General features: G+C 37.5%; 3 protein-coding genes, 1 long non-coding RNA gene, 1 other non-coding gene and 2 pseudogenes across 19 annotated transcripts; 2 read left to right on the top strand and 5 right to left on the bottom strand.

The window, feature by feature from the left end:
• The first annotated feature begins 27,548 nt into the window (after positions 1–27,548).
• On the top strand, positions 27,549–156,606 carry HERC4 (HECT and RLD domain containing E3 ubiquitin protein ligase 4). Of its 9 annotated transcripts, XM_037062669.1 has the most exons (28): positions 27,549–27,904; positions 29,227–29,257; positions 29,724–30,028; positions 50,198–50,357; positions 53,396–53,485; positions 54,351–54,427; positions 57,756–57,977; positions 59,087–59,178; positions 71,141–71,271; positions 78,355–78,515; positions 90,119–90,195; positions 90,525–90,649; positions 91,504–91,563; positions 91,670–91,781; positions 92,525–92,714; positions 94,386–94,558; positions 105,323–105,442; positions 117,768–117,791; positions 119,901–119,999; positions 123,588–123,755; positions 123,980–124,123; positions 133,141–133,307; positions 133,938–134,004; positions 136,404–136,486; positions 140,238–140,421; positions 149,050–149,152; positions 150,494–152,540; positions 156,291–156,606. In XM_037062669.1, the coding sequence occupies exons 3-27, from the start codon at positions 29,803–29,805 to the stop codon at positions 150,700–150,702; spliced, it is 3,264 nt and encodes a 1,087-aa protein (XP_036918564.1). In that variant the 5' UTR covers positions 27,549–27,904; positions 29,227–29,257; positions 29,724–29,802; the 3' UTR covers positions 150,703–152,540; positions 156,291–156,606. The 9 variants fall into 9 exon arrangements, with proteins under 9 accessions (XP_036918564.1, XP_036918562.1, XP_036918563.1 ...); XM_037062660.1 differs by lacking the exon at positions 53,396–53,485 and having other exon boundaries at positions 27,550–27,904; XM_037062663.1 differs by lacking the exon at positions 53,396–53,485 and having other exon boundaries at positions 27,550–27,718.
• On the bottom strand, positions 143,153–186,271 carry SIRT1 (sirtuin 1). Of its 4 annotated transcripts, none has more exons than XM_037062673.1 (9): positions 185,810–186,270; positions 184,357–184,470; positions 180,967–181,208; positions 179,547–179,699; positions 170,419–170,566; positions 169,338–169,417; positions 167,826–168,012; positions 160,604–161,167; positions 143,153–143,551 (listed from the first exon to the last, which is right to left on the bottom strand). In XM_037062673.1, the coding sequence occupies exons 1-9, from the start codon at positions 186,189–186,191 to the stop codon at positions 143,520–143,522; spliced, it is 1,902 nt and encodes a 633-aa protein (XP_036918568.1). In that variant the 5' UTR covers positions 186,192–186,270; the 3' UTR covers positions 143,153–143,519. The 4 variants fall into 4 exon arrangements, with proteins under 4 accessions (XP_036918568.1, XP_036918565.1, XP_036918569.1 ...); XM_037062670.1 differs by lacking the exon at positions 143,153–143,551 and adding an exon at positions 154,482–156,569 and having other exon boundaries at positions 185,810–186,268; XM_037062671.1 differs by lacking the exon at positions 143,153–143,551 and adding an exon at positions 159,634–159,823 and having other exon boundaries at positions 185,810–186,271.
• Positions 186,272–207,086: 20,815 nt separating this feature from the next.
• Positions 207,087–261,890, top strand: DNAJC12 (DnaJ heat shock protein family (Hsp40) member C12). 4 transcript variants are annotated; one of them, XM_037062675.1, is made up of 7 exons: positions 207,087–207,305; positions 209,318–209,432; positions 212,122–212,228; positions 228,732–228,810; positions 240,715–240,854; positions 254,946–255,150; positions 261,561–261,890. In XM_037062675.1, the coding sequence occupies exons 3-7, from the start codon at positions 212,151–212,153 to the stop codon at positions 261,653–261,655; spliced, it is 597 nt and encodes a 198-aa protein (XP_036918570.1). In that variant the 5' UTR covers positions 207,087–207,305; positions 209,318–209,432; positions 212,122–212,150; the 3' UTR covers positions 261,656–261,890. The 4 variants fall into 4 exon arrangements, with proteins under 4 accessions (XP_036918570.1, XP_036918571.1, XP_036918573.1 ...); XM_037062676.1 differs by lacking the exon at positions 209,318–209,432; XM_037062678.1 differs by lacking the exons at positions 207,087–207,305; positions 209,318–209,432 and adding an exon at positions 207,833–207,850.
• A 5,233-nt stretch (positions 261,891–267,123) lies between these two features.
• LOC118998484 (uncharacterized) lies at positions 267,124–282,751 on the bottom strand. The gene is made up of 3 exons (XR_005068865.1): positions 282,694–282,751; positions 282,116–282,364; positions 267,124–267,817 (listed from the first exon to the last, which is right to left on the bottom strand). It is a non-coding gene; the product is annotated as an uncharacterized LOC118998484 (long non-coding RNA).
• On the bottom strand, positions 282,284–282,365 carry TRNAS-UGA (transfer RNA serine (anticodon UGA)). The gene has a single exon. It is a non-coding gene; the product is annotated as a tRNA-Ser (tRNA).
• Positions 282,752–284,273: 1,522 nt separating the features above from the next.
• On the bottom strand, positions 284,274–285,587 carry LOC118998468 (GTP-binding nuclear protein Ran-like; annotated as a pseudogene).
• A 456-nt stretch (positions 285,588–286,043) lies between these two features.
• On the bottom strand, positions 286,044–287,442 carry LOC118998469 (protein-serine O-palmitoleoyltransferase porcupine-like; annotated as a pseudogene).
• Positions 287,443–288,358: the final 916 nt, after the last annotated feature.

Raw genomic sequence — 288,358 nt, forward strand, 5'->3', positions numbered from 1 at the left:
ATTGGAAGGCAGTCTGAATGCTTCGACAGACCTATTTTTTTTTGTTTCTTTATATGACTGTCATTTTGCAGAGACAATAAGAGCTTTGCTCTTTTCAAAGTAAACTTAGATCATTGGGTTTTATTTCCTAGCACATCAACATGGGTCACTGAATTTTCTTGCAAGTTAGGGGTAGAAAAGTAACAGTTGGAATACTCTCTCTTCATAACCTTAGCACTATGTATCTTAAATGCCAGTATGCCAGCCTCTGGGTGATTCCACTCAGACTCTATTTTGGGGCAGCACGGACATCTCAGAAAGCTGAAAACAAAGTTCTGTGTTCTTATGCATGACCCAAATAATCAACTAATGCTGATGAGGTGACGGGAGGGAAATGGTAATTAACATTTCTTCCCAGCATACTCTAAGCCGGGAGCAGCCTCAGTTATCTCTTCTTCACTACTTAAAGCAACTCTGCAAAGTACTGTTTTCTGAATATTACAAGGAGAGAACTGAGGTTTAAAGAAATTTAGCTTTCTCAAAGTTACTCAACCAGTTTGCTGCACAGGTTGGTAAATTCAAACCTAGGCCTTTTATTTTAAAACATATTCTCTTTTTATTGCCCCCTTCTGTCGTCTCAGAAGAATAATGATGCAGATCAGTTCAAAAATAAAAAAACTACCCACAGGAGGAAATTTACCATTACTTTCCTATGTATTGATAGGCAAAGGGCTATTAAAGCTATTAATTTGATTTTGGGGACTTGGTGTTTAACAGAAAACAGAAGAGAACTGAAAAATAATGAATGACTAAGTGTAGGGCTATTTTCATAATGAAGACTCAGTGAAATGGGTTACTGAAATAGCAAGGGCTGATACACATTTCTGAGAACATATCATCTTATTACATGAAATCTATCATAAAATTAGTAGAGAATCACAGGGGAAAAGGGGATGGACTCACATGAACAAGTATAAAGGACACATGGACAATAACTAAGGTGGGGGGCGGAAATGGGAGGGAGGTGGGGAGCACTGGGGGGGCAGGGCTGGGAATATAAGACAGAAAACTGTACTCACACAAGAATTAAATAAAATAAAAAATTAAATTTAAAAAATAAAAATAAATAAAATTAGTTAATGTTGAATGAAAGCTTCTTGCTCCCAAGAAGAGAAGAGCATAAAGGAAGAGGTTAGAGAATTTAAACCATGGAAAGTTCAAAAGAAATTTGTATTTTATATACCTAGTCAAATTCACATTTTTATTTGCATATGGATCTATCCATTTGGTGTTTACTTGTTTTAGCAAACTTTCCATCAAATAAAGACAGCATTTTTTAATGTGCAAAGCCCTGGAAACCCTTTTTCCTTTTGCATTTTCATTCATTCTGCTTATCACCTAATTGTTCTTTATTCTAAAGTGAGAATGGATTAGTAAAAACCTAGTCTAAGCAGACTGTTGTTAATATCTTAGCTATCCTCTTCTTTCATCCTAGATAATAAACTTTAACTAAAAATGTGGGTAATAATGTGCATAAAAGGAATAAGTACACAGATAATGTCACAGAGAAGTTAAACACAAAAATTTAGTACATTTTTACTACACAAAAATTTACTACTATAGCTCAGTGTAAACTGAACTACAGATAAATCTATTTGTAGACAGTCCACTGGCCTGACAATATTATGCAAATTTTAACCAAGAATAAGAAAAGCCCTGGTATAATCTGAAATGTGATAATCCTGAACCTATAAAATACAAACAACCTTTCCAGTCTTCTGCACAAATTCTTGTCTCCAACCAAAAAATTCTAGCAATGTTTCATTACCTTCTTTTTCTTCCTTGCCTTCTTCAGTTTCCTCCAATTACTATGTAATTAAACTACCAGTGATTGCAACCTTTCTTATATTGCTGAATTAAATTAATTTTTCTTTTATGTATTTTATGTTTTATCTATTTACATAGATCAACTCCTTGAGAATCAGAGCCATCAAAAATTCTCTACAGTCTACACAGTTCCAAACTCAAGGCATGCACAAAATAGGCACTTAATTATTTGTCCATGGTGTGCCACAAAAAACGATACATTAATTGCTGAGTTCTAGGTTATTTACCAAATTTAATGAATACTCATTGAACACATACTGTGTCCCAGGAAAGAGCAAAGGACTTAAACTCTCAGCAACGTTGACTGATTTAATTGTAATTGATGGTTTTAATATTAGTTTAACACAGAAACATTACTAAGAATCAGTTTGCCCTGGGTTGTGTGGCTCAGTGCATTGAGTGCCGGCCTGCAAACTGAAGGGTCACAGGTTTGATTCCCGGTCAGGGTACATGCCTGGGTTGTGGGCCAGTCCCCAGTTGGGGGCATTTGAGAGGCAACTGATCAATGTTCCTCTCTCCTGTCGATGTTTCTCTTCCTCTCTTTCTCCTCCCTTCCCCTCTCTCTAAAAAAGAGGAAAAAGAGGGAAAAAAAGAGTCAATTCCTATGAGGAAGAGAGCTAAAAGTGATTAGGAATATTAATTGTGTACCAGTCACCAAGAACTACAGGGCATATGTGCTTTGGCTCAGTGGATGTTTCCAGTTCCTGAGATAACGGATATGGGCCACCCTTGCTTTTGGAGAGGGCCTGGGGCTGTTTGTAGCACCCACTCTTACCCAAGAGCTCTTCCACAGGTGCTCCAGAAGAGGCATCCCCCTGCATTAGCATGCTACCATTTTTTATGACCACCTTTGCACAACCTTTGTTTTATATCAGGCCCTTGCTTTCTGTCCACCCCATAAAATCAGACTCTTTTTGCTTCCATATGCTGCTTATCTGGAATTGCTTCAGTACCCTACTGTCCATGGCTGAGGGGCAGTTCAGTCCACTCTCATCCCCTGGTTTTGAGGATACCAGCTCAAGTCACAGACAGAGCTCCCTGTTTTCCTAGGAATAAAGAGTATGCTTAAAACACATGATATTTTCCCATTTAAATAAAGATTTCAACTATTTGTGACTGACTCCAAATTAGACTTCTTGAAAGGCAGATAAGCCAGAAAGAATTACTTAGCTCCTTGAGTGACCTTAACTGATCCAGCCCAGTATTCACACCAACCAAGGTGTTGTTAATATTTAATATATAGTTTAATTTAATACAGGAAGTATGGGTCATTATCTCCATTAAAGCCATTGTAAAATCAAGATATTTAAGTACCTTAAGTTGAGAATAATGATGCATCTAAATCAAATTTAAGAAAGCTATATTGTCTTTCCAAAAAAATAAATACAGGAAGATGAACAGTTTTAAAGTCGAGACATTGGTGTGTGCCTTGTTTGGTTTGAGCATAGTATTTATATACATGTATATACCAGTGTGTATGTATATATACTAATCACTGATGGTGAGATGGTGAAAGAAGAGTCAAATAGATGCTATAATTAGGCAGAAAGTAAGTGTATTTAGAGCTGATTCCAACTTCACCACTTATTACGTGAGAAATAGGCAATTACTCTGAGGCAATCTTCTTATGCCTCAGTTTTTCCATCGCTAAAAAATGGGGAAAATAATAGTACTTAGCTCTTAGGACTGCTGAGAGAATTCAGTTAATATTCTTACAACAATACTTGGCTCCTAGGAAATGGACAATAAATGTTAGCCGCCATTATTATCATTATTATTATATTAAAAACATTATTTTAAGTGAGTATCTTTTAATCTGGTTTTGTGAAGTCACATGGAGGGAAGAATATATACAGTTGCACTGAGCTGTAAACTCTGAGGAAAGGCCAAGGCTGAATGGGCCATCTAGACTGATGACTCAGACACAGCAGCAGTTCAGATTTCCAGAGTGATTAAGTCAGTCCTTGGCTTCTAGCCTGACACTGACAACAAGAATGCCAATTAGTGCCAAGAGTAATGAGTTTTTCTAACATCGGTGCTGTTCATTAGAGATTGAAACCAGATCACTTACCTCTTGTATAGAACATTACTAGTAATCAACTAAGTTCAGATTCAAACCAATGACAAGGAGGTAAAAGTTTCATATCTGTTACCACGCTCCTGAACCATCTGCTTCTGAATTCTAAATTCTCAACTCATCCACTGCCAAGGGGCTAAACATAGCTAAAGGATTTAAATTATAATTTGATCTGACAACCACGTATCAAACAAGACTTCTTTAGCCAAATAAGTAGAGTGGTGACAAATATCACAGCAGTAGATCCACTCTATGGTATGTGCTTTATGACAAGAAAAATGACAACTGGGGGTATTGGTAAATATCTTACTTCTCACGTGTTGTAAGAAAGGATGTCAGCATAAGATTGGTATGAGACTTAGGTAAACGGAACTATTGCTAAGGTTAAGAGATTTAGAGAGGAGACATCTAAGGAAGTGAAGAATATCTTAGTCTTTCTGTGATCCTGAATTGTTTAATAAAGAAATGTTCAATACATATAAATGCCATGTGGAACAAGATAAAGCAAATTTAGATCTGCTAAATAAATGCTGCTAATAATGATGATGAACTGGGGCAGATGTCAAATACAAAGGACAGTGGTGTTGTAAGTGCTATGATTTAAACACTCTTAGGTATTAACACTGTAATTGGAACGTGTTTTATTGTGTTTTATTAGCGATTTTTCATGAGTCCTGTCAGCAAGTATGCTTTAATACTCGTGTTTTAAAGTATGAGGAAATTGACAAACAAAAAGAATAGTTAACTAGTTAAAGTCACACAACTCAATACACCAAGTCCTTGAACAACGCCATTTCATTCAATATCATTTCCTCGTTTCCTTATAATGTTGATGAGAAAAAAAAAATCAATTCCCAAAGGAGGGGCCATTGTACAGAGATGGCACAGTTCTCTCCCTGTCTGAGAGACAGGATTTCCCCTTGGGACTCTGGTTTCCTCCCAAATCCCTAAGATATACACATGAGGTCAACTGGCATGTCAAAGTAACCCAGTCTGAGTTGAGTGTGGGTGTGGGTGTGATGCACCCTGTGACGGAAAGCTGTCCTGTCCAGGGTGGGTTTCCACCTTGCAGTGCCCTGAGGAGCTGCTGAGAGAGGCTCTGACCAATAGGTCAGATCACAGAGGCTCTGTGATCCCGAACTGGAATAAGAGGGTTGGAAAATAATGATCTTATTTGTTTTTATTAATCGTTCTTAAATGCATGTATAGCTTGCATTTATTTCAGAATTTTGGTTCTTTAGAAGCTTGGTGAAGTTTTTGTGACCAGAAATATGCCATCAGAACCTAACTCACTCTTATTTGTATCAATTAATCCATGGTGAAATTGATTATAAGTAATTTTGCTTAAAGTTGCAGTTTCCAAGAACCTATTCATAAAGTTAAGTGAGGACTACTGCACTAGAAAAGAATCTGAGTATTGAGGTATTATTTGCATAGATTACTATTTTCTTTATCGTCAAGTTTTTGTGATTTTTTTTGTCCACATACGTAAGATGATATGATTTAGGAATTATTAGAAATAATTCTTAGTTTTAATACATTATCTTTTGCCTGTCTCTGAATAAAATTCATACCAAAGTGAAATGTCTTAGAATAATTCTATTCTACTTGGATTTTGTGAGCGAAGGTCCTAGAAAAAAATCTGTTTCCAAAGCTAATCTCCAGGCAACCTACTTCTTAAAAAACAGTTTTTTTTTTATTGTGGTATAATATAAAATAAAATTTACCATTTTAAACATTTTTAAATGTGTCATCAAGTATATTTCATGTTGTGCAACAATCTCCAACTTCTATCTCCAGACTTTTTTTATCTTGCAAAACTGAAACTTTAACTTATTAAACAACGTTTTTCTGTTCCCCTCTACTCCCAGACCCTGGCAACCACCATTGTACTTTCTGTCCCTGTGAATACGACTACTTCTAATTCCAGGTAGCTTATTTATGAATGTTCACAAATGTTTTGTGTTTTCAAGAAAGCTTAAGGGAAAATAACTTAAATTGTTAATTTCTGACTAGTGTCTGACGTAAGGATAAATAAGGGTTCTGCCTTGAGGATCCACATTAGGCTGGTTCTAGGTACTCTGATTTAGTAGAGCTAAGAAATGGTTAGTTCTTCAGATGGGAGGCAAGGGCCTCCAGTCTGCAGTGTGATTTATTATTGGCTCTCCTACCTTGCCAAGGCCCAGAATACTTCTACAAACTGTGACAAGAAAGAGTTATTCACATGTATTGCCTTTCATGTCTCACATCTTCATGTTTTACATCTTTATACAGTTTCAACCACCTATTCTTTTTTCTTTGAAAGTCCTAAAGAACAAGACCCAGTAAGAATATTTCAGGGCAGCATAATTCTTATCATGGGGGAAGTTTTATTTATGATAAAATCCTGCTGGCTATATTTTTACAACATGGTTTTGTCGAGAATTCTAAGCCATTTTATGATACTTGAGAGCAAATACAGTGAATCCCAAAATCACTGGTTCCTAATTTTTTCAAGTACAAGGATGCCTTTTCAAAATTAAAAAAAGTTGTGGATCTTCCAAGAGATGATAAATACAATTTTTTAGCATTTGATTTAGTACATAAACAAAAAGCAACCATTAATTTAATACTTATTTCCAACAAAATTATGTTTATTAATTGCAACACTTTCTAAAAAATGATATGTCTCCAGTATTCTGTTTCCAGACATGCTTGATGCATAATTGTGCACCCTTTACAACTGCCGCATGATCCTAGCAAGGGTCTTGATCACAAGAGAGAAATGACTGCCCTCCCTGGCTGGGTGGCTTAGTTGGTTGGAGTGTCATCTGATTTTCAGTCAGGGGACATATCTAGGTCATAGGTTCCATCCCCTGTTGGGGCACATGTGGGAGGCAACTGACTGATGTTTCTCACATTTATGTTTCTCTCTCTGTCAATCTCTTCCCCTTACTCTCTCTCTAAAATCAATAAACATATCCTTGGGTGAGGATAAATAAGAGAGAGAGAAAAATGAATAATCTAAGAAAAATAAGAAACTTCTAGCCCTAGCTCTCTCACTCACTAGCTATATGATCTTGAGAAAAATCACTCCATATGCTTCAGTTAACTCATCTTTTCAGTTGCTGAAAAGTGAAGGAAATGCCTTCTTTTTTTTACTTCAGGAGATTGTGAATAGTATAAAAATATAATATGTAAAGTATTTAAAAATCTAAATGTGATATATAAAGCAAAATACTTTAAAAAGCAATCTATAAATATGAAAGAATTTCATATTATAGAAAAAACACAAAGAACCTTGAACATTAATGGTTAAAATAGAAAATTAACATAAAATGACTGTGGTAGGTGAATTTAGATACCTTAAGAAAAGAACTACATTCCAACATAATTATGAGGATGTTTATAAAGAACCATCTGTAATTGAATAAAATTGGAAACAACATACAATTTTTAACATGGAACAATAATTATGATTTATACAATTTTAAAAAGTCTTCAAAACAGCATTTATAATATGACCTTATTTATTTACCTATTTTTATTTCTTAATTATAGTTGACATAGACCCTATTTTATTTTTTTAAATTCTGGAGTACAATATCCCAAAATTTTAAATGGTTATATCTAGGTAGTAGAATCATGAAAGATTTTCCTCTCATATTTTTTCTCAACTGTACTTTAAAAAAACTCCTAAAAAGGGTATATTATATTTACATAGGGAAAAAATAGTAAATGTCTCCCTTCAAGCCAAAAAACAAACAAAAAAACAAGAACAAGCCTCAAGTACACCAAAAGAAAAAGCAAGAAAAAATTTGGCCATTGCCTAATTGATAGCATCCTGTTTATAGATAAAATATGTGTGTGTGTATAAATATAAATTTGTTTGTCTATATTTCTACATCTACATCTACAGTATCTATATTTGAGGAAGTAATCAGAATGACAAGTAGAAAACAGAAATCAAAGAAGAATCAGCAATGCTTATTTAAAAGATCTTTATCTGCTTTTTTTATAAAGATATTTATTTAATTTTAGAGAGAGGGGAAGGGAAGGAGAAAGAGTGGGAGAGAAACATCAATGTGTGGTTGCCTCTCATGTGTTCCCTACTGGGGACCTGGCCTGCAACCCAGGCATGTGCCCTGACTGGGAATCAAACTGGCGACCCTTTTGCTTCACAGGCCGGTGCTCAATCCACCTTTATCTGCTCTTGATGGTAGAGCTTGGAGTTCCAGTCCAACACTACCAAACACCATGACAATTACCTCTCTTCCTGCAATCTATGCTCACGCGGTAGCATTCTAATGTCAATTTAGTTTTTTATTCTCTAATTATTTTTAATTTATTTCTTTTATTGAATTTTCAATTTAGTTTTTTTTAAAAAATAAATTGCCTTATTAAAAAAGTTATGTTGATTGAAGGACATATTTGTTTTGTTCTAAAGCTATCTGTATCATTATGAATTAATAAATTGGAATTCTGGCTGCTATATTATATTGGAAGTTTGGTTAATGTAATTAATTTTCAAAAGTACTAGGTCACTGTAGGAATTTTTAAAAAACAGCTTGTTGGGTGGGAGCAGAGGTCTACTTGTCTTGTGGCTGCCAACACAGCCTTGTGGGCAGCTCCTGTACAATACCATACAAGATGTGGTGGGGGTGTGACTCTCAGTTGGCCAGCCAGAGGGGAGAATCTACCAATGAATGAATAAGCGAAAAACACCCAAAACTGAATTACAATGAGAGCCCACATAAACTGCTTAAAGGACATTCCTGGAGTATCCAGGTCAGTAGTTCAAGGAGACTGTACTATTGAGACCCACAGAATCCTACCACAGGGGGCCACCCAATGAAGACAGGGAGTCAAAACAGATCAGTCCAACATGCAGAAACACACAAAAAGAGCCACCTGAAGTGGGGAGACAAATAGCTGTCAACTGAAAGGAAAGGAGGAATCCCCAGAAAGAATGCTAAGTTAAATTGAGGCAATCGATTGATCAGGCATAAAGTTCAAAGTAATGGTTATAAGGATGCTAAAGAAACTCTGTGAGAACTACAAGGAACTTAGTGGGAATTATATCAGCATGAAAAAGGACATAGTAACTATGAATAAGAACCAGAAGGAACTGAAAAATACAATATCTGAAATGAGGAATACACCAGAAGGAATTAAAAGCAGACTAGATGAAGATGATTGAATCAGTGAGCTGGACGACAAAGTAGAAAAAAAGCATGCAGTCAGAGCAACAAAACAAAAACAGACTCAAAAAGAATGAATGCGGTTTAAGGGATCTGTAGGAAAACATGAAATATAACAATATTTGCATCATAGGGATTCCAGAAGGAGAAGAAAAGGAAAAAAAGATAGAAAACTTGCTTGAAAAAATAATGACAGAAAACCTCCCTAACTTGGTGAGGGAAAAAGTCCAGGAAGCACAGAGGGCTCCAATTAACATGAACCCAAAGAGGCCCAATCTAAGACACAAATAAAAGGGCAAAATTTAAAGACAAAGAGAGAATCTTAAAAGCAGCAAGGGAGAAACTGCTAGTAATATATAAGTAGCTCCAATAAACCTATCAGCTGATTTCTCAACAGAAACACTACAAGCCTGAAGGAAATGGCATGAAATATTTCAAGTAATGAAGACCAAAGATCTGCAACCAAGGCTATGCTACCCAGCAAGGCTCTCACTTAAAAATGAAAGAAAAATAAGGAGCTTTCCAGACCCCCCCCCCAAAAAAGGCTAAAATAGTACATCTCCACCAAACCAGCATTGCAAGAGATGCTAAAGGGACTGCTTTAAGAAGATGAAGAAAAAGAGAGAGGAACACAAGTACAAAGGGAAAAAATGGCAATAAATAAATATCTATCAATAATAACCTTAAATATAAACTGATTACATGCTCCAATCAAATGACATAGGAGGTAAAGGAGTAGGAAAATACAACTCACATATATGCTGTCTACAAGGGATCCACCTTGAACAAAAGACCTATACATGCTAAAAGTGAGGGGCTAGAAAAAAATATTCCAAGCAAATGAACATGAAAAAAGAGCTGGGGTAGCAATACTTATGTCAGACAAAATAGTCTTCAAAACAAAGGCCATAAAAAGAGACTAAGAAGGTCATTACATGACACTTAAAAGAGTTGTCCAACAAGAGGCTATAACCCTTGTAAACATATACACACCCAACATAGGATCACATAAATATATAATGAAACTCTTGGAAGACTTTAAGAAGGACATTGACAACTGGACAGTCATCATAGGGGATTTTAACAGTCAACTGTCAACAATGCAGAGATTGTCCAAATAAAAAAATCAACAAAGATATTGTGGTATTGAACAACAATCTAGATCAAATGGACTTAATTAATATCTACAGAGCATTTCATTCCAAAGAATAAAAACATACATTTTTTTCAAATGCACATGATTCATTTTCAAAGATAGACAACATGATGGGACATAAATCAAGCCTCAACAAATTCAAGAAAACTGAAATTATATCAAGCATTTTCTCAGATTGCAATGGCTTGAAACTAGAAATCAAACTCAAGGAAAAAATTCAAAAACATGAAGACTGAAAAACATGTTATTAAATAATGAATGGGTTAACAATGAGATCAAGTGAGAAATCAGTAAGTACAGGAAAAAAATGAAAATGAACACACAACAACAACTCAAAACCTATGGGACACAGCAAACACAGTCCTGAGAGGAAAATTCATAGTACTATGGACCTACCTAAAAAAAGATAGAAAAATATCAAATAAACAACCTAACCTACATCTAAAAGAACTACAGGAACAACAACAAACAAAGCTCAGAGTGAGTAGAAGGAAGGAATTAATGAAAATCAGAGCAGAATTAAATGACAGACTAAAAAAACAATTCAAAGCATCAATGAATCCAGGAGCTGGTTCTTTGAAAAGATAAACAAAATTGACAAACCTTTAACCAGACTCATCAAGAAAAATAGAGAGAACCCAAATAAGCAAAACTGAAACGAAAGAGGGAAAGTAACAGCTGATACCACAGAAACACAGAGTATTACAAGAAATTACTGTGAACAACTATGTGCCAAGAAATTGGACAATGTGGGCAAAATGGATAAATTTCTAGAAACATACAATCCTCCGAAACTGAATCAAGAAAGCAGAAAGCCTGAATAAAGTGATAACTAGTGAAATCGAAGCAATAATAAAAAAAACTCCTGGGACACAAAAACTCTGGACTGGATGGCTTCACAGGCGAATTTTACCATACATTCAAAGAAGAACAAACTTCTATTCTTCCCAAGCTACTCAAAAAATTTCAAGAAGATGGAAGATTCCCAGACTCTTTTTACAAGGCCCAAATCACCATAATTCCAAAACCAGGTAAAGACACAACAAAGGAAGAAAATTACGGGCCTATATCTCTCATGAACATAGACACTACAATCCTCAAGAAAACATTGGCAATCCACATCCAGGAATATGTTAACAAGATCATATACCATGATCAAGTGGGATTTACCCCAGGAATGAAAGGATGGTACAATATTTGCAAATCATGAACATTACGTAAACAAAATGAAGGGCAAATACCATGTGACTATGTCAATAGATGCTGAAAAAGCATTTGATAAAATCTAGCAGCCATTTACAATAAAAACATTCAGCAAAGTGGGAGTAAGGGGAGCATGCTTCAACATAATAAAGGCCATATACAAGAAACCTACTGCCAGCATCATAGTCAATGGGCAAAAACTAAAAGTTTTCCTCTTAAGATCAGGAACAAGACAAGAGCATCCATTTTCACCACCATTATTCAACATAGTACTGGAAGTTCTAGTCACATCAATCAGACAAGAAAAAGAAATAAAAGTCATCCATATTGGGAAGGAGGAAGTAAAACTGTCATTATTTCCAGATGACATGATAGTGTACAAAGAAAACCCTATAGTCTGCACCAAAAAACTACTTGACCTAATAAGTGAATTTGGCAAAGTAGGGGGATACAAAGTCAATAATTAGAAATTGATGGCATTTTTGTACACCAACAATGAACTATCAGAATGAGAAACTAGGGCAAAAATCTCATTTACATTAGCAACAAGAAAAATAAAGTATCCAGGAATAAATTTAACCAAGGAGGTAAAAAACCTATACTCAGAAGACTGAAGAAACTGAGGAAGATACAAATAAATGGAGGCATATACCCTGTTCATAGGTCAGAAGAATTAACATCACTAAGATATCCATACTACTCAAAGCAATCTATAGATTCAATGCAATCCCTATTAAAATACCAATGGCATATTTCAATGATCAAGAACAATACTCCAAAAATTTATTTGGAACCAAAAAACACCACAAATAGCCTTAGCAATTTTAAGAAAGAAGAATAAACTTGGAGGAATCACAATACCTTATATAAAACTATAATACAAGCCCACTATAATCAAAAGAGCCTGGTTCTGGCATAAGAACAGACATATAGAGCAATGGAAGAGAACAGATTGCCCAGAAATAAACCCACATCTCTATGGTCAATTAATATTTGGCAAAGGGGGTATGAGCATACAATAAAGCAAAAATAGTCTCTTCAATAAATGGTGTTGGGAGAACTGGACTGGTACATGCAAAAAAAATGAAACTAGACCACCAACTTACACCATACACCAGAATAAACTCAAAATGAATAAAAGACTTAAGTCATCATACCATAAAAGTCCTAGCAGAAAACATAGGCAGTAAAATTTCAGATATCCCACATAGTACTATTTTTGCCTATATGTCTCCTAGGGCAAGGGAAACAAAGGAAAAAAATAAACAAATGGGACTATATCAAATTAAAAAGCTTCTGCACAGCTAAAGAAGCCATCATCAAGATGAAATGGGAACCGACTGTATGGGACAACATATTTGCCAGTGATACCTCAGACAAAAGTTTGATCTCTAAAATATGTAAAGAACTCATATGACTCAATGCCAGGAAGGCAAACAATTCAATTAAAAAATGGGCAAAGGGCCGGGACATACAGATGGCCCATAGACATATGAAAAGTTGCTCAACACCACTAGCCATCACAGAGATGCAAATTAAAACCACAATGAGTCTATCACCTCATACTGGTCAGAATGGCTATCATTAATAAATCAACAAACAACAAGTGCTGGTGAGTATGTGCAGAAAAGGGAACCCTAGTGCACTGTTGGTGGGAATGCAGACTAGTGCAGCTACTGTGGAAACAGTATGGAATTTTCTCAAAAATTAAACATGGAACTGCCTTTTGACCCAGTGATTGATTCCACTACTGGGGATATACCCTAACAATCCTGAAACACCAGTTCAGAAGAACTTATGCACCCCAGTGTTTGTAGTAGCACTATTTACAATAGCCAAGTGCTGGAAACAGCCTAAGTGCCCATCAGTAGATGAGTGGATCAAAAAACTGTTGTACATGTACACAATGGAATACTAGGCAGCAGAAAGAAAAAATGAACTCCTATCCTTTGCAATAGTGTAGATGAAACTGGACACTATTATGCTAAGTGAAATAAGCCAAGTGGTGAAAGACAAATACCATATGATCTCACTTATAAGAAGAATCTAGTGAATAAAATAAACTAATTAGAAAAATAGAACCAGAGGCATGGAAACATGCAACAGACTGACATCAGCCAGAGGGGACAGGGGAATGGGGGTAGCAGTGAAAGAAGGGGAAGGGATTAGTCAAAGAACGTGTATGAATAACCCATGGATGTGGCCAAGAGTGTGGGGATTGACTGTAGGAGCAGGGGGTGGGCTGGGAGAAGGAGGGCAAAGGGGGAACTGTAACAGAATAATAATAAAAAATAATTTTAAAAAAACAAGTTAGATTACTGAGCTTGGACAGCTCAGGACCAAATGATGGAACGTGTTGACTTCATTAAGGTAATTACAAACTGCAAAATCTTGACAGTCAAGCACTGGACTTCTCTAAGAAGCAGTCTTAGATTTCAACGTCTGACCTTTAGCATGAAATAAATACAAGGCGGGTGTGTTTTGAAGACTTTGTCATAACACATATCCACACTATGAACAGTGGGGATGGTTTTAGCTATGACCCAGCATATCTGGACCTGGAGCTGCAGATGAATTGAACACTAGAGAAAGTAAGTCTGTTATCCAAAATCGCAGTTGATACCAGCTCAAACTTGAAATTATAACTGGTGCCTCCTAGTCTAGCATATAAAACTATTTTTACAGTCTTTGTGAAATGGTGTCACAGGTGTATAATGCATATATCCATAACTGGATTGCCCTTTCTTGTTTTAATAAGCATCTGTTGAGTAACTAGTATGTTCAGAGCACTTGGCTAGGTTGATTTTCTTCAAATCCGCTCTATATGTTTTATAATATGAGTAAATGTTTAACGCTCAAGGTAGAATGGAGGAAAATGTGTCTATTTACTAAAAATCTAACACTTGGTAGTCACTGTTCTAGATGTACTATACCTTACTTCATTTATTATTTACTAAAACATTAGGATATGTATCATTTAATTCTCTAATAATATCATAAAGGGATGTACTTTACCCCATTAGGTCATATTCAAAATTATCATTAAATAAAACTAATAAATACTGAAAAACATTTATTAATCATGTATTTTTATATAGCACTGAAGTACCACTATAACTAAAAAATTCTGCAGTAATGGGTTGTAAATTATTGACTCAGAATGGAGACTGGAGGCAATGACAGTTTCCCTTTACAATGAGTCAACAGTTAATACTCCCAACAGAAGAGTTTTTTCTTCTCTCTTGTTATTCACTTAAGTATTCCCTTAAAACAGAAAAAAAGAAAGAAAGCTCACAAAAGACCACATATAGCATGACTTCATACATAGGAAATGTCCAAATAGGAATGACTGCTAAATAATTATGAGTTTTTTGGTAGGAGGTTGGTGAATGTTTTATAACTAATTATGACAATGGTTAGGGAACTCTGTAAATATACTAAAACCCACTGAATTGTACACTTTGGTTTAACTATTGTCTGGCATGTGAATATATCCCAGTAAAGCTGTAATTTTTAAAAGTTCTGTTTTGCTAATTACACAATCCTTTCAGAGTGACCCTGTGAGACACCCTCTTAATAGCACTAGAGAGTTTTACCATTAATGAGCTGTAATTTCAAAAGGTAGTAGGTAATATAAAAATGAACTCCAGTGCAGAAGGCAGGACCTTATAGAGACCATGGAGAGTGATAGGTAAATACTCTGACTGGGAATAATTCATGTGCATCATAAAGTAAATCACTGATCTAATTCTTTATAAAGAATGACACTGAGAAAATCCTGGCTCCCTTCATGATTCTGTTGTATGCCTTTGACCAGCTCAACCACTCTGTATTTCATTCATGAAAAGAGCACATTGTTACCCGTTCGTTTAATTTCTAACCTTTCCTTTTTGGTTCTGAAGTAACACATGTATTTTAATATTACTTGTAGGTACCCTTTCTTCATTCCTCTTCTACATGGTTTTATAAATTTTCTGGGACAGCCTCCCCTCTCTACACTTGAAAAAACAAAACAGTACCTACACAACTGAGAGCCCATTTCCACCAGGAGAAAAGGGGTGGTTCAGATGAAAACCTTGGGTGAGGACAGACATAAGAACACTTTTATGTTCTCTTAAACATTAGATTCCTGGAGGCACCAGGAAAGTTCCTAGTAAAATTTACTAGGCAATATTAAACTTTTCAATTGTCTGGACATCCCCTTAAGGAATCCTTGCTTTGCCTCCCAGGATGATTTCCCAGGGAAGGCCTTACCTGACACAAGCCGCAGTGGAGCTCCACAGGCTACGGAGGGTTTCGCCGCGGGACTCCCAGCCCCTCACCTCATCTGTTGTAGGCACAGAAGGCTGCCTGACTCTCTCTTCCTGGGCTTGTCCATCCTGCTAATTTTAGGCTGCTTTCTCATGCGGCTGCCATGGGTATCAGAGCATGTGGCTGCCCTCCGAGAAGCTATTTTCTCCTATGAGTCTCACTTGTTCGTTTCCAATTTCTCTTTTCTCTGCGCCCACCCCTCTCCACCTCTGTGGAGTTGAGCTATTTCATAGTAATGAATAAAATATCTTTCAGAATCATGCTAACTCTAATCTAAACTCATTCCTGAATCCAAGAGACCAAGATAAACTTTTTATATTAGTTTTTAGTTGTACTTTCCAGTAGTCATATTTCCAAATCACGTATATCTAACAAATATTTACTAGGGTTTTACTGTGGATAAGATGTTGTCTTAGTCACGAGGATACAGTGATGAGAAAAGCAAATGTGTATCTCGCTGAGAGAATCTGGATAATATAGATTTATCAAACTTCTTCTTTGATAAGTTCTGATTCTTCTTCTTCTTCTTTGGTGTTATGTGTCAAGACCTGGGAATATAAAAATAAGTAAGTAGAGCCCCTGTCGTCAAATGTATTTCAATATACATAGACATTCAAAGAGGCAGGGCTTAGAAATTCCTGTTGATATTTAGTTTTGATATAATGGATTCACTCATTCAGTTAATTAATAAAAAAGGACATGTGAATATTCTATTAACATAGTATTCTGCTAGGCCTCAGAGGACATTTTTAAAAAAGTATAATACAGATCCCTCCCTTAGAAAGAATAAAATGTAAACAAGAAACAATTACTCAATTGGCAAATATTCAATGGATCTTTACTACTATATACTGTACATATTCACAGTCTTCTCCACTGAGGACTTCTTAATTATCTTTTTTTCCCTAGAGACATTGTTTTGAAAGGTTTTGTACAAAAAACATTTCTAACAATTATTTTCCATATTTCATTATTCAAAGATAGAAAGTTTTGGCAACTAGAGCTTCTGACTAATATGGAACAATGTGTATTTGTTTATTCCTGAGGATACAAGGGTGGAAAGACCCAACTTCCTGAATTTCAGCTAGCAGTCTAGTGATGGAGAAGAAAGGCAATTGATTATGTTGTAATGTGGCAATTTCTGCAACAAAATATGGAACCGAATTTGGGGGTGGGGTTCTCTCACCTGTCATAGACAGGACGAGTCTTCATTAAGAAAGAACTGTCTAAGCTGAGACTTAAAAACTGGTAATCTCACTAGGTTGGAGAAACAACATGAAAATGTAGAAAGGTGTGAAAGAATGTATTGCATAGCTTATCAAATAAAGATAAGGTGAGATTTGCAGAATGTGGCAAGAACGTGCTGGCAGAGGATAATAGAGACTTAATTTTATAAATGTGTTGAATGCCTAGATTATAAGGATATGTGACCAAATCTGTATTTTAGAAAGATCACCCCAGTGACTGCGTGGATGGATCAAAGAGCCAAGACTATAGGGAGTCCACAGCTGTGGCAGAAGTCCAGACTGGAACTGATGAAAGGTGGAAATAACTTAGCAGTAGGAATGATGAAGGTTTAAATAACTATGGCCAAAAGCAAAGAAATTACGTCTTCACATGTTATTGGCATAATCAAACAAGTTGCTTATTAACTTAAAGGATATAGATATGCAAATGCAGCCCTGGCTGGTGTGGCTCAGGTGGTTGGAGGGTCTCCCATAAACTAGAGTTGTAGGTTTGATTCACAGTCAGGGCAGGCATGTACCTAGGTTGCAGGTTCCATCTCTGTTCAGGGCGTGTACAAGAGGCAACCACTGATGTTTCTTTCTCTTTCTCTCTCTCTTCCTCTCTCTCTCTAAAGCCAATGAAAAAATGTCCTTGGGTAAGGATTAAAACTTTTTTTAAAACGCAGTAGAGAAGATACATATGCTAAACAGCATCTCAAAGTTCTCCTTTTCATCCCCTTAAGCATTTTTGCCTTACTACCCAGCCAGAAGGATTGAAGAACCTGGAGAAGCCATTGCAGGCAGTCAAAACACAGATAATGATTATTCAAAAAACAAGACACAGCTGAATAAATTCAACTTAAGATATTTTTGAGGTGGTGGAGGTGTTAATTAATTTTACTGTGGTAATAAATTCACAATATGTATGTGTATCAACTCATCACATTGTACACACTAAACTCACACACTGTTATATATCAATGATATCTACATAATGCTGGGAAAAAAAGACCACCACAAAATAAAGTGAGTACGGACATATCTTAGATATATTGAAAGTTTGGTTCCAAATCACTGTAATAAGGTGAGTATTGCAATAAAGCGAGTTATTATCTTTTTGCTGATGGAGGGTCTTGCCTTCAGGTTGTAAAAAATGCAACACCTGTGGAGAGCAACAAAGCAAAGTGCAAAAAAGAGGTATGCCTGTAATTATATTCTGATGGTGTAGTACTTAAAAAAAGAAAGATGTTTTCTACACCGCGAACAATTCTAACACTTATTACTCCACAGTGATTCTATTTTATTGTCAACACTATCAGAGCTTATGAATAGGAACAGTTTGAAAAGCTGCTTCTTGGAAGTTAGCTATCTTTTAAAGATTGAAGAGATGAAGTTGTTTTTATTGAAAATCAATAGCTGAAAACACTTAAATTCACTTCCCAATATACTTATTTTACAAAGAGTAATTATTCTCCTTTAAAAAAGGTAAAACAGCAGCTTCAACTGCATGGCATTTTTCTTTGGCAAACACTTCTGTCATTTTCATATAGTTAAACTGCATTTTGGTAAGGTGGAGGGGACAGCTACAATTTGTCTTTAGGAACACTGTCCTTCCCAGTCACTACTGGTCAACTGTTCCTTCAGGCTGTCACATCTTACACTGGGACTATAAGAATATGTTTTCAAACTCTAATGAAAAATCTATTCATAAAATGCTTGTTTTATTTCTTTTTGGTTTCCAGCTATTTTGTGGTCCTCTGTGCTGCTTCCATAAGATTTTTAATGCCTGATTAAGAATCTGAAATGTTTTGTCAATTCACTTTTAAAAAGTGATAATTAAATTAGATGCATAACAAGGCTGTTTATTTTATATCATTACTTTGAAAGTTATTAATAAAGAATTCAATACACAAACATAATTATTCTGTCTAGTTTTTATTCAAAGAAGTAGTACTGTTAATTAGACAAAGATTTGTGGTTACAATTAGTTTTAGTGCTGATTCTACTTAAAGTCAGCAAGACATTCTACTTAAATATATATATATATATATATATATACACACATATATATAATCTTGCCTTTTGACTTACGAAGGTTATATGGGACCTCGCATAAGGAACAAAATAAATTGAATTTCCCAAATTTCATATTTTTAAAAATATATTTTATTGATTATGCTATTACAGTTGTCCCATTTCCCCCCTTTATTCCCCTCCACCCTGCACACCCCCTCCCACCCACATTCCCCCCTTTAGTTCATGTCCATGGGTCAAACATGTAAGTTCTTTGGCTTCTACAATTCCTATACTATTCTTCACCTTGCCCTGTCTATTTCCTACCTACCATTTATGCTACTTATTTCTGTACATTTTCCCTCTCTCTCCCTCTCCCACTCCCTCACTGATAACCCTCCATGTGTTCTCCATTTCTGTGATTCTGTTCCTGTTTCAGTTGGCTTGGTTTTTTTTTTTTTTAGGTTCAGTTGTTAATAGCTGTGAGTTTGCTGTCATTTTACAGTTCATATTTTTTATCTTCTTTTTTGTAGACAAGTCCCTTGAACATTTCATATAATAAGGGCTGGGTGATGATGAACTCCTTTAACTTTACTTTATCTGGGAAGCACTTTATCTGCCCTTCCATTCTGAATGAAAGCTCTGCTGGACAGAGTAATCTTGGATGTAGGTTCTTGCCTTTCATGACTTGTAATACTTCTTGCCAGCTCCTTTTTGCCTGCAAGGTTTCTTTGGAGAAATCAGCTGATAGCCTTATGAGCACTCCTTTGTAGGCAACTGTCTCCTTTTTTCTTGCTTTTAAGATTCTCTCCTTCATTTTAATCTTGGGTAATGTAATTATGATGTGCCTTAGTATGTTCCTCCTTGGTTCCAACTTCTTTGGGAGTCTTTGGGCTCTCTGAGCTTCCTGAAAGTCTATTTCCTTCACCAGATTGGGAAATTTTTCCTTCATTATTTGTTCAAATAAGTTTTTAGTTTCTTGGTCTTCCTTTTCTCTTGCTGGCACCCCTATGATGCAGATGTTGGAACATTTAAAGATGTCCTGGAGGTTCCTAAGCTTCTCCTCACTTTTTTAAATTCTTGTTTTTCATTCTGTTCTGGTTGAATGTTCTTTTTCTTCCTTCTGCTCCAAACCGCTGATTTGAGTCCTGGTTTCCTTCCCTTTACTCTTGGTTCCCTGTAGATTTTTTTCTTTTTAAAATTTATTTATTTTAATTGTTTAAGTACAGTTTTCTGTCTTTTACTCCCATAGATTTTTCTTTAATTCACATAATGCAACCTTCACTACTACTTTTTTATGCTGTTGAAGTACCCAGTGAGTTCCTTGAGCATTCTGATAACCAGTATTTTGAACTGTGCATCTGATAGGTTGGCTAACTCTTTGTGGCTTAGTTGTATTTTTTTTTTCTGGAGCTTTGATCTGTTCTTTCATTTGGGCCATTTTTTTGGGGGGGGCATGCCTATTACTAGTAAGGGGTGGAGCCTTATGTGTTCACCAGGGCGGGGCAACCCATGTTGCTTTGTTTTGACACTGTATGTCAGGGAGGGGTTGGAGAGGGAACAGTGCTGCTTGCTTCACTCTCTGTGAGCTTTCAGTCACTTCCCCTGCTTCCCAGGAGCACAATGGGCCCTTCTGGTGCTGATTCCCAGGTGGGTGGGTTTGTGTAGGTTCTAAGACCTTGTGGGTCTTTTCAACAAACTCTCCTGTGAGGCTGGGAGTTTCTCCTGCTGCTGACTCAACCCCCACAGGTGTTTTCAGTCAGAGGTTTGAGGCTTTATTTCCCTGCACTGGAGCCCTGGGTTGTGAGGTATATCTCACTCCTCAGTTGTTCCTCCAGTTTATCTGCATGTGAATGTGGGACTGCCTGGTCCACCAGCTACCACCTTGCCATGAGTCCTGTCCTTTCTGCCTGGTTGCCCATCTCTGCCCCTCCTACCAGTCTGGATGAATATTTCCTCTTTAACTCATTGGTTGTCGGACTTGCATACAGTTGGATTTTCTGTCAGTTCTGGTTGTTTTTTGTTTTTAAATTTTTTGTTGTCCTTCTTTTGGTTGTGCGAAGAGGCACAGTGTGTCTATCTACACCTCCATCTTGGCTGGAAGTCCCCCAGATTTCATATTTCTGACAGCTAAATTAGAGCTTTCCAACCTCAGATATCTTTGTAAGGCCCTTCAAAATCAGTAGCAACAAAATAATTTGCTACCCAAAAGTCTGACTATTAAACTCCATAGCTGAAATTCCTCCTCTTTATTGCTATTTTAATTTTTTCCTATAAAAGAAAGACGCATAGACTTAAAACAGATTCATATAAATATCGATCCCACACTTCATACTGTATTGTTTTGGTAATGCTCTCATTATTAGTTAGAACTTGCAGCATATTCCTCTTATTATTACTGTGGGATAGAATTAATGTTAAAGCATAGTTTATGATACAGTTGAGTGTTTCATTTTTAAAACCAATTTTTATTCTTTACTGACACGCACACACAAAACAGGCCATCTTGAGCACTTTATCTGTTCAGAAAGCATAGTAACTGGAGTACTCACACTGATTTCAAAGACATGAACACATCCCCACATACTGGTCAAGGGACACATTACATGTGATTTTTCAGACTTATGCCTGTTTCAATGCCAGTTGAATTTCTAATAATTAGGGGATGAAAAGCAAACACAAAGAAGTTATGAAGAGTTATAAGAAAAGCATTTAAAAATGTTTCGGTAATTCATTATATGAACATTACTACTGTTTCACACTGAGAGGCTGAGAAGAAAATTGCAGCTAAAATGTAAATTTAGAGCAGGAAAGGAGGTTAGTATAATTGTGAGAATGAAAGTTGAGAAGGATTCTATAATAAATATTCTGAATTATTATACTTTATGTGACAGATTAAGTGGCATATATCAGGTAACATCAGGTCAGTAAACCACCAGTGACCCAGCATTCTTGCCGTTCTCTGATTCCCGAGAAACCATCCACCACAACCCTGTTAACCCCAACCCCACAGTGTGACTTAAATCTCCTTTCTTTACTTTATCTCTATCACAATCACCTTAGTTCTCACCACTATTTTCTCATTTGGATTGTTGAAAAGCCTGCTAAATGCATCTTCTGTTTTGACCCTCCTATAATTCAGCAATCCTATCCAATTCATCAGCAAACACATTTAACCGTTGCCCCTACTCCTGGCGTAAAACCCTTGAATAGTATGTACAATAAAACTCCTTACTGTGCCCTACTGAATCTGGACTCTGACTGCCTATCAGTGCCCCTGTGCTCTGTCTATATTAATTTTTTCTTCAGTTCCTGGAAATGCCAAGTTCTTTCTTCTCTCAAGGGCTTTGCTTTGCTCCCTCCACCTAGACTGTTTTCTCACCCCTCTCTTCACAGGGCTTGATTCTTCTCTTTGTCCTCATTTTTTTGAATGCCACACTAAGTTATTGATTTAAGCCATCTCCTATCATAAGCACAGAGACAGAAGATTAGTATACTCCAGTCATTATTTGCTGCTAGAAAAAAGGTCAGGTTAAGGTCTCATACACTTCTGGCCCACTTGTAGAGCAATGGTCCAAACCAGTGTTTGTGGTGCCCACTGGGTAATAGTCCAGCTTTTCTTTATTCATCTTCATGGTTGGATGGAAGCAGATTCATATCAGGATTATGGAATAGAGTATGGTTACCATCTCCCCAGGGAAAAGGGCTTGGGCCTGATGAGGAGATGGGGGTAGGTGACAAACTCTACTGCTCTCCGTGGTATTCTTAGTTTTAATAGCAACTCCTCTTTGAGGCCTTCACTGTCCATTCAATTTCAAGGACTTTCTTTATCATTCTCTATCTTTACCCCTTGTCTGTACTCTTAGTATTTATTAAAATTTGAAATACTTTTATTTCCCTGCCTAGTTTTTTTCCCCTCTAGAATTGGAAGGGCAGCACAGAGTAAGCGCTCAGCAAAGACATATTGAAGAATCTCATAAAAGATCTGCCTTGCATACATTTCAGACTGAAGCCATAACGCTAGCTCAAAAGCCAAGGAGAAACGACAATGGGGCCCATAAGACAGGGGATGAAAAGAGAGGACTCTTTAGTTCTTAGGGATTAAGTGAGGGACTAAGAAAGTGAGGGCCATGCAACTGCTTGGTGAAATGGGGACTCTACTGTTAGCAGGAGAGGGTAAAAGAATAGAGGAGACTTTTATGTCAGATAAAAGATAGCAGGAGTGGGTAAAAGAATAGCAGGAGTGGGTAAAAGAATTAGAGGAGACTTTTCAGTTGTCTAGTCAAGGCGAAACCCATGATTTGTGGCAACTGGTGATAAATTATTTTGGACAATACCATTCTGTCCTTTCAAAGTTAAGAATAAAAGGATTAACCTTGCCACTCATCCCACTTCCCCATTGTTGAAACTAAGGTTCTTTTAAATGTTTGCTATTAGAAATAACATTACAATGTAAATCTTTGTTCATACTTTTATTTTCCTGCCTCTGTTTTTATCTATCCCTCTTACTAGAATTGGGAGAGTGGCACATGGTAAGTGTTCGATAATTATTTTTAAAATATATCTTGTGTTTCCTTAGGACAGAGTCCAAGAAGTGATATGCTGTACTTTTCGGACTATAAGACATACTTTTCTTTCCCCAAATTTGGGAGGAATAATGGTTGTTAATGCTGCTGTTGAGTTCTGTTTACATTTACATTGGTGAAATATTATGTTATTTATGTTATTAAATATTTTACCACATTTTTTGCTTCAAAATTTTTTCCCCTATTTTCCTCCTCTAAAACTTAGGTGTGTGCTTTGGTATGAAAAATACAGTAATGTAGACAGCTCAGTACAATATATCATAATAAATATTGCTATTATTATGAACTGTTAAGTGAAATTTACTGTCTCCTGAAATGTATTGCCAAATATATTTATTAAAAGACTGGTAAATTACAATGCTGCCAGCACCATTAATTAATAATTCAATAAATAATTTTTTGGGCACGTGCTGTAGACCGGAAATTATACATATATATTTGATTATCTGTTTTTATTTATTTTTGTACATATGTAATATAAATTTATTAATTATACATTAAAATATCAGGTAATGTAAATACATATGAAAGAAAAAACATAATGCAATATTATAGAGAGTGAGGGGGTAGTTTTTGGGTAGGATAGTCAGGGAAGACTGGACAAATGTCATGAGAAGAGGATTGAGTGAAGGAAGTGAGATGAGGTTCAGCATGAACAATATGGCTAGATGGAAGGGAGCAGCAAACGTAAGAGTGGGTCAGAATGAATACCTATTTTAACAGTGTCTCAACAGTCTGAATGTTACCTTTTGTGATAATGTAGTAGTAAAGAATTATTTTATTTTGTTCTAAATTAAAATTGTCATTATTGGTGATATAGAATACTTCCCCAAATGTCCTTTAATTACTTGTAGTTCACAAGAGATGATATTAGTAATAATGACAGCTATCATTTATAAAACACTTGCCAGGTTTGAGGTACTATATATGTTATCTTATTAAATCCCCATAACAACCCTGTGAGATATGAATTAACATCCCCCATTTATAGAAATTGTACTGAGAAGAAATTTTCTGTAAAACATCATTAGTAAATGTCTGTGGGTGTGTTTGAGAGAATACGAGAGAAGTCTGAGGTGGCCTGTGGACTCAGATTCTGAATCCAGACAAACTAGGACCAGAGGCTACACTCCTTATCAATCTCACGCTGCTTTAAAGCAGCAAATTTCCTAATGCCCCTCTTATCTTATAGTCATCTCATTTTAAAGATAATCCCAGGCTATTTTTTAAGATCTTACTCCACCATTTCATAGTTTTATAAGGTTAAAAGGAGCATCTAGAAATGTCCATTTCACTTTCTACAAGTAAGACCTATCTTTAAAAATATTCCAGAGGGAAAGACATTTGAGATCTTGCTCTTGGCATAAGTCATCAGTTTTACTCAAATGAACTCATAAAAATTCTCTACGCCATCCTCCCCCGGAAAAAAAATTCCAGAGAAATATGCACCCAAATGACAGAGACAGTTGTCCATCAACTCAGGCTCTCTCTTCCAATAGTATAAAGTAGTACCTGAGAACTCAAAGACTGTGTCTCTGTTCCCTTGCATCGAAATATGTAGTACTTGCTAATGTTATATGTGCAGAAGTAATTTGTGGCACTTTCCAGATAAGGGTTTTAAAAAGCATCCTCTGCCCTCATCTTCTCAGGTTCCTGGAAATCACCTTTCACTCAGTAGGAACATTCACCTGATCTGTTAAGAAAGTAAAAAAATACACCTTTATTAAGTCACTCAAATTTTAGTATTGATTTGTTGCACCATCAAGTACATATCTCAAATCCCATAACTTCCTCTTTAATAATATATGCAGTCTACCTGGAAAAAGTCCAACCATTGTTAGTATAGTGGAATGGTTTGTGCTACTACATCCATGTAACCTGGCAGCCAAGGAGAGTGGATTGGAATGCTCATGTGCAAACTCACATCCTCACTATACTAGCCAGTGGGTCGTTGGGAGATGGTAGGTGCCCTTTGAGCATGTGTACTGTGTGGCTGTCACATTGAAAATGACTGAGGGAGTAGAGCAATGAATCTGCATCAAATTTTACATTAAGCTTGAACATTCCTCCACAGAAACTATTCAAGTACTTCAGAAGGTTTCAGCTTCTGGGCCACTGGTGATTGGCAGCTTCATCACAACATACACACTCACACATGTCTTTTCGTGTAGAGTTCTTTGATGAAACATCCAATTGCTCTGGTGACTCAGCCCTCCTGAAGCCCAGATTTGGCGTCCTGTGACTTCCGGCTTTTTCCAAAACTAAAAGCACCTTTGAAAGGGAAGAGATTTCATATTGCAGATGAGATTCAGGAAAATACAACTGGGCAGCTGATGGCAATTGGGAGAACGGTGTGAGGTCCCAAAGAGCCTACTTTGAAGGGGGTTGAGGCTTCACTGTCCTTTGTACAATGTTTCTTGTATCTTGTATTTTCTTTAATAAATGTCTCTGTTTTTCATATTACATGGCTGGATAAGTTCTGGACAGACCTCATGTTTTGAAACATCAAGTCCTTAGCATTACAAGAGAACAAAATTTCTATAAGGGCAATGATGCTATCAAAATAGGAATAAAGTATATTTTGTGGGTATTCTCACCACCCCCGATACTGAAATTATGCTTTCTTATCTTAAGCATCTTGTCATTTTTACACTTATTTCTGTAACATGCTGTTGTTGGTTGAATTGAGTCCCCCCAAAGAGATATGTTGAAGTCCTAATCTCCACTATCTGAGAATGTTATTTGGGCATGGGGGTCTTTACAGAAATAGTCCAGTTAAAAACAGGTCATAATGGATTAGGATGGGCCTTAATCCAATGACTGGTTTCCCTTGAAGAGGGAAATTTGGACACTAGATAATGCTCATACTTGTTGAGACAAACAGGGAAGAAAGAACACCATGTGGAGATGGAGGCAGAGATTATAGTGAATGCCAAGGACTGTCAACAACCACCAGAAACTAGGACAGAAGAATGCAAAAAGAAAAATTCTCTGAGAGCCCAAGAGGGAACCAGTACTGTTGCCACTTTGATTTCAGATTTCTGGCTCCCATAACTGAGACAATTGCTGTTATTTTAAGCCATCCACTTTGTGGTATTTCTGTTAATGGCAGCCCTGGGAAACTAATACACATACTTACACACATTCTAGCACATTACTAATCTGAAATATACTTTTCAATGAAATAAAGAAATACGACCTATTGTGGAATTCTTTGTAAGGTTTCAACATTTACTTTGAAGTCACAGGTTCTAGCAAAGTCTAACATATATAACCACAAAGTGACTTCTTTCAAGTTTACTCTTTTTAATGAGATTATTTTTAAGTAGACTGGCCTAGGAAATCCAAATTTTGTTTTTACAGAGCACGGACTGTTGTCATATGCACTACTTAGTTTTATCTGAATGAAGATTTTGCAAAGTTAAATTTATCTTCCAGGAAGAGAGCAGAAAGTGTTGGCAGCCATAGCTATATCAGAAGCCTAACTGCTGCTTGTTGACATTTAATGCCATTGCTATGAATATACCTGTCACACTCAGATTAACTCCAGCTGAAGCAAAGGGATAAAATAAAAGGCTTCACCCACCTCATAACTATATTTATATTTCACCTGCTACTTAAAATTCTCCTTGGAAAAAGGCAGAACAAGATAATAGACTGGAACCTATGATAGAAAGACAAACCAAAAAACCAAGAAATTTTCTTCACTAACAGGAAGCGTTGTTACAAAACACCATCCTTGGTCTACGTAAACTCCAATTTAGGTAGTTCGCTCTCGCCCCTTAAAGGAACGCAGAGCAGCACACTACGCAGGCGCCCGAGGCGGTGAGCCCAGGCGGGATTCCGGCGCAGTCGCGCGGCCGGGAAGTGGGCGGGCTTGTGCGCCTGCTCTGTGGCTCACTTCCGGCCGACCCCTCTCCCGCTCCCCCCGCCTAGGCACCTCCCCCTCTCCCTTCTCCCTAGTCTCTCCCCAACTCTACACTCCCTTCGAGATCTCCGCCCGGTCGGCTCCAGTCCTTCCCCCTCCTGCTCCATCAAGGTTGCTGACGGCTGTCTCTGGACTGGACAGCGGTGGCGGCCGCTTTTCTCAGAGGAACCCGGTAAAGTTTAACAGAAGCCAGGGAGGGGAGCCACGGCACCAACGCCAGAGGAGCCCTGCCTAGTGTTAGCTGCCTCTGGTTAAAGGAGGGAGTCCGAGCACTGGAGACCTACCTGTGCTGCCGCGTTGCGTCGCTCTCTGGGGAGGCACCTCCTTCTCCCTGGGCTTTCCTGCCTTGAGGGGCTGGGTGAGTCCTTGCCCCAGTGGCTTGGGGGCGTGCGACGGCTTTAGAGATGGGGCAGGCCAGGCTGGGCGGATACAGGCCAGCCAGGCGCAGGGTGCTTTCTCAGCGCTTCCTCGTGGTGGGGGGTGGGGGACCAGGCAGTGTCGGGGCTTCCTGGCTGGGGGTTGGAATGTCGCACCTCCCTGGGGAAGGGCTCCTTCGGACTGGGGGCTGCGGAGGTGCCGAAGCTCGGTCACTGGTCTCCGGGACTTCGGAGAACCGGCGGCTGCTGTAGTTGACTGGTTGACCCGCGAGGTTGGGTGTGTTGTACAAGAGTTTTTCTCTCCTCTGGTTCTCCTGAGCTGATCTGAGTGGATGTTCAGGGAATATAATGAGAGTAAGAACTGCTTCTCATTCCCCAACCTGTTGCCGGCGTGCGGACGCCTTTCTTATGCCCTTTCCAATTTTCTAAAGAAAAGGTTGATTAAACCTCTTGCGCTCAAATGAAGGGGTATTTTCCTGTCCTCTTAAAAAAAAAACCAAACAAACAAAAAACCCAACAACAACGAAAACTCGGAGACAATGCAAAGCTCTCGGGAGCTATCAAGTTCTGATGTTCCAAAAGACTGAAATCAAACTTCTGTGACTGGATGGGGTCAGGGAATGGGACCGCTTCAGCACTTGTTAGCCCGAACGTAGGAAAGTTGGGTTTTGAAACTTCTCAGGTTCTGTGTAAGGAATGTGGAGCGGGTATAAGGCTGACTTCCTGTAATTGTATTATTTAGTAACGCGTTGTATTTAAAGATCTGTGTAGATTGAGATGAAGGGGACTCTTGTTATCTGTGCCTTTACAAACGAAGAAATACTCTGTACTGGAAAGTTCTACGGATTTCGCCACCAAACTACTGATGGCCCAGCCCCCATCCCTACTCTTGAAAAATTGGCAGTGCTGGGTTACTTGCAGTTTTTTTTCCATCTTCAAATAATTGTCTCAGAGGTATAGATAGATATTGATTGCCCACGGGAAATATTTTTCAGTCACAGTTACCACTTGTAATAGAAAATACTGAATTTGGGGGAGAATCTTCATATTTAACTGCATGCTTTCTTTTGTGAATATTATAATTATGTACATTGATTGAGTTTTAAAATTAAACTTGTGGTGAGGTCGGAGGGTTACTATTTTGATTTTTTAAAAACATATGTATGGTCTTCGGAGGCGATTGTCTTAAGATCAAGGCTTGACAAGAGAAGTTTTTTCTAGGGCCTCAATATTGGCATGAATAATTGGAAGTCATTTTAATTGTGGGAAATTCAAAGTTTCCATTATTGGTTTTCTGTTACAGATAAGAACATCAGTTTTCTGTTGATGTGGAGGTAGGTATTAGAAGGTTTAATTATGCTGTGACTTCAGGGAGATTGCAGGGTTTTTATATTTCTGTAGCTGGTTAAAAATTTTTACTGTGTAATTATTTGACTGTTGAAGCAGTGAATAGATGTCATATTTCTTCTATTGAAATTATTTAAAGCAAAAAGAAAAAAGGATTAATTTCAACAAGGTACTTAAACTGTGTTTTAAATTTTACAAAGAATCATGGGGATTCTTTTCCCTATACATTTTCCCTATACATTCTTTTCCAGATACATTTCCCTAAATGTTTCTATATTTTATATTTTTAAAAATACAGCTTATTGTTTTTTGAAACTGATTGATACTTAAATGTAGCATATTATAAAATGGATTTGATGTTTAGTCCATAGTGGTGATTGTAAATTGGCTCTTGAAAGAACAATACATCATATTTCCTTGGAAGTCATCTTAACTTTTTTTCTATCTCCTCAGACATTGGGATACCTCCAGCTTTCCACTGTTTCAGAAGGGAGTTTTTTGTTGAAACTGGAAGACCTAAAGAATTATAAACATGTTGTGCTGGGGAAATGCATCTTTTGGACAGCTAGGTTTGGGTGGAATTGATGAAGAAATTGTATTAGAGCCCAGGAAAAGTGACTTTTTTATAAACAAAAAGGTCCGAGACGTAGGATGCGGACTCAGACACACTGTATTTGTTCTGGATGACGGGACGGTGTACACGTGTGGATGTAATGACCTGGGACAGCTGGGTCATGAAAAATCCAGAAAGAAACCAGGTAAGTTGAAAATTTTTTTGTTTGGTATTTCTAATAATTATATCATTTAATATTGAAATGTCAAATAATTTCTGTAGTCCTAAACCCATATTTTTTTATCAAGCTTTAAAAGCAAACCAGGATTTAAATATATTCTTTACATTTGCATACCTCTAAGTACTTTAAATAGTTTGTGATTTCCTGTTTTAACTACTATTTTAAATTCTTATTGTATGAAGCTTTGGTTTCAAAACATAATTATGGTGATGTAAAACAAATAGAGAAAACCAGTCTGCATTGTTTAGATTTTGGTACAGAGAATATAGAATATATAGTATGTAGGTCTTTAACAAGTACTGTTCAGTCACCTTGGGCAGATTTGAAATGCATAATTTATTATGTTATTTTCCATATATTAGAAAAATTAATATGAAAGCATTTTACTTTTCTAAAATATATCCTAATTCTTCTATTTTTCTCCTTGTGGTAACATTTTAAATATATAATTTTATTTGGCTTAGTTTGAAGAATCTTTCATTCCCCTAATCATCTAGTTTCACGTAGCATCACTGGCTATTAAAAGTTTTGTGACTGTGAGATGTCCTTATTTTGTGGTAGCTGTATAAGCCAAACTGAAAATAATTTGTGGGGTAATGAGAATTTTGGGGAATATGGTCACATTTGATGCTGTTTTCCTGGCTATACATATTTTATTTTATCTTTTAATTTTTACTTACTGATTTTAGAAAGAGAAGGAGGAATAGGGAGCAAGAGAGAGAAAGAATGAAAGAGAAACAGAAACATCTACCCATTGCCCTACTTACTGTGCATTCATCGGTTAATTCTTGTATGTACATTGACTGGATCATCCCGCAACCTTGCTGTATTGGGACAGAGATCTAATCAACTGAGCTACCCAGCCAGGGCCTATACATATTTTAAAATCAGATATTACCACACTTACAGATATAATTATTATGTGAATTTTGCTTTAATTATAATAAATTAACCATTAAGGTGTAAATTCACATAAGAATGCAGCTGTATTGATTTGCAGTTTCTTTTAACTTCAACCTATGGCACTTAAGTATTTTCTGTGGCAGCTATTTTTCTTTACAATGTCATTATTTAATAGGTTTCTAGTATTAGTTTACTTTTGAGAAGTTAATATAGGTATAAAATATTAAAGTGTTAAATTAAGGTATGTTATTCATCTTTTATACACCACTTACCACCATGTCAGACTTCACTCTTCTATCTTATAAATACTGTATACATCCTTTCTTGTCATTGAGTCTTAATCTCTTCTGCCTTAGTGTGTAATACAATTTTTTTTGATGAGTGGTAATGATGCCTAACACAGTAGGTTTAATTATTGCAGAACTCAAGGTAAATGTGAGCTTCCTTGTACTTTAGTTCACTAAGAATATTTTATGGGCTCTTATCAGATTTTCGTAATCTTCGGCATGGAGGTTATGTTTGTAGGTAGGTATGGATAGTAATTTACTAATAAGTATATGTTAATCATTGCTAGAGGCAGGTGAATCCTTTGCCTTTTTTGCTTAGCTTGGAATGCTGCCTCGGTCGAGATTTATGGGACTGTTACTATCCTTATATTTAACATGTCCCAAGAAATAACTGAACATATCTGTGTATTTAGTAATTTTTGGGAGGCTGCAGGGCAAATAGAAAGTACACAGTCAGCATATAGAAATTGCCAGTATAGTTACTGAAATTTACTAAGCTTTAACATTTTAAAATCTTATTAAACACCTATTCTGTGTCTAGGACAGAGGTATACACTGCACAAATAGTATAATTATTGTGCCTAGAACAGCTTTTAACTCTATAGGTGAGATTCTGAGAAAATTAACTAGCTAGAAGAAGCTTCTTTGTGGTCATGGTAACATTATAATGATTGCATTGTGACGCTTAAATCACTCTGTTGCTTCATCCTGGAAGCATTATTTGGTAATGCAAGGTTGGGAGGGTGGGTTTACTGAATTTATGATGCTTCTTTAGGATTGCCTCATCTTCCAGGGTATATCACAGTCTATGGTACAGAGAAATGAAAGGCATGAACTTTGTGAAAAATTTAGAGCCTGGGTTGGGAGTGAAGGCACACATAAATGATATAATTGGAGAGAATTGAAATTTGACATGATGTTATATGTAACTTGAGTCTAGGAACTTTAAATGATGGGAAATGTCATTGTGGGATAGAATTGAAAGATTTCTGGGAGAAAATGAAATCTTAAGTTTAATTCAGTCATTAATCACATAAATAGCCAGAAAACAAATCTGAGGCTGGAATAGCTTAGTGTTTTAGAATAGGATCCTGATTCTGAGAAAAGCTTTTTATTACCAGAAGTCCAGGTTCAGTGGTATATTGAAATAAGTGTACCTAGGATACAGAGGTAGGAGAAAGTAAAAGTTCAAAGAGAGGTAGTTACTCTGATTCAGACTTTTAACCTCAGATTTAAGGTGCTTGAGTAAAAAATTTTAGTTTTTAACCATAATTATTTCCCCTTGAAATAATTTCTTAATGATTTAAACATATTCCTTCTACAACCCTTTTTAAAAATTGTGAGTTTGAGGACTGAATTAGAAGATAAGTTCTTATTTCATTGGTTTTAAGATCCTCTGGTAATTGAGTGAGTCTGAATGAATTTCTGGGATCATGTTACAAACATAAGTAATTTATTTCATCAGAGCTTTAAACTTGTGTGGCGTGAGCTAAGAATTATTTTCTTACAGAGATTGGCTTTCTAACCATACTAAATACTCTGAAATGAGGAGAAAGGTGGCCTCAAACATTAAGAATGAGATGTTTTTGAGAGGCACAATAACCTACTGGAGGACTTGGCTTACAATGTAGTTACATAGATTGACCTGTTACCTGTTGGGAGAGGTTTCCATTCGAACTTTTTAGAAACTGCATAGGAATTTTCCATATTATACCAAGAGTGCAGTTAGGTCCATGTTCAACTCTGTTCTCTCGTATATGTATACCCCTTGCTATCACTACCAGCTCTTCCTCACTTGTTTCCAGAGAAGAGAATGAACATGTACTGGTATTTCAATTTCATGTATGAATTTTTCCTTAAGAATTTTTTAAACTTTTTTTTAGCTAGTGGCTCTCAGTGTCTTAATTCATAGTTAACAGGTAACTATATTAAATCTTCAGTATGCTAGGCCAGTGCAGCTAAATTGTTTTATTTTATTTATTTTTTTAAAAGATTTTATTTATTTATTTTTAGAGGGGAAGGGAGGAAGAGAGGGAGAGAGAAATGTCAATGTATGGTTGCTTCTCTTGGGTCCCCTGCTGGGAACTGGCCTTCAACCCAGGCATGTGCCCTGACTGGGAGTCGAACTGCGATTGTGTGGTTCACAGGCCCGTGCTCAATCCACTGAGCTACACCAGCCAGGGCTAAATTGTTTTATTTTTATACTTCTAAAGATTTTAAGATAACATAGAAAGTATACGCCCTTTAACTAGATCATTTACCCACTATATATCAAATTGTAGGTATAATATGGTGACCATGGTCCTGAATGTGTTTGGAACCTGTGTTTTCCATGTTCCATGTAAGAAACAGTACTAAACTATTTCATGACCATTATTTATTAATAATGTGATATAGTTATATTAAAAATGACTGTTTTGATAGCTTTTTATTGCTTGGAAAATTCAAGTAGATTATCTCATTTAATCTTCATAACAGTTTTGTTTGGTAACTGGGACAGGTTTTATAGTCCCCATTTTACAGATGAGGAAACTGAAGTTAAAAGAGATTAAGTGACTAACCATTACTAGATTAGCAAATAGACCACTCTAAATTCTATGATTTTACCTTTATCTTACAAAGTTTTTCCTCTGCCATATTTAGAAGATAGAAAATACATATTCAACTAGGAAAAAAACTAGTCTCCATCAGTATTTTAATATAATTCTGAGAGTTAAAAAATTCCCTAAAAATTATTTTATAACTAAGGTTATACAATGAAGATATTATTATCTTCCTTATACACCCCCATGTGTATATTCAAAGAGAAGCCATTTTAGGAACCATATAAGAAGGTTGAGGGTTCTATTTTAAATATGTAATATTACACCAACACCAACTAAAAATTTAAATATGTATATTTTATTCTTGAACCAAAGGCTAACTTGATTAGCAAAGCCAGGAATAGAATTTGGAATAGTTATGATAAATCTTACTGTAGTTTATACTCAACTCTTCTATAGAGAGTAGAGTTCTTCTATAGAACATACAAAGATTATGAACATTAATTCTGTTTCCTATGTAGCCCAGAATGCTGTTGGGTCGTTCCAATAAAGTATTTTGATCACATTAGTTGCTTGCCTTTTTTGCTTTATTTTCTCACTTGCTCTCCTTGTTCACAAAACGTAAATCTACTAGTGAACTCCTTAAAAACCTATGAAATTTAAAAAGTAATATAGGAAAAGAAATATAAATATGAAATTATTCACTTAAGAGTGGATTAAAAATACCAAATTATTCCACATATTTCCTATTGAATCAAAAAGCATGTAATACCAAATAGACTCATTATGTTTGATTAATCCTAATATTAACTGTACCTTCTAAGGAAGAGAAAGATATGGATGATATATGTAGACTTGAGAAAAGTAATTACTTGAATCAGGAATGGAGGCTTGCTTTGGCTACTTTGAGGAAGGTTAGTGCCCAAGAAGCACAGTGTCAAGAGTAGTCATGATACAAACAGATAACTACTGTTAGAGAGATGTATAATAATACTTTACTTTGTGTAGGACCCTACATCTGAGGAATTTCAAGAGCATTTACACAATAACTCATGGTTCCTTTCAAAATGCTTGTGACTCAATTTGCAAGAATTATCCTCATCTTAGGGGATAAATTTACGGAGAAATGGCAGCACAAGTTGGTAAGTAACTTGTCAAAACAGCAGATGACTGGAATAGCTATAAATTGAATCAGAGAATTTAAGTATACCAGTCTCCTACCTTATTCACTAAATTGTGCTTATGTTTAGAATTATTTATAGTAATAGCTTATATTTGAGGCAGATCAAATACTAATGCATAGATTGTTTCTTTGCCATTTTATTTGATGGCTTATTGAAATCATTATTTTAAAAATAACCAAGATCTTGCATTGTGATACCACTTTGATACTTCATTATACCCTTGTGTGGTATGAAGAACATTTAAACATGTGAACAAAAGCCTTTTATGTTAACACCCAGTATTTTCACTTTCCTCTGTTATATGTCATATTCTGTATCCCTTTATTATCTAATGCTGTGCTGTGCCACTGTCCAAGGTCCAGAGTAAACTGCCAGACATGATTTGGTGGCTAACTTTGGAACTTGGATTACTTATGTTGTATGAAGTCTGCCTTGTATCTCTGTGTGGAATGCGTTGATTTGGTGAATGCTTTATAAAACCTTTTATCCAAAGAGAAAAGAGTAATAGCAGTAGTTGTCTAATCTGAGCAGATTTATGAATAGAGGCTTTTAAAAAGGATTTGGAAGTGATGATTTTTCTCTTTGTGTTTGGTATGTTGGTATTTGTATCTGATTGGAAGTGAGCCATATGCCTTCCTTGAAACAACCAGAAGTATGGTAGATTTCAGTTTCACAGATTGGGCATTTATTAAGGATTCTTGTTACACATGACAGCCTCAATAGTCTAGTTTCTGTCATCTCCTTAGTGAGTGTTCCTAGGGTTCTAGGTCCTTGATACTCTATACAAATGTAGCACTGTTGAAGATCATTTGTCACAAACCTCATGTATTTTTAAAATTGCTTTGAATAAATAAATTAAGTCTCACTTCATAGATACTTAGTTTTCCTAGGCTAGTATAAAGCATATCAGGTAAAGAAAGTCTAATGAGAGGAAATGTATTCAGCTATTGTTGCAAGGTTTTTTTTTGGATTAGGAATGTGTTAGTAAGTAGAAAAGTGGAGAAGCATTAATGCAGAGACTGTATGAAAGAGCCCATGGTTTAGTTCTTTTAGTTCTTTAGTTCTCAGCTTCTTTGTATTTTTTCTATTCTCATGGAATTTAAAAGATAATAATTACTTTTATATTTTAACAAATTTGGTTAATTACCTGCAGGAAAAGTTTGTGCTGTGTAAAATTGTATTGTTGGGAGTTATTTTTGTTAAAAGGGAAATTTCTTAAATTTTGGTGGCTTTACTCTTTAAACTGTAATATTTTATTTACCTGAAATTCCTTTATTTTCTTTCGTTATAGCATGGCAGAATTTCAGTTCAGCTTTTCTTGATCATAAGTAAAATATTTTAGAATTCTTTAGTAATGTTTTTCACATTTAAAAAATTCTAATTATTTTTTAGTATCAAAATTTAGTCTCATTTTATTCCTTTCCAAGTGTCATACTATTCTCAAATAACATATTTTTAGTTTTTTTCAAATTATAAAAGTATTACATATTTTTGGTAGAGAATTTGAAAAATAAGGAAAGTAAAAATCAGCCATAATGTTATCGTGCATAAATAAATGCTGTTGTCATTTGATACTTTTTCTATACTCAGAAATGATTGATTATAGACCAGAAGTATATTCTTGTATCTCAACTTCTTTTTTGGTAATAATTGAATAAAAATTTAGTATTATCTCATGTTTTTAACTGTTCAGGGATATTATTAATGATAATTTAACTTTTGCTCATTTAAACATACCAAAATTTGTCCTGGTCAGGTGGCTCAGTTGGTTGGAGCATCGACCCATGCACCAAAAGGTTGAGGTTCAATTCCTGGTCAGGGTACATACCTTGGTTGTGGGTTCAGTCCCCTGTTGGAGTGTGTACAAGAGGCAGCCTATTGATGTTTCTCTCTTTCTTTTTCTTCCTCTCCCTCTTTCTTACTCTTTCTCATATTAAGTGAGGATTAAAAGGAAGATTAAAAACAAAAAAAGAACCAAAATTTGTGTTCTCTTTTTTGAATTTATTTCAAGATTTTTTTCTATAAGTAATGTTGCCATGAACATATACATAAAAAGAGAACATATATATATATACATAAAATTACATATACATGTATATATATGTAATTTATATATATGTATATACATATATATATATACATAAAATTAGTCTTTATTTGCTTATATGTTTATTTCTTTAGGAAAAAGAACATCTTCAATTTTAGCAAATATAGAAGGAATGATAAGTAAATTTATTTAAAAATTTTAAAAACAGTTGTGCCTCACTTCACAAATTTCATAAGTTCATAAGATATTGCAAATGGAAGTTTAAAAAATGTATTTGACAAACTTTTGAGTATAATATGAGTATCATTTAAAGATTTGGAAGGGAAGATAAAACAAGTGCACAAATAATAAATATAGGCATATATAAATATAAAATGTGCTAAGTCTTATAAGATGCACAAACAGTGCTGTATAGAGATGAATATTGTAACTTCTGGGATGGAACGGGTTGTAGCTGAATATAGGAAAGACAGCATATGATCTGGAAGGATATGTAGTATTTCAAGGAGGAAAGAATGGAGGAGAGTGCTTTATAGGTAAAGTAGCTCAAATGGCACTAGCCAGAATTGAGGCCTGTTAAGGGAACAGTAGTCCAGTTACTTGAAATGTCTGAGAATAGTGAGCAAGAAGGTTAGAAGGGTAAAGTTGAAGTCACGTCATAGAATTAATCAAATTAGGGAGCGAGAATTTAGTTTGTTATAGGAATTACCAGGTTTTTATAAAGCAGGGGAGAGGATTTGGAGGTAAATTAGTTAGGTCATAGAAGTAGTCCTTTAGAACAAGAGGGAGAGGGTAGATCCTGAGGAGATTAGGGAGGCAGTAAAAAATGGACAGGTTTTGTCCTGGCTGGTGTAGCTCAGTGGATTGAGCACAAGCCTGTGAACCAGAGGATTGTGGTTCGATTCCCAGTCAGGGCACATGACTGGGTTGCAGGCTGGTTCCCTGCAGGCCAGCTCCCAGCAGGGGATGCATGAAAGGCAAACCATACATTGATATTTCTCTCCCTCTCTCCTTCCCCTCTAAAGATAAATAAATACAATTAATTAATTTAAAAAATGGACAGGTTTTGGTAACCAGTTGGAAGTGAACAATTAGGGTAAAGGGAGGAGCCAGGTATGATTCTAGGTTGAATCCATAATTAGTAGAAAGAGGGCATCTAGGAAGAAGAGGGTTAACTACTGTGTATTAGGAGAAGAGAGAAGATTTGGTGAAATGAACTTACTATTTGAACTTGGAATTGACCAGCAAGAACTTCAGTACTGTAAGTGGGGAGAAAAATCAGGGCTAAAGGCATGAAATGTTTTTCTAGTTTTGTTTTATCTTCAAAGTAGGCTAATATTCCAACCATAAATTATTTATTGGTTCCAATCTATCAAGTAATCAGTAACCATTAACAATACCAATTTTGTACTTTTGGGAGACTTTAAAGCATCTGTTAATATAACAGCTTTGTAAATTTAAGGTACCCTAAATGGTTGTCTACTCTATTTCATCTCTTTTATAAACTTGAATTTTTATATATAGAAAAATTTAAAACATTTGTTTGCCAGGTATCATCTGTTAGCCCGATTATTTGATTTTTGTTAATAGGTTCATTTCATATTCTTGCTTAACTAACACAAACCTATATAGTTAGTTATGGTTGACTATGACTTTCAGGGTTTACTGGAAGACACAAGATACAATCACATGGAAGTTGCTTTTAATTCTACTAACAGCTATGAAATACTATAAATTGTGTATGTACTGGTATGTACACAAGAACTTCTGGGGAAGTTGTCATCTGAGATAGTGCTGTTGCTTCTTGATAAGGAAATGGGAGTGGGAAGGGGACAGGGTCAGGCTACAAGAGGGCCTAAGGAGCAGAATTAGAAGCTTCTGAAAACAATTAGAGGAAAGTTGAACTGCTTTACCTGTTATTTGAAGAAGTTTGGGATTTTTTTTTTTAGAAAATAAAAAAATGAAAAATAAGTGATGAAAATAAAGTAGAGCTTAAATTGCTTTCCACAGTTGATCCCCGTATTTATCAGTTAGGATGTGTATGCTTTCAGATTTCTGATTCTGACACTAATAGGAATGGACCTCAGGGACCTACATTTATCTTCTGAGAAGTAATTAGGGAAAAGACTGACAGATTGGTATTACCTCTGGCTACAGATGGGTCTTTTCCAATACACATTTGGGGAATAGCCTCTGCAACTGGGAAAAGGGGGAAAAGGGACACTTAGAAGTTATTAAGAAAATGTAAAGGCAGAAGAAAGATATACAAACTTCATAATTTGAAAGAAAAAATTAAAAAAATCCTCACTGGAGGATATGCTTTTTAGAGCGAGAGGAAGGGGGAAAGAGAGATGCATGAGAGAAACATACGACCTGTTGCCTTCTGTACATGTCTGGACTGGGGACTAGACCCGCAACCTAGGTATGTGCCGTGGCCTCGCAACCTTTGGTGTATGGGACAAACTTCAGCTAACTGAGCCACTTGGCCAGGGCAGAAAGAAATTTAATAATGAGAAATATTATTTAGAATATATTATTTAGATATGAGAATGCTGATATTTAAAAATAGCAACAGTACCATTTTGTGCCAGGCACTATGCCGAATCCTTCAGGCCTTATCCAAAAGTCTTAAAACCACCCTACAAAAGTACGTATCAGCTTAGTTTTATAGGTGAAGGAAATACAACTTCAAGAGGTTGAATGACTTGCCCAAAGTCAAAATTCAAATGTAGGGGAAACAAGAACTAATAAGGTGTCAGTAGCAAGAAAAAGATAAAATGACCCAGTAATCTAAGAAATATGCAGGATGTGTGAAGAAGACTTGGAAGCACTTTGCAGGGTCACAAAACTTGAACAAATGGAAACCACATTTGTGGATAAGAATAATCAACCTACATAAACCTTCCAGTTTTCTTTAAAAATTAATTTGTCAGTTTCATGTGATCCTCATGAAAATACCAAATGGTGGTTTTGGGGGGAACTAGACAGATTGATTCTCCAATTCATCCAGGAAAACTGAAAAATGAAGAACAGAAATAATATAAATGTATTTTAATTTAAAGCCTTTTTGGTTTAAATTGCCTCACAAATAGATATAATAAACAAATAAAACAATATATAAAGCCCAGATATAGACCCAGATCACCAGAAGTTAGTGGGGAAAAATTCAAATGGGAGCTATTCAGTAAATGATCCTGGAATAAGAGCATTATCTAGGTAATAAAAAAAGAAGTATAATACCTTACCCCAGGAATATATTTGGATAAATTCCAAATGAATCAAATATTTAAATGTAATGAATAATGTGCTCAAAGACAACACAGATATACTTGTTTATTATTTTAGAGTAAAGAAAACCTTTCTAAATATTGAAGAGGCATAGATAAGAAAAGCTACCTGAAAGTAAGAGTAATTTTGTTAGAAATCATTGTAAACAAGGTTAAGAGACAAATGGGAACGTGTTTGTGACTCATTACAATCAAAACATGAAGCTCCCAGATACAAAAAAGCGCTCCTAAAAAATGGTGAGATAAAGAGACAACAATGAAGTAGCAAAATAGAAGATATGAACAGGCATTTCACAGAGGAAGGAAATTGGAATAGCTCTGAAACAAATGCATACTCTTCCAACTTCATGCATATTAAGAGATGTGCAGAAAACTATAATGAGGTAACATTTTTTCACATACCAGGTTAACAGAAGTCCTTAATACAGTCTGTATGGTGAGGCTTTTAATAAACAAGTTTTCATAGGTTGTTAGTATAAATTGATAAATATAAGTTCTTCAAAATGTCCAAGAGTGTAACTCTTCCTTCTTCCTTTGATAGCTACATTTGTGTATGTACAAGATGACATTACTACAACATTGTAATAGCAAAACATTAGAAATTGCCATATGACTATCTGTTGGGAACTGATAAAATAAATTATGGCCCATTTAATGTAGAATAATGCCATATAATTGTGAAAGGAGTGTAGTTCTTTGTGTACTGCTATGGAAAGATCTCTAAGATATAGTAAGTAAAAAGAGCAAGGTATAGAACACTGCGTAGAAAGTAATATTTTGTATTAAAAATACATATATACACACATACGTACATACGTGCACACACATTTGTATTTGATTATAGATACATAAAATTACCTGTAAGGATACATACAACTAATAACAATGGTTAGTTACTCTTGGTGCAGGGGTAGGATAAGAGATGAGAACTCCATTGCTTAGGAAGTGGGCGGTAGACCCAGATTTTTCACTGCATATGTTTTTTAAAAAATATATATATGACAATTTATATGTATAAAAGAATGAGTGTGCATATATATAAATATACATATATTTAAAGGGGTAGTGTCTGGAAATAGGAGTATTTGGATAAAAATCCTATTTCTGTTACTTTTTAGCTATGTTATCTTGGGCATATTGCTTATTCACACTGTGCCTGTATTTTCTTTTGTAGAATTAGGATAATCGTGCCAAACTCCTAGGGTGGTTGTAAGGATTAAGTGAGAGAACACCTGAAGTACAAAGAACAATGCCTGGCATGTGATGAGTGCTCAATTAATGTTTGCTTAAAGGAAAAAGGCTATTAATATTAGAATGGGAATTTAATGTTGGGTCTGCCTTACACTAAAGTGGGTAATATGCTGTTGGTATATTTGCCTTCAGCTAGATAATACATCTTTTCATTTACAACTGAAATTCAGGTATTTAATCTAAAAAATGAGTGCCGTCGTACCATGTCCCGGATGTTGTGCTTAAGCATGAAAGTATTTCTTTAACTTCAGTCTTCAATTCTGCCAAAATTGTTGGAGCTCATATTAAAAAATTATGTCAAAAAATGTCTGTTTGTCACACTCACAGGTAATGCTGTACTGGAGCAAGATAAAAAATGGATTGAGTTCCTTTAAAGATAACATGATACAGAAAAAAAAGAAATATGCCTTTTTTTGTCCTGCTGAGAAGCACATAACTACTGAAATTTAGATTCATTTATTTTCAGAAATCTATTTAGTGATAAATAATTAGATGATGTTTTAGTCTACTCAGGCTGCTATGACAAAATTACTATGGTCTAGGTTGCTTAACTAACATATTTCTCACAGTTCTTGAGGCTTCGAGGTCCAAGATCAAGATGTCAGCGGATTTGGTGTCTGATGAGAACCCTATTTCCTGGTTCATAGAAGACAGTCTTTCTTATTGTCTTCACATGGCAAAAAGGCTGAGGGAGTTTTCTGGGAAAAGGTACCCATCTAATTCATGAGGGTTCCACTCTCATGATCTAATCACCCTCAAAGCCCACCTCCCAATACTGTCACATTATAGGGTTATGAATTTTGAATTATGGGAGGGCACAGACATTTAGTCTGTATCAGAAGGTATATTTTGTATACTGTATGTTGAGGAACATAAGTGCTTGAATAAATTGTAATTACTTGTACTTTAAAATCCTGCCCCTCACGTAAAGGTGTGTTTGATTACATCTCTTATTTTACTGTTGTAGCTATTTTGACAACAGTGCCTAAATTAATTTGCTTAGTATATAAACATTATGAATAAACAGAGCATGCACTGTGTATATGGTGCTTGACTGTGGGAGAAATTTATACATCAAGAAAGATAGATAGCCTTGGCCAGTGTGGCTCAGCTGGTCGGAGTGTCGTCCCATGCTTTGAAAGGTTGCAGGTTTGATTCCTGGTCAGGGTACATACCTGCATTGAGGGTTGGATCCCCAGTAGAGGCGTGTGTGGGAGGCAACCAATTGATGTTTCTATCTCACATCAATTGGTTGCCTTTTCTTTCTTCCTCCTTCTGTCTATAAAGCAATGAAAAAAGAAATGTCCTCGGGTAAGGATTAAAAAAAAAAGACATTTCTGAGAGTATAAAACTGATAAAATATAGAGAACAAAAAGAACATTTTACATGGGAACCACTGTACTGTAAGTTATCTATCTCAGTTTCTCTAAAGTAAACTGCAGAAAGCAGCTCCTTGTCCTTGTTTATTAATGCTTCTTGAATTCACTTACGTTCAGACCTTAGATTTATCTTAGAGTCTGCTTTCTAGCCCATAGCACCAGCGTTGCTTCAGTTGCCAAAACTTATTGGTTCTGTTCTTGGTAACTCTCACATTTCATTTCCTTTGCAAATGGCTAAGTATGTGACCATCAGCTAGTTACTTGAAACTCTTGGGCCAGTTATTTCCTCATCTCTTAATCTAAAATTAGTTGTTTTTATTCTAGTTAGACCATGACTGATCTATGTAAAAACTGCGGCAATAACTTTCTAACTGATCTTCCTGTTCCAGTCCATCCTCCTAATACAGGATTAATTTTTCTAAGTCATATTTCCTTTTCTGTCTGTTGAATTTGTCCAGCTGAAGTAGCATCTCCTCAGACCTCCGTGGTTACTATTGTAAGAACTTAAGTCACATGTTCTGTGTAGTACCAAGTGCAGTTACCTGGCATTCAGTAAATAAGTTGATTTACTTTTTTAAAATAAATATTTGGATACAAATCTTTACAATGTTAGCTCTTGGTGGGTAGAAACCTTGTATTTCTTCAGCACTGTAGAGACATCACTGTGGTACACACAGTGGGAGCACAGAGGGATTTGTTGGATGTGCACATGGTCACTGTAATTTATTCGCTGTGCCATAGGAAGGGGAGAAAATTAAAACTTATTTCAGTGAGCTTGATGGCCATCAGCTACATTATAACCAAAAAGTTAAAATTTGAAACTGTTCTAAGAATGTACGTGGTGGATATGCTATAGTAAAGTTGATGTGGTCATAAGAGGAAACAAGAATGAAGCTTGGAAGAAGCTTCCCAGAGATCCCAGAGAGAAGGGTCACCGCCTGCCATACAGGGCCACAGGGCCAGAGGCTAGGGTAGTCAGGAGGCAGAAGACAGGAGCACAGGAGAGATCTTGGCTTGCATTTGTTGTAGTTTCCTAGAGAGAGGCAAGACTGGGCAGAATAAGACTGTTTAGGATTGTCTAGTTTGATTAATTCCTGCAGATTTTGAGTTCCAGTGTTGGTTTCTAGTTTCTTAGTACTTGACCCTGGGATGATTTAGTTTAGGGGAAATACTGGCTTGGAATGTGAAAGCTAGCTAAGGACATAGCTGCTGGTATAAACTCTGGATTGGTTGGTTTGCATACGAAAAAAGTGTGCTAGTAGGCAAGTTGTTATCCTTAGGAATTTAGTTAGCCCAGCATAAGGCCATCTCTTCTGTGCTTCCCTCTCACGCCCCTCAAAATTCAGAGCATTAAGAATACAAAAAATACTATTGTAATTGGCCCTGTGATAAATAAGTGCCAAATATGAATAAAGAATCTTAAAAAAAAAACATCCAGAACAAAAACTCTGCTGTTATATTGAAGGTTCATTGTTGTTGATATTCACTAATCGCAAGAGGTTAATGTCATCTTTCAAAAGTCAGAATCATAAAATACATTAATTACCCATTCAGCTGTTTAATTAAATAAAGAACAACAAAGAAAAAAAGCACTTTTAGATGGCCAGAGTTGACAATTTAGTATTTATTTTCTCAGTCTTTTTTTCTGCATATATATTGGGACTGTGTGACATTTTAAAAACAAGAATGGAGTTACATAGTACCTCTTCAGTTTATAATAAAATGCTCTCTGTGAATGTTAAGCTTTTAGAGATGGATTTTAAGTGTACTTTGTATTGACCTTGTGTGGAGTTTTTCAGAGAGAAAGAAAGAAGAAACATATAGCAACCAGTAAGGCATGGTAGGACAGAGGATTTTGAAATACAAGCTCTTGCAGAATTACTAAGGAGTTGGAATGGTGTCTCTTTAAATTAGTTATTTAATAAAGTATATTTCTTCATTTTAGAATTGTTACCAACATGGCTGAATTTGTTGGTGTTCATTACAATATTGTTTTTTAGACCCTATAACTTGTATATAAAACATCAACATAAATTTTTATTTTCTGTGTAAAACATTAAAAGTCATTAAAACTTTATTAGAATTCATTGGTTTAAAATTAATGATATGTGTAGGACTTCATTAAACTCATAGACTGCTTTAAAGTTAAAATTGATTATGGACTTGGATCACACCTGGTAATTGTGCTGTTATACCAGATAGTTACTGATTTATGAATAAATTGTGTTTTGAAAAACTTTATTTTTTTTCTTTGCTTATGAAAATATTTCTAGATATCATAATTAGGTGTACAAATAAATTTTCTTTAAAACATACTTAAGTATAATATTTTATTAATAATTGTATTTGACTTGTGTAACATTTTTTATAGAAAAATTAATTTTAAGTTTTAAATTTGGATGTCAGAAATTTATTTGCACCTTTCACCCATCCTGGCTTGCTTAGTTCTCTTAGCAGTTCCAGAAAGTTGAGGATAGAAGTTTGTGGAGAGCATTTAACTTAACTATACATCACATTTTAAAGACATACAGTACCTGACTATAGCCTCTGTTTCCTAGGTAAGAAACTCTGTATCACTCCAAGTTAATTATTTCCTTAGTGTTTTGATTTTGGGAAACATTTGTTCCTGTGAGGCTCAGGGTCATTTTATAAGATGGGGGCTTTGTATACCTTACAAATTTCTTTTATTTTCTTCTGGTTACCAAAATAATACATGCACTTTATGGTTTTTTTAAAGCTATAGAAATGTGTGATTTAAAAAGTGAAAGACACTTTCCCTCTTGCATTCTAAAGGTGGCTACTAGTATTTGTTTATATTTTCATGCCTTTTACACCTGTGTTAAAAATATAATTTTATACACATTGACATAAAGGTCTGTGGTTTGCTTGTTATTTGATATATTTATCTTTTCATGTTACTGTATAGACATTCTTTTTGATAGAAGCATAAGTTTTTATTACATGGATATTTCATACTTTATTTAACTCCTTATTACTGGAAATCAGGTTATTTACTGTTGTTGTTTTTTCTGAATTACAAACTGATTCAATAAACATTATTTTACAGTATGTAATAAATTCTGAAAAGCAAAGTTTCTGGGTAAAAGAGTATACCTGTTTAGAATTGTAATACATGTTACAAAATTGCTTTCTAAAAAACTTTGTATTTTTTGCTTATTTTTTAAAGATTGTTTAGAGAAATGTTTCTTAGGCCATTTTTTGCCATTTTTTAACTCTTTGGTGTGGAAATAATAATGTAATTATGAACTAGAAATTTCAAAATTTCAAAATCAAGTTTATCTGTGATTTATTCAGAATAAGTTAATTCTTCTGTGGATTGCCTTTATTTTTTGTTTCATTTTTTCAGTTATAGTTGACGTATACAATATTATATCAGTCTTTTCACTGCTTTTAGTTAGTTTCTTTTGCTATATAACAAATTGAATTTTCTCAAATGGGTTGGGTACATGGAGTCCCTTCTTTTTTTCTCATCTCATAACTTAGCTTAAAGTGTCGGTGTCTTCCAAAATTCTTCCTGGTATCTTTCGAGGCTTTAATAATTCCCATGTCCTTTTTGTATATCTTTATCTTAGCAATTTAATCAAAATCTTTATTCCACCTGTTTTCTGTAGACTAAACTACTTGAGAGCTAGAATTCTTTTTATCTTTGTGTCTTTAGAGCTTGGAGCATGAGTTATTATTCTTTAGAAAAACAATATTTAGTGAAACAATATTCACAAAACATTGTTTAGTATGAACATTTCTTTGTTTTTTTAATTTTTGGTACCTTTAATTTTGTAGCCATTGCTCTCTAATTTAGGTACTCTCATCTGTTATTGTTTAGTTGCCATTCTTATTCATTCTTGCTGTCCTCTTGACGTTTTCTGCTCTTTACTAGTTTCCCTTGAGGATTATTTTAGAGAAACACTGACTTATTTCTGGGGCCTCTGAGAGAGTACAGTACTTCTGTGTGTTTTATTCTTCCTTCATAATTAAGATTTATTGGAATGTGTTGATGTTAACAAATGATACCATACTTCTAAGTCCTTTATCTTAATTTTTATGAGGACTATATGTTATATCTTATTTTCATTTTTTGTTTTTATTTGTTTCTACAATATAATTTTATAAAAAACATACATACAAAAAGTGAGAGATGAGTATAATGAACTTCCACATATTGTTCAGCAGCTTCTTGTTGTTAACTCATGTAGTACTTTAAGGTAAGTATTTAAAATGTCATTAGGGTTATCCAGATTCCTAGAGGCTTTCTAGGGCTAACCTCGCACCCCAACATGCAAGTTAATAATGGAGATACAATTTGAATTTCTTTTTTTTTTAAATTTATTTATTTATCTTTAGAGGGGAAGGGAAGGAGAGAGGAAGAGAAACATCAATGTATGGTTGCTTCTTGTGCATCCCTTGCTGGGAACTGGCCCCTGCCAGGAACTGGCCTGCAACCCAGGCATGTCCCCTGACTGGGAATCGAACCTGCCACCCTTTGGTTCGCAGGCCCGAGCTCAATCCACTGAGCTACACCAGCCAGGGCTGAATTTCTTTATACATAGGGATTTAAATCTTCTTGATGCAGTCTCTTTGGTTGTTGAACATTGACATTTGTACACAGAACTGAAATATGCTTCTGAAGAAACCCTGATTGTTTCAGTTATAACGACACTTCAACAGGAGGCTTTCAGTTTATTGAAGACAGAAATTACAGCTTTTTTATTAAGCTAAAATATTAATTTTAAATGACATCTTAAAAACAATTTGAAATGGTACTAGTAAAAAACTGGTAGACATTGAACATCCTAAGACTAAGGAAACAATTTCATTTTATTTTCTCATTTGACAGTGGTTACTACTGACAGTCTTACGAAAGGCCAGTATTTAGAATTAATATTAGATGTAAAACTTGAGCATGTTTTAACTACATGTGGATCTTTTATATCTTTAATGTCAAAATGGCAGTCCATAGCCTGAAACATATTTGCTATGGTCACATTGCCTTTCAGTTCTCTCCTATTTATGAGCTTTCTAAAAAAATTGTTTCCCATCAGAAACGCCAATTCAGATTAGTATTTCATTAAGTTCAGAATCACTTGGGACTTCCTCCAAGATGGAGGCATAGGTGGAAACACTGTGCCTTCTCCCACAACCAAGTTTGAATACAACAAAGGTTTGGAGAACAAAGACACAGCCAAAAAACAGAAAATGGAATTATACGGAAGTCCGACAACAACTAATCGTTCCACGGGTTCGGTGAGAGGGGTGGAGCCAGCAGCGGAGCAGGGTCGGGCAGGAAAGATCCCTAGACCTAGGCGCGCAAGTGGCCCAGACCCAGGGTGTGGGGCAGACTGACTGCGGTTGTACATTCGCGCATAGTGAGACGGACCACGCAGGCCCCAGGGGGCGAGGGCTGACGGCGGTGACACACTTGTGTGCAGTGGGACGAAATGCGTGGGCCCGGTGACAGTGGCAGCTGCCGCACCTGTGGGGGCCACGGCAGGAGACGGCAGACGGGACACCATTGCTCCTCTTTGACCCCGCCCCCACATACAACGTCACAACCCAGTGACTGAGTTGCCCTGCTCTGGTGAACACCCAGGGCTCCGATCCTGCTATGGAACAGGCACGAACAGCCCAAAAGATGGTGCAAGAAGAACTCAAAGTCCAGGAGCCGATAACTCTCAGCAACTGAGAAATTGCCAGCCTCTCAGAAGCACAATTCAAGGCACTGTTTGGTTGACTATAGTCACAAATTAGAGGAACATATGAAGGCTAAACTAATTGAAATGAAGGGAGATGTCCAGGAAACCAACAGTGATGCAAAGGAAACTGGGACTCAAATCAATGGAATGGATCAGAAGGGAGAACAAAACATCCCACCAGAAAGGAATGAAGAAATGAGAATTCAAAAAAATGAGGAGAGGCTTAGGAACCTCCAGCACATCTTTAAACGTTCCAACATCCGGATTATAGGGGTACCAGAAGGGGGAAAGAAACAGCCACGAGTGGAACACTTATTTGAACAAATAATAAAGGAGAACTTCCCCAGTCTGGCAAAGGAAATAGACTTCCAGGAAATCCAGGAAGCTCAGAGAGTCCCAAAGAAGTTGGACCCAAGAAGGAACACACCAAGGCACATCATAATTACATTAGCCAAGACTAAAATGAAGGAGAGAATCCTAGAAGCAGCAAGGGATAAGGGGACAGTCACCTACAAAGGAGTACCCATCAGACTGTCAGCGGATTTCTCAAAAGAGACCTTACAGGCAAGAAGGGGCTGGAGAGAAGTATTCCAAGTCATGAAATCCAAAGACCTACAGCCAAGATTGATTTATCCAGCAAAACTTTTCATTTAAAATGGAAGGACAGATAAAGTGCTTCTCAAATAAGGTCAAGTTCAAGGAGTTCATCATCACCAAGCCCTTATTATATGAAATGGTAAAGGGACTTATATAAGAAAAAGAAGATGAAAAATATTAACAGTGAAAGGACAGCAATCTCACAGTTATTAACAACCACACCTAAAACAAAAGCAAACCAAGAGGACAGCTAGATCAGGAGTGGAACCATAGAAATGAAGAACACATGGAGGGTTAGCAACAGGGGAGTGGGAGGAGAAGGCACAGAAAATAGCAGAGATGGTAGGTAGAAAATAGGGGGGAGGGCAAGAATAGTGGGGGAAATATAGAATCTAAAGAACTTGAGACACGTGGTTATAAACTAAAGAGGGGAGAATGGTGGGGGAGGGAGTGTGCGGGTGGAGGGGAATGAAGGGGGAATAGAACAACTGTAATGGTATAATCAATAAAATATATTTTTTTTAAAAAAGAATCATTTCATAGTAGTATCTATATGGTAATGTATGTGTCAATTATGATTTTATTATTAAAAGACAACCCAGTTTATTTAAGTGATTTTCTTTTCAGCTAGACTCTCTTATATTGGTAATGGCTTTGGTGAAGAACACTTTCTGAGAGAATTGTTATAAACCCTTAACATCTTCCTCCAAATATAAAAATCACTTAATATTCTGAATTGATTATTCCCTGTGATGTATATCGGTATTTACCACAATGAAAATTTTGTATAGAACATACTTGTTAGATTTGTCAGAATAACTGAAATTATACCTAGTCTGTATTTCAGTATTTCCTTAGCTTTTTTATGCAAGATGAAGATTGTGTTTTATTCTCATTGGTAGTTCAAAACTGGAATATAATGTCTCTCTTCCTGATTTCTATAGAGCAGGTTGTCGCCCTGGATGCCCAAAATATTGTAGCTGTTTCATGTGGAGAAGCTCATACGTTAGCACTGAATGACAAGGGCCAGGTGTATGCTTGGGGTCTTGATTCTGATGGACAACTTGGCCTGCTAGGATCAGAGGAATGTGTCAGAGTACCCAGGTAACAAAGGTGACCAAAAAGAGGTCTTTAATAATCTTTTATCATAAGTTTATTATTAAATTATTTTGTGTACTGTGGGCCTATAAGAGTTGAGAGCTAATTATTTCTCATTTTTGAGTTCTTAAGGTTACTGGTTAGGTAAGAATTCAGTCACTGTCCACTTTTTTATGTAGCAGTGACCATATTTATGCTAACCATTAAATTCATCATAGAATTATTTAAAAATCAAAAAATAATGCTTTATTAATGTTGTCTTACAGATTTGCATAGGACATAACCACTGTTTAATATTAAAAATTGTAAAATCATGAATATATCTAGGCAAAAGTATAAAGATTTAAAGTAAAATATCCAGTTTCTCATGGATAAATAGTATACTAACTCATGCTTAGTTTTTAAAATTATACAGATTCTTACCTCCTTAAATTCTTGTTCTTTTTTCCTACTAATAACTAAAGGGACAAAGAGAACTCTGCAGGGAACAAAGGAATTAGGTAAACTAATTTTAGATTTATTTCAGATAGCACTTTTTAAACACACTTAGATATTTTATTTTTAATTTCAAATTGATGGTGTTGGTTTCAGTTTCAGAAATATGTAACTACTAGGATAAAAATATGGAGCATAGTAACTAATATATTTCAGAACAGGAAATTGTATTGTTACAAAAGAGTTTTGTTTTTGTCTTTTTTAACTAGTAAAGATAGCTCCTTTAATAAGCTTATAACCTTCCCTATGTTATAACATATTAAAAGTAGTTTTTAATATTTAGTTTGACATTTTATATTTGTTTTAGTAATGGACTATCTGTTGGGACTTTTGGATACATCACAATCACCCACATTTTTTAATTGAACTTATAACTTAATTACACAAAACTCAACAAATTTCTTCTTCCTTGTTTTTTCTTGTGATAAATATAATACTTGGGTGGTGAAACAAACAATGTTCCCATTGTACTTTTAATATCTCTTAATGATGGTGCTGTTGGGAAAAAACTTTTTTTTTAAGTTAACTGATTTTTTAGTCATTTCAATTTTTATATCTTTCAGAAAATAGGAATTTTCAACCAAGTGGTTATTGGCTAGATAATACAAAGCATTCATAGAAACATAGTGACCTCACTTTGTCATATCCTCTACTCATTTTATTTTCTCCCACAAGTAATTGTTGTAGAATAGGGTTTTTAATAAGATTTTGAAAATTTTGTGATTTTTAGGGTTGAAAAGGGATTGTTACATGTTAGACTTTCTAAGTTAATATTCTCAAAACCATGATTCATGGCAGAGCTTTCTAGTTTCCCTCATTTTTATCTTACTGTTCTCTTAATTCTCATACTTACATTTTTGTTTCTGTTCATTTTTGGTATAAGGGATTTCAGTCAATAATCCGTAGATGTTTAGTAAATGGTAAAGAAAGCTAACTTAGGAGAGAATTTTTTTATATGACAGTTTATCTGAAGGTTGCCCAATAATAAATTAAGTATTTGTGACTTTACTATTTTATGAACCTAGGTGGGGATCAGAAAGAGATCTTACTTGCTTTGAGTTCTTTGCTTTAAAATTCACTGTTTTTATATTTGGTAAACATCTATGTTAACTTTAAGCTTTTGTCATTTTTCCTGTTCAAGCTCATTCATTTTTTGTGGACTGATCTGATTTATTGTGACTTACACATCATTTTTACTAGTGTTTCTATGTTTTAAAGGGCAGTTTAGTATTTCAGTAGAAACACATTTTTTAATGAAAGACTGCTAGTAATTTCTTTTTAAATTTCAGTATTTCATAATTTTTTAGATGCAGGGCTTTTTTTAGATTCTTAGAGATGTCAGCCAGCTTTGTAAATTTCACATCCATTTTGAATAAAATATGTATAGAAGATGGGGAAACTCGAATATATTTAAACAGGTTTTTAAAAACTACTATTTGTGATTTTCCTAAGAGTGATTAGAAATGTGGAGATTCACAGTATGCTATACTTTCTTGAGAATAAAATTCATTTTTATACCAAAAGATAAGAGTACATAAATTAAGGGGTACTTTAAAATTAAGGAAGAGTGTAAAATTAATAATAAATAGATTACTTGAAACTCTTATAATCTTTTTCTAGTTACAATTTTGTTGTTTTCAAATCATTACTTCTTGGAGAAAGACTGAAATTATTCAATATTATTGGTCTATAGACCTTAACTTTTGGCTAGTTATTTCTTTTTTTAGGATACTATACCTTTATTTAAAAAAAAGTTAAGTCTGATTTTACTGTCTTAGTTTATTTAATGTAAATTGAAATACATACATTTCCATACAAATTTAGAAAAATAATTGCTTGTAATAAAGTTGTAGTTTATTAAAGTTCTATTTATTGGACATATGCAATAAAATTATGACAGGAAGGTGTGACATGATCCTTTTGAGAGCAGCTATTTTCTGTTCTATAGAAATTAAACCTCTTGGTCAAGAATAAAATTCATTTTCTTAATTTTACTCAGTTTTAAATATATATTACAATAGTTGTAATACAAAGCCTCGAAGACTGCGCAGATTCACTTATCTTTTGAAAGTGTATTCATTACATACTTTTTGCAAGATACTATGGTAGTTGCTAGGGATTCCGTGGATATAAGACACATAATCTACCTTCAGAGAGCTTAACGTTTAATAGTACACTGATAATAAATGTATAAGTATACTAGTAATTAATAGTGGTAAATGCTGTGAAGGAAAAAACACAGGGTATTATGAGAATGTAGTTTTTGAGATGTTTTATTTGGTCTTGCAAATCGTATGTGATTAATTCCTCTTTTTGCATTGCCAATGTTTGATTTTGCTAATTGCAGAAAAATGGTATTTTGCTACTTTTTAATATCTGAGGGTATGTTGGATCCTACTAACTTGTTGGATTCCACTAAATTGTAGCACTACAGCTTTCAGGTTTTGTAGTTTAAGAACATAAATCCACTAAATAAAAATATTTTTAATACAATAATATGGGATTAGAGTAACTCATCTTTCTCCTGCTCAAAATTTGATTTGCTGAAGCTGCTTCCCGAAAATCATGAGTATCGACTCTCTGGTCAGAACTTGCTCCGGACTTTCATTTGGCAGAATCAGGTCAGGTGGCAGTATCAGGTAAAGGGAAATAAGAACATTATATGTTTCCTTCCCACTTTTTAAAAAAAACATTCATTCAGTTAAAAACAGTAGAATGATCAGGTAAAGGGAACTACTTATGAAGAACCTGGGGTATTTGATGCACAGGTGTTTGATTTTTGTGATATTTGAACCTGGGGTATTTGATTTTTGTGATATTTTTAAAATTAGCCTTTAGAATCACATTGCAGTAATGGAAAAATCAGAAATGGGAGAAAAAAAGAAACTCTAAAAATACAAGGAAAAAATATGACTGGACACATCGGTGATCCTGTTAATTGTGAATTGATTGAATTCCCTTAGTAAGGAATTAAATATCAGTGATTTAGATGTAAAGAATTGCCCAAAAGGAATAGATTTCATAATGTGTGAATTGGTAGTACCTCATGATAGGAATGTTATTTGTTCTTAAGGAACTTGATAGAAAAGAAAATATATTAAACTAGGCCAAATATCAATATTACATAAATTAGATCAGGTACATTTGTTTTATAAATATATTGAAAGTTTTATGTGCTAAGCTAAAGATTTTTTAAAATTTTGGTAATGAAAGAAAACTTCTAAATTGTAAAAGCACTCTGAGGGGTATTTGAAGTGTGTGCATAATTTGCTTAAATGTTGTTCTTTTTAAAGTATTTTCTCATCACACTTAATTTTTTTTTCATATCTAGATTTTGTTTACAGAGTGTAGCATAAATTTTTGGTAAATTGGGCTTGTGTAAAGAGTAACAAACTGCTAGGTTGGTAAGAAACTATACTTATGCATAGTAGGTGGTCAATAAATAATATATAAATAGTGTTCAGGTGAAATTAATTGACCCTTATCTCTCTTCTCCTTTTCTAGAAATATTAAAAGTTTGTCAGATATCCAGATAGTACAGGTTGCTTGCGGTTACTATCATTCACTTGCACTCTCTAAAGGTAAGCATTGTTTTCTTATCCTTTTCTCTTTTTTCAGTTTTATTACTTGATACTTCAAATGAACAGAAAGTCCTCCAAATTTGTTTTTCTTATTTAAGATTGTTGTGGTGCTTGATTGTTTTATTTACACGTACATTTTAGAATTAGCTCGACAGTTTTCACAGACACACAGACTACTAGGATTTTGGTTGGAATTGTCTTGTCTCTTACAAATCAATTTGAGGAAAATCTTTATATGATAACATAGTCTTTTAGTTCTTGAACCTGCTATAGTCCTACATTTATTTTAATCTTGTAATTTTTCTCAATGGTATTTTGTTGTTTTCCATGGAGTTTTCCATTTACTAGATTTTTCTGTAGGTATTTGATTTTGTCATTGTTGTGAATGGTGTCATTGTCAAATTATGTATTGCTAGTGTGTTGACATGAATAAGATAGATTTTTGGGGGGGTCTAATTGCTTCTTTAGTCTGTTAAATGCTATTCTTTCACAGCTGGGAAAAGTTATAACTTGCCTAATCTCATTTGATCTCACAGATAAGCTTTTTATAAATAAAAGCAGAGAAGGCCAAGATTCCTATTAGCTTTATTGCTTTTCTTTTTTATTCATTTAATTTTTTCATCAGCCAGTTAAGGATTGTAACTTAGATTAATAAAGAACTTGCCATGTTTGTATTTTACCATTAAAAAATAAGCCCCAGTGGTTTCTCTAGTAATATTATATTATTATTTTAATTTGTTAAGTGTCTAGTGAGGCCTCTTATGAACAAAACACTAGGCTAGAGCTGTAGGGAAATACCGATAAGTTAGGAGACAGTTTTAGAGAGACCACAGCATCTAGTGAAAGAGGCAGATACTCAAATAAATAGCTATAGATCAAAGCAGAAAAAAATACCTACTACTTTGGTCAAGGTAAAAGTAAAATGCTAGAGATATGAAGAAAAAAGTGTAATTAGTTCCAACCAATAGAATTAGTAACAATAAGGAGAAGATTGATATTTGATGATAGTCTTAAAAGATGCATAGAATTTATTCAGAATTGGAGAAGAGTTTAGAAATACATAGCTTATGGAAATGTTGAGGATTGCCTAAGGTGATGATAGTAAAGGTGTAGCATCAGGAAAGTATTGTGTTTATTTGAGTACTGACGTGTATTTTCATATGGGTATTGTAAGAGAATGGGAGACATACTCATACTTTACCTGAAATTGAAGTAAAGACAGAAATCTGTTACAAAGGGCTTTAAATGCAATATTAAGGAATTTAAATTTCTCTAGGTAGTGGGAGGCTGGCATTCCTGTAGTCATTGTTGCTTTGTCAACTCCTTTTTTCCCTCATTAATCCTTACCCAAGTGTATATATATATATATATATATATATTTTAAAGATTTTATTTATTTATCTTTAGAGGGGAAGGAGAGAGGGAGAGAAACATCAATGTATGGTTGCCTTTCGAGCGTCCCCTGCTGGGAGTTGGCCTGCAGGGAACCAGCCTGCAACCCAGGCATGTGCCCTGACTGGGAATCGAACTGCGATCCTCTGGTTCGCAGGCCTGTGCTCAATCCACTGAGCTACACCAGCCAGGGCCCAAGTATATTTTTATTGATCTTAGAGATCAGTGTGAGACTGGAACATCAATTGGTTGTCTCCCATATGCTCCCTGACTGGGGATCATACTCACAACCCCAGTACATGCCCTGACCAAGAATTGAACCTGCAACCTTTTGGTATATGGGGCAATGCTCCAACCAGCTGAGCCACCAGGCCAGGGCACCAACTCCTCTTTTGATATTTTAGTAGGTAGATCCAAGATAAACTTAAACTCAGAGGTTTAACTGTTGAGGGCAGTTTTTTATCTTGACTCATAGGTAGGTATTTTGCTTTGTTCAGCATTATGTTTAGCACGGTATCTTGTTCATTTAATGAATTTCTTTTTTGATTATGTGTTATGAACTAGGCACATTAGGGTGTATACTGTGAAGTGGTAGTAAGCAGTATACTGTTGGCGTTTGTGGTACAGTCACACAGATAGCACTGTAATTACATACTATGAAAAAGGACTAAAGAAAAAAGTTTAGGATATTTAGAACATGTACAGAGGAACTGAACTTAATCTTGGAGATCAGTGAGGCTTCCTGTTGGGAGAGAGTAGAAATGAACTAGACAAAGATGAGGGGAAGGTTTAGGCAGTGGGAACAGCGAGTGTGTGAGAAACAAGCATTGGAGAATGTAAAGGAAGATGACTATGGCTAGAGTATAATAAAAGAGGAGACTGGTATGAAATTAGTTTGGAAACAGATCACACAGAACCTTATAACCCTTATTAAAAGTGTTTATACCAACAGCAGTGAGAAGGCACTGACGTATTTTTTCAGATGAGCAACATTATCAAGTTTGTGTTTTTATAATATTTCTGTGTGGATGTACAGATGTGCATAGAATATTTGTACATATTCTAATACAAATACTAGCAGTACATCTGCTAGTATGTGCATAGAATATTTCAGGAAGTACCTACCAGTGATATGTGTGAGTACTTGTCTCTTGGCAGAGGAACCAGGGATCTAATTTTGGAGGGGGGCTTATTTTAAGTGCTTACTATTTGTAGTATGACTTTAAAAATCTTTTGTTAGTGTATTGATTATTACTGTCATTTATTTAATAAAGATAAGTGCCTAAAGTTGCAAAAGAGAGGGTGGCAGTGGGGGGCGTAAGTGACAGACAAAACTATTACAGGAATCAGGTGAGATGGTGGTGAATGGATCTCTTTGCCATATTTTTCTTTAGAAAGAAAACTGGGTAACTTGGTGATAATAGATTGATATGAATCTCTGTATGAACTAAGAGGAGAGGAGTATTAAGGATGACTCCCTATGTTTATGACTTGTGCTACTGAATTAGTTACAATGTCATTTACTGGGAAGAGGTACAGGTAGGGGAGGTAAGATGAGGATCATGAATTGAGTTGGGGCTATACCAAGCTGGAAGTGCCGTGATATACCCAAGTGTGGGTATCAGGTAAACAATTGGATACATTGGTTTATTGCTCAGAAGAGATGTCTGGGCTGGTGATACCGAAAATAGATGTTTTTTTCCTGAGAAGCATAACATTATGTGACTTAGCCATTCATCACTAAAGATACTCCACTTAAACGATACTAAATATAGAATGTTCTTCTCGGTAATATATGTCGTATAAGAAGTAAATAATAAAGAGAAATATGTATTTCCATCTGACGAGAGGAAGAATATCCCCAAATAACTGATGATCTTCTAGTAGAACTTTGTGTTTGAGAAAAATTGTTAATTTTCTGATTTTTGTTTTACAGCAAGTGAAGTCTTCTCTTGGGGACAGAATAAATATGGCCAGTTGGGTTTAGGCATTGAATGTAAAAAGCAAGCTTCACCACAGCTGGTTAAGTCTTTGATTGGAATCCCTTTTATGCAAATTGCAGCAGGAGGAGCCCATAGTTTTGTACTCACCCTTTCTGGAGCTATCTTTGGATGGGGACGCAACAAGTTTGGTCAACTAGGTCTTAATGATGAAAATGGTAGGTTCTCATTATTATAGATGTACTTCTAAAAAGAGATGATCTTTTGAGATGGATCAATGATTCTTAGTGTCAGAAATGTACTTAAATCTTCCCTGATAGGGAGGGAGGTGGGGATGTGAGGTTAATTTAAAAATTCCATTTGATAATAGTTTTAGGGAGTGGTAGAAGGCCAAAAGATACCATTTTATCATGAAATAAACTATAGAAAGTTTAATGGCACAAAAGTTTTTGCTGTTGGATATTCATTAAAAGAAAGTTGAAAAATGTTACTTTAAGTTGCGAACCTCATCATTGCCTAACATTGGTGGAAAGAAGCAATAAAATTATTCTGGAAAATAACATGGAAATGTTAATCTGTGCTTTTCAAGGAAATATTTAAATAATCTGAGTTGTTAAATTACTCCAGTTTGGGTTTCACTTTTAACATTGATGCTAGAGTCTTGAAAATATTTTGAAACCAGATTGAAAATCTGGTTTTTGAAAACACTTGAAACCAGTTGGGAACCAATTTTGGAATTGATTTTTCATAACTGCATTAGGTCAAACACCAGTATTTGAAATACAAAAACTAATTTCATGAAGTTAACATAATTGTAATGACTTAAAAAGAGAAAAGTGAGTTGTTGATCTAGTAATAACTGGTAATGATAAGCAAATAATACTCTCAAAAAAAGGATTAAAATTGTTTTCTGCATAAGAAAAGCAGATTAGGGTATTATATCTCTTTTCTCCTAGAAAAAAAGCAGGAAGTATAATTTTCAAACTTTTAAGCAGCATTGTGTGAGATTAATTATCTTGAAGTGAATATAAAGTATGATGTGCATGGATTAGAAGCAAATAGCTTTTAAATTTTGATTGCTGATTGGCAATTCAGGGATTTAAGTTTAATACTTAAATCCCTCCTTTTCAAATCCCTCCTTCATCACAGTAGAATAGAAAGGCCTGGGAACCTAACTAAGTAGGCTTGTAGTGCAAAATTCATTGAGCCTTGGTTAAAATTATTTAGTCATCACTGTTCTTTGAGCTTGGGAAGCTGTAGAGGAAACATACTTTAGAAGATTTTTAATTTAAAAAATATTGTTAATGTCTCTTGTTGGAATTTTCAGATAGGTATGTTCCTAATTTACTAAAGTCACTAAGAACTCAGAAAATAGTTTATATTTGTTGTGGAGAAGATCATACTGCTGCACTAACCAAGGTATTGTACTCTTATAAAACCTTTTTATTATTGTTCATAGATCTTATTTCACAATAAGTAAATGTTTTCATAACATGTATATTAAAAGTTGAGTGTTATTGATGTCTAAAAAAGTTTATTTTGGAAAAAGTACCTAGGTTATAATTTGTTCTCAGAAATAGTTTACTTTAAATTTCAGATTTGTTTTATGTTATGAGGTGTGAATTATATTCTCTTAAATGTGATAATAATATATATTGTTGAGTTTCTCAGCTTTGTGTGAAATACTGCTTAAATAATATTTTGAATTAAAGAATTCCATTTAAGTTTGTCAGGCTTGCCATGCTGTGTTTATCAATCCCATGTAATGTATAGCTCTGCCTAATTTTAATTTAGCTCCCATTTGGCTTAGAAATACTGTATAACAAGTAATAGAGGGATTATTTGTTATTATCCATAGGCTAAGTATTATGCAAGCAGCTATAATGAGCTTTCATCACAGTGTTGTTAATGGCTTTAACTTTGACATCTCACTCTATTGGGTATGTGCCAGTTCACTGTCTGTACTGCATAGTATGTTCCTAATGATCAGAAGTAAAATGAAAATAAAAACATTAATCTTTACCAGGAACATTATTTGTTATAGTCCTGTTAACTAACATAAAGGAAATGGCAAGTTTCCATTGGCTAAATTAGAAATTAATGTTCTTGCTTTTTCTTAATCTTGCATTGTAGATAAAATTGGCAAGAAAAAGATTCTAATCTAATAAACTATAAACTCTAATAAAATTCCAGTCTTATAAACTATATAGAGTTTACAAAACTCTATATAGTTCCACATTGGAATTTTAGGAGGATAAGAATTATTCTTTGTCATTATTGAGTACTTTAGTGTACTCATTTAAAAAAATTATGACAATTATTTAAGTTAATTTTTAGAAAATTTATATTGCCCCTTGGTAAGGAAGTTTAAAATATATACCTGTTGGTCTCATTAGCATAGCTTATGGATTATTATAATTCATAATACAAATGTAACCACTAAAATCTTACTAAATTATGTTGGCAAGTTATAAATTTTGGTCATTTTCTTTTGTCATTGGCATTTGGAAGAAATAAGGCTATTTTGAAATAATAGTAAAAAATTTTTTTTCATATTATTCCTTGGGATTAACTTTGTGATTGAAAGGCTCACAGTATTAATGCTTTTAAAATTTAACCTTTCGAATAATTATTCATATTATTTTCCTAGGATGTACAACCATATTTATTGAGTTTTTTAAAATGCTAATTCAATTAATTTCCTGTATCCCTCTCTGTAAAAAGTAGATGGTGATACTTATTCACTGGAGTTTTGGGGGGTGTATTATTTTTAACAAAATTTTTGTTTACTTTTTTATTGTACCTGATTTAATTTAGAGTAGTTCCATATCTATATATCTTTCACTTTTCTAAAAGAACTTTTTTTGCAAATAAATGAATGTTAATTTACAAAGCAGTTTGCTTATAGAAAACCTGAATTAAGAAAATGACATTGGCAAAAATTTTTAAACTGACTTTTCGAAACCAGTAATGTGAAGACATGAATGATAATGGATATGAGGACCAGTATAAAGGTGTCAACATTTTTTGAGTTTATTTATAAATTCATTATGTAAATCACATATAATTATACCTTTTAAGAAAAAATCTTCACCTGAGAATTTGTGCATTGATTTTAGGGGTGGGGGCAGAGAAACATCAATTGGTTGCCTCCCATATGCGTCCTGATCAGGGGTTGAACTGGCAACCTAGGTATGGGCCCTGACTGGGGGCTGAACTTTCAACTCCTTGGTGCATGGGATTATGTTCCAACCAGCTGAGCCACCTGGCCAGGGCACATACACTTTTTTACTTAGGTATCCTACTTTTAAGAATTTGTCATAAAGATAGGGAATTTTGTATGCACAAGGCCATTTATTATGGCATTATTTTAATAGCAAAGGAGTAGAAGAATCCTAATGTCCATTAGTAGCAGACTGTTTTGGATAACCTCTGGTAATTCCATGTGGTAGAATACCATGACCAATAAAACAGAAAGAGGAAAATCTCTGTTATGATGTGGAATGATCTTCAGGGTATATTGTTAAGTCAAAAGAGGAAGGGATAGAATAGTTTATAAGAATGCGTAAAATAATAAACATTATGTATTTTATTTACATTTTTTAAAAAATTGAAGCTAGACCAAATGTACTTTATAGCTTTGACTTTGGAATAATCTAGAAACTATTATAATAAAAAACAAATATATGTGTATATATATGCATTTTTATATATTTTAACATTTCTTAAGAGTTTAAAATAAAAACAACTAGTGATACACTACAGAAAGAATAATTCTTTCAGGTTATTATAAATTAAAATATTTTGTTGTATATCACTAGCGGGAAATAGCCTGAGAATAAACAATGCACAAAGAAATGTTAAACTGCATTCTGTAGTCTTATTATTAGTAAAATTGGTATTATTTTTTAATATATGGAAAGTAAGGTAAAGCAAATAAGTACTTATTTTACTGTCATTAGAAACTGTGATTTCCAATTCCAGAGAAAAGAGATATAAAATTTGAGTTAAATTAAAATCCTGTGATCTAAAGATAACAGGTATCATTATAAACTCTTACTTTTTTCCTTCTAAATATATGAGAGGCCATGACCATTTTAAGGTCCTAGAAGTAATTAACAATGTACAATCTGGAAGCAGTAAACATTCCTTGACTTTTGTAGACTCCATACTCAAAGGGTTTCTAGATAAGAATAGTCTTGAGCATTGTGCATTGCAAAAACTCAAAAGGTCATGTCAGAAGAACAACTTGAAGGCACTTTCATTGATTTACAAAAAGATATAATGACTGAAGTGAATGGAAATATACCAAATATATAAAATTCATTAGTTTATAACGATACTCTTCCCCAAATTAATAAAATGCACACTTAATTGCTTATCTTTGGAAGTTTCTAGGACAACAACTCATTTTTCTAAAAGTTAGTGAAGAAGGGTCATTTCTCCTATCACTTACTTGTAAATTGTATTTCAAAGTAACTTAACAGTTGAGTTAAATTCTCTTTGGAAGAATTCCAACTACTAAATTAAGAAGAAATAAGAGTAGAAAATCTGCATTTTTATACATTTTTAAAAATTTATTTTTTAAGAGAGGGAGAGAAACATCAATGTGTGGTTGTCTCTTGTGCACCCCACACCGGGGACCCAACCCACAACTTAGGTGTGTGCCCTGACTAGGAATTGAACTGGTGATTCCCTGGTTCTCAGGCCTGTGCTCAACCCACTGAACCACACAAGCCAGGGCTGCAGTCTTATATTTTTTTAATGAAGTAATGGATCTAGGTCAAGATTAAGCAATGTTAAGCTTAACAAGGATGAACTAGGCTAAAAACACATGGACTTACTTTAAGAAAATTATAGGTGATACACAATTTTTTAATTTAGACCTACTTACTATTTTAAAGTATATTTTATTGACTGTGCTATTACAGATGTCCCATTTTTTCTCCCCTTTATTCCTCTCTGTCCTGCACCCCGCTCCCAACAGCATTTCCCCCACCCCTTAGTTCATGTTCATGGGTTGTGCATATAAGATCTTTCCCATTTCGTATACTATTCTTAATTTCCCCCTATTTTGTACCTACCACTGATACTTCTTATTCCCGTACCTTCCCTCCCCATTCTTCCTCCTCCACCCCCCTGCTGATAGCCTTCCACGTGATCTCCATTTCTGTGATTCAGTTCCTTTTCTAGTGGTTTGCTTAGTTTGTTTTTGTTTTAGGTTCAGTTGTTGATTGTTGATTGGTCAGTTGTTTTAGGTTCAGCTGTGAGTTTGTTGTCATTTTACTGTTCATAGTTTTTTTTTTTTTTTAAATTTTATTTATTTATCTTTAGAGGGGAAGGGAAGGAGAGAGGAAGGAAACATCAATGTATGGTTGCTTCTGGTACATTCCCTGCAGGGAACTGGCCCCTGCCGGAAACTGGCCTGCAACCCAAGCATGTGCCCTGACTGGGAATCGAACCGCGATCGTCTCGTTCGCAGGCCCGCGCTTACTGTTCATAGTTTTGATCTTTTTCTTAGATAAGTCCCTTTAACATGTTGTATGATAAGGACTTGATGATGATGAACTCCTTTAACTTGACCTTATTTGGGAAGCACTTTATCCGCCCTTCCATTCTAAATGGTACCTTTGCTGTAGAAAGTAATTTTGGATGTAGGTCCTTACCTTTCATGACTTTGAATACTTCTTTATAGCCCCTTCTTGCCTGCAAGGTTTCTTTTGAGAGATCAGCTGATATTCTTACGAGAACTCCTTTGTAGGTATCTGTCTCCTTTTCTCTTACTGCTTTTAAGATTCTCTCCTTATCTTTAATCTTGGGTAATGTAATTATGATGTGCCTTGGTGTGTGCTTTTTTGGATCCAACTTCTTTGGGATTCTCTGAGCTTTGTGGACTTGCATGTCTATTTCCTTTGCCAGATTGGGGAAGTACATTATTTTTCAAATGAGTTTTCAGTTTACTGCTCTTCTACTTCTCCTTCTGGCACCTCTATGATTTAGATGTTGGAATGTTTGAAGTTGTCTTAGAGGTTCCTAAGCCTCTCCTCATTTTTTTGAATTCTTATTTCTTCATTCTGTTCTGGTTGAATGTTTATTTCTTCCTTCTGTTCCAAATCATAGATTTGAGTCTGGTTTCTTTCCTTTCACTGTTGGTTTCCTGTGTATTTTTCTTTATTTCACTTTGCCTACCCTTCATTTCTTCCTCTGTTTTGTGACATACTCAACCATTTCTTTGAGCATACTGATTATTGGTGTTTTGAACTCTGCATCAGATAGGTTGTCTACTTCCTCATTACTGTTTTTCTGGAGTTTTGATCTTTTCTGTCATTTGGGCCGTATTTCTTTGTCTTGGTGTTCCTGTTATATTGGAAGGGGCAAAGCCTTGGGTATTCTCCAGGGTGGGGTAACCCACATTGTTGGGTTTTGATGCTGTCTGTGGGAGCAGGGTATGAGAGGGAAGAATGCTACTTGCTGGGCTGTAGGCTGGCTTTCAGTCACTTCCCTCACTACCCACAAGCAAATTTGATTCTTCTGGTGCTGATTCCTGGATGTGTAGGTTTGTGTATGTTCCAGGACCCTGTGATTCTCTCCAGTGAACTCTTTTGTGAGGCTGGGAGTTTGTCCTGCCACCACAACCCCCATAGGTTTTTACAGATAGAGGTTTTTGAGGCTTTCTTTACCGATGCTGGAACACCCAGGGTTGCATGGTCTGTCCCCCTCCCCAGTTGTTCCTCCTGGTTTATCTGCACGCAAATGTGGGATGCCCAGTCTGCCAGGTCCTCCAGCCACCACCTTGCCATGCGTCCTCTCCTCCCCGACTACTTGTCTCTACCCCTCCTACGAGTCTGGATGAGTGTTTCTTCTTTAACTCCTTGATTGTCAGACTTCCATACAGTTAGATTTTCTGGCAGTTCTGCTTGTTTTTTGTTTTTAAATTTGTTGTCCTTTTGGTTGTGTGAGGAAGCACAGTGTATCTACCTATACTTCCATCTTGGCTGGAAGTCCTAGACCTACTTCCTCACATTACCAACCAGACATGCTTTCTGATGTTCTGTAATAAAATAACCAGGAAAATTTGAACATGTTCTCAGTGTTAAATGATATATTTAGAAATTAATAGTGAAGACATTCTTCAGGAGGATGTACCAGTTGTACCTATATAGCACTCATAAGAGGAACATCTGTATATGTTAAACAAATATTAATAGGTTTTAAGGCAGAAATAGACAGAAACACAATAATAGGAGGGAGCTTCAGTAACCAACTTTAAGCAATGGATAGATCATCCAGACAGAAAATCAGTAATGAAATAATGTATTGAACTGCACTTTATATCAAGTGGATGTAACAGAACATTTCATCCAGCAGTAGCAGCATATATATTTTCCTCAAGAACACAATGGAATTCTTTTTAAAAAAAAATTTAAATACATTTTATTGATTATGCCACTACAGTCGTCCCATTCCCCCACTTCATTCCCCTCCACCCTGCACACCCCCTCCCACCCACATTCCCCCCTTTAGTTCATGTCCATGTGTCATAGTTCTTTAGCTTGTAAATTGCCCTTCCCCCTGTCTATTTTCTACCTACCGTCTATGCTATTTATTCTCTGTACCTTCTCCCCCCTTCTCCTCCCACTCCCCTGTTGATAACCCTCCATGTGATCTCTATTTCTATGGTTCTGCTCCTGTTTTAGCTGTCCTCTTTGTTTGCTTTTGTTTTAGGTGTGGTTGCTCATAACTGTGAGTTTGTTGTCCTTTCACTGTTCGTATTTTTTATCTTCTTTTTCTTAGATAAGTCCCTTTAACATTTCATATAATAAAGGCTTGGTGATGCTTAACTCCTTTACCTTGACCTTAATCTGGGAAGCACTTTATCTGCCCTTCCATTCTAAATGACAGCTTTGCTGGATACAGTAATCTTGGACGTAGGTCCTTGCCATTCATGATTCAAATAATTTTTCCCAGCTCCTTCTTGCCTGTAGGATTTCTTTCAAGAAATCAGCTGATAATCTGATGAGGCCTCCTTTGTAGGTGATTGTCCTCTTATCTCTTGCTGCTTCTAGAATTCTCTCTTTTACTTTAATTTTGGGTAATGTAATCATGATGTGTGTTGGTGTGTTCCTCCTTGGGTCCAACTTCTTTGGGACTCTCTGAACTTCCTGGGAGTCTATTTCCTTTGCCATATTGGGGAAGTTCTCCTTTAGTATTTGTTCAAGTAAGTTTTCCACTTGTTGCTGTTCCTCTTCCCCTACTGGTATCCCTGTAATTTGGATGTTGGAACATTTAAAGATGTCCTGGAGGTTCCTAAGCCTCTCCTCATTTTTTTGAATTCTTGTTTCTTCATTCTTTTCTGTTTGGTTGTTTCTTCCTTCTGGTCCACTCTATTGATTTGAGTCCTAGTTTTCTTTTCATCACTATTGTTTCCCTGTGCATTTCCCTTTGTGTAGACTTCATTTTTTCATCTTAATTTGTGACCAAAATCAACCAGTTCTGTGAGCATCCTGATCTCCAGAGTTTTGTTTGAACTGTGCATCTGACAGGTTGGCTATCTCTTGGTCGCTTAGAAGTATTGGCTCTGGGGCTTTGATTTGTACTTCTGATTAAGCCATTTTTGGTCAGGTCATGCCTGTCATGTACGAGGGGCAGAGCCTTAGGTGTTCACCAGGTCGCTGGATTGTGATGCTATATATGGGGGCGTGGTCAGAGAGGAAACAATGGCACTTGTTCTGCTCTATTTCGGATTTCAGTCCCTTCTGGTGCTTCCCACAAGCTGGCACCTTTTCATTTGGTGCTTTTAGGCTTTTTTTGCTGTTGCTGGGGCCCTGGGTTGTACGTTCTGTTCTGTCTTGCTGCCCTGTTTGCCTAGTTTATCTGCACAAATGTATGACCATGGTCCCCTCAGTGCCGCCTGTGCTCTAGGGTCTGGCTGCCACTGCTTTTTCCTGCCGAGATACCTCTCTGCACGCTGCTGACTCCGCCCCTCTTACCAGTCTGGTTGGATTGTTGTCGGCCTTCTGTACAGTTCAATTTTCTGTCTGTTCTGCTTGTGTTTTTGTTTCTAAATCTTTGTTGTCCTTAAATTTGGTTGTGTGAGGAGGCACAGTGTTTCCACCTACACCTCCATCTTGGCCAGAAGTGATAAAATGTTTTATAATAGAGATATGTTAGGTTAGAAAACAAATGTGAACAAATTTAAGAAGGTTGAAATCATAGTAGTTAACTTTTCTAGCCAAAATGATAAGAAACTAGGAATCAATAACAGGAGAAATGCCAGAATATTTACAATGTGTGAAAATTAAAAAGCATGCTCCTGAATAAGCAGTGGGCTCGAAGAAGAAATTAAGGGGCAATCGAAAACTGTCTTGAGAAGTGAAATTGGAAATACAGCATACACAGACTTATGGGATGTAGCAAAAGCCCAGGACCCGATGGCTTCACTGGTGAATTCTACCATTTAAAAAACAGTACATGCTAATTTATCTCAAATTCCTCCAGAAAGCGGAAAAGTAAGTAAATATTCTAGACTTATTTTGTGATGAGCATTACCTGGATACTAAAGCCACACAAAAACACTATAAGAAAATTACAGAGCAGTGTCCCTGGTAAACATACATGCAAAACTCCTAAACAGAATAATAGCAAAATCAAATTGAACAGTGTGTTACAATGATTATGTACTGTGATCAACTGCAATTGATCCCTGGGATGAAAAGATGGTTCAGTACCTGGAAATCAATGAGTGTCATAAACCACATTAATAGAATGGAGGATAAAGATCATCATCTTAATAGATACAGAAGAATTTGACAAAATTCAACAACCTTTTGGTAACAATTCTCAACAGTTTAGATACAGAATGAGTGTAACTGAGCATGATAAAGGGCTTATATGAGAAAACCAGAAAGCTAATAAATGGGTTCAGTAAAGTTGCAGGATACAAAATCAATATATAAAAATCAATTGTATTTTTATACAGTAAGAAAAATTTATCAGAAAGAGAAAGAAAAGCAATATCATTTTTAGTAGCATAAAAATGTTGCATTGGCTAAAACAGTGGTCCCCAACCTTTAGGTGCCAGGACTGGTTCACTCACTCACTGCCTGTTGCTCACCTGTAACTCTGTGCAGCCTGGTCTGTGGCCCCGGGGGTTGGGGGTCCCTGGGCTAAGAGGTTTGTTAGTTTTATTCCAAAAGATAGCTGTAAGTAGTCTTTGTTGTGTTTAACTGCATTGAAAACAATTTTGTTAGATTGTATTATGAGCATTGTCTTATTAGCATGCATTTTATTTATTTTTCAGCATGCATGTAAAAAAATCTTATCAAAATTGGTGAATTTTTGTGCAGCCATTTTAATATTGAAGGTTGAAGAAAATAAGCAACATTTTCGGCATATTATTCTTTTCTTAAATCATTTATTATTTATTTATCTTTAGAGGGGAGGGAAGGGAAGGAGAGAGGGAGAGAAATATCAATGTATGATTGCCTCTTGTGCATCCCCTGCCGGGAACTGGCCTGCAACCCAGCCATGTGCCCTTACTGGGAATCGAATCACCATCCTTTGGTTCACAGGCCTATGCTCAATCCACTCGGCATATTATTCTTAATTACTTCAAGAGGTAAAAAACACAACTGAAATGCAAAAGAAGATTTGTGCAGTGTATGGAGAAGATGCTGTGAGTGATCATATGTCAGAAGTGGTTTGTGAAGTTTTGTGCTGGAGATTTCTCACTGGACAGGTGATACTCCATGGTTGGTCACATAGACCAGTTGAAGTTGATGGCTGTTAAATTGAGACATTAATTGAGAACATTCACTGTTCTACCACATGGGAGATAGCCAACATACATATCCAAATCAAGTGTTGAAAAATCACTTGAACCAGTTTGGTTATGTTAATTGCTTTCATGCTTGGCTCCCACATAAGTTAAGTGGGAAGAAAAAACCTTCTTGACTGTATTTCCACATGTGATTCTAAATATAATGAAAACATTATGTTTTTAAAACAAATTGTGACTGGCAATGAAAAGTGGATACTTTACAGTAATTTGGAATGAAAGAGATCATGGGACAGTGGAAATGAACCACCACCAACCACACCAGAGGCTGGTCTTAATCTAGAGAAGGTGATGTTATGTATATGGTGGAATTGGAAGGGAGTCCTCTATTATGAACACCTTCTGGAAAACCAAATGATTAATTCCAATAAGTACTGGTCCCAGTTAGACCAACTGAAAGCACCACTCCATGAAAAGCGTATGGAAGTAGTCAACAGAAAATGCATAATCTTCTGTCAGGATAACAAAGGATTGCATGTTTCTTTGATGACCAGCCCAAAACTGTTAGAGTGTGGCTGGGAAGTTCTGATCCATCCACTATGTTCACCAGACATTGCACCTTCAGATTTCCATTTATTTCAGTCTTTATAAAATTCTCTTAAATAGAAAAACTTTCAATTGCCTGGATGACTGCAAAAGGCATTCTTTGGAATAGTTGCTCAAAAAGATAAGTTTTTGGAAGATGGAATTATGAAGTTGTCTGAAAGATGGCAGAAGGTAGTGGAACAAAACGGTGAATATATTATTCAGTGAACTTGTTGGTAAACCGAAAAACGTATTTTTGTTTTCCTTTAAAGCCAAACAAACTTTTTGGCCAGCTCAATACATAGGAATAAATTTAACCAATGAGGTGAAAGACGTGTGCACTGAAAACTGTGGAAGACATTAATGAAGGAAATTGAAGAAGATGCAAATAAATGAAAAGCTATCCCATGTACTTAGATTGGAAGAATCAATAATATTAAAATACTCATGCTACTCAAAGTGATCTACAGATTCAGTGTAATTCTTGTGTTAATTCCAATGTAATGTTAAACAGGACAGTTTTAAAATTAGTATGATATCTATCACAAGTGATCCAGAATAACCAAAGCAATCTTGAGAAAGAAAAAGCTGGAGACATCATACTTTCTAGTTTCAAATTATATTATTAAAAAAGTCATCAAAACAACTGTAATGACAAAAACAGAGACATAAACCGTTAAAAAGAATAGATAGTTCACCAATAGACCCTCATACATTGGGTCAACTAATCATTGCCAGAACACCAAGAACACACAATGGCAAAGGATAGTCTCTTCAATAAATGGTATTGGCAAAACTGGATCCCTAGCTTGCACTATTCACAAATAACTCAAAATAGAATAAAGACATAAATGTAAGACCTGAAACTGAAAAACTCTTAGAAGAAAACATGGCAGGGAATTTCTTAGATGTTAGTCTTGATAATCATTTTTTGAATAAGACACTAAAAGCAAAGGTATCAAAAACAAAAATGAGCCCTGACTGGGGTAGCTCAGTGGGTTGAGCATGGGCCTGCGAACCAAAGGGTGGCAGGTTCGATTCCCAGTCAGGCATATGCCTGGGTTGCTGGTCGGATCTCCAGTGGGGGCCATGGGAGAGGCAACTGCACATTGGTGTTTCTCTCTCTCTCTTTCTCCCTCCCTTCCCATCTCCAAAAATAAATAAAATCTTTAAAAAATGCTGTATTTCCTATTTAAAAAAAACAAAAATGAAAACGGGACTACATCAAACTAAAAAGGCTATTGTAAAGCAAAGGGAACAGTCCAAATGAAAAAGTAACCAATGGAATGGGAGAAAATATTTGTAAGTCATATCTCATAAAGGTTAATAGTAAATATATAGTCTTCAGTTTTGTCTGAGATTTTCCTTGATAGAAGTTTTAAAAAGAAAAATCAATTTACTTGCATAGCAATATGTATAAATATGCTTAAATGATAAAAGTGGGATATAAATTGTATAATAGCTAAAACTGTGAAGAAAAACAATTAAAAATACTAATTGTGCTTGTGGTTACTTTTATATATGTATAACCTCTAATCCAATTTTATACTTTTATAATAGAATTTTTAAAGACCATTTATATTGTGTACTAAAATAGCTATATTTGTGCACACTGGTTGCATATATTCTTTGCACAGCTTTTATGTTAAAAATATAACTAGTTTGAAAACCAAAGTTATCATTTTACTGGTTTTGTCAAATTTTATAGGTGTGTACTTGGGATTAAACAAGAATATAATGATAATAAAAGGCAATGTGAAATTAATTGTTAGTATCTCTTTAATGATGACTTTAACCAGATATAATGACAAGACCATAATTATGTGAAAATACTTAGCCATGAACCTGGAAGTCTCTTCACTTTAAAACATTTTACCCCCAAAAGTCAGGTATCTATCTATTAAGATTGTAAAGATGATAAAAGTAAAAATTAACTCCATATTAAAGATTAGTTTATTTTTCTGAAGATTGTTTTCTTTTATCAGGCCTTCTAATGATAAAAGATTTTGTCTTTTTTAGGAAGGTGGAGTGTTTACTTTTGGAGCTGGAGGGTATGGTCAGTTGGGTCATAACTCTACCAGTCATGAAATAAACCCAAGGAAAGTTTTTGAACTCATGGGAAGCATTGTGACTCAGATTGCTTGTGGAAGGTAAGCTATTATGTAAGAGTATTTTGATCTCTGTAACATAATTACTTAGGGACTTAAAAAAAGAATCCAGGGTGGGTGTTTTTTTTTGATACTCATAACATGAATTCATAGAGAAAACATTCCAACAGCTCAAGCTTCTTTCTATTGATTCTCATGAAGTATAATTCTCTGGGCAGGAGCAGGCTGGCACTTCAGTTGAACCCCCAAGTACCTTTTCCTTTGGCATACTTTTCTTTTTGAAAATTTTCCTTCACATGTTTCAGGAAGCTCTCAGCTCTTAGAGTACTTAATTTGCTCAATACATACATTAATTCTCTTTGCAAGAAGAACCATGCTGTTGTTTGTTTACAACAGTATCAACAGCATGCTGGGCAATACTAGACTCTTCCATGTTTGCCATTGTAACATTTGTGGACATTCTATTTTAAACTGCCTTTCCCTTGATGTCTACAATATCATTTTTTTTTTGGTAAATTTCCATGTACAAAGGAACAACTTCATGTTTTTTAAAAGCCCTGGGGAACATAGGGGTACCTCTCTTTCCCTTTGTGTTGGTCATTTTTGCAAATTGGTAGAAGATGGCAGTTACAAATGAAAGTAAGGATTTATTTTTAATCCTCATCCAGGGACATGCTAGTTGATTCTTAGAAAGAGGGGAAAGGAGGAAGAGAGACCCCCAACCTAGGCATGTTCCCTGACTGGGAATTGAATCTGCAACCTTTCAGTTCACAGGATTATACTCCAACAATCACACTGGCCAAAGCAAGGATTCCTTTTTAATGAGCTGTTTAGTAGTCTAGTAATCTAAGATTTTAAAAATAAGTCTCCTCTAAATGCCTGATTTTCTCCTGAGAAGTCATAGTAATAGGAGAAACATCTTCTGTACGATTATTTCACCTTTCTTTACCTTAGGCAAGATACTAATGTTTGTGTAATACTGTATTTATTGTCTGTAGCATCACACTTGAAGGGAAAATGTAGATTCATCTTTGTTTTCACCTCCCCCCTTTTTTTTAATGAATGAGGGAATTGACCAATTAATTATTTAACACACAGGATTAGTCAGTGGTAAAAGTTGAATTAGAATACAGATCTCCTGATTCCCAGTTGTTGGGAATAAATAGATGAGTTGGAACTTTGAAATTGAGCTTTACTTTGGGTGGTTTAAATTAGACTTAAAGAGGCAAAATGTACTTTGACTAGTTAACTCAGTTTGGACATGTCGTTTAAGTTTTTTCTACCCGTTATGTGTCTTTGTGCAATATAGATTAATTTTGCCAACTGTTAGCTTCAGATACATGGGATTACACTGTAGGTAGCCTTTAATGAATTTTTTAACATCATGTTTACATAATTATCTGTATGTGTGTAGCTATGGCTCCTCATTACTAGGTCTCATTGCTGTATTTTATTTAATTATATACACATAGCCCTGTCTGGTGTGGCACAGAGGATTGAGCACTGGCCTGCCAACCAAAAGATTGCTGGTTAGGTTCTTGGTCAGGGAACATGGTTGTGTTGTGGGCCGGGTCCCTGGTTGGGGGTGTGTAAGAGGCAATGAATCGATGTTTCCTTCCCTCTCTCTCAAAATAAATAAATAAAACCTCTAATAATTATATGCATATATAATTATGTACTCATTCTATTGCTAATGGACATTTGGGTGCTTCCAGTTTTTGGCCACCATAAATATTGTTGCTTAGAACATTTATTATGGGATATACATACACCTTTGTATTTCTTTTTTTTTTAATATTTATTTTTAGAGAGAGGGTAAGGGAAGGGGAAAGAGAGGGAGAGAAACATCAGTGTGTGGTTGCCTCTCATGTGTCCCCCACTGGGGACCCGGCCTGCAACCCAGGCCTGTGCCCCGACTGGGAATGGAACTGGCGACCCTTTGCTTCACAGGCCTGTGCTCAATCCACTGAGCCACATACACCAGCCAAGGCAAAAATCTTGTTTTTTAATGTAAGTATTTATAACTATAAATTTCCTTTTTAGAACTGCTTTACCAGCATCTCTTTAAGCTTTGATGTGCTGTATTTTCATTTTCATTCATCTCTTACATTTTTAAGTTTTCACATGATTTCTTTGATTCACTGGTCATTTAAGAGTGTGTTGTTTAATTTCCACAAGTTAGTGAATTTTCCAGTTTCCTGATGTTATTGATTTCTCATTTTATCCTGTTTTGTCTGGTTGTAGAAGATATTTTGAAGGTATCTATCTTTTAAAATGTATGGTACTTAATTTCTGACCCAACGTATAGTCTATCCTGGAGAATATTCTGTATGCATGTAAGAAGAATGTGTGTATGTTGTTGTTGATGGGTAGAGTGTCCTGTTAGAAACAGCTGGTTTATTTTTTTGTTCAAGTTCTGTATTTCTTTACTTATCTTCTATCTGGTTGTTCTGTTATTGACAGTGAGGTACTAATGTCTCAAATCATTATGGTAGAACTATATTTCTCCCTTCAACTCTGTCAGCCTTTGCTTCATACATATAAGTGGTCTATTATTAGATACATAAATGGTCTTAATTGTTTTTATCTTATTGCTGTATTGAGTCTTTGTTAATATATAAATCTTTTGTCTCTTGTAATCTTTTTGGACTTGTAGTTTATTTTGTTTGATAACAGTATGGCCATGTTCTCTTTTAGTTATTTGCATTGGATACCTTTTTCTTTTTAAAAAATATATTTTATTGATTATGCTATTACAGTTGTCCCATTTCTCCCCCTTCACTCCCCTCCACCCTGCGTACCTCCTCCCACCCACATTCCTCCCTTTAGAACATGTCCATGTGTCATAAGTTCCTGCTTCCTGAGGGAGGCAGAATGGGCATTGTTAAGTCCTTCTTTAGCCAGAGTAGTTTGTTTATTTTATGTGTTAAGATTCCATTTAACATTTTCTTCATTAAAAGAATATCCTTAGTTAAAAACATTTTGATTGACCTTGGCTGATCTGATGCTGAGGTAAGATAGTTGGTAGATTATACTTAGTTTTCCAGTAATACGACAGAGTGGGTAACTTGAAAATCCTTTTGAATGAAAACACCTGTTCAATAACATAGATTAGTTTGCCAAGAAGTAAAGAGAATTTCACAGAGCAAAAACAGAGAAATCTGGAAACCATAGCTGTTAGTTCGAATTGACTCTGGAGCTGTCTTGAAAGAATTTGCAAGTCTAAATAATGTATTAGTTAGCTTATATTGTTAAACAAACCACCCCAAAATGGAGTGGCTCAAAACAATTATTTATTTAGCTAATGATTTTGTGACTCAGTATTTTGGACTGGGCTTAGTTGCACCGTTCTCATTTTAGCTGAACCTGGGTGATCAGCAGGTGATCAGCTAGAGGAGGCTGGATAGTCTAGGTTGTCCTTAGCTGGGACAGCTTGTCTCTGTTCCAGAGTGTATGTCATCCTTCAATCCTAATAACCTTAGATTATTTTCATGGTGGTATAGAGCAGCGTTCCTAAAGAGAGAGAAGGAAAAAGTGCAAAACTATTTGCGAGGCATAGGCTTAGATCTGATACACTGTCATTTCTGCTTGTCAGTTCAAAGCAAGCCAAAGGTCAGAGCCCAGATGTCAGATACAGAGAAGTAGATTCCCTGTCTTGGTGGGTATAAAGAAAGAAATAATTTTGGCCCTTTTTATAAACAATGTACCATAGATGGCGAAGAGGTTTAGGTCAGGAGATGAGACCTGAGAACTGATAGAAGCAGTAGTAAGGCCTGAGAAACTATTTTCTCCCAATAAATCTACCTCATGGAGAGTTCACAGTGAAATATTCCCGTGCATAAGGAGACTTTTCTGTCCTTGGCCTCCTTCCTGTTTTGGCTCTCCTCTGAGAATTTGTAGGTACAGGATGACTGCCCTGAGGTAGGTGTGGAGCTTGCCGTAGTCCTGAGTTTGTGTATATATATGATATTTCACAATATATAAAGGGCTTTAAATGAAATAACAGGCTGGCAAATTTGGAAAAAAATCTTCTAGAAATGGGATAAAACGTCATTAAAATTAAAAAATTCACTTCTGCCAAGATGGAGGTATAGGTGGAAATACTGTGCCTTCTCCCACAACCAAGTTTGAATACAACAAAGGTTTAGTAAACAAAGACGCAGCCAAAGAACAGAAAATTGAACTATACGGAAGTCCGACAACTACAAACCGTTCAACTGGGACCGGTAAGAGGGGCGGAGCCAGCAGCGGAGCAGAGTAGGGCAGGAAAGATTCCCTGACCCAGGCTTGCAGGCAGTGAGGGTGTGGGGCAGGCTGTCCATGATCACACATTCACGCACAGATAAACCAGCAGAGAAGTGAGCAGTGAAAGGGACTGCACAGGCCCCAGTGGCGAACCCAGTGAGTGCGCAAGACAGCGGGCTGACTGCGGTCACACATTTGAGCGCAGTGGGACGGACTGTGAGAGCCCTGGTGGCAGGAGGCAGCAGAGGGGACCGCCATTGCTTTCCTTTGACCCCGCCCCCACACAGCATGACAACTCAGCAACTGAGTGGCCCTGCCCTGGTGAACACCTAGGGTTCTGCTCCTCATATGTAACAGGCACCAACAGACAAAAATATGGCTCAAGAAGAACTCAAAGCCCCAGAGCTGATAACTAAGTGACCAAGAAATAGCCAACCTCTCAGATGCACAGTTCAAAACACTGGTCATCAGGATGCTCGCAGAACTGGTTGATTATAGTCACAAATTAGAGGAACATATGAAGGGTAAACTAATTGAAATGAAGGGAAACGCACAGGAAACCAATAGTGATGGAAAGAAAACTGGGACTCAGATCAATGGACTGGACCCGAAGGAAGAATGCAAACATCCAACCAGAAAAGAATGAAGAAACAAGAATTCAAAAAAATGAGGAGAGGCTTAGGAACCTCCAGAACATCTTTAAACGTTCCAACATTGGGATTATAGGGGTACCAGAAGGGGGAAAGAAACAGCCACGAGTGGAAAACGTATTTGAACAAATAATAAAGGAGAACTTCCCCAGTCTGGCAAAGGAAATAGACTTCCAGGAAGCTCAGAGAGTCCCAAAGAAGTTGGAACACAAGAAGGAACACACCAAGGCACATCATAATTACATTGGCCAAGATTAAAATGAAGGAGCAGCAAGAGATAAGGGGACAGTCACCTACAAAGGACTTCACATCAGACTGTCAGCGGATTTCTCAAAAGAGACCTTGCAGGCTGGAAAGGGGCTGGAAAGAAGTATTCCAAGTCATGAAACCCAAAGACCTACAGCCAAGATTGCTTTATCCAGCAAAGCTTTCATTTAGAATAGAAGGGCAGATAAAATGCTTCTCAGATAAGATCAAATTCAAGGAGTTCATCATCACCAAGCCCTTATTATATGAAATGTTCAAGGGACTTATCTAAGAAAAAGAAGATGAAAAATATGAACAGTGAAAGGACAGCAAACTCACAGTTATCAACAACCACACCTCAAACAAAAGCAAACCAAGAGGACAGGTAGATCAGGAGTGGAACCATAGAAATGAAGATCACATGGAGGGTTAGCAACAGGGGAGTGGGAGGAGGAGAAGCGGGGAGAAGGTACAGAAAATAGCATAGACAGTAGGTAGAAAATAGAGGGGAGGGCAAGAATAGTAGGGGAAATATAGAATCTAATGAACTTGAGACACGTCATAAACTAAAGGGGGGGAATGGTCGGGGAGGGGTGTGCAGGGTGGAGGGGAATGAAAGGAGGGAAATAGAACAACTGTAATGGTGTAGTCAATAAAATATATTTTAAAAATAAAAATAAATAAATTTAATGATAAAAAAATTTAAAAATTCAACTGATAGTTAAAACAGTAGGTTGGGCACATTGCTAAAGAGAAAAGTAGATATTTGAAAAACAGATCCAGGATGTTGCTCACAAATGAGCGTGGATAGAAAAGAAAGAATAAGAGACTGATAGGGTATATTGGGAAGGTACAGCATTTGTCTAGTATTATCAAGAAGAGCATTGAATAAATGGGAGAGAGAAGGTATTTACAGAAATACTACTTAAGAATTTTCTGATTCTTAAACTACAAACCCTGAGATTGAGGAACACAAGACCTGAGCTGGGTAAATCTTGGTAACTCATTCCTAAACAAACAGTAGTGAAACAGCAGAGGGAGTTGGATTAATGAGTTTTCTTTAGCTTCAGTTGCTTCTACTTTGCTACTAGAGAGGGTCTCAGTACATGCATATAAGGATCAGTTTCTTTAGAACAGTGATTTTCAACCCTTTTTATCTCATGGCACACATAAACTAATTACAGAAATTCTGTCGCACACCAAACATGTTTTTTGCTGATCTGACCAAAAAATAGCACCAGAGAGTTATTGTTGTATCAACTGTTGTCATATTTTAATTCCACATTCTAAGGTAAAAGAGGTCAATACCGTGACTAAATAGTCGGGTATTGCATGTTTTAAACATTCTTGTGATATACCAGTATGCCCCTTGCCTGCACACTAGTTGAAAGTTGCTGCTCTAGAAGAAAGGAAATCTTGTTTTATCATGTATTTCTCTCTCTCTCTCTCAAAAGGAAATCACATGCATACACACACACCGAGACACACACAGAGACACACACAGAGTATGCAGATGTTCTGGTTGTTACTGAATTACTTGACGAGTCCTTATACTCAAACTTATGAGTGGTGCCCAAATAGTGGGCTGTCATGGACCATAACTCTGGATTAGAATGTGATGGTTAGGAAAAGGAGGCAGGAGAAGGGAGGGGGGACTTCCTTGGGCAGCATAGTTAGATGCTATCTTCAGGGCTAAGTCATGAGTCATAAGGGATCTCAGTATACATCTGGACCTTTTTTAATTTGGACATTTGTGGAAATTTTCTGGACCATGCTTATTCATTCTGTCTATATGGTACAAAATTCATTAGTGTAGGGTAAGACTAATTAATAAATATTTTGTACAGAATATTTTAGAACTATAATGGTTATACTAATATATTTTTGAAAAGGAAAATTATCAGTTAATATTTGCTTTGCTTTCTAAATGTGAGTTATTTAGAAGGTAACATTAAGTCTGGGGTTTTCTATCATTTTACTCTAGGCAGCACACTTCTGCTTTTGTTCCTTCATCAGGACGAATTTATTCCTTTGGACTTGGTGGTAATGGGCAGCTGGGAACTGGTTCAACAAGCAACAGGAAAAGTCCTTTTACTGTGAAAGGGAATTGGTTCCCTTACAATGGGCAGTGTCCACCAGATGTTGGTAAGTTCTGTTATATTAAAGCTTTACTACACACATTAGAGTTACTGTTAAAATGTTGCTCTTAAATCATGAAGTTTTCTGTTTGAAGTGAAAGAATTCGAGATACATTGTTTTGTGAAAATAAGGCACAAAACAGTATATATGGTTGCTTAGTTTGTTTATGTTTGCTTGTATGTGTAAGGGAACTTGAAATAAAAGTGGTTTCAGAGTATTGGACATGTGGGAACTGGGTGGTGGCTAGATACAACTGGAGAGGAGTGTTTTTGTTTTTTATTTTTGGTTGTAAAAATTAAATACAACAAATATACATAACAAAAGTACATGAACATAGCCAGTTTTTAATTGTGCAGTTCAGTATTGTTAAGCACACTTGCTTTGTAATGCAGCCAATCTCCAGAACTCTTTTTATCTTTGAAAATTAAAACTTGTTTATTAAACAATAATTCTCCATATATTCCTCCCACTGGCTGGCAACCATTCTATTCTGCGTTCTGTCTCTATGAATTTGACTTGATCTAGGTACCTCAGGGAAGTGGAATCATGTAGTTTTTGCCTTCCTGTTACTGGCTTGTTTCATAAACTTATCATCTTCAGATTCATCTGTGTTGTAGCATTATGTCATATTTTCCTTTTTTTAAGGCTCAATAATATATGTCTGTAACACAGTTTGCTTATTTCTTCATCCATTGGTGGACAATGGGATTGTTTTCTCCTTTGGACTATTGTGAATAACACTGTCTTAGATATGGATATACAACTACTGCTTCAAGACCCTGTTTTTAATTCTTTTGGGTGTATATGGGACTTTAGAATTGTTAACATTTTCTATTTTTTTGAAATATTAATGTATTGCCTATTTAAAATAACTAAAATTTAAAATTTGCCTTTTATATTCCTACTGCTTTAGCCAAATATATAATTTATTTTTATTGTATTATTCTTTCAGTAGAATTGGTTATTTTTCATTGTTATTAATTTATTCCTTAAAGAATTTGAAATATTCAAGGGCTATCTTCTCATTCATGTTTTTTGACATGCTGCAGCCAAAATGTACTTGCACGTATATATACGTAATATATTTCCTTTACAATCCTAAACTAGTCTTCAAAATTGTTTTCTTATTTTATCTATGTCTGGTTTTTTTTCGGAATTTTGCTCTGAGTTGTGGGACTTGAGTCTGTTGAAGTGATGAGCTTACTATGAAGATTGACATTTGAAAAGTTCATGACTTTTTATTATGAATGATTTCAAAGGTTCTTTTTTATTTTTGTTAATTAAAAGGCTATCTCAATTATGATTCTATTTCACAAGGTCAAAATGTGATACTTTTTTTCTTGTTTCTTTGTTTGATATTTGTATTTTGAATATGGCTTCATTTTCTTCCTGCTGCTCTTAGGTTTGGAACATGTATCTGTTTTAGTGTTCTTTGGTCCTCAGCAGCATGTTGGTGTTTCCTCATACCAGTTCCTTGCATAAAAGGCACTAATAACCTAACAAAGGGATTGTAGAAGTTAAAGCCACATGGATATTGTAAGGAGTCATGTATTTTGTGTATTTAATTTTGTCACTTAGGAATGCATATTGTCACTTTTGAAATTGTATATTGTGAAGTCATTTGAAATGGGAAAAGAAATGGAGTTTAAAATCAATCATTTTGCTCTAATTCAGTTTTATCAAAAAATTGTTGATTTCACAGTAGCCAAAAGGTGCAAACAACTGAAGTGCACATCTATATATGAATGGATGAAAAATTGTGGTCAAAATCAAAATCAAAAATTGAAAAATCAAATAGCAGTCACCCATTAAAAGGAGTGAAATGTTGATATACTACAACATGGATGAACTTTGAAAACATGCTAGGTGAAAGAAGGGGACACAAGGGACAAATATTATGATACTTCTCTTATGACATTCCTAGAACAGTCTAATGTATAGAAACAAAGTAGAATAGAGGTTACCGGGGGAGAAGAAGGAGAACAAGGACTTGTTTAATGGGTGCAGAATGTGTATTTGGGAGTGGAACAGTTCTGGAGATGAATCATGATGATAGCTGCACAACATTGTGAATGTACTTAATGTTGTCTAATTGTACACTTTAAAATGGTTAAAATGATACATTTTGTTATGTGTCTTTTACCACTATATATTTATAGATAGTATATATATAGGTTGGGGCAAAAGTAGGTTTATAGTTGTGAGTATGCAAAACAGTTTATTCTTATTATTTATTAATTAGTGTATTATTTTCCATACAACAGTTGTAACCTTGCTGGTGCCCCATCCTGTATAATGGTTGATCATTATTTTGCACTATACTAAAGCTGTGTATCATAAACACTAGTTAAATGTGAATTTGGTTTACTTGGCCCCTCCAGAGGTGATGCCTGTGGCCTCCACCATAAATCACATTGCTGGCATAAACTTATCTGGTGTGGCCTCAAGGTCACAGGGTAAACAGCACTTTCAACAGGACATTCCAAAGACTTGCAGAATATTTCCTTGGAGCTGGGCAAAGGGCAAACCTTTTCTTTAGCAGGTGTGAAGTTTTTGGGAGGTGTATTAGTTTGCTAGGGCTGCTATAACAAAATATGAAATGAGTGGCTGAAACAACACAAATTTATTGACACAATTCTGGAAGCTAGAAGTCCAAGATCAAAGGTATTGGCAGGGTTGCTTCCATCTGAGGGCTATAATGGAAAATCTGTTCCATGTGTCTCTTCTAGCTTCTGGGGGTTTGCTAACAATCTTTGGCATTCCTTGACTAGTAAGTAGATCTCTGCCTTCATCTTCATATGCCATTCTTTATATGTACATATCTGTGTACCAGTTTCCCACTTTTATAAGGACATGAGTCATGTTATATTAGGGGCCCACCCTACTCCAGTATGAACTCAGCTCAACTAATTAGTCTCCAGTAACTCTATTTCTGAATAAGGTTATATCCTGAAGTATTTGGGGTTAAGACTTCAACATAAGAATTTTGGGGAGACAAATTTAACCCATGACGGTGTCTCAGACCTCATGATGAGTTAATCCTTCACTGCACTGGGAGCCTTCTAGGCATTATTTTTTAAAATGACTTGTCATACCAGATTCGACAACCATCATTCAATCAATTATGAGAGAGGTACAAACAAATTCTGAATGAATCTGTGTGAATAACCATTGGAGAGCTTAGTAAGAATTTGAGTTCTTACTGAGATCTGGAGATCAGCAAGGATCAGTTATATGTCAATTAAAAAAATGGTATTGTACACTGGAAACTAGTTGACTCAGTTTTGCATATATTGCAGAATGATAACTGCAATAAATCTAGTTAACATCCATCATCTTAGGTATAATTTTTTTCTTGTGATGAGAACTTTTTGAAGATTTACTGTCTTAACAGCCTTCAAATATGCAGTAGTATTATTAACTATAGTTACTATTCTGCACATTACTTCCCCATGATTTATTTATTTTATAACTGGAAGGTTTTACCTTTAGACTCCACCTTTAGACTGGAAGGTTTTACCTTTAGACTCCACCCACCCACCCCCACCTCTGGCAACTGCTAATCCATCAGTTTGCTCTCTGTATCTCTGACCTTTGTATTTGTATTTTCCCCCCAAGATTCTACATATAAGTTGATGTGGACTCCACCCCACAGTGTCTGTGGCATTATGGCTGAGACAAGACAAATTCACATGGATTGCCAAGTCCTGTGAAGGAAAAGGGATGGCACGGCCACTCTCTCAAGAGGAGAGTGCCTCAACCCTTGCCTTGACCGGCTTTTATTGGCTTTAATTTGCATAAGAATACAGTGTATATATGGAAGGCTCATCAGTCATTGTCAGGCAGTAATGATCAAATAGAGAACATTCAAAGAACTCAGTTCTTTGAACCCTTCCCAGCATGGGGTCGCACCCACCTCCTGCATTTTTTCAGACTTAGGTCAAGTAGGGGAAGTAAGGTAGCGAAGAGATTAGGAGACTTCCTGCAGACAGAATGAGGATGACTCAGGCTATGTCCAAGCTGAGGGGGGAGGGTCCATCACTCCCTTGGCTGTAGCCCTCCAAATCCTTCCCTGAGGGCCCCTTCATGACCATACCTGTCTTAGGTCGTCCCTCCCTTGAGGAACCATACCCATTATTGGCTAATAGGTCATGTGCTGCAGGCCAGATAGGGTGAAGTAAAGTGGGCAGAGGCGATGCTCCTGCTAGGAAGATAAGCTTTGTCTTTTGAGTGGCTTATGGTCCCAAGGTCTCTCACTCAGCCTTAGCCATGGTGGGGTTACAGCTTCTGAAACCAGGCAGGGCGGTTCCTAACATAAATGAGATCATCGGTACATGTTTCTCTCTGCGGGATTTTACTGAGTGTAATACGAAGGTTCATTCATGTTGTCACAAATGGCACGATTTTCTTATTTATGGCTGAGTAATATACTCCATTGTGTGTGCCTCTGTGTGTGTGTATATACATACACACATACATGCATACATACTACATTTTGTGTATTCATTCATTGATGGACACTTAGGTTGCTTCCATGACTTGGCTATGCTTGGTAAATAATGCTGCAACAAACATGGGAGCACATATTGTTTTGAGTTATTATTTTTCCTTTTGATAAATACTGAGAAATAGAATTGCTGGATCATATGGTAGTTCTGTTTTAAATTTTTTTGGAACTTGTATAGTGGGTGTACAAATTTACATGCCCACTAACAGTGCACAAGGATTCCCTTTTCTCTGACTGTTTGCCAATACTTGTTATTTCTCTTCAATAATAGGCAACCTAACAGGTGTGAGGTAATATCTCATTGTGGTATTGATTTGCACTTTTCTGATAATTAGTGATGTTGGGCACCTTTTCATGTACTTGTTGGCCATCTATATGCCTTTCAATGTCTATTCAGATTCTCTGCTCATTTTTAAATCTGATGATTTGTATTTCTGCTGTGGATTTCTTTTTTTTTATATATATATATTTTGGATATTAACCCCGCATCACAAACTTGATTTGCAAATATTTTCTTTTTTAATTGATTGCCTTTTCATTTTGTTGTTGATGCCTTTGCTTTTGCTGTCAAATAAAAAAAAAAAGATCACCAAGGCCAGAATCAAACATTTTGTGGTTTTCTTCTAGGACAAGTCTTTAATCCATTTTGAGTTAGTTTTTTGTGTATAGTCTGTGTAGCTTCATTCCTTCTTGTGTTGCTCTCTAGTTTTCCCAACACCATTTATTGAAGAAACTCTTCTCTCTTCTTTATTAATCTTAACTATTTTGTTGTGAAATAACTGACCAAATACACGTGGCTTTATTTCTGGGGTGTTTTGTTCCACTGATCTGTGTGCTTGTTATGTTAATACTGTACTGTTTTTATTACTATAGTGTTGTAATATAGTTCAACCCTGCCTTAGCTCTTGGTTGTCTCTCAAACTTTTGTGATTGTCCAAGCAGTCTATTTTATTTTTAGTGGTTTCCAGTAGTTGAGGATGTGTCCAGACCTGTCAGTATCTCAAAGTGGAGGATCTCAGTCAGCCCCTAGATTCAGGCTAATTGGAAGCCAGATCTTCAGGGAGTAGCTGTAAAGTATGCAAATAGTAGTCCTGTGGGACTGCAAAGTGTAAATCCCATTGTCCACCAGAGCCATGCAATCTAGAGGTATCCCTGGGGCAGCAGTGGCAAAAATCAGGGGCACTGGACAGCATATACTCTAGCGGTATCTGGGAGATACCAGTAGACTTGGAAGGTAGGCAGGAGAGTACAAGGATGGTATCTATCAGTGTCTATCCTCAGAGATCACTTAGTAGGTCCCTAGATGTGTTCTAAACCAGAAGCCTGCCCCTCAGGCTGAGGCTCTAGGACAAGCAAGTAGGCCTTTTTCACAGAAAGTCTGGGGCTATGTATCAGTGTGCTGTCTGCAACTGTTCAGTGGGGGTGGTAGCCAGCCAGGAACTGGGTCTAGTTGTTACAGTTCAGTGGGACCCAGGAACGCAAACTCCACTGTCCACCAGAGCTAGCCAGTCTTGCAAAGGGGTGTTCTATGCAGCAGCCACAAAAACCAGAACACCAGATGTCAATACAAGCTCCCTTCTGAGAGATACTGGTGCCCTGGAGACCGTCAGAGGGAGAGCATAGAGATAAGGCTCTGGAGAGGATTGCAGCAGGCTGTTTGATGTGTGTTTAATTAGAAGCTTACCTCCCAGGGCATAGCTATGAAACTAAGCCAGTAGGCTTCTTTTATGGAAAGTTTTGGGTACTTTGGCCTGTTGCCTCTTGCTGTGTCCTGAGGGTGGTAGCCAGTTAAGAGTTCTCTTCTTCCGTACAGTCCTGTGGGATCTGTGAGCACAGGGCCTCAGAGCCAAGTGACCTAGAGGTGTTTCCTGAGTAGCAGTCTTAAAAGTTGGGGTGCCAGATGAGGATATAAGATCCTTTCTGGGAGATACTGGCAAGCTGAAGAGGGTAGGAAGACTTACCATTTTTTAATGTTTCATTTCAGCTTACCAAAGCAAAGTTTTTAAAAAATATTTTATTTATTTATTTTTAGAGATAAGGGAAGGGGAGGAGAGAGTGGGAGAGAAATATCAATGTGTGGTTGCCCCTCATGTGTCCCCTGCTGGGAATCTGGCCTGCAACCCAGGCATGTGCCCTGACTGGGAATTGAACCGGCAACCCTTTGCCTCACAGGCCCGTGCTCAATCCACTGTGCTACACCATCCAGGGCCAAAGCAAAGTTTATAAAATTGTGAATTAGGTAACCTTAGAAAGACAAAAGAATAAAACAAAAGTAAACATTATTGCAAACAGATAAACACAATAAAATTTTCTTCATCATTCTTTCTTGTGTAATGAGTTCTTGTTCTGCTGGATATTGTATTACCTACCAGTTTCATAAAACTGCTTATCTTAAAAAAAAAAGAAATCTTAATTGTTTTGAAGTTATGTAAGCCATGTGTCCAGAAGCCTGTTCCCAAGTGTCTATTCTTTGAAGTTAAGTGGGTTTCAAATACCTGGCATAGTCCTTTTTCCAGGGCTCTGAGATGGTCCTTTGAAAAACAACTCTAGCCTGCAGCTTACAGGAAAGCCTTCAGGCAAGCATCAGAATTAAACAATCAGCTGACAAAAGCTTGTCGGCTTTTTAATTCAGCTTCTTATGGCTAGTTAATTTGATACTGATAATTGTCAAGTGAAAAGATCTGATGAAGGTTCATAAGAGTTATAATGGCTGACAGGGGAATTTGGTTGTTTCTGTGGCATGCAAAAAATATTTAAAAAGCTTTTTAAGCACAATGTTTTCTAAGGATGATAATTAAGCCTATTCTTAAAGAAATCAGCGACTTTGGCATCTGATTTATAAACATGGATGAGTATTAATTTTCCGTAGATGAAAAACTCTTTGAAATATAACATAATACTCCTGAGACATAATGTACTAGTAATAAAATCAGGAATATCAAGTAAAGAGATTCAGTAAGTTAGGTATCAAGCTTAGACATCTATATTTTTATAAAATTTTGTAAGTCTAAAATACGTCTCCACTTGAAAACCACTGTCTAGAAGATGTTAAATAGGAATTAAAGCAGTAAGAGAGTACCAGAAAATATTTAAAATAAATTAATAATAACTGAGATTAGGACTGAGAGCATGTACCAATGGACCTTTGATAGAGGAATATTCGATACAACTGTTTTGTGAGTTTTGAGTAGTGTTTCCTTAATTATACTTAAACTATGGAAAGTAAGGACATTGATGAATCTCTAGGGACTTCTAAAACAAACGTTTTTTGAAATAATTATATTAATTGTAGTTTACCGTATAAATTTAATGTAGGGAAGGTTGAGTATCTTTTCTGATGGACAACTCTTCCCATGTAACCTTTATAATAGTAAAATATCAAACAGACCTATTATTTCTTACACTTTTTACATGTTGAAAAATACCTTTATGATTCTTCAAGGCCTCTGTGGGAAATACCAAAAGTAGTTTCATTAACACATGAATGTCTTGGAAATTTTATTTTTCTATATTTAGGATCTGATTTGGGGATATATGTTAGTTTGCTAGGGCTGCCATGGTAAAATACCACAGACTGTGTAGATTAAAGGACAGAAATTTATTTTCTCACTGTTCCTGGAGGTTCAGAGTCTACGATGATTGTGTCAGCAGGTTTGGTTTCTTCTGAGGCCTCTCTCCTGGGCTTGCACTCGACTGCCTTTTGCTTGTCCTCACATGACTTTTCTCTGTTGTGCACATTACTAGTGTCTCTTCCTCTTACAAAGGCACCAGGCATATTGGATTAGGGCTCCATCCTAACAACTTCATTTTACCTTAATCATTTCTCTAAAGGCTCTATCTCCAAATATAGGCATATTCTAAGGAACTGGGGGTTAGGGCTTCAACATAAAAATTTTGGGGGGACGCAACTCGGCTCATAGCAGCAAGGCAAAATCAGAAATGTCGTGAGAGGAAATTTGAACACTTTATTAAGATATAATACTTGGTTACCTATTATTTTATCCAGGTGGCAATAAAATACCTCAAAATAAATGTAGATAGTAATGTGATTGAAAAAAAAACTTTAGCTCTTTTATAAGCGAAGAATCTTTGTTCTCCCCCCCCCTTAAAAAATGAAAAAATGGAGTCAACATAAAGCATAGAAAATTATTCATTCGACAGGATTTTTGCTATGGGGATTAATTCCACAAAAAATACAGAGTAACATTTTAAATTATAGGTGAAGGCATTAACCAGAAAGTCACAGGAGCATATCCTTCAGAACTGAGTGAAATTTGCTCTAAGATTGTAACACATTTTATAGCTTCTTTCAGAGTTGAGTATAAACCGAGGCAGATAAAATTCATTTACCATGCTCTGTCTTCAGTTATGTTCTTTCATATTCTGGAACGAACTGACACTTGCTTGAGGACAGTCAAGCGAAATTACTTTATTAGTAATACTGAGATATTATGTGTTAACATGCAATGCATTGGTTATTGCTCATCTTTAAATAAATTAGTATTTTGTCAATTTCTTTATTCTAAATTCTAACACAGTATGTTGAGAAAGACTGGTAGAACACTTGGGATAGAGAGGAGTGCCAATAGTATTTAGTTTTGTATTATACGTGGAAGGGTTGTAGTGCCTTTTTATAAACTTAAGACATCACTCATTTGTGGAGAAGAGAGAATTACTTAACACATGAAAATGGGGGGCGGTGGAAGTCAGTTAAGATGTTAACCTAAAAATATTCAGTAGAATAAATTATAGACATTAAAAAGTTAAATGTAAAAAATTATTAAGATAAAATAATTTTATGATTTGATGATGGGAAGAACCCATTCAGCATTATGACAATGAAATTCATCATAATGAATGAGATAAATACATTTGATTAAATGGAAAAAGAAATCTTCTGTAAGACAAAATTACACAAATAATTATATAGGAAAATATTTGTAGCAAATACAACTTAAGGTTAATAAAGTGTTCATAGATACTGGTGAGAAAAAAAAAAATACTTAATAAGTAAGACAAACATTAAGACACCAAATAAGTAAATTAATGGAAATCCCAAAAGAGGAAATTTATGTTACTAAAAACATGCAAAAGTTATTATTCTCTTTAGTATCAAGAAATGCAAATGCAAAAAGCAAGAGGATAATAGTAAATAAAAGGAAATGATTAAACATTAATCCTTTCCTATTGCAGGCTAACAAACTATGTAAGTAGATAGGCTAAAGCTAATGTTCCACCTACAAGATATAGAAGTAGTGTTAGCATATCATCAGTTTTCAACCCACAGTGAATTGATGACCTTAGCATGGAGAATGAGTGGAGAATGTTTACTAACATCACAAAGAGAAACCTAACCACCCATTATGTGTTTCCTGATGGAAAAACAGCCCCATCCTCACTACTATGTAATAGTTTTTTTCAAATAACCAAACTCTAATTAAAGCCTCTCTAGATCCAACTACCAATTTTTAGGAAGTACAGAAGACTCCCCCCAAAAAGTTAGGGGAAAACTTGGGAATACAGTCAGCAAAATTGCATCTGCAGGAAGCTGTATAGGATATATGACTAGGTTTTATAAACTTTTTGTAGAAGTAATTAACAGGAAATTAAGGAAAATAATTTTTGATGCCTTACTAACAGTCCCTAGAAACCCACTCATGTACTGTACATTAGTCATCTGTCTTCTTGATAATACGCAAGACAGAATTACATTATGGAAGACTAATATCCTACTAAATGTTTTGAGGAAGTGGATGATTTCATGTAGACTTGTGAGAATAATGTAGAGAAAAGATTTTTTAAGTTGAATGATCAGTTTATTTAATATTTTGGATTTACCCTTTTAATCTGTTGTTAAAAGCTGCTTTTAGCCTCAGAACATTCTTGTTACTTGTGGAAAGTTTGGTAGTAGTAATCTGAACTCTGAAGCTGTTACAATGTTCTGTGCTAGATAAATACTATTTTAAATTATGTATTCATATTAACAAATATTTACTGATTTCTTTTATAAATAAAATATGTGCTTGGTAGGTGGGAATAATCAAGGAAATTCAGATGTGGCCCCTTCCTTAAAACTGTAATTCTATAGCAACCATGATCACAATAATAGGTGAAGCATTAGTCAACTAAAGGGTATAGGTTGGAAATAGGATGACAGAAATGGATTATATTTGGAAATAACTAGCCTTCAGTTATAATATGGAGCTTTGGTGTATTGGTATGTGGTATTCTAAACTATCATCAGTATTTCTGATGATATTCTTTCCATTTTGAGGAGAAGAGTCTTTGAATATCTTTTCGTAAAGGAACTTTATTGCCCCTTCTTTACTTGTGCTAAATATACTTATTAATTTTTATATTTTTGAACCTGATTTAGGTTTATTAATAAATAGTTGCCATGAATGAGCTGTGTGTTATCTTTCATACAGCTATATTCAAAGAAAAAATAATTTTGTATTATGAAGTATTTACTCAAGTTTTAACATTTGCTTGTTTGTTGTCATTCTTTTTTTTTAAAATATTTTTTATTTATCTATCTTTAGAGGGGAAGGGAAGGAGAGAGGGAGAGAAATATCAATGTATGGTTGCCTCTGGTGTGTCCCCTGCCAGGAACTGGCCTGCAACTCAGGCATGTGCCCTGACTGGGAATCGAACTGCGATCGTGTGGTTCGCAGGCCCGCGCTCAGTCCACTGAGCTATACTAGCCAGGGCTCTGTTGTCATTCTTTTTAAAAATGAATATTCTTAATTTTTATTTTCTCCTGAACTTTTATACCTTTCATTCAGTTTTTATGTCCTCTTCAGTTTAAAATTGTTGAGACAATAAAGGTAGACTAGGAGACACCAAATTTTGTGTGCAGACCAGAAGAAAGACTGGTAGACTTACCAAATGCTGCTTATACTTGAGGGATCATTTAATGTTTGTCACTGGGTCAGTCTGATTTCCATAGCAGTTAGAATGTTACACTGCACTTTTCCATTGAGTCCATGAATGGGAGATCTAATTAAGCTAAATGATTAAGAGAAAATCCAGTAGCATATTTGATACTTTGGAAAATGTGATAGAAATCTTGATTTTTTTTTACATTTTATTTTTATTACAGATTCTGAAGAATATTTCTGTGTAAAAAGAATTTTCTCGGGTGGAGACCAAAGCTTTTCACATTACTCTAATCCCCAGGTAATAGCAAACATATAAATAATTACTAATCTCCAATAATATTAAAGGAATTTTTAAGCCCATATTAATGTTCTTTATATGTTATAAAGTAATTGCTATAAATTGTTTTTCTGAAGTCTACAAAACTTTTCTTAATCCATTTAAGATTTTTGTTGCAGGTGTTGAGTAGATACTTCTGTTTTTAAAAAATCAAATACATAGTATAATTGATTATCTAGGTTTCAATGACAGGAAATCAGTTTTCTTTAAAATAAATTTATTTATATATATACACACACACATACATATCCCCTCCTTCTGCTGACTAATGTACTTATTTTAAAATTTAGAACTGTGGGCCACCAGATGACTTTAGATGTCCTGATCCTTCAAAGCAGATCTGGACTGTGAATGAATCTCTGATTCAAAAATGGCTGAGCTACCCCTCTGGAAGGTTTCCTGTGGAGATAGCTAAGTACGAAAACATTTTACCTACACTAGCACAACCTCTCACTCAGGCACAGCCTCTCAACTCTGACAGAGCAACCTAAAGAGTTTTTGTTTAAATAAATATTTTATTAAATATTATATACTGGTTTATGTACAAAAGTTAAAATGTCAAGAATTTCTATAATGATATTTTAAGAGATTTTTTATCTATGTTATATTTCTTTCATATACATAATGACATATGAAATGACTTTAAATATTAAATATAGGCACTTTAGATTTGGGTTTGAAGTATGTTTTTTCCAGCCTCATCGTGGTCAGTGTCTTAACTTTTATATTCCCTGAGAGATTTGAGTATTACTTTTTGAAAAGTTTGCTTCTAGATGACCTTGTACTTAAAGTTTTTCTAATTGTAGATTGTGTTGGTGTCTTTGGTATGAGGGGCTATACCTGATAAGCAGTTTTTTTATTCTAGATTGGTTTCTTTTTAAAAGCCCAAAGAGTAGGCTTCAAAAAAAAAATCTTCCCAGATTGGATTCACCATAGTGTGGAATTAAAAAAATTAAATATGCATGTTTTTTGTCAAATATTTTTAAAGGAACATCAAGATTTGTTCAGTGAGTCAGGATGAAAGTAAAGTAATATATGAGAAACTCAAGAGTATAGAAGTTTTTTTATCAAGAATTATTTAGTCAGTCTTTAATAATTTTAAAATCCTCATTTATTCTAAGTAAATGTTGGTTAGAAGAATGCTTATAGCATTAAATAATAATAGAGTGCCATTAAATAATAGATTAAACATGGATTCAAATTTTTATTAAAAATAAGGCAAACAGATTTCTCATTTTGTGATTTTGTGATCTTGACATTACTTTTTAGTGAAATAGATGGAACGTTTTCTTCTTCTGGTTGTCTAAATGGGAGCTTTTTAGCTGTTAGGTAAGTTGTAATTTTTTGATACACTGAATTTTAAAATTTATTATAGTAAATAAGTGAAATAACTTTCCAGTTTTATTTTATTACTTTTTCTCTTTCTTTATAATAGCAATGATGATCACTATAGAACAGGTACCAGATTCTCAGGGGTTGATATGAATGCTGCTAGGCTCTTATTCCACAAACTTATACAACCTGATCATCCTCAGATATCTCAGCAGGTTTGTTTTTAAATTACTTTATATTTGTATTATGTAGCCTGTTGAAATTTTTATTCCATGTTACTTTATGTTTATAAAACTCTATTAACTTTACCGTTTCATTCTCTTCATTATGATGCACTTTCTCTGATTTTATTAGATACATAAATACAAGAATTAAAATAAGGTTTTATTTCAAAATTTGTAATTTACTTGTCAAATATTTGTAAATTTTTTCAGATGTCTAGTACAGACGCTTAATGGTGATTACCAACATTACCAAGTTATTTAAGTCTTTACATAATTACAGAGGGTTTTTTTTTTTTTAAGATTTTATTTATTTACTTTTAGAGAGAGGAGAAGGCAGAAAGCGAGAAACATCAGTGTATGAGATGTACATCTATTGGTTGCCTCTCTCACACCCCCAGTCTGGCACTTGGCCTGCAACCCAGGCATGTGGCCTGACTGGGAATCGAACCAGAGACCTTTCGGTTCTCTGGCTGGTGCCCAATCCACTGAGTCATACCAGCCAAGGCTAGAGGTAGAGAGTTTAAATGAGACCTACATGTGAGAATTCTCTCAGTAATGCTTAGACATTAATTTTTATTGTGCTCCAATTACATTCACTGATTCATTGCAAGACTTTTTCTTTCCCTATTTCATGTTTGCTATAGTATAAGATTATCTTTCTTTTTGTTTCCATTTTTGGGGGGAAAGTACATTTATTTTAAATGAAGAAGGTTTTACTTTTTGTCAAAATATAGGTGGCAGCTAGTTTGGAAAAGAATCTGATTCCTAAACTGACTAGCTCCTTACCTGATGTTGAAGCATTGAGGTTTTACCTTACTCTACCAGAATGTCCTCTGATGAGTGATTCCAACAATTTTACAACAATAGCAATTCCCTTTGGTACAGCTCTTGTGAACCTAGAAAAGGCACCACTGAAAGTACTTGGTAAGAATTCTAATATTTTTTCCTTCTATAACCTTTTCTCTTTATGAAAATGCTTTGAAGTTCTTACTGTCTTGCTGTTTGAAATTTTGCTACTCTGCTTATTTGACATTGTCTTAGGGAAAAGTAAACCTGTTCTTTCTTTTGTTGCTTTTTTCTAGTCATCTGACAGTTGTTGAAGGCAATGTTAAAATATTAATCAAACACAGTAGCAGAGACAGTATCAGGAAAGATAAAAATTGTTTTTCATATTCCCCTCCCCCATTTCCTCCAGAGTGATCATGCTATTAAAGAAGTAAAAGAGGAGGAAGAATTAAAACTGAACACACATGGGTATTAAATCCTCCTTGAACTCTGTTAACTCTTGCCTTCTATTTCCCTCACTTGCTAATTTCCTGATGTTTATTTCTCTGCATGTAGGTGAGATTCTGCTATTTATCTGATCTTAAGAGTTCTTTGTGTGCTTATGATTTCGGCCTACACTTTGATTTTTACCCTGATTTTTCTAATTGTAAAGATTTCATCTCTATCTCCTGGCTACTAATGTTTGCTTGCTACAGTTGCTCCAGTGCTTTCCTTTCTAATAGTTTTTGTTAGGTATGTGAAGCTGAGATACATAGAAGTAATAAAATTAGTACAAGAATTTTTAGGCTGTAGGTTAGCAGAGAAAGCAGTAAGTAAGGGGTAGAATCCTGGAATCCCAGGGAATTAGCTAGTAATAGAAGAGCGAACTCACAAGGCTATTATTCCATGTTGTCAGAAGTTTTTTATATTTTTTCTGTCTGCTTCATAGGATTGTGTTATTTGTAGTTAATAGCAAAAAGTGAATGTGGAGAAGGACAGACATGTTATGCTTAGTATTGTTCAGCTTTTCTATTTGATTTTGCAGAGTACCTTGCATTTTAAAGGTGGTGCTTCACAGTATTTCAATTTTGTATTGAAAGATAAAGTTCAGAAAGATCTTTAAGTATTGGAGGAATACAGTTTTAAGATGTTTTGTTTAAAAACTCAAATTCTAACTTCCAAATCACTTTTTGGTAACTGGTTTAATATTAGGAATAGTGGTGAGGTTTTTAATTCATTTAGGAAGTAAAATACATAAATTCAGCAGACCTTTCTTTATTTTTGCTTTCTTTTCCTTTTTTTTTTTAAAATATTTTATTTATTTATTTATCTTTAGAGGGGAAGGAGAGGGAGAGAAACATCAATGTATGGTTGCCTTTCGTGCATCCCCTGCTGGGAGTTGGCCTGCAGGGAACCAGCCTGCAACCCAGGCACGTGCCCTGACTGGGAATCGAACCCCGATCCTCTGGTTCGCAGGCCTGCGCTCAATCCACTGAGCTACATCAGCCAGGGCTTGCTTTCTTTTCCTTTTTATTGAATTTATTGGGGTGACACTGATTAACAAAATTATACAGGCTTCACGTGCATAATCCCACAACTCATCATCTATATATTTTTGCTTTTGAGAGCTTTTAGAACAGTATTCATTAACTTGAGGGTGAAGCGAGGTCTGTAAACTCTAGAAATGTTACGTAAAATACTATGTTATGTGTATCTTCCTGGGATTTTCAAAGGGTTAAGAGCCACTGCTTTAGAAGAAAAGTCAGTATTATTTTGAAAATCATGATTCTTTAAATTCATTTTATTTGTGTGTTCACCTTTTAATAACAGAAAACTGGTGGTCAGTACTTGAACCTCCACTATTCCTCAAGATTGTAGAACTTTTTAAGGAAGTTGTGGTACATCTTTTGAAACTCTACAAGATTGGCATTCCCCCTTCTGAAAGAAGAATTTTCAACAGTTTTCTTCATACTGCATTAAAGGTTTTAGAAATATTACATAGGGTATGTCCAATAGTTTATTTTACTCTTTCCCCATTCCTACTAACAGATCAATGATGTTTCTTTTAACATTAATATATTACAGATTTAAATTGGCATAAAAGATATGTAGTAGAAATTTGAAAAAGTTACCTAAATTTTTCTTTAAAAGATGTATTTGTATTTTGGAGCTTTGGTCTTACTTGACTTTGTTAGGCATTTACGGATAACTTGTCTGTAGTTGGACAGAATAATAGTGAACTGGTGAATTAGAATTCTCTTTATATTTTCTTATGAAGAACATAATGTTAGTTTAAATGTTTTTTGATACTTCTATGTGGTTATCATTTGAAAAGACTGAATTCTTTCCTGCCCTTCCTCTCAGTGTAAAATAATAGTACATACAAAGGATACTTGTAGCAGTTCAAAGTTACATGAAGTAGTCTCAGCTTTTTCATTAAAGATGGATTTGAAACATCCCTGACAGCTGGTGGGTATGTCTTTGTTATGCCATTTGGTGTTCTTGAGATGCTATTTTCTTTTTGAGAGACATGACTTAAGGGAGAGGCTTATGTTTCTAGCTCCACAAATGACTGAAAAACCATATGACCCTTTACTCTTTAGGTTCCTCCCTTTAACAACTTCTTCAGTGTTTTCAGGCGCTTCTTGTCTAGTCCTGAGATAAATGATAAGAGAATAAAGAAGTTAGTTCTTCTCTTCTCTGTAAAAAAGACCCTTTATGGAGTATTTATTTTTCCTTTTTATTCTCTTAGTGAAGTTCCTATGTATTTTCTAAATGACTTTTCGAAATTACTTTTCCTATTGTATATAGAATTTCCCAGATTCCTGGGGGCGGGGTCATTTCTCTTTATAATCAGGGGAAAATGTTGGCCATTTCTTTCCTAGGAAACAAGCCATTCTTATGTTTGCTGTTTCCAGAACAAGCCTTTCTTACACCATTTTAGGGTTAACTGGATTCTGCAGTAACCTGCTATTAAGAAGACCCTTAAACTTCATGGGATGATCCTCTACTTTCTATATACCTTTTGTCTTGGATTCAAGAGATTAATTCGATTTTCTTTCTTTCCTCTGGACTCTCTTTTTCTATTTCAGTGAACCATGCTTCTCAGCCGGACCCTATTCCCAAATAATTATTTACTCTTTTCCTTCTCTGTTTATGTACTTATCTTTATTACCCTATTAAGTAAATATATAGGATCTGGCACAAATAATGCCCCCTTTTATTATAAAATCTTTTATTAAAAAATCATAAGCATGTGATTCTGTAGCATAATATCACACTCAAGCATACCATATTACATTTTAGGTGAAATATTCAATTTAAAACTATAAATTAATACACCTATATTATTACCCTACAACCACACTCAACTGAGCCTTACTTCTGCTGGACCCTGTATGTATTGCTTTAACTGTGTCTTTTACCACAAGTAAAGAGAAGATAGAAGAAGAGGAAGGAATTGAATCTTTTGTCTTTTATAATCACAGATAGAGCAAGTAATTTTTCATTTCCTTGTTCAGCTTAGAAGCCTCAATCTCCACTCAAGAATAACCCTTACAGGGTTCCAGCTTCAGAGAGTTTTTTGATAGACCCATGCTATATACTATAGTCCTAAATTTTCACTGGCTGAAAGGGAAGAGAAAAGAATCTTAACAGTGGCCAGGATTAGAATATCTTTTGTATATTAATTCATGCGAGCACTTTACATATATTCCTCATTTAACTTTTTAAACTCTGTATGGTTGATATTTTGCTCCCTCATCTGAACGTCAAACGTCATAAACCTATAAGTAGCAGAGTTGAAATACAAATCCAAGTCAACTTCCAAAATCCTTGAGGCTTCCAATGTACTTTTGTATTGGCAGATGCAGTAATATAATATGTTCAACAGGGATTCGCTTTTATTTTATTCCCCTAGATCTAGTGGTTCATATTCCCATAATAGTTGATAGTATTAAAGATCATATTTCTAACCCTATTTGTGCTGTTCCCTTTCCTCTATAATTTTGAACAAGTCTTTATCACATATGCAAACTGAGAATTACCTATAGAATAAGGATTAAAATACTGGCCTAATAGTTTCCCATGATTGATGTATTTAAATTACACGGTATATGCAATTACTACATCTTCATACAGCAGTGATTTTTGTTACCACCATGACTGCCACTTGGATAGGAAACTGCTACTTTTGACTTGATTCATTGGCGTGAATAAAATCTAGATCCTTGTTTGAAATTGTTACGTACTTAAAATAAGCAGGGTGATAATGATACCGGTTTCTTAAGCATCTCTTACTGGGAGTTCGTAGAGCTGCCGCTTACCTTTCTTCTGCCCCTATTTTGGAGAAAACTTCCTTTGGTTCTAATCTGCCATTAATGGATACTTTTGTAAATTAACTGTTATAGGTGATTTGTTTTCATCTTTAAGTGAAACCCATGTTGCTTGCTTATCAGAAACTTGTTTTTTCAAAAACATTTATGGCTGACAAGTGTATATATTCATTCTCTCAGCTCCATGGTTAAAAAATAGGAGAAGTTTCCTCAAATGTTCTCTTTCTTGACCTGACCCTAGAGCAGGATTGAGAACTAGAGAACTAGATTGTGTTTTCTAGGATATATTTTGGGATATATGGATGACTTGTTCCTCCCTATGCCATGTCCTTTGGAAAGCTTTTGATTAAAAATCGTATCCAATGCTCCGGATGGCATAAGAAAGATAGCTTTGGTACCTGCTGTCAGGAATGAATGTATTACCAGATAAATGAGTTTACTGGTGAGTAATTGGGTTATTTAGTAGTTCCTGAGTTTTCACACAGTGCATTATAGAGCTACTGCTATTCTTAATGAAAAGACTGACTTGACCTGTCTATTCTGATTGCCACGTGTCATGCTAATCTTGTAAATGAGTGATTTTCAAAAATTATTTTTCCAGGAACCCTTAAATCAAATGGGTAAGACACAGATCTCTGCTTACCATGTACCTACCACCTTTGAAATGAGGTTTATAAACTAGAATGCTAAACTAATTAAAATGTGAGATAAAAGTATTATGACCAAACATAATTTTATTTTGTCCATTGCAGTCGGTATACTGAATGTACAGGTTATTTTGGACTATTGGGTAATTTCTTATTTAATTCATTTTACAAATATTTATTGAGTGCCTACTATGTGCTTATCATTGTATTAGGCATTAGGGATGCAGTGATAAGTAAAAGATGTGATTTCTTTTTAAGAATATAAATTTAGAGTGATTGTATACACAGAAGCAAATAAATGTCTGTAATACAACATGATAAGTGCTAGATTAAGGAAAATGAAGGATGCAATGAGAACACATAAGAGGGCATATAACTCAGACTTAAGGAAGGCTCCCTGGATAAAATAATGTCATCATATCTACTATACAAATATTTTTTATATATATTTTCAAACTTGATTTTTATATGTAAATCTGTATACACAGGTCTGCTGGATCGATCTTCTGTTCAGTGTCTAATTTCCCTATTTTTACAGCATTGTTAACTGATTTTCTCTTTAGTTGTTAAATCACTGTGACTGAAATAATAACTATAATTTTTCCCCTGGTCTAAGTTTGACTGCAGTTTGTCTGTTCCTGAGCCAAACTTGGTGTCTGAGTTGTTAATTTTTATTCTAACATAGTATTTCTTTTCAAATACCTATTTGTAGGATATATAGAATACAAACACTGGTTGCTATTGGTGAAAGAAACTGCAGTTTACATTTTTAAACCAAAATATTTAAAATGAAGAAAAATGTATATCAGCAGTCAGTGGGATGTGAATCATTTACTATGAATGTCACACTACATTTTAAGAGTCAGATGTGATAAAAAGTTAGTGTGTATAAAGTCATACGCTATTTAATGAAAAGGATACATTCTGAGAAATGCATTGTTGGGTGATTTGGTCATTGTGTGAAAATCATGGATGGCACTTAACAAATCTAGATGGAGTCGCCTACTACATACCTAGGCTAGTTGGCATATAGTCTGCTACTCCTAGGCTGCAAGCCTGTGCATGTTATTGTACAAAACAACATGAGATTAAATTAAAGCATAGGAGGCTATGGTGCAATGAAGAGATGTGGTAAACTGGAGATGTATGAGGAGGGATGCAAAAAAGACCCTGGAATTAATTTTCTGGAGGGTGAGCCCCTTTTATTACAGGCTTTCTCCACTAGGTGAGTGTTTTAGGAACCCATCTGTACCAGTGTACCAGCTGACGTTATGAGAGGATGTGTTTGGTTTCAGTGAAATTTTTTTTTTGGAGACTCTTTCAATACATCTGCCCATTTCATGATGGGTGATTTACTAGCACACTTGCTCACACCATGCTGAGCATTCAGTTTTTGGTAAAAAAATGTCAAGACCTCTGTGCCCCCACCCTTTCTATTCATCCAATCTCATCCTGAGCCCCTTTTTTTGTTTCCCCAATTGAGAAAAGTCCTCAAAGGGAAATGTTTTGCTGATGAGGAAAAGGTGAAAAAAATGGCAGAAGCACCAAAAGACATCTAAAATGATGAGTTCAAAAACTGACCAGTGGAAAAAACTGCTTCATATGTGTATTGCATCAAATGGAGAGTATTTTGAAGGTGACTGAAGTTTAAATGTGTAAGAATAAATACACTTTTTTAATAAATAAAATTCTGGGGGTTTTTTTGGTCCATCCTTGTATGAGGTTACTACTGATACAGCAGACTTGCTGTTTTATAACCAACTTAAAAACAATAAGTAGGTAGACTACACTGTAAAATAATGATAAAAAGTATAGTATAATAAATACATAAGCCAATGATACAGTCATTTATTATCTTTGTCAGGTATTACAATTATATATAATTGATGTGCTAAAGTTTTATACAACTGGCAACACAGTAGTTTTACACCAACATCACCATAAACATGTGAGTAATAGATGAGTAATCGGTCACCTATGAGGGCTACCATGTCTCTAAGTGACAGGAGTTTTTCAGCTGCCTATAATCTTAGGGGACCACCATTACATATGCTGTTTGTTGCTTACTGAAACGTTCCTTTACAGTGCATGACTGTATTTATGAACATAAATATTGGTGCAGGGAAAGCTAAGGAATTTTTTTTTTTGACTAATTGTGTGTATTTTTATTTTTAGTAGAAAGATTTCGACTAAAGACTCTAGGTCAAGGGTTTGCAAACTTCCTGTTATGGTCCAGATAATAGTGTTTTTACAATTTGCAAGTCATGTGGTTTCTGTACAGCCATTCAGCTTAACTTTGCCTTAGACAGTATGTAAATAGATGGGCTTGGCTGCTTTCCAGTAAACTTTATTTACATAAAACAGTCTAAGTAGGATTTTGCCCATAGGCTGTAGTTTGCGGACCCCTGCTCTAAGATCAAGGTTTCTGAGGTTTTTTTGTTTGTTTTTTTTCCACAATCATATATATATACATATATATATGTAAAATCTCATTTATTTATTTATTATTCATTCATTCATTCATTCATTTTTAAAGCAACTATGTTGGCATTCTGGTATAGTTAACAACAGTGTTGGCATGAACCAGGCCCAGAATGCTAACCAGTTACAGGCTGCTGTTCTCCCAGCAGTGGAACACTTGCCTAGGTACAAGGCAATCTAGGCAGTTGCCTACAGCTGGGGCATATATATATTTTTTAATTTTTAAAAATGTATTTCATTGATTATGCTATTACAGTTGTCCCATTTTCTACTTCCCTTTATTCTCCTCCTCCCTGTACTCCTCTCCCACCAGCATTCCCCCACCTTAGTTCATGACCATGGGTCATACATTTAAGTTCTTTGGCTTCTCCATTTCCCATAGTATTCTTAAGCTCCCTGACTATTTTGTACCTAGCATTTATGTTTCTTATTCTCTGTACCTTTTACCCCGTTTTTCTTCCTCCCCTTCCCTGCTAATAATCCTCCCTGTGATTTCTATTTCTGTGAATTTGTTCCTATTCTAGTTGTTTGCTTAGTTCATTTTTTTGTTTTGTTTTTGATTTTTTAGGTTCGGTTGTTGTGAGTTTGTTGTCATTTTACTGTTCATATTTTTGATCAACTTCTTTTTCTTAGATAAGTCCCTTGAACATTTCATATAATAAGGGCTTGGTGTTGATGAACTCCTTCAACTTGACCTTATCTGGAAAACACTTTATCTGCCCTTCCATTCTAAATGATAGCTTTGCTGGGTAGAGTAATCTTGGGTGTAGGTCCTTGTCCTTCATGACTTTGAATACTTCTTTCCAGCTCCTCCTTGCCTGCAAGGTTTCTTTGGAGAAATCAGCTGATAGTCTAAATGGGAACTCCTTTGTAGGTAACTGTCTCCTTTCTTTGTGCTGCTTTGAAGATTCTCTCCTTATCTTTCATCTTCAGTAAAGTAATTATGATGTGCCTTGGTAGTGCTTCCTTGGGTCCAACTTCTTTGGATCTCTGAGCTTCTTGGAATTCCTAGAAGTCTTATTTCCTTGGCCAGATTAGGTAAGTTCTTCAGTATGTTTTCAAATAAGTTTACAATTTTTTGCTCTTTCTCTTCTTCTTTACCTCTAGTCTATGATTTGGATGTTGGAATTTTTGAAGTTGTCCTGGAGATTAAGCCTCTCCTCATTTTTTTGAATTCTTGTTTCTTCATTCTGCTCTGGTTGAATGTTTGTTTCTTCCTCTTCAAAGTGTTGATTTGAGTCTGGTTTCCTTCCCTTCACTGTTGGTTCCATGTATACTTTTCTTTATTTCACTTTTTATAGCCTTCACTTTTTCGTCTATTTTACGACCATGTTCAGTCAGTTCTGTGAGCATCCTCATTACCAGTGTTTTGAACCTTGCATCTGATAAATTGGCTATCTCTTCATTGCTTAGTTCTATTTTTTCTGGAACTTTGATCTGTTCTTTCATTTGGGCCATCTTTTTTGTCTCAGCATGTCCCTTATGTAGTAAGGGGTGGAGCCTTAGGTGTTCACTAGAGCGGGGACGCCCCCAGATCATTGAGTTGTGGTGCTGTATGTAGGGGATGGGTCTGAGAGGGAACAGTGCCACTTACTCACCTCTGGGCTGGCTTTTAGTCACTTCCTCCTCTACCCACAAGCAAATTGAGCTCTTCTGGTGCTGATTCCCAGGTGGGTGGGTTTGTGTATATTCTTGGACCCAGGGGGGCTCTCCAACAAACTCTCCTGTGAGGCTAGGAGTTTCTCCTGCTGCCTAAACCCCTACAGGTTTTTTCAGTCAGAGGTTTGAGGCTTTATTTCCCCTGTGCTGGAACCCTGGGTTGCTTGTTCTGTCTCTCTCCTCAGTTGTTCCTCCCGGTTTATCCACAGGTAAATGTGCGACTGCCCAGTCCAACAGCCACCATCTTGCTGCTCATCCTCTGCACCTCTTACCAGTCTGGATGATTAACTCTTTGGTTGTTGGACTTCTGTTAGACTTCTATAAAGTTTGATTTTTCTGACATTTCTGGTTATTTTTTGTTTTTAAATTTGTTGTTGTTTTTCTCTTGGTTGTGTGAGGAGGTAGAGTGTATCTACCTACTCCTCCATCTTGGCTGGAAGTTCTAATAGCCAGGTTTTGATCTCCAGGTATAAACTATCTTTTTAATTTTCTTTTCAATTAATTTAAAGCAAGTTTATTATTTCCTTGTTATAAAAATGCATGTTATGGTAGAAAATTTTTTTATTTAATTCTTATTCAAGTACAGTTTTCTGTTTTATATTCTCTGCCCTGCCCCCCCGTGCTCCCCACCTCCCTCCCTTTTCTGCCCCCCACCTTAATTATTGTCCATGTGTCCTTGATACTTATTCATGTGAGTCCCTCCCCTTTTCCCCTATGATTCTCTCCCCTCTAAACTATCTTTGAAAAGCCAGGAATAGTAGTTTTACTCTGGTCCATTCCTCTCACAGTTACAAATTAATCAAACAGTGAAAGAGCCAGTTCAAAGTGCTTTTGTCAGTTTATAGAGTGAATAAAAGTTTCAACTTTGAAAATGAAAGCAGTATTATTAATAAGTGCTTCTTAAACTGTGTTATTTGTATCCTCAAGAGTAAGCTACAGGGTCAAGCATTGATTGTACTTGATGACATAATTTTAAACATTCATAAAAGGAAAAGTATGTTTTTACATGTGTATTCTAATATGAAGTATTCTAAATATAGCACACATTTATATGTACAAATATTCACATATTTTTGTGTATGTGTATATAATAGTATCTGTTTCACAGCGTTTCAAAGACTAAATGAGATAATGTACATGGCATTTACTCAGTAGTCCCTAGTGACAGCTATTTTTTTAGTTAATGGAACAGAAAATCTGAGTGGATTTTAAGGTAAAATCTGCAATTGAGTGCAAATTTAAAGTGCTTTTAGAAACATTAAACATATATGTATCTGTTACTCATTTTGTTTGCTGTTCCATTCATCTCATGTTCATTGAGCACCTGATTGGGCACAGCACTGTCTGGTAGATTTAGGTTCCTCTACTAGATGATTCCTTTTGTTTCTTTTCAAACACTGCTTAGTTGGTTTAGTGTGTTTGTGTGATTTTTTAAAAACATAAACCTTTTTTTTTGGTTATTCTTCATAGGAAATGTAGCTCATTTTTAAAAATTTGTATGTTAGATGGACTTACTTTATTTCTTCAGTGGTTTGTTTTCTTCACTTAGATGTGTCTGCATTTGGCTCTTTTTTTTCCACTCTTTACTTCTCCCTCACCTCCTGCCATACACAGCTTTAGTTGTCTCCTTTAAGGAAAATGATTCTCAATTATGTGAGGCAAACGTTGTCTTGAGCTAGTTGACAGGTTTGCCATCGTTTTAATCTAAAATAATGGTTTAATAACAAATTTCTCATCCTTCCCAGCTCTCATTTCTGCCTCACCAAGATTATCCTTTCTGCTTGTATGTATTATATGCTTCCAGCATTTTTTTCCCACTTACTCAGGCTTGGAAGTTTGAAGTTGTCTTTGACTCTTTTCCTGCGTTCTATATCCAGTTAGGCACCATCACCTCTGCATTCTTATTGTTTATTTTTAGATTTACTTAATTTTAGAGAGAGGGGAAGGAAAGGAGAGAGGGAGAGAAACATTTTTGTGTGAGAGAAACATTGATTGGTTGCCTCTCAAACACCCTCAACTGGGGACCTGGCCTGCAACCCAGGCATGTGCCCCTGACTGGGAGTCAAACTGAGCCACATCAGTCAGGGCTGCAGTCTTCCTTATTATCTAGAAACCTTGAATCTTTAATTCCTGATTTGGTTCCCTACCATTAGCCTCTTTACTCATTCTTGAGTATACCTCACTCTGCCAACAGAATAATTTGCATAAAATATCACTGATTCTATCACTTGTTGACTTTAAAACCATATATCCCCAAGTACTAGCTTTGGGCACAGTAATGTTCAGCAACAAAACACACTGAAACTAATTGGCGTACAGTAATAAGCATTCTCATTCCTACTGTAATGGTCCCTGCCTCAGCCTGAAAGTTGGCAGAGGACAACTTTCATCGGATCTAGACAGGGTTTAGCTGAGCTTTGCTCCAGGCTGCGTGTTGGGTCCAGCTCTGATCCTTGTGCCTCTCATTCTTCTTGTACCATCAGTTTAGTTGAGGCGGGTGTATACAGATTTTTTTCTCCTTTTGTTCATGCTGTTTTCTCTACCAGGAGTGCTCTTTCTCACACCTTTTTAAAATCCTTTCACTTCATTCTCTTTAATTTTTATCATTCTATATATAGAAGTATTGAAATACAAACTCTTCTAATTTTTATTGCCTTATTTACAGAAACATTGAAATACAGATAAAATAGATACCTGTGTGTCCTTCATTCTAGATTCAGCCATTGTTAACATGCTGTCACATTAGCTTTATAAATGTGTGTATATTGTATACTTTTTTCTTTGAATCATTTGAAAGTAAAATTCTGGTATGCCCTTTAATACATCAGAATTCATTTTCTTGGGCATTTTCCTACATAAAAGTAATACTGTTACTTTTCTCAAAGAAATTAACTGATTCTGTAATATCTAACTATCTAGGTATATTCAGTTTTCTTCTGTTGTACCAAATATGTTTTTTATATGACTGCTTTTTATAAAACTAGAATTTAGTCAGACTCATTTTTGCATTTGTTGAGTCTTGTTAATCTGTTTCCGGCCTGTGAATGTAATGTATCTCTTATTTACTTATTTCTTTCTTTATTCTCACCTGAGGACATGCTCATTTAACTTAGAGAGGGGGAATGGGGGAGAGAAAGAGGGAGGGGGAACATCTCTCAGTTATCCCTTGTGTGCACCTCTACTGGAGACCGAACCCTCAACCTAGGTATGTGCCCTAGGTATGGATCAAACCTGGGAATCAGTTTACAGTTGGTTGGACAACACTCCAGCCAACCCAGTCATGCTGGCCAGGAAGCATTAGCAGTTCTTACTGTCATTTAAGTCTCATCCCTGGCCAGAAGTCCTTATTGTTTCTAGTTTATATATACTGTGTATATTTTAATGATATGTATCTCATACTATTTGGTGGTTATATAAATATTTTTCATTTTTATTGGATTTTCAGGTACTGAATGCATATATCACATATTACCAGTCTGTTTTCCATAGCACTTAACTAGTATGTTGCATGTAGTAGGCACTCAGTAAATTATTTTTTATGGAAAGAGGAAATGAGCTAAAAATCAAGCTGTTTTCTATTAAAACATTTTTCAGCCTGTCTCAGGTACTAGTTAAATTTAATGTTAATGACACTTTTTTTTTGTAGGTAAATGAGAAAACGGGGCAGATTATACAGTATGATAAATTTTATGTACATGAAGTACAAGAATTGATAGACATAAGGAATGATTATATCAATTGGGTTCAACAGCAGGCCTATGGAATGGTATGTTTCTTGTTGCATTTTTTATTTCATTTTTATGTATCATTTGTCCTAATATAAAAAAATTGCTTGTTTTTGAAATGCTAAAGTTTTTTTTAGAACTTTAATGCAGAGGTTATTACTGAAATAAAAATACATTGCAAAGGAGCAGTCAGATGTTATACATGTTTATAAACATTCCAGTCTTATACCAAAGCCAAACCAGAAAGATAGATTACACTTTTCTAAGAAAAATGCAAATTTGACATGGATTTATAACCCTTATTTGTTTTCAGTGTGATTTCCTCTTAATTCTCTAATGTTGAGAATATTGAGTCACAGATATTGGAAATCTAAGAATATACAGTGGTGGGTAAAAGTAGGTTTACAGTTGCTTGTTTGGAAAAAGACTTGCAGGTTATGATGATTACAATAGCTTTATTAACTCAAAAGAGTGTCAGTCACAATTATAAACCTACTTTTGCCCACCCATATATTACTGAGATTTCTGCCTCAGAACTACTAGAGGAGAATTCTAGAACTATCTATTCTATTTTTTATTTCCCCCTTTATGTGTTTAATTTTGTTTCCAATTTCTTGATATACATCTACATTTGCATATACTTCTTTCTATGTGGCTCAGTCTCTAATAACTGAACATTTAATGTCCCATGAAAATAATAGCATAGTCTTATAAAACTTGAATGAGGCATACAAAATTTTAGATATGGGTAAGCAGCTAGATATAGAACAGTCAGGTTTAATACTCTTGTTTGCTAACCATTGTAGTATACTTGAGACCATCTATTCCACCCCTTAAGTAGATCATTTAAGCATTATGTCTAGCAGTTCGAGAAGGGTAAGTAGTCTTTTTATTGTTTGCTAGGCACCAGGGGCAAGCTCCCTGTGGATACTCTGTCAGTTTATTCACCAGCACCTTTAATAGTGTCTGGAATATGTCTAGTAGGCATTAAAAAAAGTCTTACAGTTTTCTAATGGCAATGTGGTTAGTGCATACTCTTCTTAGGGTAGTCTCAGCTATAGGTATCAGGTCACTTCTAGAATATCTTTTGCCTCACTAGGTACTTGGGTAAGGATTGGGAGAGATTTGTTGATCCAACCCTCACTCCCCCCCCCCCCCCCCCCCCCCCCCCCCCCCCCCCCCNCCCTCACCCCCCCCCCCCCCGCCACGCCCCGACCCCTGCCCCAAATCACTGGGAATCCAGCTCAAGTTTGTAGTTATTCTGCAGATTTAGGTATACTCATTTGCTCATTCAACAAATGCTTATTGGGAATCCTGCATGTAACAGGCGTTTATTTAGGTATTGGAAATACAGTGATGAACTAGGTAGTTAAGGGTCCTGTTCTCATACAATTTATAATCTATTGGGCAAGATGGGCAGTAATCAAATAAAGCAAAAAGTATTAGTTAATAATATGTACTTTATATAGAGAGAAAATTAAAATAAGAGAATATAACCAAGACCGTATGATTTCATGCAGTTGGGTAATCAGAAAAGTCTTGTGTAATGAAGTATGAACCATAATCTAAATGTTAAAAAGCAGCTGTGTAAGATAAGAGTACAGAGAGTTTTAGGAAAAATGAACGTCTAGTAAAATACATGGGTGAGAAAAAGCTTGACCCGTTTAAAGGATAGAAAGAGGCCAGTGTGTAGGAAGTCTAAAATACGGAGTAGGGAGACTACTGGGAAAGGACAAAAGAAGTGGGCAGCTGCCAGATCATGGTGGTTCTCTAAATTAGGATCAGGAACACATATTTTTTCTGGGGTGTTGTGGTAAGCCATTGGAGAGTGGTAAGCAGTGGGTATTATAATGTGTTTTATATTTTTAAATCATTGTTCTGTCAGCTCTATGGAGAATGGGGTGAGGGGAATAGATCAAAAATGAAAGAGGGGAGACTAGTTAGAAGATTGTTTTAGTCAATTAGGGAATATAAAATGATTGGTGTGACTAGAATGTTGGTGGTGTAAAATGAAAGAGAGAAGTGGACTTGAAATAACTCTTGGAAGTGAAAGGGACAAGAATTGCTGATGGATTGAAGATGAAATGAGGAAAGGAGAGAACTCAACCAGGGAGACTAGGGGGTGGTGGGCAAGGCAGGAAAACTAGGAGAGAGTTGTGGAAACCAAGATTAAGTGGAGGAGAAACTGTTGAATGCTATCAAGAAATAGGATAAAATCATAGAATTGTGCGAAGAATTTTGTTACATGAAGGTTATTGATAACTGGCTAATTCTAGTCTAGGGTGAGTCATGCTTAAGTGAAATTTGGGGGTGAGAAATAGAGAACAACCATAGGCAGTAGAAAATGGAGAAGCCAAAGAACTTAACTGTACGAGCCATGGACAGGAACTAAGGGGAGGATTGCTGGAGGGAGGAGAGGTGCAGGGCAGAGGGGGATAAAAGGGAGAAAAAAATGGGACAGCTGTAATAGTATATCAAAAGGAAGGAGTAAAAATAGTGGAGTGGTAGCTAGAGGCCATAGACAGTTTTTTAAGAAAGAAAATACTTGACCTTGGGAAAGTTTTGAATAAATATTTCCTCTTCCCTATTTAAACTAAATCTTTCACTTAGGCAAGGCTTTTCGAACTCTTTCGCCATAGCACCTCCTGCTAAGAGCAGAGGAAAAACCCTGTTTCTTGATGTTAAAAGTCCTCAATAATATTTCTTTGAAGTCTTATGTTACCTTTTTAATGAACACAGATTTTTGGACATAATACAGGGATTGGCAAAAGTAGGTTTACAGTTGTTCCTATGAAAACTTACATCATATAAGGATTAATAGCACAAGAATAAACTCTGCTTCATGTGCTCACAACTATAAACCTACTTTTGCCCACCCTTATATTACCATGAAACAGACTGAAACTATTTACCAATGAAGAAAATTGAAGCTTCATAAATGAACTTTGTTCCAAGATTTTTCACGGAAACCCTAACCACCACCTAGGGTAGTACAGGTTTTTGAGTGGTGTTTTTGAAACTGGAGGATATATGGACCCCTTTTGAAGCAAAACAGTTTCTTTTTCTTTTTCTTTTTTTGGTAAAGATTTTATTTATTTTTAGAGAAAGGGAGGGAGAAAGAGGAGAGAAACACCAATGTGTGGTTGCCTCTCACACGCCACCAACCAGGGACCCAGGAATGTGTCCTGACTGGGAATCAAACCTGCAACCCTTTGATTCGCAGGGCGGTACCAATCCACAAAGCCACACAAGCCAAGGCTAAAGTAAAACAATTTCTTAAGCCCTGTGTTCATTTACACTATTTGTGATTATTTTGTTCAAATACATACAAACTCTTAAAGTAGTTGTAAACTCCTGATGCTTAGCTTTTAATAGAACTCTAAACCATGACAAATTTATCAGTTATATATACTACAGGTTTAAAAATAAATCTAACATTTAGTGTGGAGGAGATTATGTTCTGATAATCAGGAATTTCAGTTCACACCAAAATATGGTAAAGAAGCAGTGTAAAGTAATTGTGCTAGAGTTTGAATTCTATCTTGGCATTTATCATTCTATGTTCTTGGGGGAAGTTAGAAGTTACTTAATTCTTTTTCTGTAAATTAGAGGTAATAGTATCTATCTTTTATAGTTATGGAGAAGATTAATTGATGTTATCTATTGAAAGTGCTTGCGGCAATTCCTGGGGCATAGTTAAATACTGGTAAAATGGTGGTTATTATTATTTGCTGTCTTGAAACATACTTTGTCAGTAGCTTCTTTTCTGAGTTGTCTGATAACCTCTCTTGCTGCCTTTATGAACTACAATGAAACATTTGCTTTTAGGATGAGATGTGATGCTCATCTGGCCTTCACTTATCAAGCACACTATGTACAAAGTCCTAGACATAGAGATCATGTTTGGTACTAGCTTGATTATAATCACAACCATTGCAACTCTGGAAATTGAATAGAATACTGGTATTATAAATGGATTATCCTAACCTGAGATTTTTAAAATCAATTTTAACCAAATTATTTCTGTAAAAACCTAAAATTAATAATTCTCCTGGAGCAGGCATAGAACACTAAGAATATATCCCCTAGGAATCTTTAAGCCCAGTTTTAGAAACATTTTCCTACAGGGTCATGTCCTCTTGGATCACTGTGAATTAAATCAGATGTGTTTTGACATCTGAATTTATATCTAGTGTATATAGGTCATAAACCACTTGTATTCTTTGCACATTAAAAGAATTTCCAGTCTAATGGGATTTGTTTTGTTCTGTTTTCTTTTTTTTAAGTTAGCAGTAATCTTGTTTTAAGTGGAAAAGCTAGGGTTTGATTATTTACTTTTAGGTTTTGCAGGCCTGTATCAAAATTCTTGGTATGTAGCTTGGGTGATATCAGATTAAATTTCTTAGGAGGTTTTTCAGTTCTACTGTTTTCTTGTAAAGAGAGTCAGGGAATGACCTTTTTATGTCTTGGTATTTCCTCTTTGCTTCTCATTCTTTTTGGATCTATTAGATGGTTGCTGTACTTGAGAATTGCCCTCTGTTACCCTACTCTTTCAACCATATGCTTTTTTTGAAGTAGGTGATTGTGACAGTTTCCAGTTGTTTCTTATCTACTTTGTTTAGTGGGTTTAATATCCTATTTTACAAATCAGAATCCAGAACCCATATCCATACATGGGTTCTTCTAATGTGTCTCTGGGAATAGAAGGCTGACAGTTTAAATTGAAAGTCTTTGTGCAGTTCTTAAATAGTTCATTAATTTTTATTATGACAGAGCTTTTTTTTTTTATTGACTTCAAAGCACTTTCACATTTTGTATTTTTACTTAACTCTAAAGAGTTTTTTCCTGAGGCTTTTTAATAAAATTCATATTTGTATCACTAATATTAATACTGAGTTGAATATTATATTGACTCTATAAATAAAGTTTTAAAGAGTCCATGCTAAAGGTCCTCACATGCTGTTTTGTGGTGGTGATACAGATGTGTGTACATGTACTCATATAAACATAGACGTGTGTATATGTATATATAAACATACTTGTGTATACCATTATTGAACAGAATTTATGATCTTGAAATAATTCCATTGCTTCAGTGTGAAAGTTTAAAGTATTCCTTGATAGAACATAATTACTGTGAATTATGATATATATGTGTATATAAATTTTACTTACGCACACACACACCTTTACATTGTTGTAAACAGTGTAAGAAAATTATTTTACCTTTTATTATATTTGTCTTTATGCCATAATCTGTTGATATTTTTTCCTTGATTTACACTCTTTCCCAGTTAAGGATTTTAAGAATCTGTCAGGCATACAGGTCCTTGATTCCAAACCATGAAACTGATTCTTTGAAGTTCTTTGCTTTCCATGGAATATCCTTTTGTACTAGTGATACTTCTGACTACACCTCGTCCCTTTCTGTTTTCCCATTCTTTTTCACCTAACTCTTTCCCTTTACATGTTTTCATTAAGTTTTGAATTAATCCTCCTACTCCTGCTGGTTACTATATAAGCATCTCTGTTTTAGTTGTTTTACAAGACTCTGATCTTGATGTATGAAACTTTTCCATTTGGGTTTGTTTTACTTTTTATTTGTTTTTCCACCTCTGCAATATCTTAGCAAAACAAAAGGACACATAAGTTCTCTTTCTCCTCTTACCTTCTGCTATTTGATGATTTTTCTCTTATACTTTTTAAAGTATATTTTATTGATTATGTTATTATAGTTGTCCCAAATTTTTCCCCTTTGTCCCCCTCCACCTGGGGAGGGACAAAGGGGAAATTGCTCTCCTCCAGCAATTCCACCCCTTAGTTCATCTCCATGAATCATTCATATAAGTTCTTTGGCTTCTCCATTTCCTATGTTATTCTTAATATCCTCCTGTCTATTTTGTACCTATCAATTATTCTTCTTAAACTCTGCACCTTTCCCCCCATTTTTCCCCTTACTCCTCCTAGCTGATAACCCTTTACATGATCTCCATACCTATGTTCTGTTCCTGTTCTGGTTGTTTGTATATGTATGTATATATGTATGTATGTATTAGATTCAGTTGTTGATAGTTGTGACTTTGTTGCCTTCTTAATGTTCATAGTTTTGATATTTTTCTTAAGTCTCTTCAACATTTCTTGTAATAATGGCTTGGTGATGATGAACTGCTTTAGCTTTACCTTGTCTGAGAAGCACTTTATCTGTGCGTTTCCATTCTAAATAATAGCTTTGCTGGATAGAGTAATCTAGGTTGTAGGTCCTTGCTTTTCATGACTGAGTATTTCTTGCCAGTCCCTTCTTGCCTGCAAAGTTTCTTTTGAGAAATCAGCTGACAGTCTTACTTTTTGTAGGTAACTTCTGTTTTTCTCTTGCTACTTTTAAGATTCTCTCTTTAGCCTTGGCTGGTGTAGCTCGATGGATTGAGCACAGGCTGAGAACCAAAGGGTCGCCAGTTCGATTCCTAGTCAGGGCACATGCCTGGGTTGCAGGCCAGGTCCCTAGTGGCAGCACTTGAGAGGCAACCACACATTGATATTTTTCTCCCACTCTTTTTCCCTCCCTTCCCTCCTCTCAAAAAATAAGTAAATGAATAAAATCTTTAAAAAAATAAAAAGATTCTCTCTTTAACCTTTAGCATTTTAATTATGATGTGTCTTGGTATGGTCCTTTTTGAGTCCAACTTGTTTGGGACTCTGTGCTTCCTGGACTTGTGTGTCTACTTCCTTCACCAATTAGGGAAGTTTTCTTTTGTTATTTTTTCGAATAAGTTTTCAATTTCTTGCTCTACATCTTCTCCTTCTGGCATTCCTATAATTCTGATGTTGGCTCTTTTTTTTTTGGAGATGGAGATGTCCCAGAGTCTTCCTATACTGTCCTTGTTTTTTTGAACTGTTTCTTCTTTCTGTTGTTGAATATTTCTTTCTTTCTTATGTTCCAAATCGTTGATTTGAATCCTGGTTTACTTCCCTTCACTGTTGGTTCCTTGTAGATTTTTTTTTTATTTCACTTAGTGTAACCTGTACCTCTTCTTTTATGTTGTTGCTGTACTCAATGAGTTCTGTGAGCCTTCTGATCACCAGTGTTTTGAACTGTGCATCTCTTAGGTTGGTTATCTCCATTTTGTTTAGTTCTTTTTCTGGGGGTTTGTTCTGTTATTTAATCTGGGCCATATTTCTTTGTCTCCTCAATTTGTCAGCCTCCCTGTGTTTGTTTTTGTAAATTAGGTAGAGCTGCTTTGACTCTCTGTCTTAGTAGCATGGCCTGTGGTTGAAAAGGCACCTGTAAATTATGTGGGGTGGAGCATTAGGTAATGCCAGGGTGGGCCAACCCTGTTCACTGTTTTGTAGCTCTTTGTGGGGTGAGGGTTCAGAGCGGGGACTGTGCTGTTGCCTGGCTTCTGGAGGTTTGCCTGGCAGTCCCCCCTTAAGACCTGCTGGCTCTATAAGTGGAGTTTCCTGAAAATCTGGCAGTTTTTTCTGGCACCCCAACCTCACTGGTTTTTATAGCCAGAAATTACAGGGATTTATCTTCCCAGTGCTGGAACCCTGGGCTGTGTGGTCTGGCCTGGGGATGGGATCGCTTGCTCCCAGGGTATCCCTCCTGATTTTTATCCACCACACATGAATGTGGAACCACCCATTCCCCTTCTGTCACCACTGCCTTGCTGCACCACACTGTGCCTCTCTGCCAGTCTCCGCATCTCTGCCCCTCCTACCTGTCTGGATGAATGTGATTTCTTTAAATCCTTGGTCGTCAGATTTCCATACAGTTCTATTTTTTAACAGCTCTGGATGTTATTTATTTTGAGATTTAGTTGTAATTCTTTTTGTGGTTGCATCAGGAGGTGAAGTATGTCTACTTATGCCTCCCTCTAGACTAGAATCTCTCATACTTTCTAGGTACCATACTCAATTGTACATTTCCTTACCTTCTTTTTTGCCCTTAAATTGTTTATAAAAATAACTTAGTGGTTACTACTAAACTCTTTGCTCTTTTTTTACTTTCTTTCTTATACTTAAAGTTACTTATTATACATATCAATATGTATCTAGTAAAATTTACTAACTTAGGATAGAATTTAGAAAGGTTTATACTGGGTCTGTGCCTATTTGAATTACTGTGAGATTCAAGTTAAGCATTTTTTAAAATGCATGTTTGTTTATTTTAAGAGATGTGTATACCTATGGAAGACTTTTCAGCTGTAGGTAGGCAAATGAAGATAATTGGTAAATGGGTTAGCTTTTTAAAATGGTTTTTGATATAGATTTTTGTCACGTCTTATTTATTCAGTATTAACTGTGCTGTGCTTCTAAATCATCACTGTATTTGTTCTGTGGAGTTAAGTTGTTGTACTTTAGCTGTGGACAATGCTAGTTAGTAACCTGACATATTCACCAGCAAACTAGGACTATATCTAGGGAGACCAGCTTTGGGAGAATACATCAGTACTTGACTTCCCGAGTTTGAGTTTCATCTCACTGAATAAAAAGATGAAATTAAAATACATTTGTGCTCCTTGCAGCTAAAATATTTCTCAGGAAAGTTCGTTGTTTTCAAAGCTCCCAGTCATTTCTAATGGTAATAATATTTTGCAAACTCTTGGATTGATTCCTTACACATTGGGTTACTAAATCATATTTGTGTGTTTTTTTATTTCCTTTAAGATTTAAAAGTATCTTTTTATTTCTGTTTAGCCACCAAGACCTTTCATATTTATTTGAATTACTTTAATAACATTGTTATTTTTTCTTTGTACCATTTTGGAATAATCATATTTACACACTTAAATCATGATGACACCAGCAATGGTATGGTGTTTTGCCATAAGTAATTGGTTGCAATTAAAATGAGCCAGGGAGCTGCATCATTTTTGTGTATAACCCACTGGAACCACTGTTAACCATTAGTGTTAAGCATTGGTGAAGTCGTCTTTAGACCATGTGACTTTTGGACATTTCTTTCGGGCCTTTCTTGCTCCATCTTCTAGGACATTGAATAACGTTAGGCCTGCTATGACTCAATTTCAGGGTCCCCACTCTGAAATCAGTCAAAAGTTAGTGCTTGGATGTGTGAATTTGGAGCCAATAGTAGGTCACACATTGAATTTTTAGCAATAGACCTTTAGTTGACTATATGATTTATACTACTCTGTTCTGACTCCTCAAACCCCTTTGTTTTCCTGTTAAATTTTTTTTTTTGGAACTATTTCTTTGACTGACTGAAATTTGCAACCAATGTAACAACTCTCTCGCGCTTTTGTCAAAGATACTAAACCCTTAATTGAAATTTCTAATAATGATTTTAATCTGGTTGACCATTTGATGCCTGTTAGGTAAATCACTTTGCTTAATAGCCTCTCTTCTTTCCTCAAGTTTTCCACATGTCTCATTTCTCATATTCCCTCCAATTTGCATTTCTCTTCACAAACTTACGTTCTGCTTTGGTAGGACTTAGTTACGCTGTACATTCTAAAATAACTTTATCAGCTTTCTAGTACATAATGATATGCATGGCATCTTTTATTTATTTATTTATATGCAATAAAATAGTGCATATATATTAATATTTTATTACTTAAGAATAAAACCCATCTCCTGAGATAAAACTACCTTGGGACCTAGTGTAATTATCCACAGGCCTAGGTAGTCAGAAAATATTTAAAGGTGTTTCTTTGCCTATTTAGACATTCTCAGTAGCAATAGCACTTTAAACATGTCTATACAATATAGTATATACTATTAAAAGAATTTCAAATATCCCTGTTAAATTGCTTTCAAATTAAACCGGGTATAATCTAAAAGGCTTTTTTTTTTTTGCAGAACAGCTTCCAAATATATTCTTGTTAATAACACTGTCAGTAGGTACATCTATGTAGTGATAACTTGGTACTCTGAGTTTTTTGAAAGAAACTATTACCAACAATTAACTTTCTCAGAATAGTCATATTGTTGTATAGTCATAATTTGCATGTGTTTGTATGGCTTTGGCTTTATTTAGCATAATGTAGTAAGGGAACCCTAAGTCTTTGCTAATATATATTTTTTAAGATTTTATTTATTTATCTTTAGAGGGGAAGGGAAGGAGAGAAAGAGAGAAATACCAATGTATGGTTGCCTCTCGTGAGTCCCCTGCTGGGAACTGGCCTGCAACCCAGGCATGTGCCCTGACTGGGAATTGAACTGAGATCTTGTGGTTCGCAGGCTCGTGCTCAATCCACCAGCCAGGGCAGTCTTTGCTAATATTTTAAGCATTTTTTTAAGCATTTAAGACTGCTCAGTCCACCAGCCAGGGCAGTCTTTGCTAATATTTTAAAGCCCTTGGTGATACCCCTCAATGCATGTGAGAATTTAGCCAACTGCCAAGTTATAGGGAACAGTCCACACAAGACTGCCCTCACTTCTAATACCAATTGAACCACTGTCAGGTTCAATAATTTTCTCCCAAGTTTTCATAGAACTCACTGAAAACTGTTATACTGACGTTCACAGTTTATTACAGGGAAGGGATATGGACTAAAATCATCCATGTGAAGAAGTACATAGGTGAAGTCTGGGAAAGGTACCAAAGGCAGAACTTCTCTTTTCTTCTCTGTATGGTCATGGACAAGTCATTTTCCCAGCATTTATGTGTGACAGTGCTCACAGTGTAGTTCCAACCATGGAAGCTCAGCAGAGCCTTGGTGTCCAGAGGCTTTATTGATGGCGTACTGCCCATGTGGCTGACCTTTAGTCTCAAGTCCTTCTGCAGGCAGCACTGATAATCACAGGGCTCAGAGCCCTCAGGTAAACAAAGACAGTCCTGTTAGGAGACATTCCAAACATCTATACATCACTTGCCAGTAGTAGAGGTCAAAGTCAGACCTCTCTTCAGGTAAGATTCATTCTTCACTGTACAAACTACAGTCTGCAAATTTCTGAACATTTTTTGAGATTCTAGCACTACTTTTGAGTCTATACCTTGAGTGTATGTGTGAAAGCTTTTTACAATGAAGTATATGTTTCTGTTCCATGAAGTGGTGAGCTTTCATTTTCACCGATAAGTATATTGATTTGGGTATTCTGAGTATGTCACCTGTCTCCCTCATGGTATAATGTTGATCATTCTCAGTTAATTTGTTGATTTGATCTCTGTCAACTTCACCTGGTCTGCCATACTGTGGGGCATCATCCAGTATGAAACCTCCAGCACAAAACTTTGAAAACCACTTATAGCATGTTTAATCAGTCACAGCACCTATAATACAAATCTTTTTTTATTTTTTGCGTGTCAGTTGTGTCTTTACCTTTCTTGAAATAATAAAGCATAATATGTGGAAATGTTGCTTATTTTCTTCCATCTTCAATAGTGTAATGGCTATACAACATTTACCGATTTTTATTTTTTTTAAAGATTTTATCTATTTATTTTTAGGGGGGAGGGGAAGGAGAGAAATATCAATGTATGGTTGCCTCTCATGAGTCCCCTGCTGGGAACTGGCCTGCAACCCAGGCATGTGCCCTGACTGGGATTCAAACCGCGATCATGTGGTTCGCAGGCCTGCACTCAACCCATTGAGCTACACCAGCCAGGGCCCAATTTTGATTTTTTTAATGACAGCGGTTATGACAGCTATCACAATACACTCTAACTGTTATAACAGCTGTCATAACACAATCTAATCAAATTGTTTTTAATGAAGTTAACAGCAACAAAGCACTATTACAGCCATCCTTTGAAAAAGTTTTTGGACAACCCAGTATTTTTTTCCTAAATATTTCTTTCTCCATTTCTTCTTTCTACTTATCAGTCATTTTGCCCTGTCCTCTACTTTCTATTTTAAGCCAATTTAGTGTTAACCCATAATATAAGATATCTATGTTTTACTGGTTTTTTCTGAAAAATAAAAACAACTTACGACTTACTTTTCTCACTTTGTTTCCATATAACATTTTACTCTGTTAACCACGTTTCAAACATTTTGTCAAGATTAACCAAGTGTTAAAGTTTGAGGACTGTTTTCTCCACTTGCCAGGTAGAAAAACTGAGCCATAAAGTTATTTCTTCAGAACCAAGTTAGCCTAGGATTAGTTTCCTTGTTTTTACCTAAATTATTCATATTGGGTGCTCAATTGCTGAAACCAAATTTATTATGTTCAAGTCTCAATGATTTTATGATCACAAGGTATCTGAAACAAAAGTGTTACATTTATAGATCTATAAGGTACATGTAGAAAGGGTAAGTTTTGTTGTAGGTGTATTCTACTACAGTAATTCAGTGTTATTCTGTAGCAAAATATATGAAATGCTACATTGAATAGAAATAGTTAAAGCTGGACACTAACACTGCTCTTTCCTCATTATTGTTACATCCTGCACTGCTGACTTAGGATGTCAATCATGGATTAACTGAGGTAAGTTTGGTGTCATAGTCTCATGTTCAGAGTAAAATATTCTTTGCTTTAAGTGATAGGAGAGCCGTAGGTTCTTTGTTTGTATAACCTGAAACATATATGCAATTATTTATAAAAATGAATGTTTACAAATTGTGCTGTATAGAATCTCAGAGGAGTTTTATGAATAAAATTAAAATCCCTGTTTTAACATTACACCTCTATCATTTCATTCAACAATATTTACTTAAAATTTGTTTCTGTTTTCCTAAAGTCTTCCAGCATAAAATTGGATGTGTTCTTAGTATATTAAAAAACATGCTTTTAAAATTTGACACATGCATACACAATAAGTCAGAAAGCATTTTATGTCAGAGAAGTAAAATCTTCAATTTTTAAAGTAATAATTGATGAAATGGTCATAAAATTAAATAAATTTTTGCTATGATTATCTTCCTCACTTTATTGTATTATATAATCAGCAATCCTAAGCCTACTTTTCAACACTTAGGAATGTTGGTACTTCTTTTATACTTCTGTTATGGGCTGTTTTGTTCTTTTGCTTTGCTTTTTTCCCCACTTCAACCAATGAAGCATTTGGAGTTAACTTTGAATTATAGGCCTAGAAGTTTCCTTGTCCTCAGATAAAATTATCAAATACAGTGTGTACTTTACAAAGAGAACTTTTGAAATCACCTCAGTCTTTGGGGTTCGAGAGTAGTGAAATGACTTTCTGCCATTAGTAGCTAGTTAGTGACACAAACACAGGATGGTGGTAGAAACTGTCATGAAATACAGTGAAAAATAATTTACTGTAAGATTAATATAATTCAGGTGTTGTCTTCTGTGTTGAGAACACAGTTGATATTCTGTACTGACTGGGCATTACTGTATTATTTTGTTTTTGGTGGCCATAGTTTAAAGAGTGTTAGACAAACTGAAATACATTTAAAATAAGGCAGTTACGATGGAGAAGAGCTGGGAACCATATTTTCAGAATGGCTGAGAAAATGGAGTATTTAGTGTAGAAAAAAAAGATAATTTAAGGAGAGAGCATGAAGACTCTGAAGTATTTAAACCATATATACTTCCCCACAGAGGCAAAATGACAACTGAAATAAAAAACAAAGTGATGCACAATGATATATAAAAAAATGCAGATTCAGACTACTTCAAAGAGTTTTTTAAGCATTTAAAAAGAACTGGTCTGTTTCGTGGTGTATTAAGTTTTCACTGGAAGCCTTATAGCATGGGTGCTGGGTCAGGGCTGACACAGCTATACTGTTTTGTTACATCCTCCTCCATTGTCAATAGTCGGTTGACTGGAGGTTCATAGCTCTTTGTATTTTTGTGCGAAATTCTTAGTCCATCACTGCATTACCTTCAAGGATAAGTAATTATAAGATGACTAATGTATGATATAATATATGTAATAATCTCCCAATTTTAAAGGTTGACAGAATGTAATAATACTAGTTGTGCTTATTTTGTATGTTAAATGAGCATATTGTTGGACCCGTTAATGGTGGCACCCTAATGGCCTGTAGTAAATATCTGTTAAATGAATAAATAAGTAGTTTGCTTTACCATTGGCCTCCGTTGATAGAGTAGCCCTAGCAGATAAGAACTAAGTACTTAAGGATTCATTGGGGGTCCCAAACTTTAGAATAATTTGCAATGTACTTCACTGAACTTGGAGTTAATATGTTAAGGAAAAGATACTTGCAGTTTATGATTGTGTGGACTTGCAAGAATAATTCCCTCCTAATGTTGGGAATTGGGTTATTCCAAGCCCTGTTTATCAGTAAAAATTCTATATAGATATACCTCATTTTATTGCACTTTATTGTGCTTCATTGATTTTTTTACAAAGTGAAGGCAAGACCCTGTACCAGCAAAAATATGACTTGCTTTATTGTGTTACTTGCTTTATTGCAGTGTTCTGAAACTGAGCCTGCAGTATTTCTGAGGTGTGCCTGTATTTGCAAATAACCAACATGTTTTACTGGTAATTCCTGAACAACATGTAATGAATAAACCAAGAATATGGGCAGCTTTACAAGAAATGATAGTAACTATAGGAAATGTAATCACAAACCAATTTGTACTAAGTTAATTTTTTATTTCCAGTTGGCAGATATCCCTGTTACAATCTGCACATATCCATTTGTATTTGATGCCCAAGCAAAAACAACTCTGTTACAAACAGATGCAGTCTTACAGATGCAGGTAAAATATTGTATCATATTAATCTGATTTGAGAGTGGATTTTGGATGGTTTTCATGGAGTTTTTAAAAGCAGATGTTTGAAATTTGCTGATAGTCACTAATCTTCGGGCCATTTTGTACCTGTGTGGTCTGTCTTTTGCAGCATACCATTGATACCTATAAAGAGGACTGTTGCATGTGACATGTGTAATCTTATGAGGGCTATTTGACATCTATTTAAATGAAAATAGAATAATTTAGCCTTTTTTATTATATATCTAAAAATGGTATAGTCTCTTTCATTAAGAAAACATGCAGTCTTTATAAATAATTTCACTAGTTTACTTGATTGAATGTTGGTTTGTTTCAAGTCTTGTTTCTTGTGTATTCCCATTTTATATACTTGGTAAAAGATGGAAATGACTAGAGATGAAATAATGTGAAAGTAGGATGCATTTGATCACTTGTTAGGAGGAGGATAATGAAATATCTTTAGAAAGTTTTAGTAAAAATATTTTTCTAAGCTTGATTGACTCTTCCTTATCTCTGTCCTTTCTTCCCCCACTCCCTCTTTTATTTTATGTTAAGCATTCTCTTATGTATAGTGAGGATTTTTAAAACTAGTTTACATTATGACTTTGAAGGGCCACAATAAGATTGCTGTATCATTTCAACCTCTAAGTAAAACAGTTTCTCAAGTGGAGGTGTAGGTAGATACACTTTGCCTCCTTGCATAGCCAAAAGGACAACAACAAACTTAGAAACAAAAAAACCCCAGAACTACCAGAAAATTGAGCAATATGGAAGTCCAACAGTCAAGGAGTTAATCATCAGACTGGTAGGAGGGGCAGAGACGGGCAGCTGGGTCAGAGAGGACTAGGTCGTCAAGGTGGCGGCTGGTGGACCACTGGTCCCACATTTGCCTGTGGGTAAACTGGAAGGAACAACTGCAGAGAGAGACAGAACGAGCAACTCGGTTCCAGTGTGGGGAAATAAAGCCTCAAAACTTCTGACTGAAAATCTGTGGGGGTTGCAGTGGCAGGAGAAACTCCCAGCTTCACAGGAGAGTTCGTTGGAGAGACTCACAGGGTCCTAGAATGTGTACACACACACACACAGGAATCAGCAACAACAGGGCCCACTTTACTTGTGGGTAGTGGGGAAAGTGACTGAAAGCCAACCCAGAGCTAAGCAAGCGGCATTGTTCCCCATCAGGTTCCTCCCCCACATATAGTGCCACAACTCAATGACCTGGGTTGCCCTGCCCTGGGAAATACCTAACACTCCACCCCTTACTACATAACAGGTGCTGCAAGACAAAAAAAATATATATATATATATATATGGCCCAAATGAAAGAACAGATCAAAGCTCCAGAAAAAATAGAACTAAGCAATGAAGAGATAGCCAACCTATCAGATGCAGAGTTCAAAACACTGGTAATCAGGATACTGACAGAAATGGTTGAGTATGGTCACAAAGTAGAGGAAGAAATGAAGGCTAGGCAAACTGAAATAAAGGGAACCAACAGTAAAGGGAAGGAAACTGGGACTCAAATCAATGATTTGGAGCAGAAGGAAGAAATAAACATTTAACCAAAACAGAAGGAAGAAACAGGAATTCAAAAAAAATGAGGAGAAGCTTAGGAACCCCTGGGACAACTTTAAACATTCCAACATCCAAACCATGGAGTGCCAGAAGGAGAAGAGAAAGAGGGAGAAATTAAAAACTTAATTAGAAAAAATAATGAAGAACTTTTCTCTTACGGCAAAGGAAATAGACTTCCAGAAAGTCCAGGAGTCCCAAAGAAGTTGGACCCAAGGAAGCTCACACCAAGGCACATCATAATTAAATTACCCAAGATTAAAGATTAGGAGAGAATCTTAAAAGCAGCAAGAGAAAAGGAAACAGTTACCTACAAAGAAGTTCACATAAGACTGTCAGCTGATTTCTCAAAAGAAATCTTGCAGGCAAGAAGGGGCTGGGAAGAAGTATTCGAAGTCATGAAAGGCAAGGACCTCCATCCAAGAGTACTCTATCCAGCAAAGCTTTCATTTCTAATGGAAGAGCAGATAAAGTGCTTCTCAGACAAGGCCAAGTTAAAGGAGTTCATCGTCACCATGCCCTTGTATGAAATGTTAAAGGGACTTATCTAAGAAGAAGAAGATGATCAAAACTACGAACAGTAAAATGACAACAAACACAATTATCAACAACTGAACCTAAAAACAAAAACAAACTGAGCAAGCAACCACAACAGGAACAGAATTACATAAGTGGAGATTACGTGGAGGATTATCAGTGTGGAGAGAGTGGTAAAAATGGGTGAGAAGGTACAGGGCATAAGAACCAGTAATGGTAGGTACGAAATAGTTGGGAAGGTTAAGAATAGTATGGGGAATGGAAAATCCAAAGAACTTACACGTACTACTCATGGACGTGAACTTAGGTGGAGGAATGCTGGTGAGGGGGTGGGGCATAGGGGAGTAAAGAGGAGGAAACAAATGGGACAACTGTAATAGTATAATCAATAAAATATATTTGTAAAAGTTTCTTGTGTTTCTCTGGTACAGGATATCTAACATAAGACTAAGGATAAAGAAAGGAAGCAGAGTCCTTGGGCATTCTATATTCTACAAATGCTTTACAATTTAACTCCTTTCTCAAATGTTGATAGCTATTTTCATTCCTTTAAAATTAATGCATATTGTTATTCTAAATCCCTCCAGATTTAAATAATAGATGGGGGGGGTATTTTAGAGATGTACTTATTTCATTTTCATCAATAGAAAAAAATTAAGTGTTTTTGTAAGGTTCTTAAATCACAGCTCATAAAACTTTTTTTGTCACTCTTTAATAAAAGCAATAAGCTAATCACTTGGTACATTTAATACATGATATTCCATTTTAGAACAGGAACAGGAAAAACCATAGGAAAAGAAGAAAGACTTTAAATGGTAAAAGCCAAGTGCTTGCTTTCTAAGCACATATGGTGATCACTCTACTAGATGAATTTCTCTAATACCTACTTATTTAGACAGGCTGCTTCTTACCCTCTTTAGAGTTTTGTTTCAATGCTGGTTTTATTTTTTACCTTACTCCCCATCCCAGTTCTCTAGAGAAACAACAGTGTTCAGATTTATGAGTATCATAGTTACATGCTTACTTTTTTTTTAAATCATCACCTGATGATTGGCTGAAGAAGAGAGGAAGGGAGAGAGAGAAACATGGATTAATTTCCTCTTATACACACCCTGATTGGGGACCAAACCCGTAATTTATGTTTGTACCCTGATTAGGGATTGATCCTGCAGCCTTTTGGTGCACGGGATGTTGCTCCAACCAACTGAGCCACCCAGCCGGGGCTCTGTGCTTGCTTAATGGTGTCATTCATTATATGTTGGTGTAAAAAATTCAAAAGGGTACTTTTTATGCTCCAAACACAGTTTATTAAGCTCTTTTACTGTAGTAGATACTATGTTAGCTGCTATATGAATTCATTAATATGGGAATTATTATAGGGAATCTAATAGGTAGAGTTTGGTTTATTTAGTCATAAGTAGCTTCTTTGTAGCATTGCTATTAAAATTTTAATCTTTTCTTTTCTAGATGGCTATTGACCAGGCCCACAGACAGAATGTCTCCTCTCTTTTTCTCCCAGTTATTGAGTCTGTGAATCCTTGCTTAATTCTAGTGGTACGTAGAGAAAATATTGTAGGAGATGCAATGGAAGTCCTTAGGAAAACAAAGAATATAGACTACAAAAAACCACTCAAGGTAATTTGACTTTTTCTATTAGGTAATTGGGACTTTCATTTAGAAAATATATTTAAAGTGTTCCTGTTTGTGTTTTGTGTATCTTTGAATCTTAATAAAATTATGTACTTTAAAATTTTTTCGAATTAATTGCTGAGCACTTATTTGTAATTAATAGCATGTTATAAGGTCTCTAGAGTGTAGTTTCATTCTTTACATTCATTGTTTATATTATGCTATCTTAGGTTATATTTGTTGGAGAAGATGCTGTTGATGCAGGAGGGGTACGCAAAGAATTTTTCTTGCTCATCATGAGGGAATTATTGGATCCTAAATATGGCATGTTTAGGTATTATGAAGATTCCAGGCTGATTTGGTTTTCTGATAAGGTAAAAAGCCCAACCGTCTAAGTTACTTTTTATGTATGTGCCTATGTTTATCTGTACCTATATATATCAAGTTAACTCAGTAAATAAGAATTATTACTGGATTCCTAACATTATTTGATTCAGAAATTGGCTGTATTGCAATTTGAAAAATCATAAGTTTTGGGCTCAGAGTCATCGAAACAAATCAATAGAACACATTTCAAAATAGCAAAATAAAATATGTTAGGGAATGGCCAGCCTGAAAATGGTGTTGACTTTTTCATCTACTGATTTAGATGTGAGGACTGAATAATAATTACCAGATTAACTTTTCATCTGGGAAGAGTTAATTTATCATTAGGGATTATTGATTTCTCTACCTTTATCATTTAGGGCAGTGTTAACTACCCAACAAACTATGGTCTGTGACCTAAGTTCTTCCCAACACATGCTTTTGTAAATAAGGTCATGCCCATTTATTTATTATCCGTGGCTGATTTCTAGCTACAACTGCAGAGACAGAGTTGAATAGTTCAAAAGAGACCCTGTGGCCAAAAAAGTAAAATATTTATCACCTGTCTGTTTATAGAAAATGTTTGCTGACCCCTCATTTAGATACAATAAATGAAATGAATGATTCTATTTGTAGAACTTGAGTTGAAAGAAATTTGAATAGAATATTTACTATTAAATTTAATATTTACCATTAATATTTTTAATGCATTATTTATTCATTTGTGATATCAGCATTCACTGAAGACTGGTGCTTATATATTGGTGCTTAGCAGATTGGTTTGATTTTTGGTTTTGCTCATGTATTTAAACATTTGATGTTTTTCAGTTCATTGCAGTTATATCTTTATTGATGCTTGCATTATGCCGTCTTTGTCCAGGGAGAGCTCTTCTGGTGGGCACCTGAGTCCTTTGACACAGTCTCAATACTCTTTATAGATTTCTTGCTGTCTAATGTACTTGATCTGAGAAAATGTTCCAGACTTACACATTTACTGCCTAGCAGTACCAACATTATGATAACTGAAAATAGTTACTAAAAGTTGTTTTGCAGTTTTTTTGGTCTATTGCATATACCCCCAGGAGAAATATGCAAAGAGCAGTGTTTGGATGTCACTTGAATTTTCTATACTCTGTTGTTATACCACGAAGTGGATACATACTTAGGTTAACTTGTTTAACTTTAGTTTTGATTTTTAGGAATTACTTCTTTAAATTCGATTTATTTTTATAATTACATAAAAATATTTATATAGTTCTAAAGTCAAATCTGTAAAATAAAATATCTAAGAAGTCTTAACTTCTGCCTCTATCTATACCCTCCACCTTATTTTTCTCCTTCCTTCTATGGGTAATATTTTTAAAAGCTATATTATGGCTTAGTCTTTTTAAAAATAAATGTAAGTGCATAACAGTATGAATATCATTGTCAGTTTCCTGGTTTTGACCATGTTTATTTAAGGTGTTATCATTGGGGAAAGTGAATGAAGGGAACATGAGAAATCTCTGTATTTGTGCAATTTAAACTATTGTGAAGAAGAGATTGTGCAAGTTCTCTTACAGTCATTTTTACTTTACAGTGGAATAAGGTGCAAAGTCACTAGAGAGTTGGGATGAGAGACGGAAGGGTGTTGACAGTTCAGAGAGAAAGGAGAAGTAGTAAAATAATCACTTCAGGGAGCCGGTAAATAAGTTGACTGTAAATAAATATAGAACTAGACTGGGAGCATTGGAGGACCATTTGTAACTTTCATTCATGGATTTAAAGTGAGACCAATCAACGTGATTGTTTCTTTAGTCATGTTTTGCTGTAAAAGTAAAGGTAAGGATGAAACAGTTAATTTTATTCAGGTTGGGGTTATAGCAATTGAATATAAACAAGAAGGGCAAGGAAGTGATCATCTTGATGGATCATGGAGTTTAACCTTTGAAAGGAAAGTGAGGACTTCATTGAGGGTGGTGATAGAGTTAAAAAAATAGTGGTGGGGTCAGTGGATTATAGCCTCTGGTGGAGTTCAGTTGTGTGAGTCAAGTTATTAGGAGAAATGAGTTATAAAGTAAGAAATGATGGTTAAATAGGGAGTGCTTGAGATTTGGGTTACAGTTGAGTGTAATATGTAACTGTAGGAATGTGATGGAGGGCAAGATTGTTGGAAATAAGCAAGTCAAGAAATAGTGAGGCTAGTGTGTTGGATGTCCTTTTTGACTGGATATTAAAATCAGAAATAATGGCAGGAATAGTGGTAGAGAAAGAAAGCATAACATAGTGCCCAAATCTGTGAGGGAGGGAACCATGGAAGGCTTACTTAAGTGACTGCAGGAGGTACGGTTAAGTAGCAGGAGGTGTGGTCAGTTGGCATGCGTTTCAGAGGAGCTGGGTATTTTAGAAAGGCAAATAGAAGGAAGTCTAGAGGAGTGAAGAGCCAGAAGACCAGCCTCTAGGCCCAATCATATGAGAGGTTGGAAGAGAAAACAGACACTGTGTCTGTGAGAGTGGAATGGGGTCCTTAGGAGACAGTCTTGTTTGTTTAGAAAAAGGGGAAGGAAAATTGAAAGAAGTTTAGTGGGATATGGATAGTTTTCCAAGTGATAGATTGTGAGTGCCAGAGCAAACAGTGAAAGGGTTTGGTGGAGCAAGGACAGTTGTACGATCATGCCAGATTTTAGGGCCTATCCAGTGCCACATGGAAGTGGGGTTAGGCATATCCTTTAAGTTCTGGGGCATGTAAGACATGGTGGAATAGTCCCGATGGCCTTTGAGGTAGATGAACAATCTGCTTAAATTATGGTGGTCTTCCTGGCACTGCTACTTAAAGCAGTTTGTAGTTATATAGCTGTAGCTTAGAGAATTTGAGAGGGTACCCAAGATGGAGACCTGTTCTGCTTGGAATACAAATTTTTCAGTGGGCTTTTATTAAGTTCTGCAGAGAGATAATGTTTTGAGACTAGGGGAAGGCAGTCTTCAACATGCATCTCTGTGAGATGAGACGTTTTCAGTTATATCTCGACTTGGCCAATGGGACCTCCACAGAGTGCTTTTGTGTACATTTGACATGTCCCCATTCTTTCATTATTCTTTACATTTGGTACAATGAAATGTTCCAAGTTCATCTTGTGTTTTGTTTACCCCAGCCTTAGCATTAGCCATTTCTCTTAAGAGCTGTGACTTCTTCCAGTGGAAAATGGTATTTAGAAATCAACTCTGGATGCTAGGTATAATTTTACTGCCGGGGAATTGTTGCTTTCAGTTTCTCACAACAGACAGAAATTGGAACTTTGTGTGTATGTGTACACACATGCATACCTGTCATGGTTTTCAACCTACATGGCTGTATCTGTATATGTGGAAAGTCATGAGGTGGTATACTGTTAGCTCTAATTCTATGGAAACACCACGTAGTTTACTCTAGCTTTTCTCCCTTTCCATTTTATGTGGCAAATTACCAATGGGAAACTTTATAGCTATCATCTTTAAGATATTTATTCAATATACCCTGTATGTAGCCAGTGTTGTGGCTATACTGGCCAAAATTACTAATCCCTGACAAGGGGAGGGAGAAAGACAGAGAGGGCTGTGTGTTTTTTCTTTTTAAAAACATTTTTTTTATTTATTTTTAGAGAGAGGGAGAAAGAGAGAAAGAAACATCAGTGTGTGGTTGCCTCTCCCATGCCCCCTACTGGGGACCTGGCACACAACCCAGGCATGTGCCTTGACTGGGAATCGAACCGTTGACCCTTTGGTTCACAGGCCCACACTCAAGCCATCACAGTTCGGCTGGTAAGCCACACCAGCCAGGGCTGTATGTTCTTTTTTATTTTAATATTTTTAATAAGGTAAAATGCACATAACGTAAAATTCACCATTTTATGAATTTTAAAATACACAATTGGTGGCATTTAGTATATTCGCCGTGTTGTGCAACCATAGTACATGATGAAATGTACTAGAACATTTCATCATCTCAAAGGGAAACAGTTAGCAGTTACTCCTCATTTCCTTCTCCCTCCAACCCCTGACTATCACTACTTTACTATCTATGGATTTGTCTGTTCATTTCAACTGGAATGAAACAACAGTGTGGCCTTTTTTCCTCTGGCTTCCTTGTTCCTTTCAATAGTTGAATAATATTCTAGCATCTGGATATACGATGTTTTGTTTATCCATTTACAACATTAACTGATGGACATTTGGGTTGTTAACCTGTTTTGGTAAAGTATCGTGAATACTGCTGCTGTGACCACTCATGTATTGTACAAGTTTTTATTTATACACTGCTTTCCAATTATTTTGGTTATATACCCAGCAGTGGGATTGCTGGGTTATATGAAAAGTCTGTCTTTTTGAGGAACCACCAAACCTTTCCACAATGGCTATACCATTTTAGATCTCATTCAGCAATATATGAGGATTCCAGTTTCTCCATGTGCCAGGCACTAATGTTGCCGTTTCCCTTTTATTATTATATATTTTGAAATATATTTGTTTATATATTTCTTATTAATATAGTGGGTGTGAAGTGATATCTCATTGCGGTTTTGATTTGCATTTTAGTAATGGCTAATGATGTACTTGCCTGGTCATTGTATATCTTCTTCAGCAACGTATCTTTTTATTTTTTTTAAAGATATTACTTATTTATTTTTAGGGAGAAGAGAGGGAGAAAGAAAGGGAGAGAAATATCAGTGTGTGGTTGCCTCTTGCACACCCTCTACTCACCCTCTACTGGGGACCAGGCCTACAACTGAGGCATGTGCCCTGACTGGGGATTGAACTCTTTGGTTTGCAGGCCGGCACCTGTCCACTGAGCCACACTACCCAGGGCAGCAAAATGTCTTTTTAATTGGATAATTTTCCTTTAAGCATTTTTTTTAAACCACTTGTGGTTTTTTTAAAATTTATTTACTTATCTTTAGAGGGGAAGGAGAGAGGGAGAGAAACATCAATGTATGGTTGCCTTTAGTGGGTCCCCTGCTGGGAGTTGGCCTGCAGGGAACCGGCCTGCAACCCAGGCATGTGCCCTGATTGGGAATCAAACCAGCGACCCTTTGGTTCGCAGGCTAATACTCAGTCCACTGAGCCACATGAGCCAGGGCCCAATCTCTCTGCCTTTTGATTGCAGAAATTAATTCATTTACATTTAAAGTCTTTAGTGATAAGGAAGCACTTCTGCCATTTGCTATTTTTTTTCTATGTCATATTTCTTTGTTCTCCAGTACCTCCATTCCTGCCGCTGTTTAGGTGTTTGATATTTGTTCTAGTGTAGTGTTTTGATTTCCTTCTCATTTTCTTTTCTGTATGTATTTGTTATTTTTCTCAGTGGTTGCTTTGAGGGTATCAACATCTTAAATTTTGAAGTCTAGTTTGAATTAATATCAACTTTACTTCAATAATATGCAAAAACTCTGATCCCAGAACAGTTCTGTCTTGTGTGCCTATTAATATAGATTTATATTATCATTAGTTTGTCTTTTAAACCATAGAGTTACAATAAAAACTGCAATAATACTACACTAACTTTTATATTTACTTTCGTAGCTACGTTTACCAGAGTTCTTTAAATTTTTGTGTGTCTTTGGGATGCTATGGCATCTTTTCCTTTTAGCCTACAAATTTTAGCGTTTCTTGTAGGGAAGGTCTAATAGCAACAACTTCCTTAGTTTTTAAATTTATATAAGATTTTCCTGGATATAGAATCCTTACTTGCCAGTTTTTTTCTTTCAGCACTTTAAATATGTAATTCCACTGCATTTTCATATGCCTGGATTCTGATTAGAAATTAGCTGTTACTCTCATTGAGAAGCCCCACTATGTGACGAGTTGGTTCTTTTTTGCTGCTTTCCATCCTCTCTTCATATTTGGCTTTCAACACTTTGATTATAAGGTGCCTGGGTATGGATCTCAAGTTTCTCATGTTTGGAGTTTGTTGTGCTTCTTGGATATTAGATTTATGTCTTTCATCAAATTTGGGGATTTTTCAACCATTTCTTCAAGTATTTTTTTCCCCTCTTTCTGTCCTCTCTTTCTGGGACTCTACTATATGTATGATGGTACAATTGCTGGTATCCCACGGGTCTCTTAGGCTCTGTTCCTATTTCTTCATTTTTTATGCTATTATTTTTCTAAGTAGATAATCTGAATTGACCTATCTTCAGGTTTGTTGATTTCTTATTATGCCTGCTCAAATGTCCTTTTGTTGTACCCCTCTAGTGAATTTTTAATTTCAGATACTGTACTTGTCAGCTCCAGAAATTCTGTTTGGTTTCTTTTAATAATTTCTATCTCTATTGATATTCTCTATTTGATGAGACATCGTTATCCTGCTTTTCTTTCGTTTCTGAGTTTTTTTAAATTTTATTTTATGGTTCTTTAGCGCTCTGAGCATATTTAAGGTAGTTGATTTGACGTGTTCATTTCCTAAAGTTCAATATCTGGGCTTTCTCAAGGGCAGTTTATATTTCTTTTTTTTTTCTTGTGAATGAATTGTGTTTTATTATTTTCTTCGTGTGCTTAAGAAATTTTTGTTGAATACTGGACACTTTTTTGTTTAACACAGTTTCTTGTTTGTTTTCCATAGCACCTTTTATTCCTTCAGGTTTCTTTTGTCTTTTTTATTGTGATCCTTGGCTTTTTATTCACCCTTAAAGAGTGTGACACTGGAAAGCTACCTAGATACTTTATGTTTATAGTTATCTGCTTAATGATTTATAGGTGTTATTCAGAGCGAGTGGGGGAACCCTTACATGTCAGCATATAAGGTTTTTTACCCTGTGAATGTTCAAGAAAAGTTGTAGCCTTGGCTGTCAGTGTTTAGTAGTGTTTGAAATAACTGGAAAGAAAAGTTAGGGTTCTTATTGGTCACTGTACAGGCCCTTATTTGATATCACCCTTTCATCAGCTGTCTCAGATTCAGACTTTTGTCCCTTTTCTCCAGAAATGGCAAAGGACTTTTTTTTTACCAAACTCCTCCTTTCAGCCCCACTCCAATAATACTTTTGACTTTCAGAGTTTTATGTTTCACCAGCTGAGCTTTCTGGGCTACCTCTGACTTCATAAATATTGATTGGTACTTCCAATTCCTGAGTTTGTGGTTCCATTAGCTTGTTTTTCATTGGCTTTCTTCTTAGAAGCTACTATTGCAGTTTTTCTGCTTTACCAAATCACTTACCAGCCGTTTATCTATTTCTTTATATTTTGAAATATTAACATCTCTTTGGTGCTATTAAAACCCTTCCCTATCCCTGGCCAGGTGGCTCAGTTGATTGGAGTGTCATCCCATATACCAAAAAAAAGATTGCAGGTTTGATCCCAGTTCTGGGCCTGTTTGGGAAGCATCTGATCAATGTTTCTCTCTCCCATTGATCTCTCTCCCCGCCCCTACCTCCCAGCAGTGAACAGAGGATTTAGAAATAAAAAACTCTACTCTATTTTTTTTTCTTGAGGGTTTATGCCATTTTTCTTCCCTTATTCTCATTTAAAGGGATTTTAAAGGAAAAGATAGTAACACATTAAGCAGCCTTCCCTACTTAAGAAGGACTTTATACACTTAAGTGCACTGTTAGATATTACAAAGGAAAATGATTAATTTGACACTAAAAATATGAAATTTATGCATAACAAACATAAAAAGCAGAATATGAAACAAATGTGACATGGAGACAGGATATATATAATACAGGATATACAGAATATATGTAATCCTAATACAGGATATATGTAACAAATGTGACATGAGGTAATGCCCCTAACATATGAAGAATTAAAGTATAAATATATAAGAAAACACTAAAACCTGAAAAGATAAATGGGCCAATGAAGAGGCAGTTCAAAAGCACACAAAAATTCCTAATTTTCAGTATCACTAACAGTCAAAAATATATACTAAAACAAGTCATTTTTAACTCAGATAAAAAATGTGTTTGTGTGTTTATAGTGTGTATATGTAGATGAAAATATAGAAAGAAAGGCATTTTCCTGGCCTAAAAATGGCAGTATAAATTGGAACAAGTGTGAAGGAAACAGTTTAGAAGTATGCTAAACCTTTGCACTTTGTAATTCTTCTTTATAATGAGAAATTCTCCTAATGAGATATTTCAAACTATGGACCAAAATATATGCAAAAAAGATGACTGTCTTATTTTGAGTATTACTAACTAGTTAGAATAACAAACATTTATTAAGCCTTTTCTGTGCAATTTTGGAACTGTGCTAAAAGCATTTTATATACATTATCCCATTTAATCCTCACAACCACCATATGATATAAATAATACTTTTGTATTTGAAAACAGGGTCTAGATGGTGAGTGAACCATATCTGGAACCCCAGATCTACTTAATAGATTTTTTTCTCTTAACTGGCATGCCCGTAGACTTTTCTGTGACCGTGTATTTTATTTCTCTAAAGATGGGGGGAGAGTTGGAATGAGTATTATTTTCAGTGTTTAATGTCCGGTTACAGTAAAATAGCTACTTTAGCAAACCATGATACTTTTGTGTGATATAATATGCAACCATTAAAAATCATGTTCTAGAAGAATACTAATGGTACAAGAATATACTTGTAAGTAGAAAAATGAGAAAACCTTAAATATTTGTTAATGTTATTTTTCTGAACTTATAGTAGATAAAAATATTGTTAAATGTTTCTGAGTTGTGTCATGTTCTTTATTTTCCATATTTTGAGTGTTTATTAAATTAGAAAAAGTTTTAGTCAACATTTGTTAATTTAATGTTTTAATGATATGGAAATGTTTATATTTCTGGGGAAAAAGCCAGTTATATGTATACTAACTCAGCTAGATTTTAATTTTGTCTAGAGACACATCAGATGAAAATGTACAAAAATACTAGCAGGGATGTATCCCAGGGAGATAGGAATGAGAATGTACTTTTTTCCTTGTTACTCATTACTTTTTTCTGTATCTTCCAAATTTTCTACTACACATACTTGTTTTTGTAATAATCAAAAAATATTTACTCTTTGAACTTGGAGAACAAATCTTTACTTCTTTTCCTTATATTTTTAGACATTTGAAGACAGTGATTTGTTCCATTTGATTGGTGTTGTCTGTGGATTAGCAATTTATAATTTTACTATTGTGGACCTCCATTTTCCTTTGGCTTTATATAAGAAACTGCTAAAAAAGAAGCCGTCCCTGGATGATTTGAAAGAACTAATGCCTGATGTTGGGAGGTTAGTTGTAAAAAGTGGCAAGGGTGGGCTCTAGGAAATGGGGAATATGTATAGAAAGCTTTTCTTTTAGGAATAATTATATTTTGTTGTCCTTTTTTTAATTTTCAAAATAAAAGCAGTTCTAATAAAGCCCAATGTGTTACTCAATCCAAAATTTTCTGCTGACTAACTTAAAAGTTATAAAACCATTTGCTAAATTTTTACTGGCTTATAACAATACTTTGTGAGTTTCAGATATTAAATTTAGGAAGGTGTTCCCTGAGAATAGTTAAATGATTTACTTGGAGTTTGATCGCCTTTGTGCCTAGCTGGAATATGTAAAATTTCTTTTTATTTATTACATAAAATTGAAGAAAAATTGTATATAAATAAGGACAAATGATGAAAATGGGTGGATACATGGCCTTTGTATACTGAGGAAGAAATAAAAATCTTTGAATGATTATTTTACCTTCAACATCATTTTTAAGTTTGCTATTGTACATCTACCATACTGAAAGAAATACAAAAGTACAAATTCATAAAAGAATTTTACCAAAAATGAATGAGAATTATGTACTTACTCATAAGCAAAATAGTCCAAAGACCCAATAATATTTTACCTAAAAGGAACATTTTCTTGTTTTGCAGAAGCATGCAACAGTTACTGGATTATCCAGAAGATAATGTTGAGGAAACATTCTGTCTTAATTTCACGGTAAGATGGAAAGCCATAGGGTAGCCTGATTATTCATCATCCCTTTTATTTAACAGTTGTGCCCTATGGCATTTCTTTCTTCTGATGGATGGAGTTCTTAAGGAACCCTTTAGCTAACATTTATTGAGCATTAACTATATGCTAGTCCTGGTACATGCATTATTTCATTTAATCCTCATAACAATCCTATGAGATTGTTATTACTATCCTTATTTTACAGATGAAGAAAACTGCAAACGATCATTACTTGTCAGAGATAGTATATACCCAGCTCTGTGACTTCAAAGCCTGTGTGCCTCATCATGCTAAAGATCCTTACAAGTATAGGGGTCATCCTTATTCAAGTGTTCATTTTTGAGCCTGCAATTACAAAAATGTTTAGAGAAGCAGATATTGTGATATGAGAATATTCACTAATGAATTTACCATTTAAAAGACGAATTTCCACTCAGACATCCCTTTTCGCTTCACACAAACATTTTTCTTTGCCCATTTTGTCTTTCTTACTGTTGGCTGACATACATAATAGAAATGCACGTACATTGAAATATTATTTGGAAAATGAAATTGCAAATCTTGTAAAAGATGTAGAATTGTGTTAATTTAGTGAAAAGAATGTTGAATAACTAATTCAGTCACTTGCAGAGCTGTTGACAAATCAGGATCTGGCAAAAGTAGACTAGTTGACAATTAAGGAAGAAAAAACTCAAGGATTAATGATAAGGCATTTCAGAAGAGAATGATTTGAATATTATAAATTAGACTCTTGGGGAAAGGTAAAATCTTTGGGGCTTTTTAAAAAACTTTATCTGCATATTTGTTTGTTTTCCTCCTAAATGGTCCTCTTTATAATCTTATGGTCAAAGCTGATGAGAGATGCCATATTCTGCTCACAGAATTTGCCCCCCAAATTATGTACCCCCTCAGAAAAAATTATCTATTCTTTGATCTTTTTAAGAATTGGCACAGGGTGCAATTTTAAGAAAATTGGTTAGGTTTAAGGTGAAATAAATTTATCTCAGTCATTGTTTATGTGAAGGAAAAAGTCTTCCCTGGACTTTTTCTTTTTGTAACTATGACATTTTGATTCCCTTGTTCAGTTAATTCACTTATAAGTATGAAAGTTGTCTTTGAATCTTTATTAATCATCTCAGTTGACTTAAACATTGATTTCTAAGCAACTTAATTTCTAATTTATCAGTCACCAAGTTTATAAAGGCTTATTAGTGTATTCAAAAACTATCGTAATGAAAACATTCCCACTGCCATTTCTTTGGAGAGATTTTTAGTGGCTCTTTATTGCTTGCTGAATAATAGCTTTAGAGTGGGCTTTAAAGACATTTGTAATCTGCCTTTCTAACTTTCATTGTATCCTTCTATTCATACCAAGTTATGTCATTGCAGTTTTCTTTCGTCCACCTTCTTGTTTTTTAGTGCCATACATTTTTCATAACTTGATATCTACTTTCATATCTTTCCTTTTGTTCAGTCTGTATGCTCAGTCAGAAATTCCACCCTTTCCAGTTTTTCACAGTCCTACTCCATCTTCCAGATGCTTTTCAAATGATATGTCTTCCTCAAGATCTTTCATGCTTCTCCAGTCAGAAATAGGTTTTCTTTTCTATGTGGACTGATAGCATCATGTCTCTATTAGAGCATTTATTTTATTATAATGAGTTGTTTACCCATCCCATTTCTCCTTTACCAGACAGTAAACTCCAGAGCAGGGATTGATTTATCTTTTATCATCTCACTCCCACTATAGTGTTTTTTAAATAGCAAGTATTAGAAAATGTTTTAATAGAAGAAGATAATATTCCAAAAAGAGGAAATAGAGAAAAGGTGCAAAGGTGGAATGGTAATATTTATAGGAAAGTTAGTAAGGAAAATAAAAACTTTCAAAATAACCAACTAGCTTTATAAAACAAATTAATGGCATAACTGGAAAAATCACCTGTGACCAAGAAGGCAACAGGACAGATAGGAGGAATGCAGGACCAGCAGCTTTCCAGTGGGGAGAATGTACAGCTGTTCTGAGCTGAATGCTTTCTGACACCTGAATTCTATTATTTTTCCGAGGAAAACAGACTTTCTAATATTTCACTCCTGTAATGACCAGTCTAAAGTTTTATGCACAATAAATACTCAGTTTTCTATTCTTCACTAACCAAACACTTGGTAACTTGTAATTAGTTAGTCTTGGTAGGATTTCAAACTACCAGAGAAGATGAAAATGGATAGATATGACTTTATACAGAACTTAGTAAGCTAATAGTAGCACAAGTTTACTTCATTTATTAGTTCTTATATTTAATGAGGGAAAGGTAGGCTATAATAATAGGTTATTAAAAGAATCTAATTTCGGGTCTGACATTGACTTTTTTTAAAAATTTAAATAGATCACAGTTGAAAACTTTGGTGCAACAGAAGTGAAAGAGCTGGTTCTAAATGGTGCAGACACAGCTGTTAACAAACAAAATCGGTAAGTGAATTGTAGCAGCATCAGTGGTAGTGATAAGATTCAGTAGGCTTTTTTCCCTGTGTTTAAAAACGTGTCACAACCTTAAGTTTTGACTAAGGTAAAACTTAACTTTTTAATGATTAGTGAGGAAGTAATTTGCCTTTTCCTCCTGAAATCCCTTCAAGATATTAATAAAGGGTTAAAAAGATCATAAACTACAGGAACAAAGAGAACAAAGAGGAGAAAACAGCAAACACATTTCTGGAAGCTAGGAGACAGTGGTAACTAACTTTAGCCAACTAGAGGCAGGTGTAACTAAGATGGGACTGGGAGGAACCAAGAAGGCATCCAGGTCATATTGTAAAATAAAGACTCTGGAATTGAGAGTAAAAAATATGTTAGAAAATGCATGGGCTTTAGGGGAATGCTGGAAACAGGCAGATTCGCTATTACGAACAGCAGTTAGAAACCCATTTCCTTTGTCACATTAGTAGCCTGGAAACTTCCCCTCTCTGGCCTGAGCAGAAGATTGGAAATTTACCTTCTGGAGAGATTAAAGTGAAGGTACTGTGGGTTTGAGGGCTGTTAGATGCAGCCAGGGACAAGTGGCTGAACTGAAAACAGGGAGTTTGGGAGTCTCCAGTTCTTTCCTGTATTCCTATGTAGAAGAATCCTACAATATATAGTAGGATTCTGCCTAACTTTTAAATGTGAATGGATAGCCAAAGGTCACAAGGCATTTTAAGGAAAGACCAAAACGATCGGAAAGAATTTCAAGTAAACAGAAACAGTATAGGATGAAGAAACTGAAATTGGTATCCTCAAAATGATAAGGATAGTATCCATATGGATACTATTACAAATTAAAAGAAATGGAATGAATGTAATTCATCAAAGAAATGGTACTGAAAAATTTCCTAGACCTGAAGTGCCTTTTAAGATTGAAAATATGGAAGTGAAAAAAAGACACATACCAGGCAAAGTACATGAAATTTCAAAATTCTAGAATAAAGGCACCCAAAAGGCCTTCTGGGGTGGGCGGGGTGGGGTGTGGTGGGAATAAAGCAGACCATATACAAAGAATTAAGAGTCAGAATAACAGACTAATGAATGACTCTAGAGCTAGAAGATCAAAATTCTAGGAGAAAATTATTTTTATCTTAGAATTTTATATTGAAACTATCAAGTGTGTGAATGTATAAAAACATTTTCATACATGCAGAGTCTCAGAGAATTTCCTTCCAATGCATTTTTCTCAGGAAGTTACTGGAGGATGTGTTCTACCAAAACAAGCAATTAAACCAAGAAAAAGGAAGACATAGGATCCCCCAAAATAGGATCCAATATAGGAGAGAGGCAAAGAGGATTCCTTCTGCAGGAACAGCAGTATGTAGAAGGAGTACCAATCTGGGTTAGAACAAGAGGGCGGAGGGCTTCAGGATGTTTTGTCTCCAGGAGAAAAATGCAGTTGATGCTACCTAATATATTTGAAACAGTCCAGAGGAGGTTGACAATTCTGTTGAAGTTGGGGATGAAGTAGCAAACTAAGGGAAACAAAAGTTGTTTTTAAGAAAAGAAAGATAACCACTGAATAATACTCTATAGCTTAATTCTGAATAATATTATAATTAAAATGTTAACAATGAATATTGAACTAAAAATTGTTATAATGGGAACCTTCTTGGAGGCAAGGTGAGAGTAGGGCAATTAAATAAAAGGTAAATACTGCCCCGGCTGGTGTGGCTCAATGGATTGAGTGCCAGCCTGCAAACCAAAGGGTCGCCAGTTCAATTCCCAGTCGGGGCACATGACTGGGTTGTGGGCCCGGTCCCCTGGTGTAGGGTGCTCAGGGGGCAACCAAACATTGATGTTTCTCTCCCTGTTTCTTTCTCTCTTCCCCTTTGTCTAAAAATAAGTTTTAAAAATATTTTAAAGAAAAGGTAAATACTCACTTTTCACAATATTCAGTTCTTAGATATTATTTAAATTTGAAAAGTCAAAGAATAATGATAGAACTGTGTTGTTGAAGGTTGAAGATAAATGTCAGGAGGAATAGCAGAAAGAGTTAACAAATAAATAGTTGCCTTTAAATAGCAGGCATTTCTGATGGGAAGGTGTAGGACCAGGGACCTGCTTTGTTCTCTTCAATTTGGTTATAATTCTTTAGACAAAGTGGCTTAATGGCTATTGCCAGGAATTTCATCCCAATGATTATAATCCTGATTCTCCCTAGTTTAGTAGTTGATATCTTTTTGTCCTAGTCTCCTTTTCTGTAAAATGGGGTGGTAAATAGTACCTACTGCATAGAGTAATGTTGAGGATTAAATGAGGCAGCAATAATTTTAAGATGCTTAGAATAGTAGCTAGCACATGTGTGTGCTCAGTAAATGTTGGCTGTTAGAATTATTACTGTTGAACATTTTAACTGTGTATATGTATCTTACTTTGATAAAAATGAAGCTGTTTCTAAAATAATGTGGAAAAATTAGGTTTTCTAGCTATTTTTTAAATGCTGGCTTTGGAAAACTTACTATAATTATAAAAGATTGTTTTTTTGCTTTTTAAAATTTCTAGTGTTGGACTAATTCTTTAAGTTTCTAAAAAATATTATTTCACATAGATTATATACTTTAGAAATAATCGAAAGAACCTTGATCCTGTACTGCCAGTCCTATTTACATAGTGCAAGTATTGGAGACAAAAACGTTAGCACATAAAGCAAGTTAGCCTTTTTTGCTTAAGGGACTTTGAAGAGATGTAACTAGTATAGATAAATTTGACTTTCTAATTAGATGAATTATAAAATTGTGCATTACAAAATTGTTTCTTCTCATCAGATCCTAATATATTTTGCAATGGTGTCCTTTAACCTTTTTTTCTCTTTGTAAATTTAGTTTGGAATTATAATTTCCTAAGACAATTATCTGTAGATGACTAAAGTTACCAGTATATCCATTTATAGAATCATTCTTTTTAATTTGGAAGATAAGACTATAAAAATATTGAAATCCTCTAGTACCCACTCTCATTACTTATTTGACCAGATAGCTGCATAAAGTGTTTGTGGCTAACAGAACAAAATCATTTAAAATTGTAATTCTAATTACTGGGTTAAGGGGCTTTTCTTTTTTTTTTCTTTGCTGTTTCCTTTTGTATCACAAAAGGCAAAAAACCCATCATATGTACACATATGTACATTTGAAAAGAAGCTGCACTTGTAATTTTTAATGATTATCCTAAAGGAATGCTTATGTTTGCCCCTTGGTGTTAAGTTTTTTAAATAAGTTTTTTCCCAGAGTTCTTAAAACCCAAGGGAAACAGACCATATAGTAGTATATCAAATAGCCTGACTCCTAAAGCTGTCAATTTTTCATCACCTAATACCTTTAACAGATTGCTCCTTTTAGGGATGCATGTGGAGTGATGCATATAAATTGTAAATAATTAGTGACTATTTTAAAATTATTTTGATAGCCATTTACATTATCTTTCTATTAGGAAATGACATGTTTCACTTAAGAATAACCTAGGAATGCCTGCGAATAATTGAGAAGTCTACATGTCTCATAGATATACCAGATTTTTGTATAGAAAGAATTATAAACTTCTCTGTAAAGACTTTGTCCCCTTTAAACCCTGTTCATACTTAATCAGTTTTGTGGATAAGTATCAAAAAGGACAGGATCACTCATAGTTTTAATAAGACTACAGTATGTATTCTCCTTTAAAAATGATTTTTAAATTTTTTGCATGTGTGATTTTTCATTTCTAGGCAGGAGTTTGTTGATGCTTATGTGGATTATATATTCAATAAATCGGTGGCTTCCTTATTTGATGCTTTTCATACGGGCTTTCATAAAGTCTGTGGAGGAAAAGTCCTTCAGCTCTTCCAGCCTAATGAACTACAAGCAATGGTTATTGGAAACACAAATTATGATTGGAAGGAACTGGAAAAGGTAGGGGGAAACACATCTGTGCTATTGTTTCAGTGAAAAGGCAAAAGGAAAACAGGTCTGTTGATAGAATTCTTGTCTTCTCATTTGTTGTTTTCTGTTTTACACTATTAACTGTCATTATTATAGGAAAACACCTCTTACTCTACAGTGCGTGTGCTTGAATTGTGTATGAATTAGCATTTTCGTATTTGTGGTATTGATGGTGTTTATATAGAAAAATATCATCTATGACGGGGGCTGGATAGAGAGCCCCAGCTAAAACTGAATGGCTAAAACCTTTAAGATAGCTAATATGAAAAAAATAAAATACTAAGACAACAAAGATACACAGAACATTGGGAACTCTCATTGCTGGTGGGAATGTTAAAAATGTTATAGCCACTTTGGGAATAGTTTGGAGTTTTCTTAAAAGTTAAACATATACTTACTACATGGCCTACCAGTTCCAGTCCTCGGTATATTAAGTTATATTTACACAAAAACCTTTAAGTAGCTCTGGCTGGTGTGGCTCAGTGGATTGAGCAGCATCCTTTGAACCAAAGGGTCACTGGTTCCTTTCCCAGTCAGGGCATATTGCCTGGGTTGTGAGCGGGGTTCCCAGTGGGGAACATGTGAGAGGCAACCACACATTGATGTTTTTCTTCCTCCCTTTCTTCCTTCCCCTCTGTCTACAAACAAACAAACAAACAAACAAAATCTTTAATATAAAATCTATAAATGAGGGGAATAGGGAGTTACCATTTTAAATAGGTACAGAGTTTCAGTTTTTCAAGATAAAAAGGGGTCTGGATATGGAAGGTGGTGATAGTTGCACAAGAGTGTAGATGTACCTAATGCTCCCAAACTGGACGCTTAAAAAAGGCAAGGAGAATGAACTATGTTCAGTGTGTTATACCACAATTTTTCTAACATGTTTTTAGAAATTTTCAAATAAGTCAAAAACTGGAAACAGTGCGGACAGGTGTCTTTTGGTAGCTGAATGGATTAACCACCTGTGGTACATGCACACAGTAGAATAATTCTGAGCAAATAAAAGGAATGCACTGTGGACACATGCAACAGCTGGGATGGCTCTCAGCATCCTTATGCTGAGTGAAAGAAGCCAGTCTCAAAGGATTGCATACTGTATGGTTCCATTTGTATGACATTCTTAGAAAGATACGTCATATCAAACAGAAGCTAGGGGTGAAAGGAGTGTGTGACTACAGGGTGGTTACCCAAGGGCGTTCTGTAGGGTGATGGAACCCTTCTCATATCCTGTTTGTTGGTGGTGGTGGTTACATGAATAATGAATACATGTGTTTAAAGGTCATAGAAATATATACATACCCAGAAAAAAATCAATTTTACTGTGTAATAATTCATATAATGAACTTTTTTTTTTAAAGATTTTATTTATTTATCTTTAGAGGGGAAAGGAAGGAGAGAGGGAGAGAAACATCAATGTATGGTTGCCTTTCATGCGTCCCCTGCTGGGAGTTGGCCTGCAGGGAACTGGCCTGCAACCCAGGCATGTGCCCTGACTGAGAATCGAACCGCGATCGTCTGAGTCGCAGGCCCGCGCTCAATCCACGGAGCTACACCAGCCAGGGCTATAATGAACTTTTTAATTAAAAAAATTTAGGACTTCTGGTTAGGTATAATGGAGTAAACACACATCTGTCTTTGCTCACTCCCAGAATCTCCCTAGGATGACAATGAAGGAATAGAAATAGAAATACTAAGACCAAGAAAACGTTTTAAAAAACAGTGAACAGGAGAAAAAATGGTTTTGGAAAATAGGTGGATGAATTTATGAGTGACCCAGAGGAAAGAAATTTCAGTTATAATCCCCTGGAGGGACAGGGTTATCAAGATGCAGCCCATTTCACACCCTGGAATCCCAGAAAGGCTCAGGAGTTATTTCGTGTTGCTGTAATGGCAGGGATGTGGGGTTGGACTAAAAGCAATAGAATTACTTTAAAGCTAGTTTAAGGAATTACTGGACCCTTTGTGTTCCCTCTCCTACCCAACAAAAGAACTCTATAGAGAGGCTTTAGAACCTGGGGGGACCAGGTAGAACTAAGGATGGCACTCAGAAAGTCTGTCCCCAGGCTTAACTCCTCCAGAAAAGGAATGGAGATTTCTTTTGGGGGGTAATTAATCTGATTAAAATAAAGAAGAAAGCTGTACTCTATGGAGATTCCCAGACATGGATCCTACCTCCATGGAGGCATCTGGAAATGAAAACGGTATAATGGCCTCTCATTACACTTGAGACCCTACAGTTTGTCCTCTGGTCTTATCTCCTATTATTCTTCCTTTAACTTACTCTGCTCTTGCGTTACGGGCTTCTTTGCTGAGTTTAGACCCCCTCCAATGACATTCCAGTCTTGGGGCCTTTCTGTTTGCTATTCCACGTACCTGGAATTCTCTTCACCTTGATAACTAAATGGTTCTTGCTCTTTATGTCCTTATACCTTCTCAGAGACCTTCACTGGGTAATTAACCTAAAGTGGCATGTGCATACATAGCACATACATTCTGTCTCCTTTCCTTGCTTTATTATTATTTCACCTTATTTTTCAATTACAGTTTACATTCAGTATTATTTTTTATTAGTTTCAGGTATACAGCATACTGGTTAGATAATCATATACTTTACAAAGTGTTCCCTCAATTTCTCAGGTACCTGCCTGACATGTACAGTTATTGACTGTATTCTCTATGCTGTGTTTTACATCTCCATGATTATTTTGTGGCTACCAATTTGTACTTCTCAGTCCCTCAGCCTTTTTTTTCACCATCCCCCAGTCCCTCTCCTGCTTTATTTTTCATTAAAATTTGACTTAATTGTCTCTACTGTTGGTTACTCTTTCCCCTTCATACAACATAAGCACCATGAACACAGGATTTTTTCCTCTGTTCCCTGCTGTATTCCCATAGCTTAGCACTCAGTAACAATTTAAAATCTTGCCCGATAGAATTAATGGAAGTATTCATTCAATGAGACATTTTTCATACATATTTCAGTATACTTATAGTTAGTATACTTGGCTTTTTTTCCATTGTGTCTCTTATTCATTATAATTTTAGTGACTTCAGATGCTCAGTCTTCATCAGGACTGTGTACACATTTCTCCAGAATCTCCTAGAGGTTTAAGAAAAAAGGAAAAATCTTTAGCCATCCTCGCCCTGGCTGGGTCCGGGTCATTAGGTTGGAGTGTTGTCTTGTATACCAAAAGGATGCAGGTTTGATCCCCAGTCAGGGCACATTCCATATTTTGGCATGTATAATGCATGCGTATGTTTTTGTGGGCATCATACATGGGATTATGTCATCATTATACCCATGTGTAATGTGCATCCTTATTTTTTCCCTCAAAAATTTGGGCAAAAAGCTACATATTATACATAGCAAAATACGAAACCTAGGTTGCAGTTTCAATCCCTGGTTAGGGTGTTTATGGGAGGCAGCCAGTCAGTGTTTCTTACTTGATGTTTCTCCCTCTTCTGCTCTCTAAAATCAGTATACATGTCCTCGGGTTAAGATTGGAAGAAAAAAAAAAAACTTTAGCTATCCTCCTTTTATTCCCCACTAACATGCTCACAGAATTTATTTTTTTTATTTTTTATTTTATTTTTAAATATTTTATTTATTTATCTTTAGAGGGGAAGGGAAGGAGAGAAGAAGAGAAACATCAATGTATGGTTGCTTCTCCAGCATCCCCTGCTGGGAACTAACTGGCCTGCAACCCAGGCATGTGCCCTGACTGGGAATCGAACCGTGATCGTCTAGTTCACAGGCCCACGCTCAATCCACTGAGCTACGCCAGCCAGGGCTAGAATTTAATTCAAAGAAGTTAATACAGTAACTTCTGTAATTCAAGCCATTTTATCCAAATTAAATGTTTGCAGATTCCTAGCAAATATTTTATAGATTTGATTCAAGAGTTCAGTCATTGAGATAAACATGGCTACCAATAGAGACTAAAATTCAAGAAGCCCATTGGCAAATAGGTTTTGAGCCATTGCTGGATGCCTAATACTTTGCATGAGATTAGAGGGACAGCAGTATTCAGATTGGCATGTGGTTTTTGCCCTCTAATAATATGAAACATTCTGTTGTTGAACTGTGATAAGTACAGAGGAATAGACTTTTGCACAATGGCATATAAGGAACCTAAGCTGGGCTACACAAATCTGAGAAGCCTCTTACTCAATGGTAATTTTCAAAAGGTAAGGACTTGGTTCACTGCAGTTTTTCCAGGGCCCCAGACTTTGACTAAAATGCATTTAATATTTCTTGAATGATTCAGGTGACACTTGATTTGAGCCCCAAAGGATAAATAGAAATTAGCCTGATGAACAAAGTAAAAAGAAAGATGTTTCTGAAGGTACTTGCTGTCTAAGAAGTAAAAATTAAAGCAGCTCTGGCTTGGTTTTTTAAAAAACCCTTCCCAGTGTAGACTTAATTTTCTCTTTCCTTTCTTCGACTCTTTTTTTTTTTTTTTAGTGCTAATATTTTTTAAAGGAGAAGTTGCTGGCCCTGGCTGGTGTAGCTCAGTGGATTGAGCGCGGGCTTGCGAACCACACATTCATAGTTCGATTCCCAGTCAGGGCACATGCCTGGGTTGCAGGCCAGTTCCCAGCAGGGGACACATGAGAGGCAACCATACATCAATATTTCTCTCCCTCTCTCCTTCCCTTCCCCTCTAAAGATAAATAAATAAAATCTTTAAAAAAAAAAGAAGTTGCTGCAAGTTACCTGAAAATTTAGTGCCTTAAAAATAACAGTTTCCCTGACCTGTGAGGCTCGGTTGGTTGGGTGTTGTCTCAGAAAGTGAAAGGTTGCTGGTTCAATTCTCAGTCAGGGCGCACACACCTGGGTTGTGGGTTCGGTACCACACCCCACCCCCTTCTTCTCCATCTAGGTGTGTACAAGAAGCAAACTATAGATGTTTCTCTCCCTCTCTTCCTCTTACCATCTATAAAAAATAAACATTTTTTTAATTACAAAAAATAACAGTGGACATTTATTGTCTCACACAGTTTATGTGGCCAGAAATTCAGGAATGGCTTAGCTGGGTGGTTTTATCTCAGGGGTGACTCATTAGATGTAGTCCAGGTACTAACTGGTGCTTTAGCCATCTGAAGGCTCAATTGACCATAGATCCCCTTTCAAGATAGTTTACTGTTAGCTAAGCCCAGCATCTTACCACGAACTTCTCCATAGGGCTATTTGAGTGTTCTTAAAATGGCAACTGGGTCTCCATGAAGTGAGTGATCAAAAAGAGGGTGAAGTCAGTTTTTTATTATCTGGCCTCAGAATTCGTTTATTTCTCATGTCTACAATATCCTAGTGATTGTAGAGGTCAGGCCTATTCAGCGTGGAAGGAGACTGTACCAGGGCGCATGGGTAGCAGGAGGCAGAGATCTTGTGGGACCATCTTGGAAACTGACTACCACAGAAAATTTATTAGTGGTATACTTAGTACTGCTTTTCTGAGGGAAGATAGAAAGGAAAGTAATTTGACTCCTCATGAATATAGGAAAAAAATTTTATAATTATCACAGGTAATTAATTCAGTATTGAACTTTAATAACCCATTAATATTTGTGTAATTCTGGTTTTTCCTTTAGATATTTACTTTTGGAGATATTACAATCCTGCCATGTTCCTTGAACTAGTGGAAAAAACATTTGTGTTGATTCATACACATTGGGTTGGTTTGTTCTGTAAGATGCCTCTAGTAGCACTTAGGTGTCTTTCACTTCATGCAAACTGATTTTGTTCGATTGTATTGTGACAGCTGTGATATCAGTCTGCATTTTTTAAGTCTTGTCAGAATTGGTGAATTTTTATGTAGCCATTCTTTAAGTTATATTATATTGATTATGCTGTTACACTTGTCCTGACTTTCCCCCCATGTGCCCTCCTCCATCCAGCACCCTCTACTCCCTCAGGAAATTCCCCTAACGTTGTTCATGTCCATGGGTCATGCAAATGAGTTCTTCTGCTACTCCTTTTCCAATGCTTTACAACCCCATGGCCATTCTGTAACTACCTTCTGTAACTACCTAATTTGTACTACTTAATCCCCTCACCTCTTCACCACTCTCCCTCTCCCCCCTACCCATTTGTCAACCATCTGGTAACTTCTTTTCTCTTACTGCTTCTAAGAGTCTCTCTATATCTTTAACCTTTGGCCTTTTAATGATGATGTGTCTTGGAGTGGGCCTCTTTGCGTCCATCATAATTTGGTCTCTCTGCGCTCCCTGGACTTGCATGTCGATTTCCAGTTCCTTGCTCTTTCTCTGCCGGTGCCCCTATGACACAAATGTTGGACCTCTTGAAGCTGTCCCAGAGGCTGAATATACTATCCTATTTTTTTCTTCTTCTTTTTCTGATTGGTTGCTTTTGCTTCCTTATGTTCCAAATCATTGATTTGATTCTTGACTTCATCCACTCTCCCGTTATTTCCCTATAAATTGTTCTTTATTTCAATTAGTGTGTCCTTTGTTTCTGACTGGATCTTTTGTATGCTGCTGAGGTCCTCACTAATCCTTGAGCATCCTTATAATTTATTAACTCTGCATCCGATAGAGTGCTAATCTCCCTTTTGTTTAGCTCTTTTTTTGTTTTGATCTGTTTTCATTTGGGCCATGTGTCTTTGTCTCTTCATTTTGGCAGCTCCCCTGTGGTTGTTTCTGTGTATTAGGTAGAGCTGCTCTGACTCCCTGCCTTGGCAGTGTTGCCTAATGTAGTAGGTGTCTTGTAGGGTCCAGTGGTACAGCCTCCCCTATCACCCAAGTTGGGTATTTGAAATGTGCACTTCATGTGGACTGAGTATACCCTCCTCTTATAATAGAGCCTTGGCTGCTGTTGGCAGGTCAATGGGAGGGATTTACCCAGGCCAGTCAGCTGCAAGGACTGGCTGTGACCACTGACCACACCCTCCTTCATCTGTGGGGGATCAGCTGCGCAGGGGCAGGGTGGTGGTGCTTCAGTATGGTCTGTAGCTGTCCGCTGGGTATGCTGGCCCTGGGTTTTCCTGGGGTGTGCTGGCCAAGTTCAACCCTGCCTGAGCTTTATAGCAATCTGAGATGGCTGCTGCTTGTGCTGGGCTTGGAGATTCCCAGGCGAGACCTAGCTGTGAATCAAATCTGGCTGCTGCTAGGGCTCACTGATGCCAGCTGTTGCTTGTTTGATAGGATTTACGAACCAAGACCAGCCATTCACATGAAGAAGCACCTTGGGTGGACCTGTAAGTTGGGTGGGGTAGAACCTCTGTTGATCTCCAAGACTGGACAAACAGTGTTAGCCAGGTTGATGGAGCCTTCCATATGGCACCAGCTTGCCCATGAGTTGCGGGGCGGGTTTGGCAAAGGAACAGTGGCCTTTGCTTGCCTTGATGCCAGACACTTCAGTCTCTCCCAGTATATCACTGGTGCCTTTCAAGCTGCTACCCCAGCACTGGAGCTCAGAGGGAGTTGAGTCTGAGTAGATGCATCTGTGTGTGGGTTCTTTAAGAGGAACTGCTTGGGACTCCAGAAGTTTCCTCCTCTGACTCAATCTCTGCTGGTTTTTGCAGTCAGAACCTTCCCTGCACTGGAACCCTGGGGTGGGGGAATCTGGTGTGGGTCTGGGACTCCTCGCTCCCGAGATACCCTCTCAAATTTTTATCCATGTGGCTGTGGGATCAGCCCATACCTTGTTTGCACCCCTTCTTCCGGTCTGGATGGATGTGGTTTCTTTAATTCTGTCGTTGTCGGATTTCCATTCAGCCCAATTTCTGACATTCCTGAGTGATGGTGGTTCTATATTTTAGATGTAATTTTGATGTGGTTGTGTGAAGAGGTGAGCCATGTCTGCCTAAACCAGGGGTGTCAAATTCATTTTCACTGGGGGATCACATCAGCCTTGCAGTTGCCTTCAAAGGGCCGAAATAATTTTAGGACTGTATAAATGTAACTACTCCTGTTAAGGAATTGAAATTTCATTTGGCCCTTTGAAGGCAACCACAAAGCTGATGATGTGGCCCCTGGTGAAAATGAGTTTAACACCCGTAGCCTACACCCTGTGTGGCCATTTTAATATTGAAGAGGGAAGAAAATGCTCAACATTTTTGGCATGTTATACTTTATTGTTTCTAGAAAGGTAAAAATGCACCTGAAAGGCAAAAAAAAATTGTGCATTGTATGGAAAAGGTGCTGTGACCGATTGACCGTGTCAAGAGTGGTTTGCAAAGTTTTATGCTGGAGATTTCTCCTTGTACGAGGCTCCATGGTTGGGTAGACTAGTCGAAGTTGATTGTGATTAAATCAAGACATTAATTGAGAGCAATCAACTGAGGGAGATAGCTAATATACTCAAAATATTCAAATCAGTAAATTTATAGGTGAAATGGAAAAATGTATCATTATACAGAAAAAACTAAATGGACTTTTTGGTCAACCCAGTATTTTCTTCTCTTTCCCCTGAAACTAATAGTTCCCAATTACAAAATGCCCAGAAAATAAAGGGAATCAACTGAATTGGAAGAGCCCAAACAACTGGACAATGTTCATGTGCTAAGGAAGTGAAACCAGTTTTTCAGATTCAAAACTAATATTCTCTCAATAGTAATAAAAATGTATTTCTTTTAGAATACAGAATACAAAGGAGAGTATTGGGCAGAACATCCTACAATAAAAATATTTTGGGAAGTATTTCATGAATTGCCACTGGAAAAGAAAAAACAATTTCTGTGTAAGTATTTCTAACTATTCTGTTTCATGAGAGTGCAGTTTAATTATTAAGTTAGTCCCATAGGAGGACTGATTCACTTTGGTGGATGAGGTTATTTTTTATAGTATTATTCCAAGGTCTTGTTTATTGTTTTATTTTGCCTTCAGAATAGAATTGGTTCTTTCAAATGAAAACTGGAATACTGATAACAATATACTAGGGTTGGAATTACTCCTTTTAGGAAAAGATCTTTGTTCAGTTTTCATTCTTTCTCTCTTTGCTTCTGCACCAAAAATGTGGGAATTTCTGTAGAAAATGGAACATTTGCAGGACTTGGCTCTCTATAACAGTTTGTGTTTTTTTAATCTATTAAAGTCATTATACTAGTTAAAATTTCAATTTTAAATAAAGCTGTCAGAATTCATGTATCTAAACCATTGACATGCCCTTTGATACTCCTGCTATTGGCAGAATATATCTGTCAGTCTTTTCTTGATAACTGAAATAAGAATCTTTGTTAAATTACTTTGCATATTCTAAGGATGACAAGTCATTCTTAAGTGATATGAGTTCTGACTGCTGGTTACAAATGTTTGTCTAGCCCTGGCTGGTGTAGCCCAATGGATTGAGTGCGGGCCTGGGAACCCAAGGATCGTGGTTTGATTCCCAGTCAGGGCACATGCCTGGATTGCAGGCCAGTTCCCCACAGGGGATGCACAAGAGGCAACCATACATTGATATTTCTCTCCCTTTCTCTTTCCCTTTCCTTCTACCGATAAATAAAAAAATAAAAAATCTTAAAAATAATAAACAAATGTTTGTCTAAAAAGGACTTGTCACCCTGGCCAGTGTGGCTCATAGGATTGAGCGCTGGCCTGTGAACTGAAGGGTTGCAGATTCTCTTCCCTGTCAGAGCACATCCCTGAGTTGCAGGCCAGGTTCCGGTTGGGGGCATGTGAGAGGCAACTGATCAATGTCTCTCTACCTTTCTCCCTTCCTTCCCTTCTCTCTAAAAATAAAATCTTTTAAAAAAAAATGACTTGTCAAAACAAATAGAAAATCATAATCCAGACTGTATTTTATATTTGATTTACAAACTAGTTCTAAACAGCTATTCCCAAAAGAGCTCCCAGAACATTTTTGTCAGGGACAATAGTCATTTTCATCAAACATTTATTAAACATCTTTTAAAATATTGTGTGGATATGTAACAAAATTATGTTCGAATTCTGGAGGTAGGCTTCCACATTAGTGCAAATGTCAGTGGAAAGCTTTGCTATAGTGACCATTGAAAACAACATACATGTATATACTTTTTTTAAAAAATAAAAGTGGTTGGCTGAATTTTTTTTTTCTTGGCAGTATTTTTGACAGGTAGCGATCGCATTCCTATTCTTGGTATGAAGAGTCTAAAACTAGTCATCCAGTCAACAGGAGGTGGTGAGGAGTATCTCCCAGTTTCACATACCTGTTTCAATCTTCTGGATCTTCCAAAATACACAGAAAAAGAAACTCTGCGCTCTAAACTGATCCAAGCTATTGATCACAATGAAGGCTTCAGTTTAATATAACTTTGGCGTTGTAACTGTTCAGTTTACTGCAGAAGCATTAAACTAGTTGTGTTTTTCTTCTGGGGAATGGATTCGGTGAGGTGACAGAGGGCGCTACTAGTTTAATTCTTGCAAAATGTTCAGTGCTATAACTATTCATGAAAGCCAAGAAATATTAAAGGAAAAGTACAAATTGCGTTAATATTAAACTTGCTGTACAGAACCATGGATTTTTTTTTGCCATCTACCAATAAACATTCAAGTATTGTGAATACATTGAAGTTTTACTAACATGAATTTTAAGAGTTTGCATATTTCACAAATGATCTGACATATGAGTGCATGGAAATGTTGCTTGATTATTTTCTTCAATCACTGGGTGAAAAACTTAACCTTGGCCTGCAATAGTAATTTTATTATTTTTTCATTTTGTAAATAATGTTAAGTTTTGTAATAAAATAGTTATGTTCTGATACCAGTACAGTTTCTATGGTTGTAATTGAACTAAACTGACTTTTAAGGGTTAAAAATTATGATTTAAATCTTATTCTGAGAACTTTAAAAGCAAAAAATTAGCATGGTGAAAACAATCTTTGCTTTTTTGCTAGAATAAATGTCCTTGTGCAAACCTAAATTATGGATAATAGTTATCTAAATAACTTGTAGTTCTTTCCTGTTGTGATAGATGGGAGGTTATCAGAAACCCTAATACTTAGTAATGGAAGAACTTTGTCCTACAATTGCCAGCAATAGAAACACTGGCTGCTGTGACAACCAATCACTGGCTTACAGGTTTTAAAACTATTGATGCTGCAGACTAGTAGGTAGTCAGAATTTTCAGTGCTTTAGAACTCTTTCCTTGAATTTTTAAGAAACAAATCTTAGCAATTTTTATGGTGCTGATGCTTAGTTATCTCCTGTCATTAAATTGTAACAGTTGATGCAACACATGTGACTTTCTGCTATAATGCAAATATTTATTTTTTAAATTTATAAAAATATGCTGTGAAAACTGTTCAAATAATAAAGATTTATTGGTTTAATATTTAAATTTTCAGTGATTCTCATACAGGATTCACAATTCTTTGAGTAATGTCTCAGGGAAGGTCTCTTTTAAATTTTGGATTGTTTCCATCCCCATACGGGATGAAGATTTATAGCCCTCTAGTTTATAGAGGTCCCTAGGTCTTGTAGCTGTAATTCCAAAATCTAAAACAACTCTTGAAAAAAATGTGCATGTCTCATTTTATAGCAAAACTTGGTTTGAATTGTTGCAGTTATTTATGGCATTAAATGGGACTAAAGGGGATCGTCTGTACATTTTATTGTGACACTATTAATGTGATAACTTGTCTTTAAATGCTGCCTCAGACCTGTATGGGGTGCTCCATAATATATGTGATTTAAAAGATTTTTTAACATTCATAATTCTAAAATGTAAGTGAGCCCTTACAGGGTTTTTTGAGAATTTGTGGACCTGTACTTTTTAGTAGTCTAACCTAAAAACTTCTGCTGGTGAGCCGTGTCTTTTTATGTAGATGGCCCTAAAACAGTATTTTCACCTCAGGTACTTTTCCTCAAAGTGGCATTCTTCCTTATGAAAATTATTCCATGTACTTCGTATTAATGCTGTTTCCCTCTGTATCCTTTCCTTGAGGGTAGTGATTGTTCACATCAAAAAACACGTATGTGTGTGCCAGGTGCTATTTTGTCCTTTAGTAGCCTCAGTGTGCTGTGAAGCTGCTCTGTGAATTAGCAGTCACTTCGGATCAATGCAGGTGGAGTACACTGAACAAATATTTTAGTAAGGACCTGGCATCTTTCTTATCTGGAAACTCAGCAGGACAAGGTTTAATTTGGTAAGTCTGATTTAACTCTTTTTTCCTCCCTCTGTTGCTGCAGATACACAATAATATTAATGAGATTTTAGTGGTAGAAAATTAAAATCAGTGGCAATTTTTCAACTCTCCATTTGCATTTTAAAGCTAGTAGAAAAATACCTTGAGCTTTGTAGACCAGTAGAAAGTAGGCAAATAGTTCACACTAAATTTTAAGGACGGTGATTAGAGGTGGTTAAACTTTGAAAATATTTAGTCTTCTCACAGATTTAAGAGCAATCATCTTTGTAGGTCCTGTCTTGAGCAGTAATTTTAACCAATGGCCATTGTTCAGATTTGAGAAAGCAGTAGAACCAAGATATGGCTTTAAATTGGCATGAAATAAAACCAGGATGCAGGTTTTTAAATAGAGTACCAGCCTTCCATAGGGTCCATGCATAAAGCACTGTTCATGGGGTTCATTTCTACTAACAACTTTTTGGGTTTCCTGACATGATTCCATTGCATTATGTTTAACAAAAAGCCCTAAATCAAAGTACAGGGTCTGGCAGAATAAAGCCTGCTGAGTGTGGTTGGCAGGGTAGTGATATGGGTGTAATAATCTGTAGTTTTAATTTGGACATTTCACCAAAAATGTCAAATGGTGCCACTACAGAATCCCATGCTCATGATTCTGTTATAAAAGAGGGTGCTACTTGTGTCAGACCCTGGATAATATGCACAGGGCAGTCTTGCCCTGAAGAGCATACAGTGAGCCCTCCGAAAGCGAGAGAAAAGTGTTCCTGTTTTCAGCCTCCTCTTCCCAGCCTTTTGCACTTCGCCCACCCAAACTCATGGTAGTTTTCTCCTTTTGCTAAAGAATTCACCCTATTTCAATAGCCACTCGCTCTTGCCAGTGCTAATGAATGAACTATTTCTAGAGAGAAATTGGGAATGGAGCCTGTTTTATGTAAGTTGACCTTCCTGTTACACCATGGTAACTTCCTTATTCCTTTCCTTTCTCAACCCTTGCTGTACTTTTAAATCACCTGAGGTTATTTTAATACCATGCACAGCCCCCACCTTATGCCAATTAGGTCTTTCTCTCTCAAGATGCTGCTCAGTAGGTTATATATACTTTAAGTTCCCCGTTGAGAGCTGCTCCATATTTTTGCTATCATCCTAGCTTGAGTTTAAGGCTTAGATTTAATTCATTTCTGAGTGGAGAGATTTTGGTGTGCTTACCACACTCCCCCTTTAAATTACAAGTCTAGGAGTTGAGCCTTGTTTCAAATAAATAACCAAGTAATGCTTAATAGGTAGACAATGTAAAACATCACCGATTGAAGGAACACTTATTTTATAACATCTGAGGTTGGTATTTTGCAGGTAATTTTTCTAGTGCAATAGCAGGGCAGGATACTTTAATTCACTTCAGAAGTTTGTGGGGGGGTGTGCATGGGGGGGTGGAAGGCAGGAGACCTGAGAGTGGTCAAGGTTTATTCATTGCATATACTTTTTAAGGGGTGTGTTCCTATTCCTGGCCTCTTGAGTAGTAGTACTTTGAAGAATTTGAATGGACTAAGTAGGTATCCAGGCCATTCTCAAAAAGTTCATACCCAATATGGTTTGTAGTCATTTTTTTGTCTATTCCTTCTTGCATGAAGATTTGGAAGGTCTAGCACCAGGAGACTAATTTCACATAAAACCTGTATGATTTTATAACATGGGCTCTGAATTCACTACATTTGCACCATTTTTGCTGCCCCCCCCCCAAGTCTTTATATATCAAGTTTTTCTTAGGCCCTGCCTTTTCTCCACATTTTTATCTGTTAAGGCCCCCCAATCTAGAAGGGCTGAAATACAATTTCGAAACTTACTATGAAAAGAAAGCATCTAATAAAAAAAGCCCTCAAAGCTGTACAAACTCTGGAAGACTTTAAAATTTTATAACTTAAGAAATGTAAGTTAATGGGGAAAAGGTCAAATGACAATTTTAATAGACTTTAAAACAGTGTACAAGTATAAAACACTGGTTTTGTATTTCAAAAGTTGGAGGAAGATACCGAGTCATTAAACAGTCTACAAAACATATGCCAGTAGATTACATAAAAGACTATGTACAATATAAAAAGAGCTGAAAACAGTCTTCACTGTAAAAATAATTTAAAACAAATTTTTCAATTTAAAATATTGTATCTATAGCACAAACACATCATGCAAATGAAAAACTAAATATACTGCATTCTTTAGTGTAGCCAAATTCAGATTGAGACAAATAGGTAGGGAAGTGGCCATTCAATAAAATTTTTTTCTCTGGCAATAATGGTCCTAGCTGGATTTTTATTCTTAAAGAACAGCTACATTTTCAAAGTCTTTTAAAAATTGTAATAAATACCAAAGCAACATAGGAATATACTTTATAATTTGGGAGTAATGTTGGGAAAAGTCTGGAAAATAAATGTTTAGTGTGCAATTTTATAAAGTATGAATTTCTTTGAAAGGCTAGAAGCTTCTGCAGCTGAAAAAGTTGATCTCTAGTTTTAAGGCAAGCTAAGCTTTTAAATAAAGACACAAATAGGAACTAATTTCATTCTTTAACTATTCTGCTATTACAAGTTACATCATGTTTATCTCCATAAACTAGGCTAGCAGTTTGGTGTTTATTGCACCAAATACTCCCCACAGGAGACATGTACTTACTGGCTGAGTTACACACTACTTTGGAACCATACTCCAGGACCTGTCCCTCTCCTCATCCGTGGAGAAGAGCAACAGTCCATAATATTACACTCTCCCCAAAGTACCATTATTATAGATCATAAAGGCTTTTGCATATTCACATCTTGGCAGTTTAATACTTGTGGAAAAGGATCAATGTAAGCTCTACCACAGTGATAGGTATTTAAACAACAATGGCAAAAATTCTCAAAACTAAGGGGACTCAGGCAGGCACTATTGTTTCTAAAGCAATTGAAACATTTCCAAAGCATTTATTTGTTTTACAGGTTGGTTTTATGAGCCAATATAGACATTTCTACATGTCCACAGGAAGTACAAAAGCCATCTTCACTTGAACAATACAGTATTCCTGAAACTCTTAGCACCAAGTCTTACTTTAAAAAACAAAGACAACTGAGTGCTCTCCCACATATTGTTGACTTCCTTCTACTCTCATTGCATGTCATGAGATTTTTTAAAAGTTAGCTGCCACAAGTTTTGGAAAATGCCAGTGTTTAAAAATAGGTAATTGTGCTAATAAAGAATCAAAAGTTTAGCAGAACAGATTTGAGAATTTCAAACCATTCAATGTTACAAAGAAAAATGTGAAAATACCATTCTTTGGTCTAGATAAGCTGTTCCCTTTACATTAATTTAACATTCCAATGGCTTTTTGAAAACTTTAAAATGTTGAAACTCACTAAGCAAAATGTATAAACAAAATTATATATACATATGGGTGTATCATACAAATGAACCTTCAAAAGAAAATCTTGACCAAGAGCAGATTAAAGATACATAGTACCTTTCTTAAAAAAAAAAAAAGTTAGTGTTGAGTGTACAAGTACAGAAATAAGGAAGGTAAAAATTACCCATAGAAAAAAACCAATCTATTTTACTAGTCTATAAATATCACACCTTTCTGGTTTCCTTTGTTCTATCGTGTTCACAAGTAAACATTCCTTTTGACATGCTAAGTTCCTAATGCTGGTGGAACAATTCCTGTACCTGGACAACTACTACATTATGATTGGTTTGACTGAGAGTTAATGTCTGTTTCCTGTTTCGTAGATACAGCATCATTAACTGCCTCCTGATCACCTCCATCAGCTCCAAATTCTGTTCCTCCAGCTCTCTCATTAATATCAGCATCATCTTCCAAACCATTGTAAAATTCTTCAATCTCACTTTCGTCCTCCATGGGTTCTTCTAAACTTGGACTCTGGCATGTTCCACTATCACTATTACTGCCACAAGAACTAGAGGATAAGACGTCATCTTCAGAGTCTGAATAAACCTCAGCACCATGGAAAATGTAACGATTTGGTGGTAAAAACAGATATTGATTACCTGGAATACAGTAATAAAAGAGATGTTATTTTAGTTTTGTAAGACTAACTCAGTTTGATTGGGCAGTCTCAATCAAGTGTAGGTTCCAGCTCTCTTTCACCCGAGTAGTATTAGCAGATGCTACTGTCACTACAATGATGTTCAAAAACAAGTTTTAGAATCAGTACTGGATGGAAGACTTAGTTCTGCTACTCACTAGAGCTTTGTAAATTTGGGCAGTTATCTCTCTGCCTTAATTTCCTCATCTGGAAAAAAATAATTTCAACAACGCTATGAGGTAAATGCAGAGAACCATGTTCAATGAAGGTTACTTAACTCCTTTGAACAGATTTGATGAGATGGAGTATCCAGCCTATCCTGTGTTAGATACCTAATTCACGTTAACTGAATATAACTTCTCCAAAGCACATATGCTTTCCAAGCATCTTTATCAAATGTTCTTATTTACCTTTGCCTATTATAAACCTAACAATACTTTGTTAATAGGTTTCACCACCTATTCAAAGTTACTGGGTTGGCCAGAAGTTCGTTTGTTTTCGTCCATAAGATGGCTCTACTCAGCATTTAGTTGTAAGTAATAATGCATAACAATTTTGTTAGATTGCATTGTTTCACTGTCATATCAGCGTGCATTTAAAGAAAACATCAAAAGTGGTGAATTTTTGTGCAGCCATTTTAATACTGAGTGTGAAAGAAAATATGCAACATTTTTGGCACAATTATGCTTTATTATTTCAAGAAGGATAAAAGCAACTGAAATACAAAAAAATTCGTGCAGTATATGGAGAAGGTGCTATGACTGATTGAACATGTCAAGAGTGGTTCGCAGAGTTTTGTGCTGGAGAGTTCTCCTTGGACAACACTCCACGATTGGGTAGAGCAGTTGGAGTTGATAGCAATCAAATCAAGACATTGAGAACAATCAATGTTCTACCACAAGGGAGATAGTAGCCAACATACTCAAAATATCCAAATCAATAACATTATTGGTAAAAATGAAAAATGTGTCTTATTTTACAGAAAAAAATAAAGACTTGTTGGCCAAAAAGTCTGAGAGTCTATAGGCACTGGCATCGCCTGACAATCTGTTATGAATTTAAATTCTCAGGAGTCCTATTCCACCTACTGTTCTCACACATAGGTGTTATATTACACCACATCCCAGATTCACAAAAGCCTGACTACACATAATATATCTGCAGTGATATGCCATCTGCCAAGCATACCTTAGCTTCTCTTTAACAAGGTTTTCAAACTTTTTTCTATCCCATAATGAGCCAGTTATAATGAAACAACCTAAATATTGATAATTATGATCAGAAGCCCAAAACTGATTTCACAATCCCTTAATATATCATAAGTTACAATGTAAAAACCACTTTTTTTCTTCTGTTTCAGAACAACAGTATCCTTCAATTTTCTAAACCACTAGTATTAATTTCCATGATCAGAGGAGGGAATCAAGAACTTGTATTACAGCTGCTAACAGAGAACCCCATCTGGTACTTCCAATCTATTGAGCCATCTTTGAATCATACCTACTCAGTCTTTTAAGGGGTCCCAGATCCTAGCACATGGTTGTTCTGAACTTTTCTGTAATTTGGTGCATGTTTCCTTGAAAAATGCTCTAGGCTCTGCTCTGGGCTCTCTCAAAAACTGAATCATCTTCACAGTCTGAGCACCCTATGCCTGTTTTGCCATGTTGGCAACCACCTCGACAAATTTAGTTTTACCGCACACGTGCTCCCACTTCTCCTTTTCAGCCCTGACGTCACAACATAAATGGTGGCAAACTAAAATGAGTGAGTCAAGTCAGGAGGTTACTTGGTTTTAACAGCTACAACTTTATCTTCTTTCCATCAGTTTTCTTTAAATTTTCACAATGCTGTGAAGTATGTGCTGTTTTATTTCCATTTTACTGATGTAAAAAGGTGAGAGATCAAATGACTTCACCTAAGGTAGACCTGAGACGGCTTGTTCTACCTTAGCCTGTAATTCCAAAGCCTGTACTTCAAAGGGTAAGTTGGTAGAGTAAAGCCAAAATATAACACCAAAGAGAGGTCTCCAGATTTAACCTCTGTTCACTGGGGTGAAGAATTTTGTGGGTTTGGACTATCCATCAAAAAAATATATAAAAAAAAATCCCCAGTGCAAAAACCTTCTAGTGCATTGGCAGACTTAAGTTTTTTTTCACTGCGGGGCCACATCAACCTCGAGGTTGCCTTCAAAGGGCCAAAATAGTTTTAGGACTGTATAAATGTAACTACTCCTTAACAGTTAACGAATTGAAATTACATTTGGCCCTTTGAAAGCAACGTCAAGGCGGATGTGGCCCCCAGTGAAAATGAGTTTGACACTCCTGCTGTATATGGTAGAGACTTAATATTACCTGATTAGATCAACAGTAATGTTTCTACTTCTGACTCCTATGCCACATGTGCAAATGTAAGCATTCTCCTATGCCAGCTCTACTTAATGTTCAAGACCAAAGTCAGAAATTGGGGGGGGGGGGGGGCTGGAAAGTCTTCTATATAACCAAATCCACTCCAAGTAGCATCTACTTTACACACACTTATTTTTTAATCACCTAATTTTATAACAATACACAAACATCAGTAGATTGATTGTTGTGCCTCCAGAACTTGCTAATGCCTAGTATAGAAAAGGCCCAACGGTTTATTCACCTGGAAAAAAAAACCATTTACAGCAAATGATCAGAACACTTAATACATTCGTCTAAGATTTGTGGTCAGTTCTTTGTATGGTGAGTAGAATGGGACTTAATAATTTAAGCTGTATGTACAAGATTGCAGCATCTAGGTTAAAGAGTGTGTTTTCTACTTTGATTCAATTAGGATTTTTCACCAGATATTACTTGGACTTAAATGGTGATTTCCAAAAAGCAGAAAGTGACTTGACTTATGTTAATACTAATTGGTAAAGACTTTCCATGTGGCAACAGGTTAGATGCAATTCCTTATAATTAATAAGAATTCTTAGTCAGTGTTGGTGGTATAGTGGTGAGCATAGCTGCCTTCCAAGAATTCCTTATAAGAATTTGATGTTTTCTAGATCTGAAACCAACAGAGCATAGTGGTTCAAGGGGCAGTTTCTGGGACTGGAATCCAGTTTGGTTCTTCCAAATCCTAGATGCTACCTTGCTTGAGGTATTTAACCTCTAAGGTCCTCGGATTTTCCACCTGTAGCACAGATATAGCAATACTGGGTTGGCCAAAAAATCCATTTACCTTTTTCTGTAAAATAAAAGACGTATTTTTCACTTTTACCAATAACTTCACTGATGTGGATTCTTTGAGTGTGTTAGCTATCTCTCCCACTACTGGATTCTAGTGGATAGAGGCCAAGGGTACTCAATAGCACCAAGAAACTTCACAAACCACTTTCTACATGATCCATCAGTCACAGCACTTTCTTCATACACTGTACAAATCTTTTTCTAGCATTTCAATTGTGTGTTTTTTTCTTGAATAAAGCACAATATGGTGACAGTGTTGCATATTTTCTTCCATCTTCCAACATTAAAATGGCTGCACAAAAATTCATCTAGTTTGGAAAGGTTTTTTAAAAAAATGCACACTGCTATGACAACTAAGCACTACTAAAGCCATCTTAAGAAAAAAAATTAATAAAGGAATTTTTTAGGTAATCCAATAGTTCCTAGTTCATGAGATTAAAAGCAGGTATTGTATATAAAGCAGCTGACCCACAAAAGCACTGATACCTCAGTCATCATCTCTACCAGCTAAATCCCTTACCACTCAATGGCAGAGCACTCTATTTCCCAATTTTCTTAATTGTAATGCTTACCTTCTTATCTCCTAGAGTACCATAAGGTAGTAGGCATACTTCACACACTATTTCTTCCCCATATTAAGATACCACTGTTTATCTTTCTCTGGCTAAACAACTCAGCTTTGTAATGTTACATCCCTATCAACAAAGCTGTCAACGTTACTATTTCTTGCAAATATTTTGTTACAGTAATTATACCTTCCAAAATAGCAGTTTCTTACCATCAAGCCGTTTACTAATCTGCTCCTTTGCGAGCTTGGATGGCCAGCACTTTCTCACAGTTTCAGCTACTGAAGTTCTTTCATCCTTCTCCCCAGTGTTGGAGCCAATGTTCTTCAAATCTGGGCTCTCCAACTGTTCAGTAACACTTTCAGTGCTCCTACTAGAAGTCTGTACTACCTGTGACTGTTCTTCCATACAGTCTTTTGATTCAGACATATCTGGACCATCAACATTACTCTTTGTTGCTTGGTCTAAAAATGTGACAATAACTGAAGAATTTGGTGGTGGAGTTCTTTCTGGCGAACTTGAGCCTTCTGAAATATTAAGAGGTGTGGGTGGCAACTCTGACAAATGTGCCAACTCTTTTTGTGTTCGTGGAGGTTTTTCAGTAATTTCTGAAAGCTTTACAGGGTTGCAGCAAAGTTTGGCATATTCACCACCTAACCTATGACACAATTCATTAATTATGACATCACAGTCTCCAAGAAGCTCTACGTCAAAATGCAGATGAGGCAAAGGTTCCCTATTAATTAATATCTGAGGCACTTCATGGGGTATGGAACCTAAAAATGGGTAAAAAATATGAGAAAAAGGGAAGGAGATAAGTAAGCTAATAAAGCTACAACAAATGCACCATGCAAACATCTAACATGCTCCCAGTACCAAAAAAAGAAACTGGCCACTAATCCCTAACTAAGCCATTAACATTTCTTCAAGCTATCAGGGTAACAGATGAGCAGTTAAGCGTCTTTCATAAAATTTCAGGTTCTGCTTCTGTCACCTGGTTATCTCTGAGCAATCTTAGACTTGTTTTACTCTGTACCTCAATTTCCTTGTCTGTATAATGAGGATAAGATCGGTACTTTTCCACAAAGTTGCAGTGAGGATTAAATGAGTTAATATACTTCAAGTACACAGAAGAGCTCTTGGCACATAGTAAGTGTTTGTTATTTCACTGAAATAGCTCCTGATATGAAGAGTGTGGGGACTTCCGGTCAAGGTGGCAGAGCAGGCAAACTCTGAGCTCACCTCTTCCCACAATCACATCTAACTTAAAACTAAATTATAGAACCTAAAGACTAGCTTAATGTAATTCCTATAAGGATATAAAGAAGCCACACTGAAGACTGGATGGAGGAGCAGAGACAGCACAGGACGGTCCCAACCCACAGCAGGGATAGCTCTACTGCAGAGGTCACCCCTGAAGAGCAAAGGGTCCAAACCTCACCTCAGGCTCTGCAGCCCATGCCACCAGTGCCAAAAAGGGTCCCTATTAACATCAGGCTGTGAAAAGCAACAGGGATTGCACCTGAGAATGATGAGAGTTGTTGAGGGACAGTTGTACTTCTCTTAAAGGACCTGTGCTCCTAGCTCTAGTACAGGGGCAGCAGGTTGAGAAATGCCAGGGACATGGGGAGGAGGTACATTGACTAACATGAGCATCAGGGCTGGAGGGGCAGGCATGGTGTTCAATTTTCTCCAGAGACAGAAGTGCTAGCAGGCAGTTCCTCCTCTGTTGAACTCACCCCCACAGCCCAGTGTAGGCAGATGCCAAATCTGTGTGCACTATTAACCTAACAGTGATCACCTAGCCCAGTGATTCCAAGACCCAGTCCCACTCAACTCCCTTGCCTGGCCAGAGTCTCTCCTACTGGCTCCTCCACACAAGTGGCCTGCCTCAGTTGACACTACAAACTTGCCCCCAAATTCAGAAACCTCACACAAGTGTTGGCTGTCCTCAGCTGGTGTTACAAACTCTCTCAAAGGTCCACAAACCCCCCACAATGCATGCAGCAGCCAGCCTTGTCATGTACTGTACCTTCTGCCAAGTGGCCCTAGCCTAGCACAAGTGCAACCAGTTTCAACTTACATTCTGACTTTCATCAGGTGGCTACAGGCCTGGTTAAGTGGTGGCCACTCTTTGTAATGTAGCTCCAACTAAGTGGCCACAAGCTTAACACAAATGGCAGCTGGGCTCATCTCACCACAATGCCCACCAAAGAGTGCCAGGCCTGGCACAACCTGTAGCCAGTCTTAGTTCACAGCACAGCCTCTTCCTAAGGCACCTCCAAGCCTAGTACAAGAGGCAACAAACCACAGATCACTTCATACCTCTACCAAGCTACCCCAAGCCAGTAGAAGCCCTGGCTAACCTACACCTGCACTGGAGTCCCTCCCAAGAGGCTCCAAACCCAATACACTTGGGCAACTTCAGACCACAGAGCCCCACAGAACAGCTCCACAATTGATACACTCAAGGGGTGGTCTCAGCTGGTACCAGAACCATGATGAAATGAGTCATACTCCCTGAGGTCAGCCCCTACACAACAGCTCATGTGCTGTAGAGGCTGCTGTCATCACAGCTAGTTGGCCTGAGGGTCAACCCCACCTACTTCTCTGCCAGCAACAATGAAGGCCCAACTACAACAGGAGGAAACACAACCCACACAGGGGATACCCCTGGGGCACCCTGCTCAGGTGACTAAGGAGACTGTGCCATTGGGGTCCACCAGACACCTACATAAGGTCACTCTGTCAGGACTGGAAGATGGCCCTGCTACCTGGCCAGGTAGCTCAGTTGGGCACATACAAGAATCAACCAATGAATGCATAAATAAGCAGAACAACAAATCTGTATTTTTCTCTCTCTCTAAAATCAATTGATAACTAATACATAGAAACGGAGAGTCAGCCAAAATGAAAAAACAAACATGTCTCAATGAAAGAACAGAACAAAATAGAGACAAGCAATCTACCAGATATGGAGTTCAAAACACTGCTTGGTTATAAGACTGTTCAATGAACTTAGGAGAACAAGATGATCTCAGTGACAGCTTCAACCAAGAGACAGAAAGCATAAAAAGAGACAAAAAACAAAAACCCAATCAAAACTGAAGAGCAACTTCAATGCAGATTATGCTAGAGAGAATCAATGGTAGATGAGATGAATCAGAGAATCAAATAAGCATTCTGGAAAGCAAAGTTGGGAAAAAATACCAACTGTAACAGCAAAAAGAAAAAAGATTTTAAAATGAAGATAGTTTAAGGGACCTCTGGGACAACATCAAGGATACCAACAATTTGTTGGTATCATTGGGGTCCCAAGAGGAAAAGAGAGCAAGGGATGGAAAACCTATTTGAAGAAATAATGACTAAAAATTTCCCTAACCTGACAAAACTAGACATACAAGTCCAGGACCTCAGAGAGTCCCAAACAACTTGAACCTAAAGAGGCCCAGATCAAAACACATCATAATTAAAGTGCCAAAGGTTAAAGACAAAGAGAGAAGCTTAGCAGCAGGAAGAGAAGCAGATAGATATCTACAAGTGAGCACACAAGAAACTGTCTTTAATTTCAACGAAACTTTGCAGTCCCGAAGGGAATGACACAAAATATTCAAAGTGATGAAAAGCAAGGACACAGAACCAAGCAGCAAGGCTATTGTTTAGAATCAAAGAGCGAAAGAGTGTATCACACAACAAAAAGCTCAACGAGTTCATCACCACCAACCAATATTATAAGAAATGTTGAAGGGAATTCTTAGGTAGAAAAGATAAGATAAAAAATATGAACAAAGGAAAAAACATCTCACCACTGAAGGTAAACACATAAAAGCAGGGGATCAACCAATTATAAAGCTAGTACAAAGGTTGAAAGACAAAAGTAGATCATTTACATTTACAATAAAAAATTAAAAGGAGCCCTGGCTGGTGTAGCTCAGTGGATTGAGCGTGGGCCTGCGAACCACACGATCGAGGTTCAATTCCCAGTCAGGGCACATGCCTGGGTTGCAGGCCAGTTCCCAGCAGGGGACTCACAAGAAGCAACCATACATTGATATTTCTCTCCTTCTCTCCTTCCCTTTCCCTCTAAAGATAAATAAATAAAATATTTTAAAAAATTAAAAGGAAAACACAAACATACACACACAAAGGAAGGAAAAAAGTGGAGGGGGTGAGTAAGAATTGCAGTGATTTAATTTTTTTAAAAGGTTTATGAATTTTTAGAAAAGGGAAAGGAGGGAGGATAGGAAGAGAAACATCACAGTTGCCCCTGGCATACCCCCAACTGGGGACCTGGTTTGCAACCCAAGTGTGTGCTCTGACCAAGAATTGAACCAGTGACCTTTTGGTTCACAGGCTGGTGTCCCATTCACTGAGCCACACCACCTAGGGCTGTAGTGATTTTAGAATGTGTCCAAACTTAAGAGCCATCAATTTAAAACAGCCTGCTCTAAAAGTAGGCTAGTACTGAAGCACAAGGTAAACAAAGAACTACAAAAACAGAAAACAACAAACCAGCAAAAACTACATAGCTATCAGTAATTACTTTAAGTGTAAATTAAGTATTCCAATTAAGACAAGGGTGGCTGAATGGATAAAAACAAAACTTTTATACATGCTGCCTACAAGAGACCCACTTCAAATCTAAAGACACACACAGACTGAAAGTAAAGAGACGGAAACAGGTATTTCATGCAAATTAAAAATGGAGGGAAAAAAAAGCTGAAGTAGCAATACTTCTATCACAAAATAGACTTTAAAACAAAGGCTGTTGAGCCCTGGCTGGGTGTCTCCGTTGGGTGAAGCGTCACCCCAATACGCCAAGATTGCAGGTTTGATCCCCAGTCAGGGCACATAAAAGAAGCAGCTGATGAATGCATAAATAAGCAAAACAACAAATTGATGCTTCCCTCTTTCTCCCTTCCTCTCTCTCATTCATAAATAAGTAAGTAAATAAATAAATAAATAACAGAGGCTGGAACAAGAGACATAATGATAAAGGGAACCATTTCAAGAAAAGGATGTAATTTGTAAACATTTATGCTTCCAATGTAGGACCACCTAAAACTATAAAGGGGGAGATCAACAGTAATACAGTAAAAGTACAGGACTTGAACATCAATGGGTAGATCATTCAGAGAGAAAATAAATCAACAAGAAAAGTGCCCTTAAATGATATATTAGACCAGATGGATTTGGTTGAGATTTTTCAGGACATTTCACCTAAAAGCAGCAGAATACTATGTTCTTTTCAAGTGCATATGGGTTATTTTCCAGGTTAGACCTCTACATTTAAGAAGACTGCAATCATATCAAACATCTCTGATCACAATGGTATAGACTAGAAATCAATTACAAGAAAACTGAAAAACAAAACAAAACAAAAAACAAAACAACACACAGAGGCAAAATAACACGCTAGTACACACTGAAAAGATACCTTAGACAAATGAAACACAATGGCCCAAAAATCTATGGAATTCAGCCAAGGAATTTCAAGAAGGAAATTCATAGCAACACAGGCTTACCTCAAGAAACAAGAAAAGCTTTAAATAAATAGTCTAACCTTACACCCAAAGGAACTAGAAAAACAAGAACAAAGACCAAAATGAGTAAAAGGAAGGAAATAATACAGATTAAATTGGAAGCAATGCAATGTCATCTAAAAATACCAAAGACCAATAAAAACCAAGAGCAGGTATTTGAAAAGATAAACAAAATCAATAATCCTTAAAAAACAAACTATAACCCTTCAGCCAGATTCATTAAGAAAGAGAGCCCAAATAAATAAAATTTCAAAAACCAGAAAGAGGTGACAACTGATACCACAGAAATACAATAGAATATGAGAAAACACAACAATTATATACCAACAAATTGGACAACCAGGAGCAGATGGATAAATTCCTAGAAACGTAAATTTCCAAGACTGAATCAGAAGAAACACAAAATCTGAACAGCCTGAGAACTACTAACAAAATCTAAATCAGTAATTTTAAAAAACCCTCAATAAGAGTCATCAACCAGATGCCTTCACAGGTGAATTTTCCCAAACGTTCAGAAGAATACCTATACTTCTTAAACTCTTCCAAAAAAATTGAAGAGAAGGGAACGCTCCCAAATTCATTTTAGAAGGCCAGTAGTACCCTGGTAACAAAACCAAAAGCAATACAAACAGAAAAAAATATGGGCAAAATCCCTAACAAACACATACAAAAATCCTCAACAAAGTATTAGCGAACGGAATTCAGCAATACAGTAAAAAGATCATACACCACAATCAAGTGGGATTTATTGCTGGGATGCAAGGTTTGTTCAATATCTACAAATCAATTAATATGAACAAGATAAACAAAATGAAGGATAAAAATCACGATCACATTGCATTGGCCGGGTGGCTCAGTTGGTTGGAGCATCATCATATACAACAAAAGATGAGGGTTCAATTCCTGGTCAGGGTACATTCCTAAGTCATAGGTTCAATCCCTGGTTGGGGTGTGTACAGGAAGTGGCCAATTGCTGTTTCTCTCTCTAAAAATCAATGAACATAACATTGGGTGAAGATAAAAAAAAATCTCTGCCTTACCTTTAAGGAGGAAAAAAATAAAGGAATTTCTACATTAAATTTTCGTATTTTATTTCATTACAAATTGTCCTATATTGTAATAAAAGAATTTCAGCTATTTGGGGAAGATGGAGTTATATTGCTAAAAGTGACTAAATATAGTGTAGGAAAAAGACAGAATTAGAGAGTTTAAATCCTTGTTTCTTCCAACTGTTTACTCTGGCTGCCTATTTGATTGCTGGTGTAGGAGTCTAATTTAATTCTCTGGTTAAGAGTTTGATATTCTCTCCTTTTCTCCTTTCTTCATTTTTTAGGGCACATCTGATGCTAGTGAGTAGTCTCTTTACCTTCCTCCTCTCCCTTGCTTCCTCACTAGAGAGAGAAAAAAAGGTGTAACAGAATGTATTAAGGAAATATTCCTGACAGCAATAAGGACTTCAACTGTATTTGAGCATTTTTGTACACACAAACACCCTCATGGATAAAGTATACCACAAATGACAATTATGACAAGGCATGATTTTTTTTTTTACAAATACAAGCCAATCATTCTGAATCCCCAAATGCTATCTTATATAGTATGTTTTACTTCTATCCAGCTATACATTTTAACTTAAAGCTGAACTGTTTCCCTTTGTCTGAATTTTTCATATACATTAGAATCTGCCATTATTTTTGTTTTGACACTGCTCTCCCCTCCCCACCCCGCCAAAAGTCCGAAAGTCTTCATGAACAAAGTGCCTAAAAATTAAGTTTAGTTCTTCACCTCTCCTTCAGAAACACAATAAGATCACCGGGTAGATTTGATTGCACAGACTCACAACCCATGCAATATATATGGAAATATTCTCTAAAAATCATCACCAACTTACTTGGAATTAGTGCTACTGGTCTTACTTTCAGGGAAGACCCAATGACAATGAGGAGATCAACTTCATCTTTGTCATACTTCATGGCTCTATGAAACTGTTCTGGTAAATTTTCACCGAAAAAGACAATCTCTGGTTTCATAATAGCAAGTGGTTCATCAGCTGGGCACCTGGGACATCGGGGAACCACCTTTATGTTTCAGATTTTGGTTGAGGTTGGAAAGAGACGGGAAAACCCAAGTTAGGAACAGTCATTTCCACACTCTGTAAGAATTCAATTCAAAATCAAAGAAAATCAAAGAAAACAGAAAAGCTATGGACAACTATCAGGGAAACTGGATACAACCTAAACATCAATGTCAGTTGTCACTGAGCATTTGCTTATTAACATACAACGAAATAACAATGTTGCTATTATCTGTGTATGCTATTATACATCTGTACAAACCTACATTTGATATTCAAGGGTTCATTGTATATTAAAGGAAAAACCAGCATGATGTATACATATGTACATACACATACATACTACACAAAAACACTTAATCCTTTAAAAATAAGTTTGTAAAACACAATGATTCCATTTTAATATACCATTCTCCTCACAATTACTTATGATTAAATATGCAGGTAAAGAAATAGAATTTATTTCTGCATGGTTTTTATTCTTTGCCTATTTTCTTGCAGTATTTTGGCAGTGAGCATAAATGAAACACCTTTCGCAATAATTTTTTAAAAGATTTTATTTATTTATTTAGAGGAAAAGGGAAGGAGAGAGGGAGAAAAATATCAGTGTATGATTGCCTCTCGTGTTCACCCTCCTGGGAACTGGCCTGCAACCCAGGCGTGTGCCCTGACTGGGAATCAAACCATTGTTCTTTGGTTCCCAGGCCCGTGCTCAATCCACTGAGCTACACCAGCCAGGGCTTTTGCAATAATTTTTTAAAAAGAATCATCACCCTACTGTAAGACCATGAATCTGACAGGCATTAAAAACAGAGAGTAAAGCTCTAGCTGGCGTGGCTCAGACTGAGTGCTGGACTGAGTGCCAGACCAAGAACAAAGTGTTGCTGGTTCAATTCCCAATCAGAGCATATGCCTGGGTTGCAGGTCAGGACACCCCTGGGGTGGGGGGGTGCCCAAGAGGCAACCATACATTGATGTTTCTCTTCTCTTTCTCCCTCCCTTCCTCTCTCTCTAAAAATAAACCAAATTTAAAAAAATAGAGAGTAAGAAGAAAAACTAGTAGAGCAACACCTCACTTATAATCTGGGTTTTTATTTTAGTTGTCAATATTCAAGAGTCAATTTTATCATTTCAGAGACATTATGGACCAATGTTTTCAAATTCAAGTATTGAAAGGTTCTTAATGCATTTGACCAGAATTCCCAACAACACTCTCCTTCTGTGTCCTATAAATTCTTTCAGAAAAACAAACAAAAAAAAGATTTGAAGGGCAAAAAAAGAAAAAGACCAGAGACATGCACAATTCCTAAAATATGGGTGATAGATTACCTGATTAAAAATATCTCCTCGTACAGCTTCACAGTCAACTTTGTATTTACAAATCAGGCAAGATGCTGTTGCAAAGGAACCTAAAAAAACCCAACATGTTATGTGTTTTATTTAAGTAATGTATACATTTATTAAACATGCTACAAAGGTTAGAATATAAAATAACCTAACCAGAATTGTTGGATTATTTCAAAATGTTAAGAGATTCCTTGGGAGAATCTAGAGGAGGAACGATTAAAATGCTTATATAATAAATAAGGACAGAATCCAATCATCAATTGCTGATCTACTAATACAATGATGACCCCCCCCCCCAAGCTACTCTTTTCAATAAAACAAACCAACGCTTCCAGGGCTAAAACTCTACCAGGTTGGTAGGTTGTAACTGTATTGGCTTAGCTTAATTGACAGCTGTGTCTTAAAAACAGTTTACATACATAAAGAAACATTCTGTTCATACTTGTGCTAGCTTGAAATATTTGAATTTTTTTCACCTGAACTACCCAGTTACTTTGGTTTCATAATCTAAAGATGTCATTGTCTTTTCTGTACATAGCTAATATTACTTTTGTAATCAAGAAAGGTTACTTAAGCTCTGGCTGGCATGGCTCAGTGGATTGACTGCCGGACTGTGAACCAAATGGTCACTGGTTTGATTCCCAGTCAAGGCACATGCCTGGGTTGTGGGCCAGATCCCCAGTAGGGGGCGCATGAAAGGTAGCCACACACTGATGTTTCTCTCCTTCTCTTTCTTCTTCCCTTCCCCTCTCTCCAAAAATAAATAAATAAAATCTTTAAAATAAGATTACTTAAAAGACTTTAACGAAATGCAACTGCTACATCTTTTGAAATCCCAAAGTACAGCGACTTCTGATGTTTCATACAATTAAGTGTCAAAGCTAATACTTCCGGTTTCGATTTGTTTTTATTTTACTTTTCTGATTTTTATCTACAATGAAACATTAACATCAATAACATAATAATAAAGCTCAATCTCCATTCCTGGATGGCAGCCTCCTTTCTAATCCTAAATTTTCCTAGAAAACAAAACTAACAGAGAACAATCCTAAAGTTTACTAACCATGACACTGAATTATCCTTTGGATTCCCGCAACCTGTTCCAGTGTATCTATATTCTGAGTGTAGTTGCGAAGTAGTTTTCCTTCTTTATCTGACAAGGCTATGAATTTGTGACAGAGAGATGGTTGGAACTGTCCAGGATATATTTCCTATATAATGCAAAAGCAGAAAAAAGATTACATTTAAGAAGTAAGTATAACAGATGTCATATATTTAGTTTTAACAACAACAAGAAAACTGCCAGTGATAATCCCCCACATATAAATAATTTAAAAACTACACAAGCATCTCAAAGCAGATGGGTGCAACACACACCTAACAAAAGGATTGTTGTATAAAACTCAGCAATTAATGAACCAGGCCCCTTGAAGGAAAGGATAAAGTTGACCCATAAACATCTCTAATAAATGTTAACAGATATTTTAATAAAAGTCAGAAGATATCCTAAGGATATAGCTAACTTTTGTTGGCTGCTAATTCAGGGTTTTTGTTTGTTTGTTTGTTTGTTTTTAAGGAAAAAGGGGAATAGTTTAAACTGAAATTAAAGGTATCAAAGCTTTGGTGATTTTTTGAAAACTAAAATAAGATACTGTCAACATAAAAATATTAAAATGTTTTGATTCATCATTCATTATAAATATCAACCTGTTGGAAGTTTAAAGCTAAAGTTTTAATTCCTTACCAAAATTGTTTTCCTTCCACTGCACAGGCACATACTGGTATAGTATAGAGTTGCTCATGAATGCTGAGTTGCTGGATTTTGTGTGTGTGTTTTTCCCCCCAAATAATGCTTCAATGCTGTTTCTTCTTTAAAAACAAAGAATTCAGATATACACATGGCAAAAAGATCAGAGAAAAAGTATCAATTTTGGTCCTCTCAACTTTTGACAGTGTTTTTTATTTCATTTAGTAAGTGATTATGGCAAAGGAAGTTTCTTCTCTACTTTTCCCATTAAAGTAGTGGTGCTACCTACTTCCTTACCATCCATTACAGCATCTAACCTATTATAATACGAGCAAAAAACTAGATACAACCATATGTCCATCAATAGGGGACCAACTGGTTGTAAATATATGGTACCATCCATAATAGTGGAGTATGAGGCGCTAAAATTACTAAGGGTGGTTTGGATGCACTAACTTGAAAGATGGTCCATGACATACATGAAAAAAGCAAATTAATCGTTGGTGTTTTGTTTTTACTGTTTTGTAAGCAAAAATGGAATATGCACATGTATATATGTTCATATAAACATCAAGTCAGGAAGGATACAAACAAGCTATAAACAGGTGGGGGAACTTTCACTTCCAATTATTATACAAAAAAGTTTAACAAAATCATAGATGACTTTACTTTTAACCTACTTAATTATTTCAAATTTTAAAAATCTACAGGGATACCTCTTAAGCAAATCTCCTTATAACACGATCACACACATGTCTATATGCTGTTGAAAACTGTTATACAAAAATCCAAAAATTTGGCCTCACATTCAAATTTTTATCATGAAATTTCATGAACTTCGCAATTTCAGAAATAGATAATGCATAAAAAGAAAGTAACAAATGACAGCTTAATAAAGCCAAAGTTTATTAAAAACTGGGAGCTACATTGTATTCTAGGCCACTGGGTTGTGCTATACTGTCCACTGTTTTAGCCCCAAGATGCTTTGTTCTAGTATATTCATATTTACATTTAGAAGATTAAACACTATTATTTTGTTAAAGCTCCCTCTGGAAATAGCTATTCGAGTGTTTTAACAAATATTAGAATACACTACACAACAGATAAAATAAGATCTAAAATAGAAAGAAATGTGATTAGCAGTATGCCAGACAAAACAAATGACCTCCAGAACAGGGTCAGGGAGCAAGAGTACCAAGACTCTAAGACACCAAGACTCCTGAAATGAACTTTTGTGTGCTGTATTCCCCACCCTCTCTAAAAGGGAGGGTAAGAAGCACAAAGACATATAGATATTAGATTCAGCTCTACACTCCAGTTCCCCTTCATGGCCAAATCGTAACTGTTTAGGGTAGTCTAGCCCTTAGAGTTATGAATTAATTCCTGTAGTTGGGAATCATATTTATGAAGGTTTTTTTTGTTGTTTCATTTTATAAGCCTAAATCTGATGTGTTAGAACCTAAGTGATGTGAATCCTAACTTTGTTTATTTTCTTTCAAATGTGCAGTGCACCATGTCTAAATCATTAGGTTTAAATATTTTGTTCAAACTAGGGAACATAATCTGAAATAGTGAACAAAAATTACTCTGGACAGACAGTTTTAATAGAAACTACTTTAAGGCAGGCTCTTTATGAAAAGTTGCTGAAAACCAAATGGTTAGGGGTAAAACTTAACTGAAATATGGTTTAATTTTTCCATGTTGGAACTGTGGCAAGCTAGCCCTATTCTAAGCAAAACAGGCTACTCCCAAATCTGAATATCCTCAAGACTTGTTAAGGAACCAGCATGTGGACTGGGCCAGTATGTTATTACCATGGGGGTCCTCACAAATGAGAAAGCAGAGCTGGAACCAAAGACTCAAGATAATTTTTTAAAAAGCACATTGCTTCCACACAACTGTGCCCTAAAATATACAAACCACCCAGTAATTGTCCATAGGCAAGCAAAGTGGTCCAAACTGAAGCTTAGAATTACCTGCGATAGTTTTCATGTGGAAATAATGGCTCTCTGCTTGGTTTCTTCTCAAAATTTCTAGCAATATAAATGAGACCCCAGTCAAAGGCAGGGATGTTAACCTCTCAGAAATAAAAGGACTCATCAATATGTGAGATGCCACGATTTGCTAATACCCACCTCCTCTACAGAGCAGAGGGAGGCAGTAAGTAGAGTCGATAATAAACTACCTAAAATCTCCATGTTGCCAAAAAGAGAAGGGAAACTCCATCAACCCTGGTTAGGAAAATCCTCATAATCCTTTGTTCCATTCATTCTATAAAAACACACTTGAATAGGCTATTCAATATCTTACCTAATCAGCACTTACAAATTATAGTCACCTGACAGAGAAATTCAACTGCTTTTCTATTTTTTATTTCTTAAAAGTCTGGTTCCTTGAGTCAAGGTTCAGCACACTGTTTCCACACAGGGACACCAGGCAGTAAATATTTAAGGCTTCGCAGGCCAGGAAGCCTTTTGTCCTCCCTATGGTCTCTGTTGCAATCACTCAATCTTCCACTGTAGTGTAAAAGTGCCACAGACAATATGAAAATGAATAAGCATGCTGACTTCCAATAATGCTTTATTTATGGTCACTAACATTAGAATTTTCATATAATGTTCATACGCCATAAAAAACTATTCTTTTGCTATGTTTCCCTCTCACTTAAAAACTCAGCTCATGAGCTGTAAAAAAACAGTGGGCCACATATGGACTGAGGCTATAGTTTGCCAATCCCAGTACTAACAAACAAAAGAATTTTAATTAATTAAGCTATTAGTTACCATTTAATGAAGTTTTAATGTACTAGACATAACAAGAGCAGTTTATTAGAATGCTATATAGATGAGGCCGAGGGCTGGGTTTTTAAATTTTAAAAGCTTGCACAGGAAAACAAATAACATATGACAAAGCTCTTATGTTATCCACAAAGCAGGTCACATTCACTACCTGGTCCTACAGAGAGAAGATTTGCTAACCATACTGTGGGGTACATACCTCTCTTTGCAGATGAAAAAACCAAAGCACAGTAACTTGCCAAAAGTCACAAGAGCCAGTAAGTAGCAGAGCTAACATTCAAACCCTGTTTTGAACCAAAGTGTGCCTCTTAACCACTATGCAATACCTTTTCAATGTTTGATTCCTCAGCCTCAAGTTTCATATTTTTCTTTTAGGCTAAGTATCATTTCTGTTGTATATTGCTAACTAGTCTAATAAGTATACTGCATTTTCCATATCTTCACGGGATTACTGGAGGCTAGAATTCCAATCCTCTAACATGAAAACACTCTTCAAGAATACATAATGCTCCCACAAATCGGTAAAATAAAAACATCCCCCAGGACAAAATATCTAAGATCAGATGATTCAAGGATATACACATAGCCAGTAGTAAAAATCAATCGTTCACATTAATATATTAAAACAGAACACTAATGAGAAAAGATGCCATATTTTTCTGTTTAACTGGTAGTTTTAACTGCCTTACAAACTCTTTATCCCCATTAATAAAAGACTGATTAAATATATTGTGGTATAACTATAAAACACTCTACAACCTTTTTGTAAAAATAAGTTGTATCTGTTAAGTGCCATTATGAAACTATTTCCAAGAATATTAAGTGGGGAAAAAAACAAGGTTTGAGAAACTGGTGTAAAATTCTGTTAGCAATCATTTTTATCCTATTTCTTTAAGATTTTATTTTTATTATTTTAGAGAAAGGGGAAGGGAAGGAGAAAAAGGGAGAATCACACCCCCCCACCGAGGATTGAAGCCCGCAACCTAGGCACATGCTGTGGCAGGGAATCGAGCCAGCAATGCTTGGCGCAATGTCACCCAACAAACTGAGCCACACTGGTCAGGGTAGTCATAATTTTTAAAGTATTACTAGAAACTTACAATAATGACCCTCTGTTATTCCCCTCTCTCCTGGCCCCCTCCCCAAACAGGTTTACTCCATTTTTTCTTCCCTCTGGAAGGCCCAAGAAAACATGGTAGCCTTTGAGGAAAGATTAGAGATAAAGGATATTAGAGGAAGAGGCCAACTAGTTTATATATTGTGCTGTTTAAATTTCTTTTTAAACCATATTCACAACACACATACAGTTCTTTAAAAACATTTTAATGCTAATAATGTACTGTGGAGGACTTGAGTGAGGGTTAGGGTTTAGGCATTCTAAATCAGCCTTCTCATACACTTCTCATGGGAGTCTGTTTTATTAACCTTCACAGGTGGCAATACAGCAAAATATATCAGGACCCTTAGTTTCCTTTTCAGGAGTTACCCGAAGAACACTGGAAACACACCCAAAAGGATAATCAAAGCAACACTTTGTAACAACAGAAAGTAGGGAATATTCAAATGTATACTTGCAGGATTAGTTTGTTTCAGTATACCACTTGAACACTATGACAATATAAAGTATTCAAGTGTCTGACAGAAAAAGTTTATTAAATAGAGAATAGTACAAACCCAAATCAGTAGGAAAAAGAGCCCATTTTTATAATAAAAATGCAACATATATCCAGCTATAAGACTTTATACTCATATTTATACACCTGTAACCTACATATTTATCAGTATTAACATACTATCTTTAGGTCAATGTGACTAAGTCTATTTGGGGTAATCTTTTGATTTTTTGGTAATGAACTGGCTTTAAGATTCCTTAACTTTTATAATTACATAATCTGGCATGTTAACACATTATCAATAATGTGAGAATTTACTGAATAAATATAATGATATATTTTTGGAATTAAGTAAGATTCAGTTTACATTTTCCCCTCTACTTTTTCTTGAGTTTTGATCAGTTTAAGGGGAAAATATTCACTGAAATACAGGATAGCAAATACACTCTTTCCACAAAGTCTTTTCTAAAAAGTTGTTTCTTCTTTAACTGACTCTTAAGACAACCACTCAATTTTATCAGCATCAATTATCCTAGACTCCTGGGAGCCTTTATTACACAGCAGGATAATGGTTCAGGACATGGCTATACAGCTTTAATGCTGGCCTTAATTGTTTTTGTGTAAAAAATTTCAAAGTGGTAACACAGCTAGGCACACTGTATTACAATGGTGCTCAAACAGGGAGCAATTGTGCAGGGGTCACTTAGCAATGTATGGAGGCATTTTTGATTGTGAAGACTGTGGGTGGAGGGTGCTAATGGCACTTAATGGAAGAGGGATGCTGCTAAATACCCTACAATGCATAGGACAGTTCCTCACAGCAAAGAACTACCCACAGATTGAGAAACCACTCTAATGGGCCAGGAATCTCTTTAACACACCTCTCCATTAGTTGGAATTTCCAGTCTAAATAAAATACAAGTTTCTTCTCAATAATTACATACAATTAAGGAAATTACTTCCTTACAAAATGTCTATATTTAACCAATAGCTTCTACAATCATTTACTTTCATAACTAGCAAAAAACATAAACCATCTCAAACTTTTTGTCTAGTATAGCAACTGGTAGAAAATTTTAGATCATTAGTATTTTATTTATAATACTTTATGAATCTAGTAATATAACAATGTTTACATATCCTCCCCATCTTCCATTTTTTTGGATATTGTACTTCATCATTCCTTGCCCAAACTTATTTCTCCTTAACCTTTTCCCCCAATTATTTATTTTTAGGCCCAGCAACAAATCAGTCTCTTCCACCTATTACTATTTAAATGCTGCTTCAGCAACTAGAAGCTTTCTTTTAGGCAGTTCCTAAAGTGAGAATTACAGTACAACAGTTCTATGTAAGTAGTAGTTACAAATGTGTTTTATTTATATTACTTTATTTCTCATGAAAGGGGTAGGAAGGAAGAAAGGAAAAGAAACATCAATATGAGACAGAAAACACTCGGTTGCTAGGCACCTGTCCTGACCAGGGACTGAACCCACCACCTAGGCATGTGCTCGGACAGGTGACTCTGCAATTTTCTGGACGATGCCCAACCAACTGAGCCACACCGGTCAGGGCATAAAGGTTAATCATTTAACTCTTAACATAACTGAAATGAAAACTCAGAAAAATAAGCAAAATTAAGTTTATATTAACTTTTTTCATTTTATTAATAAAAATATACATAAATTGAAAAAAGTTTTATAGAAAAGTAAAAACTACTTTTCACTTGGGCCCTTTCTTCTCCCAGGTGGTATATAATCTATAGACAGTGGTTAAGAACACTGTAACACATTAACAGTGTGCCATTTTTATTGTAATTCACATTTTAGTTGGCCCAAAGGTTGTGGGTTATTGTTAAGCTGTAATTCACATTTTACTTTCTCTTATGTTCTACCTAGATTTCTATTAAGTGCATTTTAAAGCTCTTATAATTCCTCTTTATCATTTTAATTCTGAATTGCTTCAACAGACTCTCACATGTCAAAGCTAGTTTATGCTACACATGTTGTATACTAGACAATGAAGGTTACAATCTTTCCCACCTTGCTATTTCTATTCTCGGTTACCACTTTTTTCCAAGTGTCAGGTAACTACTTTACTAAGCAATTTAGTACACACTGAAGTGACAAGCGGGTGGTGGGGACTGACAAGTTAGTTTGGGCAACATGTTTTCTTTCCTCTCAGAACACAGAATTGCAGGCCCTAGGCCTAGTAGCTCAGGTTGTTAGAATGTCAACCCAATGCACAAGGCTGCAGGTTCAATCCCCAGTCAGGGTACATACAAGAACTAACCAATGAATGCATAAATAAGTGGAACAAATCGATGTTTCTCTCTCTCTCCTCCCCTTCCTCTCTCTAAAAATCAAGAAATTTTAAAAAACACAGAATTACAGCAAGTGTTATAAGGATTTTATAAATGGCCTAGTGAATCAAGCATTCATAATCATATAAGATCAAAGTAATTTCTAGTTACCTGCTATCTTCTAAAAGTGTAAATTTCTGCTAACTAGAGCTGTTACAATGCCAGTCTCTTAGATCCCATCCAAGAAACCTATCACGAAGTGGTATTTCATTGGTCTGCAGAATCAGGCATTGGCACTACTAGCACCAGTAAGTTTAAATAGTAAATCTTCACTAATTTCTACTCCCACAATTAAGAAAAAAAAGTAAAAAACTACTTTTACATTATTTATGTAATTCAGTGTGAACCAGGTGTCTGTTTTAAAGGCTAGACATAAATAATTGTCATTACCTTATGCTGATATATAAAGTAAAAAGTTCAAAATTTTCACAAGTTTTACATTTGCGGATAGAAAAATTACAAATTCTCTTAGGAGCTTGAAAATTTCTCAAATTTAGCTTTCAGTTTTAGTAATTATTTCATATTCAAGAGATTTAAATATGACTTCCATATTTTACTCTAATGCCTACTTACCCACACTTGGCTGAAACAAAGTATTTCTTCAGAGACAAGTCAAATTAAACTCCATTATTCTGAATTAGCAGAGTTTTTCCTATAGTTACGTAAATAAACCACATGCTTTGAAAGTAGCTGAGGTTACCCTTTAACTAAAATTCAAGTTCATTTAACTTCCGGATTCACTAAAATTAGTCACTAATACAAAAGCCTCTTTTCAAATATACAGAAGCTCAGCAACAACAATTTAATAATTTCTTTCCATAAGACTAAACTATGGAGAAAAAACAGTTTTCCAATGACTAAAATCTCTTGGGCTATGATATAATGCAGTAATTTTCAAACTTTTTCATCTCATGGACACATAAACTAATTACAAAAATTCTGTAGCATACCAAAAATGCATTATATTTTTTGCCAACATGAAAAAAAAGAACAGGTATAATTTTGATTCATTCACATGGGATAGCTATTATTTATTGTGCTGGCTGTTGTCATCTTTTTTATTTGACAATCTAAGGGAAAAGAAGTCAGTGCCCCACAAAATAGTAAGGTACTGCATGTTTTAAAAATTCTTGTGGCATATCAGTTGTAAATCACCGGGATAGCCCTAGTCAGTAGTTCGGTTGGTTAAAGCATTGTCCCGATATGCCATGGGTTGGGTGTTCAATCCCAGTAGGGGCATATACAAGAAAACAACCAATGAATACATAAATCAGTGGAACAACAAATCAATGTTTCTCTTTCCCTCATTCCTCTCCCTCAAAATCAATGTTAAAAAAAAAGAAAGAAAATCTCCAGTACAATGTAATATATTATCAAGCTTTGTACTCTAGAGTTCAGCCACCCAATAGAAATATGTGAGCCATGTATGTAATTTTAAATTTTCTAGTAACAACAGTAAGAGCATGAAATAAAAGCCTGAACTGGACTATGCAACTCTAGAGATTCTAGAAGAGAACAGAGCACTCTTAACTAAAATGCAACCTTTGAATCTGCCCTTAATCACAAATTTTCAGGCACATCCTCATGTGTTAAGATCTGGTTAATACAAACCATACCAAAGCAGATGTTAAAATCTTTATGACCCAATGGGACAACTAGAAGAGTTCATAGTACCTTTGCAAACTTGAAGAATGGTCTTGGATCTTTTCTGAAATATTCAATATCAAACATTGCTTGAGGATCTGGAAGATCTGGGAAGTCTACTGCAAGGCGAGCATAAATACCATCTCTTGACCTGAAGTCAGGTATTCCACAAGAAACAGAAACCTGCAATATGTATGGCATAATTTGTGTAATTAAATCTTCTACCAAAACCTTTATAATTGCTCTCTTATACATTTAGGGAGGGGTTGCGAAATATTTTAAACTTCTTTTGGGGAACAGAAATACCACCCTATTCCAATTTAAAATACAGATAAAACATTCCCCAAACAAGTATTACTAAATCTGTCAGAGTCCATTCATAATGGGGAAAGGAATTTTAAGTCAGGCAAATTTCAAACTTTTAAGCATTTAACTGACAAATTTAAATAACAGCAATTTGATTGAAAAGAGAGTATGTAATTTCAAATTATTTTAACCAGAAAGCAAGCAAGAATTTCTATTATAGTCAAGTATTTCCAAAGAACTTCTCATCTGGTCGGGGCCTACTACTTCACTAAATTTATGTATTTTCTTTAAAATATTTTGTTGTACAGTATTTCAATTCTTAATGTTTAAGAATGGATTTAGACACCATGCTTTTTCTACAAATAAAACCTGACAAACAGGGATTTCACTATTACCTTTTTGTTTCACAATTTTACCAAAGTCGACTCCACTTTGACCTCAGAGTAAACCAAACATGTCTAAATTATATCTGGGAGCACAGTGTTACCATTGTTAATGATCATTTAAGATTAAGTGACATCCCCCCTTAAATCAAAAAGGCAGAAAGCAAGACTGAATTTTACTCCAGCATCGCTCTGGTCACCAACAAGTATATTTTGTATTCAGTACACAAACCCAATACCCTTACATAGCTAGTTAACTGCAATCTTATAGGCAGGCAAATAATGTCAAATCATCACAACCACATCACCTTAATTTAAATGGAGGGAGGTAGGCATCTGTTACCTTCCTAACACTAAATTCTCTACTTGTGAACATCAATTGGGCTCCTGGTTTCCCTATGAAGATGGAACAAATACCCAATTTCTCCATCACACCCTGACACACTTTAATGCAAGTACAATTCTTTAAATCTCCTCTAGGACCTGCGGTGTAATGTAGTAAAGTCTTGGCTTAATTCCACTTACCTGCTATACCAGTAAACAGAAGCAAATAATTTTTAAGGTTGATGGAGAGGTTTTTAAAAACTGAACCAATTTGGCATCTGCTACTGTTTCCCTTTTTAGTCATTTCCAAACAACAATACCCATTATCATGTAAGGATAAATTCTTCTACACCAGAAAAATGTTTAATTGGAAAAGGCATAAGAAAAAGCATTTACCACCACCTCCTTTTTACCAGTGTTTTATACATGTTACATACCCCAGCTCCAGTTAGAACTATTATTTTTTTGCATTCCTGCAGTAATTTCACAGCATCTTCAATTGTATTAATATCTTTTCTTTTTTTCCTTTTTGGTGGTTCTGAAAGGATATTAATAACAATCTGCCACAGTGTCATATCATCCAATTCAGGTGGAGGAATTGTTTCTGGTAGTAAATCTTTAAGAATCGTTCGAGGATCTGTGCCAATCATGAGATGTTGCTGAACAAAAGCATATGGACCTATATTAAGAGAGCAAAGAATTAGATCAAATCCACATCCAAGTAATTCAAAATCTCATTTATTTTCTGAAGGAATGAATAACATTACTTAATATGTTTTAATCAAGTAATAAAATGCATTATAAAGTTATTTCATTCTCACAACATCCTCAGAGCTAATGCTATATCCTAATGAAATTAGAAAGATCCAATCAAGAATTGGGTCTGCCCCTTGAACCGTAAAATACAAAGTATGTATTACCAGAGTTAAATTTTGATGGTTACAATCCAGAAATACACAATTTGTAACAGGAATATGTACAAAAGGGTTCTACAAATATAGTTAAGATCTTACAATTCCCAAACCTCACGCTGTTTATCATTAAGAGCATAGAAAAAAGGAAATCTATATATCTATCTAAGGAAATTTATATATAACTACCACTTTATTAAAAATTTTCTCATAATATTTAATTTGATTTTAACCCATCTCTCAAAATGATATATATAATGCTGATATTTTCAGCATTCGTATTTCTTTATCCTGACATTTCTTAGACCAGTTTTCTAACTTGAGAATACCAAATATACAGTAATATTATAGACGCTAAAGAGGAACTAATGATCACTATATTTAAGTAGTCAATAATAAAAGCACATTAAGAAAAGACCATTTTCAAGATGGTCCTGTTGTAACTTTGGTATAAATACCTAAGAGTGTTCTCTGCTGCTAAAGTAGATTTACTTTTGTGAGTAGACAAAACACAGAATTTATTCTTGTGTTATTATTTAGTTTTTTTAATATAGTTTATTGACTATACCATTACAGTTGTTCTATTCCCCCCTTCATTCCCCTCCACCCGCACACTCCCTCCCCCACCCTTCTCCCCCCTTAATTTATAACCACGTCTCAACTTCTTTCGATTCTATATTTCCCCCACTATTCTCGCCCTCCCCCCTATTTTCTACCTACCATCTATGCTATTTTCTGTGCCTTCTCCCCCCTTCTCCTCCTCCCACCCCCATTTCTAACCCTCCATGTGTTCTTCATTTCTATGGTCCCACTCCTGATCTAGCTGTCCTCTTGGTTTGCTTTTGTCTTAGGTGTGGTTATTAATAACTGTGTGTTTGCTGTCCTTTCACTGTTGATATTTTTCATCATCTCTTTCTTATATAAGTCCCTTTAGCATTTCATATAATAAGGGCTTGTTGATGATGAACTCCTTGAACTTGACCTTGTCTGAGAAGCACTTTATCTGCCCTTCCATTCTAAATGAAAGTTTTGCTGGATAAAGCAATCTTGGCTGTAGGTCTTTGGATTTCATGACTTGGAATACTTCTTTCCAGCCCCTTCTTGCCTGCAAGGTCTCTTTTGAGAAATTCGCTGACAGTCTGATGTGAAGTCCTTTGTAGGTGACTATCCCCTTATCCCTTCCTGCTTCTAGGATTCTCTCCTTCATTTTAGTCTTGGCTAATGTAATTATGATGTGCCTTGGTGTGTTCCTTCTTGGGTCCAACTTCTTTGGGACTCTCTGAGCTTCCTGGATTTCCTGGAAGTCTATTTCCTTTGCCAGACTGGAGAAGTTCTCCTTTATTATTTGTTCAAATAAGTTTTCCACTCGTGGCTGTTTCTTTCCCCCTTCTGGTACCCCTATAATCCGGATGTTGGAACGTTTAAAGATGTCCTGGAGGTTCCTAAGCCTCTCCTCATTTTTTTGAATTCTTGTTTCTTTACTATTTTCTGGTGGGATGTTTTGTTCTTCCTTCTGGTCCACTCCCTTGATTTGAGTCCCATTTTCCTTTCCATCACTATTGGTTTCCTGGACATCTCCCTTCATTTCAATTAGTTTAGCCTTCATATGTTCCTCTAATTTGTGACTAAGTTCCTCTAATTTGTGACTGTACTCTACCAATTCTGTGAGCATCCTGATAAATAGTGTTTTAAATTGGGCTTCTGAGAGGCTGGCAATCTGTTGGTCGCTTAGAGTTATTGGCTCTGGGACTTTGAGTTCTTGCACCATCTTTTGGGCTGTTCGTGCCTGTTAAGTAGCAGGAACGGAGCCCTAGGTTTTCACCAGAGCAGGGCAACTCAGTCGCTGGGTTGTGACGTTGTATGTGGGGGCGGGGTCAAAGAGGGACAATGGCTTCCCTCTGGCGCCCGCCTCCGGGACCCCCACCAGCACCGCAGCCACCACCGTCACCAGGGCCACGCGCCCCGCTCCACTGCACGCGAGTGTGCCACCACTGTCAGCCCTCCACCACTGGGTTCGCCCCCTGGGGCCTGTGTGGTCATCTCACTGCGCACGAATGTGCGACCTTGGTCAGTCTGCCCCGCACCCCGACTAGGTCCGGGCTGCCTGTGCTCCTAGGTCTGTCCTTCCCGACCCTGCTCCGCTGCTGGCTCTGCCTCTCTTACCGTCCCTGTTGAACGGTTCGCAGCTGTCAGATTTCCGTATAATTCGGTTTTATGGTCTCTGGGTGTGTCTTAGTTCTCCAAAACTTTTGTTGTATCCAAACTTGGTTGTGGGAGAAGGCACAGTGTTTCCACCTATACCTCCATCTTGGCGGAAGTCTCTAATTATTGTATTGCTTATTTGTATCATAACTATAAACCTACTTTTGCCCACCCACGTGACTTTCCTATTTCATCCACATAGTTAAAGATTTACTGAGAACAAATTATTTGCCAGGAACTTCTATAGAAACTGACAAAATAGTATACAAATCATTAAAAAATCCATGTCTCCAGTACGGCTTATAGTCTAGCATAGAAAATACAACAATAAAAAAGATACAGAGCTTGTTAAGAAGTGGTAAGTGTTAAGAGAAAATGAAGAACAAATAGGAAGTGAGAAAGCAAGAGACTCTAACTGGAGGAAGAGCACTCCTAGAGAGGAACCGAGTGAAAAACGACCCAAGGGCCTGAGGTACGAGTAGGACTTGGTTGAGAAATACAAGGGGCCAGCTTTCATGGGCCTGAGTTGTTTAAAAACAAGAACAGAAACACTAGACTTTCCCTAGAAACATAAACTGACATTAAATCTTAGCAAGCACCTAATGAACCTCACCACCAGGTTACAAGGGGGCAGAAAATTATATTTTTGGTTGGTATAACATTAAAATACAAAGAAAAAGATAGCATTTACTCTCTAAAGCTGTGAAACCATACCTATCCTTGGCCTTGGAGTCCAGTCACTAGAGCTTGCATGTGAGGCTCTATCATCCTCATCACTTTCACAAGAATGAAAACCGTTCGTGATTATTTCGTCATGAAGCAGATTGTCTGCAAAAGAAACCAATCGTAATTCAAGGCTGCTGAAACAATCTGCATCTGAAATGTATGAAGCTCTGTAATGGTTATGATGTACTGATTTTCACTGAATAAAACACTTAGGTCAACATCCTACTGTCTGTAAAGAATGCCTACTGGGTCAGCTTGCACAGTTCACAGGCACAGAACATCCTCATCTTCAGTGATTCTAACCACACTCTTAAAATTTCAGTTAATCAAAAATCTAGATATAATTTAAGTCTATTATGTCCAAATACAAAAAGCAGTAATCTCGTTAGACTGGATTTATCAATCACAAAATAATGAAGCTTATAAGACTTGTCAAATATTTACCAAAATAAAAAGTTGTCGAAATGAATCCACAGCAATTTGCACTTCTCTAAATGTATAAGGGTACCTTTGCTTTATTCATTTCCCGTATTAAACTTTTTCTTAAAATGGTAAGTCTTTTGACGAATACAGTCCCTAATGTACATGTTTCTATGCATTCGGTCCAACAGCCCTCTGATTAGATTTATCGAAGCAAATACCGATGGAGACGTGCATCTATCCAAGCCAGAAACTCCTCAGGTCGAAAATAAAAAGCCCTCAATGACGACCTCACATATACAACTATCACAACTGATTTACTATACCAGAAAAAGGTCAACTCGTGTTTTAAGCTTACATACACACAATAATTATTCCTAATTTAAAAACTGTTAGAATGTTAGAGGAAAAACACTATTCATGTAAAGTACTCTAAAAGTACTATTACTCTCCCATGCCCACTATTAGTTGCACAACGGAACGGTTTTTAGAAACAGCTGTGCTCCTGAACACTAAGACAAATATAAAAATTAAGATTCTCAAAAAAAAGGGAGGCGTCACAAATTTGTACAGGTGTCGGTTTGCAAAAGGTCGATGCAAAAAGTCAAAAGTTGCAAATTAAAGTGTGCTGGGTTGCGTGGTGAGGGGTGGGAATGATGTTTAACAAGAACGAAATACTAAAAGGTTAGGAGGAGAAAAGAAACTTATTCTAAAAGCTGCAAGAGCTTCGCAGCTCGGCAGCTGCGCAGAGCGCCAGGCCGCCCGGGCGGGCCGCGGACGAGGGGAAGGCGGGGCGGGGAGCGGGAGGGAGAGAGCCCGCCGCGGGCCGCTCCCGCAGCCCCGCCGGCAGCCCCGGGGGCCCGCAGCTGAGGGCAGCAGCAGGGAACGAGACGTCGCGGAGCCAGCCTTGCGCCCCCACCCCACGCTCCCCAGACACCCCCAGCCCCACCCCACAACAAAAGGGGCCCTGGGGGACGGCAGAGAGGGGATGCGCAGTCCCGGTCGCCCGCGTCCTGCGTACCTCGGTACCCAATCGCCGCCGCCGCCTCTTCCTCCTCCTCTCCCTCTTCGTCCTCATCCTCGTCCTCGAAGTCGTCGGCTGGCACCGGGTCCCGGCAGAGGCCCTGTAGGCCCTGTCCATTGTCTCCTAGTCCGCCTGCCATCGCCGGGGCCTCTCGTTCTCCGCCCGCCGCCGCCGCCGGGCCGTCCCCGGCCACCGCCAGCACCTCTCGTCCAGAGGCTGCCTCATCGGGCTCGCCCGGGCTCCACCCGAGGCCGGGGACGTCTCTCCGCGGCCTCTTGCTGAGAGGCTCCCCTGTGGGCGGCGACGCGGCCTCCCATTCGGCCGCCACTGCCGAAGGGGAGCCGCCGGGCTGAAGGGCGAGCGCCGCCTCGTCCGCCATCTTCAAACTGCCTCTCTTGCCCTCCTCCCTCGCCTCCTCTCCTCCCGCTCGCACTCGCGGCACTGGCGCCCCCGTGGCTCCGGCTGCGGGAGATTTAAACCCAGTCACGTGACTCCCCCCCCCCCCCCCCGCGGCTCCCCAGCCTTCCCCGGGTCTCCCGCCACCCCTGCGGGCGCGACCACAACAGGGCAGGTCACGTGGCGGGCGGAGGCGGCGGCGCGGGCCAGGAGGGAAGGCTGACGGCTGCAGCCCCACCGCTTGGCGGCGGCCCGGTGGTGCAGCCAAACTCGCCCCTTTCTTAACTTCTCTTTCCTGCCGTCCTGATTGCTGCCGCTGGGAAGGCTCAAGGTTTGTTTCGTATCGCGTGTTTTCACTTCTGTCACACACCTTGTTTGCTCTAGATTTAAGCTGGGTTTTTAAACCTAGTCCGTGAGAGGCGATAAGGAATGAAGCCGGCCAAGGTTACGCTGGATACTCACTTGGTCTTGTTGACAGTTGAATAGAGGCAAAAAGACACTCCTCGCACTCCTCACAGCATTCTGACAGCTCCTTCCGTCAGCTCCTCCTCCTTGCTTCTCTTCTTAGCTGATTTCCTCCCTACTCCCTGTCACTGATAGCAGTGGACTTTCAACCAGTGTGATGCAAGAATTTTTTGACACATGCAATACCTATTTTGTCGGGGGCACTGACTTCTTCTCTCTTGGGCTGTCAAATTAAAAAATGGCAACAGCCAACGCGACAGTAGCCATCCTGTGTGAATTAATCAAAGTCACACCTATTTCTTGTCAGATTAGCAAACATTTTTGTTGTGTCACAGAATTTTAATAATTAATGTGTGCCATGAAATGTAAAAGGTTGAAAATCATTGACTTAGAGGGTAGTGTGCATTGTCAAATCTGTAAGAGCATGTGCCCTCCTTCCAGGGACTCTTGACCAGGGAGAATGAGAATCAGCCAGTCTGCTTTCTGGCTCCAATTTGGCTCCAAATGTTTGTTGTGAGTGCCTTCTGAGTGGTCTTCGTGAAATGGGTGCCAGGAGAGGACGGAATGAGCAGGATGTGGCCCCTATATACAGTACAGTTTGAATTACAATGTCAGATCCTTCCTTTCTAGCTTGAGCGATGTATTTAGACTTTCTAAACCCATTGGTAATAATAGGGGGACTTAGAAGTTACAGATTTTAGACTTAGTTGATAGGCTTAAGTGATTAATGCATGTGGAAAGCTGCTATTCCAGGACCTGGAATGCAGGACCTAAGTGACTCTAGCAGATTGACAAGCAATTCAACCTTCCTGCTCCAGGAGGTCTGCAAATGGTGGAGATGGTGCCTGAGTTGTTGGTCGACAGATAAAGAAATACTAGAAAAATTGCCGGGGACTGTAAATCTGATTAACATTTTCCCAAACCCCTTACCTACCCATTCGTCTCCTTATAAAAAGATCAGCTTGAGATGAGATGAGATGTTAAGATGGTTTTTCAGGGTGCATAACCTGCCATCCTCTCAGATCTCTGGCATCTGAATAAAGTGCCCCTAAAGATTCAATCCTTGTCTCTACTTATTGGTTCTGGTAGTGACAGGCAGCACAAATGCTGACTTTTCCAGTTTTGGTAATATTGTACCTGTTTTGTAGGATTTCTAGTGAGAATTAAGTGGGATAGCCATATGTAAAGTGAGGGGTACATAGTAGCTCAAAAATTAGTTTCTTCTTTGAAGCCTCTCTAATTTGTACTTTCCCTGAAATTCCAGGATTCTGTCATTCCATGTCTAGCCTTAACTAAGAAAGGATCTGTTTAATACTTGGCAGATCTAGAGCCAGTGCTTGGTAAGGCATCTGCCTCTGAAGCATGGCAATTCTATCCCCTTAAAGTACCTCTCCAAGCTTAAAAATGGTCACTTTTCATTTCTGAAAGTGATGACCTCTTTTTTCCTGGAACCATCTTTGAAGTGTGCCTTCAGATTGATGCTCTCTATCCAATCACTAACCAAATCCTGTTCTTTTCTCCTTCCCACACTCTCTTCAATACCTAACTTCACAGGCACTTTACCCTTCCTGGTAGCATACTTGGCCCTGTTCTCTTTCCACTTTATCTTATCCTACAAAATATTTTTTAAGATTTGTAAAATTTATTTTTAGAGAGAGGGGGAAGGAGGGAGAAAGAGAGAGAGAAACATTGATCAGTTGCCTCTCACACACCCCAACTCAGGTCCCTGGCCTGAAATCCAGGTATGTGCCCCAACTGGGAAGCCACCTTTTGGTTCCTGAGATGATGCTGAACTCACTGAGCCACACCAGTCAAGGCCCTGCAAAATATTTTACAAATGATTCTAAACACTAGTGGGGTGTAATATATGAAATGTTGAGGGTCAGTATACCATCAAAATAGAAATGAAATTCCCACCTTTTAAAAAAAATGTTAGCAAGCTTATGGACATCCTTTTTCTTTCTTCTTTCATTCATTCATTCTTCATTCCTTCATTTATATATTCATTCATTTTCTAGGGTAGATGTGGAGATATTTTGGGTTGTCATAACTCAGGGGAGACTGTACTACCAGCAGATGGAGAGACCAGGTACTGCTAAATGTTCTACAATGCAGAGGACAGCTGCCCACAACAAAGAATTACCCTCTGTTACTCTGTCAACAGTGTCAGAGTTGAGAAACTCTGTCTTAGAGTTTCAGCCACACAGGGAAAGTGGTACTGGTTGGGACTCTAACTGACAAAGATTTCCTAAGGGATGAGGGGGCAGGCTTTTATTAGCAAGGCCAGGTTGCAAAGTAGCATGGGCAGTGATCTTAAAACGTTGGTATTAAGCAGCAGAATCCGTTTGTTGAGTGATCTCAACTTTATCATAAAATGTAAATATATTTCCTTTAATAGCAAAAGGACTTCCACCAATCAGTGAGAAAAAGACTGATAGCCCAGGTGGAAAGGTAAAGTTCAGTTCACCAAAAAAGGAATGTAAGTGGCTTTTATGAATGTGAAAGATGTAAAACTTCACTCACTGTAAGAGAAATACTTATTAATCTATAATGAGATATTATTTTTCACATATCAAAGTAGTAAAGAACCAAAATTTGATCATATCTTGCATTGGCAAGGATGTGAAGAGCCAGGCCCACTTGTATCAGGGTTGTAGGAGTATAAATTTCTACCCTATGTAATGCAAATTTGGTGCTGTCAAGATGTAAAATGGATGTTCCATATGTACAAAATGACATATATACAAGCATTGTCACTGTGCCATGGTTTATATTTGCAAAAGGTAGGAAATGCACTAACTGTCCATTAATGAAGAACTGGTTAAACATATCACCAGTACATGTGTTTATATGTGCATAGATTATCACTTAGACTCAGGAAGTGGGTGACAGAAGTTGCTCCTAGGGAGAGCAAATGGGAAACTGAATGACAAAGGTATAAAGATTTATTTTTACTACAAAACCTCTTATGCCTTTTGAAGTCCTCACCATTTGCATCATTACACATCATACATACATACATGCATTCATACATCATGCATTACAGGCACAGTCATCCCTCGGTATCTTTGGGGGATTTGTTCTAGGACCTTTCACCCCACCCCACTGTGGATACCAAAATTCTCTGACACTCAAGTTTCTTATATAAAATAGCCTAGAACAGCCCTGGCTGGTGTGGCTGAGTGGATTGAGTACCAGGCTGTGAAGCAAAGCATCACCAGTTCAATTCCCGGTCAGGGTACATGCCTGGGTTGTGGGCCAGGTTCCCTTGTATGGGGTGATGTTATCTCCTTCTCCCTCCCTTCCTCTCTGTTTAAAAATAAGTTAAGTAAATAAAATTTAAAAAAATACTTATTATTACATACAAATAAAATAAAATGGCCTAGAACAATGCACATAGTTGTTCCTACCATGGATTTGAAACCTGTGGAGATGAAGAGCTGAAAACAAGGCTGTTCTGGTTGAAGTAGACTCTCTGAGTTTTTACTATGACATTTCTCAAGACATCATTGAGGTGATTTAGGATCCCAAAAGAACATAGTAAAAGCCACTGTCATAGTTGTGGTAAGGTAGGCTAATTGCTGTAATAAATGATCCAAAAATGCCAATGGCTAAATGCAACAAAAGTTTGTTTCTCACTTATACAACAATCCTTCCAGTTGTTCCTGGTCAAACAGCAGTTTGGGTCAACTTTCCTTTAAAAAAGTGACCAAGAGACCCTTGTTCCTTCTCTGTTGTAGCTCTGCCTTTGGACAGGTAAAGGAAACATCTGTTGGAAAGTTTTATGGGCCAGTCTGGAAACTGACTATTACCACTTCTCATGTTTAATGGTCTAGGAACCAGTCATGTGGCTACACACAAGAAAGCCTGGGAATTGTACCATTCAGGGACACAGAATGGAGTTGAGGTCAAACAGAAGACAGTGACCAGCACTAACACGGGATCTAGCTCTGGGCCAGTTTGTGAGCTGGATCCAGTCATTGTAAGTTATGAAGGATCCATCTCTTCAATGGTGTTTTTTGATGAACAGAATTATTCATTATAATGCAGACTAATTTATCAATCTTTTGTATTGTGTTGTTTTTTATTGAGATACAATTAAAATATAAATTGTATTAGTTTTGGATGTACAACATAATGATTTGATATATGTTTATATTGTGATGATTACCAGAATAAGTTAACATTAATCACTACACAGTTACCAACTTGTGTGTGTGTGATGAGAACTTTTTAGATTGACTGTCTTTCAACTTGCAAATAAACAATACAGTACTGTTAGCTATAGTCACCATGCCGCACACTACATCCCCAGAATATCTGTGCCTCTTGACCACCATTACCCATTTTGCCTACCTTCCAACCCACCCCAACCCTGTCCTTGATAACCATCACTGTTGTTCTCTGTTTCTATGAGGGTTTTTTTTCCAGGTCTACATGTAAATGATAGCATACAGTATTTACATCTGTCTGACTTATTTCACTTGGTATAATACCCTCAAGTTCCATCCAAAAATGGCAGGATTTCCTTCTTTTTTTTTTCTCAAAGATTTTATTTATTTTTAAAGAGAGGGGAAGGAAGGGAGAGAAACATTGATATGTGAGAGAAAGAAACATCAATTGGTTGCCTCTCACACCCACCCCAATCCATGCACGTGGCCTGACTGGGAATGGAACCGGTGACCTTTCACTTGGTGGGGTGACACCCAACGGAGCCACATTGGTTAGGGCAGAATTTCCTTCTTTTTTATGGATGAATAATATTTCATTATTTATCCGTTCATCCATTGGTGGACACTTAGGTTGTTTCCATGCCTTGACTACTTTTAACTTTTCATTTTTGAGGAACTTCTATAGTGGCTGCTGCATTCCCAACAGCGTACAAGGGCACAGGGATTTCCTTTTCTCAGCATCTTTGCTAACATTTACTATCTTTTATCTTATTGATGAGAGCCATTCTAACAGGTGTGAAGTCCTAACTCACTGTGATTCTGATTTGCATTTCTCTGGTGGTTTTCACGTGCCTCTCAGCCACCTGTATGTCTTCTTTGGAAAACTGTCTATTCAGATCTTCTGCCCATTTCTAATCAAATTGTTCGTTCTACTTCTTATTGAGTTATATACATTTTAATATGAATATTCTGGATCTTAACCCCTTATCAGATATATGATTTGCAAGTATTTTCTCCCACTCCGTAAGTTGCATTTTCATTTTGTTGATGATTTCCTTTGCTATACAGAATTTTTATTAGTTTAATACAGTCCCATTTGTTTATCATTCTTTGGCATGTGTCTACTTAGTTTTCTCAACACCATTTGTTCCCCATTGTATATTCTTGTCTTCTTTGTCATAGAGTTTCTTGTGTTTTATAAGTTACATTCTGGATTAAAGTGCTTGTTAGATATGTAATTTGTAAATATTTCTCCCAATTTGCAGCTTGTCTTTTATTCTCTTAACCAGGTCCTTTGCAAGACAGAGGTTTTTAAATATTGATGAAAGTCATTTCATCATTTTTTCTTTTATGAATTTTGCTGTTGGTATCATGACTAAGAACTCTTTGCTTAACCCAAGGTCACAAATATTTTCTTTCATTTTTCTTCTGGAAGTTTTATAGTTGTACACTAAACATTTATGTCTGTACTTCATTTCAGGTTAGTTTTCGTATGAAGTATACGAGGTATGGGTCAAGGTGCTTTTTGTTTCGCTTTGTTATTTTCTGCCTGTGGATATTGTTGAGGATCAGAGCAGTCCACCCTCAAAATATCCTACAATGGCATTATCATGTTGATTATTAAATTATCAAATTAAAGTCCCTTGAGAAGTAGCAGGAGTGGGAGAAGCTCCTGACTGTCCTTCATCTCTCTCCACGCAGGAAATAAGTCTCCTATGTGAAAGGCGTCCTCTCCTCATCTGGAAAACAGCCCTTATTGCTTGAATTAAAAAACTCAAAACCTAAAAGTCTGTATAAACAAATCTTATTTCATTTCTAATTTACTACTTTGTTTAAATTCCTCATTAATGCATACCCAAACCTTGCTCAAATTCTTTTATAATAAACACTAACTTGTTTTTCTCCTGTCAATTTCTCATAAACTTATTGATTCATTATCTAAAAAGTACTAAAGGTGCCTCATTCAGTCATTTCTTGGATCCTCATTTTCTGATCAGAGCATTATGTTAAGACCTCCCCTGCACACGTATTAAGTAGCTTTTTCTCCTGTTACTCTAGTCTTGTGTCAGTTTTATTCCTTTATTGGTAGTGCAAGGCATAAGAACTAAAGAAGTTTAGAGGGGGAAATTCTCCACTTCCCCGACAATATCTACTTGTTCCATCACCATTTCTGGTTTTTTAAAATTGATTTTGGAGAGAAAAGAATGGGGTGGGGGAACATCAATTTCCTTGATTCTCGTACATGCCCTCCCAGGGCATCAAACCTGCAACCTTGGCAGATCAGGACGATGCTCAGTACCAGAAGTTTTGAAAAGTCTTTTATTGAGCACATATCTTATATCTGTGATGTGAAAAATATGTATTCAAATTGATATTTAGTTTAGAAACAACTTCTGTTGGAAATATTTCTTCTGGATTGAGTTATCATGACCATTATTACTACTATACAACCTATCAAAGTGACAGTAATATAATTCTGACAAAAAATTATTAAGAAAAAAATCTATTGGAAGTGCATACCTTAATAAATAAATGGGAGTTAAAATTTTTCAATTGGTTTACATATCTGTGAATAAATATTAGTTACTAGTAGAATGAGACAGTGTCAGTATCAATCAACTCTGAATAGGCAAACAATCAATGTTTCTCTCCCTCCATACCCTTTCTCTAAAAATAAATAGATAATTAATATTTAAAAAATTCTACAGATTATACATTAAATAAATGATTTACAGGAGTTTTAAAATGTGAAATGATCTTATGAAAATGTGTGATTAAGTGTATTTTCTGTTTCATCATTATTTTTATTGAGATGTAATCAACATAGAACATTAGTTTCAAGTGTACAGCATAAAGATTCAACATGTCTATATAAGCAAAATGATCACCACAATAAAATTAGTTGCTACCTATTACCACACATAGTTACAGTGTTTTCTGTGATAAGAGCTTTTAAGGTCCCTCTTAGCAACTTTCAAATACACAATGCATGTTATTCAGTCTGGTCACCATGCTGCACATTACATCACCAGGACTTATTTTATAAGAAAATTTGTGCCCTTTGACCATCTTTAAAATCTTATTTGGCTGCTTTTAGTAACCCATTTCATGTAATACATCCTTATAAAATGCTTTCATAGTAGTTATCATAGTGTACATTATTTTTTGTTCTTGGGAAGCAAAGACTTTTTCTGACAGAAAGTAAGTCAAATTTTGTCAATTAGGTTGATAATGAGGACTGGTTTTCCCAATGAGATTATATGGTTGACATTTTCTGTAAGTACACTGTACAGTATAGTAGACATTAGCCACATGTGGCTACTGAGCAGTTTAATGTGGCTAATGTAATTGATGAATGTTTATTTTTATTTTTGGAGAAACTCACAGGGAATTTATTTATTTTTCAATTTTTAAAGTATATATTATTGATTATGTTATTACAGTTGTCCCAATTTTTCCCTTTTTGTCCCCCTCTCCCTCGTACCCCACTGCCCTCAGCGATCCCTGCCCCCGCCACCTAGTTCATGTCTGTGGGTGGTGCATATAAGTTCTTTGGCTTCTCCATTTCCCGTACTGTTCTTAACAACCACCTGTCTATTTCGTACCTACCAATTATGCTTCTTAAGCTGTGCACCTTTCTCTCATTCTTCACCTTCCCCTCCCAGCTGATGACTCTCCACATGACCCCTATACCTATGATTTTGTTTGTGTTCTGGTTGCTTGCTTAGCTTGTTTTTGTTCTTATTTTTTAGATTCAGTCATTGGTAGTTGTGAGTTTGTTGTCATTTTACTGTTCATAGTTTTGATTTTCTTTTTCTAAAATTAGTCCCTTTAACATTTTATATAATAAGGGCTTGGTGATGATGAATTCCTTTTGCTTTACCTTGTCTGAGAAGCACTTTATCTGCCCTTCCATTCTAAATGATAGTTTTCCTGGATAGAATAATCTTGGTTGTTGGTCCTTGCTTTTCATCACTTTAAGCACTTCTTACCAGCCCCTTCTTGTCTGCAATTTTTTTGAGAAATCAGCTGAAAGTCTTATGCGAACTCCTTTTGTAGGTAACTTGCTGCTTTTCTCTTGCTGCTTTCAAGGTTCTCTTTTTATCTTTAACCCTGGGCATTTTAATTATGACGTGTCTTAGTGTGATCCTCTTTGGGTCCAACTTGATTGGGATTCTCTGTGTTTCCTGGACTTGCATGTCTATTTCCTTTGCCAAACTCCTACCAGTCTGGATGGATGTGGTTTCTTTCTTTCTTTTTTTTAATTTAAGATTTTATTTATTTATTTTTAGAGAGAGGGGAAGGCAGAGAGAAGGACAGGGATAGAAACATCAATGTATGGTTGTCTCTCCTACACCCCCATTTGGGGACCTGGCCTGTAATCCAGGCATGTGCTCTGATGGAATTGAACCAGCAACACTTTGGTTCATAGGCCAGCCCTCAATACACTAAGCTACAGCAGCCAGGGGTGGTTTCTTTAATTCTGTAGTTTTCAGACTTTCGTTTTATTTGATCTGATGATTCTGAGTGATGGTTGTTCTATATTTTAGGTGTAATTTTGATGTGGTTGTACAAAGAGGTGAGCCATGTCTGCCTATGCCATCTTGATTGGAAGATCTCATTTATTGTTTGAGTTTTATTTTAAGCCAACCCTTTTTATAAGGAGAAAAGGTGTATGTAAGGGGTTTGGAATTCAGGGAAAAGGTTAATTAAATAGAAACCGCAGCATTCTTTTATCTGTTGACCAGTGATTCTTTATCTGTGACTTGGGCTTTGTAGTCTCTCCCTGGAGCACAATGGCTTAGATACCATCTAATTGCTTGCAGGCCTCCTGGGGCACACAGGTGGAATTGCTTGTGGTCTCCTGGAGTGAGGGTGGGTCATACCTTTGGTTTCTGAAACAATAGCTTTTTATATGCACTAATTACTACGCTTACTAACTATTACTTAAAACTAAAATTTTTCAACTCTTGAGTTACCTTGTCAAGATGAGATGGGACCCTCAGATTACACCTCGATTGCAGCCTGTGTGACCTTGGGTGCCAGATCCAGTTAAACTCTGCCAGCGCTCCTGCCCAGTGGAAACTGTGGTGATAAATGTATGTTGTCTAGACCTTCTAAGTTCATGGCTCATGGTAACTTTGTATGCAACACAGAAAACTAATGCAGATGGCATGTAGTAAGGGGATAAAACATTTTTATATGATTCAATAAAATGTGTTGTAACTATAGTATTTAATAATTCACACAGAATCTAAAAAATTATGTAAAATTATCATCTGTATGTTTTATCCAGTGTCAAAAACTCTTGAAAATTTTGGTACTTCAAGGAAACTTTCTAATTAATTTATTAGACTCAGTCTTACTGGTACTGCTTCAGCTACTTAATTGTGTTTTCTTTCTAGCTAATGAGACATCCTGGGGATTAATGCTGTAATAGATGAAGATAATTTTTAAAATTTAAATTCATAGTAAAAGCTATTTTAAGCCTTTTAATGTTTCTTACTAAAGCTATTTGATTTCCCCTGACTTGCCCTCATGAACAGTGTATTCTTGGACAATAGTCAAAGGATAAAAGAAGTTATTAAACAAGAATCGCTGCCACTCCCATTGTCGACACTGATTTTGGAACATCCAAAAGTCAGAGCACCCTCTTTATAAGTCAGTCAACCATCCTTACCAGAAATATGTTTAAATTTGGGAAAGGCAGGAAATTGAGGAGGATTTAGAGCACCTCAATTAAATATTAATGGATGCATTTCCAATTGTCTGTTTGTATGGCATCTTAGAGAATCTCACACTTAGGACACTATTACACAGCAGTGATACCCAGGACAGAGGTGGGAGTGACTTTTCTTCGAAAGAGAAATGCTGTTCTGAAGGGGAAATAGGGAAGGATAGCCTGAGCCATACTATCAGCAGCATAAGAAGACCCAGTCAGAAATGCAGGATACACTAATTGAAATAAAGAAAAATCTACAGGGAAACAACAGTAGAGTGGATGAAGTCACGAATCAAATCAATGATTTAGAACATAAAGAAGCAAAAAAAAAAAAAAACAACCAATCAAAACAAGAAGAGAATAAAGAATCAGAATAAACAAGGATACTGTAAACAGCCTATGGGACAACTTCAAGCATTCCAACATTCACATTTTAGGGGTGCCAGTAGGAAAAAAAAGCAAGAAATTGAAAATCTATTAAAAAAATAATGAACACTTCCTTAATTTAGTGAAGGAAATAGACATACAAGTCTAGGAAACACAAACAGTGCTAAACAAGATGGATGCAAGGAGGCCCCCTCCAAGGCACATCATCATTAAAATGCCAAAGGTTAAAGACAGAATCTTAAAAGCAGCAAGAGAAAGGAAGTTGGTTCCCTACAGGGGAGTTCCTATAAGATTGTCAACTGATTTATCAAAAGGAACTTTGCAGGCTAGGAAGGACTGGCAAGAAATATTCAAAGTCATGAAAAACAGGGACCTATAGCCAAGGTTGCTCTACTCAGCTAAGCTATCATTTAGAATTGAAGGGCAGATAAAGAGCTTCCCAAACAAGAAAAAACTTAAGGAGTTGACCAGCACCAAATCATTGGTATATGATATGTTAAAGGGACTAATTTAAGGAACAGAAGATCTAAACTCTGAACAATAAAATGGCAAAAATACATATTTATCAACAATTGAGTATAAAAAAAACAAACTAAGCAAACAGTAAGAACAGAGACAGAATCATGGATACTGAGAGGGTTTTGATGGTTGCCAGAGGGTTTTGATGGGAGGGGAGTGTGGTGGAATGGGTGAGGAGGTGAGGGGATTAAGAAGTACAAATATGTAATTACAGAATGGCACTTGGGGGGCGGGGGCGGGTATAAAGTGCAATGTAGGATATGGAATAGCCAAAGAACTTCTTTGCGTGATCCATGGACATGAACAATGCTGTGGAGATTGCCTGAGGGAGTGGAGGGTGCTGGGTGGAGGGGGCAGGGGGAAAATATTGGGACAATTGTAATAGCATAATCAATAAAATACAATTTTAAAAAGTACTGTTGGTAGGAGCTTTATGATTCCTTTGGTTCTAGTCCCTCTAGTGGTGATTAAGAGGGAGTGCTGCTGACTGTGTCCAAGCACAAGCACCCTATGAGTGAAAGTATCTTTAATGGAACTCGGAAGCGAGCAGAAGCTCCCCGCTTCCCTCACCTCAGAAGTTTGAATTCTTAAAGTTGTGTAATCCTTGCCAAGTAGTGGGTAAGGAAAGCCCATATATTGCTACAGTGATTGTTACATACTGTATACCATGAAGCAAGGACCAGCAAAGTCTTTACATTTTAAAATTAAAACATGAGGAAAATTCTCCAGTTTGGTTGTCTTGCAATGACATGACTTAAATATCCAGGCCCTGATAAGTATCTCTTCTGAGCTTCTCTCAGGCTTATACCAACCTTTTTTCTCTCCACCTGGACAAGCTATGTTTTCCTCCCCTTGGTCAGCTCACCCCTCCTACATAACTTCTCCAGCAACTCACTTTCCCCCCTCTTTAAGTCATTAATAGCTGACATTTTGAGTGCTGTCATTGGGAACCAGATGCCATGTTGACCCATGTCACCTTTTCAATCCTCAAGTCAACTTGTGAGGTAGGTGCTATTATCATTCTCCTTTTACAGATGGAGAAAAGCAACCTGAGGTATAGGGCCATAATTAGGATCATGGCTGGTAAGTGGTAGCTTGGAATTGAGTCAATGTCTGACTTTTAAGCATATATGTTTAAGCAGTAATCCATACTTTAATACTTGCTTTTTATTTGGGTATCGATTATATATTTTAATCAGTGTAGATCATGAGTCGTAAATTAGGATATGTATAGGAGCTAGGATATGAGTACAGAGAACTATATAATAGTTTTTATTTTCTTAAATAATATTCTCTCTCTCTGTTTTTATCTTGAGAGTACATTTATTAAAGCTGGGAACAGTGAAAAATAGGAAAGGCTTAGGGCAGAGGAAGCAACAGGGAGAGCCTAGGTAGTGGTATTCCAGAAACATTTTCAGAAAACGGCGAGCCAAGGCAGGGCTGCTGTTTGCTTACTGAAAAGTCAGAGAAAAGAGGACCTTTGAGGCAGGGTCAGGTGGGAAGCCTGGGATAATCTGCTGCTGCTTGCTGATCCCCTCGTTGCAAGTCTCATTGGGACCTTTAGAATTTAGGGAGATACATGCCTGAGGAAGAAAGACATAGGCGTGCTCCAGAGAGAGCCTGCTTGTCCTCTCATTTTTCTTAAAACATTGGGGCCTTTCTTGTTCTATCTTTTGTTGTTGTACAATTGTTAAAAATAGGCATCGAGAAATAGTTCACTTTCCTCCTAACTCTATCATAAGAATGTAAGTGATAATGCCTGGCAACTGGCACTTGGCCTCAGCCAGAGAGCAGCCGCAGGGAGTTGCGGGACTGTGACAAGACCCGTCTAAAGGGGAGATTCTCAACTCAGCTCCAGGCAAATGTTGCCAGTGGGAAGGGCAAAGTGAACTCTGATTGTGAGAGCTTCCTTTCTTTCAAATGGTGGTAGAACACTGAAATTTTATGTAAAACTCTCCCAATTTTAAAATGTTGGCAATTACTGGCCAAGATGGAGGCGTAGGTGGAAACACTGTGCCCCCTTCCACAAGTAAATTTAAAGACAGCTAAGTTTGAGAAACAAAGACACAGCCAAAACAGGGAAAATTGAACTGTACGGAAGTCTGACAACAATGATCCACTCATCCAGACCAGTAAGAGGGGCACAGTCAGCTGTGGAGTGGGGTCGGGCTGGCAAGATGGTTCAGTCCCACTGACCCAGGAGCAGAGGCAGAGGCACTTGGTCGATCCCAGGCGTGGGGGGGAGGCGACAAGTGGACCCAGTGAGGGCCCAGGGCAGCTGGCTGACTGTGGTCACACATTCACGCGCAGATAAACCAAGCAAACGAGCGAACAGTGTGACTGCTCAGGCTAGGGCCCCAGTGACAGGAATTAGAGCCTGAAAGCACCAACTGGAAAGACTTTCTCAGGGTCGAGGGGCCGGGAGAGGCTCCCAGGCTCACAGAGAGTTTGTTGGAGAGACCCACAGGATCCTGGAGAGTGCATGGGCCCACACATCTGGGAACCAGCACCAGAGGGGCCCAATTTGCTTGTGGGAAGCCACAGAGGGGACAGAGATCTGAGAGGGAGCACAGTAGAGTAAAGCACCATTTTTTCTCCCTCTCTGACCCCGCCCCCATATACAGCATCACAACCCAGCAACTGGGTCGCCCCACCCTGGTGAACACCTAAGGCTCCGCCCCTCATACATAACAGGTGCAAACAGACCAAACATTATGACTCAAGAACAGCTCAAAGCCCCAGAGCCTATAATTCTAAGTGACCAAGAAATAGCCAAACTTTCAGATGCACAGTTCAAAATACTGGTGATCAGGATGCTCACAGAATTGGTTGATTTTAGTCACAAATTAGAGGAACAAATGAAGGCTAAACTAATTGAAATGAAGGGAAATGCATAGGAAACCAATAGTGATGGAAAGGAAACTGGGACTCAAATCAAGGGAGTGGACCAGAAGGAAGAAAAAAATGACCTAACAGAAAAGAATGAAGAGACAACTCAAAAAAATGAGAGGCTTAGGAACCTCCAGGACATCTTTAAACATTCCAACATATGAATTATAGGGGTACCAGAAGGGGAAGAAGAACAGCCATGAGTGGAAAACTTGTTTGAACAAATAATAAAGGAGAACTTCCCCAGTCTGGCAAAGGAAATAGACTTCCAGGAAATCCAGGAAGCTCAGAGAGTCCCAAAGAAGTTGGACCCAAGAAGGAACACACCAAGGCACATCATCATTACATTAGCCAAGATTAAAGTGAAGGAGAGAATCCTGGAAGCAGCAAGAGATAAGGGGACAGTCACCTACAAAGGAGTTCCCATCAGACTGTCAGTTGATTTCTCAAAAGAGACCTTACAGGTCAATCCAATGACCTACATCCAAGATTGCTCTGTCCAGCAAAGCTTTCATTTAGAATGGAAGGACAGATAAAATGCTTCTCAGATAAGGTCAAATTCAAGGAGTTCATCATCACCAAGCCCTTATAGGAAATGTTAAAGGGACTTATCTAAGAAAAAGAAGATAAAAAATATGAACAGTGAAAGGACAGAAAACTCACAGTTATTAACAACCACATTTAAAACAAAAGCAATCTAAGAGGACAGCTAGATCAGGAGCGGAACCATAGAAATGGAGATCACATGGAGGGTTAGCCACAGGGGAGTGGGAGGAGGAGAAGGGAGGAGAAGGTACAGAGAATAAATAGCATAGACAGTAGGTAGAAAACAGATAGGGGGAGGGCAAGAATAGTATGGGAAATATAGAATCTAAAGAACTTGTGAGACATGGACATAAACTAAAGGGGGAGGAATAGTGGGGGAGAGGTGTGCAGGGTGGAGGGGAGTGAAGGGGGGAATGGGACAACTGTAATACCGTAATCAATAAAATATATTTAAAAAAATAAGAAATGATTAATTTGAGAGAGAGATTTGTTGTTCCACTTACTTATGCATTGATTAATTGCTTCTTGTATGTGCCTGCAACCTTCGTATATTAGGATGACACTCTAACCAACTGAGCTACCCAGCCATGATCAGGAGAATCACAGATCTCACACCACAAGTTATTTCATGATGATTTAGTTCAATTTCATACCCTTAAGTTACCCAAAAGCTACCATTGTATCTGATTGGACTATATTGCTGTCAACCATAAGAATTAAACAGCAAAAATTATTAAAGCAGCAGTTGAACTTATTTGGGAAGAGCAGAGGAATTGCAATTCAGGACTATGAATAGTCCTGCAATGCAAACTGTGGTAAACCGTTGGCAAGTCCAGAGAGAAAAGGGAAGCCAGCTTTGAGTTCCAGGAGAAAATTGGGGAGGGTTGTCTTGAACAAGCGGTCATTGGTGGGGAATGAGAGTTTGAGGCTGTGGCACTTTCTTACTGGGAGCAAGCAATTAGTATTGCTGAGGAAAGAAGATGGTCAGCTGATCGTTACTGAGACAAATAGGGAGGGGTCTTCCTCTTCCTATGAATTGTATAAGCTGCTGGTGCTGGTTAGGTAAGTGCAATGACTGGTATGAGCAATACATGGAAGCCCTCCCTTTGTGGCTTCCTGACTCCAATTTGAATGAGTTTCCCTTTATTTATTTTCATCTTACTAACATACTCTACTGCAATTCTTTTTTGAGAAGAGGGAAAAAAGCTGAAATGTCAGGGAGATATGTAAGTGCTTGTTTCCTGAACATAATCAAATGGCTGTTCAAAGAATTTCATTCTGTTTAAAACTGTTATAGTAATAAAAGACACAAAGTAGTAACTGGGCTTATTCCTTTACTAACAAATAGCAACTTAACCATTTTTCTATGATTCAAAATGAATTATTATTTTTAAAACATTTTAGGTAGGTAGATATACTGTGCCTCCTTGCACAACCAAAAGAAAGACAACAAATTTAAAAACAAAAAGCATTTTTTTTGTTTTTAAGAGCATTTATTATATGAAATGTTAAAGGGACTTAGCTAAGAAAATGAAGATGATCAAAAATATGAACAGCAAAATGACAACTCACAACTATCAACAACTGACCATAAAACAAGAACAAAAACAAAGTAAGCAAACAACTACAACAGGAACAGAATCACAGAAATGGAGATCACATGGAGGGTTATCAGCAGGGAGGGGGAGGGGAAAAGATACAGGGAACAAGAAGCATAAATGGTAGGTACAAAATAGACAGGGGGAAGTTAAGAATAGTATAGAAAATGGAGAAGCCAAAGAACTTATAGGTACTAAGGGCTGGGGAATGCTGGTGGGAGGGGGTGTGTAGGGTGGAGGGATATAAAGGGGGAGGGAGTGGGGCAACTGTAATAGCATAATCAACAAAATATATTAAAAATAAATAAAACATTTTGATGTTTTTTATTACAGTTTACATTCCATATTATTTTGTATTAGTTTCAGTTGTATAGCATAGTGGTTAGACAATCATGTCCTTTAGAAAGTATCTCCTCTGATATTTCCAGACCCACCTGGCACCATACATAGTCATTACAATATTATTGACTATATTCCCTAGCCTGTACTTTACATCCCCATGACTATTTTATAACTACCAATCTGTACTTCTCAATCTCTTCACTTTTTTCAAGCAGTCCCTCCAAACCCCTCCCCTCTGGCAAGCATAAGTCTGTTCTTTTTATCTGTTTTTGTTCTGTTTGTTCATTTCTATGGTTCTTTACCTTCCACATATAAGTAAAATCATATGGTATTTGTCTCACACTGACTTATTTCACTAGGGGATTTAGCATAATCCCCTCTAGGTCCACCATGCTGTCGAAAAAAAAAAAGAAATATTATTTATTTATTTTATTGTTGTTCAAGTATAGTTGTCTCCATTTTTACCCCACCATGCTCCCCCTACCCATTCCCACCTCCCACCCTTGAATCTACCCCTTTTAGCTTTGTCCATGTGTCCTTTATACATGTTCCTTGATGGCTTTCCCCCTATTATCCCTTTTCCCTCTCCTATAGAAAATACACAGTAGAAATTTAGAAGGCATCAAATTACACAAATATGGGACTGCCCAGTCTGCCAGCCGCTGCCTTGCCAATTTGCATGTGGATAAATTGGAGGAACAACTGGGGAGCGAGAGACCAAGCAACCCAGGGTTCCAGCACAAGGAAATAAAGCCCCAAAACCTCTGACTATTAAAATCTGTGGGGATTGCAGCAGTGGGAAAAACTCCCAGCCTCACAGAAGAGTTCATTGGAGAGACACACAGGGTCCTAGAATGTATACAAACCCACCCACTTGGGAATACATACCAGAAGGGTGAAATTTGCTTTTGGGTGAAGGAGAAAGTGACTGAAAGCTGGCCCAAAGCCTGGCAAGTGGCATTGTTCCCTCTCAGACCCCTCCCTGCCATCCAGTGCTACAATGCAGCAACATGTGTTGCTCCACTTTGTTGAATACCTAAGGCTCTGCCCATTACTACTTAACAAGTGCACCAAGACAAAAAAATACACCCCGAAGAACAGATCAAAACTCCAAAAATAGAACTAGGTGATGAGGAGATAGCCAGCTTCTCAGATGCAGAGTTCAGAACACAAGTAATCACATTGTAAGAAACTACTATGAAGGATTGTATGCCAAGAAATTTGAAAACCTAGGTGAAATGGACAAATTTCTAGAAAAATATAATCTTCCAAAACTCAATGAAGAAGCAGTGGAAAGCCTGAACAGACCAATAACAGCTGGTGAAATTGAAGCAGTAATCAAAAAACTCCCAACACACAAAAGCCCTGGACCAGATGGTTTCACAGGAGAATTCTACAAAGCATTTAAGGAAAAGCTAACCCCTATCCTTCACAGACTATTCCAAAAAATCCAAAATGATGGAAGACTCTCAAACTCTTTTTATGAAGCCAGTATCATCCTAATCCTAAAACCAGATAAAGACACAACAAAGAAAGAAAACTTCAGGCCAATATTGGTGATGAACATGAAATATACAGGTAACCAACAGTGAAGGGAAAGAAACCAGGATTCAAGTTAACGATTTAGACCAGATGGCAGGCGCAAACATTCAACCAGAACAGAATGAAGAAACAAGAATGAGGAGCATATCAGGAACCTCCAGGTAACTTTAAACTTTCCAACATCTGAATCATAGGGGTGCCAGAAGGAGAAGAGGAAGAACAAGAAATTGAAAACTTATTTAAAAAAAAAAAAGAATGAAGAACTTCCCAAATCTGGCAAAGGAAATAGACTTCCAGGAAGTCCAGGAAGCTCAGAGAGTCCCAAAGAAGTTGGACCCAAGGAGGAACACACCAAACCACATCATAATTACATTACCCAAGATTAAAGATAAGGAGAGAATCTTAAAAGCAGTAAGAAAAAAGGAAACCGTTACCTGCAAAGGAGTTCACATAAGACTGTCAGTTGATTTCTCAAAAGAAATCTTGCAGGCAAGAAGGGGCTGGAAAGAAATATTCAAAGTCATGAAAGGCAAGGACCTCCGTCCAAAAGTACTCTATCCAGCAAAGCTATCATTTTGAATGGAAGGGCAGATAAAGTGCTTCCCAGATGAGGTCAAGTTAAAGGAGTTCATCATCACCAAGCCCGTATTATATGAAATGTTGGAGTTAGCTAAGAAAAAGAAGATAATCAAAAACTATGAATAGTAAAATGACAACAAACTCACAACTATCAACAACTGAACCTAAAAAGCCCAAAACCAAAATGAACTAAGCAAACAACTAGAACAGGAACAGATTCACAGAAATAGAGATCACATGGAGGGTTATCAGTGGGGAGGGGGAGGGGAGGTGGGAGAATGGGCAAAAGGTACAGGGAATAAACAGCATAACTGGTAGGTGCAAAATAGACAGGGGAAGGTTAAGAATAGCATAGGAAATGGAGAAGCCAAAGAACTCCTATGTTTGACCCATGGACATAAACTAAGGTGAGGGGAGAATTGTGGTGGGAGGGGGGTGCAGGGCAGAGGGGAATAAAAGGTAGAAAAAATGGGATGACTGTAATAGCATAATTTAAAAAATATATATATACAGAGGCCCAACAGAGCTTCTGAGCCCCTTCCTCTATGTGATGTTACAATGAGAAGTCACATGACCATGGTGCACCCTGATCTCAGACATTCAGCCTCCAGAACTGGGAGAAAGAAATATCTGTTGTGTATAAGCCACCTGGTCTATGGTATTTGTTATTTTTTTAAAAAAAGTACAGTAAAATTTCCCTCCCATTTATGTACTTGGGCCCTCCTTGAAGGCAACTAATTTTATTTTTTCTTGTGTATCTATCTTTTCAGAGGCATAATGACTAAACTACTATATCATAGTTTAGTCATTTTTCAGTTTTTGGCTTCAGATAGGAAACTTTGGTCACTCAATTTTGAAAGATCCTTTAATATTTCTTTGAGAATAAAGGAGCTACGGTCAGAGGGGGAAAGAATGATCCACTGTAAAAATATGAGAGCTTGAAAGAAGAAAAAGATCTCACAGGTCATCTCACCCTTTGCTATTCCAAGTGTGGTCCCTGAATCAACAGGGGCTTCACCTGGGGATTTGTCAGACATGCAGAATCTCGGACCTCACCCAGACATCCTAGAGCAAAAATTGCACCTTAACCAGATCACCAGGTGATTCGTGTGCACCTTAAAGATTACTCTGGATTGATATCTTCCTTCACAGATCAGGAAAGTGTGGTTCATCAAGGACCTGTGGAGGGCTAATACAGAAATCTGGTTTCCTAATGGCATTGTCAAGTGCATTTTCTAATATGCCAAACTTCTGACTAGGTAATCTGATGTGGTATTTTCATGCATTTCCTTCACTATGGGCTTTTGGAGTCACATACAGCAAAGTTCATATCCTAGCTTTACCACTGTTACACAATAGGAGCTCGATAATAGTAGTTATTATACTGCCTGTTGTTGTTATTGTTTTTTTGAATTAATGGACTTTATTTTTGTTTTTTAGGTCACAGTAAAATTGAACTCAGAGTTCTCCTGGGCCCCCACACATAACAATCCCCATTACTGATACATTATTATTAACAATGGCATTACTAGCATTTATTATTGCACTTGACTAAAACTTCAAAGCAATGTTTCCATAGCCTTTAAAGAATCATTTACAAATTTTATTGTGTCTGCTTAACAGAAAAACTATTTAAACGCACCCTGTTCGCGTTTCAGAACGCTGGTTTGCTCTGCCAGCCAGGGAGAGGATGAAACATAAGCGAGGCTAAAGTCCTGGCCAACCCCACTTTCTTTCCCCCAGATCTTATGCTGGAACGAGCAGTAGATTTTGAGTGGGCACTGAGAGTTAGTGGTTATGTGTGAATAACCACTAACTAGTGCGTTAACTAGTTAGCGCACAACAAAGTTTCCAGGATCCCTGCGCAGGGAGCCGGGGCCGTGTTGCGTTCTCTCAGGAATAATGGTTGTGGGCAACTTCTGAAGCTTGGGCTTAACTTCTTGGAAGCTCGGTTTCGATGAACTTTAAAGGAAAACAAGACAGAAATATGGAAGCCAGGGGCAGAAGATCGGCACGCTTTGGACTCTGAGGCCGCACGGAGCCCACCTAGGGGCTGTTTAACTGCTGTCCTCGCCCCGAGCATGTGGGACTTGTAGACTCTTAACTCCTGGCCTTTCTACTTTTCGTTTGTCTTTCTTCCTCCTCAAAGTCTACCAGAGCATTGATGTAGCGATCCTTTTTAAAAAGTACCTCCGGAGGGACGTTTCCTGGAGGCCGGAAGTAGCTGAAACGTCTTGAGTCGCCCCTTCAAGTCTTTCCCGCGATGCCTCCTGGGAGTTGTAGGCCTGGGTGCAGGAGGCTTCCGGAGATTGTGTGTCTGACTCGTCTCTCTTGAGGTATGAAAAGTTGTAACTTTGTTAAAAATTTCACTTGATTTCTGCCACCTGTTTTGTGGTATGTCTTAAGGTTTTTTTTTAGTAAAAAAACATATGTAAATAAAACAGATGACACGTGCTGTTTTAAAATACTAAAAAGCATAAAGAAGGCAAAAGTGGTGGGCTGACTACACTGACTTCATACAGTTCCCAAAAGTATAAACGGAAACTAAAAGCCTCCCTTCTGCACCTACCTGCCCAGCTCCCACCCTTAAAAGGAAAACGCTTAACTGCTTCTTAAAGAAAAAAAATAGGTGCAAAGGTACGCGATACGAAAAAAAGTACGCAGAGAAAATGTCATAATACTCTCCTCAGCCTTCCTTTTTCATTTGATCATCCATTTTCATTCCACAGATACCATAGTTTATTCATTCATCCACTACTCTCTTCTGAACCCACTGAGGGACATTTTAGTTGTTTGCATTTTTTTTTTTTGTTGGCACTGATTGCTTTGGTGTAAATCCTCTGGGTAAATTCGTAGAGAAAAAAATTGCCCAGGCAACGAGGTATATATGCTCTATAAAAGTTGATAAATACCACCAAGTTGCCAGATTGGACCAATTTACATTCTCTTCCAACATGTGTGAAAGTTCTTGGTCATTTCTGCGTTAACATTGGATAATATCAAACATTAGAAATTTTGCTTCTCCGGTACATGAACAACTTGTGATATGTATATGCATGCAAATGCATATATACATATATAGTTATGTAAGTGTTTAAAATGAATCTGCAGACATAAGACACTGTTACCAGTGGTTTTCACTAGGAGAGAAAACTGGTGGTGGGAGGACCAATGGTGGAAGGACACTTACCTTCCTTGCCTACTCTTTTATATGTTTAAAATTTTCTACTATGTGCAGGTAGTGCCCATTCAAAAAAAAAAAAAGTGGGCCTAACTCTCAAATTAGTAGTTTAACCGTATTCATCACTGTTTTCCTGCTTTCTTTCCAAAAGTACGTGGCCACTGGATTAATCTTTTTAAAGCTCCACTTACAACTTGTTACTCACATGCTCAAGGAGCTACAGTAGTTCCCCGTTGCCCCCGTATGTGCTCGGTGTCGCCTGCCTGGTCGCCAAGGCTCCCTCTCCACATGCTGGCCCAGGTCTCGTCATCATTCTAGACTTACAGGCTTTTCTCTCGAACTCACTCTGCCGTAAGGTCGCTTTCCACACCTTTGCCTGAACTGGCTATGGACATTTTCATCTTTCTAAGACAGCTTATGCGTGTTGCCTCTTCCTCTTTCTTTTCATTTTATGAGAAAGCTTCAATGGTTTAGCTTTTTCCTCAAAACCACACAATTTAGCATTTGATTATGTAATGTGGTAACATTCATTTGAATTAATTTTATATTCTCAACCAACTTAATTCACTAATATGGGAGCTGTGGTGACTAAAGCATATTCCTACTCAAGGAACAAGGGTCAGAGTTCAGCATTGTGTCCATTGCACTGTGATTCCTGTAAGCAAGGAGTCATCCCAAAGACTCAACAGCTGCATCAACCAGTCAGCCGGGACAGTGGCCAAGACCCCCAGGAGAGGGGGAAGTTTGCGATGGCTGGATTCATTTCTTTCAGTAAATAAATTGTTATGTGGAGTTTGACATTTTACAGTTTTTACTTTCTTGTTTTTTTATTGCTTCTTTTTTCTTATTATAAGAATAATATATGTACATCTTAGCAAATGTAGGTAAGTAAAAAGAATAAAATCTAGATCACCCGTGACCTCATTATCTAGTGACAACTGATCTATTTTGGTGTATATACTTTCTCATATTTTATAAATAAGCATACAATGTAAATTTACAGAATCACACCATACCTACTTGTAAAATTTTATATTTTTTACTTTTTAAATTGAGATAAATTTGATGATATAATAACTTATACTCAGTAACATGCACAGGTCTCAGTGCTCAGTGAATTTTTACATGGTACATACTGTTTTCTAACAAAATGTGAACATTTCTCAGGCATTAAATATGTTTCCACATCACCCTCAATGACTATATGGTATACTGGAGAGTATGAGAGCATGGTGGTTCAGGAAAAGGAGCCTCAAGTTGCATTTGATACAATAAAACATGAGTAAGTATTTACCAAAATTCTTTTTGTAATTTTCTTTTTGCTCTTCAGAACAACATTAGAGCATTGTTCTGACGGCTCTCAAGATGGAGAGTAAAGGAGCAATACTTTTTATTTCTGGTCAAGGTTGTCTCATGTTTGAAGAAATTTACATCACTTTTTTATTGTGGTAAAAAGTTATATATATATATATATCATAAAATTTATCATTTTAACTCTTTTAAGTGCACAATTCATTGGCATCAAGTACATTCACACTGTTGCACAACCATCACTACCATTCATTTTTCAGAACTTTTCTCATTTTTCCAAACTGAAACTTCATGCCCATTAAGTACTAACTCCTCATTTGACCCTTCCCCGCAACCCCTGGAATTTTTTCTCTGTATGAATTTCACTCCTCTAGGTAACTCACATAAGTAGAGTCCTACTGAATTTGTCCTTTTGTGTCTGCCTTATTTCACTTAACATCTTCCAGGGTCATCTGTGTTTTAGCATGTGTCAAAATTCCCTTCCTTGATAAGGCTGAATAGTATTCCATTGTATGTATGTATCCCACTTGATCTAGTCCTCTGTCAGTGGACACTGGGTTGCTTGTACCTTCTGGCTATGATTAATGATGTTATGAATATGGGTATACAGAAGTCCGTTCAAATCCCTGCATTCAAATCTTTTGAGTATATACTGAGAAGTGAAATTGCTGGATCATGTAGTAATTACATGTTTAATTGTTTGAAGAATCAGCATCCTGTTTTCCATAGCAATAACTTTATATCATTTTAAGAGCATGTCTAGTTATTTTGGTTAGGATTTTGTGATACCCAAGGAGGTCTCCAAATGTCTCGAAGAATGTGAAGTTTGTAAAACAAAATTATTTACTTTATTTTAAAATTCCATACAGAACTTTTAATTTAATTTAATTTTTATAATTTTTTTTATTGTTCAAGTTGTCTCCATTTTCCCACTACCATGCCCTCCCCCCGCCCCACCCATCCCCAACTCCCACCCTCAAACATACCCGCTTTGGGTTTGTCCATATGTCCTTTATACATGTCCTTTGATGGTCCTGCCCCTATTTTCCCACATTATCCCTCTCCTCCCTCTCCTCTGGTTACTGTCAGTTTGTTCTTTATTTCTGTGTCTCTGGTTATATTTTGCTTATTTGTTTTGTTGATTAGGTTCCACTTACAGGTGAGATCATATGGTATATGTCTCTTACCACCTGGCTTGTTTCACTTAGCATAATGCTCTCCAGATCTATCCATGATATTGCGAAGCGGAGGATTTCCTTCTTTCTTTCTGCTGCGTAGAATTCCGTTGTGTAAATGTATCATAGTTTTCTAATCCATTCATTTACTGATGGGCACTTAGGATGCTTGCTTCCAGCACTTGGCTATTGTAAATTGTGCTGCTATGAACATCGGGGTGCATAGGTTCTTTTGAATTGGTGTTTCAGGGTTCTTAGGGTATATTCCCAGCAGTGGAATTGCTGGGTCAAAAGGCAGTTTCATTATTAGTTTCCTGAGGAAATTCTGTACTGTTTTTCACAGTGGCTGCACCAATCTGCATTCCCACCAACAGTGCACTAGGGTTTCCTTTTATTCACAACCTCTCCAGCACTTGTTCATTTGTTTATGATGGCCATTCTGACTGGTGTGAAGTCCATACAGAGCTTTTAGTAAGAGAGGATATATAATGAAGGATTAGTAAAATTGGTGTTTCAGTGCTTTATTTCTCTTCAGAAATAAACCTTTAAAAAGATGTATATAGGTGGGCTCAATGAAAAAGTATTTTTTCCAAGATGATAATTTATGGAGGAATTTAGAGAGTTAAGGCAGTTACAATTTTGTATACTTCACTACTCACTTTCTCCTCTAAATCCTAGACCTCACCTGCATTTCCTTGAGCCAGAGTGAGCTGAAACGCAGATTCCCTGCACCCACTCTCCAGGCCAGACACACTCCTGAAACTGGAGCGAGCCAACCCAAGAGAAGTGACACACAAATCCATCCTGTCCCCATATAGTTCTCCTCACCTTCCTGTGTTCTTTTACCATTCAAATGTTTGCATGTTTCTTGTTTGCCTCAGCCTGTCAGAATGTAAGCTCCCTAAGAACCCAGACTTGTTTACCATACTTTTCCTACATTCGTGCTGGGAACAAAATCAGTCCATAACAAATATCTGTTGAACGAATGAATGATCGAATTAGTGAAAATTTGCTTCCCTAGTTAATTTCTTTCTACTCCAACTCTTTAAAAAATTCCTAAATATTCTAAGCACTTAAAAAACCACCCATTACTCATATGAACAAATCCTAAGATTTTAGCATATTGCCTCAAATTTTCTTTGTCACCTAAAAAGAGGGAAAAATATATAGGAGATGACTCACTTGAGGAGTATGTAAAAATGGGCAGCCTTTGTTATCTATAAGAGGAAAAGTTCATCTAAATCACTTATATAAACTCAAACTACAAATCCCATGTAGCACTGCAACAGTTAAGTATGAGGTCTATTTTTTTTTTTCCTGTAAAGAGCCAATGGAAGGTAGTTTACACAGATCTTGGGTGACATCTGGTGTATTGGCTGTGTCCAGTCTCAAATTTGGTTAGTGCAGTTTGGAATATGCTGCTGTAGACCAGATTTAAAAAGGCTTTTCTTGTTCATTCGAAGCTCATTGTGCCTCTTGTTTCAGGGTCAAGAAGAGCTGATTTAGTGATCTAAATGGACGCAATACTGAATTACAGATTGGAAGATAATGAAGATTACTATACGCTACTGGGATGTGATGAACTGTCTTCGGTAAGACAACGAATAATGCTGTTCTTTTTCACAATGGTATTTCAAGTTTTGTTTAAGATTTTAACTTTAAAATGTTAGTCACATTGTCTAAAATCCTAATCTTATATTATTTTAAAGCACTTTTGGCTCAGAGAAAGTTAAGGATTTAAAGTGCTTTGGGTCTTTACTTGAATAATGTCCTCTTGCAAATTTATGAACACTTCTGGTACATGACCATAGACACTATTTCAAATATATTAAAAATAGATATTTAATATTTTGTTGTGATTGCTGTTGGCTGTGTTTCATAGCATATAGAATCTATAGCTTTATTATCATAATTTACATTGTAACTGAGGTGAAATGTAATTATCTAGTAATTAGTACTTTCAAAATGTTTTACTAAAATATGTACTTTTATGTGAGCAGCTTAATTATACAAGCCAGGAAGCATCCTCTTATGTTACTATTTCAAATTGTGTGAGAAAAATTACTTGTTAAAAGGGTGGCTTCTTACATAAAACATGTGAAAATTCTGTATATATTCACTTGATTTATAATGGAATAAGGTTTTAAATGTCCCCATAGACAATGATAAAGGTTATAAAAGTTTTTTGAATTATGAAAAACTCATATACAATTCTGCCTCCCAAGGGTAACACTATTAATGTTTGATATATTAATCTTCAGCCTTTTTTCTATACATATTTTTGAGGACATGTTTGGGAAGATACATGTACTTATAGATTTCTGCTTTTTACCCACTAACATTAAAACAAGGGTTTCTCCATGCTATGAAACATTCTTCATATGTATTATAATGATTGCATAATTCTGTTGTACTATAATTGATTATTGTTATTGTTAAATATTTTATTTATTTCCAGTTTTCAATATTTTAAATACTGTTGAGATGAATATGAAATATATTTCAACTAAATTATTAAATATATTCATATTTTATGTTTTATAATTATATGTTTTTAAATCTATTTTATGTGATTATTAAAGTATAGCTATTAATATTAGAATATTTTAGAGCAAAATATCTTTCTATTTATCTTTGTTTTATATGGCTGGAATTTAGTAATAAAATGTACTCTGGAGAATAGAATGTGATATTGGACACAAAGAATTAAAATCTTTATCATCACTCTGAGGAGTTTGTCTTAGGTACCTTGTAGTTATACACACACACACACATACCAGGTTATAATGCTCTTTTAGGTGCATATTTCTCCTTTAGGATAATATGTTACTCTTGTTTACTTTGGTAGTGATTTTTGCTTATAGCAATTGAGAAAGTTTATTACCATTTTACCATATGTGTTATTCACACCTTGGATTCTGCTATTGCCAAGTAATTTTTGAAGAAACTATTTAAAATCAAAGGAACAGCCCTGACTGGTGTGGCTCAGTTGGTGGGTGTCATCTCACAAAGTCAAATGTTGCTGATTCCCAGTCAGGACACACATCTGGGTTGTAGGTTTTGTCCTCCGATGGGGTGCAGATGGGGCACGTGCAAGAGGCAACCTTCATACTTAAAAATTTTTTATGCCATTTTTGAGTATTTAGTGTGATATTCTCTTTACTTGATTTGTATTGGCTTTACTTCAAATATTTATTGATTTGATGCTCTAAAAAATTGATGATAACTGCTCTATCCAAAAACAATTTAGCATTTATAATTTCAAATCCACTTGATATTTTTACTCTTAGAGTAACTGAGTTGAGACACATAATTCTTTTGCCTTAGTACTTACAATTTACAGCCTATGTTAGGAATTAATTAAATGACATGTTTAAACTATGAGAGGATTTCCATGCTATTGAGTAGAAAACAACATACTACCCCCCACCCATTTCAAAAACATTTACCAAAGTTTGCATCCAAATTAGTTAACTTTTCCTTCCTACATTAGATTTGACACAGAAGACACATGCTATAAATCTTCTCAAGTTCTTACTGATGCAGACACCACACACTAGTGGTGTAAGGCATTCTTTCTGGTGTGGATTTTATTTGATTTTTAATATTTGTTCACCATTTTACAGTAATGATAAGAATACTTCTTGACTTCAAAGTTTCATGGACTTGAATATTGAACATAAACTCATAAAGGAAAGCACATTTTTTTCTAGTTCTTCTTGACCTTAGACCACCTAGGTTTAAATCTTACCAATTACTAGCTGTGCAACCTTGGGAAGATTACTTAACTTTTCTATGCCTTGGTTTCCTAATCTGCAATGGGGATGAAATAGCACCCATCTCATAGGGTTGTTGTGGGGATTAAGGGAGACATGGCGTACAACAGCAAGTGCTGAGCACGGCGCACGGCACAAAGTAAGTTGTTTTTGTGTTGTGGGTGTTGTTTTGGTCTCACAGTAATACTTGGAATGTGGTAAATTGATCCTTATTCTATAATTCACATGATTTTAAAACATTCTCATTATTTAACATTTTATTTAAGAATGATTTTAATAGATTTGTTAAGTACCGTTTTAGGCTCATAGAAAAACTGGGTAGAAGGTACAGAGGTTTCCCATATACCCCCTCTTCCCTTTCATGCATAGCCTCCCCCACTGTCAACATCCCCACAAGAGTAATGTATTTGTTACAACCAATGAGTCTCCATTGATACATCATAATTACCCAAAGTCCTTAGTTTACACTATGATTCATTCTTGGGTTTGTATATTCTTTGGGTTTGGACAAATGACACTTGTATAATGACACTTATTTACCATTGTAGTGTCATATAGAGTAGTTTCACTACTCTAAAAATTTTGTTATGCCTATTGGAATAATTTTTGACTTACAGAAAAAATTGCAAAAGTAATACAGACAGTTTCTGTATATAAATCATTCAACTTCCCTTGATGTTAACATCACACTTAATGGTAGTGCATTGATCAAAATCAGAAAATTAACATTGGTAAAAGAGTATTAACTCAACCAGGAGCCAGCAAGCATTTGTGTGTCTGTGCGTAAAGGACCAGCCAGGGTCAGGACTAAGAGGAGGCAAGCAGGGTACTTACAATAAACACTTTGAGAAGGCAGTAACTTTCAGAGTTGAGCAAGTGCAGAAACCTGAGAGAGAAAGTGTACCTTCTAAAACCCAGGCGTCTGGCTTTTCTCATTGTGTTGCTGGCCCTGAGATAGCAAATATTTTAGACTGCAAGACTTATGGTCTCTGCCACAATTATTCAGCTCTGCCATTGCCAGAAAGTCGCTATAGATAATATACAAATGAATGACCATGGCTGTCTTTTAATAAAACTTTATTAAGAAAACAGGTGGTGGGGCCAGATTTAGCCTGTGAACCTATTAGTCCACTGTTGATCTAAGGTATAGGTCTCATTCCAGTTTCATCAATTTTTCTACTAATGCTCTTTTTCTCTTCCAAGATCTAAGCCAGGGTCCTTTTTACCCTTAGTTATTCTGTTCCCTTTGTTTCTTCCAAGATGATGATTTCTTATACCTTCCTTGTCTTTCGTGACTGGGATACCTCGAAGCATAAGGTCAGTTATTTTGTAGAATGCCCCATAATTTTGACTTGTCTGGTCTCATCTTTTGATTAGATTGAGGTTATATGTATGTATTGGGAAAGAACACTGCAGAAGTGGTATAGTGTCTTTCTCAGTGTATCGTGTCAAGGGTGAGGGAAGGAGGAAGAGAAGGAGCGAAACATCACTGTGTGGTTGACTCTCATGCACCCCTGCTGGGGGCCCAGCCTGGCCTGCAACCCAGGCATGTGCTCTGACTGCGAATTGAACTGGCGACCCTTTGGTTTGCAAGCTGGTGCTCAATCCACTGAGCCACACCAGCCAGGGTGGTCTTATATTTCTTTCTTTGTTTTTTTTTTTAAGATTTTATTTATTTTTCTTTAGAGGGGAAGGGAAGGAGAGAGGGAGAGAAATATCAATGTATGGTTGCCTCTGGTGTGTCCCCTGTCAGGAACTGGCCTACAACCTAGGCATGTGCCCTGACTGGGAATCGAACCGCGTTCGCCTGGTTTGCAGGTCTGCGCTCAATCCACTGAGCTACACCAGCCAGGGCTCTTTGTTTTTTTTAAAGTACTTTTTGTTGATCATGCTCTTACAGTTTTCCCAGTTTTTCTCCTTTCATCCCCCTCTACCCTGCTCCCCAACCCTCCAGCATTTCTCCCACCTTAGTTCATGTCCATGGGTTGTACATAAAAGTTCTTCGAGTCCTCTGTTTCCTATACCATTTTTATCTCCCCCCATCTATTTTATGCCTCCTGATTAAGCTTCTTCTTCCCTATACCTTTTCCCTGCTACTCCTCCCTTTCTTCTCCCCACTGAAATCTCTCTATGTGATGTCCATTTCTCTAGTTCTGTTCCTGTTCTGGTTGTTTGCTTAGATTTTGTTTTCACTGTTATTTTCTTTTAGATTCATTTGTTGATAGTTGTGAGATTGATGTCATTTTACTGTTCATAGTTATGATATTTTTCTTTGATAAGTCCCTTTAACATTTCATATAATAATAGCTTGGTGATGATGAACTCCTTTAACTTGACCTTATCTGGGAGGCACTTTATCTGCCCTTCCATTCTAAATGAAAGCTTTGCTGGATAGAGTAATCTTGGATGTAGGTCTTTGCCTTTCAGGACTTTGAATAGTTCTTTCCAGCCCCTTCTTGCCTGCAAGGTTTCTTTTGAGAAATCCGCTGACAGTCTGATGGGAAGTCCTTTGTAGGTAACTTTCTCCTTTCTCCTTGCCTTTTTTAGGATTCTCTCTTTATCTTTAATCTTGGATAACTTGATGATGATATGCCTTGGTGTGTTCCTCTTTGGTCCAACTTCTTTAGGACTCTCTGGACTTCCTGGACTTCCTGGAAGTCTATTTCCTTAGCCAAATTGGGGAAGTTTCCCTCCATTATTTGTTCAAATAAGTTTTCAATTTCTTGCTGTTATTCTTCTCTTTCTGGCACACCTATATTTGGATATTGGAATGTTTCAAGTTGTCCCAGAGGTTTATAAGACTCTCTTCACTTTTTTTTTGAATTCTTGTTTCTTCATTCTGTTCCATTTGGACGTTTATTTTTTCTTTTGTTCTAAATCATTGCTTTGACTCCCGGTTTCCTTCCTGTCACCATTGGTTTCCTGAATATTTTGCTTTATTTCACTTTGGGTATCCTTTATTTGTTTTTTGATTTTTCCACCAAGCTCAATCAGTTTTGTGAGCATTTTTGCTACCAGGGCTTTAAATTCTCCATCAGATAGGTTATCTATCTGCTCATTACTTAGTTCTCTTTCTGAGATTTTGCTTTGTTCTTTATTTGGGCCATATTTCTTTGTCTTGGCTCACCTGATGAGTTGTAAGGGGGCAGGGCCTTATATGCAGACTCTGGCCAGCAGAGTGCATGGTGTTGTGGATGCAACGAACAAATTCACACGGACTACAGAAGTCCTTTGGAGAGAAAGGGACAGCTCGGCTACTCCCTGAGAGAGAGAGAGCACCTCAACCCTTGCCTGGGTGGGCTTTTATTGGCTTTCTAATAGCATACATCAAAGAAGGTTCTCATTCATCATGCTTAGGTTTGCTTTAGGTGATTACTTTTTACAGATAACAAAGGAAAGGGTGTGACTGATTACTTCTTAGAGATTAACAAGGAAAAAATGTTGCAAATGCAAGGGAACAATAAGTGATTGGTCTGGTTATACTCTGTCTTTGGGAGAATTAGTTAGCACAGACTTCAGGAAGTTACTTTAAAGATATGCAGTAAGCATTTCTGTTTCAACTCAGGGTGAGAGAGTTTTAGCAAAAGCAAGCCTCAAAGCAGCCTAGGTATAATGCGGGCCTGGTTTCCCACAGGAAAGCTGATCTGTGGGTTTGGCTTCCTGTGTGCTGACTTGCACTTACTGGTTTTCCGATAGGGCTGGGTTACATTTGCTGTTCCATGGAGGTAGGTTCCCTATATCCTTAGGTATTGACCTGGGCAAAGCAACCCTCTTTGTCCTGCTGTGGTACTGCTTATAGGGGAGGGGCCAAGGAGGGAACGATGCAGCTTGCCTGCCTGTCCCCAGTGCACTTTCCAATGGACTCTCGTGTGAAACTGGGAGTTTCTCCTGCCGTGGCAAACAGCGTAGTCCACAGTCAACTCTGAGTCTCAGTTTCTCCTCCAGCCAGCCCCTTTCACACAGTCCACCTCACGGTGGCTTTTCTGAGTTGGCCCATGTGGTCTGTCGCCTTACTGGTCTAGTTGTTCTGGTTAGTTTTGCCTTTAATTCCTTGGTTGTTGGTTCCATGCAGTTTGATTTTCTGGTGATTTCAGTTGTTTATTCATTTTAGATTCGTTGTTATCCTCCTTTTGATTCTTAGAGGAAGTGAAGGGTTTCCACCTATGCCTCCATTTTCACCAGAACTCCTGATTCTGGTATTTCTTATTGACCTTGATCACTTGGTTAGGGTGATGTCCATCAGGTTTCTTCTGCCAGGTTTTTCCACTGCAGGGTTACTATTTTCCCTTTTGTAATGAACAAATACATTGGTGAAGATTCTTTGAGACTATAGTGTTTCTCCTCAAACGTTCACCTATTGATTTTAGCATCCTTTGACAAATCTTGCTTGTAACAGTTAGTGCTAATGTGTTTGCTTAATGGTGACTTTCTATTTTCCTCATTTGTTTTACATTTATTGTTTGGAATTCTCCTAAAAAAAGTCATCCCTTCTCTCATCTTTATTCATTTATTTAACTATTTTTGTCATTGTGGATTATTAGTTATTGTATTTTATGGGTTACAACTCAGTACTATTATTATATATTCTGTGGCTCAGTTTTTTTTTAGCTCATGCTTTAATTAATTATCATTTGATTACAGTGATGTAGGATGATCTCTCATGGAATTTATTTCATGGATATGTCTAATATCTGGAGTTTTGTGTGGAAAATGCAGTTTCAAACTAATTGAATTGAAAAGATGGATACTGATTAACCCATTTATTAAAATGAGTTTTAAAAGGCTGTAGTATATTCTGTAGCATATAAATTTTCATCACTAGAATCAGTTCATTTTTTTTAGTGAATAGATCACAATTTTTAGAAAGCTCCTATTATTCCACAGTCATGTTATTTGAAGAACATCTGCAAATCTTTAATCAAGTATATATTCAACACCTGACATTGTTACAGCTCAGCCAAGAGAGGGACCCCAAATAGGGATTTGGAATGGGGTCCACAACTCAAGGTGTCCAGGAAATATTAGAAAGATATATAAGATATCGTCACCCCTTCTCCCCACAGGTGTGAGTTGGGGAAAGGGACACATGGAGCAGGAACAGGGAGAGCTGTTTTGCCTAGCAACAGGTTTGCAGCTAACCTCTGGCATGGTCATTTAACATATTTATAGCCTTTAACTGGTTGCATAGCTATGTTAAATAGCTGTGGCCATGCTTTGAGCCAGGAGGATGGAGGTGACTTCCATCCAAGACAGAACTGGGAGACAACTCCCCCTGGTTACAGCACCTGCCTGAGAGCTTGGAGGTGATTAACTTCACACCGTGGGGCCACACCTGCCCAGACCCACTATGGAAGCCCAGTAAAGCTGGAAGGATATGAGAGTGCTGGCAAGTGTAGCTGATTGTGGGAGGAATCAGAAATGGGGCTGTAGAAGAAGATTGGCTTGGGGATTTAAACCAAGAGACGGCAGCCATTAAAGAGAGAACCACGTGGCTTTGGCCAGAGTGGGGACTTCCACACACGTGAGGGAGAATCGCCACACAGCTTTAGCAGAGAACTGCCACTCAGCTTTGGCAGTTCTTGGAAAAACCCCTGCAGTTCTCCCACCCCCTGCAGCCTTCCTGGGGGAGAACTGTGCAGTCTTGGCAGAATGGGGACCCCCTCGCAGCTTGGCCAAGGAGAATCACGTGGTTTTGCCAGAGTGAAGACCCCTGTAGCTCTGGTGGAGGGGAGAACCATGTGGTTTTGCAGAGGAGACTAATTGAATTGAAAAGATGGATACTGATTAACCCATTTAATCCTGGCTGATGACACAGCTGATGGTGTTGGGAGCCTGAATCTACTTCTTTTCCTGAGATACAGTACCCCAAATTAGGGCAGAGGGAGAAGGAAGCACTCTGTGTGTCTGTGAGTATACTGAAGGACTTTGATATTTTAATGAAGACATTAGGTTGGTAGAGGAAATTGGCAGCCATTTTAAAACATAGCACAGCACCCAGAGAATGAGTTGGTTTTTTTGGCTCTTGCTTCTATAAACTGCTTGTTGCCTGCACGCCGGAGATAACGCTCCGCTCCTTTTTGCTTCTGTGAGCTGCTTGTCGTTTTTGCACCAGAAATAATGAACCAGCAACCTTTTTACCCCATAAAAGTAACTGCTCCCCTGCTGCTCGGGGTCCAGAATTTGGATACTGCCTCCTCTGGGTCCACATGTGTAAATAAAGGAACCGCTTCGCTTCCTCCAGTGTTTGGCCTGAGTTCTTCCTGTAACATTTTGGTTCCCTGACCGGGAAACGACTCACATGGGCAGGCAATTGCCTCTGGTGAGGTGGCCATAGGCGCTCCGTGGAGCCCTGTGATGGAGGGAAAGTGTGCGCCCCGGTTGTTTCGGGTCCTCACCCATCCTGGACTCCGAGGTTGGCTGCCAGCAAGGCCCACTGTCTACCCGGGCTGGAGAGGGAGTGAACCGGTCCAGATTGGGGAGCTGCACAGCCTTAGGACTGGTAAGTGCCCTGGGGAGAGGGCCCGAGACTAGACCCACCCCTTGTGGTGGAAGGACAGCCTGATCACTTGTCAAACTGTCCAATTGGCCACAAGGTAGGGGAAACGTATCCCCATTAGGTAGGGGAAACCCTAATAAAATGGCAGTCCTACTCCAGTGGGACTGTATTAAACTTGCGGATGTTTGTGTGTGTGTTTGTGTGAGTGACAGTTTTGGCTCCGTGGGTGAAAACCTGCAGAGCAAGAGTGGGCCCCAACCTGCGGTTCCTCAGTCTGTCATGTGGCATAACAGCTGGAAGTAACCTGGACTCTACTCTAACCTGGCAGCCTTAGCTAAGACAAACGCAAGTCCCTCGGGGGAGGAGAGGCCAGGCAGGTGGAACTGACAACCCCATCCCTTTGTTGGCCTGCGCCGTTGTGGGAGGAACATTGTGGGAACAGGCCCCTCAACAACACTTGACTGCAAAGTTCTTCATGTTGCAGAACTTTGATCAGTTTCGGGGCCAGGACCCAAGCATGACTCGAGACCAATTAGAAACTTTCTGTACATCAGCGTGGCCAACATTTGGGGTAGGTTGGCCCCCTGAGGGAACCCTGAACTTAGAGATAATTAGGCAGTACACCTAAGAGTCCCAGGCAAGCCAGGACACCCAGATCAGTACACTTACATCAACGGATGGTAGGAATTAGTGCAGGACGTGCCGTCATGGCTCCGGTGGTGTGCAGGTCAGAAGCCTGAGATGGTAAAAAAGGCTGGTGGTAGGCAAAAAGCGGCGCGATCCCGCATTTTAGTCACCCAGTCCAGAGAAACACGCCTCCCCCCCATTTTCAGAGGAGAGCCGGAGGAAGAGCCACTTATCAATCTGCCTCCCCGAGTGCTTCGGAGACTCTTCTGCAGGCCCTGATGTACCTCACAGAATCCATCATGTGGACCCATCCCCAACTAATGGAAGTCGCTAATAAGGTCTCCAACAACAGAGAAGAGGCGACAGCGAGAGGCCCAGCAGAGGATGAAACAGAAGGCAGCTCTCCTGGTAGCTGCTCTTGGTAGCCCCCTACTGAGCCAGAAGAGGCTGACCAAAGAAGGGGGGAAACAGCCGTCTGAGAAAGATAATTGGTGATTGGCTCCACACCAGACTGGCACACCAGAGCGTAGACCTAGACCAGTGCACCTATTGCAAAAAAGAGAGGGCACTGGAAAAGAGAGTGCCCCAATAAAAAAAAAGGGAAGGCTGACCGGCGGGTGACAAAGACCGGGGTCACAGGCACCTACAGTCCTCAGCCGGGCTGGCTTAGACTCAGACTAGGGGGGACTGAGTTCACTGAATCTCAGCCCCTGTGAACTCGTGGTCAAAGTGACAGTAGGGGGCCAAACACCCGTTTATAACGGACACCGGGGCAGAATGCTTGGTGGTGACTACACCCAGTGCACCACTGTTGGGTTGTGAAATCTCCATAGTCAGAGCCGCAGGACGGCCTAGTAGCTCCAAACAATTCTTCCAGGCTCAAACTGTCAAACTTGAAGCCACCAAATAAAACATGAGTTCCTATACCTGCCAGAATGCCCTGTACCACTCCTAGGGCAGGACTTCTCACAAAACCAAGAGCCCACCTGAAACAGGTCCACCAATACTCCATTTCTAGAGAGGCCAGGAGAGGCATTGCAGAGGTCATCCGTAAATACCTACAAGAAGACATACTGAACCCATGCCAGCTGGCCTGACTTGCAAGACCAGCCCCTGGAAAATCCAGATAATTCCAAGGTTTGGACTGCCCACCACTATAGGGAGTGATATTGGACCCGCCTTTATAGCCAAGGTGATCCAGGAACTCGCAACTCAGTTAAAAATTAATTAGAAATTGCGCACTGCCTACTCCCCCCAGAGTTCAGGAAAAGTAGAACCCATGGATCGGACTCTGACAGAGACACAGGCCAAATTTCACCAAGAGACCAACCTATCCTGGCCTGACCTGTTACCCTTAGTGCTGTTCAGAGTTCAGAATGCCCCGAACCCCACTGGGTACACACCGTTCAAGCTAGTTTACAGTAGGCCACCAGCTATCTTGACCTTCATTGGCAAAGAGCCCCTCCAACCCACATGGACAGGGCCTCATTTAGTCATATTAACTACCCCAGCCACCCTTATGGTTGCAGGAATCATGCCTTGGATCCACTACAGCTGAGCCAAGGCAGCAGCAGACCCTGGGGACCAGAGGGCTGACAGAGATCCAAAACCACTGTCGCCAAAGCTGCCCACCCTGAAGTTAAGAAGAAAACCAGCCACTGATGGGGACTCTAGTGGATGGACCGTTGTTCCTGAGAATTCTTGACCCCCATTGACGTCTTCTCAGCAATCCTAAGAATTGGACTAGTAACAGTAACTCCCTGGGATGGAGTTCTGGAGAGCAGGCCGCTCTTGGGGTAGCCTACCTCTATATTGTCTGTACTTTTGGATACTTAATATGTTTTGCTTAGCTTGCTCAGCCCCTATCATAGCCCCAGTATGCAAATGGAGCACACCAGGAAAAAGAGTAAGAATAAGAGGCCGCATAGTAACTAGTATTTTGCTCCAAGAGATTTCATGTCAAGCACCTCTGTACCCCCAGACTGTGTAGGGGCAGGGGGGACTTGAACCTGGAAGGAAGGCTATACCACACAGGCATTATAGTCGGAAGTTTAGGGTACCAGAGCCAGGAGTGTCAGCCTCATGGGCCCCTGGTAGACAGGTCTGCTGAGACTACAATCCAACAGCAGATTAACTCCCTAGCAGAAGTCACCCTCCAGAACTGGCAGGCCCTAGATCTCCTCACTGCCAAAAATGGGGGGACCTGTATGTTTCTAGGAGAAGAATGTTGCTACTTTGTAAATCAGTCAGGGATTGTAGCAAAGAAAGTTAAAGAAATCAAAGGAAACATGAACTGCCATGCCAAAGAAATAGAAAATTAGAATTAGGGGATTTGGGAGTTAGATACTCAAGCCTAGTTCCCGTGGCTACTTCCCTTAGTAGGACCCCTAGTCATTATCTTCCTAGCAATAAACTTTGGGCCCTGCATATTGTGAACCACAGCCCAAACTCTAGAGGCCACGGTGACTAGATGAGCCACAGCAAAGGTCCTTGCCCTCTAACAATACCAATATAGGTACCAAAACTTACTGAAATCTGGAAGCCAAGATGACAGCCAACTATATGTTGATGCTAAAGTAGCCAATAATGGCATATAGCATCAAAAGGGGGGAATGTTAGAGGAAACTGGCAGCCACTTTAAAACATAGCACAGCACCCAGAGAATGAGTTGGTTTTTTTGCCTCTTGCTTCTGTAAACTGCTCGTTGCCTGTGTGCCAGAGATAACCCTCTGCTCCTTTTTGCTTCTGTGAGCTGCTTGTCGCTTTTGCACCAGAAATAATGAACCAGCAACCTTTTTACCCTATAAAAGTAACTGCTCCCCTGCTGCTCGGGGCCCAGAATTTGGAGACTGCCTCCTCTGGGTCCACATGTGTAAATAAAGGAACCACTTCGTTTCCTCCAGTGTTCGGCCTGAGTTCTTCCCGTAACAAGGTCACTACTTTAAGTCTGTCTAGCTTTAAATAAATATTTTCTTTCCTTTTCACAAATCTCTGGCATTGCGGACAAGTGAACCTATTGGGGGGTCCTATCGGTAATAGTATATCATATCCACCTTGATCCCTTGTTCAGTAACAACATCAGGCCAGTACTAGAAGCAATGGGGTGTGTGTGGGCAAAACAAAATAAAACAAAATAAAAAGGTAAGCCATGGTGTGAATATATAAGGAACTTAACATCCAGGTGAGGAGCCAAAGCTAATACATGGAAACAGTTTGAGAACATATAAGTGCTGTATTATGTGGTACTGTCTACAAGTGCAATAAGAATTGAAGAGAGAATATCTGAAAAGACTTGAGAGAAGACATGGGGCTTGAAATGACTTTACGAGGTCAAAATTTAGATGCTTGGAGGGAGAGACAGTGGGCATTTGTGTGACCAGGGAAAGCTAGACAAGATCTGTCCAAGGGGAAATCAGATTAGTCCCTATTGCATACTAGAGTGTTCTGTGGCGCAGATCAAAATATTGTGCTAATAGGATATGGAGAATGTAAGTTTTAAAACTTAATTTCAAAGATTAATGTATATATGATAAAGAAATATAGAGTATAAGGAGAGCACAAAGAAAAATGTTAACCTACACACTTAATATTTGGGTCTATGATGTATGCATGCCAATTATGTGTGCATGTACATATGCTAGATCTATGTATTATGTAAATAAATACGTGCATACATGTGTATATATGTATATGTGTTTATTTATATGTATGAAATCAGACTGCTTGAACTCAAATCCTGGCCACTTACTAGCTGTATGGCCTTGGGAAAATTATTTACCTTTTCTATGTCTGGTTTCCTAATTTGCAAAATGGGAATAATAATAGTACCACCTCAGAGAGTTGTTGTGGGAATAAAAAAAATGCTGTATCTAAAAATGCTTAGAGCAATGCTTGGGACATAGTAAGTCTCAATAAATTTTAGCTATTATTATTATTATTGTAATTATATATTACATCATTTCTTTTGAGGTAAAAATATGGATTTATACTGGACAAAATATTTGTAGCTTACCTTTTCTTATAGAAATGCAATATATAAATTATGTCCAATTTTTAAAAGTTTTCTACTACAAGAAGATCTTTTACAAGATTTTATTTTTTCATATTTAGAGAGAGGGGAAAGGAGGGAGAAAGAAGGAGGAACATCAGTGTGAGAGAGAAACATAGATAGGTTGCCTTTTGTAAGTGCCCCTGAACCCACAACCCAGGCATGTGCCCTGACTGGGAAAGAACCAGCAACCTTTTGCTTTATAAGCTGATGCTTAGTCAACTGAGCCACACTGGTCAGGGCAACAAAATGATTTTTTAGTGACTGCAACATTTTCCAGCTTATGGCTATATTATAGTTACCTTTAACAAATATCTTATGGACACATAGGTTTTTGTTTACAATGTATAGCATGAACTGTCTTATAACTAAATTCTTTTCCCACCTCTGATAATCTCCTTAGACCAATTCTTTGAACTGGAATTGTTAGAGTAAAGGGTATGAAAGAAATATATATCCCAATTGCTTTTCAAGGCATTTGCACGAGGGGAGCATGAAAACCATCAGTTCTTTGTGCCTTCAGTAATACTGGTCATTATCATTCCTTTGGTGTTTTGATTTATTTGAGTACAAGTAAAATTGAACGTTTTTGCGTGTTTACTGGCCAACAGGATAGGCAGTTTTTCAGACCACTGGACATGGGATCAGAAAGTCAGGATTCAGTGGACCTTGAAATCGAGGGCCAGCTGCCCATGGCTTGCGCTTGCCAGTGGGCACGTGGAGTGGGGATGCCGAAGAGATTGATATTAATGGAATGTGTCCAAGGCAAACTAACCACTTTACTAGTTAGTTTAAACAGAACTATTTGTGATGAACTTTGTGACCAGAAAACAATGAAAAGTAATGAAAGGCATATATGGACTATTCTTAATTTTTAAAATACGAAATTGGCAAAATATAGAAGATATAAAGAAGAAACTAACAATTGTGCAAATCAGCACTACTGAAAATTAACCATTTTTAAAAGGTTTTATTTATTTATCTTTAGAGGGGAAGGAAGGGGAGAGGGAGAGAAATATCAATGTATGGTTGCCCCTCATGAGTCCCCTTGCTGGGAACTGGCCGGCAACCCAGGTGTGTGCCCTGACTGGGAGTCGAACCGCCATCATGTGGTTCACAGGCCTGCACTCAATCCACTGAGCTACACCAGCCAGGGCAAAAATTAACCATTTTGACACATTTGCTTCCAAGGGCTAATACTAAAATGTTTCCTAATGGGATAGGAATCAAAAAATGAAACAGTAAAAATAAAACCCCAAATTTCTACCTTTGATAGATAGATATGATTTTATCCATGTATGTTATTAAAATCCCCCAAGATATGTAAATATTTAATATTTTAAATTTGAAAAACAACTTATTCTCAATTTTTCTTTGTTATATAAGCAAATTTTGGTGTCTGATGGTTAAAGGGACCACCCAGGAAGAAGAAACAATTGATTACAGTTCTTAACAGGAAGTCTGTCCCTTCCCATTATTCCATGAAGTCCTCAGTAGAAGCTTAACAAGGAAAAGAATAAAGTTATTAGTCTGGGCTTTATACATATGCATGTGTAATACAGTCTGACTGATGATACAAGTGAAGAACTTTTTTATAAGAACTGATTAAGAATGACATGGAGCTGATAAACATATGTTTTTCCTCCCATGAATCTTATGGCAGTATTGAGCTGAACTGCTCAAGAACTCAATTCTCAAACGAGAGGTAATTTGCTTTTATTAATTGGGTCCCTGAGCCTGAAGAATTCAGCTGGATAAAACAGTGGAAACGATGTTTGGATTTGAAGTCCAACTGCTTACTTAACAAAAAAACTTAGCTTTTTAAGTAACTAGATAAATGGCTTCAGACAAGTTACTTAACCACTGACATTTAATAATTAGCTACTATTATTGAGCTTTGACTATAATCAGGCTTTGTGTTAAATGCCCTACTTATATGATTTGTGTAATGTAAATATGAGGAAACCTTGGCAATTAGAAATTATATAACGTGCCTCAAATCTCAGATAGAACTGGGATTTAGAATGAAGCAATCAGATTCCAGAGCCACATAACCACTGTTGTCTTATGTTGTCGTTGCAATTATGATTAATAAAGCCAAGTCTTGATTATTACTGATAATAAGGATCAGATGGGTGAGTGAAATCAAGTCAAAGCATAGATGGCCTTCAAATATAATTCTAGTTTGGGCTGAAGATTCTGTTTTCCCAGTCACAATCTCTAACCAAGCTGTTATTTGGTAGTGGAATTATCGGGCTTGAATTAGTCCTTTGAAAAAATTGTGAAATTCTTAATCAAACTGAAAAAGGCCAAAAGGCAGGAAGAAGAAAATTTATTCATCCCTGAATAATGAATGGTGACTAAGCATCTTTTTTAAAGACTTCATGTATTTATTTATTTTTATTTTTATTTTTTAAAAATATTTTATTTATTTACCTTTAGAGGGGAAGGGAAGGAGAGAGGAAGGGAAACATCAATGTATAGTTGCTTCTCGTGCATCCCCTGCTGGGAACTGGCCCCTGCCGGGAACTGGCCTGCAACCCAGGCATGTGCCCTGACTGGGAATCGAACCGAGATCGTCTGGTTTATTTATTTATTTTTAGAGAGAGAGGAAGAAAGGGACAAAGAGAGGGAGAGAAACATCAGTGTGTGAGAGAGAAACACTGGTTGGTTGCCTCTCCTATGCACCACCTTGGGGGACCAAACCTGCAACCCAGGCATGACAGGGAATCAAACTGGTGACCTTTAGCTTTACAGGGCAATGCCCAACACACTGTGCCACACCAGTCACGGCACAGCATGTTCTGTATGAACACATCTTTTATACATTCTTAGGATAAACCTATCTGACCATTTTTGACATTTAAATACATTGAGCTTGTAGGTATCTTGGGCCATTCCTGAAATACAGTGACACGTTAAATTGTCATCACAGACCACTCTTTGGATAAAGGGCTTTTATTGGATACTTTCTGAATTTTGTTATTGAGGAAGTTATTTCTTAGAGTAAACAGTCAAACCACAAATATAAAGATCAAAATGAACATTTGGATTGATCATGGCTGTTTGGGGAAGGACTGATGCCCAGCTTCTTCCTTCATGTCATTTAAGTTGGACTCCTTATTTTAAACATTGATTTTTGTTTTAGGTTGAACAAATTCTGGCAGAATTTAAGGTCAGAGCCCTGGAATGTCACCCTGACAAGCATCCTGAAAACTCCAAAGCGGGTAGGAATTTACTACCTGTTTGTCATGAAAATGAGCCATTTGAATAGTAACTTAATTTTGTTTTCTCTATTATTTTTTTAAATTATTTTTTTCATTCAATGCCAAACAATGTTTTTGCACTATTAGATGGGAGGAGGGAGGGGACAATGTAGGGTCTTTTCTCTAATGGTGGTCATTTAACATTCATTTTTCTTTCTGGTATAATGTGCTGCTTCATGGTTTACAATTTGTCCACTTTATGCCTCATTCACCAGCACTGGAGTGTTAACATAACTTAAGTATGTTTGTAATCAGATGGTTGTTTTGATAAGAACTTGCTGTACTTTCTTCATTTTAGGGACCTGAATATGTCCATATATGATATATATCCATACGTATGATAATATATTCATACTTTTGTATTTTCCTTTATGATAACTTGAATTTCATTAGCATACATTTAGACATAAATGCCTATGTAGGTCTTAGCTTGCAAAAGTACTAACAAACTAATAATCCTTCCTTGACCTGTCTCCCTCCTGCTCCTCCTCTGTCTCTCTCCTTCCTTTTAGAGCAAAAGTTCTTGAAGAAGAAGTCCACAGTTGATACCTTTGTTTAATACACCCAGTTGTCAGTTTATCCCAGTTTGACTTCCTCCTCACCTTTCTTGGAAACTGTTCTTGTAACGGTCACCAAGGACTTCTTGGCTGCCAACTCCAGTGATTGATTTTTTGTCCACGCCCTGCCTGAGCTGGCATCAGAAGTTGGCACTGTTGGTCATGCTCTCTTTCTAGAAGACACACGCCTTTCTCTTGGCTACCAGGATATGCATTCATGCTTTTCCTCCAGCCTCTTAAGCTGCTCTTTCTGTCATTTTTGTGACTCCTTCTCTACTGCATTAAGGTTCCCTCCTAAACTGTCCTCTGGGCTTACTGCCCCTTTGTTTCTGGAGTCTAGTCTAAGCCTGTGGCTTCAATCATCAGCTCTTTGTTGATGGTTCCCAAATCTATTTTAGTTCTTGCTCTTCATTTTCAGACTGTAGTTTCAACTGCTTCTTGGAAATCTCTGTTTGGAGACATTTCAAAGTCACCCTGTCAAAAACTGGACTGATTCATTATTCTCCTCTCACCCTCTTTGAAATCTTGTTCATTTTTTAATGTTTCCTCATCTCAGTGAATGGAACCACCATCTCTTCAGTTGGCCAAGCAAAAACCTTGCCTTCCTCTCCACATCTGGTTGATGCTGGTGATTTACCTTCCTCATCTCTCTCCTCTTCCCCCCTTCCTCACAACCACTGCAACCTTCATTTCATGCCTGGGTCCTTACAGCGATCATTGAATTGCTTCTCACTGGAGATAGTGATTTTTCTTTTAAATAAGAGAAAAATAAAATATTTAATATGTATAAAGAATGCCAAAACAAATGCCCATGTAATGTACCACTTAGCTTAAGACTTTACCAATGAAGTTAAAATCTGTTGCAGATTCATACTCTGATTTTATTCTTAGGGTAGGTAATACTATCTTAAATTTGATGATTATGTTTGCTATATGTGTATACTATAGGTATGTGTGTAGTATGTGTATATGTACAATTTTTTGATAAGGACAATACTATGATTGAAACCTATATATAACTCCACCTTGCACAATTGATAAAACAGAAACTCCTCTTCATTAAAAAATGTTTCCCTTCCTAGGACAATAGGACATTTCCCTTCCTAGGGAAAATGTTTCCCTTCCCAGAGAAGAGGCCCTGAGTCATGTCTGCATTTAGCACCTGGGATTGTTGGGGTGTGGGTGAGTGTGGGCATGGGCGTGTGAGAGTGCACAAGTGTTAAGGAGTTGTGTGTTGCTCATATTCTGATTTGGGGGAATTTACACTTGGTTGGCCCATTTGATTACATATGTCATAATAATGATTTCACTCCTGTGTTTTATCAAATGTGTGAATAAATAACTAAATATTGTTATAAAAAGTTTCCCTTATCATAAAGCTCTCTATTATTTTTTCCTAGAAATCATTGATCCCTTTGATACGTATAATCAGATCATTTTCTAATATAACAAGTCACTTTTTCTAGTTAAATACTTAACTATGACTTTTGCTAATTTGATTCCCCCCATTTTTATTAAGGCATAACTTGTTTAAGGCAACGTGAACAAATCGTAAGTGTAAAGTTGATAAATTTGTGTGTATGTATAACCAGTTTAACCACTGGTACACTGTGCTGCTTCCGGTGAAGACGAAGATCATTCCCAGCACCCCCAGAAGTCCCTTTTTATGTCCTGTTCAAGTCTTCTCTCCCATCTGTGGGTCTCTGTTGTCATTGACTAGTTTTGAATTTCACACATATCGAATCATGTAATATATGCTGGGTCTTTGTGTGTGTGTGTGTGTGTGTGTGTGTGGCTTCTTTTGCTTTACCTTGCATCGGCGGTATTTAACCACATTGCACATGTAGCTCTTTGTCATTGCTGGGCCTTTAGGTACAAACCCATCCTGTTGTGCCCCTACCATGTCTCCATTTTATTTTTTTCTTTACCACCATGCCTACAAGTCCATGTTTTAGCCACTCAGAAATACTCTGGTTCCATAAGGTGCTCTGTTTTCCACTCTGCAGACCTTAGTGCCCGCTGCTTCCTTTGCCTGGAGCCCTTCTCCCACCCCGCAGAGGCAAGTGCACTTTCCCTGCCCTGCAAAGTCCCTCTTTGGCCTCAAGTCTCAGCTTAGCCATCACTTCCTCTGGGAGGTCGTGTGTGACTTGCAGAGCTCTTTATACGTCAGGCAGCAAACTGAGATCAGGATATGTCCTTGTTGATTGTTTACCTATTAGTCATACCGGAAGCTCAGTGAGGCGGACTTCCTGCCTATCTTGTTCAGCATCTACCACAGAGAACGTCTTTGCACTTTGTGGAAATAAATTCTTGAGTGAGTGAATGAATGAGTTCATGAACAGTTCTCTAGGAGACATTAATGACTTCTCTGAGCTGGAGTTAACATTAAAATAGGTATCTAACTTAGACACCACTTAAAACCAACTACCAGCCCCCAGGTTATTCCTTAACTGGGTTTTTCCCAATGAGGTGTAGCTTTGAGTTGTTTCTCTGTCCCTGGAAAACAATTTCTCTTTGGTATACATGATGAATCACCGTGTAACCATTGCCATTTCTAGTTGCCATAGTGATGGGAGTTTTCACATATGGGCTACCACAGAGCTTCTTATTCAGAGGAACACTGCACTGTGTAAATATTGTTTAAAATGAAAAGGTACACATACATCAGTATCTTCCTTTGTCAATCTTGCAGTTGATAGATGATTCAGCCTTTTGGTAGAAATTGTTTTCAAATCTGTTTAAGCATCCATTTACTCAATTTGGATGAATATGACTTCCTGAAAATCTAAGTGGCTCTTTACATACTTGAAGAAGGATTAGGGTTTCTGATAGAAAAAACGTTTTAAGATGTTAAAAAAAAATTCACCCAGATGCTGAATTTTAGCTTGCTAGAAATCCAGAATACAATAGAAAGATTTTGAAATGTATTTCATCAAAGTGAAGAAAGGCTAACCTGTTGAGCAACTGTAGATGGGAGAAATTAAACTTAAATACATACCTTTTTGGTCCACTGAATGTGGTCTCAACCATTGCCATTGAAATTACTGACTTGTTAGCATGATGGAGTAGTAGATACGAACACAGGCTTGTCTGTCTGGATTGCTCCTACCTCCCACTTCCAAGCTATCTGACCTCGGGCAACTTCTCTGAGCCTCAGCATTCTCACAGTAAGTGGGTAGACGAATAATATTACTGCACAGGCCTGCTGTGAAGATTACGTGAGGTGTCCTGCATGCTGAAAGAGCTCAGTGTGGCAATTATGATTCCATGAACTTTGTTTTCCTGTTTTTATGAAGCACTATAAGATAAAAATTTAACAAAATGGGATACTTTTCTTTTTTTGTAAGTAAGCATTAGAGCTTTCTTGCTTGCATTTAAAGTTAATTTTATTTTTTTTAATTTTTTAAAAAATATTTTATTTATTTATCTTTAGAGGAGAAGGGAAGGAGAGAGGGAGAGAAATATCAATGTATGGTTGCCTCTACCGAGGACACGCAATGTATCGTGTGTCCCCTGCTGGGAGCTAGCCTGCAACCCAGGCATGTGCCCTGACTGGGAATCGAACCACGATCCTCTGATTCGCAGGCCCATGCTCAATCCACTGAGCTACACCAGCCAGGGCCTAAAGTTAATTTTAAATCTAAGGATTTTGGAAATCCCTTCTCTCCAGGGGTGGATGATGGAGGCAGGGCAGGTTGTGCTACAGAAATTATGTCACTGAGCTCCGAAGAACCCGGCTGCCCTTCATGCCAGTCCTGTGTGTGTACATGACAGTAACTGTTTCAGGCCAATGCTTTGAAATGTGCTTCTCTTTGACCCCCCAAAAGGGGGTCAAAAGTTATTTGAAATGTTTTTTTGTTGTTGATTTGTAGTCTTCAGAGACATAGGGATATTTGAAGAAGGGCATCTCTTTGTCCCTTGCTGATGTGTTTGAATGTCTCATTGCTTTTCTACTTCAGAAACTCTTCATTGCTTTTTTCCCTCAGAATAAAAGTAACATATAGTGACAATATTTCAAACAATATTGAAAGTGAAAGCCTGCTCTTACCGCTGTCTGTCAGAGGACTGCTATAACTGTTTTTCTTCAGACTTCTTTCAAAGCATATTCTGATATCATATTATTATTATTTCTTAAGTAATTATAAGTGTTCTGAATTTAAAATGTGGCCATCATACTAAGAATTTATTGTGAAATACGAGCTTTCAAAGTAGACCTAAGGAGTTGAGTCAGAATGTCTCTCAAGGGTTCCAGCATCATTTGCTTATATAAGCTCACAAAATGGGATCTCTGTTTCCAGAACTGGTAAATATTTATCTTGTGTGAGTCATTTGATTAGCTGATATATTAAAGGAGAAATATAAACCCAAACTCATTTTTATTAAAAGTCGAGAAGAGGATGGAACAAGGAAAAAGCCACTTAACGGGAAAGCTAAGGCCTCTTTTGTTTTTGCTCATCAATTGTTGCTGAGGGATTGACATCAGAATCAGCCCAAGCAGGCTTCTTTTGTTCTGGATACTCTAGAACACAGGCCAACCGTAATGTGCAAAGAGAAGGTGACTCATAAATAAATATGTAAATCTTTACAACCCCTACTCCAGTAGTAACTGGCATTGTGCATCTGTGGTGATAATTTAATGAGCTTTTTATTCCTGTTGGAAAAAGTGACATCTCATTTATACCGAGAGACCTTTGCACAGAGAGACATTTACACTGTCATCAGCAACAGGAAGGATTGTTCACTGCAGCCAACTGATATGACAAGATGCTTTTATTGGTTTCTTTGTTTTCCTGCAGCTTTCAGTGGCCCCATCCTTAGGCTCTCCTCTTTAACTCATTAGTTGCTACTACCTCAGTGGTGATACTAAACAGTAAATGACCTGTTAGGAACCTGTGCTGTCCAACCCCGGAGCAGGGTCCTTGGGTGCTCTCTGTGGCAGGCTGCAGCTCTGGTTGCTAAGGGAACACGCGAAGTGGCGTGTTTGGGGGACTGGGAATCAGGAAGGTCAGCTCTTTACCAGTTGGGGCACAGAAGTATTTCAGTGTTTTCACGATTGGTATGGAGGTACAGTTAGTATTCACAACACCTGTTTGCCCTAACACCTGTTTTGGAGGGTTTTGACTACTTTCCATGAGGTATTTTTAAGCACTATCAGGGTAATTTTAATTAGTTTTGCGATGATACTATTAAAATGTTCCAAATTTACAAAATGTTATAAGGGTGTGTGTGATTTATTAGGTGCTTAGAGCTCAAGGAATAGCACTATGTGATTATTTTTATGTTCACAGTCAAGGTGGAAGGCATTCACACATGCATGTAGGAAACAGATATTTTTTGACCACCTGCTGTCCTGTTCCCATGGAAGGGATGCAGCAGAGAACAAAAGAGATGAAGTGTCCCCATGGAGTATGTATTCTGGTAGACAGATTGTAGACAAGCAACTATATAATGTCAGGGGGTAAGTACTATAAATTGAAATAAAAAAAGCCCCAGCTGATGTGGTGTGACTCAGATGGTTGGAGCTGGTCAGGGCCCATGCCAAGGTTGTGAGTTCAGTCCCCGAGTCCCTGGTCAGGGTGTGTTCGAGAGGCAACTGACTGATGTTTCTGTCTCACATAGATGTTTCTATCCCTTTCTCTCCATCTACCTTCCCCTCTCTCTAAAATCAATAAACATGTCCTCAGGTGATGGTAAATAAAAAAGAAATGTAAAGAGCAAGGGAGGTAAAGGAATGGGGCTGATGGGGTGAGCAGCCATTTCATACAGCGTGGTCAGAGAAGACCCCATCCACAAGACAGCCTGTGAGCCAGTGTCTGAGGGAAGTCACATGTATGCCTGGAGTAAAGTGTCCATGGTAGAAAGTGTTCATGTCCTCACGACAGAGGACAGCAAGTGGCAAGGTCCCGCCTGAGGCTGAGGTGCGGTCAAAGAACAGCAGGAAAGTTACTATGGCTGTAGCAAAGGGAGAAGGGTAAAAGCAGAAGGAAATGAGGTCAGAGAAGGAAGAGGGGTGTAGAGAGCAGGCAGAGCATGTCAGGCTTACTAGCCATAATAAGAAGTTTTGGCTTTATTCTAAGAGAAATAAAAAGTCATTGGAAGACACTTGGGGCAGAGGAGTGATACTATGTGACTTATTTTTGAAAATATTACTCTAACTGCTGTGTAGAAAATAGACTGAGGAAAAGGCAGGGAGTTCAATTGAGAAACTACTATAGCAATCCAGCAAAGATGGATTGTGGCTTTGACCAAAGCAATAACAGTGGAGGTGGTGACAAGAGGTCAGATGTTGGGTGTATTTTATTTATTTATTTTTATTTTCTATTTTTTCTTAGAGAGAGAGGGGAAGGGAGGGAGAAAGGAGAGAAACATCAATCAGTTGCCTCTTGCACGTGCCCTGACCAGAGGCTGAACTTGCACCCTAGGCTTGTGCCTTGAGGAGGAATCAAACCCGAGGCCTTTCTATTTGTGAGACGTGGCCTGACTGACTGATCCACACCAGTCCAGGCAGATCTTGGCTATATTTTAAAAGGTAGAGCCCACGAAGTTTGCTAATGCATTTGAACTGATGTGTGAGAGAAAGAGAAGGGTCAAGGATGACTACAAGTACAGAAAACCAATGAAATACTTCCTGACTCTCCATACAGAACCAGCCTTGCGTCTATATTTCTGTTTATCACATTGTATTGAAATGACTTGTTTATATATCTGCTTCCTTACTAGGCTCTGAGCTTCTCAAGGGCACAACCTGGATCTTATTGATGAATGATGAAGTTTTTATTACCCCTGGGAGTGAGGGAGAAAGTGAGGATTAGAGGGTAACATGCATCACCCGAAAGGCAGGAAGGCAGAGCAGCTGCTGGGGAGCCTGGCAGCCTTGGGTTTGATTTGTGGCTCCATTACTTGAAGCTTCAGGGCTTTAGGCAATAATAATAGTAATAATAATATCTACCTCATAAGATTATTGTGGAAAAAAAAGAAAGAAACCCTGTACTCATTAGCAATTACTTCTCATTTTCTCCTGCCTAGTTTCTGGTGACCACAAATCTACTTATGATCTCTATAGATTTGTATATTCTGCATATTTTACATAAATGGAATCATATAACATGTGGCCTTTTGTGACTGGCTTATTTCACTTAACATAATATTTTTAAGGCTTATCTATGTTGTAGCATGTATCGGCACCTCATGTTGTTTTGTGGCTGAATGATAATTCCATTATATGGATATAACACATTTTGTTTGTCCATTTATTTGCTGTTGGACATTTGTGAGTTTTGCGTTGTTTTTGCTTTTTCTTTTTAGATTTTTTCATTTTTAGAGAGAGAGGAAGGGAAGGAGAGAAACATCAGTGTGTGGTTGCCTCTCATGTGACCTGGCCTATAGCCCAGGTATGTGTCCTGACTGGGAATCGAACTGGTGACCCTTTGCTTCACAGGCCCATGCTCAATCCACTGAGCTACATCAGCCAGGGTGTTTTTGCTTTTTGGCTAGTATGAATAATGTTGCTATGAACATTATATACAAGTTTTTACGTGGACATACTATTTCAATTTTACTGAGTTTATAGAGTTGTCCCTTGGTATACAGGAGGGATTGGTTAACAAGTACCTGTGGATACCAAAAGTCTATTGTATAAAATGGTAGTATTTGCATATAATCTAATTATATTATTGTTGGAGACCACTCTGCCTGGTTTCAGGAATTGTAACTACCCTCATGGCCAAGGATGAGCTAGTGACCTCCGGAATGTGAGCCACAGGAGACAAAAGTTTGTCTCTGGTAGTGAATGCTGCCTCAGTTTTCTCTTCCTTCCCCCAAAGCATGATTGGAAGTCAGAGACAGGTAAGACTCTTCACAGTGAGGGGCAACCTAAGCCAGACTCGATCACTTGGGAGGCCATCATGGAAGGACTCGGGGGCTGCAACAAAGAGCAAGCAGTAGACCCTTGCCCCCCAGCTATGTGACATAGCCCGAGTCCCCACGCCCTCTGGGAGAGGCGCTTCCTGGTTCTAATCCACTTAAGCCTGAAAACCTGATGGGGGGAATGGTGGTGGGGTGCAACTCCTTGCCTTGCTAGAGCAGAACCAGGGAAATCTGGCATAAGGAAAAATTCTTTAAAAATTCTGTGAAACCTGCTCTGCTAAGAGTGTTTTCATTCATATGTTAAGGGTCTGAGCAGGAAACCCTAAAACTCTGTTCCTAACAGACTGACTCATACTAAGCCCTCAGATTTCTTTGAAATGTTATCTACTGTTTGATCCTTGCTGCCCTGTATTCCTGTGTATTACAACCCAATAAAAGCCCTTGGAGGAAGGGGCTCCAGGCCTTTTTCCTCTGAGAAACTGGCCACCTCTTCTCCCCAAGCAGATCATGTCTTGGTAGTGTTTACTTTCATCCATGGCAGATGAAGGGACTTGAGGGCAAAGTCACTCCCACATATTATGATTATAATATCTAATACAATGTAAATGCTATGTACATAGCTGTTTTACTATATTGTTTAGGGACTAAGGACAAGGAAAGAAGTGCATACTTGTTCAGTGCAGATGCAACCATTGTAGGCTTAAATGTAGTACATGTCAGCAAGAATGTAACTTTTTTTCTGAAAATTTTTTAAGCAAGTAGTTTTTAAAAAAGATTTTATTTATTTTTAGAGAGAGATGAAGGAGGAGAGAAAGAGAGGGGGAGTAACATTGATGTGAGAGAGAAACATTGGTTGAGTCCACATGCCTCCAGCTGGGGACATGGCCCTCAACCCAGGCATGTGCCCTGACCTGGAATCAACTGGCACTGATTTGTGGGACAGCACCCAACCCACTGAGCCACACCAGTCAGAGCCTTTCTGAATATTCCTGAGTCACAATTGGTTAAATCCATGGATGTTGAACCTGGGATACAGAGGGTTGACTGTACTTAGAGTTGAAATTCTTGAACCATGTGGTAACTCTGTGTTTAACATTTTGAGGAACTGCTGAATGGCTTTTCAAAGTAGCTAAAAGTATACTGTTTTATAGTTTTCTGTAATCACGAGTCTTTCAGTCTCTCATTAACACTTCAAATCCTCATTAACATTTGTATTTATCTTTTTATTTTAGTCTTTCTAGTGGATGGGAAATACAAATCAAAGCCTCAGTGTGGTTTTGATTTGTATTTCCTCAATGACTAATGATTTTTAACATCTTCTTATGTGTTTATTGGCCACTTGTATATCATCTTTAGAGAAATGTTTACTCAAATCACTTGCCAATTTTAAAAGTAGGTTAATGGTCTTCTCACTGAGTTGTAAGAGTTCTTTATAAATTTTAGATATAAATCCTTATCAGATCTATGATTTATAAATATTTTCTCCCATTCCATAGCTTTTCTTTTCATTTTATTAAAGTGTTTTGAAGCAAAAAATTTCAATTTTGGTGAAGTACAATTTTCTATTTTTTCTTTTATTACTTATGCTTGCACCTACAGTGTCATATTTAAGGAGCCATTGCCTAACTCAAGGTCACAAAGATTTACTCTGATATTTGTTTCTCAGAGTTTTATAGTTTTAGCTTTTCATTTAGATCTATGATCCATTTTGAGTTAATATTTGCAGATGGTGTGAGGTAGGGATCCAACTTTATTCTTTCATATGTGGATATAAGTTGTTCCTGTGCCATTTGTTGAAAAGAGTATTTTTTTCCCAACTGAATTGTCTTGATACTCTTATAGAAATCCAGTTCACTATAAATGTAAGGGTTAACTTCTGGACTCTTAATATTTCATTGATTTATGTTTAACCTTGTTTCGGTGCCACATTTTTTTGTTACTGGAGCTTTGTAGAAAGTTTTAAATTGGGAAGTGTGAGTTCTTCCAACTTTGTTCTTATCTTTCAAGATTGTTGTGATTGTTATTCTGGGTCCCTTGCATTTGTATATAGATTTTAGGATCAGCTTGTCAATTTCTGCAAAAAATGGCACCTGATATATTGATAGGTACTGTTGAATCTGTAGATCACTTTGGGGAATATTACCATCCTTGCAATATTAGGCCTTCTGATCCATGAACATGGATATCTTTCTACTTATTTAGCAATTTAATTTCTTTCAACAGTGTTTATAGTTTTCAATGTGTAAGTCTGGAACTTCTTTTGTTAGCATTTTTCTAAGTATTTTATTCTTTTTGATGCTACTATAAATAGAATTGTTTTTTTAATTTCATTTTCAGATTGCTCATTGCTAATATATAAAAAAATTGATTTTCACATATTGATCTTATATCCTGTTCTATAGAAGATTTTTTAATTTATTTTTTAAATCTTCATTCAAGGACATGCTTATTGATTTTAGAGAGAGGAGAAAGAAGAGAAAGGGAGAGAAACATCATGTGAGAGAGAACCGGTTGTTTGCCTTTCACATGCAACCCAACCAGAGACCTCCAACTGGGGACCGATCCCACATCTTAGGCATGTGCCCTCACAGGGAATCAAACCCATGACCTTTTGGTTTATGGGATGATGATCCAACTAATTGAGTCACACCAGCCAGGGCTCAACAAAAGTTTTAACTTCACTGAGGAACAGAAGTGACATTGAAAGTATTTCCAACAGGGCCATGAAAGGTTTCTATTGTATGCCATCTGGTCCAATAGAGCAGTGACAAAGCTACCAATTATCAGCTATCTACCATAGTATGTCCTGTGCTTAACACCTCCTAATAACTTCCTATTGCTCTTACGACAAAAAACAGAGCAGAATGCTCAGCGTGACCTCTAATGTCCTGGATACTGGGTCCTTGTTTACTCTACAGCCCCATCCCTCATTGTTCATCTACTGATCCTGTGTTTCCCAGCTACATTGGCATTCTCTCCTTCAGCTAAATTTAGATGCCTTAGGTATTTTTATTTATAATATTCCTCAAGCCTTGTCACTATGCTCTCTGAAAACTACTACTAGAAAATGTAGTTTTCTTCCTAGTAGACAAAATTATAATTTTTCCAATGTTTGTAAATGTATATCCCACTGAATAGAGCATATCTGTTGTCATCAGACACCTGTGCCATCAGCACCTGAGTCAGCAGCTAGCGCATGACAGGAGCTCAGTAAATGGAGTGGATAAACTGTGAGCCAGGCACTTTACATGCATAAGCTCACTTGTCCTTATGATACACTTTACAAATGATACACTTCACCTCCTAAGTTTGAGGAGGTGAACTGGTTCAAAGTAACACAGCTGGGTAAGTAGCAGAGACATATTCCAATGAGATCAGTATTATTGTTTGGGAGTTTAACTCCTCCAAGAGAGAAGTACTCACCTTTTGATTTGTTTTCCAGTGGAGACGTTTCAGAAACTGCAGAAAGCAAAAGAGATTTTGACTAATGAAGAGAGTCGAGCTCGCTATGACCACTGGCGAAGGAGCCAGATAGCAATGCCATTCCAGCAGTGGGAAGCTTTGAGTGACTCTGTGAAAACGGTAGGTTTCTCTGTGGGATAAAGTGAATCTAGGAAGCTCAGTCTGCCCATGGATTAGATTTACATAGTAGTTTAAAAAGTCAATAGGGACTAGGAGGAAGAAGGTCAAGAACGTGGCAGAATCGGATAGAACTTAATCAGTGTCCACAAAATCCCATGAAGGGAGATTCAGTGGATCAGTGCCAGAATAGACTAAGACTGTGTTTGTGAGTCTCTTTGGCTGTTCGATTTGTTATATACACTCCCCATTATTGTTTAGTGTTTTATACATTCTGATATCTGAGCTTTTCAAGTTGCTCATATAACACTGCTGAGTTTTGAACAATGGTGAATTGATCTCCTCCATCTTTTTAGTTCATATCGGTCTGTTCTCTTCTAGAGGCTTATAAACTCCATAAAGCAAATAGGGTCTGATTAATCATAGAAAGCTATACATTATTTGTATATTACTTTTGTTATAAATTCTGATGAAAGAATTATTGGATAGTTGTAGGGGGACTTTAAATCAGTGTGTTACTTTTCTTTATGCCATTAAAAAAACCCCTAAATATCAAAATAATCACCTTACATTTTAAAATTATATTTTATTGATTGTGCTATTACAGTTGTCCTGATTTTTTCCCCTTTGCCCCCTCCACCCAGCACCTCCTACTCCCTCAGGCAGTCCCCCCATCATTATACATGTCCATGGGTCATGTGTATAAATTCTTTGGCTAGTGCATTTCCTATACTCTACTTTACATCCCCATGGCTATTCTGTAACTACCTATTTGTACTCTTATTTACTGTGTTATGTGTTTTATTTTGTTTTTACATTGACCTTATATATTAGAGAGAAAACGTAATTTTAAAGGTTTTCTACATTCTAAGCATGACATTATCTAGTTTTTTTTCCACAGGGATACTTTTCTATGACATGAGACTTAGAATACGGAAGTTATGTTATAGGCAAGTCTTCAAGGATACTTGTTAGAATTAGGCTAAAAAATAATTTACATCTTTTGAATTACAACCTGCCAGGATTACATTTCAATTTCATTCTTAATAGTTTTGTTTTAAGAAAACTTGAACAAATTGTTTTTCCATTGATAAAATATCTGTAATAGTAAGGGAGAGTCTTTGAAGTAATGGGGAAGAACAATGCAAGACTCTCAAAGTATGTAGTTAAAGCCACTTTACATAAAATGTAACTTGCTTTCTTCATCTCATTTTGGAGTAAGCATATATTCGTATGATTTCTTTAAGTGGGTTATTTACTTATTTATTGTATTTTTTTCATTACCATTCAAGTGGGTTAATTATTTACAAAGAACTAACCATATTATTATTAAATATATAGGGTGGGGTAAAAATAGGTTTACAGTTGTTCATATGGAAAATAATATAATAATTAATACATCATCATACAAGAATAAATTCTGTGTTTTGTGTACACAATTGTAAACTTACTTTTCCCCTTTCTTGCATGCCCCAAATAACTAGAGTGAACATTTTTAAAATAGTAACTTAACTTCAGATACCCCAAAGTAAGATTTTTTCCTTCACATTGTGTATTCCTATAATTCCTTATTGGCACTGACTTAATAAACATTGTTTTTCTACCTCTGCATAACCATATTTCCATTTTTCTGTGTGTGACACAGTATAACTACAACTGAATTAGTGACCCTTGCTATTCTAATGCATTTTACAAAAGATTTTATTTATTTATTCCTATGGAGAGGGGAAGGGAGGGAGAAAGAGAAGGAGAGAATCATCGATGCATGAGGAAAACATTCATCATTTGCCTGATTTGTTGCCTCTTGCACATACCCTGCCAGCCGATCCACTGGCAACCCAGGCATGTGCCCTGACTGGGAATAGAACCAGCAACCTTTTGCTTTGTGGGATGATGTCCAGTCAACTGAGCTACACCATTTTGGGTCTAATGCCTTTGATAGTTCATTTTTCTTGATGATCCACTGAACCCTTTTACTTAATTTTAACCACTAATATGGAGTTAGCTATGGATTAAAAAAAAACAAAAAACAACCCTCCTTGAAACTAGAAACCATTCTCAAGGAAAAAACTCAAAAACATTCAAATTCATGGAGATTGAATAGCATGCTATTAAACAATGAATGAATTAATAATGAGATCAAGGATCAAATAAAAAAGTTTCTGGAAACAAATGAACATGAACACACAACAACCTGAAACCTATGGGACACAGCAAAGGCAATCCTGAGAGGGAAGTCCATAGCAATATAGGCCTATCTAAAAAAGATAAAAAGATTTTAAATAAACCACCTAACCCTAAATCTATAAGAACTGGAGGAACAACAACAAATAAAGCCCAGAGCAAGTAGAAGGAACAAATAATCACGATCAGAGCAGAGTTAAATGACATACAGACTAAAAGAACAATTCAAAGTACCAGTAAATCTAGGGGCTGGTTCTTTGAAAAGATAAACAAAATCAACAAGCATTTAAGTAGACTCATCCAGAAAAAGAGGGAGAGGACCCAAATAAACACAGTCAGAAATGAAAGAGGAGAGATTACAAATGACACCACAGAAATAGAAGGGATTGTAAGAAATTACTATGAAGAACTGTATGCCAAGAAATTTGAAAACCTAGGTGAAATGGACAAATTTCTAGAAAAATATAATCTTCCAAAACTGAATAAAAAAGAAACAGAAAGCCTGAACAGACCAATAACAGCTGGTGAAATTGAAGTAGTAATAAAAAAACTCCTTGCACACAAAAGCCCTGGACCAGACAGTTGCACAGGAGAATTTTACAAAACATTTAAAGAAGAGCTAACCCCTATCCTTCACAGACTATTCCAAAAAATCCAAAAAGAGGGAAGACCCTCAAACTCTGTATGAGGTCAGCATCATTCTATCCCAAAACCAGATAAAGACACAACAAAGAAAAACTACAGGCCAATATTGCTGATGAACATGCATGCTAAAATCCTCAACAAAATATTGGCAAACCACATCCAGCAACACATCAAAAAGATCATCTACCATGATCAAGTGGGATTCATCCCAGGGATGCAAGGATGGTACAGTATTCACAAATTAATAATTGTAATATGTCACATAAACAAAATGAAAGACAAAAACCACATGATCATATCAGTAGATGCAGAGAAAGCTTTTTATAAGGTACAACATCCATTTATGATAAAAACATTCAGCAAAGTGGGAGTAGAAGGAGCATACCTCAACATAATAAGGACATATATGAAAAACCTACAGCCAACATCATACTCAATGGGCAAAAACTAAAAGCTTGCCCACTAAGATCAGGAAAAAGACAAGGATGTCTCCTTTTACCACTTGTATTTAATATAGCATTGGAAGTACTAGCCACAGTGATCAGACAAGAAAAAGAAATAAAAGGCATTCAAATTGGAAGTAAAACTTATTGTTTGCAGATGGCATGGTAGTGTATATAAAAAATTCTATAGACTCCACCAAAAAAGTACTTGACCTAGTAAGTAAATTTGGCAAAACAACAGACTACAAAGTGAATATTCTGAAATTGAAGGCATTTTTGTACATCAACAATGAAATATCAAAAACAAAAATCAGGAAAAAAATTCCATTTGGTATAGCAACAAGAAAAATAAAGTCCCTAGGAGTAAACCTAACCAAGGAGTGAAAGACCTATACTCAGAAAACTACACAACACTGAAGAAAGAAATTGAAGAAGACACAAACAAATGGAAGCAGATACCACGTTTGTGGATTGGAAGAATCAATCTCATCAAAATGTCTGTACTACCCAAAGCAATTTATAGATTCAATGCAAGTGCTATTAAAGTACCAATGACATATTCCACAGATATAGAACAAACCTTTAAAAAATTTATATGGGACCATAAATTACCCCAAATACCTGCAGCAATCTTGAGAAAGAAGAACAAAGTAGGAGGGATCACAATACCTGACATCAAACTGTATTATAAGGCCACTATAATAAAAACATTCTGGTACTGGCATAAGAACAGAAACATTGATCAATGAAACAGAATAGAGAGCCCAGAAATAAACCCATGTTTCTGTGGTTAAATAATTTTTGACAAAGTGGGGGGCAGAAGCATAAAATGGAGTAAAAATAGCCTCTTCAACAAATGGTTTTGGGAGATTGGACACTTACATGCAAAAAAATGAAACTCAACCACCAATTTACACCATATACAGAAATAAACTTAAGACAGATGAAAGACTTAAATATAAGATGTGACACCATAGAAGTCCTAGAGGAGATCATAGGCATGAAAATCTCAGGCAGCAATATTTTCAATGATATGTCCCCTAGAGCAAGGACATAAAGAAAAGGATAAACAAATGGGACTTAATCAAAATAAAGATCTTCTGTTTGGCTAAAGAAAACATCAGCAAAATGAAAGGGAACCAACTGTATGGAAAAATATATTTGCCAATGATACCTCAGACAAGGGTTTGATCTCCAAAATGTACAAAGAACTCACATGACTCCACTACAGGGAGGCAAACAATCCCATTAAAAAATGGGCAATGGAACCACACGATCGTGGTTCAATTCCCAGTCAGGGCACATGCCTGGGTTGCAGGCCAGTTCCCAGCAGAGGACACACAAGAGGCAACCACACATTGATGTTTCTCTCCCTCTCTCCTTCCCTTCCCCTCTAAAGATAAATAAATAAAATCTTAAAAAAAAAAAAGGGCAATGGACCTGAATAGACACTTCTCCAAAAAGGACATACAGAAGGCCCAGAGATATATGAAAGGATGCTCAGAACCACCAGCCATCAGAGAGATGAAAATTAAAAACATAATGAGATACCACTTCACACCAGTGAGAATGGCCATCATAAACAAATCAACAAACAGTGAGGGCTGGTGAGGTTGTGGAGTAAAGGGACCCCTAGTACAATGTTGGTGGAAATACAGACTGGTACAGCCACTGTGGAAGATAGTATGGAATTTCCTCAGAAAACTGAAAATGGAACTGTCTCTGGCCCAGCAGTTCCACTGTTGGAATTATACCCTAAGAATCCTGAACCACCAATCCAAAAGAGCCTATGCACCCCAATGTTCACAGCAGCACAATTTATAATAGCTAAGTGCTGGAAGCAACCTAAGTGCCCATCAGTAAAGGAGTGGATCAAAAAACAGTGGTTCATTTATACGATGCAATACTACATAACAGAAAAAAAGAAGGAGCTCCCACTCTTCATGACAGCAGGGATGGAACTGGAGTATATTATGCTAAGTGAGATAAGCCAGGGGGTGAGAGACAAATACCATATCGTCTCACCTGTAAGTGGAACCTAATGAACAAAACAAACAAAGAAGCAAAATAGAACCCGAGACATGGAAATAAAGAACAAACTGACAGTAACCAGAAGGGCAAAGGGGGGCAAAGGGGGGCAAAAGGAGGAAAGAAGGGGAAGGGGCAAATCAAGGAACGTGTATAATGGACCCATGGACAAAGCCAAAGTGGGGTAGGTTTGAGGGTTCGAGGTGGGGATGGGTGGGGCAGGAGAAAAGGTGGCAGAAAAATGGAGACAACTGTACTTGAACAACAATTAAAAACAATTTCTGAATTCCTACTGTACTTTATATTACTGTTGTCTTTCCATTAAATGGTAATTTCCTTTCTCCAAACACATCATTTTTGCTTTGAATTTAGCTTAACTATGAAATGTTTGATGTCTTACAATAATTACATTTTAGATATCACTGACTACATCATTTGTCTTGTTGGCAAAATTGAAATAGTATCTAGGGCTAGTATTTGGTTTTGGATTTATTCTTACTATGGTTCAAAAATGATGAGATGCATATCTTTCTGCTTTAAATCAGTAGTGATATTTTTTCTTGAACAGTGTTCTTTGTTTGGACCAAAAGGTTTCTTTTTCTTTTTTTCCTTTTATTAAATCATTTTTATTGTTATGCTATTATAGTTGTCCCAATTTTCCCCCTTTGCCCTAGTTCACTGTTGGTGGGATTGCAGACTGGTACAAACAGTTTTGTCTTCACTTCCTCAGTGGACTTTGAATCCCATATGCCAAGTTTTATGCATTTTCCACCTCATTTGTTACATGTTCTGTAAATTTTCATTCTTTTCTGTTCTCATCCACACAGTGACATCTGCATGTGAAAACCTCTCCTCTCTCTGTAGCATTTTAATTGTTGCTCTGTATTTATTCATTTCATTCATTCATCCATTCACATTCACCACTCCATAAAAATTAGTAATTGTTTACCTACTGTTGTTCATCACCTGATAGGTTGTAGTTTATCCTTTCATAGTTAAACATCACTACTAGGGTGTTTGGGATATATATATATATATATTTGTATGTGTGTGTATGTGTGTGTGTGTGTGTGTGTGTGTGTATATATATATTACACTCGCCATTCTGGTGAGGAAATGGTATAATGTAGGATAGGTAAGATTTATCTAAAACATATAAGCATGTTTGCTTGTCCTACACATTTATAGAATGTTAAATCTCATAAAATCCCTACCTTTCCCATCATCAATCTTGTGTTTCTGTTTTTTATTTAAACATTATAATCCCCCTTGAAGGAAAAGCATTGGCAGGGAGCAATATTAGTTCCAGTACCTTCAAGGCAGGACAGACCACACTGTGTTTTTGCAGCATCACACGTGGATTCATTATTGCAGAAATTCCCTTTGGGAGAACTCCTGAAATGGCACATTTCTATCATCTAAGAAGGAAGAAACTGTAACTGATATTTTGTTCTTATGCCAAGTACCTGTCACTTCACTAGTTATTTCTTTTTCTTTTTAGAAGTTTCTCCTGATAGTGTAATTTGTACAGATATTTTAAGAATTCATTGAGGTCAATGAATGTGTTGGAAATTTAAATTTAGATGTGTGATGTTGGTTAAAAAAAAAGGGATAATGGGATGAGGGTTCCTGTAACCAGGGCCTTTGGGATCTTGGGATAACTTGAAAATAGATGCCTTTCTAGCTCAAAGAATCTTAGGGAGAAGCTGAATGGCTTTGCCCCCAAGAGATTCAGGGTATGAATGGCTCTCCCTCTAGCTCCAAAATATAAGGCAGAATGCCTTTGGGATGGCTGTGGGAAGGTGGTAACAGCAAAGCTACAGTCCAAATAAAGCTCTGAGAAAAATTCTCCTAAGCTTTTACAGCTGCCCCATGCAGTGTTAATTGCTCTACACTTTATAAAGAGTTAAACAGAAACACAGTTTTGATGAATTGATTGTTTGACAAATTGTTTCTGGGAGGGCTTGCTAGGGCTGCCCATCACCCTCACATGTACCTGTTTGCCTGCTGTTTCTGCCTGGACAAGGTGTCCTTGGGATGAGTCCAGCTGGCTGCAGACTGCCAGGGAAGCTTCCTATTGTGCCTGTGGAGCCACAGTTTCCCTGGCCAGCTGGGATGCAGTTCAACACCATCTGGGCTTATTCAGAGTCTGTCTTAATTGGATGTTATCCAAAAGCAGGTCAGAAATCACCCAGAAATGCAAGTTAAAAAAAATGTACTCATGGAGATCCAGGATAAAAATAACCCATCAGTTTTGAATGTTATTTAGCCCATCCTTGGCTCATCTGAGTCCATTAATTTGTTTTCCTATTTGTCTCAATATTTACTAGCACATAGACACCACATTTTTAAACTCCAGCATTGACCAAAGTACAGGATTTAAGAAAACTGGTCCTAGATTAAAAAAAAAAAAAAAGAGCTCTGGCTGGTGTGGCTCAGTGGATTGAGTGCGGGCCTGCGAACCACAGTGTCGAGGTTTGATTCCCAGTCAGGGCACATGCCTGGGTTGCAGGCCAGTTCCCAGCGGGGGATGCACGAGAGGCAACCATATATCGATATTTCTCTCCCTCTCTCCTTCCCTTCCCTTCTAAAGTTAAATAAATAAAATCTCAAAAAAAAGAAACACTCCATTGAGAAAAGCTGGTAAACGAGTTAATTGAAAAGGCAGAACGATGACATAGGGCAGTGACTTTTGCACTCAGGCTTGGTGTCTGTTTAGTGTTAGTTCATTACATGCACACAGTGATTTTCTGTCTGGTGCAGTTCATTATTTTTCTCTGCAGACTCTCCCCACCCTAGTATTCCTCTTTGTCTCTATCAACTGCTATAATTTGATATTTTTATTGATGGTCATTCTTTTGAACCAAGTCACTGTACAATAGTTTGCTTGATGTTAAATACTGTGTCCAACTAATGCCTTAGTGGAGCTGAGAAGTAATTTCTGTGAATATGGAAATGAGTGATCTAATTGTGTCCCAGTGAACCAGGCTGCTTAGCATTGCTCTTACGTTAGACCTTTGATTGAACTATGAAGCATGAGAGGTGCCTCTATGGGTTTGATATAGTTTGGATTTTTCCCTGGGGCATTTCATTAATTGGAATCAGCAGAGATGGGGGCTGATAACAAAATGCATAAAGGAGATGGATAAGTAAGACTAGTATCTCAAAATATCTTTTCACTAAGGGCTTTGAAAGCATTTACTATAGGTGAGTCATTAGTCCTCACCGCCCATGTATGGCATGCTGTAGGCACTCCCATTCAAGAGAGAAGTACTAAGGCAGAGTGAATACAAAGTGTACAGGCCATCTGTGCCACTCACAGCTCATATTTTCAGCTCTCTGGACCCTGATATCTTGATTTTCTTACTCTGTTTTTCACCAACCTTCCCAATATCCTTTCCCCTTCACAGAGGAGGCCACTGGCCAGCCTCTTCTATTCCGTGCATGTGCAAGAAACTCAAGGAGCCAAACAAACACAACAACAGAAGCAAATCAAAAGCAGGTTATATTTTACACCTGCTGAGGCCATTGACCCTATTTACAATTAACATTTTTATTTTGAAATAAAACTTACCGGCAAATGCATATCACCTACATTTACAATTTAGTAAATGGTTGTGAAGTATATGCTTTGTAACCATACCTCCCAATGCACCCATTACTAGCACCTAGAAGCTCCCCTCATGTATGAGGAGGGGGACGAAAGCAGATTTACAGCTGGTCAGAAGGAAAATAGTACAACAATTAATAAATAAAATACAAGAATAAAGTAGTTTGCATACTCACAACTGTGAACCTTCTTTTGCCCAATGCTGTATATTTTGGCAATCATAAGTGCATTTAACTTTTAAAATCTAATTTTTTCTAATTGTACATATTATTGGGAAAATTTTCTGAGGTGGTCTTTTCTAAGGAAACTTATGGACAGAAGGGAAGTCTTGGGCAGCATCAAGAGTTTGGATGTCCATACCCAAAAGGGGGCTTGATTTATGTGTAACCTTTAGGACCACAGCCAGGTGGCACCTGCTTGGTAACAGCTGTGTACTCCAAGGTAGCAAGCAACTTAGTGGACTACTTATCCATGCAAAAATATTCCTTCAGGTGATTCTGGGCCCACCCCTCCTGGAGTGAACTGGTGGTCACTGAGAGCAACTGCTTAAGATGATAGGTAGGTCAGTCAAGTGTTATAAACCATTTTGCTCAACACACAAACATATAATTTTGTCATAGAAAATTTGGAAAACACTGAAAAATATAGAAATAAATAAAAGAAAAATAACTCTATAACCCTGCCATGCAAATGTAGCTGTATTAACATGCATTTCCTTCCACGGCTCTCTCCCCTTCATTTGTTAGTGTCAGTGCCAATTACATTGAGTGGTGGCAGAAATTGCATTATGAGGTAATTCTTGGATATTGGGGTGAGTGGGTTGATTATTTTGGAGAATAATGCTCCTTTGCAGTTGAGAAGAAAGGTTGAAGATGGGAATATTACTGCACAGTCATGTGGGATGCTGCTGCCCACTGCCCATACATTCCAGAGGCAAGGTTTGGTGAAAAAGGAAAGAGTCTTTTATTCAAAGGCTATATAATTTTGGAAGAATAATGTGCTTCTGCCTCAAAGCTCATTTCCTTTAAAATACCCAAAGACAAATAACTCCTCCATCCTTTGCCAGATCAGTTTAAGGCTGCGCTTGGAATCTTCTCCCATCTATAAAATACCACACTTTTGGATATGCGGCTTAGCTGGTTCCTGGTCATGCTTCGACTTCCGGCATCTTTCTGGAGTTTATGTGCTCCAGCATGTGACTCACGGTGCACTGCCCTTTCTTCCAGCTGCTGCCCACCGGCTCAGCACCTGCACCCTGTCCCTCTGGCCATTGGCTCGCTGGTGTGTCCATGTGCCTGGCTGAGCAGGGCTGCGCAGTGCCAGTCACCAGCACTGCCACCACTTCTCATGTTGGCAGGGGTGCGGACATGCTACCCAACCATGAGGTCTCCAGGGCCCACCGGCCGGGAACACTTGGGTCGCTGACTCCCCACCAGGCTAATGAGGGAAAGGAAAAAGGTGACAAGTTTCTACACGCCCTCCGTTTAAATCTCCCACCCCAAAATCCCATGCCAAGTGGAAGGGTCCAAATTCCCAGACGATTTAGGGTGGCGTCCACCAAGTTTAGCCGGCGCAGTGTCTCTGCCCCTACTCCTGTCGCCATAATCTGGAAGCGGGTAGGAGGGTCTTTTCTACTGTCCAAACATTTCACTAGCCTGGCACATATTCCGTGCAAACTTCCTTCTGCGGTATCACACTGCGGGGCTCGGTGGCTGGGGCAACGCACGCGGTCGCCAGCTTGTTTACCGTTGCAGGCCGCAGCGTCCTCCTACAGCCCCTCCCTTCTCCTCCTACAGCCCCTCCCTTCTCCGCCCGAGGGAGGCGGGCTCTTTCATGCCACCTTGGGGTTCCCTTCCCCACTCGGGGCAGAGCAGCCTTTTATGCTGCCTCGGGGTCTCTCTGCCCCCAGTGATCTAGCCAGACCCGCGCTACAGGAAGAAGCAACTCTGGTTGGATGAGGGCAGAAGGCTTCAATATATTTATGATTTTAGGGTGTGCACAAGACCACATTACCCTTCAGTCTGTCTGTCTTTATTTTATCTATAGGTATCTACAAATATATTTATATGTTTACATCTGAATATATCTTTAGCATAGCTGAGATCATGTTATTTTTATGATCATTTTGGCTATTATTCATTAACATCCTGTCATTACCATTTTCTAATTTTCTTTAAAAACTGTCATGAAAAGATTTATTTAAAAGATTCCAAGGAGGCATTTTACTCCTTTGCATTTTTCCTTTCTTCTTGGAGAGGTGCTTTTCCTGGCTCCTGCTGAGAGGCCAGTATTAGCGCTGGTAGGAATTTGTGGTGTCTCTAAGTTCTTTAGGGTGCTGCTGTGCTGATGAACTCACCCCCACCCCCCGCCCCCCATACCTCATATCTTTGCAGAGAAACCAGTGACAGCCACTCAGCCTTAAAGCAGGGTTTAGATTCTGGGGGGGGGGAAATTTTGTTGAGACAACTTGGCCACGGGTGTAATATTCGGCTATTGCCTCTCTACATTGTTTTGTTTAAACAGTTTTGTTAACTGTGGTCTTCTCAGGCAGAAGTTGGTAACCCCAGCATTTTAAGAGCAGTTGAAGTGCACTGTGGGTGAAAAGCAAGATGCCCCTTGTGTCACGGGGAACATGCGAAGCTGAGGCGGCCGCTTTTGTGGTTCTGATACAGTTTTAAAATGTTACAACTTCTGAGCTACTTCAGTAAGCCTTGGACTTCAGGAAATCAATGTTTTGTATTGATTGCTTTGTTTTCTCCCCTCTCCCTTTTTGTAGCTCAAGAAAGCAGTATTCTGGATATCAGGAAAATAAACCGTTATGTTTAGTATTTTGGTTGACACCAGGGTTAATTTATTTATCTTTAGAGAGGAAGGGAAGGAGAAGAGGAGAGAAGTATCAATGTATGGTTGCCTCTCCGGAGTCCCCTGCTGGGAACTGGCCTGCAACCCAGGCATGTGCCCTGACTGGGAATCGAACCTCGATACTGTGGTTCGCAGGCCCGCACTCAATCCACTGAGCTACGCCAGCCAGGGCTAAGTGAAATATTCTTAACACAGCAAACTCTTAATCTCTCTTTCTCACTCTGTATTCATTTATTCTTCCTCCCTTCCCCCACCCATCTATCCAATTTTAAACATTTTTATGGGAAATATATATATAGGACACAAAATGGAAAAGATACAAAAGGGCCTCTGGGGAGAAGGAACTCTGTCTTTGACCTTTGTTCCTCAGTGCTCTGACCTAACAAATCCTTCCATTTTGAAAATGCATTTTAATTTTCCCCTTATCTAGATCCCACCATACACAGCCAGAGTGACTCTGGCAAAATCACACAGTTAAATCATTGGGCAAAAGTCCTCTCCCAGCATATTCAACATAGTTCTGTGATACCAGGTTTCTGGGGAGACTTTTCAGGGGTCTTGGATCTTGTGTGTGTCTACAAATATAAAAGTTATACCAGAAATCAATGGGCAAGACCCAACTGTTGATCTATGACCACGGATTTTTTAAAATTTGTCAATTAAAAAGATAACTAACATACCTTTGTTTAAAAAATGAACAGAGTACAATAGGATATGTAATGAAAAGTGAGTTCATCCTAATCCCAGACCCCAGTTCTGCTCCTTGCCCCCCGAAAGCCCCCATTGCAGCTTCCTGTGTTTCTTTCCGGGGACCTTTCACACAGTGCACATGCACACCCTTCACAGTGCGCTTGCAAAAGTAAATGGGGAGCCATCTGGATGATTCTTATTTGAGCATAACTGGACTTGGAAAAGTTCACATAAAGTGAATCCACCTAGTTAGGACAAATATTTCACAGTCAATATTGATCTGCTTTGTGCCATGTGTTTTTCCCCTCCCCTCCCCTCCCCTCCCCTCCCCTCCCTTCCCCTCCTCTCTTCTCCTCCTCACCTGAGGACATGCTTATTGATTTTAGAGAGAGGAGAAGGGAGGGAGAGAAACATCGATATCAGAGAGAAACATGGATTCAGAGAGAAACATTTATTAGTTGCCTCTAATATGCCTTGACTGGGGACTGAACCTGCAACCCAGGCATGTGCCCTGACCAGGAATTCAACCCATGACCTTTTGGTTTATGAGATGATGTTCCAAGGAACTGAGCCACACCAGCCAGGGCCCATGTGTTTTCTTTTATTTATTTATTAACATTTTTTTTACTGTTGTTCAAGTACAGTTGTCTCCATATTCCCCCTACCACTGCCTCCCGACCCCAGCCATCCCTACTTATGTGTTTTCTTAAAGAAAAGATGTATAATCCAGAATTCTAATATTTTTATTGCCAGAATTCTAATGCCAACTTTGCATTGATCATGGCTGAATGGAAGGTCCCAACAGTAGTTATAACAGTTACAGTAGTAGTAGGTTTAATCTCTAGCCTTACTCAAGGCACACAGTCTCATTGTTTTTTGGTGTTAAAATACACATAACATAAAGCTCACTATTTTAACTATTAAAAGTGTCAAGTTCAGTGCTATTAAGTACATTTGCAATGTTGTCACCCAGCATCAGTACCTAGTGGCAGAACCCTCTCCTCCTTCCACCCCAGCTCCTGGTAACCACTGCTCTGCTTTCTATCTACATGGATTTGTCGATTCTGGGTATTCCTTATAAGTGGAATCATACATATGTGGCTTTTTGTGTCTGGCTTCTTTTATTTAGCAATGTTTTCAGGGTTTATCCACATTGTAACATTTTGTTCCTTTTTATGGTCAAATAATATTCCACTGTATGGAAATACCATGTTTTATTTATCTACTCATTAGCTGGTGGACATTTGGGGTGTTTCTACCTTTTGGCTTTTGTGAAGGAACATTCTTGTATAAGTTTTTCTTTGAACATATGTTTTCAGTTCCTTTGGGTATATACCTAGGAATGGGATTGCAGTCCATATGGTAATTCTGGGGTTAAAGTTTGAGGAAACATCTCATTCTCTGAACCTCTCTGATGCTGGTCCTTTTGCTCTGTAAAAACCATTAATATGGATTTTTCCTTCTATCATTAGTCTTCCAAATCATGGAAGATTAATTAATACCTGGATTAATCAATTAAAATCTGGTTAATAGTCAAGCTTAATATTCTGATAAGTAGCATATTATAACATATTCAACTTTAAATGTAGAAAACTATATAATATTGACCTTATATGTCTGCTCTTCATATAGTCAATGCACTGGGCTGTCAGAGGTAAAAAAGATCTGATGCTGGAAGACACTGACCAGACTCACACCAACGAGGCTGAAAATGAGGAACAGAATGAGCAAAGAGAAATAAAGAAGGAGGAGCTGGGTTCAACCGCAGAGAAAGTGGAGCAAAAAGAATCCGAGTCCTTGGAGAATACGTTCTCCCCACAGAATCCAAATTCTTCAAGTAAGTCATGTCATAGCGCTTTGCAGACAGAGGTCTGCCTCCTGCCAAATTTAAGGCTTGGTTTGGCACCTTAAAAGATACTTACATAGCACTGACACAAAAACTAGGAGATACATTCTTCAATATATTCCTGGCAAAGAAAATTGAGATATTTCTAAGGGTTGTCTTCCTCTCTACTGCAATAATGCTAGCTCACATTTATTGGGGGGTGTTTGCTATGTGCAGGACTGTTTTACATAAATTATTTTACATCTGTTATCTCAATATTACTTTTGCATATGTCACTTTATTTAGTCCTCACTACAAGTTTGTGAGGTTGGTATCAACATCATTCTCTTTTGACAGATGAGAAAACTAAAGCTCAGGGAGGCTGAATGATTTTTTTCAAGGCTATACAGTTTTTATGTGGCAAGGCAGGGGTCTGAACTAAGGCAGTTGGCTTCAGTCTGTTTCTAAGGCACTGTACTATCTTTGAGAAGATACCTTACCTGTAAGTAGCTCCGTAGACACTCTGAATCCTTTATAGATCCACTGAAGCAGGGTGTTAATGAAGTTGAACTTCTGGCTCCCAAGCTACACATCCTGACTCTACTATTTATTATCTGTATTACTTGGTAAGACTTGCTTCTCTAGACCTCGCTTTCCTCATCTAAAAACTACACATCATAATTGTACCTTCTTATAGACTTATCATGAGGATTAAATGAGATGCATCCAAAATGCTTAGCATGGTGATTTGCCCATAGTGGGAAAGCCCTGGGTAAATGTGAACTATTACCATTTCTAGCCATCCACTGTGTCCTATACAGAGAGGTGTGTTACGTACACACACTGTAACTGTCCTTCAAAATCTTCTTTGACTTTCTGGGTGGTGATACAACACCCCAATAGATTTTAGCCTTTAAACAGAAGGTTCCTGAACATTCTTGAACACTTATTCAATAAAAGAAGATAATTAGATAGTTTGTGGTGAATTATAGTCTTTCTTGAAATAGTCACTTCAAATCTCTCTTTGGAGAGAACTTTTTAATGCTCATTACTTGCTGGGAATAAGAATTCTTAGAGTTTGATTCAGGTGTCTCTGCTGGTTACCCCAAAAATCTTTTTGTAGTCTGTATGTTGACTGCATCAGCCTTGTAAAAACTGATCAAAGCAGAAGACGGAATGTCAGCAAAACAGTTGTCAGCAAACATACACATGCAAACACCCACTCACATGCACACAGGCAAACATACAAATATTTGTCCATTCAGCCTTGGAATGTTCAGATCTGTCTCTCCCTAACTCCGAGTGCCGATGAAGAAAAGGGGTTCTACGGAAAGAACCTCACAGGGTGATCTGATCATAAATTCCTCACTGGACAAGTCATGGTGGGTAGTCACGTCCCAGGCCTAGAACTTCTCTAGTGAAAGGTTCATCTCTGCCTCAATCAAGCCTTGTCCATTGCCTCTGTGCCTCTAGGGTAACAGACCTTTGAAATGCCTCTTTTCAGACCCCTTCTAAACTGTGACCCCCCTCAAGAGAGCACATATTCTTAACCTGTAATCCAGTCCTCACCTTCATGCAATCTTTCTTACATTCCCTCCTTAACCTCAAATGCACGGAAGAAACTACAAACTGTTATTCTGGGAATCATTTTTCAGTCTGTTGAGATCTTGCTTCCAGGCATGCCCTCTGTTTAACTCAAATAATAAATTTTTATAAAAATTCTCTACATATTTGGATGTTCTTACGTTGACAAGAGTTAACCTCTCTGAGTTTTCTTATCCGTATACAATGGTTAAAATTCTAGTTTCTACTTCATAAGGGTAAGTTGTTGGTATAATCTGTTAACATGTTACAGTAACTGATTAACTTAAGCAGACTTTTTGAGGAGCAAATAACTTAATATATGTAAAATATTTAGACCAGGCATATCATTTTTTTAAGTGTCAGATTTTATTACTATAGGACTTTTCCTTAGACCCTTTCATTTAGAATTGACTCAGTGTTTTTAGCAGCTGGTAAATATTCCACAGTGCAGACACGTCGTAGTTTACTCAGGATAAATTATGGTGTCAGTTTGATGCCTTCACATCTTGTAGTGTATTCTCTTACTGTGTTTGAGGAATGAAGTGGAGGGGGTGAGCGGAGGGAGGAACCGTATTCTGAGGAGGTGTTTGTTGAAGAATAAGAATTATGAAGTTTTGCCAAAGGCTGCATTTACCAGTGATTTTTTAATGTTGTTTAAGAGATTATTGGCTGTTATGAGTAGTGCCTTACAGTTGGAGTTTGATACACCAAAGTGCAATTGCATGATTATTTGTAACTTCATTTGAGTGTAGTGTAAACTTTTGTAACATCAGCATTTAAAAAATATTATTCATGTCAGCTTAACCAAGCCCCGAGAGGCTTCTCACATAACTTTTCAGCATATTTGTTAATTTCCTCAAGCAATGCTTAATATTTATTTTGGAGTTTGCCTTTTAATGCCGCTTCTGTGATGAGCAGACATCAAATAGTGGCTATCATCTTCTGACTTCATTGCAACCAGTAAAATATGGATCACGGCATCTGAAAACTGGAGTGCCAGACAATCTCACCTCTCCTCCTGTTCATGGAGTGAATGGCTTCTGATACATAGCATCAAATAGTTTTGTATAACATCCTGGAATAAAAACAAACAAACAAAATCAAATGTAGCAGAAGGTGTTGGTGTGCAGTCCTGTTCTCCAGGCATCCATCTACCTTCCCAGTTTTCCAACCCTGTGGCTTCTAGCACAGGGCTCCCTCCGGCAGAGAAGCCTGGCTGGCAGCAGATGAGGTGTGAGAGAGTATGGTCATGCAAAAGGAAGAAAATGCAACTGGTAATCTTACCACCTAGAGAACATATCTAATACTGATCTTTAGGTTACTTTTATATGTTAGTATACCTAAAACTAAAAGGGTCATACAGTACATATTTTCTGTGTGTGTTTCAGTTACAGGTCATCAGAAGTGTATCTCCTTTTGTGCTTTTTTCCCTAAATGGAAATTCTTTAGATTTGTTTTCTCTGATAATTCTAAAGAAAGTGCAAACAGATTCTGTTTTCCTGAGATAACCATTGTCAACTATTCTGTGTATATTTTTCTTTTTTAAAAGTCTATTTTGTTGATTATGCTACTACAGTTGTCCCATTTTTTTCTCCCTTTTATTCCCCTCTGCCCTGCACTCCCCTCCCACCACCATTCCCCCCCTCACCTTAGTTTATGTCCATGGGTTGAACATAGAAGTTCTTTGGCTTCTCCATTTCCTATACTATTCTTAACCTTCCCCTGTCTATTTTGCACCTACCAGTTATGCTGTTTATTCCCTGTACCTTTTGCCCATTCTCCCACCTCTCCTCCCCCTCCCCACTGATAACCCTCCATGTGATCTCTATTTCTGTGAATCTGTTCCTGTTCTAGTTGTTTGCTTAGTTCATTTTTTTTAGGTTCAGTTGTTGATAGTTGTGAGTTTGTTGTCATTTTGCTAATGAAAAATAAATAGAATAATAAACAGAATAATATTCTGTTTGTTGTCATTTTGCTAATGTCATCAAAACTATTCATAGTTTTTGATCATCTTCTTTTTCTTAGCTAACTCCCTTTAACATTTCATATAATATGGGCTTGGTGATGATGAACTCCTTTAACTTGACCTCATCTGGGAAGCACTTTATCTGCCCTTCCATTCTAAATGATAGCTTTGCTGGATAGAGTACTCTTGGATGGAGGTCCTTGCCTTTCATGACTTTGAATATTTCTTTCTAGCCCCTTCTTGCCTGCAAGATTTCTTTTGAGAAATCAGCTGACAGTCTATGTGAACTCCTTTGCAGGTAACTGTTTCCTGTTCTTTTGCTGCTTTTAAGATTCTCTCCTTATCTTTAATCTTGGGTAATTCAATTATGATGTGCCTTGGTGTGTGCTTCCTTGGGACTCTTTGAGCTTCCTGGACTTCCTGGAAGTCTATTTCCTTTGTCAGATTGAGGAAGTTCTTTGTTATTTTTCCAAGTAAGTTTTCAATATCTTGCTCTTCCTCTTCTCCTTCTGGCACCCTATGATTTGGATGTTGAAACATTTAAAGTTATCCTGGAGGTTCCTAAGCCTCTCCTCAATTTTTTAAATTCTTGTTTCTTTGTTCTGTTCTGGTTGAATGTTTATTTCTTCCTTCTGTCCCATATTGTTGTTTTGAGTCTTGGTTTCCTTCCCTTCACTGTTGGTTCCCTGTATATTTTTCTTTATTTCACGTTGCATAGCCTTAACTTTTTCCTCTATTTTTTGACCATACTCAATCACTTCTTGTGAGCATCCTGATTATCAATATTTTGAACTGTGCATCTGGGAGGCTGGCTATCTCCTCATCACTTAGTTCTGTTTTTGGAGTTTTGATCTGTTCTTTAATTTGGGCCAGATTTCTTTGCCTTGACACACCTATGACTTTGTAAGGGGAGGAGCTTTAGGTATTTGCCAAGACAGGGCAACCCACTTTACTGCATTGTGGTGCTGTACGTGGGAGAGGCATCTTAGAGGGAACAATGCCACTTGCTGGGTTCTGGGCCCAATTTCAGTCACTTTCCATGCTACCCACAGTCAAATTGGGCTCTTTGGGTGCTGATTCCTAGGTGGGTGGATTTTTGTATGTTCTAGGAACCTCTGGGTCTCTCCAACAAACTTCCTGTGAGTTGGGAGTCTCTCCTGCTGCCATAACAACCGCAGATTTTTACAGCCAAAGGTTTTGAGGCTTTATTTCCTGGTGCTGGAACCCTGGGTTGCACAGTCTGTCTTACTCCCAGTTGTTCCTCCCTGTTTATCCACACACAAATGTGAGACTGCCTGGTCCTCCAGCCATTGCCTTGCTGTGAGTCCTCTCCTCCCCAGCTGCCCATCTCTGCCCTTCCTACTGGTCTAGATGAATGTTTCTTCTTTAACTTCTTGGCTGTCGGACTTTCATACAGTTCAATTTTCTGACAGTTCTGGTTACTTTTTGTTTTTAAATTTGTTGTTGTACTTCTCTTGGTTGTGTGAGGGGCCAAAGTATATCTAGTTATACCTCCATCTTTGCTGGAAGTGTCTCTGTGTATATTTTTTCTGACTAGATATTTAGATAGTATTTTAGATAATATTTTAAATATCAATAGAAGCACATTTTATTTATTATTCTGTAAACGTACTTTTTCATTAGCAATATTATAAACAAAAAATGAAAAAAGTCATACTTGTCTGTTGCAGAAAAATAAGAAAATACAGATAAACAAAAAAGGTATAAAAATGAAAAACACATCTATTACAACTCTGTAGGGATAACTACTGTTAACATTTAGTGGTAATTTCTTTTAGATTTTAAAAATATTTTTTTACATAAATATTCACGTAAATAAGAAGTGTAAAAATGAGATCACAATGTCGAAGATCACAATGTCTAAACTGTTTTTTAAAATATTTTATTTATTTATTTTTAGAGAGAGGGGAAGGAAGAGAATAAGAGAGGGAGAGAAACATCAATGTGGTTGCCTCTCACACGCCCCCTACTGGGAACCTGGCCTGCAACCCAGGCATGTGCCCTGAGTGGGAATCAAACCGGTGACCCTTTGGTTCACAGGACAGCACTCAATCCATTGAGTCACTCCAGCGAAGGCTTTGTAAACCATTTCATAAACCACCTGTCACTTAGCAATATGTTATGAACCTTTTTCTGTGACTGTAAATATTAAAAAATTGCTAGTCACTATTTCAAAGCCTTTTAACCAGATTTCTGTTGCTGAAGATTTAGAATGCTTCTTGGTTTTTAAAAACATTTAAAGGTATTATGATAAAGCATCCTATAGTTAAAACCCTTGAGCACATCCATGATTATTTCCTTAAGATAAATTTCTAGTAGTAGAATTATTGGGTAATTTTAATGAGTTTGGTAAATACTGCAAGTTGCCTACTGGGAGAGTTTTGCCAATTTATACTTCCTCTAGCAGAGAAGGAAACTGACCTTTTATCTAATTTAAAACAAAGTTGTTTCTTAGACTTAAAAAACCCTTACTATCATGGAATAAATTATTTGTAGTTACAGAGATCCTTTACCATTGACCTTTTATTTTTGGCAGTCATTTGAAAGTTGTTTCTAGTTCTTTTGCAGGCGAATTGTCAAAATCTCCACCACTGGAGGCATCTATAAATATCCTTTTATTATTAAGTTTAAGCATGTAAGATCCTCTCATCCATATAAACTAAGTCCTGTTCATGAGAATTCAGAAGTCTGCTTAAGTTAATCAGTTTCTGTAAGATATTACTAGTTCATACCAAAGACTTACCCTTACATTTTATTTATTGCAGTGAAGTCTTATCAGCAAAGTGTTTTACCAGCTTGACCTCTTTGTTTTTACTTCTGATTTAAAAATCTTCTCTTCTATCCTTTAAAGGTTTTTCAGATATGAATAATTGGCACCTTCGTTTCCGATGGTCTGGAGATGCTCCTTCAGAACTCCTGAGGAAATTCAGAAACTATGAAATATGAAATGTCCCTTCTCTGTCGGAGAGAGAGCAAGTGAGCAAGGCCACCCCCTGTGCCGCCTACATCCCCTGTGCAGTCTGTGTTCACATCTTTAAAATGTCATGTTTATATGTCCTGTCTGGGGCATGTCTGATTGATTCCTCCATCCTTGAACCCATTCTCACAATGTGTTTTTTAAATGAAGAAAATTTCAAAAGACAAGTTTCTTTTAATATTTGGATAAATTAAGGCTCTTAGATCCAGAGTGGATTGTAGTGTGAGTGTTTTTCTGTTCATGTTATTTATTGAAATCCATTAAAAATTGATCTCTGTATTTAAATATTTAATTGATATATGATGGCTCTATTAGTGCTGGATGTACAAGAAATGTTTTCTGACTCTGGACTTAAAATGAAGTATGAAATTACTTGTCTTACCCCTATAGAATGAAATAATTTTCCTTAAGTTCATAATAAATGTATAATTCAACTGTATTTTGAAAATCATTTGAATAGGTATTTCTACTTTAATTTTAATAATTGTAAATTAAAAAATTGTTTGAGCAAATATGTTGCTACTAGATTTCTTTTGTTATGTAGCAAGTGATTAGAAATTTATATTCTTACAGTTTGAAAGCTAGAAACCCAAGGTGTCTACAGGTTTGGTTTCTTCCGAGGCCTCTCTCCTTGGTTTGTAGATGGCTACTTTCTTCCTGTATCTTCACATGGGCTTTTTCTGTGAATGTACAGCCCTGGTGTTTCTACTTCTTATAAGAACCTCGGTCATATTGGGTAAGGGCCCTACCTTAACAGCCTCCCGTTAACTTAATCAGCACTTTAAAAACATCTTCAAATTAGATTACATTCTGAGGTACTAAGAGTTGGGGATATCAATATATGAATTTTGGGGGAACACAGTTAAGTTCATAATGCAGTCGAAAACTTTTTTTTAAACAAATACAATCCCATATTGGTTCCCTTAATTTTATTTGAATTTTTATTGTTTTGTCAAAACTATTTAGAGAATTATTTATATGAGTATCTGACCACTTCAGTAAAATGTGATTTGGCATCATTACTACATCTGCAAATTTTACTTAAAAAAGAAAATAAATGCAAAAATATAGCATGTTAAATTAATAAAATGAGGTTTTTGGATTACAATTGCTTGTCATAATACCTGCCTGGCCCAGGTATGCACCCTCCCACACACACACAAAAACAAACAAACCCAAACTGGATTGAATAACTGAATTTTTAAATCTAAGAATTGGAGTTTTAATTTTTTCTCTTCCCACTCCACACCAACCCCCCCATCCCCGCCCCCCGCAAGATTGTCTAATTTACAGTACTGATGCCTTTTAATGTCTTGCCAGTGGGAAAAACATTTCCATTCCCGTGGTCCACTCTGCTTCTGTTACAGATGGATGTCCCAGTTGTTGACAAGGCTGAACCCAGCTCTCATTTACTTTTCTCTCTCCCATGAGGCCTGAGGGCTCCAAAAAAGAAATGAGGAAGAGCTCCACTTGAATGGGGATTTATGATGGGCCAAGTTTGTGCTGAGTACTTTATCTTGATCCCATATAACTTTGTAGAAGACCTTTTATTTTTAAACACTTAAATGCTCTCCTGAACTCAAAGTTTAAAAGGCAGGGGACTGTGCTTTGATAATACAGTTGTTTTCTTTGAATAAAAAAATAAAGGGAGAACTGAACAACTTTTCTTCAATAATTTGTTTGAATATCTCAGTGTATTCAGCACAACCAAAGTTGTACATATATGTAATAGCACATTTTCAAAGCCATTTAATTTTGTTTTTTATTTTTTATTTTTTATTTAACTTTTGTTCAAGTACAGTTTTCTTTCTTGTATTCCCGGCCCTGCCCCCCCCAGTGCTCCCCACCCCCCTCCCAAAGCCATTTAATTTTGGATTTTGGCCCAACTTCATGACAGAATGAACTGATTATAATAAGATAATTTTAGATAAAGGTTATTAAGCTCTTAGCTCTAAATGCTGAAGATAATTAGTTTCTCTCAAATTTAATATTGAATGAATAAATGAAATGCATATTTCTTGAGAGCAGTCTTATATGACAACTACTGTACTATCATTTATGTAGGATAAAAAATGCTTAAGTCATGTTGATATTCTTAAGTAGTTGATAATTTAGTGAAATAAGACAGGTATCTGAATTTTGTATAAAAGGAGCATGTTGAATTAGTGTAAGTTTGTAATGTGCTTAGAACATGCCTGGCACATAGCATTATGTGTACTCATTACTATTCTTACTATATATAATTATGTGTTAAGACTTGGGATAATCAGTTGACAGAGTTATGGCCTCCTTCCCTCCTCAATCCCTTCCCCACAAGTTCCATCTCAGAGGCACTGTTTCTTGCGTATCTTCCCATAGCTATCTTGTGCACTACATACATAGATGTGTTTCTGTTCTTTTCTTTCTACAAATGGTAGCATGCTATTTACACTACTGCACACCTCCCATTTAGTCAGTTAATCCTGGAGATTCTTCCATTTTTAGTACGAGTGCTACTTTATTCTTTTTATCTGCTTCATGGCATTCTATTGTGTGGATGAACCATAATTTAACTTGTCCTCTATTGAGGCTTTTTGAGGTTATTTACAGCTTTTTTGTGTGTGTGATCACAAGTAACACTGTAATGAATAGCTTTACACATAGTATTTCTTGTATGTGAAGTATACCTGTAGGATAAATACCCAGTGCTGGAATGAATAAACAGATAAAAATATATACATATATACTTATATATATGTATAAACATTTGATTACCAAATTCCTAAACAAATAACAAATGCAGCTTAGCAAGTTTCAGAGATCTTGGGGGCCACTGGATTGGAAAACCCAGAAAACAGTACTTGTTCATTGGGATTTTTGCCTTTAGGCATTTTTTTAAAACTCTAGGCTAGACTTTGTTGAGTGGCTCAGTTTGGCATTGTGCTTATAGAATAATTTCCCCAGCATCTCCCATAACTCCTGAAACTCGGGAGTGCCCAAGATATAAAGCAATAATAATAAAAACAGAGTACACTTTTTTTCCGGTATCTTCTATAGATAGGGACAGGAAGAGAACAGAGTGTTTTTCAGTGTTATGGCTTCTTGCCTTCTGGGTTTCCTGGGGTGTTGAAATACAATTCTGAAACAGTTTTGCTCTTTTAAGTTAAATGACAACTCAACAGAACAATTCTGGAAAACCTAGGCAGAATTTACAATTTCCTAGGATCCCAAATAGCTTCTGGTCCCTAGTGGATATATCCCAGCCTATTAAATATGCCCCTTGATGAACAAATTAGAAATGTAAAAAAGACTGCAGATATTTTTTGCAAAGAGAGAGCTGGGTAAGGGGAAGATAAGATTGTTTTCCTGCTTATGAATTTTCATATCCTCTCTGTGCCCAGATCTGATGATGGTTACAAGAACAATCAGAGCAGCAAGGGCCAATGACTAACGCAGTTATTGAAAGGGTCTTTAATTTCCTGGAGGCAAACACCATTACCCACCATCTCCATATCGTAGAGGAGAGATGCCAGGGCTACTGGGGAGTCAGTGAGGAAAGAAATTATAAAACTGATGCAATTACTGAGAAAATGATTAAATGTCTCTCAATGAAAGGCTTCAATTCCTTTCAATTTCGGGTTTTGTGATATGCATCAGTGTGGCTGTGTCTTCAGGATTATTACTTGACTTTCTGTGTCATCTCACACTCATCGTGGGAGAATATTTTGCATCAGTTTGTACATTCTCATCTTTTCTCTTCCCACCTAAGCTGTTTTATTTCTTCCAGTGTTTTTGCTTTGCCGGTTTCTTATATTAATTAGCTGCCAAGAATGAATGTTTCCATAGTGGGACCTAGGCTAGGTTTGTGGAGAACTGGATCTTTCTCTGGTCCTAATTTACTGTGGGATTTAGGGAAAGCTCCGTTTCTTCTGCCTGTGGCTGGAAATAAGAATCCCCCTTTTGTAGAACACAGGCTCTCGGCCCAGGACCAAGTCCAGAGTTGGCCTGTTTAGGGCCTCCCGAGAGCCAGAACGGTGTGGGAACAGATGAGGAATGTGTAGTTCAGAAGCCGAGGTGAAGGATTAGCGAGAAAGGGAAAGCAGAGATAGAGGATGGGGAGCTTGTGCCCTAAACAACTCTTCCTAATGACACTTCATTTCTTATTGTTCTCTTTTAAAAAGGGGGCAGAGATAGAAAGAGATTATAATTAAGTAGGTGTATTTATCTACATCAGCTCCAAGCACCTCAATTATATTTTTATATTCATCTGAATTTGATGCCATTCTTTTTTTTTAAGATTTTATTTATAGAGAGGATAAGGAGGGAGAAAGAGAGTGAGAGAAACATCAATGTGTGGTTGCCTCACACATGCCCCCAACTGGGAACCTGGCCTGCAACCCAGGCATGTGCCCTGACTGGGAATCGGACTGGCGACCCTCAATTCACTGAGCCACACCAGCCAGGGCTGATGCCATTCTTCACAGCATCCCACCTCTGAAGACAGTGCTGATTTGTCTTCAGAGTAAAGTATACTAAACATAAATAAACCATATTAAATACTTTTCAGCTTGTTAGGGCATTAGGGGAGGCTCTAAAAGAGGGTCTAATCATCATCATCATCATCATCATCACCATCATCCCCTACTCTAACAGTTTTCAAAGCATTTTCCTTCTTTTATCTTTACTCTTTTTATTGTTACTCAAGTACAGTTTTCTCCCTCACCCCCCCCATCCCTCCCCACCTCCCCAGCTCTCCCACCTCCCTTCCCTGTTTCCGTTCCCCTTGTTTTCCAGATGTCCTTTATCATTGTTCCTGTAAACCTTTCATCCTTTTCCCCCATTATCCCCACCCCTCTCCCCTCTGATCACTGTCAGCCTGTTCTCTATTTCAGTGTCTTTGGTTTTATTTTGCTCACTTGTTTGTTTTGTTTTTAGGTTCCTGTTAAAGGTCATGTGGTATCTGTCTTTTACCACCTGGCCTATTTTGCTTAGCATAATGCTTTACAGTTCCATCCATGCCGTTGCAAAGGGTGGGAGCTCCTTCTTTCTTTCTGCTGCATAGAATTCCATTGTGTAAATGTACCATAGTTTTTTGATCCATTCATTTACTGATGGGCACTTGGTTTGCTTCCAGCACTTGGCTACTGTAAATTGTGCTGCTATGAACACTCGGGTGCATAGGTTCTTCTGGATTGGTGTTTCAGGGTTCTTAGGATATACTCCTAGTAATGGAACTACCAGGTCAAAAGGCAGTTCTATTTTTAGTTTTCTGAGGAAATTTCAAAGCATTTTATCAGAAATCTTACTTGAACTTCTCAATTAACCTCACTTGGTTGAGGAATTTATAGCCTTGTTACATTCTTAAAACAATAAAATGAAAAACATTTCATTTTATGAAATGAAAAACATTTCATTTTATGAAATGAAGTTTATTATTTTTTAAAAAAATCATTGGATCTTAACCTTGAAATCACCTGGGGAACACAAAACCCTCGATGCCTGGGTCCCGCCCCCGAGGGTCTGAGTTAATGCGTCCGGGTGTCCCTTCTGTGTTGAGATTTGACAGCTCCAGGGCAATTCTAATGTGCTTGTAGGGCAGAGGGCCACAGCGGTGTGAACAGATAGAGGTTGTAGGTGAAATGGTTAATATCTTGATGGCTCTGTGCACATTCAAGAAACTGGAGCTCTTCCTTCTGTGTCACCAGTTATTTCCGGGAGTCCCCATGACCCCAGGGGTACTTGGTTTGGGCTTTCAAAGAGGCCCATGCTCTGCAGCCATGCTTTGCCTCTGCTGGGTTCTCCCTGGTCTTTGTCTCCAGCCCCAGAGGCCTCCTAGAGCTCCCCCCGTGCTGCTGCGGAGTTGGCAGTATAGAAATTCAAAGTAGTTTGATATTGAATTGTCAACATGGGGAGCTTGTGCTCTAAACAAACTCCCGGTGATGTGTAGGTTTCAGATTATGTAGGGCAAAGTCAGAAGACACCATGGATGAGGGGTTCAGTGTTGTGCTGGGAGCTGATTGGTCCGAAGTGAGGTAAGGGTACATCATTTCTCCAGGTCTTGAGGACAGACAGCTCTGAGGTCTTTTCTGTCCCCTATGTCTGGTCTCATGGGGAAGTCGCCAGGGTGGTCTGTCCACCTTGGGGCTCAGGAACTGAAACACAACTTATGTTATTGTTGGCCTGCCACAGGTCCAAACTGTGTGACCATTGCTGAGGTCTCGGCTACTGTCTTCTGCCACCTGAGGGGTTGTTGATTATGTGGGTGAAAGGCTAGGTCTCTGAGAGGTATACATATGTACATACACATACACATACACATACACATATACATAGGGGGATATGATTTATAGACCCAGGACTTAAAACTAATTTAACCAAAGTCATAAAGACCCTTGGTTTCATGAGTGGTTACAGATCCTGGCTGCACAGAGCACAGACAGCGCTCTCAGACATTCCTTCTCCTCTCTTACCTCCGCCTCACCTAAATGTTCCTCTCCCAGCTGAGGAAATAGGAACACCTGGGTAGATAAGGGACAAACAGTTCTGGGGGGGGGTTGTGTTGGTGGGGGGGTGTACCCCACCAGTAGCAACTACCTAAAAATGTTCAGTTTTAGAAATTCCATCAGTGCTCAGACAATAAAAATATGGCACTGAAAGAATTAGAAATAGAAGCTTATCGAGGTTGTTCACCAGACAGTAGTAAGAGGGGAATAATGAGCTGTGTGAACGCAGGCAAGTCTCTGACTTCTCTGAGCCCATTTCCTCCCCCGTAAAATGAGGAAACTGTAAACTTAATTCTACCAGGAAATAAAACAAATACAGGAAAATTGTGAATCAAACCCAGACTTTTGTGGTTTTCATTCTCTCTTCTCTTCTGAATTCAAGGAATCAGAGTCTGCACAGTAAGGCAAGGACAGTCCACTGACAAACTCCCGTGGGCGTGCCATCCACGTTGCGATGCGAGCAGTTCAGAGGGTGGCTCTGGAGGCAGCACTTGCCGCCAGTGCAACCTTAGGCAAGTCATTGACCTCCTACTGCCTCAGTGTCCTCACCAGTAAAATGCGACAGTGATTACCTTGATGTAGGACACAAATATTAACTATTTACAGTAGCAATTAGGAAAGAAAATAAGAGAGTGACTAAGACTATTTTTTTCTCAACATCCTCCCAATTCTCTAGAATGAATGGTGCTACAGCATCCAGGCACTTGTTACAAATGCAAACTATTGGGCCCCACCCCCGACCTACTGAATCAGAACCTGTGAGGGGTAAGGTCCTGGAATCGGTTTGGAATCTCCAGGAGATCCTTATTTATGCTAAAGTTCGAGCAGCACTGTTCTAGAATCTTGCTTGCCAAACTGTGGCCCAGAGCCCAGAATCATCGGCATCACCTGGGGACTTATCAGACATTCAGAATCTTGGATCTGCTAAATTATTATCTGTATTTTAACAAGATCTCTAGGTATTCTATGCACATTAAATCTGGAGAAACACTGCCCTAGACTGTGTCTTTAATACAGTAACTTCTAGCCATAGGTTGCTATTAAGATTAAAATTAAAAATAGAGACAGAGGGGACTTCCACTCAAGATGGAGGTGCAGGTAAAATTGCTTCACCTACTCACACAAGTACAGCAAAAATTACAGCTAGACTACAAAACAAATATCATCCAGATTTGTCAGAAACTAGAGCTGTGCAGAAGTCCTACAACCAAGGATTTAAAGAAGCCACATTCATCCAGTTGGGGAGGAGGGGCAGAGACGCAGAGAGGTGTGGAGAGGTGGAGAGGCATGGAGATGCAGAGCAGGGGCAGAATGGGCAGTCCCACATTCATGTGTGGTGAATAAAAACAGGGAGGGATACTTTGGGAGCAAGTGATCCTAGGCCCAGACCAGTCCACCCAGACAAAGGTTTCAGTGCCAGGATGGTACATCTCCAAAACTTCTGGCTGTAAATCAGTGGGGGGTGGAACAGTGGAAGAAACTTCAAGATTTTCAGGAGACTCTTCTTAAAGCACCTGCAAAGATCTCAGGACTTATGCAGACCCACCCACTTTGGGACTCAGCCTAATGTGGTTAGTGGTTACTGTATTAGACAGTCAGATTACAGAATATTCCCATGGGTTGGGAATATCCTGTAATAATATTAAAATATAATAATAATAATAATAATAATAATAATAATAATAATAAAATAATTATTAATATTTTATTTTTATTATTATTACAGCGACTGAGCATCTAGATGGAACAGATTGTCTGGGACAAGGGTGATAAACTCTAAAGTTAAAATGAGCCAGGCAGGTGAAGTAAATGAATGAAGTAGGTCAATTATAAGAGAATCAAGAGCACAAGCACAATGGTAAGTGGCCGGTGACACTCAACCTCCATGTTGGGCTAACAACAGGGAGTCCTGGGGACTATGGTAACCTGGGAAAAGCATCTTCAGATCCAGCCAAATGTTACCATGAGACTGCTAGGCCCACTCTAGGCTACACCTAATTTTGTTTAGGAAGCTAGAAATCTGGCTTTGGCTGGGTAGCTCAGTTGGTTAGAGCATTATCCCAATATGCCAGGGTTGTACTCGATACCAGTCAGGGCACAGACAAGAATGAACCAGTGAAGGAATAAATAAGTGGAACAACAAATGGATGCTTCTGTCTTTCTTTTCTTTCTTCTCTCTCGCTCTAAAATCTAATAAATAAAAATTTTAGAAAAGCTACAAATCTGGATTTTTTGTGATTCCTAAAGTTTGATTACTAAATTAAAACTTTTACAAAATTCTACGTTGGCCAAAGAAACATTCCTGGAGGCCTGATTTGCCCTTGGTGTTGTGATCTGAAAACCAAGCCATCTGGTTCTGCGTTGCCAAGGTCAGTTGTTTGCCTTTTGTGTATCTTCTTTTCTGCTTCTATTTCATCTTTCTTTTGTTTCAATCTATTTTTGCTTTCCCTTTTTTCTCCTCTATTTTTTTATTCAGTAAGCATTTATTGAATGTTTCTCTTTTTTGTTTTTATTTTATTTTTTATTGGCTTTATTATTTTATTTTTTAAACTTTTTTTATTGTTGTTCAAGTAGTTTTCTGCCTTCCCCCCCACCTTTCCCCCTCAGCCCTCCCCACTTCCCTCCCCTGTTTCCACCCCCCTTGTTATTGTCCCTGTGTCCTTTATAATTGTTCCTGCAAACCCTTCGCCCTTTTCCCCTATAATCCCCTCCCTTCAGGTACCACTGTGCTACGGACTCAGGATACAAAGATGAACCACCATTAGCACCACCCCCCACCCCGCCCCCTGACCCCGTTCAGTGGGAGGCTGACAGGAGTACAGATAACAACAGTGCAATTCGTGTTGTGCTGCAGTAGAGACGCGTGCAAAGCCCTAGGAGTGGTAAGTAAAGGAGCAAGGTATCTTCTTTGAGGAAGATATCTGAGCTGGGTTTTGAAAGATGCGGAGGGTTCTCCAGGCTGAAGGGTTGGGGTAGGAGCAGGAGAGTGTATTTGTAGTGGAAAGGATAGCTTAGGGATGTGACAGCGTTTGGGGAAAAAAAAAACTTCTGGGTGACTGATGTGTAAGTTACATATAGTTATTTATCAGACTTCCTTATTTTGAAAAATCTGTTTGCTAACCACTCCCCACCACTATTGAGCCACTAACCCTACCCTGGGGCTCCTCTCACCACAGCCTTGTGGCTCCTAGATCCAAACCTTCTTGAACCCCCGCCACCTCCTGATTTCTTTTCACTCTCGCCTCACTCCTGCCTAGGTTTCCCTCCATCCACTTAAAATTCAGAGTTCCTTTTACATATTTGAAACCATGTGGAGCTCAACCAACCACAGGGAGAGAATAATGACGCTGAGATTGTTAAGCCACCTCCTAGAAAGTGGTTTAAATGTCATTAATTCTGAGGAGATTATTTGGATCCTGACACAAACAAAAAGGTTAAAAAACTGAAAAATTTATAAGCTGATTGAAATTTTGAACATTAACTACATATTAATGATTAAGATTTTTAGGTATGATAATGGCATTGTGGTAATGTTAAAACAAGTCTCTACCTTTAGGGATGCATCAGATATTAATAGAGAAAATGACATGAAGACTGGGATTTGCTTAAAAATAATATAGAGGGGGAAGTGGGTGAGATACAGGTGAAACGAGGTTGGCTGTGCACTGGCGATCTTTGAACCTGGGTAAGAGGTACCTAAGGGTTCACTATAATAGCCTATTTCTGTATATGTTTGCATGTGTATTATGTTGGAAACACTCTATGTCATTGGCTGAATTATGTTCTTCAAGAAGACAGGTTAAAGTCTTAACCCTCAGTTCTGCTGAATGTGACCTTATTTGGAAATAAGGTCTTTTCAGATAAAATCAAGGAAAGATGAGGTCTTTAAGGTGAGCCATCATCTCCTATGATGGGGGGAGATTTATTCAGCTAACTAATGTTTGACGAGGAAGCCAAGAATACTCAGTGCATAAAGAATAAATAGTTTCTTCAATCAATGACGTTGGGAAAACTGACTAACCACATGTAGAAGAATGAAATTTGACCCCTATCTTATACCACTCACAAAAATTAACTCAAAATGGATTAAAGACTCAAAATAACACCTGGAGCTGAAAAGACAGTTAGAAAAATATATATGGGAAAAACTCTTTGACATTGGGTTTGGGACTGATTTTTTTTTTGGATATCAAAGGCACAAGCAGCAAAAGCAAATTTCATATGTGGGACTACATTAAACGAACAAGCAATGAAAGAAACAAGCAACGAAATGAAAACACAACCCATGGAACAAGAGAAAATACTTGCAGATGAACTCCTGATAAAAGTTAATATTCACATTATATAAAGAACTCATACAACATAACAGCAAAAAACCCAATGATCCAATTATAAAATAGGCAGAGGAACTTACTAGGCATTTCTTCCAAATAAGACATACAAATGACTGACAGGTACACAAAAAAGTGCTCCGTATCACTGATTCCCAAAAATGCAAATCAAACCCACAGTGAGGGATCCTCTCACAACTGCTAAAATGGCTGTCATAAAAAAGGTTAAGCAATGCGTTGGTGAGAATGTAGAGAACAGGGAATTCTTGTGCACTGTTGGTGAGAATGTAAGTTGGTACAGCCACTATGGAAAACATTATGGGGATTCCTCAAGAAGTGACGAATGGAGCTACCATATGATTCAGAAATCCCACTTCTGGGTATAAATTCAAAGGAAATGAAAACAGGATCTTGAAGAAATAACTGCACTCCCATTGTTACCTGACCAAAGGGGTCCATTTGCTTGTGTCCATCAAAGCCCGATCACAAACAAGCAAGCAAAATATAACCAAAGACACTGAAATAGAGAACAGGCTGACAGTGTCCAGAGGGGAGAGGGGAGGTGATTTCAGGGGCAAAGGGGAGGGGTTTACAGGAACAAGTGTGGAGGACACATGGACAAGAACTAAGGGGGGTGGAAATGGGGGGAGGTGGGGAGCACTGGGGGGTGGGCTGGGTTGGGAGCAAAAGACAGAAGACTGTACTTGAACAACAATTAAATAAAAAATGAAAACCCCAATCAAATGTGAACAGTAATTTGCAGCCAAGAAAGTAAGGGTCTACTACCTGAGGAAATGGCACCACGCCTGGAGCCACTGGTGGGCTAGTGAGTGCTCAAAACCCTGGCTCCTGGGTGGCTTCCAGGGGGCGGGTCACATAAGGGAAAGATCACGATCAGGGCGGCTAAAGGAGTTGGGCTCTGCTGACCGGCTGGGGCCAGGGCAGGGGTGGTGGATCCTTGTGTCAGGTTCTGACGTCAGCCATAGTGTTGTTCTGTCCGGCCATCACTGACTCCTTTTCAGGAGGCCTTGTTTTTGGTCTTGGCTCCCCATTTCCTAACTCAGAGATGGTAGGCAAGCTGTTAAATACAAGGCTTATTTTCTCCTCAGTAGAGTAAGGGGGTTGGGTTATGCCACAAAGTCTTCCTTGCTGGCCTTACACTGGCTCGGGTGCTCCTACAGCGCCCGCACCAACCTGCAGCTACCTGTAGCGTGGGTCACACCATCTTGTTGGTTACGACCCCAGGATTGTGAGCTCCTTGAGGCAGGGACTGCGTTGTTTGCTACTTGACCCTCTGGCTGAGCCCTTGGCCTCACACATACTATGTGCTCAATGAACAGCCTGCCACAACAACCTGTATTCATGGTAATCTGTATAAACGTATGATAACAATCAGAAAACTAGAGAAGAAGCCATTTGTCTGCATCCAACTGTTTTAACTCTTTACCCTGGGCCCTGCCAGGTACTGCTCTTCTGTGTCCTATTTGGGCATCAGCCTCTCTCTGAGAGTGCCCCCTTCCCCACCTAGGGCTGCCTCCTCATCGTGCTGACATTGGTTATGCGTTTGGTACAGTGCCCAAAGCTGTGCTGGGGACGGCTAAAGTGCTTGCTCAGGGGGAGATTGTGTGTGTGTGTGTTAAAATTTTTGTGCTTTTTAGTGATGAGGCTTAAGCCTTACAACTGGCTTTAGAGAGGAAGTAAGAAAGTGACATAGAACTATGGGTGTTTAAGAAGGACTTTTTATTCAAGGAAGACAGCAGACCTGTAGACATGCACGTGAAGCCCTGAAGTAAAACAAGCCAGGGAAAGCACTTTATAAACATATGTAGTAAGTTGGTTTCTGCAGCGAGTACGGAAGGAGATCGTTCTTAGGAGCAATTCCATTTCTGGGTGAAGGAGAATTTCACAATGAGGAATTACCATATGAAAATGCATAATCTGATATTTAGTAATTTTAGCCGAGTTATACATCAAAACTTTGGGATTTTGGTCAACTGGTCTTACAAAAAGCCTAGCTATTTCTTTAAAAGTTGGTTTCAGGATCTTTTCTATTTTAAACTTCTTATGCTATTTAAGTAGAATTTTTCTATTATTTTGAAAATTATACAAAGTAGGTTCTACTTATACTAAAAACTGATGGAAGATACGTTAAGGAAATGTAAAGATTTCCCCCCAGTAGTATGTATATTCTCCTTGTCCCCTAAAAAATGTTCTTCAAATCTATCAACTCCAGTTGTCATTCCTCAGATGGCCACAAGATGACAGCCTCGGTCTAAGAGAAGAGGGTTCCTGCAGAAGCATTCGCTGGTTGCTGTGTGATGTTGCAAAAACCCTCCAAGATCTGGTTGCTTCTTCACCTACGCACCTCTACAGTGTGGTCAGCTAGTTTCCTTGTCCACCACTGACATTTCATGAATAAAACCCATAGGAGCCTGAAAAAATCTTAACCCAGTGGAAGTATCAGGGGGAACTCTTTGTAAAATACATGATCGTCTAACCATTATGCTATGCACCTGAAATTTATACCAAATAATATTGAATATAAACTGTAATTGAAAAAAAAAGGAAATTTTAACCTAGCAATTCTGCAAGTGGCTCAGGTCAGCTTGCTGATGTCAATGCTGTGTGGAAGAGAAATACTTTTGTTCACAAGGGGCCATTTTTTATCTGAAACTTTGTGGTCAGAGGCAGGATTGATGTGGAAGCTTAGAGGTATATTTTAGGATGTTAGGAAATAGAGGTTAGGAAGGTATTACAATACTGAAAATGTAAGTAAATACCACTAAATGATGTTACAATGAATTAAGTGTCACTAGATGGGATCCTTGAACAGGGTAAGGACAGGCTGTTTTGTTGGCCACTGTATCCCATGCATAGAAAAAAGCTGCCACACCCTGACTACCTTCTCCAGCCCATGCTGGCCTTATTTGCACCATTTCCTTCACAAGGACACTCTTGCAGAACGGGCTCAGTAGAAGCCCTTTGTGGACTCCACTGTCCTCCTCCCCATTCCCAGCCTCTTTCTGCCTCTACCTTGAATATTTTCAGTATAAACTTATTTCCTACCCATGGATCTATACCAGTGTTTCACAAAATGTGGTCAGGAGACACCCCTGCATCTCAATCATGACATAAGATGTAGATTCTGAGGCTTGCCACGTATCTTCTGAATCAGAATCTCCAGCGGTGAGGTTCAGGGATAGTGTTTTCAATAAGCTTTCTTAGGTGACACCTCTAATGTTCGATGATATCTGATATAAAAAGAACCTCCCACAGCCTTGGAGCCTGGTAGGTCAAGGAAGATACTTCCTTAAATAGCTTGTCAGGTAAGGAAAGAGAGAGAAGATAATAGTGACAATAATAGCAACAAGAATAATGTCTAGACCATAAGAGACACACGTGTATCTCGGAATACGGCAGTCAGTGCTAGTTACCTTCAGTATCTCTCAAAGCGGGTGCTGAACCGTCATGCTGCCAACAAAGAATGGAAAGTACTGTGAGTTAATTACTGTCATTGTCTAGGCTGCATTTAGTTTTGCACCAGTTATTTTAAGAGCTGGAGCGGGGGAAAGAAGGGTTCTAGGGGAGGGGTGGGTAAATTTTGTAATCTAATAGAATTATATACTTCCCCCCCAAATAGATATTAAGAGCATAAACCCTCAGCTTGAAATTCATTAGCCTCTTTCCTTTGAGATTGTTGTCTTACCACCATGAGGCTCAATTGTTTTCAGTTAGGATTCCCCCAAGGGTCAATTTCAGCAGCAGCTTTAGGAACCAATAGCTGATACGGTAGAAAGTCAGAAATTAAACAGCAAATAGAGCTAGTAAACAAACATATGGTAAAACACAGAAACTCCAGAAGTAATCAAAGAAAAGCAAATTAAATGAAAACAAGGAGAATATTACCTACTAAACTAGCCAAAAAGAAAGTCGCAAGTGGTCATACTCTGTGTAGCTCAGGGCTCTGTGATCCCAGCTTCCTCCCGAACCACTTCTGGCACTACCATAGTACCTACCAGTCTTTAGCAAGGCCATTTAGGAATATGTATTGAGAGCCAGCCATGAAACTCTCCACATGCTTTGATTCAGTATTCCTATTCCTTTAGTATCTACATCTTAGGGATGCAGATACTAAAGAAATACCATAAAATAAGTGAAAAGCTTTTATCTCAAAGATGTATATCACACCATTATTTAATATTATCATTTAGAAAAAAAGGAAGTAGCCTAAGTGTGCAACACTTGCTTCATTAAATTTGATGCAGCTACTGTGTAGTCTCTCATACAGCCATTACAAATCATGATTATGTATCCAAAGGAGCAGCAAAAAGCTTATGAAATAATTTTAATAGAAAATATATAATATATACTATATTATTTTCTGTGCATCTCTGTATGTTTGGAATAGTTGAGGATTTAATTTTTAATGTAACTATATATTAAACTATATAAATATAGAACAGGAAGGAAATGTGTCACAGTGATGAAGTTGGAGTGTTAAAATGCTGGATTATGGGTCATTATTTTTATTTGTTTCCCTAGTTTTGTGTCAGGAAGAGTCCTGGATATCTCCTTTTGCCTCTTCACCCCATTCCCTGCCCTGCCCCCAACTGCAGAGGCCGACTGGTTGCTTTCGGCCAATGGGGAGGCCCCGTGAGAAGGTGGAGGGAGGGAGAAGAGTGGGGAGGAGCAGCCCCTCCCCTGCAGGGCCCCCCACAACACAATGTGTCCCCCAGAGGAAGGCTATTGCTCCCCTAGGCCAGCCCTCTCCCCAGAACTTTCTTTCTCTGAGTTCTGGTGGCTCCCTCCCATCTTGCGGGTGGTGACACTGCTTGGCTGTCCCTTGTGGTTTCTCTGCGCCATTTCCATACCTTTGTAAACAGTCTCTTTATTAAACCTATTGAGAATTGTCTTATACAGAGTGTGTTTTCTGTTTCCTGCTGAGCTCCTGACTGAAATTGTCCCAATATGCCTTTTAAAAACTTCATTTATTTCATTATTTATTTATTTTTAAAGCATGCCTTTTTATTTTCTGCATTTTTGATGCTTTGACATCTGGGTAGACTGTCTCTTGCAGGGCTGGCCAATTTCTAAAGATAGTAAACAACTCACCTGCAAGGTAACAACTCACCTGCAAGAGTGCCCTACAAATGCAACGAAGCAGTCTTGAGCCCACAGCCTCACCGCGTTTTTTTCTGGAGCTCTTACACTCAGGGCCACTATGCGCTGCCTTCATCTCCCCAAGGCCGGACACCAGAAACTATGGACAACGCTCGTGCCCCATATCCTGCTGAAATCATCAGAGCAGCCAATCCTAAACCTACGTACTCTGCCCCTTGTGCTCTCTCCTGCAGGAACCAAAATACTCTGCCCGCTGTCCCCCTTGCTCTCTCAGCCTCCAGACAGACCCGGGACAGATCTGTGCGGCCCTTCATTGACTCCCTGGTGGGAATGCCCGCTCCCCTAGCCCCCCACAAACAGCAACAAATGACCTTCTCGGTGGCCATCTTCTCCTGATCTGTTGGCCTCACCATACCTACATGACTACATACAAGCAGTTTGATAACTTTACCAATTTTAAAAAGTGGATAGTATGCACCAGAACCTGTGGGATGGCAGAAGGGTCATAGCTGGGAAGTGTTCCAATTTGTGTGGTGGGTTTTTCCTGGAAAGATGAAAATCTCTTTTTATTTCTCCAATAGCCAAACATTCCCTCTAATGAGAAATTCTCAAATGCTGTAGTAGTAGTAATAGATTAGATAATAAAAAAAGAGTAACTAAAAAGTTGAAATGTGAAGATAAGGCTAGTCAGTGGCAGGCTGGATGTTTTATAGAGACAATCTTGAGAAAAAATGGTTAGATGGTTATTTATTTATTTTTGAATGAAGCTAAAGAAGCGGGGGGGGGGGGAGAACAAAGAATAATTTAGAAAGACATACTACCTGAAGGTGGTGTTAATGTATTAATATATGTTAGAAATGAGCAGCTCAGGAAGCATCAATCTGCCTGAGCAGCAGTCATTTTTTAAGCCTGGATGAATGCAAACCAAAATCAAATTGTCACAAGCAGATCTGAACAATATATTGGCTAATTTTCATGGCAAAAGCTGGAACAGGAAAAGCAATAGATAAAAGTGTCTCTGAACCTCTTTGCCTGCATTTTAGATATAAATTAGTTTCCAAAATGAATCTACCCTCAAGTCAGTCCTGCAAAGGAGTTGGGACTGTGTCATGATATACATGTAAGTGACATAGGCTAGTAGGAAGCCAGGAAAATTCAAATTCCTTGGCAAGTGGAATGGGAAAGCTGAGGCAGAGAGCTGATTCAAACTGGCCTCATGCAGCAGCACCCTGGCTCACCTGCCTCCTTCTCCCTCAGGCCACCACTCCCTTAAGCATTAAGTCAATGAGGTTCTGATCAGCATGAAATAACCTCAGAAACAAAGCCTTGGGTCTGTTGACCACAGAGACAGATGTTTGGTCAAATTAGAGTCATCTAGGCCTCAGTTGTGTTTCAGCTTAGGCCCAGAAGAGCAGCAAAACCAGACAAAGTGCTGCCGTGGCTGTCCTGAGGACCAGCGGCAATGACTAATGACCCCCTAGTAATTACTCCTAGCAGCAACCCATCAGTAGAGACCATGACCCTGAAAGGACACACCTAGACAACTGATGAATGTTCTATTGAGATCTTCCCCTGAGACTGCCTCTAAAATTCCTGCCTTTAGAAAACAGATAAAAACCTTTAAGATGAAGGACCCAGGACATGCATGCTATCTCTCTGGGTCATGCCTGTACCTTACCGCACCCCACCTTTCTTTCCTTATATGCATACCCTCTGCTTTCTTTCTTCCATGCGACTAGGGCCCTTCTTTGACATCTACAGGTTGTTTACTGAGTCCATGTAGCTCCACCAGCTCATTGTGCTTGTGACTTTTCTTTCTAAAAGGCTAAATAAACTCCTTGCACTAGAGTTCTTGGCTCTGAGTGTTTTTGCTGAACTCAAGAACTGAGGTCTAACACTGCCACTAACATAAGTGCTGAAAAAAATTCATCAAATCATCCATCTCACCCCTGAACAATTCTGCAAGCAGAAGCAGTAATTGAGGGTGAATGTCAGGGACTTCCCACAACCCCTTTGTCTTATAAATAACCTTTGTCATTCTGCAGAGAAGTCTGCAGAGAAGGTTCTAGACTTGCATTCTTTTGTAACTCCAGTCTTTGTTGTCCCTTTTGTGAGCCAGAGGCAGTGAGCTGGACTGGTTGCTTCTTGTATGCGCCCAACCATGGACTGAACCCATGACCCAGGCAAGTGCCCTGACTGGGAATTGAACCGGTGATATTTTGCTTTGTAAAATGATGCCTAATCAACTGAGAGTAGAGGCCATTTTTAATAAAAAGCTCTTTATATATAAAGATATTTAGGATATATTTTTAAATAACAAAAGAAGGTTCAGCACATTTTGTACAGTATGCTAACATTTGTATAAAAATTAGTATGTTCTTGCTTGTGCATAAAGACGGCAAGAAAGGAAAAAATGAGAAAATAATAACTGGTGGCCCAGGAAGGGGACCTCGGTCGTAGGAGGACAGGAATTAGAGGGAGACACTATGATTTTGAACCATGAGAATATACTCCCTATTCACTATGCAAATTAATATAATTTAATTAAAAATAATCTGTTTTATTGCTCCTTCTATAAAATTGGATTCCTGATGTTTCAATTCTTGGACATTTCTTTTGTATATCTGATGTTTCTGTTAGCTTTTTTGGAATATTTCTTGATCATGGGACAGAAAAGGAGAAGCATAAATTAAATTTTGCTTATAGTGCAAATTTTAAACTTTTTATGTGTGTGTCCTCAAATCTTTGTGTGCTTTGGGGGGGGGTGTATGTGTGGAGTGTAGGTATGTGTGCATGTACACGTGCATGTTGGTGGGTGTGTATATTCCTAATCAACCAGTAGGGAGAGGATAAATTTCCAGCGGAGGGTGCCAATGTGTGAAAGGGCCAGAAATTGCTAGATCTGCTCTGTGGGAGTGTGTAAGCCACTCTAACTGCTCTTACGAAGTTATGTTGGGGAGCATTGTAAGGGAAGGCTGAAAAGATACTAGAGCCAAATTATGAAGGGCCTTGGCAACGTGCTAGGACTCCTGAGCTAGGAGTTTGGCTTTTCCGCCTCTTGCCAAGAGGGTATCTGCTGGGGATCTGTGAGGAGGGCAGAAAGGGGGTCAGGTCAGTGTCTAGAAAGAGGCAAAGGTTTGCAGCTCAGCATGATACTAACTGAAAGGTGGAGGGAGACCAACAGGAAACTAATGCAATTATTTATGTGACTGGGAGTGGGGCAGAGAGGCTGGGATTGGGCGGAGAAGATGGAATTGAGGATGTGAATGTGGTGAGTGTGTATGTTCAGCTAAGACTCACATGGGATGGGGGCTGTGTGGGGAATGTGGTTCAGGTATTACAGAAAGCTATCTCCACCCTTGTGGTGTTAGGGAACTAGCAAGGGCACTTGGAAAGCATGGGGTGGGAGGAAGATGAAAGTAGACAAAAGGGAATCAAAAGGGGTGTGTAGGGTCTCAAAGACTAACCTCACAATTTTCTTTTTCTTTTGTTTTAATCTGTTAATCTTGAGAGAGAAGAGAGAGATTGAGAGAGAGAGATGCAAAGATCAATTTGTTGCTCTCCTCATTTACGCATTCATTGGTTGCTTCTTGTGCCCTGACCAGAGATGGAACCCGAAACCTTGGTGTTATCAGGGACAACACTCTAACCAATGGACCTGGCCAAAGCTTCTCACAACTTTCTTTCATTAAAAAACCAAAAAACCAAAAAAAAAAACAAACCAGGGTCACCCTGGCCAGATAGCCCAGATAGCTCAGTTGGTCCTGATTAAGTCCGGGTTGCAGGTTGGATCCCGCACCAGGGCACATACGAGAATCAACCAATGAATGCAATAAATAAGTGGAACAACAAATTAATGTCTGTCTACCCCCTCACCACCCCCATCTCTTTCTAAAATCAGTAAAAAAATACTGGGTTGATATATGATAGAAAACTAGTTAAGCAAAACACCATCTATTAAGAAAATTAAAATCCCACCACCCAGAGATAATAATTACTGCTAATATTTCTAGCAGTAATTATTTCTAGCCATATTCATTCTCTTTTTCTCCAATTCTTGCCACATAAATGAACTGTTGAATAAAAATGTGATCATAAAGTAAATTGCTTTCCAACATGTCTAACGTTTTGCATTTGGCAATGCAAATTGCCATGGGTAGGCCTTCCCATGTTATTTAGGCCTTTCCATTATTAGCATTTTAGTGGCTACTTGCATAGTGTTCCACTATGTGGGCGTAGCTATTATGCTTTAGAAGCTGAACTTTTAAAAGTTTTTATCTCCCATTTCACACCAGTTCCGGACGTGGTTGAGGAACGGTGTAAGGTAATTCTGGGATGGAAGGAGAGGCAACATTTGCCTTGCCATCAGTTTTAATGAGATGACAGCTTGTTTAGGTTGTGACAGCCTGAAAACTTGCAGCATTATTTATATTCGTTTTATTTTGCGATGTTACTTTTCACATTGAGGAACAAGATTTTAAAACTGTTAGCTTACCGTTTAGAATAAAGGAAGATTTTTATCTTTAGCGTAAACAGCGTAAGTTTGCAGCACTGATGTTTACTGGCTTTTCTCTGGCACACGTAAGTTCTTTGTAGGTGCTGCGTTGAACCAGGTTGTTAATTCAGAGAATGTAACAAAACCGGAAAAGAAGATACCCGCTTCCGCAGCGAGCAGGGTTCGAACCTGCGCGGGGAGACCCCATTGGATTTCAAGTCCAACGCCTTAACCACTCGGCCATCGCTGCTACGAAGAAAGAAGGAAGGCGGAGACACTTTAGTATATTAATAACTATGCGCACGCGCACCAGGACCAAAAGTAGGCGGGGCCTACAAACTTCCGGAGTTCGCTCTAAGAGAGGTGGCCGAAGCTGACAGTTAAGTTGTAGGAACTACGTCGTGGACGCGAAGAAATAATAGAAACTCTCTAAGGAAATTCTAAGTTGTAGGAACTACGTCGTGGACGCGAAGAAATAATAGAAACTCTCTAAGGAAATTCCTTTAAATAGGCTCTAGAAACCTTTCCCTTCGCTTCTCTCCGAAAATCACAACAATGTTCGGCTTCCGGTCGCTGACCTGGCTTTTGTCCTCCCATTTCCCGGTTAGGTCCTCCAAAGAGCTGTGAAACAAAGATCTGTCCCTTGCGTTGCTGCGGACCCGCGCTTTGCAAAATTTCTGGGAGCGGATGCATCCCTCCGGGAGGATTTCCCGCGCGGATTGGGTCGCTTTGAGCCCGCCTCTTCTTGCGCAGTTGCAGAAGGGGTGAGGGCAGAGTCGTCTGCCCACTGCTGGTGGGCTCCCAGTTCGCACGCTCCAGACCGTGCAGTCATTAGTGATTCTCCTGTCCCCAGTAACCCCTTCACTGCCGAGCCCTACTGGAAGAGACCCGGATCCAAGTGAGGTCTCAGCCTTAAGTGATGGGACCTTGGAGGTGGTTTGAGAACAAAGTTCTGCGCGTTAGGTCTGCATTCTATTTTTAAATGCCATTAACACCCTCCCTTGTTGAGTGTAGTTACTGCCTTAGGTGCTTTGCTTCCTTTAATTCCTCAAAGCTGAGGAAACTCGGTGGTCTCTACCTCCTTTGCGCACCTCTGGGAATTGAGGAGCAGAGATGCGACTCACGCTGTGGCGCGGCTGACGCCAGGGTGCACAGGGCGCAGGCGCAGTTTCTACGTGATCACGTGAGCCAGCCAAGCAGCTGGCTCTGTGTGTCGATGCAAATTGGGCAAAGCAATAGGTGACCTTTACTAGTTTAAATTTCTAAAACTGTGCATGGGAAGGTCATCGTTTTTCTCATAATGTTACAGTTCATATTAAGGGAGGCGGGCAAATTGACCTTTTGGAAGCCTGGGTGTTAAATGACCTCACTTGATAGCTGTGTGAATTTTCTTGAAACTTTTCGGTATTATTTCTCTTAGGTTAAATATGGTGCTAAGTGTCTAAGTAGATTTAATTGTGGAAAGGGAGCAAGATTCTTGGGAATTGTAGAGTAAGTTTTATCTAATTGAGATTGTTGCTTTTAGAAATTTTATCTCATAAATTTAGAAGAGGTATACGAGTGATCCCAGTTTCCCTGTGAATAGCATAAGGAAACACAGTTATGTATGAACTATACTTGCACTTTTACAATAGGTATTAACCAAGAAGAAATATTTTTGTCTTTTTATTTTGTCCTTAGATTTACATCTAAGATAACCTGTGCTTTGAGATAACCTGTAACTTAATTTTTATTATTTTATTAGTCGTATCTTGATTTTGAAGTCTTTAATTCTGTGCAATTGAATGATAATATTTAGCAAAAAACTCTTTCTTTTCCTTTTTAAAAAGAATTTAAAGTACAGGTGTATTCTGATTCTTAATGAAAAGGAGTGGGAATGAGAGCAACAAACAAAATTTCACCACCGGATATTGCGATGTGACTGTAGCAGACTTATATTCGAAACTCGATAAGAAAACAGCTGTGTTCCAAAACAGCTAGATCTGCAGGTCCAAAAAAAATTAAGGTCTTTAAAAAAATTTTAAAGCCCATTCATCTCCTTCACATCCCCAAAATTAAACATGTTTTGCTTAGCTGTAATGAAGTGGCAAACACACTATTGCACTGACATCACAGGGTAGTTGCCTATAAAATGCCTTCTGAGCTCGGCTTCTTTGTCTCACAGGTTGTCATTCTTGTCTGGGAGAGGAGTTGTCTGAGCAACCTCTAGATCATGCTTATACTGTGCTGCCAAAGCTGGGTCCCTGACATCCTCTGGTGGGGCAAGAGCAGGCATTGCAGCAGACTCCAAGTTATGATCTCCAATTAGTTTTCTAGCAAGCCAGAGGAAAAGCTTTTCAGAGTTGTAGTTACTTTTGGCAGAAATGTTACAGTACTGAAGAAAGATTCTTCTTTGGTGGAAGACAATTGATTTTCTTAACTTTCCCGTTGTTAATACTCACTTTGTTGCCCCAAAACATGATGGGAATATTTTCACGTACTTGTACCAGATCTTTATTCTAGTTAGTATGTTCTTATAAGTAACTCTTGAAATTACATCAAACACTATCATGGCACATTGGGCTTGGATGTAATAGCCATCTCTCAGTACACAAAATTTCTCCTGACCAGCTATATATTGTCAAATTCACCAGGCAGGTGATGTTTTGTGAATGGAAGTTTTTTTAGTACCACCATCACCAACCAATACAACATAACTTGGTGCTCTCCTTGGGCAGTTGTCATGATACTACTTCCAGAAGTGCCTGCAGCCTGTCTGACCAAGAGCTGGAAAAACGGTGAAAGTACAAATCAAATCCTTTTTCTCATCCTTAACCTCCTCTTCCTTTTTTAAAAGTTCTTTTAACTGCCTAAAAGCTTGACAGTACTGGGAATTTATTATGGTTAAAATAGTTCAAGCAAAAATTCTACGCTGAGGGATTTTTGTTTCTGTTTTTTTTTTTTTTGGTTATTTTTAAATCTGGGTGGGGCCTGAGAACTTATTCAGAGTGCGTTTTTGTTGAGGGCAAAGGAAAACTGAAAAGGAAAAGAATATATTACAAAGTCAATGTGTAGTTGGTGACAACAATTGTGATTACAATTTCTTTGCAACATTTCAAAAGTGAAATACATTTAACATTTAATTTTCAGCTCATTTGAGTTAACGTAGGCTGTTCAAAAAACAAAAATGCTTTCTCCCTTGATTTATCATATTGCTAAAATGACCCAAGAGATCAAAATTATTATTTTGTATATTTAAAAAGTGTGAATTTCCAGATGAGTTCTTTTAGATCTAGCATTAGGTCTTTAGCATTGCCATTGGATGCAGTGAGTAGCAAATAAGGGATAGGTAGTAAAAGGTATACGTTCCCACACAGTTATAACATAAATGTATTATGATTCTTGACAACAACACCACAAAACATTGATTTGCAATCATGGACATTTTACATTTTAAAGATTCCCTGGTAGTTCTGACTGCCTTCTCCTCCATGCCACTCCCAGGTTCTGTTCCTTCATGTGGTAGTTTTTATTAAGCTAACTGGTATATAGAAGGCAAATGTCTTGGGGTTTTCTCTAAACCTTTTCTTGATGCCCCTGGTAGAGGTGAAGTACTAAAAGAGATGGTTATGTGTTTAGGAGCAGTAATATTTCATTTCTTTGTTTCTTTAAATAGCAAATCAAAATTTATTTTGAATTATTAAAAGTATGCTCTACTTTCAATTGACAATAACACACTGTATATAAAAAGAGAGTAGGAAGGTGGGGAGGCTGTGCATCTCTCCCTTTCTGCTTTTCCAAGCATCCCCATCCCTAGGCCCCAGCAGGGACCATCCCCTTCCTGCCTTGTGGTGGGGTGGAGATAGGCAGGCATGGAAATGGTGTGTGTGTAGGGATGTTGTTGCGGGGGGGGGGGGGTGCGGTGTCTGCGATGGAGAGTGTTTAAGAATTAACGGGGTTTTCTCTCATCCTTTATCAGAGCTGGCACCTGAGGAGGGGTCTTGAGGGAGCTAAGAGGATCCACAAATGTGCTTCTGGTTATGAGATGGTAGAAGATCCAGCATCTGAAAGTGACCCAGTGACTGGCCCAGCTAAGCTCTAACCTTGTGGCCACTGTATGCCATGCCACAGCCCTGCCCCTCTGTGGTATCATCTATATCAACACTAAACATGGAGCCCACCCAGTTAGGCCAGGTGGAACATGGCCAGGGCCCCAAAGATCAGGTTTCAGGCTCCTACTCCCATGCTCAAGTAATGCTGATGTGAACAGTCTGGTGGGCACTGTTTGAACAACACAGGCACTGAGGATCCAAGCCAGGTGCTTTTGGAGGACGTGCTCCACATAGTGGTAAATGCCTGTGGCAGCAGTACTGCAGGCAGGTGGAAGCTGGAGCCACGCAGGGGGGTGCTAGCTGCATAGGTGACCAGTGTGGCTGAGAAGGTCCCTAGGTAGAGAGCATTCTTGAAAACATGTTTAGCCAATAAGACATGGGCAGGTTCCAACTTGTGACAAATTCCACCATGGGCTGAGGCAGCTCCATGTTCAGTGGCCTGGACACCGTCAGGTCCCATCCAGGCTATCCTTCTCCTCAGTGAAGCCAGCTCCTGCCCACATGGCCGTGGCCTCCAACAGGAAGCCAACAAAACAGTTGCTGAAGTGGAAGGAGACAGCACTCTTGTAGGCTTTGCATTTCTTGTTTCGAAGGATGCACTCATCATCAAAGGGGAGTGAAGTATAGGAATAAGTAAGGGCCCACACAGGTGGGCAGCACAGAGCACAGCAGGGCCAGCACCAGGCTCCTGGCCAACTTCTGCAGCCATCAGTGGCTTAGCAGGTGGGCTTGGATAGCTTATATGTAGCTGTGGAAGGATATCCAGGGCCCAAAGACTATGGTGCTCATGAAGTGGAGGTAGCCTCTGAACTCCATGCTGCACTCACTTCATCTTGGTCCAGGTCAAAGCCCGGAGACACAACCACAGTGTCTCTAGCCTCAGTCAGCTGGGCCCTCTTCCTGGTGTCTACACGTACATCTCACCCATGAGCAGGTAGATGAGGATGGTGACAGAGAGGAAGGCTTTGTGATGGTAGGAATGTCAGCAGAGGAACAGCGCAAGGTAGCACAGGAGGCTGAGCAGCAAGCACAACCCAAACCATGTGCAGCTGGAAGAAGTGGTAAAACCCATCTGCCACAGTGCTTGTGTGTTTCAGGTAGGATGGCAACCCACACTTCCAGAACAGGCGGCGGGCAAGGCAGATGGCAAGGAGCAGCCAGATCTGGTCAAGGCCCTGCTGTGCAGCAGCTCTGCAGCAGCTGCTGGAAAAATTCCTGGAAGCTGAAGGTGGCCATCGCAACCCTGAGTGGATGGGTGGACAGATGAATGCTGAAAGAAACATTAAAGCTGGTTTAATCTGTTTATTTACAGGGAGGGAACTGTGGTCCATGAGTGGCTTGCCCTGTGTGAGACAGCTAATTATGGGCAGATTTAAGGTGGTGATTTATTATATTAGTCCAGTGTTCTTACTAGATTTTATTGCCTTCATGTATTCATTGTTAGTATCTAGCTCAGTGGCATGTAGATCAAGAAGTGTATTATGTGGCAGTAGACAGAGCCAACGGTAGGGGAGAGTTGTCAGTTGAATGTTGAAGGCCTATGAGATGTCAGATACTGAATATATCATCTTGAGTAATTTTTGTTCTTCTTTATTCCAGTATCCATCCTTCTAATCGATGATAACACTTCAGTTTTGCTTAAGGAAGACCACCTCTCCCCATTTGGATGCAACCTTACTTAGGCTTTTAAAGGTATCCCCTCTTCCTCAGGCCAAGGGGCAAGCACCTGACTTATATTGGTTTTTCTTTGCCGTATAACAAATTACCATGAATTCAGTGGCTTAAAATAACATAAATTTATTATCTCACAGTTTCTGTGGGTCAGTGGAATGTGGTCATGAGCATGGTCCTGAGTTGACTGGTCCTCTACTTAGGGTCTCACCAGGTCTCAAGGTGGTGATTGGGACTTTGGTGTCATCTAAGGCTTGGGGTCCTCTTCCAAGGTCACTAGTTGTTGGCAGAATCCAGCTCCTGTAGTTGTAGGACTTGTCAGCCAGTGGAGGAACATTCTCAGCTCCTAGAGGCTGCCCACTGTATCTGGTCATGTGGAACTTCTCTACAACATGGTGGTTGGCTCCTTCAAGGCCATCAGGAGAATTGCTCTCTAGTCTCCCACAATGGAGTTTTATAGAATATAGAGTCATAATGACAT

The sequence above is a fragment of the Sturnira hondurensis genome, unplaced genomic scaffold (genome assembly GCF_014824575.4).
Source record: "Sturnira hondurensis isolate 20B ecotype Veracruz unplaced genomic scaffold, ASM1482457v3 Scaffold0014302, whole genome shotgun sequence".
Taxonomy (NCBI): Eukaryota; Metazoa; Chordata; class Mammalia; order Chiroptera; family Phyllostomidae; genus Sturnira; species Sturnira hondurensis.

Coding starts and splice junctions, on each gene's coding strand:
- HERC4 (XM_037062669.1), top strand. CDS start 29,803: ATGTTGTGCTGGGGAAATGCATCTTTTGGACAGCTAGGTTTGGGTGGA. Junction 54,428..57,755: donor TTCACTTGCACTCTCTAAAG/GTAAGCATTGTT, acceptor TTTGTTTTACAG/CAAGTGAAGTCTTCTCTTGG. Junction 133,308..133,937: donor CTAATGCCTGATGTTGGGAG/GTTAGTTGTAAA, acceptor CTTGTTTTGCAG/AAGCATGCAACAGTTACTGG.
- SIRT1 (XM_037062670.1), bottom strand. CDS start 186,191: ATGGCGGACGAGGCGGCGCTCGCCCTTCAGCCCGGCGGCTCCCCTTCG. Junction 184,471..185,809: donor GGCGGCGATTGGGTACCGAG/GTACGCAGGACG, acceptor TTTCTTTTGCAG/ACAATCTGCTTCATGACGAA. Junction 156,570..160,603: donor GATTAGTAAACGGCTTGATG/GTAAGAAACTGC, acceptor ACTGTATTCCAG/GTAATCAATATCTGTTTTTA.
- DNAJC12 (XM_037062675.1), top strand. CDS start 212,151: ATGGACGCAATACTGAATTACAGATTGGAAGATAATGAAGATTACTAT. Junction 240,855..254,945: donor TGAGTGACTCTGTGAAAACG/GTAGGTTTCTCT, acceptor CTCTTCATATAG/TCAATGCACTGGGCTGTCAG. Junction 255,151..261,560: donor ACAGAATCCAAATTCTTCAA/GTAAGTCATGTC, acceptor TATCCTTTAAAG/GTTTTTCAGATATGAATAAT.